Source organism: Ranitomeya variabilis, chromosome 3 (assembly GCF_051348905.1).
Source record: "Ranitomeya variabilis isolate aRanVar5 chromosome 3, aRanVar5.hap1, whole genome shotgun sequence".
Classification (NCBI taxonomy): Eukaryota; Metazoa; Chordata; class Amphibia; order Anura; family Dendrobatidae; genus Ranitomeya; species Ranitomeya variabilis.
Window position 1 is genome coordinate 165,215,368 of NC_135234.1, and position 288,358 is coordinate 165,503,725.

The 288,358-nt window shown below is 43.8% G+C and overlaps 2 protein-coding genes across 4 annotated transcripts; both read right to left on the reverse strand.

Moving 5' to 3' along the window:
- Positions 1–18,154: 18,154 nt before the first annotated feature.
- Positions 18,155–128,137, reverse strand: EFHC2 (EF-hand domain containing 2). 2 transcript variants are annotated; one of them, XM_077294824.1, is made up of 15 exons: positions 128,003–128,137; positions 117,247–117,435; positions 116,313–116,463; positions 114,073–114,296; positions 112,227–112,478; positions 111,886–111,993; positions 86,629–86,767; positions 69,565–69,730; positions 61,224–61,366; positions 59,284–59,480; positions 46,118–46,251; positions 38,438–38,635; positions 35,987–36,079; positions 34,826–34,925; positions 18,155–18,333 (listed from the first exon to the last, which is right to left on the reverse strand). In XM_077294824.1, exons 1-15 carry the CDS (start codon positions 128,042–128,044, stop codon positions 18,238–18,240), a joined length of 2,232 nt encoding a protein of 743 aa, XP_077150939.1. In that variant the 5' UTR covers positions 128,045–128,137; the 3' UTR covers positions 18,155–18,237. The 2 variants fall into 2 exon arrangements, with proteins under 2 accessions (XP_077150939.1, XP_077150938.1); XM_077294823.1 differs by lacking the exon at positions 128,003–128,137 and adding an exon at positions 118,929–119,080.
- A 6,492-nt stretch (positions 128,138–134,629) lies between these two features.
- FUNDC1 (FUN14 domain containing 1) lies at positions 134,630–141,484 on the reverse strand. 2 transcript variants are annotated; one of them, XM_077294816.1, is made up of 5 exons: positions 141,340–141,484; positions 138,472–138,628; positions 137,162–137,237; positions 136,329–136,457; positions 134,630–135,235 (listed from the first exon to the last, which is right to left on the reverse strand). In XM_077294816.1, the coding sequence occupies exons 1-5, from the start codon at positions 141,353–141,355 to the stop codon at positions 135,158–135,160; spliced, it is 456 nt and encodes a 151-aa protein (XP_077150931.1). In that variant the 5' UTR covers positions 141,356–141,484; the 3' UTR covers positions 134,630–135,157. The 2 variants fall into 2 exon arrangements, with proteins under 2 accessions (XP_077150931.1, XP_077150930.1); XM_077294815.1 differs by having other exon boundaries at positions 141,269–141,443.
- Positions 141,485–288,358: the final 146,874 nt, after the last annotated feature.

The window sequence follows — 288,358 nt, forward strand, 5'->3', positions numbered from 1 at the left end:
TGGATCCGATACTTTGCCGGTATCGGCCGATACTTTCCGATACCGATACTTTCAAGTATCGGACGGTATCGCTCAACACTAATGCAGATACATTATTTCTTTGCCAATACTTTATGTTATTGATGGCCTGTTCTTATGTTACACTCGCACCCCTGCCAATCAGCTGTTACCGGCAACGGCTGGAAGCCAGAGAACACAGCAGCTCCATCATTTCTCTAGTGGCCGAGGCCAGGTATTGCAAATCCAACCACTATTCAAATTACCATCTATAAAAAAGTAGTGGTCATTCTCTGTCAGCACTTGTGTGGTTACATATTACAGCTGATCACTTAAGATCCAAGGGCAGGATACTCTGTGATCAGATAATTGTAACGTTCTAAGAAGAGTCAAATGCGTCCAAGTGTTTCTAGGAACAAGCATTTTTCACTCTGGATAAGAACAAAATTATACACAGTTTTTTAAATTGACATCTTCATTACACAATGTGTCTCTGTAAGGCCGGTTTCACACGTCAGTGGCTCCGGTACATGAGGTGACAGTTTCCTCCCGTACCGGAGACACTGACACACGCAGACCCATTAAAATCAATGCATCTGTGCAGATGTCATTGATTTTTTGCGGACCGTGTCTCCGTGTGCCAAACACGGAGACATGTCAGTGTTCGTGGGAGCGCACGTATTACACGGACCCATTAAAGTCAATGGGTCCGTGTAAAACATGTACCGCACACGGACAGTCTCCGTGTGGCGTGCAGGAGACAGCGCTACAGTAAGCGCTGTCCCCCCCACATGGTGCTGAAGCCGCCATTCATATCTTCTGTGCAGCAGCGTTTGCTGCATAGAAGATATGAATAGTGTTTAAAAGAAAGATCTATCTGTCCGCCGCCCTCCCACCCTCTGTGCGCCCCCCCCGCTGTTCTGAAAATACTCACCCGCTTCCCTCGTTGGCTGTCGCGGCTTCCTGTCCTGCCTTCCTGCCTTCTACTGTAAGCGGTCACGTGGGGCCGCCGATTAGAGTCATGAATATGTGGCTCCACCTCCCATAGGGGTGGAGCCGCCTATTCATGACTGTAAATGAGCGGCCCCACGTGTCCGCATACAGTAGAAGGCAGGAAGGCAGGACAGGAAGCCGCGACAGCCAACGAGGGAAGCGGGTGAGTATTTTCAGAACAGCGGGGGGGCGCACAGGGGGTGGGGGGGCGCACAGGGGGTGGGGGGGCGGCAGACAGATAGATCTTTCTTTTAAACACTATTATTCATATCTTCTATGCAGCAAAAGCTGCTGCACAGAAGACTATGAATCGCGGCTTCAGCACGATGCAGGGGACAGCGCTAAACTTTAGCGCTGTCTCCTGCACGCTCTGTGTGGTACCCACTCGGCACACGGGCGGCACACGTGTGCCACACGTATGGCCTACGTGAGCTCACGGGCACACGGACACGGATAACTCCAGTACCGATTTTTTCCGGTACCGGAATTATCTGGACGTGTGGGACAGCCCTAAGATACATTAATTTCCTACCTATTCAGTGAAGACATTATATAGGGCCACACTAGACACTGAACTTTGTTAATTTGTCAAAAAATAAATAAATACATCAGTAATTTTTTAAGTGAATGTAAAATATGAAATAAAATCAGATTCACGTTTTTTTACATGGATATACCGTAATAAGTGCTTAGAAGCCCCTGATGTTATAGATTTTGAGCCACATATTAATGTTTTATAGAAGGAACCTGAATGGTCGTGGCCTCAGCATCTAAGTACAAATAATATTGGCAGACGCCATTGACTTAAGCATCCATTATCTAGTGAGAAGTCTTGTCCCTATAAATTCTGCCCACCATGTTTATTTATTTGAGCTTTTACTAATTAATGGGAGAGCCTCAGCAGATTGCTGTCATTGCCTCTAGACTATACTGTCTGTCTGCAAGTGCCAAATCCATTAGCAAATCAGGTGCTCTGACATGTAATATGTTTATTTGCAAGCAACTTGTCTTGGAACATCTTTATTTTTACTGGTGTGGTCAAGCTCGGCTGTCAGATGGGACATATTTGTGTGAGTGCAGCTTAACCTTTGACTGATCTCATGGTTAGAACTCTACTAGAAACTTTTCAGATCTGTCACCTCACATAGCAGGCTAATATTTCTGGGAATACATCTCTCCTCATCAGAACAGGCATCTCTGTAAGTAAAACAGCTGTTCATTTGCCAATCAGTGTTGGCATGGGCATTTTGGCTAATGACGGGTTGTCAGTGCTAAATATCTTGGAAAGCAGCATGGCTTAAAATGGCAATAATCTTTCATTATAATATGTGACCCTCCCCTGACCCCAGAATACAAATGGCACAGCAAAGTGATGGTACAAATCACCAGTCTGAAATTTGCACAAGCTCCAATATTTCATATAAAGATAGAGACATTGTTTCATGGGTTCCTCAAAAAAGAATCTTTAATCTATTTCTTGGAGTTAATACCAATTCTAGATATTCAGATTTGAATTTTTAAAGGTGTTGTCCAATAATATGACAACCCCTTCAGAATGCCCTTGTTTGTCCCCAGGAAAATAATAACAGTAAGGCTGGGGTCACACTTGCGTGTGCAATGCGAGAAACTCGCGCAAGTCTCACATCAATACCCGGCACTGCCGCTGGCACTCGGGACAGGAGTGTGTGGCTGTATGTATTTCTATGCAGCAGAACGCTCCAGTCCCAAGTGCCGGTGGCAGTGTCCGGTATTGAGGCGAGAGACTCACGCGAGTTTCTCTCATTACACTCGCAAGTGTGACCCTGGCCTTATACTCACCACCGGTGCAAGCACTATTCAGTGTCGGCACTGGCTCTCCCAGGGCTTGCGTCATATTGTTATGTCACTTGATCCCTGCAGCCAGTCAAAGGTGACATCACTCTCCCTTCCTATGGACATAGGTGAGAGGACAGCTTCAGCTGTTACTTCCTCCGGATGTCTTGATTTGTCCATAGGAGAGGAGAGTGAAGACAGCATTGATTGGCCGCAGGGATTGTGTGACAGAACAATGTGATGCAAGCCCTGGGAGAGCCAGTGCCAAAACTGCTGGAACAGCACTGACACCGGGGGGTGAGCATAAGTGTTATCAAATTGCAGGAGGCAGACATAGGGATTCAAAAGTGGTTGTTCAAGTAGTAGTCACCACCTTAAATTGTATCCAAACGTCAGGTAGTCATTACCTGCAAAAGATTCTCTACAAAATATTAACCCCTTCATGAACGGAGGTATTTTCGTTTTTGCATTTTCATTTTTTGCTCCCCTTCTTCCCAGAGCCATCACTTTTTTATTTTTCTGTCAATATGGCCATCTGAGGACTTGATTTTTGCGGGACGAGTTGTGTTTTTTAATCACACCGTTGGTTTTAACATACCGTGTACTGGAAAATGAAAAAAAAATTCCAAGTGAGGTGAAATTGCAAAAAAAAGTGCAATTTGCTTTTTTACTATGTTCACTAAATGCTAAAACAGACCTGTCATTATGATTCTCCAGGTCATTATGAGTTCATAGACACCAAACATATCTAGGTTCTTTTTTATCGAAGCAGTGAAAAAAATAGATAATTGCGCCATTTTCCGATACCTGTAGCATCTCCATTTTTCATGATCTCCGGTTGGGTGAGGGCTTATTTTATGTGTGCCGAGTTGCTGTTTTTAAAAATACCATTTTGGTGCAGATACAATCTTTTGATCGTTCGTTATTGCATTTTAATGCAATGTTGTGGCGCCCAAAAAACTGGGGTTTTGACTTTTTTCTCGCTACGCCATTTTTTCATATTGATAGATCGGGTGATTTTGAATGTGGCGATACCAAATATGTGTATGTTTGATTTTTTTTTATTGTTTTATTTTGAATGTGGCGAAAGGGGGATGATGTAGTTTTTTATTTTTTTTATATTTTTAAAAGCTTTTTTTTACTTTTGGCATGCTTCTAGAAGCTAGTAAATATAAGAAAACTGACTGAACAACAATATAGTCTGAACTGGTGCATAACCAGAAAAGTCATATAGCAAATAGATCAATGGCTGCACTCAAAATTAACTGTGCTAAGGCAAGGAAATGTGCAATACATGAAATGTGAATAGCATACTGGCTTGGGAAATTTATGAAAAAACACATGAGATGCTTAGCACAAGATTTGGCAAAAAGTTGTGAGCCCATCCACCAAACGTCAAGGTAATCTCAAAACGGATGGGTACCTGAGCTGACTGCCTAGTGTGAACACTTACCTATGGCTAATAACATGGTAAAGCCTGCTTTTATAGGAAGCTCAGAACCAACTGTGTCTGGAAGTAATTAAAATCACAGCATGGTGAAGGGCGGGGCGTTCAAGTCAGAAAAAATAGTACATAGTAAATATAGGAAAACTGACTGAACAACAATCTAGTCTGAACTGGTGCATAACCAGAAAAGTCATATAGCAAATAGATCAATGGCTGCACTCAAAATTTACTGTGCTAAGGCAAGGAAATGTGCAATACATGAAATGTGAATAGCATAATGCTTCTTGAAGCTGCCATAACCCGATCAGCTTGGCTACATACAGGTGATGATCAGATTGCCTGTATGTAGTAGAATTGCTGACTTGCTATGAGCGCCGACCACCAGGCGGCACTCATAGCAATCCAGCAGTGACAACCATAGCGGTCTGCAGGAGACCTCTGGTTGTCATGCCTACCCATCAGACCCGCGATCAGCCGCGGGTGGATCACAATTCCTCCTGCGGCTGTTAGCGGCACATGTAAGCTGTTCAATACTAAATTTCTACATTTCTGTTTTTTTCAGTCAAGATGGGGTGCAGAGTGCACATTAATAAAGAAAAAAATGAACTTTTTAGAATTTACCAAATGGCTGCAATAAAACAAAGAGTGAAAAATGTAAGGGGGTCTGAATACTTTCCATACCCACTGTATATTGGAAGTTTGTTGCCCCCGTAATGCAGATTTATAATCATTGACATATGGGATTAAAGGGAACCTGACACCAATAAAGGCTATTAGCCTGCAGTTATGGGGATAATCTGCAGGTTAATAGTGTTACTAACCTGCCCGGCGACGGTACTTAACTTACCTGAACATTGCGGGGAGAAAAGTAGCTTTATTCACCCCTGCAGCATTCCAGTTTCAGTTATGGGGGTGGCACTGATTCAGTCACCATTCTGAGTATACTGTGCCCCCGACACTGACTGACACTGGCTCTGCATTGGGGTCGGCTGACAATTAGGGCCAGATGCGAGGTTACAGACATCACTCGGTGACTGAACCCGGGCCTACGCCGACCCCCATGACTGAGCCCAGAATGCTCCTGGGGGAAATAAAGTTTATTTTCTCCCCACAGCATTTGGCTGCAAACAGGCGCCAGGCTGGTTAGTAAAACTATTAACGCTATTTACCTGCAAATTAACCCCATATCTGCAGGTTAATAGTGTTTTTTCTGGTGACAGGTTATCTTTAAATAGGAGGATTCTACTTTACTGTATATGTCATAACTGTTTATTTTAATCAATTCATATTCTCCTATCACACGATCCTCACATTCTCCTGATAGGAATATAACTCAGTACCTGGATGAGACACAAAATGATTGCTTATACATGTTCTGAGGACAGAACATGCCCTAGAAAAGAACTGCTGTCAGTTACATTTTACCTACAGGCAAGATGGCTGAGCAGAACCTGCATTTATAACAGCAATCTTCAATGTAAGCGGTATTCCCATCTCTAAGATGCTATTCCAATATATAGTAGGTATAATAATACCACCAATTAGCAAAGTAATATAGTTCTTCTGATTTGCTATGTCGCTTTCCCCATGTGCAGGGCATTGTGGTAGCTTGGGTATCCATGGTTACAACCACCAACAACTAACTAACTGTCAATATATGGGTGGTCGTAACCATAGATACCTACAGAAGAACTATACTACTACTATTTGCTAATATTATTATTACACCTACTACATATTGAGATAGGATCTTGGAGATGGGAATACCCCTCTAATAGTAGAATGATTCTTACAAAATGGCCAGTAATCAATTACTGAAGGATATAAGGAACATGGTATACATTGTTTTCCTGTAACTCAACCAACAAATCAGGAATATACAATTAGAAAAGGGGGGCCCAAACTGCAGTCCGGAGGCTACATACAGCCATCAATGCCATTCTGTGTGTTCCGTAACTGTCAAACTATGGGGTAGCTACACTCATGGTCTTCATGACTTTTTTTCTGAAAAGCTAAATAGGGAGCAGAGGACCTTCTTTGCCTACAGTGGAAGTTTAAAATAGAACTCACATTCCTTAGATGATGGCATATACAGTACTGTTGATTCGTACCTTGGAGAAGAGTACCCCTTCAAATTGTATGTGGCCACTGGGAGTGGTACAATCACAAAATTTGGCACTCGGGCCAAAACTAAGAACTAGTGCCAATTTCTGAAGCCTTAGTAATAATTCCATATCCTGTGCAGTACTAAGGAAATGCTGAAAACATGACCTGTTGGGGGCTGTGAGTACTGGAGTTTGGGAAACACTGATTTATAGGGAATATAGGGAAGACCTTTCTGATGATCTTTTTACTTGTAGACCTGAGACGGGGACAAGGGGGCATCCTCTACGTCTGGAGGAAAGAAGGTTTAAGCATAATAACAGACGGAGATTCTTTACTGTAAGAGCAGTGAGACTATGGAACTCTCTGCCGTATGATGTTGTAATGAGTGATTCATTACTTAAATTTAAGAGGGGACTGGATGCCTTTCTTGAAAAGTTTAATGTTACAGGTTATATATACTAGACTCCTTGATAGGGCGTTGATCCAGGGAACTAGTCTGATTGCCGTATGTGGAGTCGGGAAGGAATTTTTTTCCCCAGTGTGGAGCTTACTGTTTGCCACATGGGTTTTTTTTGCCTTCCTCTGGATCAACATGTTAGGGCATGTTAGGTTAGGATGTGGGTTGAACTAGATGAACTTAAAGTCTTCCTTCAACCTTAAAAACTATGTTACTATGTTACTATAAAGTTACTTAATTTCCTGCTAATGCACTGAACAGAAGGTGCAGGGTGTCTTAGTCGCCCTGTATGCTGTAGCTGAGTATCTTAAGAGAAACAACTGACTTGTTGGACGAATGCTATCTCCAGACTTATGGGAAATAAAGTTCTGTTTATTACATGCAAGGTGTTATAGATAATCTTCGTAGTTGTTTTGATTATTCTGATCTATTTTAGACAAATGTCAGTATTTTCCATAAAATATGCTTACATTCTAGTTTCTAATCAGACCAGCCAAAGATTTCAAATTCATCAGCGGAATGGGAGAGGTCACCTTTGGTTACTCCATAAATAGTAGCAAGGCCCAACTATGTATGGAAAATTAGGAGGTGTTGGGGAAATGTAATGCAAGCTTAGATAAGATCAGGGCTGTATACATACTAGACAAATAAGCAATAACGGCAGGGGAAACATGAAGTAACCTTTCTAATTTTCCCAATGTTGCTGATTTGGCATGACTTCAAAGCTACCACACTGTTATAAAGCAGAACCTTTACTTTACAGATGGGTTTCATCAACTGGAGACAAATTTTAGACAATCTTCCTGTGTTTCTCTGTTTTGAAGAAAGTACAAAATAAATCCTTAAATCAAGAACATGCAAATTGACTGTGACCACACGGACTCATTTCTAAGAATCTCACAAAGGAAAATATTGGGTTTTTTCTACTATGTTCTCTTGTATGAGCTACACAGCCATAATATAGTATATAGGGACTCCAGAGGGGCTGTATGTGCATGGACTCTTATGCGGACTACTGAAAAACACTTCTGACTATATAAATTTAGTGTGTCAGCATCAAATTATTGTAAATTCAAACAATAATTTTGGCTCATTTGTATATTTGAATATCAAAAATAAAATCCAGAAAATCACATTGTATAAATTATATAAATTTGCATTTTGCAGTGAGAAATAAGTATTTATTCCCTCTGGCAAGCAAAACTTATAACTTGGTGGCAAAACCCTTGTTGGCAAGCACAGCAGTCTGTTGTTTTTGTAGTTGATGATGAGTTTGCGCACACGTCAGGAGGAATTTTAGTCCACTTCTCTTTGCAGGTTATCTCTTAACCATTAAAATCTTGAGGCTGTCGCTAGGCAACTCGGAACTTCAAAGGTTCTCAGAAAAAGAAAAAAAAAAAAGAATTGAATGGCACTAGGAGCTGTAGTGCATTTCAAGGCATACAACATATGATCCTTCAGGACTTGAAACTTCAACTTCCTCTATCAGTTTTCTATGGGATTAAGGCCCAGAGACTGGCTAAGCCACTCCATGATCTTAATGTGCTTCTTTTTGAGCCACTCCTTTGTTGCCTTGCATTTTTTGGGTCACTGTCTGGTTGGAAAATCCAGCCACGACCAATTTTTAATGTCCTGGCAAAGGGAAGGAGGTTGCCACTCTGGATTTTTCGGTACATGGCTTCATCCAATCTCCCATTGATGCGGTTAAGTAGTCCTGTGTCCTTAGCAGAGAAACAACCCCAAAACATGTTTCCACCTCCATGCTTGACAGTGGGGACAGTGTTCTTTGGGTCATAGGCAGCATTTCTCTTCCTCCAAACATGGCGAGTTGAGTAAATGCCAAAGAGCTCAATTTTTGTCTTATCAGACCACAGCACCTTCTCCCAATCACTCACAGAATCATGGAGGTGTTCATTGGCAATCTTCAGATGGGCCTGCACATGTGCCTTCTTGAGCAGGGGGATCTTGAGGGCACTGCAGGATTTGAAACCTTTACGGTGTAATGTGTTACCAATGGCTTTCTTGGTGACCGTGGTCCCAGCTGCCTTGAGATAATTAACAAGTTCCCTCCGTGTAGTTTTAGGCTGATCTCTCACCTTCCTCAGTATCAAGGATACCCCACAAGGTGAGATCTTGCATGGTGCCCCAGAACGATGTTGATTGACAGTCATTTTGTATTTCTTCCATTTTCTTACTATTGCACCAACAGTTGTCTCCTGACCCAGCGTCTTACTTATGGTTTTGTAGCCTATTCCAGCTTTGTGCAGGTCTATTATCTTCAACCTGACCTCCTTATAAAGCTCTTTGTTCTTGCCCATGTTGTAGAGGTTAAAGTCTGACTGATTGAGTCTGTGGACAGGAGTATTTTATAAAGGTGGCTATGTAAGACAGCTGTCTTTAATGCAGGTAACAAGCTGATTAGGATTGTCTAACTGGTCTGTAGGAGACAGAACTCTTAATGGTTGGTAGGGGATCAAATACTTATTTCTCACTGCTAAATGCAAATAAATTTATATAATTTAAACAATGTGATTTTCTGGATTTTATTTTTGATATTATGTTTCTCAATGTTAAAATTAACCTACCCTTAAAATTATAGACTGTACATATCTTTGTCAATGGGCAAACTTACAAAATCAGCATGGGATCAAATACTTATTTCCCCCACTGTAAATGAGATTTCATATACAGTTTTCTTAATTCTTTGTATTCAGTCTTACCAGTCTTCACATATCCTATCTGTAATAAGCCAGATATAGAGAATTTAGAGAAACATTGCTCTGATATGAGAACTTAATAAAAGGGTGATTGAAATCATGTTGTTAGAAGGGTCACCACACAATAAGCTGCAAATCCAATAAATTGGACTCTGTGGGGAAACACATCACCAAGTGTGTCATTTCCTTGCAGCACTACCGTAGAGAATAAAAAGTGTTACATACTGGCTATTGAATTCATTAGGTTGTCCGTGTAATGTAAGTCTAAAAATTTATATTTGTAGCCACTTTCCTCTCTAACTAACAAAGTCCTGAAAATTTAACCCCTTTATTATAGGAGTTTTCTTGGAAAAAAAATGCTAAGGCTACTTTCACACTAGCGTTAACTGCATTACGTCGCAAATCCGTTTTTTTGCCGAAAAAACGGATGCGTCAAAAAAGTGAAAAACGGTGACAAACGTATGCCACGCATCCAGCATTTCGACGGATCCGTCGCAAATCCGCTAAACGTTTCAGTCGAAAATACTGGATGCGTTGCATACGTTGCATACGTTTTACCATCCGTTGTATCCGTTTTTCCGACGGATCCGTTTTTAAAATGGGAGGCTCCCAAATTTGATTGGCTACTGGAAAATTTGAAAAACTATATAGTTACTGTTTTTACAGCCCATCTTTGAGGGTTTTAGTTTTGTGGCAGCGATGGAAGGTGTTCTTGGGAGGATTGCTAGTTTGGTTACCGACGTTATCTTTGAGACGAATCGCCTGGATATCATAGTGCGGGAGAAGGAAGCGGCAGCGGAAAGGCGTAGGATGCTTCTGCAGCAACGGAGACGGAGGCGACTGTGGATTCATCCGATTAATGAACTACGGATGACCCGGGGTGTCCAGTCCACTCTGTACCTGGAGTTGCGGCACAATCCACACAAATTCCACAACTACGTGCGGATGAGGATGGAACATTTTGATTTTTTGCTTGCAAAAATGGAGGATGTCATCCGAAGACAGGATACAAGGATGAGGCTTGCCATCACACCGGCGGAGCGGCTGATGGTGACCCTGCGGTAAGCCTCTTTTTTTTTCTTTCATTGGTCATTTTTAATGTTAGATTACATGCTGCAGACAATACTGCGCTGGCATACTGCGCACTATTTTCTGCAGCATGTAATTTGGGTTTTCTTGGCGGCCATTCCACTGCTTTATTTAAATGTCATTGCTGATATTGAATGTTAGATAACAGACTGCAGAAAATACTGCGCTGAAATATTGCGTTGCATTTTCTGCAGTTTTTTTTTTAAAGTTTTTTGGGTTTGATGACATGCAACTGCTTTTTTTTCTTTCATTGGTCATTTTTAATGTTATATTACATGCTGCAGACAATACTGCGCTGGCATACTGCGCACTATTTTCTGCAGCATGTAATTTGGGTTTTCTTGGCGGACATTCCACTGCTTTTTTTTCTGTCATTGGCTGCTTTTTTACACCGGTTTCATGCTGGTTTTATTGTGTGTCCCGTCCTTAAAAAAAAATTAACAGTGCCATATTGAAACTTGTTGGTCTGTGCAATTTTTGCTAACATTTTTTTTTTTTTTTTTCTTTAAAGTTTCCTAGCTACGGGTGAATCTATGACTTCGCTCCATTATCAATTCAGGCTGGGCATTTCCACTATCTCTGGAATAGTGAAGGACACATGTCTGGCTATTTGGACCACTTTGCAACCAGAGTATATCCCCCAACCATCCATGGAAATCTGGTTGCGAAGTGCTGAAGAGTTTCAGCAAATTTGCAATTTCCCTAATTGTGTGGGTGCAGTTGACGGGAAACATATAAGGATTGCGAAACCGGCAGGAACAGGATCGGAGTATTATAATTATAAGAAGTATTTCTCCATCGTCCTTATGGCTATTGCAGATGCCAACTGCAGGTTCCTTGCCGTGGACATCGGAGCTTATGGACGGTCCAACGATTCCCAAGTTCTTAAAAACTCTCCGATGGGTCGTTGCCTTTATGGAGAGAGCTACGATTTTCCGCCAGCCAGACCACTGCCAGGAACAAATGACCCAGCCCTGGAATATGTCTTTGTAGGTGATGAAGCCTTTCAACTGTCGCCGCTCCTACTGAAACCGTACAGTAGCCGGAACTTAAACCATACCAAGCGGGTCTTTAATTACCGGCTTACTAGAGCACGAAGAGTAGTGGAGTGTTCCTTTGGCATATTGACGGCGAAGTGGCGAGTTCTGCTGACGGCTATCAAACTGAAAACAACAACTATAGATGAGGTAGTTAAAGCCTGTGTGGTGCTCCACAACTTTGTCCTTTCAAAGGAGCCCGTTTCCTTGGATGATGAAGAGTTGGAGACCACCTTGTGGGACTACCTCAGCAGCTCGGTTCGCTCTACAGGTTCAGTTACAAGGATGAGGGACCAGTTTGCCGATTATTTTGTCTCACCTGTCGGGCGGATCCCGTGGCAAGACATGATTGTGTAACCTGTTTCCCATGTGTTTTGTTTATGTAAAAAATGTGTTTCTACCAAAACAAAAAAAAAAAAAAAAAGGCCCAAAAGCGTGGTTTTCTTGCTAGTAAAACCATTATGTTATACCTTTCACATGTCTGGTGTTTGTTTTTATTAAACCTTTTTTATTATATTACCTTAATAAATCCACACACACACAAAGAATAGAATTTAAATCAGAGAAAATTTTATTTTAACTCTTTTTTTTTTAATATTTTTTTTTTTTTGACAAAACAAGATATTTTTTATTTCCCAATTTTTTTGAAAACAATTTGCTAAATTTATTTTTTTCAAATATTAACAAACAATAACAATACATTATTAAAGGTCTTCAAAGTGTAAGGTGGAGATACTAGGGGAGGAGGGGCAGGAAGGTTGGACCACGTCGGTAGGTGGGGAAACCCTACTTGTTTGGGGTGCAGTGGAAGGGGGGGGGGAACCAAGAGGCTGACCAGAGGGGGGTGGTGTTGGGGTAGGGGGAAGAGAAAAGCTGGGTAAAGAAAACATTGGGGAAGGAATTTGGTCTGGGGGCCGGGATGGTTGTGGGGACTGGGTTGGGTATTGTGACTGGGTAGGGTAGTGGGACTGGGTTGGGTAATGGGGCTGGCGTGGGGTTTGTGGCTGGGTTTGGTAATGGTGCTGGTGTGGGGATTGGGGCTGGGTTTGGTAATGGTGCTGGTGTGGGTATTGGGGCTGGGTTTGGTAATGGGGGGTATGGTGTGGAAATGGGGCCTGGGGTGGGGCCTGGGGTGGAATTGGAGTGGAGGTGTGGGGAGGTGTGTGGGTAGATTGGGGGTCATTAACGGCCTGCAGTAGAGCATTATGGCAGGTATATATTACCCGCATCTGTTGCTCAAAAGAAAGCTTCTCCATGCTCCTGAGCATGGATTGAAAAAAAATATTGGCCGGATCGGGACTTACAGCTGAATGCAGCCTATCCAAGCGACTGCTGGTTTCCAGGCTTGTTTCACTGATGCGGGATTGCACCATGTTGAAACCAGCAGTCACTTGCTCTCCCAAAATTTTGAAAGAGCCTTGGAAGGATGCATTCAGGTGTAAGAATTCAGGAGCATAGCTCCTTTCCTGACCCCTCTGTCGCTGACGCCACGAACCTAATGGTGGTCTCGAGGTGGCAGGATCAGAGGGGTGGGGTAAAGGGAACGCTAACTGTTCAGCATCACATGCGAGCAATGAAGCCTGCAATAATGCTCCACTGCTTGGGGCGGATGAAGTGGAGGGGATAGAGGGGTCAGAGGAGGGGACAGAGGGGTCAGAGGAGGGGACAGTGGTGTGGGGCCTACCGACGTGGCCCTCAGTGGCGGACTCAGGAGGGATCGCTCCAGAGGGCGCAGAGGAAGATGCAGGCGCCTGGTGGCTGGAGAAGGTGCTGTGAAAGAAAAAACAAAAGAAATTAATACATTGATATGAAAAAGCCCTGACTGAAAGCAAACTAAGTAGACAGGTTAACATGGTTATTAGTGGACTGTAGAATACTTACACTCTGCTCAGCATTGTTCGCCTCAGGAAGGAGAGGGCCTGGCCGTGTTTGTATTTGCTCCTCTTCCTTCCTGCAGAGCCACTCGGGGCCTGCATCTCCGCGTTGAATTCCCTCTTAAAGCGATCCCTCAGTGACCGCCACCGCTTCCTAACCTTTCCAACTGTGAAGACAAGAATGAAAAGAAAAAAAAATAAATTGGTAAATGCAATACATTACAGTCAGCTCAAAACATCACTGGAAAGTGAATACTTACCTAGTTTGCTCAGCTGCTGAGGATGAAGGCTCTTCCACCTTGGAAAGAGGTTGTGACACACTTCGTCCCAGAGCTGACGGGTGACACCGGTATCGGCATGCCTGCGGTCAGCCATGTTCCACAGCGGCTCCCGCTCGCGAACCTCCTCGATGAGATCATCTATGTCGATGTCATCATCGTCATCGTCATCTACTGCGGGAGCACGCTGTGAAGCCTGTGCCAAAAAAAAAGAAGAAAAACAAACAAATTAGTACACTGAAACACTAAAGTACCAATAGAATCCCCCTCCCCCCCCAAAAAAAAACTCACTGATGGCCGACCGCGGCGACGAGTCCGCCGACTCTGGGAGTGTCTGGGAGAACCTTCAACGGCAGCAGCAGGAGCAGCAGCAGCAGCCTGAAATAAAGGAAACAAATTCTCAGTAATGTAGGCATTTATTTTCTGTGTTTAGTTATGTATGAAAATCTGTTTTGTGTATGGTGCAGTGTGATGTGCGAAGCAACTGTTTCCCCACTACTTACACTTGGTTCCTCCTCCACTTGCATCTCTCCACCCATCTCGCCCCCTTCTGACAGCTCCTCATCTGATTCAGCTTCCTGTTGAAACATAATGTATGCATGTAGTGATCAAAAAAAAAGTTAATAAAAAAAAAAATTTGTGTTAACTTACCGATACACGCTGTTGCTGTGGAGGAGGGCTGTCAGAAGAGGACATTGTTGTGGAAGCAAGGCCGGTGGCTGTGGTCCTGGTGTCTCTGTAAGTTAAAAGACACTTGCAATCTGCTCTACACATTGAAGCAGCAGATTTGGGGTCTTCAAAACTTACTTTGAAAGATTTGTGGCTGTGGTCCTGGTGGGCTGGTCCTGGGCTGACAGGCGGCGGCTGTGGTCCTGGGCTGACAGGCGGCGGCTGTGGTCCTGGTGTCTCTGTAAGTTAAAAGACACTTGCAATCTGCTCTACACATTGAAGCAGCAGATTTGGGGTCTTCAAAACTTACTTTTAAAGATGTGTGGCTGTGGTCCTGGTGGGCTGCTCACTGGATGTGGTCCCTGGTGTATCTGTAATAAGTATAATGTATTTATAGTTAGACTACCCCCCGAAGTAGGCAATGTTTAAAGATTAACACCCTGCTAAAATGATGTGAGAAATGTTCATTAAAGGTGAACACCAAAACCCAAAAAAAGAGGCACGTTATACCATTAATTTCCATGTCCCTAAAAAAAAAAAATTTTGAAATGTGAACCCACCATGCAAAAATATATTTGCCACATTTTATTTGAAAAAATCACCTCCCCCCCCAAAAAAAAAAATTTACAGTATAACCTTTATTAAAAAATAAGCCCTCAACCAACTCTGTATTGCATGTGTAACCATTGGTACAAACACCAGTTTTAAATTTACCTTTATGAAATGATACTACGGACATTTGTTTTAACAAACATTTTATTATTTTCTTTTTTTTTCACTCTTTTTTTTTTAAATCACAATTAGGAGCTGACATGCTCTTTATTTTAAATACAAGTACATCAACTGCAAATGGTTTTAACAGTAAAATAAAATCAACACTTTTAAATAGAAAAAAAACACCACACTCACACATTCAAACCACAAGCTGCAGACCGCTAGACTTTTTAAAAAAACCCATCAGATTTAAAAAAAAAAACAAAAAAATACACATTTAAACCACATGCTGCACAGACCACTATACAGTCAATACATCAGAAAAAGGCAATTAACCAATTAAAGCATGGACAAATGCACATGCAATCAACAAGACGCACACAAACATGCATGGTATGTGTCCACATTCCGGATCCCATCAGGATTTGGTCAGGATTTTCCATCAGTATTTGTACGCCAAAACCAGGAGTGTAACAATTAGGGAAAGTATAATAGGAAAACAGGCACACTTTTGCTTTTATCACCCACTCCTGATTTTGGCGTACAAATACTGATGGAAAATCCTGATGCAATCCTGAACATTGACACATACCCTCCCACATGAACAGGCATAAGATTGGCAAAGGCATAATAAGGTGCAGGCACATGATACAAAAGCACACAGCCGTTCAAAAATACACACATACACATGCACGCACATAGCTTTATGCAAATACACATATGTACAACAAAGGCAGAAAGGTGAACCCAATCAGAAGACGCATACACACACACACACACACACACACACACACATACAAAAGGCTGACAATCCTTTGGCTGAAGCAGCAGGTCTTCACAGTGGCTGGCATCATGGTGGATCTGGACTCTAGCATTGCACTGGCTGGTGCAGGACGATGGCAGGCCTCAGGTTCTCTTCAGGTTTTAAGCTCTTGCTGTAGTCAGTAGTACCTCATACACACAGAAATGCACAGGCACACAGATGCACACAAACATTGCAATACTCACACTGGCTCTATGGTGGCTGGGGTCTTGTGGCTGGCTGGGGTCTTGTGGCTGGCTGGGGTCTTGTGGCTGGCTGGGGTCTTGTGGCTGGCTGGTGTCCTGTTGCTGGCTGGGGTCTTGCTGGCAGTCTTCTCCTCTCTGGGTCTTGCAGGCATATGTGGGGTTGAAGGCCCAGGCCAGGTTTATATAGATTTGGGGGTGTCTGGCCAATTGGCAACAAAATTCTGCTTCTGAGCATGCTCAGTGTAAAAAAAACGTATTGCAGCGCTGTATTGCGTCGTACGACGTGTCCCGACGCATCCGTCGCTCATAGGCTTCCATTGCAGCCAATGACGTATGCCGCAGGATGCGTCGCGACACGTTTTTTAGGCGGAGACAAAAAACGTTACAATCAACTTTTTTTGAGACGACGTGTCGCCAAATTTCGACGCATACATCGTAAAACGTACACGACGTATGTCAATCCGTCGCAATCCGTCGCCAATACAAGTCTATGGGGAAAAAACGCATCCAGCAAAAACTTTTGCTGGATGCGTTTTTTCGAAAAAAAGACGTTTTGAGACGTAATGCAGTTAACGCTAGTGTGAAAGTAGCCTAAAACATCTATAAAATAATAAGCAATATACTAGTGCATCCACTGGTTGTCACTCCATCTTGGGTTCCTGTTTTCTGGTCTTCAACACAGGGCAGCATTTCCAGTGTGAGCATATAACAAAAATAGTGCATGAAGAGTCAGCTGACTGCTTATATTAATAGCTAAGCCAGCCCCCTTCTCTGTTACAGCCAGCTTAGCAATTGAAATAGCCACAATAAATTACAAGTAATATATACTGTAAGAAAGCTGGAGGTAAGGTCCTGGGTGGCAAGTATGTGTCACCGAGGTGATGTAAGGCCCAGGAGAAACAATAGGTTACTGAGATGGTTTTATTTTGACCGGATCTTGGGTCTGGGATTTAGGAGCGACCAAAAGAGCCTGGAAGGGAAAGGTTGTGCCCATACTCCAGTTTGGGTCTTACTAGCCTAATAGCAGACAGCTGAGTTACCTCCATAGATGGTGTTGTGCTGAGGCTGGAGAAATCCACGTCATGATAGATAGTATTTGTTAGAGTCTGAGAAGTGCCTGTGACAGCAAGTTGGTGACACCGTTTAATTTGTTTTGCTTTATCAAAAATAAAGGTCTGGTGTGTTATTCATTTGTGCTGAAGAAAGCTATTTTCCTTTTTTTTAAGCTGAAACGTTTATGAAGGACAATAAACTTTACTTTGTTTTGCATAAAACCTGGTGCCTGTACATGTCCAAGTGACAACCAGAGAGCTAAAACCCCACATAATACCAACAGAACAGAGCTTTACCGGTGTTCTCACTGCAATGAGCCAAAAATTGGCCGATCACCAATAATTGAGACAGGAAAGATTTCTCCCAAAAACATTGTAATGTTTTGCATTCATTTAATTCATATTGCTAATTACAATATGTGCAGGCTGTAAAAATAGAAAAACTGATAATGATAAACCTTTCTACCCAGTCCTTTACTGCCATGTGTCCAACATTTGCACAAAAAGCATGATGAATGGTGTACAAGTTAGGATGGAAAATGAATCCAGATTTTGCAGCAGATTTAGAACAATGATAAAGCGTTTGGATGGTTTTCTTACAATATTAAAAAACAAATAAAAGCCTAGTACATAATCTACGCAGTGAGTTTTGTTATGTCTTGGATTCATGCATAGACTACAAATGGGAAATTTGCCCTGAGGTTTTCAAGAGTATCCAATTAGATCTAAAACATTTGGATAATAATAAGTAAAACATTAGTTCATTTTCTTTTTAATGGACACTGACAAGGGCAAACGAAAGGTATCAGGCAGCAAACAACAGAAATGCAGGGAGAACTCTGGTTATCACCTAGGACATTCTATTTTCTCCTATGGAAACCACACACAGACATAACTACAAATATATACATTTCAGTTTTTAATCATATACAGCACATTGGGACTACAGACATGTGTACACTATGAATTAAAGAATAGGAAAGTGTCTCATTCTCGTACACCAAACAAATCCTCAAGAAGGAGAAGATAGTTCACAATCTTCACTGCATTTGATGTTGTCTGTCCGCTCCAATCAGCATCAAACTGTAAAAAAACATATACAATATATATGTAAATGATGTGGCAATAATTATAGAAAAAAAATAAACTTTTCTTCATGAGCAGAAATTAAATTTGTAAACGAGTGGGAGATCTCTTTAGCTGGAACGTTCCCTTTCTCTTCATCATCTTCATTCCCTCCTATTTTTAATCAACCCCAAAAATGCATTTTTTGTAATTATATAGTTTAATTTTATATTTGATATCATGCGGAATAATAGCTAAGAACTTTGAGAGTGTATTCATTTGTTGGTTTTTGTCTTACAGAGACGGCAACTGCCCAAGCCATTTATATATCTCTGTGTACATCTTTCATTTTCCAATACATCTAGTGCATTCAATTACACTTTAAGGACAAGAACATTCTGTACACCTAGGGAAGGCTTGTGGTAACATTTTTTATGGGTCCCAAAATTTAAAAGGCAAAGGCCTTTTTTAAAGGTGTTATACAAGGCTTTGCATTTCCTAGGTGTGTTATTTTTTCTAAAGCATAGGTTTCTCACCCCTAAGGCCTCCATGGCAATTCCTGATGGCTGTATAGCAATTCCATCATGCCAAGCAAAGATTGGCGATGCATAAGTGAATTATTTGAGTGGTTGATCATATGCTTTACCATCTTTTACATGTAACCGTTATTGGAGGTTTTGTGGGGGTCTTGGTTCAACAACCTTCACTTACTCCTAAGAGCATAAAGTCTATGGAAAATTACTTCCATTAGGCTGGGGCTACATGGAAACTATGGCCGCAACACAGGTTGTGCAACCAAAGTTCACTATGTATAGCTACTACATTGCAGCACGTGATTTAATCGCAACAGGTCCATTACCCCTTCACAGAGAGAGAGAATGTTAGTCTAAGAAGAGGTTTTCACAGGTACCCATTCAGATGGAGACGTTTATTCTCAGTGAGGAAAGGAAAGCGTAGGACCTGGTATACGAGAGATGCCCTAAAGTGGCTACCAGGGACACATAAAATTGGCCATTTTTATGCGCTAAACGCTCTCATTTTTCATATTTCTAGTGCAGTAATGCAGTTCAGTTTTCATGTTTCATGTTTGCATGTTTCAGCGCTGCAGTGTGCTACCTTATTTACTTGACTGTATATGAGTTGGTGACTCTAGGTTCAGCACCTGTTCACACTTAGTCTATGTTTGGATGTGACGGTCAGTTTTTTTAAATGTAAAGCATAAATTATAACGTAAGCTTTACAAGTTAGTACCTCCATAACGGAGAGGAGAAATTCAAAATATAAACTTCATTTTACCCTGCTCTGCAGCAAATATTGCATGATGTGACCAGTTAAACATGCTCAATCAGGGGAAAGGTCTAAGGATATTTCCATCTTAGCAAGTTACTTTAGCTACTTGCAGGTGATAATTTGATGATAGCTGAAGGTCTGGCTACTGGGAACCCACAGATTCTGAGAACAGGGCTCTGAAATGGCTCATTAGAATTATCAGTGGCTCCATTCATTGCTTATGGGTCTGTGTGAGATAAGTGAGCTCTGTACTCTGCCATCTCCCAAAGTTTCCTAGCCATTGAATGCATTGAAGCATCTACAAAAATGTATTATATTGAAAAAAAAGCATTTCAATGCCCCGTTAGAGTCAGAACTCCAGCAATCATCAAGTTATCACTTACCCTGTGAATGATCTTGTCATAACTTGGTAAAATAAGAATATAATTGTAAGCAACTTATAAAGAAAAAAAATGCAACAACAAAAAAAAAACAAAAGAGATTTTTATGTATTGGACTTTAAAGGTGACAGAGTTGGGAAAATGAAGACGTTGGCAGACAAGGCAAAGTTTTGGAAATTTGAAATAGGAAAGGTTCTCTTAAAATAATTAACATTTTGAAAACAAATTATGTAATTAATAAAGACATGATCTATCAGCTAGCTATGAGCATAACAACAGAATGCAGCCATGTATTTTAAGTCACAGCAAAATATATTTACACTATGATTTTATACCACTGAAATTCAGTTTCATACTTGATATTATGTTTGGACCAAATTTAGCTCAGGGAATCCCAAAACTTCTGATATCAATTGTCACAATTGTATCCGAGAATAGAAGAGAACAAGTTACATTCATTCCTTGCTACTCTTGGACCATATATTTACATCACTGCAGGAATGGCTGATGCATGATCAAATTCAGTAAATGGTTAATGTAGAACTGAATGTCCCTCAATTGATAATCTGTTGTTCTGTTTGCACTTCTATTAGTACTTTTCCATCAGGTTTCTAGTGATTTTTGACAATTAAAATAACCTAAAATGCTGTGTTCTATGGCTAGTTTCACACTAGTGTTTTGCTGAGCTGCGGAGGGCTGCTGACTTCCTCCAAGAAGCCCCGCCCACGGGGCTTCTCTGCTGCTCAGCTCCACCTACGTCCACATGAGTCCTGCGTACCTATCTTTAACACTAGGTACGCAGGTCGTGCGGATGTATGCGGATGCCTCCACATGCGTCGTTTTGACGGTGCAGAGAAAAAAAGAAATTCCAACAAGGTTCGTTCGACGTGGGTCGCTGCATCCTCAAAACGACGCATGCGGAGGCATCCGCATACATCCACACGACCTGCGTACCTTATGTTAAAGATAGGTACGCAGGCCACATGCAGACATAGGCAGAGCTGAGCGGCTGAGGTGCGGCCGTGGGCAGGGCTTCATGGAGGAAGTCAAAATCTTTTTCAAAACGACAGTTACTAGTCTTAATAAAAAAGAAACGCACAGTATGTCCATCAAGTTCAACTGGAGATGGCAGAAGACATGGATGTAGGGGCTATGGGTAAATTCCCACGCTCGAGTTCATATGAGGACATCCAGCAGGGGGCGCATCACTGCAACTCAAGGTAACTACAGGACATTCCCCTGCATTACATTCATTCACAACATTTTACAGACAGGAGCGACTGCATTAGCACAGCTCCTGGCTGTAAAATGATTTAACCCCTTCAGATGGATTTACATCGTGGGACTGACAGAACGACGGAAGGTATGAGATATTGTTGATTTTTTATTTTACCTTTTTTACAGGACGAGGGTCTTCAGGTGGATTACCAGTATAATAAAATATTACAACACCCTGTGTCTTTATTTCATTAAAATACTTTTAAATAATGTGTGTGTGTTTTATTAACCATTTCGTAATATTGGATTAATAATGGATAGGTGTTATAATTGACGCCTCTCCATTATTAATCTGGCTTAATGTCACCTTACAATAGCAAGGTGACATTAACCCTTCATTACCCCATATCCCACTGCTACACGGGAATGGGAAGAGAGTGGCCAAGTGCCAGAATAGGTGCATCTTCCAGATGTGCCTTTTTTGGGGTAGCTGGGGGCAGATGTTTTTAGCCAGGGGGGGCCAATAACCATGGACCCTCTCTAGGCTATTAATATCTGCCCTCAGTCACTGGCTTTACCACTCTGGCGGAGAAAATTGCGCGGGAGTCCATGCCAATTTTTTCTGCGATTTAACCCTTTATTTTACAAGCTACAGCACCCAAATTTTGCACATACACACTACTAACATTAGTAGTGTGGAATATGCAAAAAAAAAGGGATATGAGATGGTCTACTGTATGTAAACCATGTCTCGTATCCTGTCGGGTTTGTGAAGGAGAAAGAAAAAGCCGGCAATTGAATTACCGGCTTTTCACATATCTCGCGCTGAATTAAATATAAATACAGTGTGTGTATATATATATATATATATATATATATATATATATATATATATATATGTGTGTCTCAATGACATATATATATATGTATATATATACTGTATATATGTTTTAACGAACATTTGAGCACATAAATCCATTAGATGTCGGTTTTGCAAGCCTGCAAGAAAATATCGCAGAACGGATGCCATACGGATTTCATACAGAGGATGCCATGCGCAAAATACGCTGCCACACCCTGCCTACGGATGACACACGGATCACTATTTTGGGAACATTTCTGCGTATTACGGCCGTAAAATACGGACCGTATTTTCATACGCTGAGTGTGACGCCGGCCTTAGTCTGTGAAAACAGTTTGTTGTGCAATCCATAAATACATGTGAAAGTTCTGCCATGCAAAGAAAAAGCCATATAATCGCACAATTCAGAAATGTTGCCGTCTTCTCTGGGCCAATACTAATCTAAAATAGGGTGAGACAAAATGGAAAACTATTCTGTGGTCAGATGAATCGAAATTTTAAATTCTTTATGGAAACCATGAATGCAGTGTCCTGAAACTCAAGAGGAGAGGGACCATCCAGCTTGTTATCAGCACACATTTCAAAAGCCTTCATCTCTGATGATATTGGTATGCATTAGTACCTATGGCATGAGTAGCTGACACATATTGAAAGGCATTATCCATGGTGAGCATTATATAGAGGTTTTAGAAGATATGTTCTCACCCAAACAACCTTTATTTATTATTTTATTTAAGTCCTTGCATAATTTAGCAAGGTAACGCTAAACCACATAATGTATCCATGACAACAGCATGGCTGTCCAGATCTTTCACCAATTGAAAACATTTGGAGCATTATGAAACAAAAAATTCAGCAAAAACAACCTGGACTTCAGCAGCTAGAATCCTACATGAGTCAAAAATTCAGCAAAGACAACCTGGACTTCAGCAGCTAGAATCCTACATGAGTCAAAAATTCAGCAAAGACAACCTGGACTTTTGAGCAGCTAGAATCCTACACGAGTCAAGAATGGGACAACATTATTCTGCCAAAATGCCAACAATTGGTCTCTTCATCTCCCAGCCATTTATAAACTTGTAAAAAGAAGATTGGATGATACACAATGGTAGACATAGCAAGGGCCCAACTTTTTTTATATGAGTTGCTGCCATCAATTTCTAAATGAGTTAATTTTTTTCAAATGAAATGGAAAAATATCTAATATGTGTTCTACTTGTAATATATGTTATACTTCCTCATGGACTGCAAGCTTCCTGCAGGACCCTCCCTCCTCTTGGTGATTGCTGAATAACGTCTTCCTCTGTAATGTACTATATATTACAAAAAAATGGCCCACACACCTTTAGCATTAAACTAATGTACAGGTGCACAAATATGCTATGTGGTCAATATACAAACATACATACACGATGCATCAGCACACTGCGATTAATAAATACATGAACCCCAATATTGCTAGTAAGTTAAAAATGGAAAGTACTTTGTTAGCATTTCTGAAGATATACCTATATATGGATGGTCCCCATCACAATTGTCCTACCTCTCCATGTGCCAAACCAGGCCTCATCAGAATGGGTAAGTGAAAGAAAACTAAGCGTAGCTCTCAATTAAAACCTTGTCTGGGAACGATGTGCAAATAAGGGTGCTGATACCTGGAGGGCCCCCAATGTATACTGAAAAAAATATATAGGGCCGCACCTTTAGTATTAAAGTAATGTACAGGTGAACAACTACAAACAGCATTTTTCCCAAAAATAGGTTTGTTGATGTATTTGTGCACTTTAACCCCTTCACCACCATGCGTTTTCCCATTTTTGACTTTTCATTTTTTGCTCTTCTTCTTCTTCCCATAGATCTTTTTATTTTTCTGTCAGTTTTTGGCCATGTGAGGACTTTTTTTTTTGTGGGACGAGTTGTACTTTTGAATGACACCATTGATTTGCCATATAGTGTACTGGAAAATGGGGGAAAAAATTCAAAGTGCAGTGAAATTGAAAAAAGTGCAATTCCACAATTGTTTTTTGCTTTGCTTTTTTATCATGTTTACTAAATGCTAAAACTGACCTGCGATTATGATTCTCCAGGTCATTACAAGTTCATAGATACCAAACATGTATAGGTTATTTTTTATTTCAGTGGTGACAATAAAATCCATATTTTCTAAAAAAAAGTTGCCATATTCCAAGACCCATAGCATCTCCATTTTTCCTGGTCTGGGGCAGGGTAAGGGCTTATTTTTTTGTGTGCCGAGCTGATGTTTTTATTGATATTATTTTGGTGTAGATATGATTTTTGATCAACCATTATTGCATTTTAATCTAATGTTGCGGTGACCAAAAAAACGTAATTCTGGAGGTTTGATTTTTTTTCTCGTTACGCCATTTACCAATTCTTTTTATATATTGATAGATTGGGCAATTCTGAACTCAGCACTATCAAATATGTGTATTTTTTTATTGTTTCATTTTGAATGGGTTAAATGGGGGGTGATTTGAACTTTTATATTTTTTTATTTTTTCAATATTTTTGAAAACATTTTTTTATTTTTTTTACTTGCTTCAATAGTTTTCATGGGAGACTAGCAGCTGCGACCATCCAGTTGCTTGTGCTACACAGAGCAGGGCTTCAACTCTTTGCTCTGGCAATGACAACTACAGGGGTCTGCTGCAGAACTTGGGTTGCCATGCCAACCCATCAGCGACCTGCGGTCATGTGACACGGGCGCCGATGGGCGGGATTAGTGATGCGCTTCTGGCGCGATCATGTTAAATGCCACTGTAAGAGATTAGCAGCATAATTTAATATGTTAACAGCCGCGATTGGATCGCGATTCCACCCAAGACTGTTAGGGGCACATGTCAGCTGATAAAATCAGCTGACATGTGCCGGAAAAGTTGCGGGCTTATCACCAGAGCCTGCGGCAAATAGGAGGCCACCTTAGACATAACTATATGTTGGAAAGGGATTAAGGCCACGTGCACACGTTGAGTATTTGGTCAGTATGTTACATCAGTATTTGTAAGCTAAAATCAGGAGTGGAACAGTCAGAGGAAAGTGTAATAGAAACACGTCACCACTGCTGAATTACTCTCCCACTCCTCAAATACTGAGGTAAAAAACTCACCAATTACTGAACGTGTGAACATGGCCTGACATTAATGTGTGAAATATTGGTGCGACTTTAGCAATTAAAAAAAATCAAAGTGCTGAACAACTATGTATTCTGCGACTCTCTATTTTCCTATTTCAGGTGGCTCTGACAGCCTAAGATTAGGAAACATTAACTGATACTGTATACTCTCAGGCCAAAGTTTTCTAACTTTGGACAGATTGACAAATGAAAAGCTCTGAATTAGCTCCATTGAATTACTCTGGGGCTCATTCACAATTTTAACATTGGATTTCTGTTACTGATTCTAATCATTTGGACTACTTTCATGAAAACCTTGGTGCTGTAAGCGAAGAGCAAGGAGAAAAATGTAATCAGGATATCAATGAGAAGAAATGATGATACCAAGGTAGATGGAACGTGAATATGATGGGGGACTACAGCTGGATGCTTCACAGAGAAGATTTGCAGGCCTTCTATAAGACAAATGGTATCAAGAGCAGCTTTGAAGATTTGAAGAGAAAAGGAAAAGGCGCAAGAATGAATTTTCAATCAAGTTGCAGAATTTTTTTTATATAATATTGTATAAACAATGACTACAATAAAGATTTTTGTTTTTCAGCTCGCTTATATGTAATTTCCCCCGCTTTTTGTGCAAAATCCGTATGTGATGGTTAAAAATAGAAGTGTTTTTTTTTTTTAAATCAGGGCATAAAACATAAGAATCAGTGATTAGATTTGAAAAAATGTTCATAAACCCAATTTTTGCATACCGGTGTTATCTACCCCTGACCATATGAACGTAAATGTACAACAGCTATAGAAACACAAGTAGCAGGCTACTTTTCCTTGGTCATTATACAAATGGCCTCGCACTAATTGACTGAAAGTAAATCTTAACTTCATGTGAATTCAAGTTTTACCACAAGCATAAAAGTTCCGGTAAGAAATGTGTAAATGATGCTGGATTCGACATCATTGCAAATGCTGAGACAATGCTTCCAGACTTTTTGGCTGGGTTCACATTGGGTTTTGCTGTATCACTTGACCACTTTCATTGATGATGATCCTTTGTCATTTATACCTAACAGGGCCTCTGACACCGATGTGATTAGTGCCTTATAAAAGGTCATTGCTAAGGGTTCAAGGACTCCCATCCTCAGAGGACAGGTACTATAGAAATGGTTGCAGCTCTTTCTGCACGGTTAGCCTTTTACTTCAAGTTTGTGAGATTCCAGATTATTTTACAATTTTTGCCAGTAACATTTACTGGACCATCATAATGTTGTAGTGACGGAAATTTACTGTATTTATTATTGTATACTAATTGTGAACGTGTAAGCGTGTTCTGTCAATGGTATAAACAGAGAATTGCAGAGCTCCTTGTGAACTCTCAACAATATCAGTTGTTAATCTCTTCATGCTGCTCATGTTCATGATTTCATGTTAAATATCATACATTTGTTTTGCAGTTATGTTGCTAAGTATCCCAAACAGCCATAATATTAAAACCTATATTCTGCCAAAACAGCCATGATGTGGACTTAAAGGGAACCTGTCACCATTTTTGTGTCATACTAGCTAAACATATAGTCTTACTAAGCGTTTGCTATGCATTCCCTAAATACTTACAACCCCTGGCAAAAATTATGGAATCACCGGCTTTGGAGGATGTTCATTCAGTTGTTAAATTTTATAGAAAAAAAGCAGATCACAGACATGGCACAAAACTAAAGTCATTTCAAATGGCAACTTTCTGGCTTTAAGAAACACTAAAAGAAATCAAGAACAAAAAATGTGGTAGTCAGTAATGGTTACTTTTTATAACCAAGCATAGGGAAAAATTATGGAATCACTCAATTCTGAGGAAAAAATTATGGAATCACCCTGTAAATTTTCATACCCAAAAATAACATCTGCATCAAATTAGAACTGCTTGTTAGTCTGCATCTAAAAAGGAGTGATCACACCTTGGAGAGCTATTGCACCAAGTGGACTGACATGAATCATGGCCACCAACAGGAGAGATGTCAATTGAAACAAAGGAGAGGATTATTAAACTCTGAAAAGAGGGTAAATATCACGCAATGTTGCAAAAGATGTTGGTTGTTCACAGTCGGCTGTGTCTAAAACCTGGACCAAATACAAACAACATTGGAAGGTTGTTAAAGGCAAACATACTGGTAGACCAAGGAAGACATCAAATCATCAAGACTTAATAAAAACTAAAACTTAAAGCAATATGTCTCCAAAACAGGAAATGCATAATAATGTCTGTGACCAGACTGTAAGGAAATGGGATTTACATACAGAAAAGCTAAATGAAAGCCATCATTAACACCAAACAGAAAAAAACAAGGTTACAATGGGCTAAGGAAAAGCAATCGTGGACTGTGGATGACAGGAAGAAAGTCATATTCAGTGATGAATCACGAATCTGCATTGGGTAAGGTGACGATGCTGGAACTTTTGTTTGGTGCCATTCCAATGAGATTTATAAAGATGTCTGTCTGAAGAGAACATGTAAATTTCCACAGTCATTGATGATATGGGGCTGCATGTCAGGTAAAGGCACTAGGGAGATGGCTGTCATTACATCTTCAATAAATGCAAAAGTTTATGTTGATATTTTGGACACTTTTCTTATCCTATTAATTGAAAGGATGTTTGGTGATGATGAAATGACATCAAGATGATGATGTATACTGCCATAGAGCAAAAATTGTGAAAACATTTCTTGAAAAAAGACACATAAGGTCAATGTCATGGCCTGCAAATAGTCCGGATCTCAATCCAATTGAAAATCTTTGGTGGAAGTTGAAGAAAATAGTCCATGACAAGGCTCCAACCTGCAAAGCTGATCTGGCAACAGCAATCAGAGAACGTTGGAGCCAGATTGATGAAGAGTACTGTTTGACACTCATTAAGTCCATGCCTCAGAGACTACAAGCTGTTATAAAAGCCAGAGGTGGTGCAACAAAATACTAGTGATGTTTTGGAGTGTTTTTTTGTTTGTTTGTTTTCATTATTCCATAATTTTTTCCTCAGAATTGAGTGATTCCATAATTTTTCCCCTATGCTTGGTTAAAAAAAGTAACCATTACTGACTACCACATTAATTGTTCTTGATTTATTTTAGTGTTTCTTAAAGCCAGAAAGTTGCCATTTGAAATGACTTTAGTTTTGTGCCAAAACCTTTTTGATTTCTCCTGTGCTGTATTCTAATCGGCAAAGCCGAAAAGCAGAAGTGCAGATGTGCCAATAAATGTATTTCCGGTTCATGTACTGGAACTACTTCCATGTACCGGAAATACGTTTGTCAACGCATACGCATTTCTGCTTTTTGGCTTTGCCCATAGTTGGGCAAAGCATACTGCACAAGCGCCAGACACTATTTGTCTGCGCAGGCGCAAAATCTCCCTGGGTGATAAGGATGACGCAGGAGTCGTAATCCATGTCCAGGATGGTGAGCAGCAGCCGTGAGGAGGGGTGGAATGGACCGAAGTCACATCCATTGGACTGGACGAACTCGATTAGAATACAGTGTGGGATAAATCAAAAAAGGTTTTTCAGGGCTATACAGGGGGAGTCAGGGGGTTACATAAGTATTTAGGGAATGCATAGCAAACGCTTAGCAAGATCATATTTTTAGCTGGTATAACACAAAAATGGTGACAGGTTCCCTTTAACAACACTTCCGAAGGTATCCTCCATCTGGCACCAAGGAGCTAACAGCCTTTGTTTAAAATGTACTTGATGTTTCAGGAGAACTTGAAGCAGAGTGTCTGTTCTAGCTCCTCCCCTCTCCATAGACATTTATAAGCAGCAACTGACATCTCCTATCTCAGTAATGGGAAAATCAGTCTTCAATGAATTGAGAGTGAATGATTAGTCCAGGAGGAGAAAGAAGCTGATTTCTCTGCTAATATATATGACGTTTTTTATATTCATTTGTACTATTGATTAATGAAACAAAATATTAAAATAAGAGTTACTTTTTAACTCTTGCAAATTGTGAGGTGGGGTTTTCCTGGATTAGACTTGTTGTTCAAGTACATCCCACAGATGCTCAATCCGATTAAAATATAGAATTTTTAAAGCCAAGGCATAAGATTGCTCCCTTGACTTGGTCTTCTCCCGGCTTTGCTCAGTGGATGATTTCACAAACTCTCCTCTCCCGCTCTCTGACCACAACCTTCTTTCATTCTCTATCAAGAACTGCCATCCCGCTCAGGTCACCCCCACTTTCCACACTTATAGAAACATACAGGCCATTAACACCCAGAAACTTATGAAGAACTTGCAGTCCTCATTGGCCCCAATCTCCTCCATCTCATGTCCTGATTCTGCTCTGAAGCATTACAATGAAACCCTGCAAAGTGCCCTGGATGAAGCTGCTCCTCCTATACATAGAGCAACTCGACACAGACGGTGACAACCGTGGAACACGCTGCAAACACGTTTCCTGCAGCGGTGCTCCAGGTGCGCCGAACGTCTGTGGAGAAAATCTAATCTACCCGAAGATTTCATCCATTATAAGTTCATGCTAAAAACATACAACTCTGCCCTTCACCTCTCCAAACAAACCTATTTCAACACCCTCATCACCTCACTGTCCAATAACCCTAAACGTCTCTTCGACACTTTCCAGTCCCTACTCAACCCAAGAGAGCAGGCCCCAACCCCAGATCTCCGCGCTGACGATCTGGCCAACTACTTCAAAGAAAAAATTGACCACATTCGACAGGAAATCATCTCCCAATCTCTTCATATCAGGCACTGTCCTCCCTCCCCCACTGCATCTAGTTCACTCTCTGACTTTGAACCAGTTACTGAAGAAGTAAGCAGGCTTCTTGCATCTTCTCGCCCGAACACTTGCACCAGTGACCCCATTCCATCACATCTCCTCCAGTCCCTTTCCCCGGCTGTCACCTCTCACATAACAAAAATATTCAACCTTTCCCTCACTTCAGGTATTTTTCCCTCCTCATTTAAGCATGCCATTATACATCCATTACTTAAAAAACCCTCCCTCGACCAAAACTGTGCCGCTAATTATAGACCTGTCTCTAATCTTCCCTTCATCTCTAGGCTCCTGGAACGCCTGGTCCACTCCGGTCTTACCCGCTATCTCTCAGATAACTCTCTTCTCGACCCTCTTCAATCTGGCTTCCGCTCTTTACACTCTACTGAAACTGCCCTCACTAAAGTCTCTAATGACCTACTAACAGCTAAATCTAATGGTCACTACTCCATGCCAATTCGCTTGGATCTTTCCGTAGCATTTGACACTGTGGATCATCAGCTCCTCCTCACTATGCTCCACTCCATCGGCATCAAGGACACCGTTCTCTCTTGGTTCTCCTCCTATCTCTCTGACCGATCCTTCACTGTATGTTTTGCTGGTTCCTCCTCCTCTCCCCTTCCCCTTACTGTTGGGGTTCCTCAAGGATCAGTCCTAGGCCCCCTCCTCTTCTCTTTGTATACTGCCCCTATTGGACAAACAATCAGTAGATTTGGTTTCCAGTACCATCTCTATGCTGACGACACCCAATTATACACCTCTTCTCCTGCTTTCACTCCGACCTTCTTAGAAAACACCAGTGATTGTCTTACCGCTGTCTCTAACATCATGTCCTCCCTCTATCTGAAACTGAATCTGTCAAAAACTGAACTCCTCGTGTTCTCTCCCTCTACTAACCTACCTTTGCCTGACATTGCCATCTCCGTGTGCGGTTCCACCATTACTCCCAAGCAACATGCCCGCTGCCTTGGGGTCATCCTTGATTCCGAGATTTCATTCACCCCCCACATCCAATCACTGGCTCGCTCTTCTTATCTGCATCTCAAAAATATTTCTAGAATTCGCCCTTTTCTTACTTTCGACTCTGCAAAAACTCTTACTGTCTCACTTATTAATTCTCGTCTGGACTATTGTAACTCTCTACTAATCGGCCTCCCTCTTACCAAACTCTCCCCGCTCCAATCTGTCCTGAATGCTGCGGCCAGGATCATATTCCTCACCAACCGTTACACCGATGCCTCTACCTTGTGCCAGTCATTACACTGGCTACCCATCCACTCCAGAATCCAGAACAAAACTACTACCCTCATCCACAAAGCACTCCATGGCTCAGCACCACCCTACATTTCCTCTCTGGTCTCAGTTTACCACCCTACCTGTGCCCTCCGCTCCGCTAATGACCTCAGGTTAGCATCCTCAATAATCAGAACCTCCCATTCCCGTCTCCAAGACTTTACACGTGCTGCGCCGATTCTTTGGAATGCACTACCTAGGTTAATACGATTAATCCCCAATCCCCACAGTTTTAAGCGTGCCCTAAAAACGCATTTGTTCAGACTGGCCTACCGCCTCAACGCATTAACCTAACTATCCCTGTGTGGCCTATAAAAAAAAAAAAAAAAAAAAACATAATCAGGTTCCTCGCATCATGTTCTCATACACTTTATGCAGGCAATAGCCTCTGTGTCTGTACTGCTACATACTTAGGCTGTGTTAACTGGTTCATGCAGCTTTACATGAACACCCGAGCCTTACACTATGGCTGGTCCAAATAACTAAAGCAATTGTTACCATCCACCTCTCGTGTCTCCCCTTTTCCTCATAGTTTGTAAGCTTGCGAGCAGGGCCCTCATTCCTCCTGGTATCTGTTTTGAACTGTGATTTCTGTTATGCTGTAATGTCTATTGTCTGTACAAGTCCCCTCTATAAGTTGTAAAGCGCTGCGGAATATGTTGGCGCTATATAAATAAAATTATTATTATTATTATTAACCTATGTTCCTCAAATCAGTCATGAACAATTTTTGCGGTGTGGCAGGGTGCCTTATCTTGCTGGAAAAGGCCTCTGCTGTTAGGAAATTTTTCTGCCATGAAGTGGTAGATTAGGTCTGTAGTACTGTTCAGGCTGGTCATTTATGTCAAAGTAACACCCATATGAATGCCACAACTCAAAGCTTCCTAGCAGAACACTGTCCAGAGCATCACATAACCTTCACTAGCTTGCCTTCATCCTGCTGCTCATCCTGCAGCCATATCTTCTCAGGTAAGGCTACTTTCACACTAGTGTTTTTTTGCATACGTCGCAATGCTTCATTTTGGCGAAAAAACGCATCCTGCAAAGTCATCTGCAGGATGCGTTTTTTCCCCATAGACTAACATTAGCGACGCATTGCGACGTATTGACACACGTCGCAACCGTCGTGCGACGGTTGCGCTGTGTTGTGGCGGACCGCCGGCAGCAAAAAACGTTACATGTAACGTTTTTTTGTACAGACGGTCTGCCATTTCCGACCGCGCATGCGTGGCCGGAACTCCGCCCCCACCTCCCCGCACCTCACAATGGGGTAGCGGATGCGTGGAAAAACAGCATCCGCTGCCCCCGTTGTGTGGCGCTTGCACAGTATGCGTCGGTACGTCGGGCCGACGCAGCGCGACGGCCCCGTACCGACGCTAGTGTGAAAGTAGCCTTAGTGACACATGGCCATCCACATGATGTAAACAAGACAGTGAATTATCAGACTTAGGCCAGAGTCACACTACCGTAGAATATGGGCAAGTGCTATGCAAGAAAACATCGCATAGCACTCGGGCCAGTATTAGGCTACTTTCACACATCAGGTTTTCAGTGTCAGGCTAAATCCGGCTAATTTTCAAAAAACCGGATCATGCGAATGTTGCCGCCGGATCAGGTTTTTTTTCCCATAGACTTGTATTAGTGCCGGATTGCACCGGATGACATTGCGTTTCGTCCGGTTTTCACCGGATCTGGCAAATCTGCCGCTTCCGGTTTCTTGAAAAAACGTCCATAGCAACGTTTTTTGTCTCCGGCGAAAAAGCCTGAAGTGCCGGATCTGGCACTTCCGGCTGTTTGCTAGAATGGAAGCCTATGGGAGCCGGAAGGTGCCAGATCCAGAAAAAGGCGGATTTGGCGGCCTGATCCGGTTTTTTAAACTGAGCATGCTCCAAATTTTTTTTTTATCCAATAATCTAGATATGCTAGCCGGATCCGTCAAAAAAACGGATCCGTTGCATCAGTTTTTCACAATCTGCACCGGATCCAGTTTTTCCAACATTCGCCGGATTTAGCCTGACACTGATGTGTGAAAGTAGCCTAAATCTATGGAGCAGCTCACAGCACCATATTTTTTCTCAGGCGTATTTGACGTGCGTGTAAAATCACAGCATACTGTGTTTGTTCGCGTATATCATCTGAGACTCGCCAAAGCAAGCCCATGTGTGCGAGAAAAACTCGGACACCACACGGACCATTCGTCTAGCTTGCGACAAATACGCACACATTTTCCTTATTTCAGACCATTGAGCAATTTAATTCAATGAGGAAAATCAGTGAGAAATGTAAAGCCATACAGATGTCATACCGATAAATGGGTGGGAGAAAATCGCGTCATCACATTGCAAACGCATTACACACGGATGACAAAATGAAGAACATTTGTGAGACTCTCGGCAGGGAGACTCGGACCGATTATCCATATTTTTAGTGTGACGCCAGTTTAATACACCTTCCATTGTTCCATGGTCCAAGTCGTGAACAGGAATTAGTATTGGGCACTCGATGTGTGGTTAAGCAGTCATAGACACAGCAAACTGAAACGCATCTGATTCTATTTCTGGCTTTCTACCATATTCAGCTGTCAGTTTATCAACCATTATAGATGGGCGATTGTAAACAGTAACGTTCGGTGTCTGTACTGAACACCTAGTGTTCGGGCACGGACCTCGAACACAGACTTCTCCAGGAAGTCTGTGTTACTGGTCAGGTTCAGCACCCAGAACATTGGGGGTTTCCCACGCTGTCATATGCATGACAGCATGAGAAATACCGGTGGCTCTGATCGGTGGTAGGATTATTACCGCCGGTCAGAGCGCTGCAGATGACAGTGTGAGACAGCAGCTGTGACCGGCGGTAAAATGTTTACCTCCAGTAACATGCATTGGCTGATGAGAAAGTACTACTCCCAACAGCCTACGCCTGTTGTCGCTGATAACATTGAGAGCAGGCACCATTGATGGGAGTATTCATCAGAGCCCTTGTTTTCCAGACTGTTATGCAGATGACAGAGTGGAAAACAATGGATGTTCGAGCTCCCATTCATCTGAATGGGGTCCAGGTTCGAGCTCGGGTACCGTTCCAGACATCTGTTGGTTTGCCCATCACTATCAACAATTCTTGATACAGTAGTTCTTTTATGTGATAGAACCAGATGGGTCAGTTTTTACTTATCATGCAAAACAATTAGCCTTGCATGTCCCTGACACTGCCGCTGGGTCACCATCTATCCTTCATTGCACTTTTGGTTGATTCTAATCACAGCATATTGTTAACAGTAGGATCTACTAAATTGGAGGTGATCTAAACTAATCTTGTAGCCATCAAACCGTACCTACTTTTACCACTTCCGATTCAACAACTTCAGGAAGTGGCTGTTCACTTGCTGTTTAATATGTCACTGAAAAGATCTCAACTCTTAATAAATATTAATTTTAATGAGATAATCAATGTCATTGAATTTCACTGATTGGTGAACATTGCATAAGACAAAGAAAACATACATAGGACTACTATCAGCAGCATTAACCAAACATGTTGCTCATTCAGTTTACCTTAATTGGCATGCTCTGATGTACCAGATTTGGATTTTCTCTCCAGTTAAGGCCCGACGCCAGCTTCATATAATTAATTTGACCATCATTTTCTTGATGTCTGGAAGGAGTAAACAAGAGATATTACATGGTCGTGTAAGACTCAATGAAACAACTACAGCCGCGTGTAAGTAATTAAATGTTTGACTGTGGACATTGGCTCCTATCCAGCATTGAGACCAATGAATATTCACAGAGGCCGAGGTTACAGTTTCATAACTTTTTTTGCTATCTGATTTAGTACCAATCCCAAAAAATTTCCCAAACTAGAAACACATGTGAGCACAGAGCAGTTGTTGCTTACTACACATATTTAGTTACATTTGTTGACATGGTGAGTTTGTTACACTGTTGGAGTCTAGCGTGCCTTTGTACTGTTTTCTTTCTATCATCACTTCTTGTCTGTGTCCCATCGAGCCATGAATTGTAATATTTCATGCTTTTCTATAAAAAGAAGGCCATTTGGCTACCAAGATCTTTTCAACTAAAGCCTACAAAAGACGCTGGGTTGTTAATAAGAATTTTACGTTCACATGTTTAATAAGCAGATATTTCTATTATTATGCTTGTGGCCAATCTTTCAAATCATGGATATTAAATATCAATTTAAAAAATTAGCCTTTTATATATCGTAGTTCATAACAAGGTAAAATACCATGGAAAATGCAATTTTTTCATATAATTGCTTCTCACAGCAATAAAAATAAAACTATGGAGTTTCCAAAATGTTTGGCTGGTAATAACCTCAATCAAAAATAAAAAATATTGGGCCCGATTTGTGGATTTTTTGTCTAGTATTTGGTATTCACCTTTTAATTTGCACCTTTATGTTCGATATTATGGGCTGGATTTTCGTTTTCCAGAAGTTTTCGGCTGATTCAACAATGGTGACTTTTTAAAAAGTTGCAATATTTAACTCAGTCTCCCCAGAGTGATGTTATATATGTCGGTTATTTTTATTTTACATCACACATTTTTGTATTATTTCACGTATTTCATTATGTTATTTATACCCTGATGTATAGATTGAGAAATCATAATCTTACTATCTTCACTTCATCTTCAACATATGAAATATGTCTTGACATTAGCTATGCCCTGGGCCTAAATTTAATTACTTACTGTTCTAGAATAACTCGAAGAAGGTCGTCTGCCAGAGGTACTTTAAAGGCTTTCAAAATCGTTCTGGTTTCTTGGAGTGGGAGCAATGCTTTCCTGCAAAGCACAAACAGCTTTAGATAGATAGATAGATAGATAGATAGATAGATAGATAGATAGATAGATAGATAGATAGATAGATAGATAGATAGATAAAGTGCAGTCCTCCAAATCCACTGGTAAATGGATAATTATAATAATAATAACTAATAATATTATATAGGAGAAAAAAAAGAGGTTCAACTCCAAACAGATAAACATTTCAGCTCAATGAGTTCTTCTTGAGAAAGGCTCACACCTTGAGCTGAAACGTTGTGTGCCTTTAGCATGGAATACATTTTTTTAAGCTTTTCGCTATGTTTGGAATGTGACCTCTTTTTCTCCGATAGATAGATAGATAGATAGATAGATAGATAGATAGATAGATAAAACACAAACCACAAAAGCAGGCCGCACTCCATATTCTTAAGGTTGATATGCAGGTGTTTATTGAGCCCACATCTCCATGCAACGTTTCGGCTCTGACTGAGCCTTTCTCAAGCTTGAGAAAGGCTCAGTCAGAGCCGAAACGTTGCATGGAGATGTGGGCTCAATAAACACCTGCATATCAACCTTAAGAATATGGAGTGCTGCCTGCTTTTGTGGTTTGTGTGAAGTGGAAACAACCAAGGACGGGTTGTCTGGGCTCTGCACCCAAAGATAAGTAAAGAAGTAGTGCTGTTCCTTTTTTTCTAATATAGATAGATAGATAGATAGATAGATAGATAGATAGATAGATAAGATTAGATTTAGTGATGAGCTAACATGCTCGGCTAAGTTGTTATCCGAGCATGATCGTGTGCTAACCGAGTGTCTTCAGCGTGCTCGAAAATATGTTCGAGTCCACATGGCTGCATGTCTCCCGGCTGTTTGACAGTCGCAACAGATTCAGGGATTGCCTACTTGTTAGGCAGTCCCTGCATGTGTTCTGTCTGTTGAAGCTGCAAAACATGCAGGTGCGGGGATTCGAACAATGTTATTCGAGCGCGCCGAAGACACTCGGTTAGCACACGATTATGCTCGGATAACAACTTATCCAAGCACATTCACTTATCACTAACTAGATTAGGTTAGAGAAAAAGGAGGCAGCGCTCAAAAATAAAAAGTTTTAAAAAGTGTGCAAAATGAGTAGACTTTTTATTGGCCTATGTGGCGACATTTCGGTTCTATAACAGAACCTTTTTAAGCTTGAAAAACAACCCGGTAGCATTATCCCTCTTCCGCCAAACTTAACAGTAGGCATAGACTGCCAGATAGAGAAGCGTGATTCTGCTCTCCACAGATGTCTCCTCTGCTCCAGTCTCCAGTAGTGGTGGGCGAGTATAATCGTTGCTCGGGTGGTCTCCGAGTATTTGTGCATGCTCGGAGATTTAGCTTTTGTTCATGCGGCTGCTACATAGCCTGAATACATGTGGAAATTCCCTAACAATCAGGCAACCCACACGTACTCAGGCTGGCTAGCAGCCATAAATCATGCAGCTGCATCGACAAAAGCTAAATCTCTGAGCACTCACAAATACTCAGAGACCACCCGAGCATGCTCGGGAAAACCCAAGCAATGAGTACACTCGCTCATCACTAGACTCCAGTGATAGCTGCTTTATGCCACTCTATCAGGAACTTGGCATTGCACTTGGTGATGTCAGGCTTGCAAGTAGCTGCTTGTTAAAAGCTGATGTTAATACCAGAAGAGGTCACGAGCCCTGCAGTTGCGTCAGCTTTGGGTACTTTTATGCATTACGTGCCTCAGTACTTGGCGGTCCCGCTCAGTAACTGTACAGGATCTACACTTCATTGCTGATTTTTTGTAGTTTTGTAAACGCTTCTACTTTTCAATGATACAACTCACAATTGATCATGAAATGTTTAGGAGGGAAGGAATTTACTGCACCATGCTTGAATTCGGTGAACTGTTTAGAATGACCCATTCTTTCACTAATGTTTGTAAAGGCAGACATGACGGCTAGGGGCAGGATTTTATACACTTGTGTACATGAGACTGAAAGAAAAACCTGAATTAAATGATCAAGTGGTGTGTCCCAATAGTTTTGTCCATACAGTTTTAAAGGGGTTGTGCGGCCTAAAACAACAAGTCTCCAGTCACTCTGTGACTAATCTCCTCGAGAAATACACTTCTAGTCAGATTCTGGCTGAGAGTATGCATTTTGCATACTTGGGGTCATGTGACCAGTGTTCCTAGTGGTGACATAGGAGAATCCTCACAGCGTACGCACTGCACTCTGTGAGGATTCACAAGTCTACAGTCACACAGAGTGACATTAGACTTGTCATTTTAGACTGAACAACCTCTTTAACAGATAGGCAAATAAATTAGATTGGATGTCTAACATTCTTGAAGACTGGTTTTTATTTTACCTTTCACGATCATTGTACACAAAGGCATCATTTAGTTTACTGAAGTTTTCAAATGACTTTTTCTTTAGATGTTCCTGGGCTACAGCCATCAGAAGACCTATGTCAACTTCTAGGTTTTCTTGTGCACTGTAATGGCGTCCAATGGTCATTATTTCATGTTCTGTGAGTCTTCTATCACCGATTTCCACTAGGACATTCCTAGAAATAAAATCATGGTTAAATATTTATTAATATACAAAAAAATAATATGTAGGAAAATGTATCCTGTAATATCAGGTGCGGACATATCATTGATGCAACCTGTGCAGCCGCACATGGGCCCAAGAGGTAATGGGGCCCCCTTCTACCAGGTGGTATTGCACATTATGATGAATTATTGGACTGTAAAGGGCCCATATACTGTTCATGCACATGGGGCCTCTTCTGTCTGTGTCTGCCAGTGACCTCTATCATATATTAGAAAGTCACCTCTATTATAGTTAAAGGTAGGGTATATTGATGCCGCCTCTATGAGTAAGAAGAGACATCAGAGCTACAAAAAGGATTCCATGTCTGGCAGACTCAAATCATTCTTGTATAACAAATTATTTGGAAACACTGCCATCTAATACCACATTTTCCCTGAAGGAGCGATTGCAGGGGTAATGCCGGGCTAGCCACAGTTTCTCCCCTGTGAAATCAGTTGTTAGCGATCTGATTGCCAGGGGTTCCATATTCTGAACATGGCTATCGCTGATGACATGAGCCCGTTAATAACCTACAGATATCATTTATAACATGGACTACAACAATGCAACCAAAGGCATAAACTCTAACAGTAGAAACATCTGTCATTTTTGTCTTGCTCACACAATATATATTGTTCTTGAACACTTTACAAACATGTTTTGCCAATTGGCATGGAAGTGAAAAAACGTGTGAATGCACGGTGCCTCGAGTAATCACTAAACAGAACCTGTAGGCCATGTTTACCCATCACAAGCTGGAAATACTCATGTATGGTATAATGAATGACCCACTTGGGATGAAAGCAAACTTAGCTGATTAACAAGACATATTTTCTCCCAACAAAATAATTTATCTTTTAAGAAGAAGGTAAGTGAGGGAGGTCCGTGTGGTCGAAGATTAAGTAAACGTAACAATAAATCATTGGTTTCAGCAGAGGAAATCACACACAGGAACACACACATACACACTTCTCAACACTGGCTACAAGAAACTATTCTGAATAAAATCAGAATAAAGTTACCATGCTAAAATGGTAAAATATAAAAATTAAATTAAAAGGCCACCTAACATACTAAGAGTAAAGATTTGGTTCAATTTATCAGTCAGTGCTCATTTGTCCCCAACTCCTTGTGTAAGAGTTGGATGGTACGAGTCTTGCAGGAGATGGTTTCCCTCACCTTAAATTGCTAACGATCCAGTGCATTTATAATTAGGGTTGGCTTTACTAATACTAATACTAAAGCTCGGTCTAGACTTATGTGCAAATTGAGAACATGACTGGCTCCATGTGCAGCTCTATGTACTTGCCCTTATATCACACAGGTTCAAGAACTCTTTGCTATTGACATGCACTTGCTTGGTCCATAAAACGGACCAGATTGGTGTATGTTGTGATTTTTTTCATACGGACCAGCAGTCTTTATGAATATTTGCCAGCTCACAGGTTATTATTGTCCCAGTGTTCTGATGAGCATACAGACAGCACATTGACCGAACTCACAGGAATAGCTACACAGCTTTAGGCCTCCTTCACACATCCATATAAAACCGGTACTGGAAGAAACAGTACTGGTGTCAGGGGCGTTTTGGATCAGCGTGTCATCAGTGTGCCATCGGTGTTTTTCCGGGTATGGCAAAAGAAAACGAAATTACAAAGCTTCTCCTATAGTTTGCAATGTTACACACGTATAGCACATGGATGGCACATGGACAGCACATGGATCATGGATGCCATTCGTTTGCTGTACATTATTTACATGGACCCATAGACTTGTATTGGCCCGGTTCACCCACGCTGCCGTTAAAAAATGGACATGTTTTCGTTCGGTTTACACAGACGCAATATCTTGCTTACCAGTCCCAGCAGTTATGATAAAGGAGAACTCAAGGCTCATTCACCTACAATCCATTTTTATCAGAATTAGGTGGTAGAGACCTAAGACCACTTTATCTTACTCTTGGTTGCTAATGATTCAGTGCATGTAGAATTAGGAATAACTGCACAGATTATATGATCTGTATGTTATCAAACCAAATTAGGAATCTCATTCTGTAGGAAACAAAAACTAGTCCAGCTAGCCATGGTCCAGAAGAAACCAGTTCTTTTACACCCCTTCACTTATATCAGAGACAAACCACCAAAACTGTTTATAATTCTCCTTTTCTATTTTTAAAATGTATTATGGAAACATGGAGCTTTTGCGGGTTCACACTGACTAGAGAAGAATAAGGTGACCTGAATTAGGGCAATGGTTGCCTTTTTAACTACCGTATATGTCCATCTCTATTTTAAAGGGAACCTTCCGTGTCTGCCAGATGTGAGGTTAATCTGAAGTTTAATAGTGTTCTAAAGCTTACAGCCTGGCTGCCATGAGGAAATTAACTTTCCTCCTCAAGGCAGCCTCCAGCTTTCAGTCATAGAGGTGACACCGGCAAATGATTCACTCACTGCCATGAATACAGCTGGTAGAATGCCCTGTCACACTGGCTCTGATTGAATATGCTGCAGAGATGGCATTCAGTTAATGTGCCAGGGCATGCCCCGCCGACATGCCTCAATGACTGAAAGCTGGAGGCTGCCTGGAAAAATAAAGATCATTTCCTCCTGGTAGCCAGTCTTTCAGTGCAGCTGTAGGGCAGCTTTAAAAAGATATTAACCTGCAGATTAACCTCATATATGAAGACTTATTGTGTTTTGGGACATGACAGATTCCCTTTAAAGAAGCCCTATCTCACTTGTTTGTTTGTTTTTTATCGGGTATAAAAGCTGATGTCCTCCTAAATCTGGCATGTTTTGCTTTTGTTCTGTAGGGCAGCTTTAAAAAGATATTAACCTGCAGATTAACCTCATATATGCAGATTTATTGTGTTTTGGGACACGACAAATTCCCTTTAAAGAAGCCCTATCTCACTTGTTTGTTTTTTATCGGGTATAAAAGCTGATGTCCTCCTGAATCTGGCATGTTTTGCTTTTGTTCCCAAGTGTCTCGATTGCAGAGAAATAGCCACCTCTTCCTTGTATATAAATCTAGTCCTATCAGCTAAGGGGGCATGATCCACAACTTTTGTCTATGGGTGTTTTCTTGAAGACCAGTGATGAAGGGGTCATATCTAAAGAATGGAAAGGTTTCAGGAACAAAAAATGCCATATTCAGGAGAGCAACATTTACACCAGGTAAAAAATATTACAGGACCTCTTTAAAAGTTCATACTGTAAGTATTTCTACTTGTCATCAAAAGTGTTCTTCAACTGCTCAATTACCTAATTTAATCGGACCTGTAAGTGTACTTCTATAGCATGAGAGCAAGTAGCATACAAAAACACACATCCTACCCTATCGAATATTCTTTCTTTACAAAAGATGAAAGGACTGCATGCGCAAAATCGGACAGTACATGGAACACAATGTTCTAGTCCACCTTTTCACACTGACACTTGAGCAGTGCCAATGTGTGTCTCACAACGCCCTCAGGATGCCAGGGAAGGTCAGAAAAAGAAATCTGGTTACTTAAAAGAGGAAGCTGTCTTTGTATCTAAGCCAAGATGAATATAGAACCACTGTACAAGTACAATGCTCTGTTGAAGAAGAATGTGAGAGCTATTCCAAAGCGCTGCACTACCACCCAGAAGACGAGACGTGACCCAGCCAAATATTTGCTGCCCATACCATATTTAACACAGAAACTATTGTTGCATGACATCATATCCACAGCTGACAACGCATGTGGTATTTTTCCTCTATTTCTATTTCCCTTATTTGTTTTGTCAGCAAAGTCAAAAACATAGGAATAGTATATTACAAATATGACCAAATTTAACCGACATTCCAACTATTCTTCATTGACTTCCATATCTATGCATGCTGTATACACAAATATCTATCTATAGATATAGATATTACATTTGCAAATATATTACCGTGTATATATACACACACACATATATGTAAATACATGTAAAAATTTATTTATACAATGATATATAATATATATAATCATTAACACAATTAGAGGTGGATTACCAAGCTGCTGCTTCTACATGAATGCATTAATGATAATCTTTAAAACCATCTAGCTTGGCAGATGTTGCCATCTGTATCATGGCTCACAGTATAGCAGCAGCCATAACTAATCATGAAATCAGTTTTCAACCATTCAAATGAGGGCAGACATAACGTCAGAGATTGGCTGGACCACCAGCATCAATACAGACTTTTATGTAATCGTGCCAATTACATATTTATCTTTTGCAATGTTCCAATGCCTTTGATTAAAGCTTAAACATTAATAAATAGATCTTACACCTGAATATACTGATGCATTTGCTATGAAAATTCAAGTCAAAATAACAACCTGCTTCATACTAAGTACAAGCATGCTGTGTTACATAGCCGGCATATGCTTTATGCTTATGACTGCAGCAACAAAAGTGATTTCCAATGGTTACAATTATTTAACCATTAAATGCAGTTTTCAGTTACTGAACAGCAGCATTTAAATGACACCATTGCCGATGTGCTATCACATAGAGCCGATGGTTTACCATTGCAGCCGGAGTGCCCAAAATAATCAGACATTATGAAGTTGGTGCATTGATTCCTGACAAATTATAGAATCATTTTTCACATAACTTGATTTAAATATCCAGGAAACAATCTATCTTGATAAAGGAAGCAGAATAACATGCAATAGGAACTGGATAAAGAGTCCTAATGTGCCCCAGAAAAATTTAACAGAACATAGCCATACCAGTAAAAGACATGTTGTATGTTCCCAGTCTAGAAGGTGTAAAGTGAATGAAAGCTAAAGAACTCATTGTTAAATTTCATGTTGATGAGTGCAATCTGGGATGGAAAGCAGGTGATAATCTTTGCCAAAGTACATAAGCATTTATATTTTCTTAACACAGTTAAAGGAACAGGTGAGACCCTGCACAAATGGATGCCATGACTATAGCCACACATAGCATTGAGGACTGGGCAACAGACATCAAAAAACCATTAAGAAACAGCAAAATGGAACCTGACAGAAGGACAGTGTCATGACACTACTGAAAATAAGAACAGAAGAAAAATTTAACTTGTGAAAAATATGGCTAAAGTCATTGTGACCCCCAAATACTACAAGAAAACAGACACAATCTAATCCAGATACATAACTAAATGCTTTTGATAAGAAAAAATCAAAAGACACTTCTCAGCTTTCAGAAGGGGTGCAATTAAAAGGATTAAACCTGATGAGGAAGACAATACTGCAATGAAAAATAAAGCATTCCAACTATTGAAAGATCTCTCAAAGATGAAAGGAAAATCAAAAGGCATGGAAAGTCAGATGAAACTTCTGAAGGAACATATAAAACAGCTGACACAAAAATTGGCATATAAACAGCAAGAGACCAAGATATAGCGCCTTTAAAAAATATTCATACCCCATGAACTTTTCTACATATTTTCATGTTACACTCACAAACTTAAATGTTTTATATTGGAACTTTATGCAATATGCCCATCCTAAGTAGGAAGTATTTGTGAAGTGTAAGGGAAATGATTTACAGATTTCTAAAATAATATTTAAAAAATAGAAATCTGAAAATTGTGATATGCATTTGTATTCAATCCCCGAGTCAATTTAGGACCTGCTTTTGCTGCAATTACTGCTGCAAGTCTAGTCAGATAAAACCAAAGTAAGACGTTTTGAGCTAAATGCAAAACGCTATTTGTGGCGGAAACTAACACTGCACATCACCATGAGAACACCATCCCCACCTTCAAACATGGTGGTGGCAGCATGCTGTTTGGATGCTTTTCATCAGCAGGGACACGGAAGCTGGTCAGAGTTGATGGGAAGACGGATGGAGCTAAATACAAGGCAATCCTGGAGGAAAACCTGTTAGAGGATGCAAAAGACTTGAGACTGGGGTGTAGGTTCACCTTCCAACAGACAACAAACCCTAAACATACTGCCAGAGCTACAATGGAATGATTTAGATCAAAGCATATTCATGTGTTTAAATGGCATACTCAATGTCCAGATTTAAATCCCATTGAGAATCTGTAACAAGACTTTCTGTTCACAGACACCTCCATCCAATCTCACTGAGCTAGAGCTAGTTTGCAAACAAGAATGGGCAAAAATTTCTGTCTCTAGATGTGTAAAACTCATAGAGACATACCCCAAAAGACTTTCAGCAGTAATTGCAGCCAAAGGTGGCCATACAAAATATTGACTTGGGTGGGTTTGCAGAATACAAATGCATGTCACAATTGTCAGATTTATATTTTTAAAATAATTAGAAAACCATATATAATTTCCTTTACCCTTTACAAACACTTGCTACTTTGTGTTGGCATATCACATAAAATCCCAATAAAATACATTTAAGCTTGTGAGTGTAATGTTAAAAACATGTGGAAAAGTTCAGGTGGTATGAATACTTTTCAAGGCAGTATACCTGAAAAATAGATAACTTAGACAAGCCATGATGGATATTTCTGCAAAGTTATTGACTGCAGAGAGAGATATTTTGGGCTGATCAAGGGGCTGGATCTAATGAACTAACCCTTTACTACTGAGAAGGGTTGTTGGGCATACAAAGGAACTGCAGGCTTATGCTGAGGAGGGATTACCCTAAACAGAGAGCAGATTGTGCTACTATATTGTATGACTTGTCTGGTTTGTTTTTCCCTAGTTTTATCTGTAATTCTCCATATTGCGATGATGAACACAATGGCTGGCGTGTGTCCCAAGTTAAATGTTTAAAGGGAACCTGACAGTGGCTCCATGATTTCAGCCATATATGTTTACCTCTGAAAAACTGCAGTTTTGCAGAGAAAAACATAGTTTAATAGCCGAAGACATATTTCTCCCTTAGTGCATGTATGGGGAGAGACTTGTCACTCTGTCCTTACACTTATTATTGCATGTTTTGTGCATAGTAAATAGGATTTAATATGTATTCAATGAAAAATAAACACTAATAATTAAAAACATTATTAAAAAACAAATATTATATTATATGTTTTGCACAAACAGTAAGATGCAGTTTGTTGGTGGTGCAATAGTGTCAGTAGTTGGTCAAACATTTCCACGTGTTGACATCTTAGCTACATAGATGGAATGCCAAGGGCTACGTGTCCCGCAAAATACAAGAGTTATAGTTATGTACTTAGTGCAGCTGTGAATACACTCAAGAACACGCCGGTGGTGTATGGCGGTGGATTAATTCATCCCATGACTTCCTAAATCATGCTGATAGATCAGACCACTCAGCACTGTATTCTAAATAGAGAGATTGGGGAAACCAGAGAGGCAAGTGTAACCTCTGACACCTCTCTGGTCACCATGAAGTCATCACACACAGTAAAAGCATTTCTGTGATAGACTCCCTTAAACCATGATAAATATAGCCCACCCTAGGATCACACAGCCATATTTTACATTCACATTCTATACCTGAAGGTTTCATACATCATCTCATTCCTGTTTCTTGGATCATTAGCCAGAAAATGTTGTTTTATCTCTCTGGAGTTGGATTCGCTGATACTTCTTAGTTTACCCATGATTGAAGCAATATCCGCCATAGGGAACTAAAAAAAAAGAGGAATAGCTGAACAATGACAGAAAGAATGATTATAGATAGATGGACTGAGACACTGCGCTGCGCACCTACGACGTTCTCTGCCATTAGCCGCTGCTCCAGTCTTCTAGGTGACAATGATGGAGATGCTGAATAGGGAGTGCATATTGTTCTCATCTGTCTTATCAGAATGATCGTCACTCACCGGTCCCATTGCCCCATTTATCTTTTCTGTGTTCTATACCTAGTGGCAGTTATTGTATTGTTGGGATACCCCAGGTGCACATTTCTGGGTTGCTATTTTGTGCTCTGACCCAAGGGAATTGGAACTCCCACTCTAATTCTGACCTCGGACTGCCTGACCTTGTGTTGGCTTGATTGTGCTGCCTTTCTCTTAAATTTTGACCAGGCCTTGCCTGGCTGTTATAGTCTAGCTATTCTCTCATTCTGATCTCGGTTTGTATGGAGTCATTTTTAAGTTAGCTCCACCATTAGGCGACCACTCTGCAGATAAAACGTTGGAGTCTCTGCACCAAAGTCCAGATAACAGGATTATAGTTTAGGGGCACGCTCATTAAGTTCTGCAAACAGAGTGGAGATTGAAATGACTGCCTGTGGAAGCCTGTTTTAAAGGGGTTGTCCAATCGATAAGTCTGCAATCACTCTGTGTGACTGCAGTGAGCTGTGAGGATTTACCGATTTCTGACCAGGGCCCGGAGGGTATTTATGTGTTATATATACTCCCGCCAGTGGGCGAGATCTCGCTTCAAACACTTGTATTGACCAATGCGGCACCCATGGCATGGCCACTAGCTGGGGAGAAGCCAGGCTGGGACTGTGAAGTAACACCCAAGGAAATATTTCATCAAATTGGTATTGTGCCAGAAATGTCACTCCATCCCTGACGGGAGTAGGTTTATGTGCACACATCAAGTATTTAGTGCAAAAATTTCTCCATCTCTTGGCAGGAAAAACGCAGCGTAAAATAATTGCGTTTTTGAGTGAAATCTGTATCAAAAACACTGAAAGACATGAATTGACATGCTGCAGATTTAAATCTACAACAAATCTGCAAGCCAAAAATAAGCTACGTGTGCATGAGACTTCAGGATTCTCATTCACTTCACTGACATCAGGAAACCCTTCAGATTTTGTGACAAATCTGCACAGAAAAAAGGGACAAATCTGTGACAAATCTGCAACGTATGCAAAGGCAATTACATTTCTGACAAAGCACACAGTAGTACAGTAGTTAGAAGATGCATCAAATTCATTAAAGGGGTACTCCGGGGAGATAAAAAAAAATGCTGTACTGTCCCTGCCCTCATACTCTATAAAGATTAGATGCTCAGTGCACTTGTATGATTTTTATAACACTTGCAATTCTGTGTGACAGGAGCTGCTCCTCACTGCTCCCCCCCAACTAAGTGCAGCTCCCCCTTATAAGGAACAGCCATCCTGAGAATAGGGGGTGTGGCCACACTCCTGCTGTCTGCAGGGAAATAGCTATTATCAGGACACTGGCTTCCTGACTGATGTGGGGGTCGTGGCTGGGGCAGCTTCTAGTAACCCAGTGAATAAGACATTATCATGGGGCTGGTGTGACAGAAGAAGCATTTCATTGCTCACCCCTCCATCTGTGATGTGATAGATGTTACTGTGGAGGCGCCATTTTGGTAGAGAAAAAAATTTAGGCTCCATTAAGATGGCACTAACGGCACCTGCGCAGTAGCAACTATCAGAACACGATAGATGCTACTGCGCAGGTGCCGCCGGCACCATCTTGATGGAGCCTAATTTTTTTTTCTCTACCAAAATGCAGTAGCATCTATCGGAATGTGGAACCAGCAGTCTGTCCAGTTCAGCCCTTACAAGTTCTAAATCAAAGCGCGTGAAAAACACGCTTCTTGCCCAGGAAACTGGCTACTTCTGACAGACTGCTGCAGCAGGCAGTAATTTACACATTACACAAACTATAGAATTAAAAAGTGACCTGTACTTGAGAACTGAGAAGATTTTTATAAGCAGGTAAATTGCATAGTTGCTTGTTTTTACCATTTAACAAGGTAGGACAACTCTTTAAACAAGACATAACATATCTGTTGCGTGGTGCACACAGACCTCCCCTGGTGCTCACAATGTTCTAATAAGCCTTAGGTCTCCTATAACCGAGGGCTTTCGTTTTGCTGAGATTGTAGCATGTGGTGAGCAATCACGTCTAATTGAAGAAGGGACAAGCGCAGAACACATTGCCATAAACAGATTTACATTCATTCATTAACTGAACTCCCTGCAATGAATTTACAGTTTGCCAGTAAGTTTTTATGAGCTCATTTGTCTATGGATGAAGCCAGCATGACTGCACAATGACATTGGGCTAAGCCACGAAGAGACGACAGAGATGGCGCTACGTGTCCTATCATAACTTGTGCTAATGCTCCACCTGGTGGTTTATAGTCATCATTGTAAATTACACTGCAAGAAACGGATCCTCTTTTATTAAGGTTTATATCAATATTAAAAACTAAATTATTCATATAGCTTCCTTGTTATACGTATATTCATTCACATGCTCTCGTTGCTCAAGAAGGCATACGCTTAAATGTCAGGGGTTTTCCTGCCACAGTGCTGCTGAGTATGAGTGATTGCCACTCTGCATTATATACACACACACATTAAAAATGTCTAGCCAGAGACATCAGCCAATCACCCGGACAGATGCCCTTAGAGAAGGAGATGTCTTGAAGAGCCTATCGCTTTAACATATGCCATAAAAGTTTTGGAACCTTCTTTATAATGCACAGGTAAGGCTCTGTGCTCATTATGTCTGCCCAGTCATACGGTAAGAGCCTTTCTCTTTTTATACCTCTGGAGGAAGACTCCAATATTTTCACTGTATCATAATTAAACCAAATTTATATATATATTGCTTTTTTCCTGGATGCTTCTGTCTTCTATGCAGTTCCATATATAAAAAAGTGTCATGCTGAGTCACTTCAGAAACGTGAGGACACTCATTTGGCATACATCAAGTTTAACAGGGCCTTATAGATATGTTAAGAGTAAGTATTAGGTTAATCTGCAGGTCAGTAGCGTTCTGAAGCCGTGCGGCCATCGCTCGGCAAGTGCAGCGATGCTAAGCTGGCCGTCAGTCAGGGCAGTGACGTGGTTACAGCCACCGCTCACTATGATGTACTGATGATGCTGTTCACCAACTTAGATGCCACTGTCCATGTCTGTCGTTTAAGTGATTTGCTCCTGGAAGGATCCATTAACCCGTTCACAATATCCGCCATACATGTACAGCACAAGTCGGAAGCGGGTCTATGGAGTGGGCTCACATGGTGAGTTTGCCCCACACCCAGCAGGTGATGGCTGTGTGGTACCGCTGGGTTCTGCCTCTAACAATCGCAGGTGGTGATTTGATCTATTAAATGCCGCTGTCAAACTCCGACAGCAGCATTTAATAAGTGCTGGCATGGGGGTGCTTCATTCCATGTGCCCATAGGCAAGCCCTCGACGCGATTGCGGGTCACCGATAGGATGCAATGATATCAGGGGGTACGTTGAAGACCTCCGTGCTTGTCACTACAGAGCTCACTCAAAACCCAACCTGTGGACGGGATTCAAAGCAGACCTTACTATATATAGCAATACAGTGGCATTGCTGTATGTAGCACAAAACAATAGTAGACAATCGCATCTGTAAGTCCCCTAAGGAAACTAATAGTGAAAAGTAAAAAAAAAAAGATTAAAAAAATAAGAAAAAAATGTAAACATAAAAGTTCAAATCACAACCTCTTTCCTCCCGGTAAAAATAAAGATAAAAATACACATATGTGGAATTGCCGCACTCAGAAAAGTCTGCTTTCAGAAAACATAAAAATAATTAACCCAATCGAAAAACACCATAAACAAGAAAAATTCAAGGATGCCAAAATTATGTTCTTTTGGTCGCTGCAAGACAACAAAAATGCTGTAATATCCATCCCAAAATGATATCAATAAAAAAGTCATCTTGACATGCAATAAATAAGCCATCACACAGCTCCATTGATCGAAAAACGAAAATGTTACGGGTCACAGAAAATGACGACACAGCACAAAAAAAAATTTTCTTCAAACTTCTGATTTTTTTTCTCACCACTAAATAAAAAAAAAACTGGACATGTTTGGTATCACCATAATTGCTGATGAGGAGAATCATATTTCATGGTAATTTTTACCACAAAATGTACACAGTAAAAACAATTCCCAAAAAACAATGTCAGAATTGTGGGGGAGTTTTCACAGCTTCACCCCACTTGGAATTTTTTCCCCGATTTCCATTATACCATGTGGTAAAATGAATAGTGTCATTCAAAAGTACAACTCCAAAAAAATACGGTAATCCCTCATACGTTTATGTAAGCAGAAAAACAAAGTTATGGCTCAGGGAAGAAGGGGAGGAAAAAACAAAAAAGCAAAAACAGATTAAGGTCCAGTTTGCAATCACAGAGTGCCAATGGCTTTCAACCATCTTTGTACTCCTACGAGTAGATTATCATTTTTTATTACCCACCACAATGTAATCAAAATTTTAAACTTACAATAAATTAAAAATTAAACACAAAATAAAAGTTTAAATCCCCCTCCCCCCTATTTCCCATTCCAAAAAAAGAAGCATATTTTATATTGCTGCATCGATAACAGTCCACTTTATCACCACACCTATCCAAGTTTGGCATCTCCACAAACATATTGACCGGGTCATTTTACCACATATTAAACCCAAAACATGGAATGTGAAAATGAACCAAAAAAAAAACAATAGCGGAATTGCAGTTTCTTCACAGTTTCACTCCAATTAGAATTTTTTTCCCATTTTTACATTATCAAGTTAATGGTGTCACTGTAAATTTCAACTTATCCTGCATAAAAATATGCCGTCTCCTATGGCTATGTCTAAAAAGTTATGACTCTTAGAAGAAGAGGAGAAAAAACAATTACATGAAATGGTAATTAACTCCAGATCTAAAGGGTTACAGTAAATTTTTAGAAATGCAAAAAACCTTCACATTTTTTAATATTTCCTGTTAGCAAAATGAGCATATGGAATTGATAAGAAAAATCCTCCAAATAAACAGCTCTTAAGCTTCCCCAATTTAATTCCTTCTCAGGTGACTAGTACGATAAAGACCGAATGGGCACGTATGTAAAACATCTGAAGACTTAACCTTCCAAAAATATAAGATATGCAAAAATATAACAACAACTGTAAAATAAGAAATTGCCTACATGTCAAAATACCAAACAGAAACACCAATGCCAAATGTGTATATCTCAGGGACGAAATGAGCTGTTTCTGGCCATAAAAATGCATTAATAAACCATGGAATGTCACTGCCCGGTGTTGTTTTTATAGATTGCGAATATTTTAAGATAAAGCATCTAAACTTCTCTGATCTTGTTCACATCCCAGCCAAGCTCAACTTCTAAATGATGGTTCAGATTTTTGAGGGGTTATTTTTAACTGTCACATTTGAGCCAATGTCAATGCCTTGGGTAAGAGTTGATGTGGAATGCCTGGGTTATGAGGTGTATTGGGCTCTCATGTTACCCTGTGTCCGCTATGTGATATCCTAAAATTGTTTCTCAAATATAGGTTTACAGTTCCTAAAATTGTTTCCATTCAGAATTCATTTTCTTCTTTATGAAAATATTTTTTTCATCCTTAAACCCAATTAAATAACATGACCGCTTGATATACAGGCATATTTTACTTGTACATAAAACCCTATTGTTATACATTATGCTGATTGTGACATTAATCTATTGCTTTAGGAGGGCAAGACTTGTCTGTGTGCTTTGTGACTTGTGGATTGTGATTGTGGCCATCCCATAGAGAGGTGAGTCACTAGTGAGGGACAATCCATGAGGCACATCCCTGAGAACTTAGTTTTTGGTCAAAAAATGTCAACTAAGAACCTCACATTTTTTGACGTGTAGTAATAATATTGGGCCACATACCCTTATCCAAACATCTTTCTCAGACTTGTTTTAATTCGAGCTAAGCTGGAGCCTCTCTCTTTCCAGTTCATATGAGGCCTGGCTAGGCAGATAAGAGAGATAAGTCACTAGAGATAGGGACCATCAATGATGTGCACCTTGTCAATGGTAGATGAGCTTAATCACTTTTTGATAAAAAAAAAATGTTAGAACTAAGTAAAATATTTTTTGTTGTGTAGTAATAGCCTAATTTATTTATTCAATATTCATAGTGTGCTAATGCATGCTGTTTAAATATATGCAGGTATATTTTACATCATATTCTAAATTTTTCTGTGACGCTAGTCACAACCTACAAACAGGTCATGAGTCAGCGAAGTCAGAAGTTCCGGGGTTCATACCAAAAGGGCACGTATTTAAAAAAAGGGAAAATACGAAGTCATAAGTCAGGTTACAATCCAGGTCAGAATACCAGAGAAACAGTGGATAAGCCAACTGGCAATAACAAATGGATAGTCAGAACAAGGTCCAAAGGTCAGCAGCAGAAGATCAGAAGCAAAGGGGCAATAACAAAGGGTTAGTCAGAACAGGGTCCAAAGGTCAGCAGCAGAAGATCAGAACTTACAGCACAGTGATCAGGCAAACACAAACCAGAGAGCACAAGCTTTTGACTGGCAGTGATCTGGGTTAGACAGCTCACCTAAATAGCAGGGCAATTACTAAGAACAGGGAACACCTGTGGAAATCTCTACATGTCCCAGTCTCAGATAGGTCAACTGAGCTGTTAATCAAAACACTGACAGCTCAGCACACCCCAGCACAGGATAGGATGACAGAACAGTCCACTGACAGCTCAGCACACCCCAGCACAGGATAGGATGACAGCGCAGTCCATCAGTGAGTCCCAGACACTCTGAGCAGAGGAATTGTGACATTTTCCTTACTATGTGTGTTTAAGTAGGAGTGTCTAAAGTACTCACTGATAAACATTCTGGAAGTCAACAAACAGAGCAATAATTTGTTAAAGGATGTTACCCACCCGTCCCAGGTATCCTGGGCTCTGCTCACTTCTACTGGGTCTGCTGCCCTCTGTTGTGCTCCACGTCGGGTTTTTCTAGTTGCCCCAAGTAGATCAGTTACATCATATCCCTAGACCTTTTTAAGGCCCACTGACACACTTCTGTGACTTGAGATTAAGACTCCTAGTCCTATGTTTGGTGTGCCCATGTGGTCACTTGGACCCAAAATTAAGAGGATCCACCTCACCTGGTGAGCCTAAACACAGGAATATTGATTACATTAGGAGGCTTAAAGAGAATATGTCAGAATGATTCACCCCTTTCCTCCTCACTAAATTGAAATTGCTGCTCTCTGAAAGATAATGTAATCAACATCTTTACTGATACAATCTGTTGCTTTCTGATAGAACAAAATCACTGTTTTAATTCATATACAAATGAGGCATACAGTGGGGAAAAAAATAAGATTTCTGGCTCTCACAGACCTGTAACTTCTTCTTTAAGAGTCTCCTCTGTCCACCACTCATTATCTGTAGTAATGGCACCTGTTTGAACTTGTTATCAGTATAAAAGACATCTGTCCACAACCTCAAACAGTCACACTCCAAACTCCACTATGGTGAAGACCAAATAGCTGTCCAAGGACACCAAAAACAAAATTGTAGCCCTGCATTAGGCTGGCAAGACTGAATCTTCAATAGGCAAGCAGCTTGGTGTGATGAAATCAACTGTGGGGGCAATAATACGAAAATGGAAGACATACAAGACCACTGATAATCTCCCTCAATCTGGGGCTCCATGCAAGATCTCACCCTGTGGGGTCAAAATGATCGCAAGAATGGTGAGCAAAAATCCCAGAACCACACAGGGGGACCTAGGGAATGACTTGCATAGAGCTGGGACCACCGTAAGAAAGGCTACCATCAGTAATACACTACACCACAAGGGACTCAGATCCTGCAGCACCAGACATGTCCCCCTGCTTAAGCCAGTACATGTCTGGGCCTATCTGACATTTGCTAAAGAACATTTGGATTATCCTGAAGAGTATTGGGAGAATGTCATATGGTCTGATGAAACCAAAGTAGAACTGTTTGGTAGAAACAAAACGCATCATGTTTGGAGGAGACAGAATGCTTAGTTACATCCAAAGAACACCATACCTACTGTGAAGTATGGGGGTGGCAACATCATGCTTTGGGGCTGTTTCTCTGCAAAAGGACCAGGACAACTGATCCGTGTACATGAAAGAATGAATGGGGCCATGTATTGTGAGATTTTGAGTGCAAACCTCCTTCCATTAGCAAGGGCATTGAAGATGAAACATGGATGGGTCTTTCAGCATGATAATGATCCCAAACACACCACCAGGGCAATGAAGGAGTGGCTTCGTCGGAAGCATATGAAGGTCCTGGATTGGCCTAGCCAGTCTCCAGATCTCAACCCAATAGAAAACCTTTGGAGGGAGCTGAAAGTCCATGTTGCCCAGCAACAGGTCCAAAACATCACTGCTCTAGATGAGATCTGCATGGAGGAATGGGCCAACATACTACCAACAGTGTGTGCCAACCTTGTGAAGACTTACAGAAAAAGTTTGACCTCTGTCATTTCCAACAAAGGATATATAACAAAATATCCTGTAAAAATCCTATAGCATCCTTGACTTTTCATTTACTTTTGACATATCCCCAAAATCCTTTTTTATTGCTTTTGACGTCTCTTGCAAGCCTTAATTAATTGTCAGCTTTAGATAATCTGATTCGTGCCCTGCAGGTTCTGCAGACAGCATTATATTCTTCTTTAGATATGTCTCCCTCTTTCCATTTGATAAACATTTCTTTCTTCCTTTTTAGCATGTGTTTAAGTTCTGTGTTGTGTTCATCCATCCTGGTTTCCTTAAATGCTTCGTATTCTTCCCACTTTTTGGAATTGTTAATGATTGTGCTTTGAGAATCTCATTTTTCAAGATTTCCCATCCTTCCTGGACATTTTTGTTATTTATGCCCATTTATTATAGATTCTTCAAAAAGAACTCTCAAAGCAGTTTTACTCCATAATGGCATTTTTTATGCTTCCATCCCTGTAGGTCATTCCGTACACTTGAAGGAAACCTATGAGAACTTGGAAATGGTTCTTCGTAAACCTAAATACAAAGACCATGGTTGGCAAGTGTGTTTGGTTTTGAAGAACTTGTGCATGCTGCTCAGGCAAAAAGCTGGGTATACCAAATACCCTTGTTTCCTGTGTCCGAGGGACAGCCGAGACCAACAAAATCACTGGACCAAGAAGAGTTGGCAGCCGAGGGTACTCAAAGTAGGTAAAAAAATGTCCTCCGAGAAACTTTGGTACTGCCCTATAAAGTTCTTCTACCACCTCTCCACATAAAATTGGGCTTGATGAAGCAATTCAGAAAATCACTTTCAAGAGATGGGGAATGTTTCAAATACTTGGTCACCAAGTTTCCAAGCCTCGGAGACAAAATTGAAGGAAGATGTGTTCATTGGACCAGACATTGGAAGGTTTATAGCTGATAAAGAGTTTGTCAATACCATGCTGGATCCTCAAAAAGAAGGGTGGATTGCATTTAAAGAGATCGTAGATAAATTTTTAGGCAATAAAAAAGATACTGACTACAAAATGATCGTCGGAAGAATGCTGAAAGCATTTCAAGCTTTAGGTTGCCTGATGAGTTTGAAAGTGCATTTCCTCCATTCCAACCTTGACTACTTTCCTGAAAATTTGGGAGCTGTGAATGAAGAGCAAGGTGAATGATTCCACCAGGACATTAAAGTGATAGAAAGTAGATACCAGGGAAAATGGAGCATTACAATCAAGGCAGATTACTGTTGGATGCTTCAGAGAGACATTCCAGATGCTACTCACAAGCGTAAATGTACCAAGAGGAGCCTCACAGAGAAGTGTTAGTGAGCTCATTTCAGTTCAAAAATTATTTTCCTGAAAAATTTGTAATAAAAAATTACGGTAATTTTATAAGTCTATTTTCACTTATTTTGTGGTATTGCCTTATTTAACATAGTTACCTAAATTGTGAGGAAACGTGATGTCCTATGACAAAACTGAGGTCATTTTCAGATTCAGCTCACCAAAAAACCTTAAGATTATGTGGAATAACGAAAACAGCTCTTGAAATTTTCTTTTTGGAGACCTGTGTTATCTTTCAGACCATATAAAGAGTTTGAGGGGTGGGATTGTTCCAACACATTCCCTTCAAGCCATCTGTGCTCTTTGACTCCTTTAAAGGAATACCAGCACTATAAAAGGGGGCACTAAACACTCCTCTCTATTAGCCATAATGAAGTTCAACTGTACTGCAAACAATGCCACCCACTCTGGTGGAGCTGTTTATTTTAATGGGCACCGTGGAATACAACTGTTATGCTGTAAGAATCAGGCTGCACTCAGATGTCATCCGAGTGCAGTCCAAATGTGAGTGTGACGATTCAAAGAGGGAAAATGGAAAGTGGACCCTCTAGACCGCGACGACGAACCCCTCACGGACGAGCTGACCAGATAGACCGCCCCCTATACAGGGAGAGTTAGGGGCAGGCCCATGAGGGACTATCGCCATGGAAGCTGGAGGATCAGGACGGGAGAAGACCAAGAAGAGGCGGAGGTAGTAGGACCACAGGATAGGTGAGTACTGCAGAGACACAGGACTGGTGGGTAAACTGCAGCAGTGCAGGGACTGGCGGAGGAACTGAGGGAACACAGAGGCTAGCAGGATACAGGAAAGACAGGATAAACCCAAAGTCAGAGGGAAAACGAACTTCACAGAGACTAAGAGCGGCCAGGAACACCTGAAGGAAAAATGATAACCAGGCACAGATGGACGGCAGGAAGCAGTTTAAATTCCAAAAGGCAGGGTAGCACTTCCGGGTAACAGACCTCCAGAACCATAGAGAGGACAATAAGGAGGACCGACTTCCGGGTACTAGTCCTCCAGGACCATAGAGGAGACGCCGACAGAAGATCAGAAGTGCACACGCGCAGCACTGAACCTGGTATGCGCGCGCGCACGAGAAGCAGAGGCCGGGAGCAAGCGCGGAGGTGGCAGCAGCGGTATGATAACAATATTTCCCTTGTATTATCTGGCCATGGATGGCAACCCATAAATGTATGGAGAGATAACAGCTTATCATTTGGGTTATTAGGTGCTAGTCCTGCATGGATCATAGCTTACCTGCACGGATAATAGCTTACCTGCACGGATCAGAGCTTACTTGAAGAGGACCAGCCCACTGCCTTGATATGCCTGTTTTAGCCATACCTCATGAAATAACAATCCTAAAGCATATTTCCACTGATCTCAGAAATTGTGCTGTTTTTCTGTGTTTCTTCCAGGAACTTTAAGAATAAATTGACAATTGGGAGTACTCTGCACTCTCTGACAATGTCATCACTGATTGGGCAGTATCTGAGTATGCTGGGACACACTCCTAAATAGAAAAACTCAATTTATAAACTTCAGGGAGGAATAACAGGAACAGGACAATGGAATACAGAGATTTAAGAATATGTGCTTTGGGATTGTTATATCATAAAGGATACAAGTGTTTACTGAAAGAGACATGTCGTTCGTTCTTTCCTCCCCTTCTTCCAAAAGCCATTATTTTTTTGTATTTCTGTCCACATAGCCATATTAGAACTTGTTTTATGTGGCACAAGTCGTACTTTTGATTGACCCCATTCATTTTGTGATGCACTGGAAAGCGGGAAAATATTCCAAGCACGTTGAAATTGCAAAAAAAAAGTGCAATTTCACAATTGGTTTTTTTTTATTTACCATATTCTCTATACAGTAAAACTGACCCCATATGATTCTCCAGGTCAATATGGGTAATTTTTTAATTATTTTACTTTTAATGGGGAACGAGGGGAGTGACTTAAACTTCTACTTTTTTTCATATTTTTAACATTTTTTTTTCACTTTTTATTGTTTTTAATAGTCCCTATAAGGGACTTGAAGCTGTAATCATTCTGCATCAGCACTGCTACATATAGCTAATATCATGATCTTCTATGAAGGCCAGCTACAGGCTGGCTTTCACCGACAAATCACCATGACAGGCATGGGGGTCTTCAGCAGGTTAAATCAGCCATCATCTGCCAGGAAAAAAGCGGGCTCAGCGTGGAAGTCTGCATCAGAGGCAGGGACAAAACATATGACGAATATGACCGTCATATGTCTTGAAAGGTTTCATGGCAATCTATCCGTAACAATCGGCTGCTATATGGTTGATCCAGGGCCGGACTGGCCATCTGGCAATTCTGGCAAATGCCAGAGGGGCCTGTCTGGTCGTGGGCTGCCTTGTCTGCTACGTTGTTAAAGGGAACCTGTCACCTGAATTTGGCGGGACCAGTTTTGGGTCATATGGGCGGGGTTTTCGGGTGTTTGATTCACCCTTTCCTTACCCGCTGGCTGCATGCTGGCCGCAATATTGGATTGAAGTTCATTCTCTGTCCTCCGGAGTACACGCCAGCGCAAGGCAATATTGCATCAGTGTTCTCAAGATCCCCATACTGTTAACAGTTGTGACTGATTACAAAGTCGCTGACTGTCACTTACTCCAGCAGGCCACAGGTATCATTAGAAATATTGGTCTTGTAGTAAATCTTGCTTTCCTCCATCCAGGGTAATATAAGTAATATATCCCCATCTGGTGCTTGGAGATGGGGACAACATGTGCCTGTGTGATTTCAAATGCCAGGGCTGAATTTCAGCCCCAGTCCATACTTGGGTTGATCCCTATGGGATCCGATTTTTCTTTGCTCGCAAATAGACTTGAATAGCAGAAGACTTGTTCATGCATACAGACGTCCAGTCAGTGTAAAAAAAAAAATAAAAAAGGAATTTGAACAGCACAATCTAATAACATTGACAATAGTGCTGACTATATCAGGTAATTTTTTTCTGTGGAGAGCACTCAGACCGTAAATACAGAAATGTGAACATAGTCTAACACTCCCATTTACACAGCAAATGAAATTTTAGAAAATCTAAATGTTATAATCACCTCCTGAGCATTCTTTTCCATGTAGCAGAAGACATACTCATCTGCATCCACCAAGATAAACATGTGTCCATTGAAGTTAACTCGGGCACCAACAAAGAGGTCTTCTGCTTTGAAATATTCAGACATCTCAGACTTAAATAACTCCTGTCCAGGTTTCTTAACTCGACATCTTTCCAAAAACTTGCCACCCGTGATTCCTAAAAACACAATCACACACAAATAAGAAATAGGGGTACAAATCCCACTCTGCTATGACCTGTCCAGCAACAAACAGAGGAATACATTTTTCTTTAACCGCTTAACACCAAAGCCTGTTTTCACCTTACTGACAAGGCCAAATTTTTTTATGCTGAACAGTATCACTTTATTTTGTAATAACTGTGTAATGGTTCCACGGATATCAGTGATTTCAAGACATATTGTGCTTCATGTTAGTGGTAAATTTAGATCTAAGTAATTTCTATATCCCACATTTGCAATTGACCGTAGCATTGAGAGGGTTAAACAGACAGGGACGGTGCTTGTGTAAGATGCCCAAACGCGCTAGTCGTGGGCAAGTTGCAGCTCCTGCACACTCTGGCACCCTACAAGAAAATCATGTCCCAGTCCCGGTGCATGGCTATGTGTGGGGTACATCATACTTAGGCCTTCACTGGCCCCAGGCTTCTATCTTCCAGAACCGCAGCACACAATCCAGGGGACAGCAAATGTTTACTGTATGTAACAGTCAAATGTTTGCTGTGCAGTTTATGGTCATTACAATGAACCATGTGGGATAGGTCACAACAGGTTAAAGTCTTTCCCTCGGGTACCGGACATAACTTCAGCCCTAGCACTCGGTCTGGGTAGAGCATCCCTTTTCCTACTAAGTCCACTAGCATTGGGGATTCTACCAAAGGCAGTGCACCCGGATTACGTTACATCCTTTTTCATGGAGCCTGAGTCTGTCTTTCCATGCAGCGTCGCAGGCTTGACGATTCCAAAGGCCCTGACATCCATCATGAGGTTTCAGGACAGAGAAGGGTCCACATGGAATGGTTATATGGCAATTCATTGCCCCGAGTAATAGGATCATGTTGTCCCTAGCAGCCCACTGCATCTGACTTCTGCAGTCACTTCATCACACCCTCCAACTGAACTCAACTTCCTGTTCTTGACATTAACCCTCAATTCTGCTCCCCAATCTTGTTATAGTTAACCCTGTCTAGTCTATACTGCAACCCCTGGAGTTTTGCATTTAGATAACATACTTTACTGTAAAACACATTTAACTGATTGGGGTGCCAGAGAGTGAATACTATCTATTCTTCACCACTCCCATACAGTACTTGCACCGACCCTGGCTGTTACAGCAGAAGCTTGGCTAACAGTAAAGCTGCGCTCCAGCCGTGATTGTGTGGACTCCTGTGCCATCATGATCATTACGACATACCAGTACATCAATTTACGCAAAGCTCCTGCATAATTTTACATACCAGTAAGTTATATGTTGGGAGGGGGTTAAGAAACAAAAATGTCTATTGGTTCAAAAATACAGTAATTCCAAGTTTTACATAAAGAAGGGTTAAGTGAATTCACACATATATCATTTTGGGGGTAAACACCTCTTACACAGGCAACAGGCACAAGATAGTTGTTAGATTGGCCAAGCAGACATGTTATCATAATAGGAGGCCTATTGGCCAGTGTGAAAAGGGCAAGATATGAAAAATAAATGTTTAAAAATAAATTTACAGAGGTCTTTCACATTGATTGCCCATCCTTAGGATAGGTCATTGATATCCGATCGTTGGCGTTGCAACAACCCCGGGACAAACCCCTTTAACATTAAAATCTGATGTAAACAGTAGTCCATTTTCTGATGACATGTTCCCTTTAAATCTTTCATGTAGAAATAGATCTTATATACACAAACTAATATGACAGTCTGACTTTAGTACCTGAATTTCTTTGCACTGGCTCAAACACAGATATGGTGTCATCACTTAAGAAGAAGGAGACGATGAACATTCTTTCTTTTTCAATCGGATTGTCAGTGATAAGTTTTGCAACAAACCTCAGAACATTGCTGTCCAAACCATTCCTAAAACAGAGGGAAGTGTTTGATTTGAAGATGTCATCATGTACAATGTGTACACTGGCGTCTATTGTTCCACTGTGTTTATGCCTTTAGGCAGTCAGATAATAAAAGTCTGTAGCTCTCAGTGAGGTCTTAATTATGAAAAATACAGCTGAGCCCCTTTTTACGCCCAATAGGTACGGCGCAGGTGTCTGTCTCAGACGGATGAAAAGAGCTCTATGGCACCAAAATGACAGATAAAGATTGCCCTCAGCACGGTTCTATACATGACACCAAAATTGTCATACATAGCAAAGGTATCTTGGCATTGGACCCCCTGGCATATACATGACACATCTGATATAAACCAGGGATCCACATGCACCACACTCTGGGTCTTGTAGGAAGCATAAATGATGGAATAATTGCCATAGGATTTCTACATCTGACAAGCCAGTTTCCCAGTTGTTATATAGTACACAGTGCCTTGCGAAAGTATTTGGCCCCATGGAACTTTTCAACCTTTTCCCACATATCATGCTTCAAACATAAAGATGCCAAATGTAAATGTTTGGTGAAGAATCAACAACAAGTGGAACACAATTGTGAAGTTGAATGAAATTTATTGGTTATTTTACATTTTTGTGGAAATTCAAAAACTGAAAAGTGGGGCGTGCAATATTATTCGGCCCCTTTAACTTAATACTTTGTTGCGCCACCTTTTGCTGCGATTACAGCTGCAAGTTGCTTGGGGTATGTCTCTATCAGTTTTGTACATCGAGAGGCTGAAATTCTTGCCCATTCTTCCTTGGCAAACAGCTCAAGCTCAGTGAGGTTTGATGGAGATCGTTTGTGAACAGCAGTTTTCAGCTCTTTCCACAGATTCTCAATTGGATTGAGGTCTGGACTTTGCAATAATATACACCTAGGTGTATATAGGCACGCGCTGAAAAAATAGCAAAGAGAGGTGAAAACTAAGAGTGTCCTTTAAAATGAATGACTACTTATAAAATGTCCCACTGTGTTGTGGTCTAATATCTGGATCGACACGGGTATACCCCCAGTGTGCTCACTTCATATAACCGAGGAGTTAGTGCATAAAAGGTCTTCCTACCTCCATTGATGATTAGAAGACTGTAGCGTTACTCCTGTAGTTCTGGATGTGTTCAGGCAAAAAAGAGATGTGGTGAACAGGCGGCTGCCCCGGCCGGCAGCAAGCCACCACTAACTAACCTCCGAGCAGAGACGGGATCCTGCAGAGCCGACGCCGCATGTGTTTTCAGCGGTGAGTACGGATGGTGCGCAGGACCTGCGTGACGTAGTAGGTCACGTGACCGTTATCCCCGGAGAGTGAGTACGATGTGCAGCTAGGACCAAACAACCTCTGGACTTTGACTTGACCATTCTAACTCCGGGATACGTTTATTTGTGAACCATTCCATTGTAGATTTTGCTTTATGTTTGGGATCATTGTCTTGTTTGAAGACAAATCTCCGTCACAGTCTCAGGTCTTTTGCAGACTCCAACAGGTTTTCTTCAAGAATGGTCCTGTATTTGGCTCCATCCATCTTCCCATCAATTTTAACCATCTTCCCTGTCCCTGCTGAAGAAAAGCAGGCCTAAACCATGATGCTGCCACCACCATGTTTGACAGTGGGGATGGTGTGTTCAGGGTGATGAGCTGTGTTGCCTTTACGCCAAACATATAGTTTGGCATTGTTGCTAAAAAAGTTCGATTTTGGTTTCATCTCACCAGAGCACCTTTTTCCACATGTTTGGTGTGTCTCCCAGGTGGCTTTCTGCAAACATTAAAGGACATTTTTTATGGATATCTTTGAGAAATGGCTTTCTTCTTGCCACTCTTCCATAAAGGCCAGATTTGTGCACTGTACGACTGATTGTTGTCCTATGGACAGACTGTCCCACCTCAGCTGTAGATCTACACAGTGATCATGGGCCTCTGGGCTGCATCTCTGATCTTGTTTGAGATGAAAGTTTAGAGGGACGGCCGGCTGTTGGTAGATTTGCAGTGGTATGATACTCCTTCCATTTCAATATGATCGCTTGCACAGTGCTCCTTGGGATGTTTAAAGTTTTGGAAATCATTTTGTATCCAAATCCGGCTTTAAACTGCTCCACAACAGTATCATGGACCTGCCTGTTGTGTTCCTTGGTCTTCATGATGCTCTCTGTACTTCAAACAGAACCCTGAGACTATCACAGAGCAGGTGCATTTATACGGAGACTTCATTACACACAGGTGGATTATATTTATCATCATTAGGCATTTAGGACAACATTGGATAATTCAAGATCCACAATGAACTTCTGGAGTGAGTTTGCTGCACTGAAAGTAAGGGTACCGTCACACAGTGGCATTTTCATCGCTACGACTGCACGATTCGTGACGTTGCAGCGTCGTATAATTATCGCTCCAGCGTCGTAGACTGCGGTCACACGTTGCAATACACGGCGCTGGAGCGATAATTTCATGACGTATTTGCGATGTAGAAGCCGTTGGTTACTGTGCGCACATCGTATACAACCTGTGTCACACGATGCAATCATGCCGCCACAGCGGGACACTAGACGACGAAAGAAAGTTTCAAACGATCTGCTACGACGTACGATTCTCAGCGGGGTTCCGGATCGCAGTAGCGTGTCAGACACAGCGAGATCGTAAATGCATCGCTGGAACGTCACGAATCGTGCCGTCGTAGCGATGAAAATGCCACTGTGTGACGGTACCCTAAAGGGGCAGAATAATATTGCACGCCCCACTTTTCAGTTTTTGAATTTCCAAAAAAATTAAAAATATCCAATAAATTTCTTTCAACTTCACAATTGTGTTCCACTTGTTGTTGATTCTTCACCAAAAATTTACATTTGGTATCTTTATGTTTGTAGCATGATATGTGGGAAAAGGTTGAAAAGTTCCAGGAGGCCGAATACTTTTGCAAGGCACTGTATCAAAAAAACATACAGAATCGATATGTACTGTATTATTTTTTCGGACTATAAGGACCATAAGACGCACCCCAAATTTTGAGAAGAAAAATAGGGGAAAAAATGTGTCAAATGGGAGTCCGTCTTACAGTCCGAATTCAGTTTACCAGGGAAGAGATCGGCACAAGTAGAGGGGTGGTCACAGGGGTCGTTCGGTGGTCCAGGCTGGTGCGGTGGCCTCCAGGAATTCCCATTCCAGATTGGTGCGGTGGTGGTAGTCTGTGTTGTGACGCTGCTCTGTGCGGTGGCTGTGCTCTGAGGGGTGGTTTGGCAATGTGGGGTGGCTGGGCTCTGTGGGGTGGCTGGGCTCTGTGGGGCGGCTGGGCTCTGTGGGGCGGCAGCACACTGTGGTGTGGTGATGGTGGTGGGGCTCTGTGTTGGTGGCGGTTCTCCGCTGGCATTTTGTCAAAGCCCGAAAGCCCCCGCAGCTCCGTTGCTGCAAGGCGGTGGCTCAGGGAAAATGGCTGCCGGGGGTGACACTTGCAATGAGATCTCATCCCAAGATCTCAGGAGATGAGATCTCGTCCCCTCATTGCCAGGATCTGAATCTGAGCATGAGCTGCCCCGGCGGCCATTTTGCCAGAGGCCACGGCACCGCATCGCAGCAATGGATGTGCGGGGGCCTCGGGGCTTTGACAAAATGCCGGAGGAGCCCCACCACCACAACGGAGCCCTGCCACATCACAGAGCTCTGCAACCGCCACAGAGCACCTCCGCACCAGCTTGGGAAGGGAGGCTGCATCGGAACCGCCGCCACCGGGACCGCTGCCACAGGATTTGCAAGTATATTCCTACCATAAGACGAACTCTCAGTTTCCCCAAAAAGTTTTGGAGAAAAAAGTGCGTCTTATGGTCCAGAAAATATGGTATTTACATAGTTTTAAATCAATAAGAAAATACAGGTCCATCAAATTAAACCTTTCTCCACCAAATTTTGTATAATGCACAACCCAATTTGTTGTGAGAAAATCATTCGGTCCTTTATTTTTAGGTGCAGAATTGGTATTTACCATTAGTACCTCTTGTGGTAGAACATTCCACACTCAAACTGCTCTAACTGTACAGAACACTTTCCTATTTACAGTGGCTTGCAAAAGTATTCACCCCCTTGGCTTTTTATCTATTTAGTTACATTACTGTAAGGGAGTGTCACATTCCTACCCTACTGGTTATGCTGCTATGTACATATTTACCATTTAGTGTATTGTAGTATAGGGCAAGTGTAGGACCCATTATCAGACACTGGATGGGGCACTACATTGTATATAGTCATGTAGGAGGGGCTGTCTGTGTTAAGTAAAATTGTCTTCCTGTTTTTAGTTAGTTAGAGCCTGGGAGCTGAACAGCTCAGGAGGGCTTTAGTGCCCAGATAGTCCCGTGGGGCTTAATGCCCGGGACCACACAATGACACCTCCGTAACATTAAGCAAGGACCCAGCCATTCACAGTCTGGATGGACAGAAGTACAGCTGAGGCAGCAGCATTACCACAGTTCAGGACAGAAGCTAGAGAAGTGGTCCGTGAACAGTACAGGGACACAGGTCGCTCACCATGTGGCAGATCATTGCTTGGGCTGATGCCTTTTGTACCGGGGCAAAACGAACGGAGGAATACTCAGGTGTATTGAGATCACACAGGGAGTAAGCTGCATTATCGTAAGAGGCGGTATGTCCCCGTAATATCCTGCAGCACGTAGAAGAAAGCGTAAGGAGAGCGGAGAACGTGAACTGCTTGGAGCCTAATGCTAATGATGTAACTGACTGGAATATGCTGAGACAAACAAATAGTAAAGTTCATCATTTTAACTTGGAAAAGGACTCTGTCTCTTATTGTTCAACGGGAAGCAGAGAAACTTCAGTCAACTTGATGGGACCCAGATGGTACAGAGGGTGAAAGGAAAGGTATGCTGCAGAAGGGACATTGTTTGCATGTAATTGGGGGCCAGGGTGTGTGTGATCAGTTAACCTCAGCCACGACTACGGCTCTGGCATGGCCTTTTACATTACAACACATGTTTAAATATTTTTGTAATCTGATTAGTTTATGATGCATGAGCACTAAATAGTCTAAGATAGTGAAGGGAAGTGAGAACAAAATAGGCATACGTTAAATTTATGGTATCAAATAACAAAGAATTGGCATGTGCATATTGTGGTGCGGTGACCCACGTTACAGCCAGGGGGCGCTGTGTGTGTGCTTCAAGATGCGCTTGGAGGCATAAATGTGATGAGACTAAGTCCGGCAGGAGTGTTAATGGCCGGTGTGTGTGTTGCAGAGGAAGACACTCTGTGCTGTCAATCTGAAGTTTGGTTGGTGTGCTGGGACCTGTAGTCCCACAAGTAGTTGTGTAATGCTAATGGGAGATTGGCAGGGCTAGTTATGAGAGATGGGAGGGTCAGACTAGCCACACACACCCACACTCCCACCCAGGGGAGTGGTTACAGGTATGTAATGTGACCACAGTGTGGTTCCTGTGTATGGATCCGTTTGGTCCATGTGCAAGGTCCTGGATGGTGAGTGTTGGAGACTCCTGGTATTGGAGAAGTCCTGCAAGCACCTGAGACTGTGGACCTGATGTACGGTCAGTGTTGGATTGTCCTGGTATGGGCTGGAGTCCTGGAGGCACTGAGACCGTGAGTCCTGCAATAGCCTGGGTGTTGGATTGTCCTGAAGTGGGCTGGAGTCCTGGAAGCACTGCTGAGGCTATGGACTGAATGCTCAAGGGTGTTGGATTGTCCTGGTATGGGCTGGAGTCCTGCAAGCACCTGGGAAGAGTGAGTCCTGCAATAGCCCGTGTGTTGGATTGTCCTGGGATGGACTGGAGTCCTGGAAGCACTGCTGAGGCTATGGACTGAATGCTTGAGGTGTTGGATTGTCCTGGTATGGACTGGAGTCCTGCAAGCACCTGGTAAGAGTGTGAGTCCTGTAAGCACTTGGGTAGATCATGGACTGATGGCCTGTGTGTTGGAAGTGCCTGTGACTGGTCTTCCTGGAAGCACATGGAAAGGCTGCATCTACAGAGCCTGAGACAGTTTCTGTGTTGTGGAAGCTACAGTTCCTACTGTGGGTCTGGACTATCCGAGGTGCCCTGGTCACAAGGACGGTGATCCCAGTGAGGCAGTTTCCCTGTGAACCAGCACTGGCAGGAGTCAGTGTGTGGAGCCGAAGTTCCTGTGAGGTAATCCCTGGTATGGGAAAAACCTGTGATATACAGCAGAGACGTATCTGCCATTGGAACAGACTGTCGGGGTTAAATATGTTCCGTTGATGCATGTAATGAACTGTAATGGAGAGAGATACCAGTGTGACCACTGAAGGCAATGTAAAACCGTATGTGATATGCTGATATGGCGGTATAATGAACTGTTTGTGTTATGGTTTATGACGTTTAATAAACCGGAATAGACTGTTTAAGTGGAGAAATCGTGCCTGAGTGCTTAAATCCCATGCCAAGCGAGTGTCCCCCAACACACTCAGGTAGCGTTTCGCCACATTATGTATTCACTTGCTATCTGGTGCAAGCAATTACTTTCATATGTCACATGCTTAGTGAAAAGAAGTCCACTTTTGTGCAATCTAAATGTCATGGGGTCTGTCAGAATATACACACACACACATACACACCTTTTATGAAAGGTCACAGAGGCTGCAACACCATTTAGTAAGAGGCATCACTAACCAAACACCACCATGAAGACAAGGAAATCTACAAAGAAGTCAGTGACAAAGTTGTTTGGTGAGAAGTAAAAGTCAGGGTTGGGTTATACAAAAAATATCCCAATCTCTGATGATCCCTTGGAGCACCATCAAATCCATTATCATTGAATGGAAAAAACATGGTACCACAACAAACCTGCCAAGAAATGGAGCCCACCAAAACTCTCAGCCTGGAAAAGGAGGGTTTTAATCAGACAGGCAGCATCAAGATCAAAGAAAACCCTGAAATATCTGCAGAGTTCCCAAGCCGAGAGTGTAGTATCTGTCTATACAACTACAATAAGTCACACACTCCATTGAGGTGGCCTTTATGGAAGAGTGGGCAGAAAAAGCCTCTACTTACACACAAAAATTGTAAGGCTCATTTTGAATTTGCCATAAGACATGTGGGAGACTCCCCAAATGTATGGAGGAAGGTGCTGTGGTCAGATTATACCAAAATTGAACTTTATGGCCACAAAGGTACGCACTATGTTTGGCACTAAACCAACACTGTTCATCACCCCAAGAAAACTATCCCCACAGTGAAACATGGTGGTGGTAGCATCATGCTGTAGGAATGCTTTTCAGAGCAGGGACAGGGGAAATGGTCCAAGATGAGGGGAAGATGGATGGTGGGAAATAAAGGGGCATTCTTGAGTAAAACCTGTTTCAGTCTGTCAGTGATTTGAGAGTGGGACGGAGGTTCACCTGCCAACAAGACAATGATCCAAAACATACCAGCTCTACCCTCACCTACTGTATCCTCACCCATCCCTTATAAATTGCGAGCCCTCGTGGGCAGGGTCCTCTCTCCTCCTGTACCAGTCGTGACTTTTATTGTTTAAGATTACTGTATTTGTTTTTTATTATGTATACCTCTTTTCACATGTAAAGCGACATGGAGTAAATGGCGCTATAACAATAAATAATAACAATAATAATACTGCTAAAGCAACATTCAAGTGGTTTAAGGGGAAACGTGTAAATGTTCTGGAGTGACCTAGTCAAAGCCCAGACCTTAACCCAATTGAGAATTTGTGGTCAGACTTGAAGATGAAAACCATCTAACTTGAAGGAGCTGAAACAGTTTTGCCTTGTGGAATGAGCAAAAATCCCAGTGGCAAGATATAGAAACTCATATACTTATCCAAAGTGAGTTGCAGTTGAAATGAAAACAAAAGGAGACTCTACAAAAGTACTCACTTTAGGGGGTGAATACTTATGCACAGTGACATTTTCAGTTTTATGTCCTATTTGTTGTTTGCTTCATAATAAAAAGAAAACCAAATTTCCACAGTTATGGCATGTTCTTTACATTAATTGATGCAAACCCTCAAAAATACAGTGAAATTGCAGGTTGTGAAGTAGAAAAACACGAATAATGTCAAGGGGGTGAATACTTTCACAAGCCACTGTAGCTGATGGATTCGTGTGTTCTTCACACTTAAGACTGTTCCCTGATGTTTAAGCAGGGACTACACTATAACAATTAAAACTTAAAGATATAACAAAAAATACCTGTCTTTTTCCATAAATTTCTTGAAATCTCGCTGTGGTGGTTTTGGTAGGAGTCCCAGACAAGAACAAAGAGAGTCTTCCTCAGAACCAAAGCCATTGTAAGGTGGAGTCTTCTTCTCGATCTTTGCATGTTGAGAAACTTTGTACTGAACAGGTGTAAAATCCTCTAAAAGCCAAAAAATAAATAAATTAACTATATCGGATATTAGGACGGTATCTTGTGGGATGTATGTAGCATCATCATGACCTATTAGAACACAACTACCAGATTTCGAAGAAACAGGCCTTTTTTTCTAACGTGTGAAAGTAAAATTTGTAATAAGGCGCCAAGCCAATTTTGAAGATTTCGAGAAAAAAAGTATGAAGTGTTAATGTCTCTGAAAAACAAATCTCTTCCAATTGCCAGATAATGTTTGTAGTCTATGATTTACAGCCACTGTGCCATTCTCTAATCCAAGCTGCAGGGTATGAAAAATGAATGTATAAGACTATATTTATGGAAATTAGTTTCCGTAATGTAAAACGCCACAACAGGGGATGGAAAACATCTGTAAGTGTAAAAAATGGTAGAAGGGAATAAATGGTGATATGATGCCCCCTAGTGGAGTGTTATGTTCAACAATCTGTATCCCAGTGCTTTCTTGTAATATAAGGTTATATTCGGACGCACGTATTTACGGTCCGCGACCTGCAAAAGTGCGCAAAGGACCAAACATGGACCAATTATAGCCTTTGCGATATTGCACATGAACGATTTTTCATTCATCTCAGGTGAATAAAAATTTTGACTGCTTTGATGTTGCCTGTTTTACACACCAGAACAGTGTATGTAATGGCAGGTAGCGCCTGCACCGTTCTTCAAGCAGAGGAGTGCATGGAGCTGCATACAGAGTGAGCCATATCTCCAATTTGCAGATATGAATGGCTAGAGTATTACAACAGTCATCTTGACAAGGTCAAAATCTTTTTCAGTGAAACCATTTAAAGTGACTTTGTTTCCAGGTTTTTGAGAGCAGCATAATGCAGAGACAGAGACCTTGATTCTAGCAATGTGTTACTTACTAGGCTGCTGCTGTAGTTTTGATAAAATCACTATTTTAACCTGCTACCATGTAGTCATCCATATTCATGAGCTCTATATAATCCCTCCCCATCACTGATTGGCAGCTTTCTGGGTATACTGTGCCTAGGCAGAAAACTGAGAAATCAGTAGAGTGAGCGGGCAGGGTTAAACAGAGCTCAGAAGCATATAAAGTAGTGTTTTTATCAAAACTGTAGCAAGCAGCCCAGTAAGGGACACATTGCTAGAATCAGCGTTTCTGCTCCTAAATCATACTACTGTTAAATGTGTCAAATTAAGGCCAGCTTGAGTTTTTGTAAACTAAAATCAGGAATGAAACAATCAGAAAAAAAGTATAATAGAAACAGGTCACCACTTCTGTATTTATCACCCACTCCTGGTTTTGGCTTACAAATACTGAGGTAAAATACTGAACAAATACTGAACATGTTAACGTGGCCTAACAAATAAAGTTGCACTCTGTAGCGCTATAGCATGAAAAGATGAAATATATGAAATTGGAATTGCATTACTGCTCTAGAAAATAGAAAAAAACAAAGATACTTAGTGCATAAATGTACCAATTAGTGTACGCCCAACAGCCAACGACAAGGCAATCACCTTTGCTGGGAACCGAACCTAATGCGATTCCTCTCATGGGCTGATAGCCTACGTTTATATGGGTAGGTAGGGCTGATGGATGGAGTGCCTATGCATACAAATATCAAAGACTGTCACCAAACAGAGAGTAGGTGTGAACAGGTGAATACTAAGAGAAGCTATGTCCATACTTAACTAACAAATACATTTGCACTCTGCAACGCTATAGCGTGCAAACATGAAATTTAGAAATTGGAATCGCTTTACTGCTTTTCCTATTTTCTATAGCCGTAATACAATTTCAATTTCATATATTTCATATTTGCATGCTATAGCGTTACAGACTGCAACTTTCTTTGTCAGTTATATATGGAGGTGGCTACTCTTGGTAAAAAATGATACGCACTTGGAAGTGATCTGAGGTATCACAGGAACCGTTTCTATTTAAAGTTTGTCTGGTTTATTTCCGTACATAAATCACATCACAGGAAAACTTAAATACAGCCTTTGTCCAGCTCAAAGTGAAACATAAAGTAACAGGTCCATACATTAGTGCTTGTTAGCCCTCCTGGCTTAGAGTCCTGCTTCTTAGTTGTTTAGCAAAGGCAAGCAATCCAGGAGATCTGCACACCTCCATACACAGAACTACGTGTGAGACAAGCAGGTCTCATTTTACAAAGTGAACCACACCCAGAAGTGGAGAACAGCCATCTCTCCCAACTCTTCAGCTGCGCACAATCAACCTGTCATGGCCGATTAACTCCTTCTAGTCCTATATGTACTAAAGCATTAATCCAGGTTTATCTCCCATCCACTAGGTGTCCTACAGCTTCCTTATAACCTGTTCACATCTGGTCTCTGTTTGAAAGTGATGGTCAGTTTTTAATATTTAGATGGAGTATCAAAAACCTGGTGACAGATTCCCATTAACAATCAAACATAAAGTAATATTCACAACAAGCTTAAATGGTACTAGTGAACCATGCATTTTAATAAAGTAAAAAAAAAGATATACAAACCAAAAGTATGCCAAACAAATACTCTTTAGGCCTGATTCACAAGTTCCATGTTTGAACACTAACATGAAAAAAATAGTACTGGTATCATCAGTGTTTTGGATCAGAGTTTACCATCAATGTGTCATTAGTGTATGGTCCGTGTGTCCGTTTTTACCATCAGTGTGTCATTCGTGTGTAAATTTTATGATTAATGTGTCATCAGTGTTTTTCAAAGATGGGTACAGAGATATATACAGTGCCCCCACTCCCCACCCCCTCCTTGGCTTTTTACCTACCGTATATACTCGAGTATAAGCCGACCCGAGTATAAGATGACCCCCCTAATTTTGCCACAAAAAACTGGGAAAACTTATTGACTCGCGTATAAGCCTAGGGTGGAAAATGCAGCAGCTACCGGTAAATGTCAAAAATAAAAATAGATACCAATAAAAGTAAAATTAATTGAGACATCAGTAGATTAAGTGTTTTTGAATATCCATATTGAATCAGGAGCCCCATATAATGCTCCATACAGTTCATGATGGGCCCCATAAGATGCACCATATTAAAATATGCCCCATATAATGCTGCACAAAGGTTAATAATGGCCCCATAAGATGCTCCATAGAAACATTTGCCCCATACAATGCTGCATAAAGGTTGATGGCCCCTAAAGATGCTCCACACATTATGGCCCCATAAGATGCTCCACACATTATGGCCCCATAGGATGCTCCATACATTGTGGCCCCATGAGATGCTCCATACATTATGGCCCCATAAGATGTTCAAAACATTATTCCCCATTAAGATGCTCCACACATTATGGCCCCATGAGATGCTCCATACATTATGGCACCATAAGATGCTCCATACATTGTGGCCCCATGAGATGCTCTACACATTATGGCCCCATGAGATGCTCAATACATTATGGTCCCATAAGATGCTCAAAACATTATTCCCCATTAAGATGCTCCACACATTATGGCACCATAAGGTGCTCCATACATTGTGGCCCCATGAGATGCTCCATACATTGTGGCCCCATGAGATGCTCAATACATTGTGGCCCCATAAGATGCTCCACACATTATGGCCCCATAAGATGTTCAAAACATTATTCCCCATTAAGATGCTCCACACATTATGGCCCCATGAGATGCTCCATACATTATGGCACCATAAGATGCTCCATACATTGTGGCCCCATGAGATGCTCCACACATTATGGCCCCATGAGATGCTCAATACATTATGGTCCCATAAGATGCTCAAAACATTATTCCCCATTAAGATGCTCCATACATTGTGGCCCCATGAGATGCTCCACACATTATGGCCCCATGAGATGCTCAATACATTATGGTCCCATAAGATGCTCAAAACATTATTCCCCATTAAGATGCTCCACACATTATGGCACCATAAGATGCTCCATACATTGTGGCCCCATGAGATGCTCCATACATTGTGGCCCCATGAGATGCTCCATATATTGTGGCCCCATGAGATGCTCCATACATTGTGGCCCCATGAGATGCTCCATACATTGTGGCTCCATGAGATGCTCCACACATTAGGGGCCCCATGAGATGCTCCACACATTATGGCCCCATGAGATGCTCCACACATTATGGCCCCATGCGATGCTCCACACATTTGCCCCATTTGCTGTTGCTGCGATTAAAATAAAAAAAATCACATACTCACCTCTCTTCGCTCAGGCCCCCGGCACTTGCGATAGTCACCTTCCTCGTTCCATCGCTGCGCGCTGCTCTGTCTTCCATCCTCTGCACTGACTGTTCAGGCAGAGGGCGGTGCGCACACTAATCGCGTCATCTGACCTGAACAGTCACAGCCAGAGGACGGAAGGCAGAGCAGCACGCAGAGATGGAACGAGGAAGGTGAATATCGCGCAATGCTCACCTCCCCCGATATACTCACCTGCTCCCAGCGCGGTCCCTGGCAGCGTCTCACTGTCAGATGGAGCCGGCGGCATCTTCCTGTGTTAAGTGGTCACGTACCGCTCATTACAGTAATGAATATGCGTGCATATTCATTACTGTAATGAGCGGTACCACGTGACTGCTGAACACAGGAAGAGCTGCCCGGAGACCATGGGACATGCAGGGACCGTGCCAGGAGCAGGTGAGTATGTGACAGCCGCCGCTCCCCCTCACCTGCCGACCCCTCGCCGACACTGACTCGAGTATAAGCCAAAAGGGTCACTTTCAGCCCATTTTTTGGGGCTGAAAATCTCAGCTTATACTCGAGTATATACGGTATTTTTTTACATTACAAACTGTGTTTAAATATTATTTTAACAGATTTGTGTCTGATGCATCAGCGCTAAATAGTCTAAGGCTACGTTCACATTTGCGTTGTGCGCCGCAGCGTCGGCGCCGCAGCGCACAACGCAAACAAAAACGCAGCAAAACGCATGCACAACGCTGCGTTTTGCGCCACATGCGTCGTTTTTTTCATTGAATTTGGACGCAGCAAAAATGCAACTTGCTGCGTCCTCTGCGCCCCGACGCGGGCGCCGCAGCGACGCATGCGGCGCAAAACGCAAGTGCGCCGCATGTCCATGCGCCCCCATGTTAAATATAGGGGCGCATGACGCATGCGGCGCCGCTGCGGCGCCCGACGCTGCGGCGCTGGCCGCAAATGTGAACGTAGCCTAAGTTGGTGAAGTGAGAAAAATATAGGCAAAAATTAAATTTAAGAGGTAAAACAAATAAAATTTGGCATGTGCATATGTATTTAGCCCTTTTGCTATGAAGTCCCTACCTTCATAAGTCCCATGAGTAGTGCAAGGAAGTCCACTTATGTGCAATCTAAGGCCGGCGTCACACTCGGCGTAAGACAATACGCCACGTATTATACGTCCGTACTACGGCCGTAATACGGAGAAATGTTCCCAAAATAGTGATCCGTAGTCAGGGTGTGTCAGCGTATTTTGCGCATGGCATCCTCCGTATGTAATCCGTATGGCATCCGTACTGCGAGATTTTCGCGCAGGCTTGCAAAACCGACATCTAATGGATTTATGTGCTCAAATGTTAGGGAAAACATATATACAGTATATATATATATATATGTCATTGAGACACATATATATATATTCTGTATTTAGATTTCATTCAGCGCGATATCTGTGATAAGCCGGTAATTCAATTGCCGGCTTTTCATTTCTCCTGCACAAACCCGACAGGATATGAGACATGGTTTACATATAGTAAACCATCTCATATCCCCATTTTTTTGCATATTCCACACTACTAATGTTAGTAGTGTGTATGTGCAAAATTTCAGCGCTGTAGCTGCTAAAATAAAGGGTTAAATGGCGGAAAAAATTGGCGTGGGCTCCCGCGCAATTTTCTCCGCCAGAGCGGTAAAGCCAGTGACTGAGGGCAGATATTAATAGCCAGGAGAGGGTCCATGGTTATTGGCCCCCCCGTGGCTAAAAACATCTGCCCCCAGCCACCCCAGAAAAGGCACATCTGGAAGATGCGCCTATTCTGGCACTTGGCCACTCTCTTCCCACTCCCTGTAGCGGTGGGATATGGGGTAATGAAGGGTTAATGCCACCTTGCTATTGGAAGGTGACATTAAGCCAGATTAATGATGGAGAGGCGTCAATTATGACACCTATCCATTATTAATCCAATTGTAGGAAAGGGTTAAAAAACACACACACACATGATTGAAAAGTATTTTAATGAAATAAACACAGCGGTTGTTGTAATAATTTATTGTTCTCTCAATCCATCAGGAACACCCTCGCTTGGCAACATAATAAACGCACAAGATACATACCTTCTGATGTACTGTCAGGTCCAACGATGTAATCCATCTGAAGGGGTTAACTAATATTACAGGCAGGAGCCCTGCTAATGCAGCTGTGCTCCGTGCTTGTAATTCCCCTGCGAATGAATGAAATGTAGGTCATTGACCTACATTTCATTCATTCGCGGTGAGGCGCCCTCTGGTGGATGTTCTCATGAACTGCAGCCTGGGAACTTTTTCCCACGCTCCAGGTCATATGAGGACATCCAGCAGGGGGCGCATCACCGCGACTGAAGGAAATGTAGGTCAATGACCTACATTTCATTCATTCGCAGGGGAATTACAAGCACGGAGCACAGCTGCATTTAGCAGGGCTCCTGCCTGTAATATTAGTTAACCCCTTCAGATGGATTACATCGTTGGACCTGACAGTACATCAGAGAGGGTATGTATCTTGTGTGTTTATTGTTTTGCCAAGCGAGGGACTGCAAATGGATTTGAGAGAACAATAAATTATTACAACAACCGCTGTGTTTATTTCATTAAAATACTTTTCAATCATGTGTGTGTGTGTTTTTTAACCCTTTCCTACAATTGGATTAATAATGGATAGGTGTCATAATTGACGCCTCTCCATCATTAATCTGGCTTAATGTCACCTTCCAATAGCAAGGTGGCATTAACCCTTCATTACCCCATATCCCACCGCTACAGGGAGTGGGAAGAGAGTGGCCAAGTGCCAGAATAGGCGCATCTTCCAGATGTGCCTTTTCTGGGGTGGCTGGGGGCAGATGTTTTTAGCCACGGGGGGGGGCCAATAACCATGGACCCTCTCCTGGCTATTAATATCTGCCCTCAGTCACTGGCTTTACCGCTCTGGCGGAGAAAATTGCGCGGGAGCCCACGCCAATTTTTTCCGCCATTTAACCCTTTATTTTAGCAGCTACAGCGCTGAAATTTTGCACATACACACTACTAACATTAGTAGTGTGGAATATGCAAAAAAAAGGGGGATATGAGATGGTTTACCGTATGTAAACCATGTCTCATATCCTGTCGGGTTTGTGCAGGAGAAATGAAAAGCCGGCAATTGAATTACCGACTTGTCACTAACACCGCTGCGTATTTCTCGCAAGTCACACTGCTGGTCCGTGTGGAATCCGTATTTTTCTCGCCCCCATAGACTTTCATTGGCGATTTTTTTGCGCAGTACGCTGACAAACGCAGCATGCTGCGATTTTGTACGGCCGTAGAAAGCCGTATAATACTGAACCGTAATATACGGCTAATAGGAGCAGCCCCATTGAGAATAATTGTGCCGTATGTTATGCGAGTTTTACGGACGTAGTTTCTGCGCTCTTACGTCCGTAAAACTCGCCAGTGTGACGCCGGCCTAAGTGTCATGGGTCAAGTGTCACATGATCGGGGGTCAGCGGTGCATTGCCATAACAACCAGAGGTCTCCTTGAGACCTCTATGGTTGTTGATGGCCGATTGCTTTGAGCGCCACCCTGTGGTCGGTGTTCAAAGTACACCTGGATTTCTGCTACATAGAGGTGATCTGTACTTCACCTCTATGTAGCAGAGGCGATCGAGTTGTGCATGCTTCTAGCCTCCTATGGAGGCTATTGAATCATGCCAAAATTTTAAAAAAAAGTGTTTAAAAATATAAAAAAATAAAAAATATATAAAAGTTCAAATCACCCCCCTTTCTTCCCAATCAAAATAAAACAATAAAAAAAAAATTAAACATACACATATTTGGTATCGCCGCGTTCAGAATCGCCCGATCTATCAATAAAAACAAAGGATTAACCTGATCGCTAAATGGCGTAGCGAGAAAAAAAATCAAAACGCCAAAATTACGTTTTTTTGGTCGCCGCGACATTGCATTAAAATGTAATAACGGGCGATCAAAAGAATGTATCTACACCAAAATGGTATAATTAAAAACGCCAGCTTGGCACGCAAAAAATAAGCCCTCACCCGACCCCAGATCATGAAAATTGGAGTCGCTACGGGTATCGGAATATCGCGCAATTTTTTTTTTTTTTTAGCAAACTTTGGAATTTTTTTTCACCACTTTGATAAAAAATAACCTAGACATGTTAGGTGTCTATGAACTCGTAATGACCTGGAGAATCATAATGGCAGGTTAGTTTTAGCATTTGGTGAACCTAGCAAAAAAGCCAAACGAAAAACAAGTGTGAGATTGCACTTTTTTTGCAATTTCATCACACTTGGAATTTTTTTCCCGTTTTCTGTTACACGGCATGGTAAAACCAATGGTATCGTTCAAAAGTACATCTCATCCCGCAAAAAATAAGCCCTCACATGGCCATATTGACGGAAAAATAAAAAAGTTATGGCTCTGGGAAGGAGGGGAGCGAAAAACGAAAACGAAAAAACGGAAAAAGCTCCGGGGGTGAAGGGGTTAAGGAAGAGTGGGCAGAAAAAAGCCTTTCCTTTCACACAAAAATTAAAGGCTCATTTTCAGTTTGTCAAAAGATAGGAAGATGCTATGGTCAGATGAAACCTGTCTGGTGCTAAACCAACATAGCTCATCACCCCAAGAATACCATGCCCACAGTGAAACATGGTGTTGGCAGCATCATGCTGTGGAAATGCTTTTCAGCAGCAGAAAAAGGAAAAATGGTTTGGGTCAAGGGGAAGATGGATGGTGCAAAATACATGGATATTCATGAACAAAGCCTGTTTCAGTCTTTCAGTGATTTGAGTCTGGGACGGAGGTTCTAATTCCAAAAAAACAATGACCCAAAGCATACTGCTAAAGCAACACTTGAGAAGTTTAAGGGGAAAGTTGTACATTTTTGTAGTGACTTAAGGTACCTTCACACTAAACGACATCGCTAGCGATCCGTGATGTTGCAGCGTCCTGGATAGCGATATCGTTTAGTTTGACATGCAGCAGCGATCAGGATCCTGCTGTGATATCGCTGGTCGTTGAACAAAGTTCAGAACTTTATTTGGTCGTCCGACCGGCGTGTAACGTCGTGTTTGACACCAAAAGCAACGATACCAGCGATGTTTTACACTGGTAACCAGGGTAAACATCGGGTTACTAAGCGCAGGGCCGCGCTTAGTAACCCGATGTTTACCCTGGTTACCAGTGTAAAATGTAAAAAAAACAAACAGTACATACTCACCTTCGCGTCCCCCGGCGTCCGCTTCCCACACTGACTGAGCGCCGTAAAGTGAAAGTGAAAGTACAGCACAGCGGTGACGTCACCGCTCTGCTGTTAGGGCCGGCGCTCAGTCAGTGCAGGAAGCGGACGCCGGGGGACGCGAATGTAAGTATGTACTGTTTTTTTTTTCTACATTTTACGCTGGTAACCAGGGTAAACATCGGGTTACTAAGCGCGGCCCTGCGCTTAGTAACCCGATGTTTACCCTGGTTACCCGGGGACCTCGGCATCGTTGGTCGCTGGAGAGCGGTCTGTGTGACAGCTCTCCAGCGATCAAACAGCGACGCTGCAGCGATCGGCATCGTTGTCGCTATCGCTGCAGCGTCGCTTAATGTGAAGGTACCTCTAGTCAAAGCCCAGACCTTAATCCAATGGAGAATCTGTGGTCAGACTTGAAGATTACTGTTCACCAGAGTAAACATTCTTAATTGAAGGATCTGGAGCAGTTTTGCTTTGAGGAATGGGCAAAAATCCCACTGGTCAGATGTGGAAAGCTCAGAGACTTATTCAAAGCGACTTGCAGCTGTAATTGATGCAAAACTAGGCTCCACAAAGTACTGACTTTTGGGGGGTGAATAGTTATGCACACTGAAGTTTTCAGTTACTTTGCCCTATTTGTGGTTTGCTTCAAACAAAAAAATCAAAACAAATGTTCTTAGCTATAGGCATGTTCTTTATATGAACTGATGCAAACCCTCAAAAAAAACGGTCAGATTCCAGGTTGTGAGGTAGCAAAATATGAAAACATGCCAAGGGGAGTGAATACTTTCACAAGCCACTGTAAATTACAAACCTTCAACTATACTTTGCAATGTTAAACACGGACATTACACGGATGATATTTGTGTGCACAACGTGTTTTTCACAGACCCAAAGACTTGCACTGGTGTTTCTCATTCGTGATATGAGAAAATAATGGACACGTCTCTGTAAGTATTGCACGGACTCACGGTCCGTGGAAAAACACGGACACGTGAACAGCCCCACAGACTATATAATGGGTACATGTTGCATCCGTAAAAAAGTGAATGCAAGTTATCAAAGGAAAAAGTTGTATGAGGGGACAATTAAATGAGTGACTGTTCTATAGTCGAACTGCTGACACCAAAAATCTATATAATCCATATACACCAAAGTTGATGTGAATGAAGCCCAAAACAAATTATAATTTTATAATTCTGTAATTGTTATTATAATGAGAAATGATCTTTAAAACAGAATGATCCACAATAACTAAGCACACTACCTAAAATAAAACTCCTTTCTGTATTCTAGCAAAGAGTTTTACAAGGACAAGGAAAACAAAACCATAGAATTGACCCGAGCAGAGCGGTAATTTGGTTGTACTAGATTAACCTTACACTTCACAAATATAATTGATTTAGGTTGTTTTGATGTGTATATAATCAATATTAATGCAATGAAAGCTCAGCCTCTGTTACAGAAAGCTTGCTATCAATAGGAGATCAGTTTACTAAATGTTCCAATACATAAAATGCTTCTTTTGGAGCAGAGCGAAATTCTGTCCATTGTCTTACATAAAAACCACATTTTTAGGGAATGTGCAGAAAACATATTTTTTCGGGTGGATTCTGCTCTGAAAATGGTTTGAAAAAGCGCTAAAAGGTCAAAAGAATGAACATATTCATCTCAGGTAAAAACGACTTGCTGTTCACATGTTCAGGCTTTTGAGCTTCTTTTACACACTTCATGTCTCTGAAGACATAATGTGGTTGTTGAGACTTTTACCAGCGTCATTGCTTCAAAAACCAATAGTGATTTTGTCATTGTTGAATGGAGTTAAAACAAAAAATGGCAATACAAAAAACAACGAAAAACACTTAAAAAAAACCCATCAGCCCTCAGGAAATAACTACTAAAAAGACGCTAAAATGATAACTAAGGCCGGTTTCACACGTCAGTGGCTCCGGTACGTGAGGTGACAGTTTCCTCACGTACCGGAGACACTGACACACGTAGACCCATAAAAATCAATGCATCTGTTCAGATGTCATTGATTTTTTCCGGACCGTGTCTCCGTGTGCCAAACACGGAGACATGTCAGTGTTCGTGGGAGCGCACGTATTACACGGACCCATTAAAGTCAATGGGTCCGTGTAAAACACGGACCTCACACGGACGTTCTCCATCTGGGGTCCGTGTGCGTGCAGGAGACAGCGCTACAGTAAGCGCTGCCCCCCCCACATTGTGCTGAATCCGCAATTCATATGTTCCCTGCAGCAGCGTTTGCTGCAGAGAAAATATGAATAATAGTGTTTAAAATAAAGATCTATGTGTCCTCCGCCCCCCCACCCCCTGTGCGCCCCCCCGCTGTTCAGAAAATACTCACCCGCTCCCACGTTGGCTGTCACTCCTTCCTCTCTGCCCCGCGCCTCCTACTGTATGCGGTCACGTGGGGCCGCTCATTTACAATCATGAATAGTCGGCTCCGCCCCTATGGGAGGTGGAGCCACATATTCATGGCTGTAAATGATCGGCCCCACGTGACCGCATACACTAGAAGCCGCGGCCAGACCAGGAAGCAGCGAGGGAGGCGGGTAAGTATTTTCTGAACAGCGGGGGGGGCGCACAGGGGGTGGGGGGGCGGCGGACACATAGATCTTTATTTTAAACACTATTATTCATATTTTCTCTGCAGCAAACGCTGCTGCAGGGAACATATGAATCGCGGCTTCAGCACGATGCAGGGTACCACACGCGTGGGTACCACACGCTCCGTGTGGTACCCACTCGCCATACAGGTGGCACACGTGTGCCGCACGTATGGCCTACGTGAGTTCCCAGGCACACGGACACGGATAACTCCGGTACCGATTTATTCCGGTACCGGAATTATCTGGACGTGTGGGACAGCCCTAAAGTGAACCTGACAGCTGATACATGCTGCCCGATCCACTGGCTCTATGACCTCAGCAGGGTATGTTTTTCCTAAACAAGCCCTTTAACCCCTTTACCCCACCAGCCTGTTTTCACCTCCCTAACTAGGCCATATTTTACAATCCTGACCAGTGTCACTTTATGAGGTGATTCTCTTGAACGCTTCAACATATCCCAATGATTTTGAGTTGTTTTTTGTGACACATTTTACTTCATGATAGTAGTAAATTTATGTCGACATGATTTGCGTATTTTATGAAAGTATAGAAAATTTTACAAAACTTATGAAAAATTCACAATTTTTGAACTTTGAATTTTTATGTCCTAAAAAAAAAATCATACTACACAAAAGAATTAATAAATAACATTTATCACGTCTACCTTATGTTAGCTTCATTAATTGAAAGATATTTTCTTTTCAATAGGAAGTTTGAAGGGTAAAAAAAATTCAGTAGTTTTTCACTTTCCATCGAAATTTAGAAATCCTATTTTTTTTAGGGACCACTTCATTTTTAAAGTGACTTTGAGGATTCTATAAGTCAGAAAACCCCAAACTAGACCCCATTGTAAAAAAATGGCCCACCTCACAGTATGCAAAAGCGCATTGAAGAAGTTTAACACTTCAGGTGCTTCATAAGAATAATAGCTAAGTGGAGAAAAATAATGAAAAAAATTTGTGTTTTTCACTAAAATGTTCTTTTAGCTCCAAATTTTTCGCTTTCACATGGGTAACAGGAGAAAATGGACCACTTAATTTGTTGTGCAATTTCCCCTGAATATAATCAAATGTCGTGGACAACTACTGTATGGGTACATAGCAGGGCTCAGAAGGGAAGGATGACCATTTAACTTTTGGAGCACTGATTTGGCAGGAATTGACTGCTCGCACCATGCCACATTTGAAGAGTCGCTGAGGTGACAAAACAGCAGAAACCCCCCACAAGTGACCTGTAAAGGAAAGTGCCCCAGGTTGTACATTGTATATTTGCATTTGCATATCAGTGCAGGTGCCCGATGCTTCAAAGAGCCCTGCTGCCAGCACACCCACAGGTGCGTGCAGGGATGCGTGTGCCTGAAGCGGTGACGTCACATTCACCGCACCAGTGCTGGCACCCAGCCTGCACATGTGCAGGAGGAGGGCGAGGGCATGTCTTCACAGGAGCACGAACTGCTGGATTTAAATATCTGACAGCGGCAGCAATCAGTCTCTCGTCTATGCCTGCCCCCTCCTGTTCACCTGACCTGCCGCTGTCCCCCTCTCCATCCCCATGTGTCCTCTTCTTTCCTGCTTCCACCCCTCAGCCCACCATGACCGCAGCCCTCAGTGTCCTCCCCACCTGATCCCTCTCTCATTACCTCCCTACCTTCCATCTCTCTATGTGCTGCAGCCCACTGCCTCCTCTGTCCCATGTTCTTCGCCTGCCCCCTGCTGCTTACCTGATGCATCCTGTCCTCTTAGCCCCATTTTTCAATTTTCAAAAGAGCTATGGACCAAATAATTTATAAACACAATTTCTCCTGAGTTTGCCAATATCCTACATGTGATTGGAATTTAGTTTTCAGGCACAGTACAAAGTTCAGAAGGGAAACAGCGCCATATTGAAATGCAGATATTGCTGGGATGGTTTGGGAGTGCCATGTTACATTGGCAGAGCCCCTGAGGTGCCAGAACAATGAAATCCCCCATAACTGACACCATTTTACAAACTGCTCCCCTCAGTAAATACATCTAGTGATGCAGTGAGGATATTGATACCGCTTGTGTGTCACAGAATTTTATAACATTGGGTAGTGAACAAATAATAATTGCATTTTGATCAATAAAATACTGTTTTAGCCTCATATTTAACATTTTTGGCCCTGTAGTTTGTTACACAATTTATTCTGAAATTAGCAGTACCCTAGATGTGACTGTACAGTACTGTCTGGCCACACGGCAGGGCATGGGAGGGTAGGAGTGCTATCTGACTTTTGCAGTGCAGATTTTCCTACAATAGTTTGCACACTCTATTTGCAGAAAGCCTAACTGCAAGAACATAAAAAAAAAAAAACCTCAAGTGACCCCTTATTAGAATTTACACCCCTCTGGGAAGTCATCTGCTGGTGTAGTGACGATAAAGATTATAAGGGTATGTGTCCACGTTCAGGATTGCATCAGGATTTGGTCAGTATTTTTCATCAGTATTTGTAAGCCAAAACCAGGAGTGTAAACAATTAGAGGAAAAGTATAATAGAAACATATGCTCCACTTCTGCATTTATCACCCACTCCTGGTTTTGGCTTACAAATACTGATGAAAAATCCTGACCAAATCCTGATGCAATCCTGAACGTGGACACATACCCTTATTATTATTATTATTATTATTTGACTCTTTGAGTGATATCCTGTAACACAGTGGAAGTTGCAGAGTAAAAATGCAAATAAAATAATAATAATCTTTTATTTATATAGCGCCAACATATTCCGCAGCGCTTTACAGTTTGCACACATTGTTTATGCCCAATACATTGTGCCCAGCTCGTGCTTCTGGTGCAACGAACCCATAAATTAAGAGGACTCTCCTCACTACAGTAATGCCAAACATGTGGACTCTGTAATTTAGGTGGTGCTGAGAACGGACAGGGGAATTTGGATTTGGAAGCAAAGAGATCACTGGATTTCTTTTGGCGGGAGGCATATCTCTTTTCCAGGGCCTTTATGCTACTTGCAATGGGGACGCCCCTACATTTCCATTAACAGATGACAGACATGAGTGGGGACTTGCTTTTTGTGGATTGAGATGAAGATTTTATTGGAGGCATTTTTGGGTACAGAATATTTTGGATCAGTTCACATTTATCCTGCGCTCTATGCTAAACACTTACATTGGGGTTTCCATCTAAATCTTTGAAATATGTGATTCAGATGAGACTCCCGATGGATCCATTCACTAATAAGGCAATCAGAGCTACTCCTGACTTCATTTGGCCTCTATTCAGCAGTGTGCACTCCTAAAATGAGGAACATCGTTACATCATAGTCCAGATGGAGTCCAAAATAACTCTATCTGCCTCATTATAGGGAATGTTTCCTTGGGGTTCCGTCTGAATAACGTATTTCAGAGATTTACACGGAAACCCCTGTGTAAGCGCTCAGCGCAGAGCACAGGATAAATGTGAGCAGAGCCTTACTGCAATCTTTGGGAGGCAGAATGAAAAAATCAAAAGCAGGTGAAGAATTTTCTACACTTTTTAGCAAAAAAACCCCACTTTATTCTGTATCACCATATTTTGAGAGCTATCATTTTTCTATTTTCTTGCCGACAGAGTTATTTGGAGTTTTTAATTGGTATTAATTTTTGGCACATGACATTTTTTGATCACTTTCTATTGCGATTTTTGGAGGGCAGAATTAGCAAAAACATCAATTTAGGAATTGTTTTTTTTTTGTTTTTGTATGCTGTTCACCATGTGTTAAAAGTAATAAAAAGGCTTTATTCTTAAAAACAATATTGTAAAAAAAAAATGTTTTTTTCATCGATATATTCTGAAAGCTATAGCAGTTTAATTTTTCCGCTGACAGAGCTGCATGGGTGCTTGTTTTTTGCAGGACAAGATGACATTTTCAGGGATAACAATCATACTTACGTACGACTTTTTGATCACATTTCATTCCATATTTTGAACGGCTGTATGATGAAAAAACTTTGTTTTTGCTACGTTTTTTGTTGTTTACGTTATTCAAGAAAGGGGTTAAATAATGTGACATTTCAATTTTGTTTTTAGATAAGTATTGTTTTAAAAAAAATTTTGTTTATTTTGCATTTTTTTTATAAAAAAAAATATTATTTTGAACTTTTTTACTTAGTCCTATAGCACTTCAACTTTTAATTCTCTTATCATTGCTGTAACCTATTGCAATACTCATGTACTGTAATGCATCATAGCTCTCAGTGTTACACTGACCAAATGCCTTTTAGACTATACTGCTTGCATGGTCTAACAGGCCACCATAGCTGGCAAACTCGTAGGTAATTATTTGACCTCCAATTGCCATGACTACCATCGGCAGTGCGCAATTACATTGTGGAGGTGCTGATCGGGTGGGAGAGGGAACCCTCTGCCAGCCTTCTTAATGCTGCGGTCACTATTGATTGTGCCATTTAGAGGGTTAAAAGCCAGGAGCAGTGAGGTCAATCTGCGGGAAACCCTTCCCGATCATGACATACAGTTACGTCAAATGTTGGAAAGGGGTTAAATCCTTTACATTTGATCCCCTATTAAAATCTTTTATTGCAGTTTAGTGCTTGAAACAATTTGCAGATTATCTTGAATATTATATTCTGGATTAAAATAGTGTAAAGTATTATGAATTATATACATAATCCTCAATTACATAGAGGCTTCATATGCACAACTGACTTTATCTGCTGGATTTCTAGAAAATACTTTTTTTCTCTAGAAAATACTACAGTAATTTATATACACAATAAAGTATCCCATCTAGATTATATTCTATATTATTCTTACCAATCCCATATTTTGTTTTGTAATAGTTCTTGGTAAATTCATCACAGTCACATAAGATTATCTTTCTTCCCCAAGCATTGATTGCAGCACCAATCGTCAGATCACTATCGTTGTAAAATTCTTGATGCACAGATCCTGTCTGTTATACGACAAGTGATAAAATACATAGTAATACAATTATATAAGTGGAAAAAAGACACAGATCCATCAAGTTCAATCTTTCTCCACCAGTTATACACTCTCTATAGCTAGATTATTTATACCCTACAATCCTACAATACCATTTGCTCTGAGAAAAGCATCCAGCTCTTTTACAAACATTGTTATAATGTCTGCCATTACTACCTCTTTTTCTAGGCTAAACAAGCCCAATTTTTTCAATCTCTCCTCATATGAGAGGCCTTCCATCCCTTGAAATGATCTAGTTCCCCACCTTTGAACTGACTCTATCAAGCCAATATCCTTTTTAAAATCTGGAAAACAAAACTGCATTTCCAGATGTAGCCTCACAAGAGATTTATAAAGGGGCAACAATACATTTGAATCATGGAATTTTCTCTCTCTTTTTATACACCTTAATATCATGTTTGCCTCTATAATTCCAAGTATATTTTCCTTGTATGATCCCTGTAATCCCTAGTATATTTCCATTTAATGTGTATGCAGCAATATTAGTGAGGATATGAAACTTTTATTTTTTGTCAAAGTAGCAATGCTAAATGTTTAATAAATCCCAATTGCAAATATGATTTTTTGCCAAAAATACAGTCAATAAATTAAAAAAATGCCACTGAAGGTGGTTTTAACCCCTTAATGACCGCCGATATGCCTTTTAACGGCGGCAGTTAAGGGTACTTATGCCTGAGTGCCGCTTTTTAACAGCGCTGAGAAATAAGTGTATAGTGCTCCCAGGCGTCGGAATCTCTCTGAAGTCTCGGCTTCCAGGGGTAGCCGAGACCCCACAGAACATGATTCAGGTCAGTTTTTACCGACCCCAGTGTTGCAATTGCCATTATTAACTAAATAACGGCGACTGCAAAAAAAAGTCAGATTTCCCATTTAAATTTCTCTGAGAAATGGGGTCCCCCGATCCCTCCCCAGTACCTCCGGTATCCCTGGATCCTCCTGCATCCCCCCGTGATGTCACCAGGCCAGCAGTGTCTTCTTCCAGGTAGAAAATGGCGGGTGCATGCTCAGTGTGCCCTCCGAGATCTGCCAGCCAGCACTCGGCAACAATAGGAAATTTTTCCTATTGGTTCATTTCAATCACTGTGATAGAGCCTATCACAATGATCAAAATAAAAAAAATAGTAAATAAAAACCCCTTTATCATCCCCTTAGATAGGTAAAATAGTAAAATAAAAAAATGTATTTATTTCCATTTTTCTATTAGGGTTAGGGTTGGGCTAAAGTTAGTGTTGGACTAAAGTTAGGGTTGGGTTAAAGGTAGGGTTGAGCTAGGGTTAGGGTAAAGTTAGGTTTGTGGTTAGGGTTGTGGTTAGGGTTATGGTTAGAGTTGGGATTAGGGTAGGGAGTGTGTTGGGGTTAGGGTTGGAGTTAGAATTGGCGGGTTCCACTGTTTAGGTACATCAGGGGGTCTCCAAATGCGACATGGCGCCACCATTGAATCCAGCCAATTTTGCATTCAAAAAATCAAACGGTGCTCCCTCCTAAAGACATTTTACCACTAACATGAAGTATAATATGTCACGAAAAAAAAAATCTCAAAACCAGTGGGATCCGTTGAAGCGTTCTAGAGCTATAACTTCATAAAGTGACAGTGGTCAGAATTGTAAAAATTAGCTTGGTCCTTAAGAACCAAATTGGCTCTGTCACTAAGGGGTTAAATATGTTCAAATGTGGAAACTTACAGTATATTTGAATATATGTAAGATTACCTTTTTTAAATGATTAAAGGACAAAAATCATATTTGAAATTGGGATTTATTAAACATTTTGCACCATTTGCCTGCTATAGTGTCTGTGTTGCATTATATTATACTTTGTCAACTGCTGGCTGCACAATTAACTGAGAATACATCAGTGAGCTCATTCTCACAGGAGTTTATAACTGTTACCTTCTTTCTTCTTAGTTCCACTCAGCTGATTTATGACCACATGAAAGTTGAGCTGAACTTTGCGGTCAGAAAGCAGCGGAGAGGAGCTCTGAAAAATGAGGATATGAGTTATAAACTGTCAGAATATGCAAATTGTCACTTCAGAGAGGAAGAGGACTAGAACTTTAGTTCCACCTATTGGAAGTAGCAATCCTAAAAGTCAATATTGACTCTTGAACAAGACTTAAGGCTGAGTCACACATAACGATATCGTTAACGATATCGTTGCAACGTCACGCTTTTGGTGACGTAGCAACGATCCCTCTAACGATCTCGTTACGTGTGACAGCGACCAACGATCAGGCCCCTGCTGAGAGATCGTTGGTCATTGGGGAATGATCAGGACCATTTTTTGGTTGCTGATCACCCGCTGTCATCGCTGGATCGGCGTGTGTGACGCCGATCCAGCGATGTGTTCACTTGTAACCAGGGTAAATATCGGGTTACTAAGCGCAGGGCCGCACTTAGTAACCCGATATTTACCCTGGTTACCATTGTAAAAGTTTAAAAAAAACAGTACATACTCACATTCTGATGTCTGTCACGTCCCCTGGCATCCACAGGGTTAAAACTGCTTTCGGCAGGAGCGCTGCTAATGCACGCGCTGCTGCCGAGAGCTTCCCTGCACTGACTGTGTCAGCGCCGGCCGTAAAGCAGAGCACAGCGGTGACATCACTGCTGTTACTGCCGGCGCTGACACATTCAGTGCAGGGAAGCTCTCGGCAGCAGCGCGTGCATTAGCAGCGCTCTTGCCGAAAGCAGTTTTAACCCTGTGGACGCCGGCGGGGGACGTGACAGACATCAGAATGTGAGTATGTAGTGTTTTTTTTTTTTTACTTTTACAATGGTAACCAGGGTAAATATCGGGTTACTAAGCGCGGCCCTGCACTTAGTAACCCGATGTTTACCCTGATTACCCGGGTGCTGCAGGGGGACTTCGGCATCATTGAAGACAGTTTCAACGATGCCGAAGTCGTTCCCCTGATCGTTGGTCGCTGAAGAGAGCTGTCTGTGTGACAGCTCCCCAGCGACCACACAACGACTTACCAACGATCACGGCCAGGTCGCATCGCTGGTCGTGATCGTTGGTAAGTCATTTAGTGTGACTCCAGCTTTAGGATAAAAGCCATAACCAGTATCTCAATTTGCAGACATTGTGGTTCGGTGTACTGCCCCTCATCAGTGCAAAGTGTGAGACCTGGTTTGGCTGTGTGAGACGCGTCATTGCCACCTCTGTTGCACAGCGATTACAGTAGCAGAGTGATGAGCTCAGCAGCTTGCTGACATCATCACTCCACTGCACTCCATCTGAATACAGGGAAAGGGAGTCAACTGTGGCCCGCTAGAGATCCTCTTGAGGGCCACAAGTTGTGCAGGCCTAGCTTAAATATATCTGTGAAGCTCTGGGTGGGCGCCTCTGAGTGCGGAGCCCAGGGCAACTGCGCCTCTGCTCCCCCGGGAGAGACACTGCTAGTGCAGTCATTCTGCTCCTGATTCTATTGCGGACCACATGTTGTGCATGCCAGGCTTAACTATATTGGCATAGCTCCGGGTGGGCCTCTCTGAGTGCGGGGCCCAAGGCAACCACCCCTTCTGCTACCACTCGTTAGCTACGATGCTGAAGCACATCATTCTGCTCCTGATCGGGACAAAGCTGCCTTTAAATGATTGACAGCATGTCTGAGCACACAAGCTCAGATCAGTCTTCAAAGATCCTACCAGAACTTTTGAGAACCAGTGTGACACAAAGAAAGCAATGGACTTGGCACTATCATATAATTAAAATGGGGAACTTCTGTGTGAACTTGGTGTGACATCAGTTCTGCTGCACTTGTCGCCCTCCCCCTCCCCCTCTCCCTCTACCAAAGAGATGGTTTTAAGGAAGATTTGAAATAAAGAAAAAACTTTTTATGGACATTGGTGAGTGCCGCTAACTTTCTTCTTCACTGTACATACGCTTTTGAGAACCAGTCCATTCGGCACTTGTCAGTTGAAGAGTCCAACACCTGGGTTCTGGAGCATCGGCAATGTCAGATACCACAACACTTTGGCAAGCTCAAATGACAAACTTTATAATCCTCTGTACCCTGATAATGCTTGGAAGCGAAAATGATGTCTCCTTCAATAGACTAGCGCTGTAATGTGTTTTCCAATGACAAGAAGATCATAGTGATTGTCTACTAAAAAGGGCCAGCCCCTCTAAAACGTCGACAGGATCCATACAGGGATGTTTGTCATCCGAACTACTGTAATCAGACATCCTATCAACCACTTAAATGCAGCTCCTTTCATATAAAGGCCCCGATCAGAAGCAGAGTGACATGCTCTTCATATTGTCCAAATCCTGTGCCCGTAAGAGAGCAGATCAGACGTAACAGTCACAGACAAAAATTAGTGCCTACATGTCAGCAAAGGATTACAGATCCTTGCGAAAGTATTCGGCCTCCTGGAACTTTTCAACCTTTTCCCACATATCGTGCTTCAAACATAAAGATACCAAATGTAAATTTTTGGTGAAGAATCAACAACAAGTGGAACACAATTGTGAAGTTGAACAAAATTTATTGGTTATTTTAAATTTTTGTGGAAAATCAAAAACTGAAAAGTGGGGCGTGCAATATTATTCGGCCCCTTTAACTTATTACTTTGTAGCGCCACCTTTTGCTGCGATTACAGCTGCAAGTCGCTTGGGGTATGTCTCTATCAGTTTTGTACATCGAGAGACTGAAATTCTTGCCCATTCTTTCTTGGCAAACAGCTCGAGCTCAGTGAGGTTTGATGGAGATCGTTTGTGAACAGCAGTTTTCAGCTCTTTCCACAGATTCTCGATTGGATTGAGGTCTGGACTTTGTCTTGGCCATTCTAACACCTGGATATGATTATTTGTGAACCATTCCATTGTAGATTTTGCTTTATGTTTGGGATCATTGTCTTGGTGGAAGACAAATCTCCGTCCCAGTCTCAGGTCTTTTGCAGACTCCAACAGGTTTTCTTCAAGAATGGTCCTGTATTTGGCTCCATCCATCTTCCCATCAATTTTAACCATCTTCCCTGTCCCTGCTGAAGAAAAGCAGGCCCAAACCATGATGCTGCCATCACCATGTTTGACAGTGGGGATGGTGTGTTCAGGGTGATGATCTGTGTTGCCTTTATGCCAAACATATCGTTTGGCATTGATGCCAAAAAGTTCGATTTTGGTTTCATGTGACCAGAGCACCTTCTTCCACATGTTTGGTGTGTCTCCCAGGTGGCTTGTTGCAAACTTTAAACAACACTTTTTATGGATACCTTTGAGAAATGGCTTTCTTCTTGCCACTCTTCCATAATGGCCAGATTTGTGCAGTGTACGACTGATTGTTGTCCTATGGACAGACTGTCCCACCTCAGCTGTAGATCTCTGCAGTTCATCCAGAGTGATCATGGGCCTTTTGGCTGCATCTCTGATCAGTCTTCTCTGTTGTGAACTATATTTCTTGGCTCCCTCTTGTGGTCACTAGCGGTATTACACTTGGATCATCTTTCTCCAGGTTGGTACCCACCTGGTTCGTTGGGCCTTGGGTGTTCCTATTTAGACTTCCTGGAAACTCAGTCTAGTGCCTGGAATCTATGTAGTCAGTCTATGTCTGTTTGCTCCTGACTCCTGGTCTCCTTTTCTTTGCAAGGTAAGCTAAGTCCTGCTTTCTTATTTTTGTTTATTCGCTTTGCTTCTATTTTGTTCCAGCTTGTTCATAATGTGATTCCTGATTTTTGCTGGAAGCTCTAGGGGGCTGATATTCTCCCCCCACACCGTTAGTCGGTGCGGGGGTTCTTGGATATTCAGCGTGGATATTTTTGTAGGGTTTTTGCTGACCGTATAAGTCCGCTTCCTATTTTCTGCTATTAAATAGTGGGCCTCTCTTTGCTAAATCTAGTTCATTCTTACGTTTGTCTTTTCTTCTTACTTCACCGTTATTATTTGTTGGGGGCTTGTATTATAACTTTGGGGTCCTTTCTCTTGAGGCAAGTGAGGTCTTATTTTCTCTGAAAGGGTTAGTTAGTTCTCCGGCTGGTGCGAGACGTCTAGAATCAACGTAGGTACGTTCCCCGGCTACTTCTAGTTGTTGTGCTAGGATTAGATATACGGTCAGCCAAGTTACCACCTCCCTATGAGCTGGTTTTTGTGTTTGCGGACTTAGCTGGAACTTCTGAGATCCTCTACCACTAGGATCATAACAGTATTCCAGGCCTAAAAGTGAATATTTATTGCATTGCAGAAGCGGGATTAAAAGAAAAGAAGTTCTGAGTTTTTTTTTTTTTCTTCCCCTTTTTCCTCTGAGTGGCTTGAAGCTCTGCTGCAGACATGAATGTTCAGACTCTGATTACTAGTGTGGATCAGCTTGCTGCACGAGTGCAGGGCATTCAGGATTTTGTTATTAGTAGTCCAATGTCAGAGCCTAAGATACCTATTCCTGAGCTTTTCTCTGGTGATCGATTTAAATTTGGGAATTTTAGGAATAATTGTAAATTGTTTCTATCTTTGAGACCGCGTTCGTCTGGAGACTCAGCTCAGCAAGTTAAAATTGTTATCTCTTTCTTGCGTGGCGACCCTCAGGATTGGGCTTTTTCATTGGTGCCAGGAGATCCGGCATTGGCAAATATTGATGCGTTTTTTCTGGCGCTCGGATTGCTTTATGAGGAGCCCAATCTTGAAATTCAGGCAGAAAAAGCATTGCTGGCTATCTCTCAGGGCCAGGATGAGGCTGAAGTGTATTGCCAAAAATTTCGGAAATGGTCCGTGCTTACTCAATGGAATGAGTGTGCTCTGGCCGCAAATTTCAGAAATGGCCTTTCTGAAGCCATTAAGAATGTGATGGTGGGTTTTCCCATTCCTACAAGTCTGAGTGATTCTATGGCTCTGGCCATTCAGATCGGCGTTTGCGGGAGCGCAAATCTGCTAATCCTCTGGCAGTGTTGTCTGAACGGACACCTGACTCAATGCTATGTGATAGAATTCAGACTAGAACTGAACGACAAAATCATAGACGTCAGAATGGGTTGTGTTTTTGCTGTGGTGATTCTACACATGTTGTCTCGGCATGCTCTAAACGCCTAACAAGGATGGTTAGTCCTGTCGCCATTGGTAGTTTGCATCCTAAGTTTATTTTGTCTGTAACTCTAATTTGCTCATTGTCTTCCTACCCTGTTATGGCATTTGTGGATTCAGGTGCTGCCCTGAGTCTTATGGACTTGTCGTTTGCCAAGCGCTGTGGTTTTGTCCTGGAGCCTTTAAAAAATCCTATTCCTCTTAGAGGAATTGATGCTACGCCATTGGCGGAGAATAAACCGCAGTATTGGACACAAGTGACCATGTGCATGACTCCTGAACATCGGGAGGTGATTCGTTTTCTTGTTCTGCATAAAATGCATGATTTGGTCGTTTTAGGTCTGCCATGGTTACAGACCCATAATCCAGTTTTGGATTGGAAGGCAATGTCTGTGTCAAGTTGGGGTTGTCAGGGAATTCATTGCGATTCCCCGTCAGTGTCTATTGCTTCTTCTACTCCTTCTGAAGTTCCGGAGTATTTGTTGGACTATCAGGATGTATTCAGTGAGTCCAAGTCCAGTGCCCTTCCTCCTCATAGGGACTGTGACTGCGCTATAGATTTGATTCCTGGTAGTAAATTTCCTAAGGGACGATTATTTAATCTATCTGTACCTGAGCATGCCGCAATGCGTTCTTATATAAAGGAGTCATTGGAGAAGGGACATATTCGTCCATCCTCTTCCCCTCTTGGTGCGGGATTCTTTTTTGTAGCCAAGAAAGATGGGTCTTTGAGACCTTGTATAGATTATCGGCTTCTGAATAAAATCACGGTCAAATTTCAGTATCCTTTGCCACTATTGTCGGACTTGTTTGCTCGGATTAAGGGTGCCAAGTGGTTCACCAAGATAGATCTTCGTGGTGCGTACAACCTTGTGCGCATTAAGCAGGGAGATGAATGGAAAACTGCGTTTAATACGCCCGAAGGTCATTTTGAGTACTTGGTGATGCCTTTTGGGCTCTCTAATGCTCCTTCAGTGTTTCAGTCCTTTATGCATGACATCTTCCGGAAGTATCTAGATAAGTTTATGATTGTTTATCTGGATGATATTCTGTTTTTTTCTGATGATTGGGATTCTCATGTAAAGCAGGTCAGGATGGTGTTTCAGGTTTTGCGTGATAATGCTTTGTTTGTGAAGGGCTCAAAGTGTCTCTTTGGAGTGCAGAAGGTTTCCTTTCTGGGTTTCATTTTCTCCCCTTCTACAGTGGAGATGGACCCAGTCAAGGTCCGAGCTATTCATGATTGGACTCAACCCACGTCTGTTAAGAGTCTTCAGAAGTTCTTGGGTTTTGCTAATTTCTACCGTCGTTTTATTGCTAATTTCTCTAGCGTTGTTAAACCTTTGACGGATATGACCAAGAAAGGTTCTGATGTGGCTAATTGGGCTCCGGCAGCCGTGGAGGCTTTCCGGGAGCTGAAGCGCCGGTTTACTTCAGCGCCTGTTTTGTGCCAGCCAGATGTCTCACTTCCCTTTCAGGTTGAAGTGGACGCTTCTGAGATCGGTGCAGGGGCTGTTTTGTCGCAGAAAGGCTCTGGTTGCTCTGTGATGAGACCTTGTGCTTTTTTTTCTAGGAAATTTTCGCCTGCGGAGCGGAACTATGATGTTGGTGATCGGGAGTTGTTGGCCATGAAGTGGGCATTTGAGGAGTGGCGTCATTGGCTCGAGGGAGCTAAGCATCGTGTGGTGGTCTTGACTGATCACAAAAATTTGATGTATCTCGAGTCTGCTAAGTGCCTGAATCCTAGACAGGCTCATTGGTCGTTGTTTTTCTCCCGTTTTGACTTTGTGGTCTCATACCGGCCTCGTTCGAAGAATGTGAAGGCTGATGCTCTTTCTAGGAGCTTTGTGCCTGACTCTCCGGGAGTCTCAGAGCCAGCTGGTATTCTTAAAGAGGGAGTAATCTTGTCGGCCATTTCTCCTGATTTGCGACGTGTGTTGCAGAGATTTCAGGCTGGTAGACCTGACCCTTGCCCACCTGATAGACTGTTTGTTCCTGATAAATGGACCAGCAGAGTTATCTCCGAGGTTCATTCCTCAGTGTTGGCAGGGCATCCTGGGATTTTTGGTACCAGAGATTTGGTAGCTAGGTCCTTTTGGTGGCCTTCCTTTCGCGGGATGTGCGTTCTTTTGTGCAGTCCTGTGGGATTTGTGCTCGGGCTAAGCCTTGCTGTTCTCGTGCCAGCGGGTTGCTTTTGCCCTTGCCCGTCCCGAAGAGGCCCTGGACACACATTTCCATGGATTTCATTTCAGATCTTCCGGTGTCTCAAGGAATGTCTGTCATGTGGTGTGTGATCGCTTTTCCAAGATGGTCCATTTGGTGCCCTTGCCTAAGTTGTCTTCCTCTTCCGATCTGGTTCCTTTGTTCTTTCAGAATGTGGTTCGTTTGCATGGCATTCCTGAGAATATCGTGTCTGACAGAGGATCCCAGTTTGTGTCCAGGTTCTGGCGATCTTTTTGTGCTAAGATGGGCATTGATTTGTCGTTTTCATCTGCCTTTCATCCTCAGACTAATGGCCAAACGGTGCGAACTAATCAGACGCTGGAAGCTTATTTGAGATGTTTTGTTTCTGCGGATCAGGATGATTGGGTGACCTTCTTGCCATTGGCTGAGTTTGCCCTCAATAATCGGGCTAGTTCCGCTACTTTGGTTTCGCCATTTTTCTGCAACTCTGGTTTTCATCCTCGCTTTTCCTCGGGTCATGTTGAATCTTCTGACTGTCCTGGGGTGGATTCCGTGGTGGATAGGTTGCAGCGGATTTGGAATCATGTGGTGGACAACTTGAAGTTGTCACAGGAGAAGGCTCAGTGTTTTGCCAACCGCCGCCGCGGTGTGGGTCCCCGACTTCGTGTTGGGGATTTGGTTTGGTTGTCTTCTCGGTATGTCCCTCTGAAGGTTTCCTCTCCTAAGTTTAAGCCTCGCTTTATTGGTCCTTATAAAATTTTGGAAGTCCTTAATCCGGTGTCTTTTCGTTTGGATCTTCCGGTGTCGTTTGCCATTCACAATATGTTTCAAAAGTCTTTGTTGCGGCGGTACGTTGTGCCTATGGTTCCTGCTGTTGACCCTCCTGCTCCGGTCTTGGTTGAGGGCGAGTTGGAGTACGTGGTGGAGAAGATCTTGGATTCTCATCTCTCTAGACGGAGGCTTCAGTATCTGGTCAAATGGAAGAGCTATGGTCAGGAGGATAATTCCTGGGTGGTCGCCTCTGATGTTCATGCGGCCGATTTGGTTCGTGCCTTTCACGCTGCTCATCCTGATCGCCCTGGTGGTCTTGGTGAGGGTTTGGTGACCCCTCCTTAAAGGGGGGGTACTGTTGTGAACTATATTTCTTGGCTCCCTCTTGTGGTCACTAGCGGTATTACACTTGGATCATCTTTCTCCAGGTTGGTACCCACCTGGTTCGTTAGGCCTTGGGTGTTCCTATTTAGACTTCCTGGAAACTCAGTCTAGTGCCTGGAATCTATGTAGTCAGTCTATGTCTGTTTGCTCCTGACTCCTGGTCTCCTGTTCTTTGCAAGATAAGCTAAGTCCTGCTTTCTTATTTTTGTTTATTCGCTTTGCTTCTATTTTGTTCCAGCTTGTTCATAATGTGATTCCTGATTTTTGCTGGAAGCTCTAGGGGGCTGATATTCTCCCCCCACACCGTTAGTCAGTGCGGGGGTTCTTGGATATTCAGCGTGGATATTTTTGTAGGGTTTTTGCTGACCGTATAAGTCCGCTTCCTATTTTCTGCTATTAATTAGTGGGCCTCTCTTTGCTAAATCTAGTTCATTCTTACGTTTGTCTTTTCTTCTTACTTCACCGTTATTATTTGTTGGGGGCTTGTATTATAACTTTGGGGTCCTTTCTCTTGAGGCAAGTGAGGTCTTATTTTCTCTGAAAGGGTTAGTTAGTTCTCCGGCTGGTGCGAGACGTCTAGAATCAACGTAGGTACGTTCCCCAGCTACTTCTAGTTGTTGTGCTAGGATTAGATATACGGTCAGCCAAGTTACCACCTCCCTATGAGCTGGTTTTTGTGTTTGCAGACTTAGCTGGAACTTCTGAGATCCTCTACCACTAGGATCATAACACTTCTCCTTGTTTGAATTGAATTGAATGAAAATTTAGAGGGACGGCCGGGTCTTGGTAGATTTGCAGTGGTATGATACTCCTTCCATTTCAATATGATCGCTTGCACAGTGCTGCTTGGGATGTTTAAAGTTTTGGAAATCATTTTGTATCCAAATCCAGCTTTAAACTTCTGCACAACAGTATCACGGACCTGCCTGTGGTGTTCCTTGGTCTTCATGATGCTCTCTGTGCTTCAAACAGAACCCTGAGACTATCACAGAGCAGGTGCATTTATTCGGAGACTTGATTACACACAGGTGGATTATATTTATCATCATTAAGCATTTAGGACAACATTGGATCATTCAGAGATCCACAATGAACGTCTGAAGTGAGTTTGCTGCACTGAAAGTAAAGGGGCCGAATAATATTGTACGCCCCACTTTTCAATTTTTGAAATTCCATAAAAATTTAAAATAACCAATACACTTCATTCAACTTCACAATTGTGTTCCACTTGTTGTTGATTCTTCACCAAAAATTTACATTTGGTATCTTTATGTTTGAAGCATGATATGTGGGAAAAGGCTGAAAAGTTCCAGGGGGCCGAATACTTTCGCAAGGCACTGTATGTGACCCACACCAAGATGTGCTCATACCATATATATTAGAAAAGCAAATATTATGCAGAGTTAGAACTTGTGAAAGGGGCAAATAGTAGTGGAAAACCCATTTAAGGGGTGGGGAATTTCATGCAGATTTCTTGTGCACATTACCTAGTAAAAATAAACGACAACTCACCATCTACTATATAATCGTCTAGTTCTGTCTGTTTGTCTGTAATGGAAATCCCGCCCACGACCAATCAGCGACAGGCGCAGTCCATCCGCGAATTGGTGCGGGATTTGAACCACGCTTCGCTGATTGGTCGCGCCCGGCCAGCCGCGACCAATCAGCGATATTGGCGCGGGATTTAAACACCGCTTCTAGAATACCCGATGTGTTAGAATCGGGTCACCATCTAGTACAATATATATGACTGAGGTTCTCTAATGAAGCAAAAAAATAACTATGGCTCTCAGGGTATTCTGAGGATTTTTTAATCTACAGCATGTCTATAAGAGTAAGTTCACACTCTGCACTTTTTTCAGCATTTTTTTCTGCATCAAAACCTGATCTCTTGGCAGAAAAGAAGCTACAGAAAAAAAGCATGTTTTCCTTGGTTTTTCGCGTGGTTTTTGTGGTGGTTTTGGCATGCTAGATTTGTCTGTTGTGCATGCTGATGAAGTTTAGTGGTGAAAAATGTCCTATTCCAAAGAATTAGGTTTTGGCACAAAAAAAAACACTGCAAAACAGGATACCAGCATTTTTGGTACTTTTTTCAGTGTTTTTTCACCACCCATTCCAGTCAATGGGTGAAAAACGCTGAAAAAACGCTAAAAGAAATGACATGCTCTATGTCCAAAAAACCATGCAAAGCATAAAATACTGACGCCAAAAAATACTATGTGTGTGCATGAGATTTCTGAAATCTTATAGGCTTTGCTGGTAGTGTAAAAAGCAGGTGAAAAGTAGCATAAAAAAACACATAAAAAAAACGCAGCAAAAACGCCCTGTGTGAACTTAGCCTTATCCTGTCCAAGGCAATGGAACAGGTGAAAACCACAGTAATTCTGCAAACAAATCTGCATGTATTACATTCATCTTAGTCTTTGCTTATACCAGTGATGAGGCTGTGTTCAGAACCCAATCACACACATCATAACAGAACCCAAACGGCTCACATTAAAGTCAACAGACCCCGTTTAGTCAATGGGGTTCATCGAGGACAGTTGAGTCCGTAATTAGATGGATCTGGCACTGTGGTCATTTTTGTTGTTCTGCCCCTATAACAAAGCAGAACAAAGGAAACTAGATGGGTATTTCCTGAAGGAACTACAGATAGTGCTTTGGAATGGTGCCCGGGCTGCCCCTGTAGTTGTAGCCCCTCAGGGTTGAGGCCACTCTGGGTCCGATTTGGTGGGCCGGGTCACTCTGGGTCCGATTTGGTGGGCCGGGTCACTCTGGGTCCGATTTGGTGGGCCGGGTCACTCTGGGTCCGATTTGGTGGGCCGGGTCACTCTGGGTCCGATTTGGTGGGCCGGGTCACTCTGGGTCCGATTTGGTGGGCCGGGTCACTCTGGGTCCGATTTGGTGGGCCGGGTCACTCTGGGTCCGATTTGGTGGGCCGGGTCACTCTGGGTCCGATTTGGTGGGCCGGGTCACTCTGGGTCCGATTTGGTGGGCCGGGTCACTCTGGGTCCGATTTGGTGGCCCGGGTCACTCTGGGTCCGATTTGGTGGCCCGGGTCACTCTGGGTCCGATTTGGTGGCCCGGGTCACTCTGGGTCCGATTTGGTGGCCCGGGTCACTCTGGGTCCGATTTGGTGGCCCGGGTCATTCTGGGTCCGATTTGGTGGCCCGGGTCACTCTGGGTCCGATTTGGTGGGCCGGGCCACTCGGGGTCCGATTTGGCAGGCGGCGCCACTCTGGGTCCGATTTGGCGGGCGGCGCCACTCGGGGTCCGATTTGGTGAGCGGGGCAATAATTATAATAAGACTACAGATAGTGCTTTGAAATTGTGCTGTGCTATCACTTTAAGAGCTGATATTATCTGGCAAAACTGTGCTGGTGTGGTCATGTACAGTTCGCAGGCATTGGCATAGTAACTGGGCCTGACTGCACATATCAATGAGCTAATCAGCCAGGTGGCAAGTGGCAGGTACATTTCAAATTGCCTCAGAAACCCGGCCATTATAACCTATGGGAAAATTTCCCTATTGAAATGCATTACAATGAGGGGAAAAAACATTTTCAAACGCAAATTGCGCCAAAACTACAAATCCGATCGATACGAAAAATACTTAGCACACCTCTTGGGGACGCTGGCTTCGAAATGACACCTCACTGGAGTCTGTGAGTGAAGCGGTTCGGGCCGCATTACGTGCGGACTGAATAATAATAAGAACTAGATGGGTATTTCCTGAAGGAACTACAGATAGTGCTTTGGAATGGTGCCCGGGCTGCCCCTGCAAGACTTTCACACTTGGGTGCCCCTCAGGCGCTGGTTTGGTAGTTGTAGCCCCTCAGGGTTGAGGCCACTCTGGGTCCGATTTGGTGGGCCGGGTCACTCTGGGTCCGATTTGGTGGGCCGGGTCACTCTGGGTCCGATTTGGTGGGCCGGGTCACTCTGGGTCCGATTTGGTGGGCCGGGTCACTCTGGGTCCGATTTGGTGGGCCGGGTCACTCTGGGTCCGATTTGGTGGCCCGGGTCACTCTGGGTCCGATTTGGTGGCCTGGGTCACTCTGGGTCCAATTTGGTGGCCCGGGTCACTCTGGGTCCGATTTGGTGGCCCGGGTCACTCTGGGTCCGATTTGGCGGGCGGCGCCACTCTGGGTCCGATTTGGCGGGCGGCGCCACTCTGGGTCCGATTTGGCGGGCGGCGCCACTCTGGGTCCGATTTGGCTGGCGGCGCCACTCTGGGTCCGATTTGGCGGGCGGCGCCACTCTGGGTCCGATTTGGCGGGCGGCGCCACTCTGGGTCCGATTTGGCGGGCGGCGCCACTCTGGGTCCGATTTGGCGGGCGGCGCCACTCTGGGTCCGATTTGGCGGGCGGCGCCACTCTGGGTCCGATTTAGCGGGCGGGGCCACTCTGGGTCCGATTTGGCGGGCGGCGCCACTCTGGGTCCGATTTGGCGGGCGGCGCCACTCTGGGTCCGATTTGGCGGGCGGCGCCACTCTGGGTCCGACTTGACGGGCGGCGCCACTCTGGGTCCGATTTGGCGGGCGGGGGCACTCTGGGTCCGATTTGGCAAGCGGGGGCACTCTGGTCCGATTTGGTGGGCTGGGTCCGATTTGGTGAGCGGGGCAATAATGATAAGACTACAGATAGTGCTTTGTAATTGTGCTGTACTGTCACTTTAAGAGCTGATATTATCTGACAAAACTTGTGACCTGGTGGGCTGGTAGAGTTTATAGGCGTTGGCATAGTAACTGGGTCTCACTGCGCATATCAATGAGGTAACTGGGTCTCACTGCGCATATCAATGAGGTAATCAGCCAGGTGGCAGTTATTTTTAGAAATTGCCTCAGAAATCAGGCCCATTATAAACGTATTGGAAAATTTCCCTATTGAAATGCATTGAGACACTTTATTCAAACGCAAATTGCGCCAAAACTACAAATCCGATCGACACGAAAAATACTTAGCACACCTCTCAGGAACGCTGGCTTCGAAATGACACCTCACTGGAGTCTGTGAGTTTAGCGGTTCGGGCCGCATTACGTGCGGACTGAATAATAATAATAAGAACTAGATGGGTATTTCCTGAAGGAACTACAGATAGTGCTTTGGAATGGTGCCCGGGCTGCCCCTGCAAGACTTTCACACTTGGGTGCCCCTCAGACGCTGGTTTGGTAGTTGAGGATTTGGTGGGCGGGGCCATTCTGGGTCTGACTTGGCGGGCGGCGCCACTCTGGGTCCGACTTGGCGGGCGGCGCCACTCTGGGTCCGACTTGGCGGGCGGCGCCACTCTGGGTCCGACTTGGCGGGCGGCGCCACTCTGGGTCCGACTTGGCGGGCGGCGCCACTCTGGGTCCGACTTGGCGGGCGGCGCCACTCTGGGTCCGACTTGGCGGGCGGCGCCACTCTGGGTCCGACTTGGCGGGCGGCGCCACTCTGGGTCCGACTTGGCGGGCGGCGCCACTCTGGGTCCGACTTGGCGGGCGGCGCCACTCTGGGTCCGACTTGGCGGGCGGCGCCACTCTGGGTCCGACTTGGCGGGCGGCGCCACTCTGGGTCCGACTTGGCGGGCGGCGCCACTCTGGGTCCGACTTGGCGGGCGGCGCCACTCTGGGTCCGATTTGGCGGGCGGCGCCACTCTGGGTCCGACTTGGCGGGCGGCGCCACTCTGGGTCCGATTTGGCGGGCGGCGCCACTCTGGGTCCGATTTGGCGGGCGGCGCCACTCTGGGTCCGATTTGGCGGGCGGCGCCACTCTGGGTCCGATTTGGCGGGCGGCGCCACTCTGGGTCCGATTTGGCGGGCGGCGCCACTCTGGGTCCGATTTGGCGGGCGGCGCCACTCTGGGTCCGATTTGGCGGGCGGCGCCACTCTGGGTCCGATTTGGCGGGCGGCGCCACTCTGGGTCCGATTTGGCGGGCGGCGCCACTCTGGGTCCGATTTGGCGGGCGGCGCCACTCTGGGTCCGATTTGGCGGGCGGCGCCACTCTGGGTCCGATTTGGCCAAACGGCGCCACTCTGGGTCCGATTTGGCGGGCGGCGCCACTCTGGGTCCGATTTGGCGGGCGGCGCCACTCTGGGTCCGATTTGGCGGGCGGCGCCACTCTGGGTCCGATTTGGCGGGCGGAGCCACTCTGGGTCCGATTTGGCGGGCGGCGCCACTCTGGGTCCGATTTGGCGGGCGGCGCCACTCTGGGTCCGATTTGGCGGGCTGGGTCCGATTTGGTGAGCGGGGCAATAATTATAATAAGACTATAGATAGTGCTTTGAAATTGTGCTGTGCTATCACTTTAAGAGCTGATATTATCTGCCAAAACTGTCCTGCTAGGGTCATGTACAGTTCGCAGGCTTTGGCATAGTAACTGGGCCTGACTGAGCATATCAATGAGCTAATCAGCCAGGTGGCAAGTGGCAGGTACATTTCAAATTGCCTCAGAAACCCGGCCATTATAACCTATGGGAAAATTTTCATTTACATTACAATGAGGGGAAAAAACATTTTCAAACGCAAATTGCGCCAAAACTACAAATCCGATCGACACGAAAAATACTTAGCACACCTCTTGGGGACGCTGGCTTCGAAATGACACCTCACTGGAGTCTGTGAGTGAAGCGGTTCGGGCCGCATTACGTGCGGACTGAATAATAATAATAAGAACTAGATGGGTATTTCCTGAAGGAACTACAGATAGTGCTTTGGAATGGTGCCCGGGCTGCCCCTGCAAGACTTTCACACTTGGGTGCCCCTCAGGCGGTCCGATTTGGTGGGTTGGGTCAATCTGGGTCTGATTTTGTGGGCGGGGTAAATCTAGGTCCGATTTGGTGGGCGGGGTCACTTTTGGTCCGATTCTGTGGGCGCGGCCACTCTGGGTCCGATTCGGTGGGCGGAGCCACTCTGGGTCCGATTTGGTGGGCGGGGCACCTTAGGGACCAATTTGGTGGGTGGGGTCACTCGGTCCGATTTGGTGGGCTGGGCACCTCAGGGTCTGATTTGGTGGGCTGGGCACCTCAGGGTCCGATTTGGTGGGTGGGGTCACTCTGGGTCCGATTTGGTGGGCGGGGTCACTCTGGGCCCGATTTGGTGGAAGGGGTCACTCTGGGTCCGATTTGGTGGAAGGGGTCTCTCTGGGTCTGATTTGGTGGAAGGGGTCACTCTGGGTCCGATTTGGTGGGCGGAGCCACTCTGGGTCCGATTTGGTGGGCGGGGTCACTCTGGGTCTGATTTAGGGGGCGGGGTCACTCTGGGTCCGATTTGGTGGGCCGGGCCCCTCGGGGTCCGATTTGGTGGGCCGGGCCTCTCGGGTTCCGAATTGGTGAGCGGGGTAATCTACTATCTAATTATCTAAGGGCACTTCCGTCTTTCTGTCTCACAACACCGCTACGTCATCATCTCGTGAGACCGCAATGCACTCTTGGGACCGGAGCGCGCAACAAGCATCGGGTACCGGCCACTCCAGGTGCAACAAGCATCGTGTACCGGCCGCTCTAGGAGGTGCAACAACCATCAGATACCGGCCGCTCCAGGAGGTGAGTATGTAACTTTTTTATTTTAATTCTTTTTTTTTTTAACAGGGATATGCAGTATACTATGTGACTGGACAATATACTACGTGACTGGGCAGTATAACTACGTGGCTCTGCGCTGTATACTGCGTGGCTCTGTGCTGTATACTGCGTGGCTCTGCGCTGTATACTACACGGCTCTGCGCTGTATACTACGCGGCTCTGCGCTGTATACTGCGTGGCTCTGCGCTGTGTACTGCGCGGCTCTGCGCTGTGTACTGCACGGCTCTGCGCTGTGTACTGCGCGGCTCTGCACTGTGTACTGCGCGTTCTGCGCTGTATACTGCGCGGCTCTGCGCTGTATACTGCGCAGCTCTGCGCAGCTCTGCGCTTTGTACTGCGCGGCTCTGCGCTATATACTGCGTGGCTCTTCGCTGTATACTACGCGGCTCTGCGCTGTGTACTGCGCGGCTCTGCGCTGTGTACTGCGCGGCTCTGCGCTGTGTACTGCGCGTGTCCGTGCTGTGTACTGCGCGTGTCTGCGCTGTATACTGCGGGGCTCTGCACTGTATACTGCGGGGCTCTGCGCTGTATACTACGCGGCTCAGCGCTGTATACTGCGCGGCTCTGCGCTGCATACTGCGTGGCTCTACGCTGCGTACTGCGCGGCTCTGCGCTGTATACTGGGTGGCTCTGCGCTGTGTACTGCGCGGCTCTGTGCTGTGTACTGTGCGGCTCTGCACTGTGTACTGCGCGGCTCTGCGCTGTGTACTGCGCGGCTCTGCGCTGTGTACTGCGCGGCTCTGCGCTTTATACTGTGCGGCTCTGCGCTCTGTACTGCGCGGCTCTGCGCTGTGTACTGCTCGGCTCTGTGCTGTGTACTGCGCGGCTCTGCGCTGTGTACTGCGCGGCTCTGCGCTGTGTACTGCGCGGCTCTGCGCTGTGTACTGCGCGGCTCTGCGCTGTGTACTGCACGGCTCTGCGCGGTATACTGCGCGGCTCTGCGCTTTATACTGTGCGGCTCTGCGCTCTGTACTGCACGGCTCTGCGCTGTCTACTGCGCGGCTCTGCGCTGTGTACTGCTCGGCTCTGCGCTGTGTACTGCGCGGCTCTCCGCTTTATACTGCGCGGCTCTGCGCTTTATACTGCGCGGCTTTGCGCTGTGTACTGCATGGCTCTGCGCTGTGTACTGCGCGGCTCTGCGCTGTGTACTGCACGGCTCTGTGCTGTGTACTGCACGGCTCTGCGCTTTATACTGCGCGGCTCTGCGCTGTGTACTGCACGGCTCTGCGCTGTGTACTGCGCGGCTCTGCGCTGTGTACTGCACGGCTCTGCGCTTTATACTGCGCGGCTCTGCGCTGTGTACTGCACGGCTCTGCGCTGTGTACTGCGCGGCTCTGCGCTGTGTACTGCGCGGCTCTGCGCTGTGTACTGCGCGGCTCTGCGCTTTATACTGCGCGGCTCTGCGCTGTGTACTGCGCGGCTCTGCGCTGTGTACTGCGCGGCTCTGCGCTGTGTACTGCACGGCTCTGCGCTTTATACTGCGCGGCTCTGCGCTGTGTACTGCACGGCTCTGCGCTGTGTACTGCGCGGCTCTGCGCTGTGTACTGCACGGCTCTGCGCTTTAAACTGCGCGGCTCTGCGCTGTGTACTGCACGGCTCTGCGCTGTGTACTGCGCGGCTCTGCGCTGTGTACTGCGCGGCTCTGCGCTTTATACTGCGCGGCTCTGCGCTGTGTACTGCGCGGCTCTGCGCTGTGTACTGCGCGGCTCTGCGCTGTGTACTGCGCGGCTCTGCGCTTTATACTGCGCGGCTCTGCGCTGTGTACTGCACGGCTCTGCGCTGTGTACTGCACGGCTCTGCGCTTTATACTGCGCGGCTCTGCGCTGTGTACTGCACGGCTCTGCGCTGTGTACTGCGCGGCTCTGCGCTGTGTACTGCGCGGCTCTGCGCTTTATACTGCGCGGCTCTGCGCTGTGTACTGCGCGGCTCTGCGCTGTGTACTGCGCGGCTCTGCGCTGTGTACTGCGCGGCTCTGCGCTGTGTACTGCGCGGCTCTGCGCTGTGTACTGCACGGCTCTGCACTGTATACTGCGTGGCTGTGCAATATACTACGTGGACATGCATATTCTAGAATACCCGATGAGTTAGAATCGGGCCACAGTCTAATAATCATAAGACTACGGATAGTGGTTTGGAATTGTGCTGTACTGTCACTTTAAGAGCTGATATTATCTGACAAAACTTGTGACCTGGTGAGCTGATGTAGATTTCATAGGAGTTGGCATAGTAACTGTGTCTGACTGCGCATATCAATGAGCTAATCAGCCAGGTGGCAGTTATTTTTAGAAATTGCCTCAGAAACCAGCCCATTATAAACGTATAGGAAAATTTCTCCATTGAAACGCATTGAAAGACTTTTTTTAAACACAAATTGCGCAAAAACTACAAATCCGATCGACACGAAAAATACTTAGCACACCTCTCAGGAACGCTGGCTTCGAAATGACACCTCACTGGAGTCTGTGAGTTTAGCGGTTCGGGCCGCATTACGTGCGGACTGAATAATAAGAATAAGAAGTTTACCACGGTGGAATAACAGTATAGTGCTTTGTTCCAAAGCACTATAACTAGATGGGTATTTCCTGAAGGAACTACAGATAGTGCTTTGGAATGGTGCCCGGGCTGCCCCTGCAAGACTTTCACACTTGGGTGCCCCTCAGGCGGTCCGATTTGGTGGGTTGGGTCAATCTGGGTCTGATTTTGTGGGCGGGGTAAATCTAGGTCCGATTCGGTGGGCGGGGTCACTTTTGGTCTGATTCTGTGGGCGCGGCCACTCTGGGTCCGATTCGGTGGGCGGAGCCACTCTGGGTCTGATTTGGTGGGCGGGGCACCTTAGGGACCAATTTGGTGGGTGGGGTCACTCGGTCCGATTTGGTGGAAGGGGTCACTCTGGGTTTGATTTGGTGGAAGGGGTCACTCTGGGTTCGATTTGGTGGAAGGGGTCACTCTGGGTTTGATTTGGTGGAAGGGGTCACTCTGGGTTCGATTTGGTGGGCGGAGCCACTCTGGGTCCGATTTGGTGGGCGGGGTCACTCTGGGTCCGATTTGGTGGGCGGGGTCACTCTGGGTCCGTTTTGGTGGAAGGGGTCACTCTGGGTTTGATTTGGTGGAAGGGGTCACTCTGGGTTCGATTTGGTGGGCGGAGCCACTCTGGGTCCGATTTGGTGGGCGGGGTCACTCTGGGTCCGATTTGGTGGGCGGGGTCACTCTGGGTCCGATTTGGTGAGCCGGGCCCCTCGGGGTCCGATTTGGTGAGCGGGGTAATCTACTATATAATTGTCTAAGGGCACTTCCGTCTTTCTGTCTCACAACACCGCTACGTCATCATCTCATGAGACCGCAATGCACTCTTGGGACCGGAGCGCGCAACAAGCATCGGGTACCGGCCACTCCAGGTGCAACAAGCATCGTGTACCGGCCGCTCTAGGAGGTGCAACAACCATCAGATACCGGCCGCTCCAGGAGGTGAGTATGTAACTTTTTTATTTTAATTCTTTTTTTTTTTTTTTAACAGGGATATGCAGTATACTATGTGACTGGGCAATATACTACGTGACTGGGCAGTATAACTACGTGGCTCTGCGCTGTATACTGCGTGGCTCTGCGCTGTATACTGCGTGGCTCTGCGCTGTATACTACGCGGCTCTGCGCTGTATACTACGCGGCTCTGCGCTGTATACTGCGCGGCTCTGCGCTTTGTACTGCGCGGCTCTGCGCTATATACTGCGTGGCTCTTCGCTGTATACTGCGCGGCTCTGCGCTGTGTACTGCGCGGCTCTGCGCTGTGTACTGCGCGGCTCTGCGCTGTGTACTGCGCGGCTCTGCGCTTTATACTGCGCGGCTCTGCGCTGTGTACTGCGCGGCTCTGCGCTGTGCACTGCGCGGCTCTGCGCGGTATACTGCGCGGCTCTGCGCTTTATACTGCGCGGCTCTGCGCTGTGTACTGCGCGGCTCTGCGCTGTATACTGCGCGGCTCTGCGCTGTGTACTGCGCGGCTCTGCGCTGTGTACTGCGCGGCTCTGCGCTGTGTACTGCGCGGCTCTGCGCTGTGTACTGCGCGGCTCTCCGCTTTATACTGCGCGGCTCTGCGCTGTGTACTGCGCGGCTCTGCGCTGTGTACTGCGCGGCTCTGCACTTTATACTGCGCGGCTCTGCGCTTTGTACTGCGCGGCTCTGCGCTGTGTACTGCGCGGCTCTGCGCTGTGTACTGCGCGGCTCTGCGCTGTGTACTGCGCGGCTCTGCGCTGTGTACTGCGCGGCTCTGCGCTGTGTACTGCGCGGCTCTGCGCTGTGTACTGCGCGGCTCTGCGCTGTGTACTGCGCGGCTCTGCGCTGTGTACTGCGCGGCTCTGCGCTTTATACTGCGCGACTCTGCGCTTTGTACTGCGCGGCTCTGCGCTGTGTACTGCGCGGCTCTGCGCTGTGTACTGCGCGGCTCTGCGCTGTGTACTGCGCGGCTCTGCGCTGTGTACTGCGCGGCTCTGCGCTGTGTACTGCGCGGCTCTGCGCTGTATACTGCGTGGCTCTGCGCTGTGTACTGCGCGGCTCTGCGCTGTGTACTGCGTGGCTCTGCGCTTTATACTGCGCGACTCTGCGCTGTGTACTGCGCGGCTCTGCGCTGTGTACTGCGCGGCTCTGCGCTGTGTACTGCGCGGCTCTGCGCTGTGTACTGCGCGGCTCTGCGCTTTATACTGCGCGACTCTGCGCTTTGTACTGCGCGGCTCTGCGCTGTGTACTGCGCGGCTCTGCGCTGTGTACTGCGCGGCTCTGCGCTGTGTACTGCGCGGCTCTGCACTGTATACTGCGTGGCTCTGCGCTGTGTACTGCGCGGCTCTGCGCTGTGTACTGCGCGGCTCTGCGCTGTGTACTGCGCGGCTCTGCGCTGTGTACTGCGCGGCTCTGCGCTGTGTACTGCGCGGCTCTGCTCTGTATACTGCGTGGCTCTGCGCTGTGTACTGCGCGGCTCTGCGCTGTGTACTGCGTGGCTCTGCGCTTTATACTGCGCGACTCTGCGCTTTGTACTGCGCGGCTCTGCGCTGTGTACTGCGCGGCTCTGCGCTGTGTACTGCGCGGCTCTGCGCTGTGTACTGCGCGGCTCTGCGCTGTGTACTGCGCGGCTCTGCGCTTTATACTGCGCGACTCTGCGCTTTGTACTGCGCGGCTCTGCGCTGTGTACTGCGCGGCTCTGCGCTGTGTACTGCGCGGCTCTGCGCTGTGTACTGCGCGGCTCTGCACTGTATACTGCGTGGCTCTGCGCTGTGTACTGCGGGGCTCTGCGCTTTATACTGCGCGACTCTGCGCTTTGTACTGCGCGGCTCTGCGCTGTGTACTGCGCGGCTCTGCGCTGTGTACTGCGCGGCTCTGCGCTGTGTAATGCGCGGCTCTGCGCTTTATACTGCGCGACTCTGCGCTTTGTACTGCGCGGCTCTGCACTGTATACTGCGTGGCTCTGCGCTGTGTACTGCGCGGCTCTGCGCTGTGTACTGCGCGACTCTGCGCTTTGTACTGCGCGGCTCTGCGCTGTGTACTGCGCGGCTCTGCACTGTATACTGCGTGGCTCTGCGCTGTGTACTGCGCGGCTCTGCGCTGTGTACTGCGTGGCTCTGCGCTTTATACTGCGCGACTCTGCGCTTTGTACTGCGCGGCTCTGCGCTGTGTACTGCGCGGCTCTGCACTGTATACTGCGTGGCTCTGCGCTGTGTACTGCGCGGCTCTGCGCTGTGTACTGCGCGGCTCTGCGCTTTATACTGCGCGACTCTGCGCTTTGTACTGCGCGGCTCTGCGCTGTGTACTGCGCGGCTCTGCACTGTATACTGCGTGGCTCTGCGCTGTGTACTGCGCGGCTCTGCGCTGTGTACTGCGTGGCTCTGCGCTTTATACTGCGCGACTCTGCGCTTTGTACTGCGCGGCTCTGCGCTGTGTACTGCGCGGCTCTGCGCTGTGTACTGCGCGGCTCTGCGCTGTGTACTGCGCGGCTCTGCACTTTATACTGCGCGACTCTGCGCTTTGTACTGCGCGGCTCTGCGCTTTATACTGCGCGGCTCTGCGCTGTGTACTGCGTGGCTCTGCGCTGTGTACTGCGCGGCTCTGCGCTGTGTACTGCGCGGCTCTGCGCTTTATACTGCGCAACTCTGCGCTTTGTACTGCGCGGCTCTGCGCTGTGTACTGCGCGGCTCTGCGCTGTGTACTGCGCGGCTCTGCGCTGTGTACTGCGCGGCTCTGCGCTGTGTACTGCGCGGCTCTGCGCTGTGTACTGCGCGGCTCTGCACTGTATACTGCGTGGCTGTGCAATATACTACGTGGACATGCATATTCTAGAATACCCGATGAGTTAGAATCGGGCCACAGTCTAATAATCATAAGACTAAGGACAGTGGTTTGGAATTGTGCTGTACTGTCACTTTAAGAGCTGATATTATCTGACAAAACTTGTGACCTGGTGAGCTGATGTAGACTTCATAGGAGTTGGCATAGTAACTGTGTCTGACTGCGCATATCAATGAGCTAATCAGCCAGGTGGCAGTTATTTTTAGAAATTGCCTCAGAAACCAGCCCATTATAAACGTATGGGACAATTTCCCTATTGAAACGCATTGAAAGACTTTTTTCAAACACAAATTGCGCAAAAACTACAAATCCGATCGGCACGAAAAATACTTAGCACACCTCTTGGGGACGCTGGCTTCGAAATGACACCTCACTGGAGTCTGTGAGTTTAGCGGTTCGGGCCGCATTACGTGCGGACTGAATAATAATAATAAGAAGAAGTTTACCACGGTGGAATAACAGTATAGTGCTTTGTTCCAAAGCACTATAATGAACCAAAAGATCTAATAACACTGGAGCAGCAAACTTTGTGAAAATCAAAAGTTGTGTCATTCTTACGAGAGTATATAGTGACATATGGCACAGCATACCTTCTGAGGCACTGGACAGCATTGGTGACATTTAAATGTTGCTGTCATAAATTGAGAGTGGCATTGAAGTGGTTAAACTACAGCAATCGGAAAGCACTTCTGTCGCTCCTGAGCCGGCTTCATACTTTGTTTAATGACCAATTACGAAAATGTACATCATCGGCCGCTAACTAGTTAAATTAATATATGGTTATTTTTAAAGACAATGAAGGTAACATTAGGTATAAAAGGATGTGAAAATCTTACTTTAAGATTATCCAAAATATGACGACCTCCATGTCCCATTGGGCCAAAAACATTGAGGACAGTGCGAGACGTGATCTCTCCAGGATTATACATTCTTGCTGAACCTTGCTGGAAAAGATACAGAGATAACTCAGAATCATTTCACATGTAAAACACCATGGAATAAATGGCGCTATTATAATAAATAATAATAATATCACATATAACATATGTCTTACAACCATGTTATACACACGTTCCTCTACCTGCAGAAGACCACGTGTGCATTGTAGAAGCGACCCATAAGTAAACTGCAGGCGACACAAATCAGGAGCATTTTTTCTGCCAGTAATTTTTTTTACCTTAGGTAGTTTTCCTCGATGGAGAAAGACTGGAACAGTATCCCGTCCGGAATTTGGTGGAATGACCTCTATAATTTCCACTGTGTCATCCGCTAGGTAATAATGTAATATAAGTTCTCTTGCATCTCCAAAAGCTGAAGTTGTATCATCCCATAGACAGTAAAACCGCAAAACTTGTCTATCATGATCTAGGAATTGTTTCAGAGTGTCCATACGCTCATATGGGCGTAGCGGCTTCATGTTATCTGCAATCTACAAAGAGGAAGGAGAGACACTAGTCATCAAAATGCTCACCAAAAGAAATCTAAGAACAATGTGCTTGTATATACAGTATACATTAGAGCAGGGGTCTCAAACTGCATTTCTCGAGGGCCTCAAACCCTGCGTGTTTTCAAGATTTCCTTAGCATTGCACAAGGTGCTGGAATCATTCTGTGCAGGTGATTAAATTATCATCTGTGCAATACAAGGAAATTCTGAAAACATGACCTGTTTGCGGCCCTCGAGCAATGCAGTTTGAGACCTCTGTATTAGAGGGAACATATACTGTATATTATAACGTTGGTCTGTCAGTGGTTGCCTGGCAGCTCTAAAAATACAGTAGCTACCACAGACAGGCTTAGTACAAGCTACTTCATTTAACATATCCAAGGGCTTTCCCAGGCTTTCACCCTTTAACTTTTGTTCAGAGATCTGGACTTATACAGGGACCCATGGGCTAAGGCCACGGAATCAGCTGCTGGCCAATGGTGCAGGATTGCATGAGTGGACAGGAAGCCAGGTCAGAAACAGGAGGATAGTCCAAGTACAATAGTCAGAAAACAGAGGTGCATTCATGGAATGGACCTAGGTCTTTAATAGGAAAAAGCTCAAGAACAATAGCAGCTGAAATCTATGGATAAAAACCAGGAAAGAAAAACTATATCTGGCAACTCCCAGCAGTATGATGGGAATATAAAAAGGTTGGTGCTGTCGTATTGACCAAAGCATGGAGATGATTACTCCAGCTGGACAGTACACCCATGGCGGTTCAGTGGTAAGCACTATAGCCTTGTGGTTCTGGGTTCAACTCACACGGAGGACAACATCATCAAGGCGTTTGTATGTTATCCCCTTGCTTGTTTGTGTTTCCTCTGAGTACTCTAGTTTCTTCCCACAATCCAAAGACATACTGATAGAGTGTGAGATCCAATGAGGACTGTGACAATGATGTCTGTAAAGCCCTGTGGAGTGGAATAAATGGTGCTGTATAAGTGAGAATAATAAATAGATAACACACAAGTCCCAGGAAAGATATATATCTTTGTACTGTGTTAGCCAGTAGATAGAATAATATATTGAATTGAGAGTCCTCAGTGGTTGATACCTTTTAATGACTAACTGAAAAGATGGTAACGAATTGCAAGCTTTCGAGACTACTCAGGTCTCTTCATCAGGCATAGACTAAAAGGTATCAACCACTAAGGACTCTCAATTCCAAATATTATACTACAAGTCCCAGAGACCCTAGTCTCCAATGGCTCCCCTAGAACTGGTTATACAATGAATATGGTGGCACCTGGTGACAGGAGTAGACATCACTGGAGCAGATCCCAAAGAAGATGTGACAGTACTATAATAGGTTTTCTGAAATGTAAAATGCGTGTTTGCTCTCATGCATGAATTACCGAATAGCTAGATTATGACAATCTGTAGTTGGAGACAGGCATTTCCACATTAGTTTATTTAAGAAAAAACTGCTAAATGTTGTGACAATGCTTCCTGCTTTACACATACTATACTACAAAAATCTAACAATGGCAAAACCTCACTGTGGAATCAGGATCCGTACTGGCAATTGTTTTTACCTGTTTGCGAATAGTAGAGTATGCATCTGCAGGAACTGATCCTGGTGGATTTATTCTGACTCCGAGTTTCCGCAGAAAGTTTCTAGTAAATTCATCACAGTTTACAATCTTGAAAGTTTTGGAGTAAAATACGATATCTTTGTTGATGTTGAAATGATCCACAGTGTAAAACTGGTCATCGTTAGGGGGTGGAAGTGGAATACGATGACGTCTGATTATCGTACCTTCATTTTAGAAAATAAAACTTTGTTAGGATTTTTCTAACATGGTGCGGTGGAAAGACACCATTAGACTGAACGCAAGCTGTGGGCTTGATAACGGTTGATTCGGATTGGCCGGCCCAGCGCGAGCGGTTGCTTCTTTGACCAGTCAACTTAAAAATGGAGTGTAGCAATATTTCATTCTATTATTTTGCTAATTGCTGCAATGTTAAGGAGATGATGTAGCGCTAGTAACAAATTATAGGGTTAAATAAGGCTGAAAGGTTCACTTTAAGTCCATTGAAATAAAAATGATTGCATGCCATATTATGGAGTGATGGTTCAAGAGCAGACCTTGGCAAACTACAGCCTGCGGGCCAGATCCAGCTCTATGGCTGTTCCTAATCAGCCCACAGACCAGGACAGCAAAAGGGCTGGAAGCAACAGCCCACAGGCCACTCTCCCCATATCCATCCACCATCCCAATTACACTGGCATCTGCATCCTCGAGATGCAGATACCGGTAAAAATCATGGTGGAGGAGGGAGCTGTGAGCTCCGTCTTCCACCATTCAGCCTGTGTGACTGTCTCAGAGAAGCAGGCACAATGGCACCTGCTGTGGAGCCTCAGCGTGTGCAGTAAAGAACAGAGCAGCATGCCGGAGGTATGGGGGTGATGTGAGCAACGTTTCTTTGTTTTTTTTGTCATTAATTTTTGTTGGGGATATGTGGGTCCATCATTATGTCTTTGAGGATTGTGGGGATCATACTGTTGAGTTCATCATTCTGTGTTTGGGACAGTGGGGGATCATACTGTGGGGGACATGATAATGTCATGGTGGGTTGTGGGGGATCATACTGTGGTGGTCATAATTGGATTGGACTGTGGAATCATCATTCTGTGTTGAGGGGGCTGGAGGGGATCATTATTTGGTGTGTAATTATTCAGTATTGAGAGGCAGTGGGTGGTCATACTTTGTGGAGAGACCATGTAGAGGTCATCATTGTTTTAGGGGTCTTTGGGAGATAATATTGTGGGGGTCATTATTCCTTGTGTTGGCTGTGGGAGATCTTACTGTGCTGGGTGTGCTGTGAGGGCAAATACACTGTGTTGGTGGGTTGTGGGGGATCATACTGTGGGGGTCCTAATTCCTGTTTGTGGGTTGTGGAGGATCATAGTGAGGAGGAAACATTAGGGAACATCATGCTGTGTTAAGGGGCTGCGGGGCAATGATACCATTTGGTGGCTGTGGTGGCCATCATAACGTGTTGACGTGTTGGAGGCTATGGGGGATGATACTGTGAGAGTTATCATTCTGTATTTAGGGAGCTATAGGGGATCATTCTGTGTGTGTGATCATAATTTTTGGGGGGCTGTGGGAGCCATCATACTGATTTGGTGGCTGTCGGAGATCAGACTGTGGTGGGGGACTATGTGGGCAATTATACTTTGTGAGGGCCATCATACTGTGTTTGGTGTCAAACATTTGGTGATACTGTGGGAGCTAATACAGTATGTAGGGCTGAGGGACCATCATATTGTGTTGGGGGGGCTGTAGGGTCCAGTATACTGTGTGGGGAGCTATGGGGCCATCATACTGTGTGTGGAGGCTGTGTGGACAGTTTTTGGGATAGCTGTTGATCATAGTACAAAGGTTGAGTGACAGGAGAAATATTGTTTATTGTATTTTCTAAACGTTATAAAAATTAGTAAATTATATGGTTTTAATCTTCTCAATAAAAGCAATACAATTAGTATTAATATAAAACAATAATATGTTCATGTTAATATTGAACAGAATTAATTTCAACATATTGATTTGGCCCTCCCCAACAGTCACAGTCTTTCATGTGGCCCCTCAATAAATTTAAATGCCCACCCTTGATCTAAAGAATAATACAGAGCTCATTAGCAAACAAGGTTTGTAGTGTGCAGCTGTAAGAGGTCCGTGCTCACAATTTTGCTCTGTACATGTGAGCCTAGTAATTCAAATGCCAGTATTTATTAAAAAGAAAAAAAAAACAATCCAAAAGGACAAACCTTGAGGAATTCCACTGTTTTTAATTTCAGGTTCTACTACTTGAATTGTGTCATCTTCTAAGTAGAAATATATTTTACAATGCCGGACACGGTAAACTTCTTCTCTCCTCTGATGAACGTCCTCTTCAAAATATGACTCAAATGATAACACCTGAAATAAAGTAAATAAGAAGTAATGTAATAAAATGAAATAATATGACATTATTTAAAAAATAAATGTAATGATTAACTTTAGTATGATGTAGCATATTAGCAGATCTTGATAATACGTAGTTATTAAGGAGATTTTCCACTTTTCAGTACCTTAATATAAAGATAAAGACTATACACCTCAACATTGAAATTGTAATACCAAGAAGGAAAAGTCATGGCATTATGGAAATCGCAAGATTGATAGACATGTTAATGATATGTAAATGATGAAAAACTGGAAACAAAATTTTTGAAACATGAAAATTTATATAGTATCGAGTAAAAAATCAAAAAGAGTCCATATAGGAGGCTCATGTAGTTACTTAGTATTGGGACAATATAGGGTCTGTATTAATCAAGATTTGTAACTAGAAATACACATAACCATTGTTATATGTGTGTTTTTAATGGGGGTATAGTATGAGAATCTTGATTAGAGAATAATGTCTCCTGATGATTCGCGCATAGTAGGGGTGATGAAACGTGTAGAGACATTAGGATGTAAAGGTTGTCAAGGTGAATTATAATCCGGGTTTTATTTGTGAGACATATTATCCTATGTTATATATGATTTGAGTCAGGATATGTAGTATGTCATTTTTATTGTCTATGAACATGGTGTATACTAAAAGTTAAGTTTCATGGTATTAATGCCATTTTCAGTGAGTAAAGCAATGTAGGAAACCACAAAACAAGCAAAGGTTGCTCTCATCATGCATAGAAGGGAAACACCTATACAAACCTGTTTGTCAAAAGCAACCCAAGATGGAGCATCGCTGCCCACTCCTCTGGGGAAAACACTAAATTTAGGCTTTAACTTCTGTCCAAGAAGCCGTTCTCCTCCAATCCCCGGCTTGTCTTCACCCAGCAACAAGGAGACATCATTGGAGTAACCAAAATGTTGTGACTTATGAAACTTCTCTTTTCCAAGCTGGAAACAAAAATGATATATTACAATCTGGTCTCTATTACAGCAGACCATTACCCAGCTTGTCTTTTCTAACATTCCAATTTTGGATTCTAAATAGTCTCAATAATATACCAACATTTGATATCAATTTAATGTATTATTTTGACCAGATTGGCGTTTTCTTTTCTCTTTAGAATAATGCAACCGCATATAAAATTACATTTTAATGATGGCTTTTCCCAAGTGTTTTGTTTTACATTTCCATTGGGACAACGCACTAAGAACACATGTAATCTACTCATGACCGTATCAATAAAGTTTTGTCAAAGGCAAATATCAAGAAGTATCAAAAATAAAAGCAACTTTATTAAAAACATGAAACAAAAAAAGGTAAAAACCATAGCACAGAAAACTCAATAAAAATGCATGTAAAATAACACTCAAAAACGCAATGAAAAAACACAAGTAACATAATTTACCTAAAAGGTGTAGAAATGCTACAGAAAATCTGCAACATCAAAAATTGAAGCCTATGAGTCCGTGAAAAACTCCGTCCTTGGATACCATCCTAGTAGCATCCTTGTGCTGTCTGATTTTCAGGTTTGGTGGCCGAAGCATGAGAAACTTACAAGACCAAATACAGATAATTGCAATGGATCCGTAGAAAGCTAACACTATACAGATGGTATCTGTACGGCATCAGTTTTTTTTAACACACCCAATGAGTTTAAGAGGGGAGTTTGATTTAAAAAATTGATCAAATTAGTGCATTCTGCAAATTTGTGCATGTGTACAATCAGTCCATGTTTAAAAACGCTCATGTGGCCTACGCCATTGACCAGCAGTCAGGAGAACCAAATGACTGCCCCTGTAATGCCAGAGCTGTCAATCAGGGATGCAGCAGGGGTGATGGTGAACAAGAAGGTGGGCAGAGGCACTAAACTGCTCAGCAACACCTAGGGTGCACTGAGCACCTTATTAGCATATTTAAATAATTTAAAAAAAAAAAATTTCCGGCAAATGCTTCAATAGATTTTGCAAAACTGAAGGAATGGGCCACCATAACTGTTGGTATGAGAGCAGTGTGTTGGTGCACGTTCACACTGGGGCCATTTAACAGACAGGACCTACAATAAAAACAAATGAGCAAATAATCTGGAGGAAGTAAATAAATAGCAGTAGTGCATGTACATAACATAGGGCACTTAGTTGACACTATTTTGATGAACAGAGGGTAAAAGCTCCTCCACCACGACAAGGTGACCCAATCAGGGTGGTCCATAATGCTTATAGTTCACCTCACTTTGTGCCAGCAGGGCTCAAAATAGACGGGGGCAGAGCAGGACCCAGGCCTGTATCTCACCTACCCATGGAAAGCTATATAGCCAAGCTGCACAGCCCAAAAAGGGGAGCAATGTTTGCATGAGCAGTAACAGGACGTTTCATAAAGATATAGAAAAAAACAAATCTGTTAATCTGTATTATATCTTAAATAGAAACCCTTTATAACTTACATTCCGGTTAAAGGAGTTCCCTGGTAAGAGCGGCAGCGCCATGGTGATCTGCAGTCTGGGCTGTCACACTGATCAGCAGCAGTGTCCTGGGTGTCATTTACTGAGCTGCTGTGGAGACGGCATTGTTTCTTTTCTGGTTACCTGGTAACCACAAGTCTACTCTTTCCCTCTTTTTTTTTTCTTTTTGAACTCTACAACTTCATTTAAAATTGTCACAAGTACTAAAAATGACAACAAACAACACCTATACATATTAATGAAGAATCACAAAATTATTATTTTTAATAGCTCGGAGAAAATGGGAATAAATCAGGCACTTGTAAAAATGCATCCGAAAGCTTCAGTAACTCAGGATTACCAGCTGGGTCGGCGTAATCACCCAGCGTATCCAGACAATAGTCGGAACCCTAGACAATGGGGGAACCCACTGACCGTCGGGGACACTGGCACTTGACGTGTTTGTTCGGTGATGCCGTGCTGTGTGAGGGAAGGAGCCGTGTAGGCGGCGGTGTTGTGCTGAAAAGTGAGCGCAGGACGCTGATGAGGAGCAACAGGGGCAACATCACTTCCTGGCACTATATAAACATGAGCTGCGCTTTATAGGGTAGACACTCACACTGACCCAGGCAGGATCTGCTAAGTAAATGCACAGCAATGGGGCAGAGTGCTGCAGTGTAGGGTTCTGACACTTGTAGTGCCCAGAATGTAGCAGAGCTAGTGGTTAGTGCCGGGTTACCTGCACTTTGTTTGCTGTTACTTTGTGTCATACCCCGCAGGCCGGGAGATGCCTTCTGGTCATTGTAGTCCCCGCTGCCCTTGGCGATTTGCATGAGATTTACTATATTAGATCTGGTTCTGGTGCTATAGGATGGGCGGCTAATATGATTTTGGTAAAACATTGGCGCTTTGCTGGGTTTTTGCAGCAGAGTAAAAAATAAAATTTTGTCTAAATTTCCTTAGGCTCAGCACATACACAAAGATCAGGCCAATAGTTTCCTGTTAATTGTATGGAATACGTCATGGAACGATTTCTGCAGATCCCTGGGTCAGAACTCTCAAAATCTGTTGCAGAAATACAGAGCGCCAAAAAATAATATTCCACAAGTGATGGATCAGTGCCCCAGATTGTGCCTTGTATTGCCCAATATAGGGCTGGTGCATGATACCGGCTGTCACACACACAACAGACATCTGGAGACATGACGTCATCTGCCTCTCTCACCCCTCAATGCACACGTGGAGTTTTCTGTCTAAGAGGAAAAGTTTACAGTCACTCAGTGTGACTGCATACAGCTGAATCGTGACTGTGCGCATTGTGTACACTGTCACGATTCGCCATGCAAGTGGGTGGTCACATATTGACTAACCTCATCTGGCTTTTCTCAGTTTTCGTCCATTGAGACAAGCCACCACAACTGTGCATATCGCATGCATACTGTCCTGTGACCACCCACTCATATTGAGATACAGGGGAATAGTGACTGTGTGCACATTGCACACTGTCATGATTCTACTCTCACATAAAATGACTGCAGACTTTTTAGCTTAGATCCAGAAATTCATTTCAAAGGGGCAAAAGCTTTCATTATTGAATTAGAAAACACCTTTTTTCCTAACTATTTATTTGGGAGATTTTATTTTTTTATTTCCTTTTGCATAATAAGGTTTCTCTGGGGGTTATAGGTACCTCTTACAGAGGACTGATCATCTTTTTTCTTCTGGAGCGCACCATTTCTCTGCCTCCCAGCTGATAAACTGTAGAGGTGGCCAGGAACAGCACACAGAACACAATAGAACTAAAAATGCTTTTAATTAAAAAGTAAATTGCAAAGTTGCTTGTTTTAAGAAACACTTTGCAATTTTACCTATTTAGGCAGATGAGACAACTCGTTTAAGTTAAAAGGATTTTTTTCACTGCTCAAGGGTAAAAACAAAGCTGGAAAACACATAACTTTCAGAATATTAAAGAGTTTGACCGGTCTAATAAGAAAAGTCTGCAGACTCTTTGACTGCAGACTTTTAACCCCTTCATGACCTTGGGATTTTCTGTTTTTCCGTGTTCGTTTTTCGCTTCCCCCTTTCCCAGAGCTATAACTTTTTTATTTTTTCGTCAATATGGCCATGTTAGGGCTTATTTTTTGCGAAACAAGTTGTACTTTTGAACGACATCATTGGTTTTAGCATGTCGTGTACTAGAAAACGGGAAAAAATTCCAAGTGCGGTGAAATTGCAACAAAAGTGCAATCCCACACTTGTTTTTTGTTTGTTTTTTTTGCTAGGTTCACTAAATGCTAAAACTGACCCGCCATTTTGATTCTCCAGGTCATTACAAGTTCATAGACACCTAAAATGTCTAGGTTATTTTTTATCTAAGTGGTGAAAAAAAATTGCAAAGTTTGCTAAAAAAAAAAAAATTGCGCCATTTTCCGATACCCGTAGCGTCTCCATTTTTCATGATCTGGGGTCGGTTGAGGGCTTATTTTTTGCGTGCCGAGCTGGCATTTTTAATGATACCACTTTTGTGCAGATACGTTCTTTTGATCGCCCATTATTGCATTTTAATGCAATGTCGCGGCAACCAAAAAAACGTAATTCTGGCGTTTCAAATTTTTTTCTCTCTACGCCATTTAGCGATCAGGTTAATGCTTTTTTTTATTGATAGATCGGGCAATTCTGAATGCGGCGGTACCAAATATGTGTAGGTTTGATTTTTTTTTATTGATTTATTTTGAATGGGGCGAAAGGGGGGTGATTTAAACTTTTATAATTTTTTTATTTTTTTCACTTTTTTTAAAACTTTTTTTTTAACTTTTGCCATGCTTCAGTAGCCTCCATAGGAGGCTAGAAGCTGGCACAACTCGATCGCCTCCGCTACATAGCAGCGATCATCAGATCGCTGCTATGTAGCTGAATTGCAGGTGTGCTATGAGCACCGACCACAGGGGGGCTCTCACAGCAGGCCGGCATCAGTAACCATAGAGGTCTCAAGGACCTCTATGGTTACTATGCAGAAGCATCGCTGACCCCCGATCATGTGACGGGGGCCGGTGATGCGCTGATTTCCGGCCGGATGGCCGGTTAAGGCTAGTTTCACATCTGCGTTTAAAAACGCAGCGTTTAAAACGCCAACGCAGGTGGTGAAAAAAACGCATGTAAACGCGTGCAAACGCTGCGTTTTTTAGACGCATGCGTTTTCTCATGCGGTAAAAAAATGCGGCGTTTTGACGCGTTTACATGCGCTTTTTCCTGCGTTTGCGTTTTTGAAACGCATGCTGAGAAGTGTGTGACAGCTGCCAATCATCAAAATCATCTAGAAAACCCACTATAAATAGAAATAGCTAGGGTTGGGGTTAGGGGTAGGGTTAGGATCCCTAGGGTTAGGGTTAGGGGTAGGGTTAGGATCCCTAGGGTTAGGGTTAGGATCCCTAGGGTTAGGGATAGGGGTAGGGTTAGGGTTTGGATCCCTTTATCACCTTGATGGTGGGGGGTGGCTTATCAGTGTGTATTCTTGTTTTTTTCTATTGAAGCGCATGCGTTTAAAATGCAACCAAACACGTGCTTAAAAACGCATGCGTTTACATAGACAGCAATACGTTTTTTTGCGGCAAAAAAACGCATGCTTTTTTTGCGGCAAAAAAACGCCTCTAGAAATTACTACATGTTGCATTTCTGCAACCAAACGCAAGCATAGAAAAGACGCATGCGTCGTCAAACGCGGCAAAACGCATACAAAAAAAACACATGCGTTTTTAATGTTAAATATAGGAAAAAAAACGCATGCTTTTTTTGCGCTAAAACGCAGCGGCAAAAAACGCTAATGAAACCAGCCTAAGTGCCGCTGTCAGAGTTTGACAGCGGCATTTAACTAGTTAATAGCGGCGGGTGAATCGCAATTTCACCCGCCGCTATTGCGGGCACATGTCAGCTGTTCAAAACAGCTGACATGTCCCGGCTTTGATGTGGGCTCACCGCCGGAGCCCTGCATCAAAGTTGGGTATCTGACCTCGGACGTACTATCCCGTCCGAGGTCAGAAAGGGGTTAAATCCCCCCACCACATGCACTGTGCACTGCGAGGTTTTACCGGTTTCTGAGCTATTATAGAATTTACAATAGATATCACTCATGTAATGTAAGAAATAAGGGACATTTTTGTCATTGTACTATACCTCTGCTGTATCTGAGCATTATGAATTGTGGTATGTGTTAAACGAAAACATAGAGCCGGCACTGATAACCAAACAATGGTTATTAGAGTTTTAAGTAATACAGGGGCATCAAAAATAAAGTTTTGCCATAATGGGAGTAATAAAAAAAATGGTATATGAAACACATATTGAATAACCGCAATTTTCACTTTTATTGAGACACAAATATTTTTTATATTTCATGCACAGTTGGGTTCGTCTTTTAAATGGCATTTCATACCTCTGATGCACCAGCATTTTCTGCCACTCTTCAACAGAATAATGAAATAATGGGATTCACAATGCAGGTATAAACCCAACAATGAGTATTCCTACATGTGTGATGTAGTAGTATAATTACATAAGCTGGAGTCTGCAATAATCCTCTCTTCCAATGCTGTTGGCACCCTTCTACAGTATCAAACTACAAAATAAAACATAAATGGACAAATGCTATCGCCTAATTCACATATGTCAAAAAAATGACACGTGGGTCAAAACTGGCCCACAGGGTGATTATATTTACAATGCCAGTTAGGACCGCCTAGTATATATGTCCAGTGATTCCCCCACTGGGTATCGTACTTGAAAATCATCATAAATGCTGATACAGTTAAAAGCAATGATGGATGATGGAGTGTAAGCTGATGCTCCCTTTCCCATCATTCCCCCTCTGCATATGATGTCTGTTGGCAGCAAGTGCAATGACGTAATTATAATGCACCCGCTGAACCAAGATGTGTAAAGGATCTGAAGACACCATGAAGAGACCATAGCAGCAGGGTAAAGGGCAGAGGTGAGGTTTTTTTTATGTAGGGCCTATCATATTGTATGGAGCACTATGTGGGGTGTGTTATACTGTATGGAGAACTGTGTGAGGCCATTATACTGTATAGAGCACGATCTGAGACCATTGTACTATATGGACCACTAAGTGGGCCCGTTATACCGTATTGAGCATTATTTGAAGCCTTTGTACTGTATGGAGCACTATGTGGAGCCATTATACTGTATGAAGCACTAGGTGAGGCCATTATACTGTATGGAGCACTTTATGGGGCCATTATACTGTATGGAGCATTATGTGGGGCCATTATACTGTAGGTAGCACTATGTGGTGACATCATACTGTATGGAGCACTATGTGAGGTCATTATACTGTGTGGAGCACTATTTGAGGCCATCATACTGCACTGAGCATTATATGGGGCACATTATGCTGTAGTGAGTACGATGTGAGGCCATTATTCTGTATTGAACTATGTGGGGCCATGATACTGTATGGAGCACTATGTGTGGAACATTATACTGTATTGAGTACTATGTGGGGTCATTATTCTGTAATGATCTGTAATACCAAATATGTGTTCCTTTTTTTCTATATAAGATTATGTATTTATGGGTATAATATTTTTTATTATTATTATTTAGTGAATTAAAAAATATATATTTTTACAATTTTTTTTTACTTTTTTTACTTAGACCCTCCATGGGATTTTAACTTTTCACACTCTGATCGCTATTATGATGCATTGCAATGCTTTATACCTGTCAGTACTGAACTGACAGAAGCCTCTTAGACCATGCTCAGAGCATGGTCTAACAGGCTTTCCATAGCCTGGTGAACTGAATGTTGTCATGATGACATCGAGTCACTATGGCAACAATTGAGCCCTTGCAAAGACATTGTGGGGGTGCCAAATGGACAGGAGAGGGAGCCTCTTCCCTCTCCCAACCCACTAAATGCTGTGATCGATAATGATCACGGCATTTAGGGGGTTAAACACCCGGCTGTGAGGGCCAGGTGTCAGCTGTCATGTTAAGTATAGAAAATTGATTCGAGTCTCCCTGCCGAGAGTCGCACGAGTGTTCTCCGTATGGTCATCCGTGTGTAATTCGTTTGCAATGCCATGATGTGATTTCCTCGCACCTATTTATCCGTATGACATCCGTATGGATGTGAGCTGCCCCATAGATTAACTCTGGTCTGAGTGCTATGCGATGTCTCGCATAGCACTGGCCTGTATTCTACAGTAGTGTGACGCCGGCCTAAGTCTATGTTCCCACGATCAGTATTTGGTGAGTTTTTGACGTTGCAGAATTTCCACACTGTTTCTGCACCTATAAGGCTATGTGCCCACGGTCAGGGATAGTAGCTCAGGTTGCATCCATATGTTAAGGTCAGGATCCCCGTTCCAACCATGATATATGGATACGTTCAAGGTTGTGAAGTGGTTAAACAATAGCAATTTACAGTTTTTACTAATTTTTCTACTTAAGCCATGTTTTTGTGAATTTTTATTTCTTATTTAGCCATATTCTGATACCCGTAACGCTTTATTCTTTAGTTGACAGAGTTCTAAATCGTAAACATGTTGTCATGTGACTACTAACCCAGATGGGGAATCCAGGGGATAATCAAAGCAAAATACTGTGATGCGCATAGGGCGGGAGAGCACAAAGAGCACTGATGAGCCGGAAGAAAAGCCGGCGCATGTGCATTAAAGGGCAGAGCAAAAAATGCCTGTGCAGGAAGGCGATTGGGGGCCACTATGTGGATGACATAGGACGCATCATTGACCTGAAGCAACCGGAAGAAGGCGACATTGATAAGAGAAGAGGAAGCAAGACCAGTGATGCCCATCGCACCGGGAAAAATAAAAGGTATTTTTTGCATTATGCACAGGGGGTTGCGGACTGGTATACAGGTTACTAGAATACTGTAAAAGTGGTGGCATTAAACGTGGTGGCCATAGATTATATTGGCTAAACGGCTGTCAATTTCACATAAATGTAACTCTTGCCAGTCTTCAGGCGTATCGGCTTCCATCTCCAGGTTGAGCTTCATCGGAGACCAAGATTTGTATTCTACACTGCAATAATGAGACATTCCAGTATATAGTATAAGTGATCGGATGATCGCATGTTAATTCCCTAAAGGAACTAAAAAAGCAAAAAAGTTTTAACCCCCTTCCCGACATGTACAATTTCCATTTTTTTTCTCCCCTTCTTCTAAGAGCCATAAGATTTTTATTTTTCTGTCCACATAGACTTATGATGACTTGCTTTTACGGGTTGAGAAATTGGTAAAAAACACAATTCTAACATTGTTTTGGGGAATTGTTTTTACAGCATACATTGTATAGTAAAAATGATTTGTCAATATGATTCTCCTCATCAATGCAATTATGACGATTTCAAACTTGTCCTTTTTTTTAGCGGTAAAATAATAAGAAATTTGTAGAAATCTACGTAATATTAATGTATGTTATATATACATTAATTGTGTTGACGTCGTCATTTGTCTATCGATGGGTCTGTGTGATGGCTTTTTTTCTGGGGGTAAAGACAACGTTTTTATTGATACCTTTTTTGGATAGACATGAGATTTTGATCACTTCCTAAAGCATTTTTGCAGTATTGTGGGAAAATAATAAAAAAAAAAAATTGGCAATATTGATGTTTTTTTTGTTTACCAATTGGGTTTCTTACGTTTATATTTTGATAGATTGAACTTTTCTTGATGCACAGATAGCACATATGTGTATTTTATGTTATTTTTATTTTTAATGTGCCAAAAGGGGTGATTTGAATTAGTTTGCTTTTTTATTATTCATATTTTTAGAAACTTTTTTTTACTCTATTTATTAGTCCCCTCAGGGGTCTGGAAGCTGTGATCATCTGACTGCTTGTACTATAGACCACAGTATTGTTGCATATAGTAAAAATCATGGTCTACTTTGAAGCCCAGCTACAGGGTGAATTTCAAAGAAGCTCCATGATGACAGACACTGGGGTCTTCAACAGAACCATGGCTGTCATACCAACCCATCGGCGATTTGCCCACATGCCTGAATTGACAGCGGCATTTAACAGTTTAACAATCATGGGCTGAGATCTACTTCGTGCTCACCCCGTCGGGGACTCCACACACCTGCCGCCAACTTGCGCCATACATGTTTGCCAGATATCGGTACCGGATTTAAAAAATTAAAATTCACCTCATTGCCTTTTATCCCCAGAAAAATAAAGCAATAAAAAAAATAAATCATCCGTTCTAAGAAAAAAAGTCTGTTCTTAGAAAATATAAAATAAAGAAACTGCAGAATTGCTTTATTTTTTTATCACCATTCCTCCTTAAAAGAAATGCAATATAAGTAATCAAAACGTATGTACCACAAATTATTATCAATAAATATGTCATGTCGCTATGTAAAAAAGTTGCCCTCGCTCTGTTCAATCGTTGAAAAATAAAAAATGTTGCAGGTCTTGTTACTATGGCGACACAATCAGAAAATATTCTTCTTACAACCTTGCCACTTTTTTGGGGACAAACACTATGATAGTTTAGTATCACTATAATGGCATCACTGTAATCGCAGTAACCGGGAGAATAATGTTTCAGGGTCATTTTTACCATAGAATAAAAACAAGAAAAATTGACGTTATTGTATGGTAAAATGAATGGGGTTATGCAAAACAATAACTTGTTCCACAAAAAATAAGCCCCATATGGCTACTTTTAGAAGTAGGGGAGGAAAAAGAAAAAGGAAAGAGCAAAGGTACTAAAAATCGCCCAGTCTTTGGCCATGCTTCCACGTGCAGTATTCTCCATCAGTATTTGTAACCCTTGTAAATGCTGGTCCCCGCAGCCCTGCTCTACAGTAGTTGCATGCTAATTGCCTTTAGTTAAATTAACCCTTTTGTAAATAGTGCAAATGTTAAAGAAGCCTCTTTTTAATGGCCTTTTTTCCTGTAGAAATGACAGAAAAATAAACTGATCCTGAGGTCCCAGATAAATAGAGCCCCAACCTAAGAACTAATCACTGGTCATGCACTTTATGACCAGTGATCTCCTCCCTGCTTCATATCGAACACTTTTTACTTACATTCTTATTAAAGGAGTTCCCTGGCAAGAGTGGCAGCGCCATGGTGATCAGCAGTCTGGGCTGTCACACTGATCAGCCTCCAGTGTAAGTCACTGATCTGCTGCCCCCATGGAGACAGCATTGTTTCTCAGGTGGTTACCTAGTGACCGTCTAATCAGCTTTTTTTTTTTTTTGCTATGCAACTTTATTTACCAGATAATTGTGTTCACCAGGCTGACAAAGATCAATGTACAATGTCCTGATCACCTGCACAGAGATGCCAATGTTTTTATTAGTTCAATCTATAACATTTAATTTGTCCTATTTGTCAATGAAAATACATAGGAGATAATTTATCAAGAATTTTGTGATAGTTTTCTGGAATCTTTATATGTAAACGGTGCAAAATTTATCAAGTATTATGTAACACATTGATAAGTTTGGAACAAAAAAGGCAACACGTGGACAAGCCCAACTGACTTCAAAAATTCCCCTCCTGATAAGTTCCCTCCATATTGCCACACCACCTATTAGGCCGGCATCACACTAGAGAGGTTTACGGACATATGAGAGGCGCAAAAACTACGCATTGCACACGGACCAATGATTCTCTATGGGGCAGCTCCTATCTGCCGTATAATTCTCAGCTGTATTTTACGGGAGTAGAAAATCACAACATGCTGCGTTTGTCAGCGTATTGCTCAAAAAATCCACCAATGAAAGTCTATGAGGGCGAGAAAAATATGGATTACACACGGACCAACAGTGTGACTTGCGAGAAATACGCAGCGGTGTCCTATAGAAAAGCCGGCAATTCAGTGCCGTGGACAGTAAAATCACACTGACAGAATAGAATAGAATAGATAAAATAAATGTCTACACATATTATAGGGATATATATATATATGTGTGTGTGTGTCATTGACACACACACATATATATATATATATATATGCTGTATTTATATTTCATACAGCGCTAGATAGCATGAAAGTCGGTAATTCAATTGCCGGCTTTTGCTATCTCCTTCCCAAACCCGACATGATATGAGACATGGATTACATACAGTAAACCATTGAATATCCCTTTTTTTTTTTGCATATTCCTCACTACTGTTAGTAGAGTGTGTGTGCAAAATTTGGGGGCTCTAGCTGTTAAAATAAAGGGTTAATTCGCGGAAAAAAAATGGCGTGGGCTCCCGTACAATTTTCTCCGCCAGAGCGGTAAAGCCAGTGACTGAGGGCAGATATTAATAGCCTAGAGAGGGACCATGGTTATTGGCCCCCCCTGGCTACAAACATCTGCCCCCAGCCACCCCAGAAAAGGCACATCTGTAAGATGCGCCTATTCTGGCACTTGGCCTCTCTCTTCCCACTCCCGTGTAGCGGTGGGATATGGGGTAGTAAAGGGTTAATGTCACCTTGCTATTGTAAGGTGACATTAAGCCTGGTTAAAAATGGAGAGGTGTCAATAAGACACCCATCCATTAATCCAATACTAGTAAATGGTTAATAAAACACACACACACATTAGGAATAAAGTATTTTATTGAAATAAAGACACAGGGTGTTGTAATAGTTTATTATACTCTCAATCCAAATGATGACCCTCGTTCTGTAAAAAAGGAAAAATAAAAAAACAACAATATCCCATACCTTTCTGCTGTTACAGTCATGTCCCACGATGTAAATCCATCTGAAGGGGTTAAATAATTTTACAAGCAGGAGCCTGCTAATGCAGCCGCCCCTGCCTGTAAAACTAGGGAATGAATGGGAAGCAGGGGAACGTAGCTACCTAGACTTGCGGTGCTGCGCCCCCTGCTGGCATAAACTCATATGAACTCTAGCATGGGAATTTTTCTGAATATTTTCTCACGCTGTGTGTTTTATTAACCATTTACTACTATTGGATTAATAATGGAGAGGTGTCTTATTGACACCTCTCCATTATTAACCAGGCTTAATGTCACCTTACAATAGCAAGGTGGCATTAACCCTTCATTACCCCATATCCCACCGCTACAGGGGAGTGGGAAGGGGGTAAGTGCCAGAATAGGCGCATCTTACAGATGTGCCTTTTCTGGGGTGGCTGGGGGCAGATGCTGGGGGGGGGGGGGGCAATAACCATGGTACCTCCCTAGGCTATTAATATCTGCCCTCAGTCACTGGCTTTCCCACTCTGGCGGAGAAAATTGCGCAGGAGCCCACGCCAGTTTTTTCCGCGATTTAACCCTTTATTTTAACAGTCAGAGCCCACAAATTTTGTACACACACACTACTAACATTAGTAGTGAGGAATATGCAAAAAAAAAGGGATATGAAATGGTTTACTGTATGTAAACCATGTCTCATATCCTGTCGGGTTTGGGAAGGAGATAGCAAAAGCAGGCAATTGAATTACCGGCTTTTATTCTATCTAGCGCTGAATTAAATATAAATACAGTATGTATATATATATATATATATATATATATATATATATATATATATATATATATATGTTTTCACAAATATTTGAGCCCATGGATCCATTCTATGTCCATTTTGCAAGCCGGCAAGAAAATCTCCCTGTACCGATGCCATACGAATTACATATGGAGGTTTACATGCGCAAAATACGCTGCTACACCCTGCTTACGGATGACATATGGATCACTGTTGTGGGATAATTTCTGCGTATTACACATGTAAAATACGGACCGTATTTCCCAACACTGAGTGTGACGCCGGCCTTAAAAGAGCACGTTCCCATACTACTCTGTATATGGCGATAACAGACACACCGACCAACTAAAGCTCTCTAACCTGAAAAGATGTTTGCATGCCTTGGGTAATAACCTCACCATCAACTAGCACTACCCATGTTTCTAAAAAAAAACTAAGGATTTGCTTCATTTAGGCATTCTTATCTACATACCAAGCGATGGTATGATTAAGACTCGGGAGAGTCGAAACGTCATGTTTTGTTACTAGATTTGATCACTTTTCCTTATGGTTGTAGAATTGCTCCCATGTGTTACTTATTTTGAGTTATGTTGAATAAACTCACACTATCTTGCATAATTAACCATTAGAGTGTGCAGTGTCTCTCAAATAATATTTGTATGCATGCCTTGAACAGCCGTTTGAGTGTGAATATATCTTCGCTCGGTGTCATCTAGTTACATGTTTGGAAGCCCAGGTAATGGATCTACTTGCCGGGGTCACACTTGCGAGTGCAATGTGAGAAACTCGCGTATCAATACTCGGCACTGCTGCCGGCACTTGGGACCGGAGTGTGCGGTTGCATGTATTTCTATGCAGTTGCACGCTTTGGTCCCAAGTGCCGGCGGCAGTGCCGGGTATTGATGCAAGAGACTAGTGCGAGTTTCTCACATTGCACACGCAAGTGTGACCCCGGACTAAATGTGCAGCTGGAAACACTCAGGAGCATTGCAAACCTCAAAAGGAGATTAAAGCTCACTGAGCCGCTCTGGCTGGGACCTGTGATACGAAGGAGAGTGGCGAAGGGGAAAATCAAGACCCAGAAGTAGGTAGCTGGGTAACATTTAGAAGAATAGGTAGGGGATAAAGTGCCAGGGAGCCCAGCCCTGATCTGGCACAACCTAGTAAATATGCCTGTTTGTCTGATATTAGGAATGCAAGCCCAGGGTGTACTGTTCCCCCAGAGAGGCTTCACACGGCAGGTGGTGGGTCACGTTCTCTAGCCATTTTATAGCCAGAATTGCTGTGAGATAGGGACCACTTGTGCTGGGCTTGTGAAGACAGCAGCAACCAACATCAGTGGCTTCAGAGAAAGTTACGACCTTGTACAGAAAAGTATTTCTGTATCTGGGTTTAATAAACCACTTTGTGGTTCTACATTCAAGTCTACGTACGCTGAGTCTGGGCTGGTCCTGTCTGCTTCTCATCTTGGATACTGTGGTAGGGAAAAAAATCTCACAGCATCTTATCAATCAGGTACAATCGCTTAATGTGGAGACAGAACACAGGGCTACGGATCAATACAGCAGGATGTTGCTCCTAGCAACCAGGAAAACAACCGTGCAGCAAAGGCTGGTTTCCTGACCAGGCCAATTTTTACAATTCTGACCACTGTCACTTTATGTGGTTATAACTTTGGAACACTTCAAAGGATCCCATTGATTTTGAGAATGTTTTGTTGTGACATATTATACATTATGATAGTGGTAAAAGTTCTTTGATATGACTTGCGTTTATTTGTGAAAAAAAACAGGAATTTCGCAAAAAAGTTGAAAATTTAGTAATTTTTTTACAGACTACTTCACATTTGAAGCGACTTTGAGGGGTCTATATCACAGAAAATATCCAAAAGTGACATAATTCTAAACACTGCACCCCATAACGTGCACAAAACCACATTCAAGAAGTTTATTAACCCTTGGCTGGTTGTTTTGGGGGGACAGAGAGGAAGAATCGATCCGGTGGGTTGGAGGTGGTGTCTATTTTGTATCCGGAAGACACTAGTTCCCTGACGCACCTGTCTTCTGTAATAGGCAGCCAGACTTGATGAAAGAGCAAAAGTCGGCCGCCTACTGGTGTGGTGTCTTCCGGAGTCCGTGAGTCATGATGAGGAAAAGGTCTGAGATTTTCCTCCTCTGGGCTTAGGCTGGCCTGCTTTTGACTGCCAGGTCTTGTCCGACCTTTGCGTCGATCGTGAGTTGTCCCTGCGTGGGGAACGGTTACGATTTTGTGCTGGACGCGAGACGGACCAGCCCGAGGAATTCCGAAAGGATCGGAATCGAGTTTGGTTACGCTTCTTGTAAGTGCGTTTAGGTCTGAGTTGGGGAAGAGAAGTACTCTTACCCCCGGTAGCGTTGGATATCATCGTGTCCAACTGTTCACCGAAAAGTCTTCCACTGAGGTAGGGGAGGGGCGTGAGGGACTTCTCTGAGGCTGCGTCCGCTTTCCATTCCCGCAGTCAGAGGATACGCCGAATTGTGATGGTGTTTGATGCTATCCCCGCTACACCCCTTGCTGAATCCTGAGCTGCATGAAGCATGTAATCTGCTACAACTGCTATTTGAACCGCTTGGTCCGACAGCTCAGGAGCGGATGCTTGGAGAGCTTGTAAATTTTTTGCCCAGGCCAGAATGGCCTTGGCAGCCCAAACTGAGGCGAACGCGGGAGCCAGAGATGCCCCTGCTGCCTCGAAAATTGAACGAGCCATGCGTTCTATCTTTTTCAGATTATGCATAGTGTCGCCTCCTAGTGGACAGCAGCATAACACCCATGGTCCTGTGTCCCCCAATGAGGCGACAGAGTAATAACCGGGTACCTCTAGTAGTCACCTACACTCCAAATCTGAAGGTGCTAAGAGGAGCTGCACAGAAATTACAGCCTTTACTACAAAAAGATGCCCGATTACAATCCATTTTTCCAGACCCCCCACTACTGTGTTTCAGGCAGCTCCCAAATCTAAGAAGCATCATTGTCAGAAGCTCGCTGACCTCTCCAACAGCTGCAGGTACTTTTCCTTGCAACCAGAAAAAAAAATGTAAAACCTGTCCATTTATAATGACCACGGACAAGATAAAGATCCCCAATTCACATCAGGACTACAAGATCCCAGGTACTTTCAGCTGAATCACATCTATTGTGGTGTACTTAATTATATGTACAAAATGTCCAACTGGGGGTCTGTATGTGGGGGAGACAGGGCAAAACCTGAGAACAAGGATAAATTCTCACCGCCACACAATAAGAGAAAAAAGAATGGATCTACCTGTGACCAACCATTTTTGTATGCCTGATCACAGCACCATGGACCTGAAATTACTTGTATTGAAAGGTAACTTCAAAACTGAGAGAGACAGAAGAATCTGTGAGAGCCTGATTGTTCTTCCATCTGCACTTGTTTATGGACATTTGAGGGAACAATACAGTTTGAATGGACACATTTTAGCAATAAGAATGTTCTGTCCGCATTGTGGGCAGAACGGAGAAGAGAGGTGGTGGGGAGATGGGAATCTTACTACTGCAGTAGCGCCTATCCTCAGCACTCTATATTGTGCCCCTTGACTGTGTCCTGACAGTCAGAAGAAATGAGAACATCCAGTCCGGGTGAAGAAATTCAAAGAAGCTTTATTCCACCATAAAGACACATTAAAAGACCTGCTACAGGTCAAAACGTATCTTTATGGCGGAATAAAGCCTCTGAATTTCTTCACCTGGACTGGACGCTGTTTTCATTTTATCCTGACTGCTGCTACTTTACTTGGATCGAGAGAAGGCGTCCAAACTTAGTGAGTGCTGTCAACCTTTTCCTTATGTGCCTTGTCTCCTGACAACATCTGGAGGAGGCATTAAATGAATGCTGCATTCATCCAATCAGCAGCTAATGATCGGCTGCACCCTTCACATTCTGTCCAAAAGGAAGAAACTTTCAAGTAAATTAATTATTGGCATGTGTCCTTTCTGGAGCTTTGAGAAAGAACGTTGGAGAGAGTTGGAAACACGTTCTGTGATCACACCATGGATTCATGCAATCAGCATTTAATTTTGAATAAATAAATCTTGGACTTTTTAAAGAAGCTGGAATCTATTATTTTTTCTATTACTTGTATAAACCGTATACAGTTTTACAAATCAAATCATTCAATTTTGAAGAAAAAAAAAAAAACAATGGCACAGGCTAAATGATAGCTTTATTTCGGTGACTTCTAGTCTAATTCTTGGTAATCTATTGCACAGTATAGTTTTTTTTTCTCTTCCTTCAAGACTAACATTCACCAATAGGGCTCCAAATGCCATTACAGTACATAGTTTTGGCACTATCAAGAAAAGAAAAAAAAAATACAGTTAAATAAATATATATAAAAAATATTTATAGTCGCTAACATGAACTTTTCAAACCTATCATGATATCTATTATAAAGTCACAAAAAAAAAAACTGCTCATGAAACAAACTAATGTCAGTAAGATGAGTAGTAATGTCAGAAATAATGTTCGTGTGTAACGTATACAAAGTTCAGTCTGGAGATGTTTGTGCAGACTAGGCCACAGCCTTTTTTTGAAAGCAGTCCGTAGGTGCGCATGTACAAGAAGACCACCCTAAAGAAAACAAATAGAACTAGGCATCTCTGTTAGCAGACAGGCATCCTCCATAGTTTTCAGTTTTATAACACTTCTCACTGCACTCTTCTTTATCGCTTCCTAAGAGGCAAGGCCTAGCAAGAATCCTCCAACGAATCCCCCGGACACTACAATGTTCTGCTTGATAAAATCTTGTGACTGCAAGAGAAAAAAAAATGCATTCAATGATTCAATTCAATGACTGATTGTCACATGTGGCAATCTGTGGTTTGGTAACGATTGGCAATAAGCACTATAGAAAATAACCATAATTGGCAATCACTGCTGTGACATTCTGCAATGTAAGATGTCAATATGAGCCGACTGTCATTGAGAAATTTGTAAACAGAATTATTGTATGAAAAAGCATTTTGCTATTCATCTAGCATTATACTTCTGTATTGAAAAAAAAAAAAAAAAAGCTAAAAGGCAGTTAAAACTGTATATTTGACAAATCCAGCAGCGGTAAATGCAAGAATGCACAACTAGTTAAAGGGAACCTGTCACCCCCAAAATCAAAGGTGAGCTAAGCCCACCAGCATCAGGGGCTTATCTACAGCATTCTGTAATGCTGTAGATAAGCCCCCGATGTAACCTGAAAGATGAGAAAAAGAGGTTAGATTATACTCACACGGGGGCGGTCCCGGTCCGGTTCTGGTCCGATGGGCGTCGCGGTCCGGGGCCTCCCATCTTCTTACGATGACGTCCTCTTCTTGTCTTCACGCTGCTGCTCTGGCGCAGGCGTACTTTGCCCTGTTGAGGGCACAGCAAAGTAATACAGTGCGCAGGAAAAGGTCATAGAGGCCCGGCACCTGCGCACTGCAGTACTTTGCTCTGCCCTCAACAGGGCAGACAAAGTACACCTGCCCTGGAGCCGCAGCGTGAATACAAGAGGACATCATCGTAAGATGGGAGGCGCTGGACCGGACCGCAACGTCCATCAGACTGGACCGCAGCGGGACCGCCCCTGGGTGAGTATAATCTAACCTCTTTTTCTCATCTTTCAGGATACATCGGGGGCTTATCTACAGCATTACAGAATGCTGTAGATAAGCCCCTGATGATGTTGGGCTTAGCTCACCTTCGATTTTGGGGGTGACAGGTTCCCTTTAAGTTAATACTTAAAACCAGGGCTGTGGAGTCGGTAAGCCAAACCTCCGACTCCTCAATTTCCATGACAACGACTCCACCAAAATGGGCTCCGACTCCACAGCCCTGCTTAAATCGAGTGATTAAAAAGACATTTTCTTACCTCCTCAATTAAGTTGTTAATTTCTGGAACAGACTTATTAGCCTGCTTTTTTATCTTTCTCTTTGCCTTGTTTACATCCTTTTCAACTCTTTTCCAATCTATTTGTATGTACCCACCATGACTTGCAATCTAGAAGCAGAAAACACAAAATATGGCCATTGAATATCAATGTAGGTAATTCAGCTATTCTTTTTTAAGTGAATCTGCTAGAAAAAAAAAAAAACTGTTCTGTTCAAACCAATTACTATGATCATTTACACCGTACTCCATCTACTCTAACAGCAGAGCTGGCACCCACCCTGGCGGTACACCAAACATCTGTGCGTGGCCTTAACAGTCAATTTATGCTAAAGGTTCCACTAAGAAGATTCTACAGCAAGCACCAATTGGTACAATAAGGGCCCCCAAGAGGCTGAATGGCTGGGAATTGACCATGGCCAAACTACCATTCCATCCAACACCGGCCCATGGGTCTTACCACCTTGTCTCCTCTTTAATGCTATTGTACTCAATTACAAATTTCTCTAAGTTTTTAATAAATGATCTCAGCTAATGAAGACTGTCTTGGGAAAATTGAAGTTCAATTAACCCCTTCTTGTCGATCTTATATACAATAATAGGCTCGCTGACCTATAAACGATTTGATATAATTATGAGATTTGTTGTGCCAAAGGAAGAAAGGTTTCCCAAGTAATTGCTGTCTGTAAACTCTATGCCCAAAATATAAAATTTTCTTCTGATACAAGTTAATATATAGTAAATAAGGACATGAGTAGACAGAAGAGACTAGATGGATTTTCTAGACCGCCAAGCCCGAAGCATTACTGTATTACCTGAAGCAAAAGAAAGCCACCACCAACTGCAGTCGCTGCGAGCTTTCCAACCTTCTGAAACAAAAACCCTGCACACCTAAATGGAAGAAATAAAAAATAATGTATGATCAATAAAACTGCAAAGTTAAATTAAAATCAATGTACATTTTTGTAAAGTGTTAAAAACCATGGATCAATAAAAAGTTAACGGTATAAAGTAATACTTAGGGTGTGTGCCCACGCTGCGGATCCGCATCGAATTGGCCGCTGCAGATTCGCAGCTGTTTTCCATGTGTTTACAGTACCATGTGAACCTATGGAAAACAAAATCCGCAGTGCACATGCTACGGAAAAAAAATGCGCGGAAACGTAGTGTTGTTTATTCCGCAGCATGTCAATTCTTTGTGCGGATTCCGCAGCGGTTTACACCTGTTCCATAATAGGAATCCGCAGGTGTAAAACCGCAGGTGAAATCCGCACAAAAACCGCGATAATTCCGCAGCGCGGATTAGCTGCGGATTTACCAAAATCAGTCTGGAAAAATCTGTAGAGTAATCCGCAGTGTGTGCACGTGGCCTAATGGTGAATCTGGAAGTATGAACAAAGAGACATTGTGAATTACATGAAACAGGGGACAGAAGCAGCAGCAGTAATAAAATGGAAATATAAAAAAAAAAAAAAAAATTAAAAAATTTGAGAATCTGAAAGGGTAGATGCGCATGGAAAAGACTGGCTAAAGTTCTGTTATCGTCCTATTCATCCGATAGGTGTTTGCAGACGTCCTGTACTTGCTGAAGAAACAATCTCATCGGTAAATGAAGATTATGTTAAGAAGCCAAATCTCTAACAATTCTGCTGTGTGTAAATATACTCCAATAGTAAATGTATTTGTGGTAAGAAAAAAAAACAAAAAACCCTTAACTCCACCTTTCACCTTCTGACAATCCCCCACAGATGCTCCAGTCATTGGAGACAAGCTGCCCGTTATGATACGCTGTACGATGCTCAGGTGCCCCGCTGTGATGTGGCACAGCTACGGACTTCATTAAGTGGGGACTGAAGGCGTCTATAGTGTTTTCAGTCGTTTGCTACCAGACCACCATCCAAGAACAGCACAACCTCTAAGCTTTTCCTTTCTATGTATGAACCCCATTGGTGAGCACATTCACAGAGGACCCTGTAAACAACTACTAAAATATTTGTGAAATACGCATCCCCAAATACTGCAAGAATAAATGCATATGTACACCTAGTGTTGTGTGCGCACTCTTATATTCAGCCTTTGTAGCTGTAAACTGACTCATTACCGATTTACACACAGAACATCTTACCAGCCTGTCACTCCACCCATGACAATCTGTGTTGCTACAGAATACTTTTCTGTCAAGGGTCCAGAATTCCGGCCAAAAACTCGACTCCACCAATGGTGACGTCTGGCATAATCTGTAATGTCCAATACTTCATAGGAATCATCATCACTGCTGGGATCTTTGGAACAAACATACAGTGTGTTCATTCTACAGGGATCATTGGAAGGTGAGAGGAGTAACAGGAGAAAATGTGAAAACAGAGAGGAACCCCCCCCCCCCACAACACGCAATAAATGCCCTTGCGCTCCAGTGCCATTGCTTCCTGACAACGTCAGAATTTTTCCAGTAGTAGCGACATGCAATACATGCTAACATAACCACCGAGTCCAGCGATTGGCTGCAGCGGTTGAATTGATGTACGCTATGTTATTTATGTAGAAAAATATAGACCTGAGGGAGACGCAATAGATGAGTTGTCAATGCCCTACATGAATAACTGATGACTAGAACACGGTGGTAGTTGCACCTTGTACAGCAACGTCCCTGTTAACTCTTATTTTCAGCAGTGTGTGGTCACTAGTGATGAGTGAACGTGCTCGGGTGCTAACCAAGTGACTTCAGCGTGCTCAAACAATATGTTCGAGTCCCCGTGGCTGTTCGACAGCAGCAACATATGCGGGGAAAGCCTGTTTTTTAGGCAATACCCCCATGTGTTGCGGCTGTCAAACAGCTACAGGACATGCATCTGCGAGGACTCGAACATATTATTCGAGCACGCCAAAGTCACTTGGTTAGCACCCAAGCATGCTTGGATAACACCTTATCCTAGTGCGTTCGCTCATTAGTGGTCAGCCAACAACAGGCCAAACACACACATTAAACAGCAGAGTTGGAATGGACTCATTCTCTCTCCAGCTCTAAGATATTTTACCCATTAGCAATAGGTTAGGAAAAATAATCTTCAATGAACATGAAATGTGGCGTTTCATCTAAAGTGTAAGGGAAGAGAGACGGCCGTATAACTGGGACAAGGATGGTCAGTAGTTTACAAGAATGTAAAGCGAACCTGTCAGTAGGATTTTGCCAATTAAACTACAGGCATTGTCAGGCACAAACAGTCTGTCTCTACGATGAGGAACATGTTTGTGCTTCGGGGCGGCCTGTGGGCAGGTCTCTCCTTGGATTCTCTGGCAGGAAGATAAGACTCTGCCTACAGTCCAGCCCCGGAGCACGGGCATATCATTAACTGAAAACTTCCAACACTGATTACACAAGATGGATTTCTTCACCCCAGGAATCATTCTAATCAGTGTGACATCACCAACATTACAATGCCTATAGTTCACTTAGCAAAATCATGCTGACAGGTTCGCTTTAATGGGAATTGTACTTTCAAGAAATGTTGCATAAAACCATAGAACAAATATAGAGAAGTGTATCTTGTCCGAGAAATCAACTTCTTTATACACGTTTGAGCCACGTATTCCACTCTCCTCTTCCTCCTGAACTCGGTATGCACAACAAAGACAAGACAGACTGCTGGCATACTGAATTAAAAGGAGCAAGTCCAGAACATGAGCCTAAGAAAATTGTGTGCTTGAGGAAGGGACGCGTGGTGCTGACTTGTTGAGCAAGGAGCCTCCGCACCACAAAAGAAAGTGAGGCTGAAGGTCATGCTGCAGTGATAGTTGATTTTGATGCAAGAAGTGAAAAACAGATATGGTCCAACGTTTCGTCCAGAAGCAGTCTTTGTCAGGGATATCTGTTGCAGGTAAGCAGAAAGTCTTGCAGAGCAGTAACGTAAATCATAAGATCTTTCTTGTCAAGGACCTGTGAGGAGCAGGACCCAGGAATCAAGAAACAAATCAAAACAAAACTGCAGCAAGACCTACAGTCTCACATTTTCTTTTGTGGTGCTGAGGTTCCTTCGTCTGCTAGCATAGTGAGGCATCAGTTAACTACTGAAGTCTAAGAAGAGGAGAGAGAAAAGGAGAGATGAAGAGAGAGGAAGCGAAACATTATGAGCAGAATCTTCTAAGATTAACCCAGGGCTGGATTCACAGCTACTCTGCTCTGGTGAGAAGGCAACAACTGTTGCCTAGTGCAGAGCAAAGTACCGCAGTGCGAGTGCGCCAGAGCTGTGGACCTTTCAAGCACATGCGCAGAACAGTACTTTGCTCTGCACTTGGTAGGGAGGAAAGGGCAGAAGCGCAAAGGTGAACACGGTGTGGATGACATAGGATGCATCATCAGAACGAAGCACAGGAGGACGGCAACGCAAAAAGAGAGGAGGCACCGGCCCAGACATGCCAACCGGACTGGACCGCCCCATAGGGGAATATAATAAAAGAGGTTTTCTTTGCTTTGCAGGGCGAATTGGAGCCATGGAGCATAATAGAATGCGGTTACATGGGGTGAAGTGTGTTAGCCATTGGTTATACTGGGAAAAAACTCTTGGAAGGGGGGGTGGAATGCCAAAGTTCCTGGGATGTTAAGGGGTTAACAGGGTAGATCACCTGGGTAATGCTATTTTCTGCCGGCTCTCGTGATGGCCCCCAACTGCTCCCCCCTATGTATGTGTGCAGCACAGGTGTCAGCAGCGCCGCCCATTGCCCCAGCACATATAATATATATATATATATATATATATATATATATATATATATATATATATATATATACACACACACACATAATATGCACTACACCCTGTGCCCGCACATCGCACCCGCTCCTCAGCCGCACAAGAGGTGTAGTCTCCGCTCACACAGCTGCCCTATAATCTGACACCTAGAAAACATGACGTGAATGCGGTCACCGATAAAGGAGCAACACGCGACCCGCCCGCCGCTCACACAGCCACAACCCGAATGACCGCTCGTCTCCCACCTCTCCTGGCAGCCATGATTGCTCTCTGGATATTTTGGTATACGCTTCCGGGTTCCGGACGTCACACTTCCGCAATAAACTCCGCCCATCGCCTTTCAACAATGACATGCGCAATGGAGACCTGTGTGACGCAGTAGCTAGTGGTGGGGACGTGGAGGCGGCAGGGGCCTTTGTTTCGGTTCCTGGTGTCCGGGGCGGAGTACCCGTCACGTGCACATGCTTCCTGGGTTTCCCCATAAAGGGGCCGGTGCCAAGTTACAGACAAGGGTTTTGGCAAAGTATTTAGTGCAGGTGTTCACTCCAGTACAGCAGCGCGCTACTGTGGGACCCCGGTGAATTATACAGGAGGCTATGGAGGTTTCCTTTACGTTATGCTGCATATAGCCGTTATCAAACGCGCAGGCATCTCCGTGAGCCCACTGTGCGCCATATGGCACTGACCAGGGCACAACTACCTGGCAGCCAGCGTTGTGCGCTATGTGACCACAAGTGGGCGCTGTGCACACTGGGCCATATCCCGCCTAGACTGCTCCGCCTGCTGGACTCATTCGGTTCACTTGTATTGAGCGAGACTGCGCCCCTCTAGTCGGGCTGTGGCCGCGAGTAAGTATGTCACACACTTGTGGTCACATGACTGCCATTGCTAGCAACGGAGAATCCTCACAGCAAGATTGCTGCATGGGTTGTGAGGACTCAAGAACATCCGCAGCGGCCCGATGTTACAACATAGTGGATGGGATTTTAAGAAATCCCATGCCGACTATGCGTGAGGAGACACCTGCGGTTCACCCACAGAGACGGACATGTGGCGCGTCTTTCCAGACCGCAGCGTGTCTATATTACTGAGACACTTAGTATTATTGTGTGTGTTGGGCACAGTGATTCCGCACAGTTCAATGAACACGTGAAATCCCCTGCGTTCAAAAGCCAGCAGCGTTTTAGACATGTGCTGCGTTCAAAGCGCTGCCGATTACTGACCGTGGGAACGTAGCCTTAAAGGTTAAAGGCCTGGGGCCTGCTAGATGGAACAGTCATAAAATGGTATAGAATAAAATAACTCGGCATGTGTCGGTATCACCCCGACGCGTTTCCCCGTTATCACGGTTCATCAGGAGGAGATAATAGAGATGTTCATGATGCCAGATGCCATGATGATGAATAGCATAACATTATTTTATTCTGTACCATTTTATGGCTGTTCTATGACCCGAAATAGAGTCTGGTTTGATATATATCTAGAAAATAATTACATGCTGTGGCGATAGGAATAGACAGCTTATTGTGAATCGAATTATTATTTGTCAGCGTGTCTGAACTATGTGTATTGTGTTAGTATAGTTTTTTGCTATTCAGAGGTGCCTCACAAGGCCTAAATAGAAATCGTTTTGCTTACTAATAATTATTATCTATGTTTCATCACTGCTCTCGGCTATATTGTTTTCCCACCTATATTGATAGGGTGATTGTAGGAAAGAGAGGGAGAGTCTGCGTTGAGTGGGGGCGCCAAAAAAATCACTTCTTAGGGTGCCAACCTCCACAGCAAGGCAGGTGTGAATAGTAGGCCTAATTTAGGGCCTTGTTAGGCAACTGCTTTTGGTTATTATAGTTTTTCTATCTATATGGTATCTAACCAAATTTGAATACTGGGTATGGGTTTTATATTTATATGAATATTAGATCTTCAAAAATGGCAACCTCCACTTGATTTATGGTGTGTTCATCAATATCAGAGTAGGTCACCCTGGAATTGGAGCTGTTTGCACAGAAGTCCGACCACATTTGAATTGACGATGCCAGTTCTACATCATATCATGGGGAATCATCACCGTAACCCTCTTTCATCTCATCGAACGTCTCCTTGGGTGTGCGGCCTTTCATGTAAAGGACCTTGATGACTGCTCTGTATTCCACTGGATCCATTATCAAACCTCACACCACTTCAGCACCTGTAAAATCAAGACCGTTATCAGTTCTGAGTTGTGATAAATAGAAGTGGGTCTGGGGAAATCTTTAATGAACGTCCTTCATACCTGGGTGTATGTATAGTATGTGTGTCTGTGTATATATAGTATACAACCCCTGGCAAAAATGAAGGAATCACCGGCCTTGGAGGATGTTCATTCAGTTGTTTAATTTTGTAGAAAAAAAGCAGATCACAGACATGGCACAAAACTAAAGTCATTTCAAATGGCAACTATCTGGCTTTAAGAAACACTAAAAGAAATAAAGAACAAAAAATGTGGTAGTTAGTAATAGTTTACTTTTTATAACCAAGCATAGGGAAAAATTATGGAATCACTCAATTCTGATGAAAAAATTATGGAATCACCCTGGAAATTTTCATACCCAAAAATAACACCTGCATGAAATTAGATCTGCTTGTTAGTCTGCATCTAAAAAGGAGTGATCACACCTTGGAGAGCTGTTGCACAAAGTGGACTGACATGGATCATGGCTCCAACACGAGATATGTCAATTGAAACAAAGGAGAGGATTATCAAACTCTAAAAAGAGGGTAAATCATCACGCAATGTTGCAAGATGTTGGTCACAGTCAGCTGTGTCTAAAATCTGGACTAAATACAAACAAAATGTTAAGGTTGTTAAAGGCAAACATACTGGTAGACCAAGGAAGACATCAAAGCATCAAGACCGGAAACTTAAAGGAATAGCTCTCCAAAACAGGAAATACACAACAAAACAAATGAGGAACGAATGGGTGGAAACTGGAGTCAACGTCTATGACCGAACTGTAAGGAACCACCTAAAGGAAATGGGATTTACATACAGAAAAGCTAAACGAAAGCCATCATTAACACTTAAACAGAAAAAAACAAGGTTACAATGGGCTAAGTAAAAGCAATCGTTGACTGTGGATGACTGGACGAAAGTCATATCCAGTGATGAATCGCGAATCTGCATTGGGCAAGGTGATGATGCTGGAACTTTTGTTTGGTGCTGTTCCAATGAGATTTATAAAGATGACTGCCTGAAGAGAACATGCAAATTTCCACAGCCATTGATGATATGGGGCTGCATGTCAGGTAAAGGCACTGGGGAGATGGCTGTCATTACATCTTCAATAAATGCACAAGTTTATGTTGATATTTTGGACACTTTTCTTATCCCATCAATTGAACAGATGTTTGGGGATGATGAAATCAATTTTCAAGATGATAATGCATCCTGCCATAGAGCAAAAACTGTGCAAACATTCCTTGAAAAAAGACACATAAGGTCAATGTCATGGCCTGCAAATAGTCCGGATCTCAATCCAATTGAAAATCTTTGGTAGAAGTTGAAGAAAATGGTCCATAACAAGGCTCCAACCTGCAAAGCTGATCTGGCAACAGCAATCAGAGAAAGTTGGAGCCAGATTGATGAAGAGTACTGTTTGACACTCATTAAAGGGAACCTGTCACCTGAATTTGGCGGGACTGGTTTTGGGTCATATGGGCGGGGTTTTGAGGTGTTTGATTCACCCTTTCCTTACCCGCTGGCTGCAATATTGGATTGAAGTTCATTCTCTGTCTTCCAGAGTACACGCCTGCGCAAGGCAATATTGCCTTGCGCTGGCATGTACTCCGGAGGACAGAGAATGAACTTCAATCCAATATTGCGGCCAGCATGCAGCCAGCGGGTAAGGAAAGGGTGAATCAAACACCTCAAAACCCCGCCCATATGACCCAAAATCGGTCCCGCCAAATTCAGGTGACAGGTTCCCTTTAAGTCCATTCCTCAGAGACTGCAAGCTGTTATAAAAGCCAAAGGTGGTGCAACAAAATACTAGTGATGTGTAGGAGTGTTTTTTTGTTTGTTTTTCATGATTCCATAATTTTTTTCTCAGATTTGATTTATTCCATAACTCTTTCCCTATGCTTGGTTGAAAAAAATTAACCATTACTGACTACCACATTTTTTGTTCTTGATTTCTTTTAGTGTTTCTTAAAGCCAGAAAGTTGCCATATGAAATGACTTTAGTTTTGTGCCATGTCTGTGATTTGCTTTTTTTCTACAAAATTAAACAACTGAATGAACATCCTCCAAGGCCGGTGTTTCCAAAATTTTTGCCAGGGGTTGTACAGTATATGCCTGTGTATGTATATATAGTATATGTGTGTGTGCATATATAATGCTTGTAGAGTATGTGTGCCTGTGTACATGTGTATGTGCCTGTGTGTGTATAAATAGTATATGTGCCTGTGTATATGCATGTAATGTGTGCCTGTGTGTGTATATAATGTATATGTGCCTATGTGTAATGCGCCTGTGTGTATATATAATGTGTGTCTGTGTGTATATATAATGTATGTGTCATGGGTTTGCTGCGACAGAGCTCCTGGAAGCATTCCTGAATTAAGTCTCAGCTGTTCACTGTTAGCCACTACCATTTCCTATACAATCTGGGCCCTGACTAGCACTCCTTGTCAGAGTAGCTTTTGTTGCATGGCTGTAGGTTGTTCATGGTTGTTATTTGAGAATGCGTTTGGTGGATTTATCTGTGACTGTTGCTACGTTTTGGGTGTGTGATAATTCCCCTTCTCCTACTTTGATTTAACCCCATCCTCAACTCCCCAGTGCATTCCTCTGTTTGTGAGTATATTTATATGAGTGGTATTTTTTGTTATCCCTGTTCATATTACCTTGTTAGTCTGGTTGGTGTTTTACCGTACACTACTACTCCCCTCTTCCCTGAGTGGGGGAAGGATACAGACTGAGGGCAGATTCCGGAGCTAAGGCAAGGTACGTTGCCCTGATGTTTTCACTATCAGAAGTAATCTGGGGAACAAGGCGAGCTAGGGCGCTCCTAACATTACGGACAGGGAAGGAGCACCTGGGTCCGGGACACCTGACAAGAGAGTCGTGACAGTATGTGCCTGGGTATGTATATAGTATGTGTGCCTGTTTGTGTGTATATAGTGTATGTGTCTGTGTGTATATGTAGTATATGTGTATGTGCATGTATATGAACCTAGAATATAAGACATAATTTCAGTTGTTTCACACTTTTTTGTTAAGTATGTAATTCCACATGTGTTAATTCATAGTTTTGATGCCTTCGGTGTGAATGTACAATTTTCATAGTCATGAAAATACAGAAAAATCTTTAAATGAGAAGGTGTGTCCAAACTTTTAGTCTGTACTGTATATATAAAAGTGTGAAACAACTGAAATGATGTCTTATATTCTAGGTTCTTCAAAGTAGCCACCTTTTGCTTTGATGACTGTTTTGCACACTCTTGGCATTCTCTTGATGAGCTTCAAGAGGTAGTCACTGGGAATGGTTTTCACTTCACAGGTGTGCCCTGTCAGGTTTAATAAGTGGGATTTCTCGCCTTATAAATGGGGTTGGGACCATAAGTTGTGTTGTGCAGAAGTCTGGTGGATACACAGCTGATAGTCCTACTGAATAGACTGTTAGAATTTGTATTATGGCAGGAAAAAAAGCAGCTAAGTAAAGAAAAATGAGTGGCCATCAATACTTTAAGAAATGAAGGTCAGTCAGTCTGAAAAATTGGGAAAACTAAGTTTATCCGAGTCACCAGCCTCAGAAATCGCAGGTTAACAGCAGCTCAGATTAGAGAGCAGGTCAATGCCACACAGAGTTCTAGCAGCAGACATATCTCTACAACAACTGTTAAGAGGAGACTTTGTGCAGCAGGCCTTCATGGTAAAATAGCTGCTAGGAAACCACTGCTAAGGACAGGCAACAAGCAGAAGAGACTTGTTTGTGCTAAAGAACACAAGGAATGGACATTAGACCAGTGGAAATCTGTGCTTTGGTCTGATGAGTCCAAATTTGAGATATTTGGTTCCAACCACCGTGTCTTTGTGCGTCGCAGAAAAGGTGAACGGATGGACTCTACATGCCTGGTTCCCACCTTGAAGCATGGAGGAGGAGGTGTGATGGTGTGGGGGTGCTTTGCTGGTGACACTGTTGGGGATTTATTCAAAATTGAAGGCATACTGAACCAGCATGGCTACCATAGCATCTTGCAGCGGCATGTATTCCATCCGCTTTTGTGTTTAATTGGACCATCATTTATTTTTCAACAGGACAATGACCCCAAACACACCTCCAGGCTGTGTAAAAAAAAAGTGTGAAACAACTGAAATTATGTCTTATATTCTAGGTTCTTCAAAGTAGCCACCTTTTGCTTTGATGACTGCTTTGCACACTCTTGCCATTCTCTTGATGAGCTTCAAGAGGTAGTCACCGGGGATGGTTTTCACTTCACAGGTGTGCCCTGTCAGGTTTAATAAGTGGGATTTCTTGCCTTATTAATGGGGTTGGGACCATCAGTTGTGTTGTACAGAAGTCTGGGGGATAAACAGCTGAAAGTCCTACTGAATAGACTGTTAGAATTTGTATTATGGCAAGAAAAAAGCAGCTAAGTAAAGAAAAACGAGTGGCCATCATTACTTTAAGAAATTAAGGTCAGTCAGTCCAAAAAATTGGGAAAACTTTGAAAGTGTCCCCAAGTGCAGTGGCAAAAACCATCAAGCGCTACAAATAAACTGGCACACATGAGGACCGCCCCAGGAAAGGAAGAGCAAGAGTCACCTCTGCTTCTGAGGATAAGTTTATCCGAGTCACAAGCCTCAGAAATCGCAGGTTAACAGCACCTCAGATTAGAGAGCAGGTCAATGCCACACAGAGTTCTAGTAGCAGACACATCTCTACAACAGTTGTTAAGAGGAGACTTTGTGCAGCAGGCCTTCATGGTAAAATAGCTGCTAGGAAACCACTGCTAAGGACAGGCAACAAGCAGAAGAGACTTGTTTGGGCTAAAAGAAACAAGGAATGGACATTAGACCAGTGGAAATCTGTGCTTTGGTCTGATGAGTCCAAATTTGAGATCTTTGGTTCCAACCACCGTGTCTTTGTGCGACGCAGAAAAGGTGAACGGATGGACTCTGCATGCCAGGTTCCTACCGTGAAGCATGGAGGAGGAGGTGTCATGGTGTGGGTGTGCTTTGCTGGTGACACTGTTGGGGATTTGTTAAAAATTGAAGGCATACTGAACCAGCATGGCTACCACAGCATCTTAATAAGAGAGAGAAAAAGGTATATAACAGCATCCCTAGAGTATTAATAATAATATAATAGGTTAAATACTAGAATTATGTAGGCTGTTAGGTGTGGAATTTATTTAGATCAATCGCCATACGTACATGATAGGCAGGAAAGTTTGTGGAAACCGCAAGAATGCGACAATACGATCAAAGATATAAATACAAAAAGTCTTTATTGGAACAAATACTGGAACCAATGGGGAACATGTGCAAATAGCATGCAGAAAAGTGCAACTGTGCAAAAATAACGACGGTTGGATAGAAAACAACCATATATAATATTCATTTGACATAAGTCATGTACATAATGCTTGGCAAAGATTCAACAAAAGCATATACAAAATAACACCCCCAGCCTCTATATAGGGAAATATATATGCTAGAATAATGTATTATCAAGGATCTAGATTGAATAAATGTCTAGGATGTATCTGACCTATATCTTAACCCAATGGCCATGATCAGGTGGTGAAATAAATAAATAAACAGCTGGCTCATAGAGAATCGGTCATTGGAGGTAAGTCCCAGATGGAATATAATAATGACACATGCAGCCAAAGGAGGGAGGGGTGGGGAAGAAAAGAAATCCATTTAGGGGATGAAGGAGCCAGTCTCTGAAACGCGCGTCGGGACTGGAGGGTGGTTTAGGATCCTCACCTTGCCGGCATTTAGGTAACTTTGCACTAATATTTCTTCCCCCCCTCCTTTGGCTGCATGTGTCATTACTATATACCATCTGGAACTTACCTCCAATGACCGGATCTCTATGAGCCAGCTGTTTATTTCACCACCGGATCATGGCCATTGGGTTAAAATATAGGTTAGATACATCCTAGACATTTATTCAATCTAGATCCTTGATAATATACTATTCTAGCATATATACAGTACAGGCCAAAAGTTTGGACACACCTTATCATTTAAAGATTTTTCTGTATTTTCATGACTATGAAAATTGTACATTCACACTGAAGGCATCAAAACTATGAATTAACACATGTGGAATTATATACTTAACAAAAGAGTGTGAAGCAACTGAAATTATGTCTTATATTCTAGGTTCTTCAAAGTAGCCACCTTTTGCTTTGATGACTGCTCTTGGCATTCTCTTGATGAGCTTCAAGAGGTAGTCACCGGAAATGGTTTTCACTTCACAGGTGTGCCCTATCAGGTTTAATAATTTGGATTTCTTGCCTTTATAAATGGTGTTGGGACCATCAGTTGTGTTGTGCAGTTGTCTGGTGGATACACAGCTGATATTCCTACTGAATAGACTGTTAGAATTTGTATTATGGCAAGAAAAAAACAGTTAAGTAAAGAACAACGAGTGGCCATCATTACGTTAAGAAATTAAAGGGAACCTATCACCCCGTTTTTTAAAGATTAGATAAAAATAGTGTGAAATAGGGGCAGAGCTGGGCTTTACATTAGTGCCTTTTTGGTGCCTTTACACCCCCGTTAGGCTGCCGAAATACCTTTGTGAAGTGGCCGTTTTGTCCTGTCACTCAAGTTGGTCAGGTCGGATGGGCGTGGTCACAGCGCTGTTTCTCCCCCAGATCAGGCTCATCATTACGTTGGTGGCGTAGTGGTGTGCGCATGTCCAAGGTCCCGAATACTGCACAGGGGAGTGAAAATAGCAGCGATGTCCGTTATTCCATAGGTGGTCGGTGGGCGCGGCCATCTTGCTTTGGCCGCGCATGCGCAGAAGCGGCGCTCTGCTGGCCGCGGCTTCAGGAAAATGGCCACGGGCATCCGCGCGTGCGCAGATGGCTATCGCAGCGGCCATTTTCGTGAAGCCGAGATGCGAACTCTGCTTCACGAAAATGGCCGCCGCGATAGCCATCTGCGCACGCGCGGATGCCCGCGGCCATTTTCCTGAAGCCGCGGCCAGCAGAGCGCCGCTTCTGCGCACGCGCGGCCAAAGCAAGATGGCCGCGCCCACCGACCACCAATGGAATAACGGACATCGCTGCTATTTTCACACCCCTGTGCAGGATTCGGGACCTTGGACATGCGCACACCACTACGCCACCAACGTAATGATGAGCCTGATCTGGGGGAGAAACAGCGCTGTGACCACGCCCATCCGACCTGACCAACTTGAGTGACAGCAGAAAACGGCCACTTCACAAAGGTATTTCGGCAGCCTAACGGGGGTGTAAAGGCACCAAAAAGGCACTAATGTAAAGCCCAGCTCTGCCCCTATTTCACACTATTTTTATCTAATCTTTAAAAAACGGGGTGATAGGTTCCCTTTAAGGTCAGTCAGTCCGAAAAATTGGGAAAACTTTGAAAATGTCTCCAAGTGCACTGGAAAAAAACATCAAACGCTACAAAGAAACTGGCTCACATGAGGACTGCCCCAGGAAAAGAAGACCCAGAGTCACCTCTGCTTCTGAGGATAAGTTTATCCGAGTCACCAGCCTCAGAAATCGCAGGTTAACAGCAGCTCAGATTAGAGACCAGGTCAATGCCACACAGAGTTCTAGCAGCAGGCACATCTCTACAACAACTGTTAAGAGGAGACTTTGTGCGGCAGGCCTTCATGGTAAAATAGCTGCTAGGAAACCACTGCTAAGGACAGGCAACAAGCAGAAGAGACTTGTTTGGGCTAAAGAACACAAGGAATGGACATTAGACCAGTGGAAATCTGTGCTTTGGTTTGATGAGTCCAAATTTGAGATCTTTGGTTCCAACCACCATGTCTTTGTGCGACGCAGAAAAGGTGAACGGATGGACTCTACATGCCTGGTTCCCACCATGAAGCATGGAGGAGGAGGTATGATGGTATGGGGGTGCTTTGCTGGTGACACTGTTGGGGATTTATTCAAAATTGAAGGCATACTGAACCAGCATGGCTACCACAGCATCTTGCAGCGGCATGCTATTCCATCCGGTTTGTGTTTAGTTGGACCATCATTTATTTTTCAACAGGACAATGACCCCAAACACACCTCCAGGCTGTGTAAGGGTTATTTGACCAAGAAGGAGAGTGATGGAGTGCTACGCCAGATGACCTGGCCTCCACAGTCACCAGACCTGAACCCAATCGAGATGGTTTGGGGTGAGCTGGACCGCAGAGTGGAGGCAAAAGGGCCAACAAGTGGTAAGCATCTCTGGTAACTCCTTCAAGATTGTTGGACGACCATTCCCGGTGACTACCTCTTGAAGCTCATCAAGAGAATGGTGTGTCCAAACTTTTGGTCTGTACTGTATATGGTATGTGTATGTGCCTGTGACAAATATTCTTAGAAGTTTGACTGACTTGTCTATGATGTATGGTAGTTTTGCAGTAATTATTGTGTGTGTTTGTGCTTGTCTGATGTCTTGTCGGCAAAATGCGATCATGTTGCATCGATGGTCTCCAGGGTGACCCCGGGCCCAAAGATGGCTGCTGGTCACCCATTGACGGTGGCCTGTCAGCTCATGCTGAGAGCACAAGCTGACACACCTCCTCCCTGCAAAAACATTGCAGAGTATTAGATTAGCGATCTGTCAGTTTGAAATTGATGTTCTATCCTGGGACAATGTAAAAAAGTTTTTAAAAAGTTAATAAAAATTACAGAAATATTTTTAAAAAAATCACACAAAAAAGAAAAAATATTAATCCAATAAATACATTTATTTATTTTTTTTAAAAAGTACACGTATTTGGTATTGCCGCATCCGGACAAAAACCTCTATCAAAAAGAAAAATGTTAATAAAAAACAAGCCTCCATAAAGCTCCATGAGGGGAAAAATTTACAAAAAGTTATAGTTCTCAGAATAAAGAGATGCAAAAATAATTATTTTTTCTATAAAATAGTTTTTATTGTGTAAAAGCACGTGGAACGACATAAAAAGAGCAATAAACAATTCCTGAATTGTTGGTTATTATTAATTCTGCCTCCCATTAGTTGGAATAGAAAGAGATTAAAAACTGACATGTGCCCCCCCCAAAAAAAAATTGTACCAATAAAAATGTCAACTTGTGCCGCAAAAAATAAGCTGTCCCATGACTGTGGGATGAAATATGGAAAAATTATAGTTGTCTAAACATGCGGATGCAAAAACTAGTTTTTGCAATAAAAAAAGCATTAAAACCCAATATAAATCTGGTATCGCAGTAATCGCACCGACCCAAAGAATAAAGTCATCTAATCACGTATGCCCCACGAGGAACTGCGTAAAAAAATAAAAATAAAACCAATCTTTCACCTGCTGTTGATTTGTTCATTCTGCCTCCCAAAGATCGCAGTAAGGCTCGGCTCCCATTTATCCTGCTCTCTGCTCTGTACGCTTACAAAGGGATTTCCATGTAATTCTCTGAAATACATGATTCAGATAGAAACCCTGGGGGAAGATTCCCTATAATGAGGCTGATGGAGGCACTATGGATGCCACAGGACCTGTGATCTGGCGATTTCCATCTTTTTAGGCGAGCATAAAACCGTGATCGATCACAGTTTTTGACACTTCTGAAAAGAAGGACACCACTGAAAAGAGGCCAGATGGAGTACAGAGTAACTCTGCTGCCTTATTATAGTGCATGGATCCCTCTATGGTATCATTTGAATCATGTTATTTGGAGATTTAGATGGAAACCCTGCTGAAATTCCTCAGCGTAGAGCACAGGATAAAATTGATCGAAAATGTTAGGTAAAATGTTCCCAATAAAAGCTTCAACTTAATCCATAAAAAGCAAGCTACCATCTAGATCTAAGAAAGATGACCTTTGGCACTCGGATAATTCACAATAGGCTCACTTTGAAGAGGTACTTTTTAATCTTAACACTCAGCCGGTATTAATGAACACCATACATCAAAAAATGCCGACGTTTCGGCAAGTTCTGCCTTTTTCAAGGAAGTCTGTACGAAGTAAACTAATGCATAAGGTATAAAAATAGCCTTCAGGCTAACAGGTGCAATAATGCTGTAGTAGTGTAACCGACCGGCATGCGTCCAGTGGTCGCAAACGCCTGCGAAAGGCAATCTTGCCTTGCGCACGCGCAGTATGCTTTGCCCAACTGCGGGCAAAGCTGAAAAGCATTAGTGCGCATGCGCCGGCGTACTATGTCCCGGAAGTATTTCGCTGTGCTCCGGGACATAGTGCGTCGGCGCATGCGCAGTAATGCTTTTCGGCTTTGCCCACAGTTGGGCAAAGCATACTGCGCGTGCGCAAGGCAAGATTGCCTTGCACAGGCGTGTTATACGGAGGAAAGTGAATCAACTTCAAGACAATATTGCGGCCAGCGTGAAGCCAGCGGGAAAGGAAGGGGTGAATAAAAGACCCGAAAACATCGCCCATCGGACCGAAAAAAGGGCCCGCCAAATTCAGGTGACAGGTTCCCTTTAAACTATTCAAGCATGTAATGAATGACTTATAATGTACATTTAATTAGTGCATTTGCATTTATAGGGAATAAAACATAAGGAGGTTCCCAAGAAATATACACCTAGTGTATGTTTTTCTCTATTTATGCACTGAACACATTATTAAGGGTTCACATGTACACCCACATATCTAGGAAAGTATTCATACCTTAATAAGGAATTAATGAATAAATCTATACATTTTTTAGCCCATTCCCTTGTTAACACACCTACAGTAAGTAAGGGTGCACATGGACACATATATACATGCGTGGGTTAAGTCTGGGTTTACCGAGAGGTGGAGTATACACCTGCATAAGCTATATAAAGATGGGTTGGGGAGCTATCACCCTGATGAAGAAGAATGCAATTCTTTGAAACGCTTTGGTTGGCCCCCTAACTTGTTTCTCGTGCAGCTCCGTACCTAGTGTCATGTCACATGTAGGCGGCGCCCTTCGGTCATCTTGTTTCCACACTTAGTATCCAGGGACACCAGGGAAGTGGAGATATGGTGAGTAGGGGTCCCGCCCATCTCTTACCTACTCACCTACAAACCCGTCCCATTACATGGCTATTAACTCCATCAGCACATAGCATGTTCAAAAGAAACTTATGGGTTTCTGGATCACGGAAGAAAGCAATCTTCGTGTCACATCTCTCCCCTCATATACCATGCCAGTGACAATGTCACAATTTACACAAAAGCTATAAATGTATAGTCAATCCCTAATGTCACTGCTGCAGCATTGTCGAAAACTGACTGACGGGGTGTGTGATGATCTGAGGTTGTGGGTTGTAATAATCACATGGGCAGGTTAATGATGCAACTATTTTTTATTCCTTACGTCCATGGTTTTACAGCAACTCCAGGTGGATGGCCAAAATACTTTGCCCCCAGTCTACAAGCTCCCTTCCCGGGCCGATACTTCTACTGCCTTTAACAGGTGATATTCACGGTCTCTCATCTTTTGGTTGACCCACAGATTTTTCTTATCTACCGCCAGTATAGTTTGTAGTCAGTCCATGCGCTTCCAGACAACAGGTAACACAATCATAGCACATGTATCCAGCAGCAATAGTTCTTAAGATAGTTCCTCAAATCCAGACGACAGATCCCATGACCTTAGCACGTGTATCCAGCCCAGCCATCAACTGATCTCCAAATTCCATAGGCCATTCATTCATGGACATGGAGTTATATTATTATAGACACCAGTACATCAGCAACAGATCCTATTAGTTTCTCAGGGGCCTCAAACTATTGTTCTCCCAGCCACTAGTCCAACTGTAGGTGGGGATAGTAGACGAAGCAGAGCCATCACCATAAGGGGTCTCACATGCAGTCACAGGTGATGGGTTCGGCTTTGGGAAAATACATTCACCTCCTAATGAGAGTACTGGAATGATTGCTTTCCTTGATTACCAACCTTTGGTCTAGCCTTATGTACTGTATGCATAAGATCCATCCTGCATGTCTTCCTCTGCTTAGTCACTGAATGAAAACACTAATTCTTGAGGCTGACCTGACCAGCAAGCAAATCTCTAATAAAACACAGCAAACAGATCTCTAATAGAACACAATAAAATTGATTTAACTGGTGCTCCGTGCTGGAAAAGGTCTGTATTCCTTAGAGCCGCGGATTCTGCTCTACATCCATTGGTCCAATAATCTTTAGACCAAGGCCAGCTCCTCACAGGGAGTAGCAGAGATGGGGAGCTAGAATGACAGGGATTTCAGGAGATTTAGTGTTGTTTATTTTGTTATTTTAAAGCATAAGCAGAGTTGAGGTAAAGGATTCAGAGGACCTTGGTCCAGTGACAACATTGGTTGTCCATGGCCGCTCGACCTTTGCCTTTTGAATCTCTTCCAACCTGCCAGCATCTTTGGCGCCTTATCTTTTTTATTTTCTTTTTTTTTAAGACAATGAAAATATTAACAATAGCAACTATTAGAATCAATAAGAGTCATTAATGTCCACTGAATCCAGTTTAATATCTGACGTTAGCTCAATAGAAATATAATGTAGTTTTATAGAAAGAATCAGCAACAGCCAAGGAATCATGTCCATACACTCAATACATACAACCTCATACACAACACACAATCATACCGGTCCCCATGCCCATCATCCCCTCCCCCGAAATGACGAAATGTCATTACCATATTATGCAGACGATGGAATTAAATATACAAAAGGTTCTGCTGGGACTCCTATTAAACAGTGTTTGCTATTGCCATTTGACCTCCCATACCTTTTAAAATTTATAGCCACATTTCCTATTCGTATAGAGAACTTTATATAGTAGAATATATTTATTAACTAATTACAGCCAGTGAACATACAGGCGACTTCTGTGGATTTACATGCAATTAAAATTCGTTTTCTAGCACAGAAAAACAGAAATCTAAAAAAAAAGAGTCTGTTGTAGGACCCATCAATAATCTCATCTCTAATACCCAGCCAGCACACTTTAGGGGACAACCCCCTAGAGAATTGAAAGTGTTCATGCAGAAACAGAAGTAGCTCAGACTAGAATGGAAGAATTTTTGAACAGGACCAAATTGAGTGCAGAAAGGAGCCCACCTCCGCTTGACAATGAAAACACCAGTCAATCAAGACTAACCCAATCCTCCTTTACCTTTCCATAGTATAATAAACTCAATTTAGATCAAACAGTCCCCTGTACTCACCACTGAAGGATAAAAAGTGTCTTCCACCTCTCCCTATTCCTCCAGCGTCAAGTCTGGTATATCCGCCATCTATTTCAGATAAACATTATCTAAAGACTTGACAACAGATGACTGGAGAAAAGAATATGCTTGTGTGAGACGTTTAGGTAAATCAGAGGTCCCCAAAAGCTTCTCCAATTTTTAAAAGCCCTGGGACACTGGTGTTAGGCCAAACTGTGCAGCGCGTGAGGAAGTTGTATGTACAGGAATTTAATATCAGGAGCCCCATATCTAGCCTGGACATCCTCAAGGATAAGCAATTCAGAGCTATCTGAGTAAATATGAAAAGCGGATTTGACACCATGCCTCTCCCAGAGAACAACATCATGTAAAGAATATAAACGTGAAAGGTGAGGATTAAACCATAGTGGCACCCTGGGCATCACCGGTAATATATATGAGACCCTCTGACAAGCTTGCAAACTAGATAAGCTGATTCTAGGGGAACCGCCTTGCTAGTAGAAGGTCCAAATCAAACTTTCCAAGAGGCTAAATGTTCCTATAGTAATCATAACCGGAGAGGAATTAAATAAATATAAGAATTTGGGCAAATATATCATTTTAACCAATTACTTGCCAAATTAGAAATTTTCATTTTACGGATTTTTCAGAAAAGGGCATCCCAATATTCAATTAAAAATGACAATGACATGATTTCATATTTTTAAAACATTCATTTTACAAACACAACACAAATAATTGGACCTAATTATAAAAAATATAAAATCTTAGTTGCTAGAAGCAATAGATTAGGCATCCCAAAAAAAGGACATTGGTAGAAAATGGGTTAAAGAGATTTATGCACCCAATAAGGGTTAGAGGGAGATGTTGTTTGGACTTAAAGGGGTTGTTGACTTCTAGGACAACCCTGTCTTGATCAAAATGTTTTGCCCTCATAAAAAAAAAAAGCCTATACTCACTTCCCGTGGCGGCGCTGTTCCCGGCTGCAGTCCGGACTTCCTCTTCAAGCTCGATTTGTCCAAAGGTGGTTATAGTGACACCAGCACTGATTCTGCGCCGGCGTCACGTGTCACAACAACCGCATTAGAGCTTCGGGGAGAGCGAGTGCTGACATCGCGGGAATGGCGCCAGCACGGGAGGTGAGTATAGTCTTTATTATTTTATCGGGGCCAAGTGTGGGGTATCACAAGAAGTTGTCCAAGTAGTGGTAACTTTCTTTAAGTTGCCTACCTATCTCTACTATTAGAGGATCAATGTTTAATGCAATAAACTATTCTACCTTTTGAGAAACAATAACCACCAAATACTTGAAATTATCAGACACAAGTACACAAACATCTTAAGTCTGGGTCAGACTACACAAAGGCGACAGAAAAGAACAGATTTCTGCCAATTAACTTTTAAACCAGAAGATGACCCAGTCAAGCACAAACCTCAGGAAGGATCTCAGAAAAGGACCATTGTCCACCAGATATACCAAGGTAGATAGCCAAAAAGAGCTGGAAAGACAAGGAGCGCACTAGACCGATTTTAGTTTCCAACATGCCTTAACAGTTATTGATAGCTGACAGAATCTGAGCAAATTTCTGGTCTCTGTTTGCAGAAGAGCAAGAGGATCTTTGAGGAGAATGCGGCTGGCAAGAAGTTACAAATTCATCTTCTGCAGGCTGAGAGGTCTGGTGTGGGGTCATACAATACATCCGGGATCCTGGACTATTGCTCCAATTTTTTAGGTGCAGCAGCTGTAATATGCAACAGTGCACTAGTTGAAGTGGAGGAGTTATCCACCGCAATAGTCACTTGTTCAGGGGGGTCTCCAGCACTAGAATCAATATCTGATGAACACGGCTGGTCAGATTGGGAGGACATCCCTTTAGTTTTCTTCTTTGTACTAGCCAAAATAATGTGAGCTGTCTTCCAGAGTCAACTGATAAAATCAGAGACCAGCTTCAGCAATATACTAACAGCTGGAAAATGTGAACCAGGAAACACATCTTTGTTCACAGTGAGTAGCTGAAGTCTTTTAAGCTGTGTTGTTGTAAAAAAACAGCAGGTGTCAGTGTTGCACAGATTTAAACAAAGAACCAGGACAGAAAATAGGGCGTATATAAAATAATCTCAAGACAGAGTCAGATAGGACTTATTAAAAAATGTTCAAAACTGTATTGTCTGGTGATCAGGAGAGCAGAAAGATGCATCCTCTCAGGCAATCATCAGACAATGCTTCCCACCGGTGCCTTATCTGATTAGTAGGCCTGGTGCAACATCATCATTGCTGTGTGATACCAGCATGATTGACGACACATCAGGCCTACTAATGAGTAGCAGTGACAACGATGCTGGCAGGTAGGAGGAAGTTTTCAGAGCTCTAGTCCGACTAGACTATGAATGTGGCCGCTGGACAATGTTCTTGCAAATCTTTTTGGTCACCTCTAGTGAGTAGCAGTAGCGTAGCTACCGGGGGGGCAGAGGGGGCCATCGCCCTGGGCCTGGAGCTCAGAGGGGGCCCACCTGGAGCTACACTACTGTATCTGTATCGGCTGCGGCAGAGCAGGGAGAATCGATCTCCCTGCTCTGCCGCCTGCATGCTCTGGGGCCCCTGAGCAGGCGGGGGGGGCCTGCTGCCAACAGTGGGCACCCCACCCGTCACCGCAAGGTCAGCTGTTTCAGCATTTAGCCAATACAGCTGACCGCATTGTTGAGGGAAGGAGCGCTATGCTCCTTCTTCCATCATCCCCTTGTCAGTATCTGACATCACCAACACTGACAGTGAGCACGATGACATCACCACCCGGTGCCCGCTGATAGGAGATGAGCGGGAGCTCGGAGCACCGCTGGAACAAGGAGGAAGAGAGGTGAGTATTGTTTTTTATGGGGCTGCCTTATACTACAGGGTCTGCCTGTGGGGGTGCTGCCTTATGCTACAGGATCTGCCTATAGGGGTGCTGCCTTATACTGCAGGATCTGCCTATGGGGCTGCTGTCTTATACTACAGGGTCTGTCTATGGGGTGCTGTCTTGTGCTATAGAGTCTGCCTATGGGGGTGCATTATACAATATAGAGTAGGCCTATGGGGAGTGCATTATACTATATTTAGGACGATCTGGTGCATTATACTATATGGAGGCTATCTAGGGGGCCATCATGCAGTGGAGATTACAGTGAGGGGGCCATTGTACAGTGTGGGGATTACAGCAAAGGGGCCATCATACAGTGTTGGAGCCATCAAACAGTTTGGGTTCTACTAAGGGGTCAGTATACTGTGTGGGTGGTACTATACAGTGAGGGGGCATTATACTGTGGATAAGAGAGCATCATGCTGTGTATAGGGGAGCTGTACAGGGGGGAGACTCAGGACATTATTAAATGTAAAGTGGGCACTTATTGTTATAGGGGAACTCAGGTTACTGTGACTGTCAAAGGGGCACACAGAGGGCAATATTACTTTCTAGGGGGCAAAATGTTGGCTCTGCTTTCTAGGGCACTTGCACCCAGCATTACTATATTATAGAGGGGTGCTTTAGAATTTAGAGGGCACAGAGAACCACATAGCAGGTGCAGTAATAGGGACACATACGGCAGCAGGGGCTCAGTATTGGGGTATCAGCAGGATGAGGAGTTTGTGCAGGTTGGGAATAGATGGTGATGGCTGGAATATGAGAAGTGAAATGTGTCTTTGCTGTATTCTCTGCAGCCGAGTCGTGGCTGGAAGAAGTTGTCATGTCGGTCTGGGCCAGATGGAAAAGACGGGAAAAGTGAACGATTCCATCAGAAAGAACGTCAGCTGTAAGACATTATCTGTAACTGTGCTGTGATCTCTTATATGTTCTGTAGGACTGGTATCTACCAATGACCATATGGCGGTCATACCTATATTGGTCTTGAAATAGAGATTATCTTCAGTAACAGCTCGGTCTTCTGCTGAGGTTCTCCTCCAGTATTAGGGTGCGTCACCCAGTTGTAATCAAGGTTACCTGGTTAGGGGCCCACTCAGAAGTTTTGCCCCCCCCCAAACCAAAACCCTAGCTACGCCTCTGGTGAGTAGTCTTGGCTCATTTTTTTATAATACAGGTCAACCCCTTACAGGGAACCTACAGCTGATACACGCTCCCCGATCCACGGGCAGGATGTATAAAACACTGTGTGATTTCAACCATATATGTGTAAACAGTTTATTAAATGAACGCCAATTGGTAAAGGTTTTCTGATCGGCGGATGTTTGTTGCCTTCGATCGGTCATTAACTGGTCACTCCAGCATTCTCAAGTCTCTGAGAGTTATCTATGCATCTACTGTTGCCTATTGTTTGAATATGTGAAATACTTTGTGGTGGCCGGCACTGACTGTGCACAAAATATAACTTTCCAGGAGTGACGTGACAATCTTTTTTTATTTTATTGCCTGATTTTCCTTGAGACAATGGATTTTTTGATGAACTTTTCACATTCTAGACCACTCCCGACAACATTTTATGTACATAAAATTCCTAACTGTCTGATCTGTTCAAGTCTGCCAGAGGTGTACATTTTCCTGAATGTTTTAACATTTTTGCAAATTGTCTCTTCAGAGTGGAAGAACTCTAATGCCACCTATAGGGAGTAGCAGTCCTAATAGTCAATGTCAAAGCTTTAACCCCTTCCCGACATATGCTATACATATACTGCTTTGCAGGAGCTGAGTTCCCGCAAATCGTAGTTCAGGTACGGCGCACCGATCACGCGGCCTCACATTGAGCATCGCAGTGAGGCGGGCGCGGGAATAATAGCGATCCCATTTTTTCAGTTGATCAAGAAAGAAATTCCAGTAAGCTTAGCAGGTTGTCATGCTAGTTGTCAGTTAGAACCACTATTTGTAGAACAGATTCTCTAAATCAGAGTTCTCCCGACCTGTGGCTCAAGGGTGCAATATGAGTGGTTCACAACTGTCTCTATGCTTGGTGCATTAGCACCAGGTCTAGCAACCAGCTATAAAGAGAAGGTTTTCAGATGGTGACTTTTGTGAGTAGCCCTGTGCAAAAAAGCAGAAATGTATGGGTAAATAGTGGCATTTAAAAGTTTGTGCAAACCTGGTCAAAATTACTGTTATTATGAACAGTTAATCAAGCTGTAGATGAAATTATCTCTAAAAGGCCTAAAGTTAAAGATGACACATTTCCTTTGTATTTTCCACAAAAAAGTATATATTGTAATTTGTTACATTTTAAAAATTACAAAAAGGAAAATGGGCCGATGCAAAAGTTTGGCCAACCTTGGAGATTTCTGTGCCCAGATAACTTTGACCACGGTTTCAGACCATAATTAGCCCGCATCAAAGCCGCATCAAAGCCGGGACATGTCAGCTGTTTTGAACAGCTGACATGTGCCCGCAATAGCGGCGGGTGAAATAGCGATTCACCCGCCGCTATTAACTAGTTAAATGCCGCTGTCAAACGCAGACAGCGGCATTTAACCAGCGCTTCCGGCCGGGCGGCCAGAAATGAGCGCATCGCTGACCCCCGTCACATGATCGGGGGTCAGCGATGCTTCTGAATAGTAACCATAGAGGTCCTTGAGACCTCTATGGTTACTGTTCACCGGTAGCTGTGAGTGCCACCCTGTGGTCGGCGCTCATAGCACACCTGCATTTCTGCTGCATAGCAGCGATCTGATGATCGCTGCTATGTAGCAGAGGCGATCGAGTTGTGCCAGCTGCTAGCCTCCTATGGAGGCTACTGAAGCATGGTAAAAGTAAAAAAAAAAGTAAAAAAAAAAAATGTGAAAAAAATAAAAAAAAAAAAAAGTTTAAATCACCCCCCTTCGCCCCATTCAAAATAAATAAATAAAAAAATCAAACCTACACATATTTGGTATCGCCATGTTCAGAATCGCCCGATCTATCAATAAAAAAAAGCATTAACCTGATTGCTAAACAGCGTAGAATTACGTTTTTTTGGTCGCCGCGACATTGCATTAAAATGCAATAACGGGCGATCAAAAGAACTTATCTGCACCCAAATGGTATCATTAAAAACGCCAGCTCGGTATGCAAAAAATAAGCCCTCAACCGACCCCAGATCATGAAAAATGGAGACGCTACGAGTATCGGAAAATGGCGCTTTTTTTTTTTTTAGCAGCAGTTTGGATTTTTTTTTCACCACTTAGATAAAAAAAGAACCTAGTCATGTTAGGTGTCTATGAAGTGAACCTAGCAAAAAAGCCAAACAAAAAACAAGTGTGGGACTGTACTTTTTTTGCAATTTCACCGCACTTGGAATTTTTTTCCCGTTTTCTAGTACACGACATGCTAAAACCAATGATGTCATTCAAAAGTACAACTTGTTTCGCAAAAATAAGCCCTCTCATGGCCATATTGACGGAAAAATAAAAAAGTTATGTCTCTGAGAAGGAGGGGAGCGAAAAACGAACACGGAAAAACGGAAAATCCCAAGGTCATGAAGGGGTTAACCTAGGATCATCGGTGGGTTTATTCGCAAGGAATAGGTCGCCCACTCCATCGTAGGGTTTCAGCCTAGTCATAGTGCAGGGTCAGTTTTCCCCCTTCTACCTTAGTCCTGTGTTGCAGATCCGTAACAGTTTGTCCAGCCAGAAAGAAGTATAAAATAAAAAACCTTCCGGATTTCTGCAATATGAACAGCGTTCAAGATCTTGCTCGGCGTCTGGAAGTTGCCAGCTTACAACACCATGTGAGTAATTGCCCTGGAATCCGCTCTGAAGAACCTAAGGTGGGTTTGCCTGAATGTTTTCTGGTAAACGGCAGGAATTTTCTTAGTTTAAAAATGCATGTTTACTTTATTTTCGGCTTAGACCCAGGTCTTCAGGGGTTGAATTAAGTCATTATTGCGAGGTGAGCCCCAAGTTTGGGCATTTTCATTGCGTCCGGATGACCCTTGTTTAATGTCAGTAGAAGCGGGGTTTTTTTGCTATTGGGGTATTTTATGATGATCCTGATCGGGTCACTACAGCCGAGGCAGAACTCAGGCGGCTGAAACAGTTTTTAGCAGGTTTGAATGACAGAGTTAAAGATTTGCTCATTGCATATCCTGCACCTGCTACGTGTTAGCGGCACCGCCGTTAGCGGCGCCGCTTCTACTCACCTCCGTCGCCCAGCTCAAGGGTCCCGGCGCGCGCCTCCTGCTTCCTCTGCGGCTGTTCTCCTCGCTCGCTCCTGCCGCTCTGCTCCAGGGTCCCGGCACGCTGTTCTCCGTACCTCAGCAGCGGCGCCTGCTCTTCCTGCTTCCGGTTCCCAACATGCTCCTCTCCTCGGTGCTCCTTCTCAGCTTCCTGTCGCTGGCTCTGCTTCAGGGATCCATCTCCTGCGCAGGTGTTCTAGTTTCCCTAGAGGGCGCACGCGCTACAATCCTCCTGCTGTTGGATACCTGGATCCGGTGATCTTTTCCAGCCAATCCAGGTGGGGTATCTGGTATTTCAGGCCGTCTCTCCTGCATGGTGGTGCCTGATCGTCATTTGCTTTTTGCTAATGTCTCTGGCCCCTCTGTTCTCTAGTGTCTGGCATCCCCGTGCTATTCACCTCGTCCAGCGTATTCCTGTGCCCGTGCCTTGCTCTGCTTTTGTTCGCATTTTCTTTGTCCGTCTCCCTTAAACCTCTCTCTCTCTTCTCCCTGCAGATCCATCTACGTTCCAGCTTCCCTGGTTTTCCCGTACCCTTTGTGCACGTGTTTTCTGTTGCCGTTGCTCCAGTCTTCCAGGATCCAGTGTTTTCCTCCCAAGTCTTCCTTTGTTCTTGTCTGGTTCTCTTCCCTCCTTCTGAGCCGTCCCTCTCGGTATCTGCTACTGTGGTCAGGTGACCTCTGGGCCTGCTCCTGACGGTCCCTGTATAGGGGTCGGTCTCAATAGGCCTGCTCGCCCAGGGGTAGGTCCTTTCCACGGTCCAGAGGGTCCACTCTTGCTCCGCCTCCTTGGTAGCGTTACAGTATGATCAGGCCATGGACCCCGCAGGTACCGCGTTTTCTGCCCAGAAGGAATTGGCGCACTTGCGCGATAATCAGCAGCGCATGATGTCCTTTATGAAGACTCTGGAGTCTCGCTTGACTTCGTTACAGGCAGCTGATCCTGCTAACGCCACTCAACTTAGTTACATAGTTATTAAGGTTGAAGGAAGACTGTAAGTCCATCTAGTTCAACCCATAGCCTAACCTAACATGCCCTAACATGTTGATCCAGGGGAAGGCAAAAAAAACCCATGTGGCAAAGAGTAACTCCACCATGGGGAAAAAAATTCCTTCCCGACTCCACATACGGCAATCAGACTAGTTCCCTGGATCAACGCCTTATCAAGGAATCTAGTGTATATACCCTGTAACATTATACTTTTCCAGAAAGGTATCCAGTCCCCTCTTAAATTTAATTAATGAATCACTCATTACAACATCATACGGCAGAGAGTTCCATAGTCTCACTGCTCTTACAGTAAAGAATCCGCGTCTGTTATTATGCTTAAACCTTCTTTCCTCCAGACGTAGAGGATGCCCCCTTGTCCCTGTCTCAGGTCTATGATTAAAAAGATCACCAGAAAGGTCTTTGTACTGTCCCCTCATATATTTATACATTAAAATAAGATCACCCCTTAGTCTTCGTTTTTCCAAACTAAATAGCCCCAAGTGTAATAACCTATCTTGGTATTGCAGACCCCCCAGTCCTCTAATAACCTTGGTCGCTCTTCTCTGCACCCGCTCCAGTTCGGCTATGTCTTTCTTATACACCGGAGACCAGAACTGTGCACAGTATTCTAAGTGTGGTCGAACTAGTGACTTGTATAGAGGTAAAATTATGTTCTCCTCATGAGCATCTATGCCTCTTTTAATACATCCCATTATTTTATTTGCCTTTGTAGCAGCTGCCTGACACTGGCCACTGAATATGAGTTTGTCATCCACCCATACACCCAGGTCTTTTTCATTGACGGTTTTGCCCAGAGTTTTAGAATTAAGCACATAGTTATACATCTTATTACTTCTACCCAAGTGCATGACCTTACATTTATCCCCATTAAAGCTCATTTGCCACTTGCTCACTTGCCACTTGCGGGTCTTCAGCAAGAACTCTCCCAGCAGCGTGACACACAGGCTCGCATGCTGACCTACATGGCTTCTATCGACAACCGTTTATTTAACCTGCAGTCTGTCTCTGCGGCGTCCGCTCAAGTAGGCTCTCAAGATGCTACTTCTTTACCTCATCTGCCGCCTCGCCTTGGTAAACCTCCTAGGTTTAGTGGGGATCCCAAACTCTGTAGGGGGTTTCTGAATAAGTGCCGTCTCCACTTTGAGCTTCCCCAACAGTACCCCACCGACCGGGCTAAAGTGGCTTTTATTGTGTCCCACTTGGAGGGAGAAGCTTTGGCTTGGATCAATCCCTTGTGGGAGCGGGATGATCCTATGGTCTCTCAATTGGCTTTTTTTCTAGAGACCTTTCGTAAGGTTTTTGACGAGCCTGGTCGCCTGGCCTCCACGACGGAATCCCTCTTTAACCTTCAACAAGGTTCTCAAACTGTTGGCCAATATGCCATTCGCTTTCGTACTCTAGCCTCGGAGCTTGGGTTGAACAATGAGGCTTTGGTGGGTGCCTTCTGGCGAGGCCTGTCTAGTAGGATTAAGGATGAACTAGCCGGGCGGGATACCCCAACTGCGTTAGAAGTAGGGTTGAGCGACTTTTCATTTTTTGAGATCGAGTCGGGTTTCACGAAACCCGACTTTCTCAAAAGTCGGGTCGAGTGAAATCGGCCGATCTTATTGAAAAGTCGGGGTCGGGGATCGGCCAAAACATGAAACCCAATGCAATTCAATGTGGAAGCATACTTTTTTAATATTTGCTTCAGCGCGATAATGTTGAAAAGCCGGTAATTCAATTGCCAGCTTTTCATTTCTCCTGCCTAAACCCGACATGATAGGAGACATGGTTTACATACAGTAAACCATGTCATATCCTCCTTTTTTTTGCATATTCCACACTACTAATGTTAGTAGTGTGTATGTGCAAAATTTCGGCGCTGTAGCTATTAAATTTAAGTGTTAAATCGCGGAAAAAATTGGCGTGGGCTTCCGCGCAATTTTCTCCGCCAGAGTGGTAAAGCCAGTGACTGAGGGCAGATATTAATAGCCAGGAGAGGGTCCATGGTTATTGGCCCCCCCGTGGCTAAAAACATCTGCCCCCAGCCACCCCAGAAAAGGCACATCTGGAAGATGCGCCAATTCTTGCACTTGGCCACTCTCCTCCCACTCCCATGTATTGGTGGGATATGGGGTAATGAAGGGTTAATGCCACCTTGCTATTGTCAATTCTGACACCTAATTAATCCAATTGTATGAAAGGGTTAAAAAACACACACACATGATTAAAAAGTATTTTAATGAAATAAACATACAGGTTGTTTTAATATTTTATTGCTCTCTCAATCCACCTGAAGACCCTCGCTTGGAAAAATAATAAACCAACAATATACATACCCTCTGATGAACTGTCAAGTCTCACGAGGTAAATCCATCTGAAGGGGTTAAAATAGTTTACAGGCAGGAGCTCTGCTATAATGCAGCTGTGCTCGTGCCTGTAAACCCAGGCGAATGAAGGAAATGTAGGTCAATGACCTATAGTTACCTTCAGTCGCGGTGATGCGCCCCCTGGTGGATGTCCTCATATGACCTGGAGCGTGGGAAAAAGCCACGTTTTTAGCCACGGGGGGGGGGCCAATAACCATAGACCCTCTCCTGGCTATTAATATCTGCCCTCAGTCACTGGCTTTACCACTCTGGCGGAGAAAATTGCGCGGGAGCCCACGCCAATTTTTTCCGCGATTTAACCCTTAAATTTAATAGCTACAGCGCCGAAATTTTGCACATACATACTACTAACAGTAGTGTGGAATATGCAAAAAAAAGGGGGATATGACATGGTTTACTGTATGTAAACCATGTCTCATATCATGTCGGGTTTAGGCAGGAGAAATGAAAAGCCGGCAATTGAATTACCGGCTTTTCAACATTATCGCGCTGAAGTAAATATATATATATATATGTGTCTCTATGACATATATATATATATATATATATATATATATATATATATATATATATAAACGAAACCCGACTTTGGATTACAGATCGTGTACCGCCGACCCGATCTCAGAGTGGGATCGGGTCGGGTTTCACGAAACCCGACTTTGCTAAAAGTCGGCGACTTTTGAAAAGTGCCGATCTGTTTCGCTCAACCCTAGTTAGAAGAGCCTATTTCCCTGTCTACGCGCATAGATTTACGTTTTCAAGAGCGATCTCGTGAGTCCGCTAGAGAGAGAAGGCCCATTCGTTCTACATCGTCTGTCCGCAGGCCTGGGAGTCCGCGGTCTTCGGAGTCTCCTTCTGTCTCCGTTCCTGAGCCTATGCAAGTAGGTCGTAGGGAGAGACGTTCCCAAGGACTCTGTTTCTACTGTGGCAGTGCTGCTCATCTGTTGCGGTCATGCCCTGAGAGACCGGAAAACTCCTCCGCCTAGGACAGGTAAGAGAGGCCTCCCTAGGTGTTCCTGATTCCTCTCTACCTTTGTTCTTGTCTGTCTTGCTGATTCTTAATCTGAAACGTTTTTCTGAGGTCGCGTATGTGGATTCGGGCGCGACAGGCAATTTTATCAGTCTTGAAGCGGTTCGGAGGCTTCGCATTCCAGTTCTCACTTTGGACACTCCACGCTTAATTGCCTCCGTAGATGGGAGACCTTTGCAAGACGCCATCACCATGGTGACTGAAGAGGTTGAGCTGCAGATCGGGGCCCTACATCATGAGAAGATCACTTTTTACGTTCTGCCTAATCTCGCCCATGCTCTGTTACTCGGGTTACTGTGGCTCCGAATTCATGAACCTACTCTGGATTGGCGTTCAGGAGACGTACTTCGTTGGGGACCCACTTGTCAGAAACAATGTCTACAGCCTGTTTGTCCTGTTGTCCCTCCATTGGCGGTTTCCGTTCCCTCTGGATTACCCTCTCCTTACTGGTCCTTCATTGATGTCTTTGATAAGAAAGAGGCTGAAAGTCTTCCTCCGCATCAGTCCTACGATTGCCCAATTGAGCTTCTTCCCGGCTCCACACCTCCTAGAGGAAGAATTTACCCGCTTTCTCCTGCGGAGACTCAGGCTATGTCCGAATACATACAAGAAAATCTAACTAAAGGATTCATTCGGAGGTCTTCTTCTCCCGCAGGTGCGGGATTTTTCTTCGTCAAGAAGAAGGACGGTTCGCTTCGTCCTTGCATCGATTACAGAGGTTTGAATAACATTACGGTCAAAAACAAGTACCCTTTACCTCTCATTCCGGAGCTCTTTGATCGGCTTAGAGGGGCGCGAATTTTCAGTAAATTGGATCTACGGGGAGCTTACAATCTTGTTCGTATTTGTGCCGGAGATGAATGGAAGACCGCCTTTAACGCCCGAGAGGCTCATTATGAATACCTAGTCATGCCGTTTGGCCTATGCAATACCCCCGCAGTCTTCCAAGAGTTCGTCAATGACATCTTCCGAGACCTCCTCTACTTCTGTGTTGAGGTGTATCTAGACAATATCTTAGTTTTTTCTGCTGCCTTATCGACCCACAGAAGAAGTGTTCGTTTGGTTTTGCAACGTCTGAGAGAGAATCGTCTTTATGCTAAGTTCGAGAAGTGTCTCTTCGAGCAAACTTCTCTGCCCTTCCTGGGATACATCATCTCGGATTCCGGACTTAAGATGGACCCTGAGAAAGTGAATGCAATTCTCAACTGGCCATGACCCTATGGAGTAAAAGCCATCCAGCGATTTCTTGGATTCGCCAATTACTACAGGCAATTCATAACCAATTATTCCTCTGTGATTCAGCCTCTTTCCTCCCTTACCCGTAAAGGTTCCAACCCGAAGACTTGGACCCTGGAGGCCGAGAATACCTTTGCGCTCTTGAAACGGTCTTTCTCCTCCGCTCCTGTATTGCATCGTCCAGAGATAAACAAGCCATTTATTCTCGAAGTCGATGCCTCCTCCTCGGGTGCCGGAGCAGTACTTTCCCAAAGGTCCTCTGTGGGACGAATGGTTCCTTGTGGATTCTTTTCAAAGACGTTTTCTGCATCGGAGCGCAATTATACCATCGGAGACCGTGAACTCTTGGCCATAAAACTTGCACTTGAAGAATGGAGGTATCTTCTGGAGGGAGCCATACATCCATTCGTAATTTTCTCTGACCACAAGAACTTGGCCTATCTTCAGACCGCGCAAAGACTTAATCCACGACAAGCCCGGTGGTCCTTGTTTTTTGCCCGTTTTGATTTCGAGCTTCGTTTCCGGCCTGGTGACAGGAATATCAAAGCCGACGCGCTTTCTAGGCTTTCCCAGCCTGAGGATATCGACGAAGAACCAGCACATATCTTGGATCCTTCCAAGATCGTCACTGTAGCTCCTTTAAGAATTCTCAGTCCGCCTCCGGGTAAAACCCTTGTTGCTGAAGATGACAAAGAGACGGTGCTTCGCTGGGGACATTCTTCGAAATTCGCAGGCCATGCAGGGATTAAGAAGACTTTCCTTCACATTGCCCGCTATTATTGGTGGCCTGCGTTACGTCAAGATGTCAAAGAGTTTGTTGCTTCTTGTCCCTCCTGTGCCAAGAACAAGGTGCCGAAACAGTTACCCCGTGGCGCTCTGCTTCCTCTTCCAGTTCCTTCTGCCCCGTGGCAGCATATCGCCATGGACTTCATTACCGATTTACTGAGGTCCTCAGGCTGTACCGTCATCCTTACAGTAGTAGATCGGTTCTCTAAGATGGCTCATTTTGTTTCCCTGCCCGGTCTACCCTCAGCTCCAGAATTGGCTAAGATATTTATTTCGACCATCTTCAAACTCCACGGTTTTCTTCAACACATCGTGTCTGACAGAGGAGTACAATTTACATCTCACTTTTGGAGGGTGTTATGCAAACTCCTGAAGGTATCTCTGGATTTCTCGTCTGCCTACCACCCTCAAACCAACGGTCAAGCTGAGCGGACTAATCAAATTGTAGCTGCCTATCTCCGACACTTCTCTAATGCCCACCAAAATGATTGGGTTAGTCTTCTGCCTTGGGCAGAGTTTGCTTACAATAATCATTCCAGTGAATCCTCAGCTAAGTCTCCCTTCTTCGTTGTGTTTGGACAGCATCCGAATATGCCTCTTCCGATTTCCTTAACTTCTGGAGTACTGGCAGCTGATTTTTTGACTTTGCAGTTTTCTACAATATGGAGGGAGGTTGAAGAAGCACTCGACAAGGCATCTGTAAGAATGAAAAGACATGCCGACAAAAGGTGTTTGGATTCTTCTCCATTTTTACCTGGCGACAAGGTCTGGCTTTCTTCTCGATACATTAGACTCAAGATTCCGTCTTATAAACTTGGTCCTCGCTTCATTGGTCCTTTTGAAATTCTGAGTCGTCAACGATGCCGCTTACAAACTGAAGTTGCCTGCTTTGCTCCGTATTCCCAATACCTTCCATGTGTCTCTACTCAAACCCGTTGTCCTTAACCGCTTTCATCCTTCTTCTGGTACCCCTCCTCAAACCGTCCGAGCCGATAACATTTTTGAGGTGAGGGATATTTTAGCCATGAAAACGGTTCGTGGGAGAGATTTTTTCTTGATTGATTGGAGGGGTTTCGGTCCTGAGGAAAGATCGTGGGAACCACTTGAAAATATCAATGCTCCTTGTCTTTTAAACAAATTTCTTTCCAGTCTGGGGAGGAGGGATTGTAAGGAGGGGGGTACTGTTAGTGGCACCGCCGTTAGCGGCGCCGCTTCTACTCACCTCCGTCGCCCAGCTCCAGGGTCCCGGCGCGCGCCTCCTGCTTCCTCTGCGGCTGTTCTCCCCGCTCGCTCCTGCCACTCTGCTCCAGGGTCTCGGCGCGCTGTTCTCCGTACCTCAGCAGCAGTGCCTGTTCTTCCTGCTTCCGGTTCCCAACATGCTCCTCTCCTCGGTGCTCCTTCTCTGCTTCCTGTCGCTGGCTCTGCTTCAGGGATCCATCCCCTGCGCAGGTGTTCTAGTTTCCCTAGAGGGCGCACGCACGTCCTCCTGCTGTTGGATACCTGGATCCGGTGATCTCTTCCAGCCAATCCGGGTGAGGTATCTGGTATTTCAGGCCGTCTCTCCTGCATGGTGGTGCCTGATCATCATTTGCTTTTTGCTAATGTCTCTGGCCCCTCTGTTCTCTAGTGTCTGGCATCCCCGTGCTATTCACCTCGTCCAGCGTATTCCTGTGCCCGTGCCTTGCTCTGCTTTTGTTCGCATTTTCTTTGTCCGTCTCCCTTAAACCTCTCTCTCTCTCTTCTCCCTGCAGATCCATCTACGTTCCAGCTTCCCTGTTTTTCCGTACCCTTTGTGCACATGTTTTCTGTTGCCGTTGCTCCAGTCTTCCAGGTTCCAGTGTTTTCCTCCCAAGTCTTCCTTTGTTCTTGTCTGGTTCTCTTCCCTCCTTCTGAGCCGTCCCTCTTGGTATCTGCTACTGTGGTCAGGTGACCTCTGGGCCTGCTCCTGACGGTCCCTGTATAGGGGTCGGTCTCACTAGGCCTGCTCACCCAGGGGTAGGTCCTTTCCACGGTCCAGAGGGTCCACTCTTGCTCCGCCTCCTTGGTAGCGTTACACTACGCTTGAGAATGCTATGCAATTAGCTATCTGGGTGGATAGAAGATTGAGAGGTAGACAGAATGAGGAGAAGGTTTCAATTTTGCTGGAGAGCCCTGTTGACTATGGGGAGCCAATGCAACTTGGGGCGATGTCCTCTCGTTCCCAGGAAAAGCAGAAAAGATTCTCTGAGGGGCTATGCCTTTATTGTGGTAAGGCTGCTTCACCACCGCCTCATCAGTAGGAGTGGGGGCTGTTCTGTCCCAGGAGGGAGAGGATGGGGTGCATCCCTGTGCTTTCTTTTCTAAGAAATTTTCAGAGTCGGAGCTCAACTACGATGTTGGAAACTGAGAATTGCTGGCTATCAATCTTGCATTTGAGCACTGGCGACATTTTTTGGAGGGTGCTAGACATCCTATACAAGCCTTTACTGATCATAAGAACCTGATCTATCTGGATGCTGCTAAACGTTTGAATGCCCGTCAAGCTAGGTGGGCACTGTTTTTTGCCCGGTTCCATTTCTCCATGACATATATCCCTGGGACAAAATGTTAAAGCTGATGCTTTGTCTCGAAGTTTCTCCCCAGTGGTTAATACTGAAAAGGAAGAACCAATTCTGCAGAGAGGGGTGGTGGTGGCAGCATTCGATTCTGAGTTGGAAAATAGCATTCTTAAAGCCCAGGATGCAGCACCAACTAACACTCCATATGGGAAATTATTTGTGCCTAAAGCCCTGAGGAGAGCTTTGTTTACGGAATGTCATGATTCTTGTTTGGCGGGTCATTCAGGGATTGCCGAAACACGAAAGTTGATCGTTCGGAGTTTCTGGTGGCCGGGGTGGCTAAGAGAAATTGTCAAGTGGGTGCATCAGTGTACCGTGTCTAAGGCTTCTCATGCTCCGGCGGCAGGATTGCTTTGCCTGTTAGAGGTTCCTAGTTCTCCATGGATGCATCTTGCAATAGATTTTATCACCGAACTGCTGGTCTCTGAGGGTTTTTCTGTTATCTGGGTTGTAGTGGACCGGCTAAGTAAGATGTGTCATCTGGTCCCGTTCAATAAATTACCCTGCGCTAAGACACTTGCCAGGGCATTTGTGAAAGAGATTATCAGACTCCATGGTTTTCCCACGGACATTGTCTCCGATAGGGGACCACAGTTTGTAGCTCGCTTTTGGCGTGCCTTTTGTGACAGACTTAGGGTTCATTTGTCATTTTCGTCGGGCTATCAGCCGCAGTCCAATGAACATACCGAGAGGAAGAACTAGGACATTGAGCAGTTTTTGAGATGTTTTGTAGCGGACAATCAGGAGATGTGGTCGGAATATCTACCATTAGCTGAGTTTGCTCTCTATAATCATACGTCTTCTTCGGCTGGGTGTTCTCCTTTCTTTTGTTGTACTGGGAAGAATCCATCTTTTGGTCCTTTTTCTAGGAATGGGGCGGCTGTGCCTGAGGAGGAGAGTTTTTGTGAAAATTTGGAAAGGGTTTGGACCAGTGTGTGCCATAATCTTAAACAGGCTAATAGGAGGTCTAAGAAATATTTTGACAAGAGAAGAAAGGAGGCGAGGTTTGTTGTTGGGGACTTGGTTTGGTTGTCCTCTAGGAATCTGCGTTTGAAGATCCCTTCTAAAAAAGTTGGGGCTGATGTTTGTAGGACCTTTCAAAGTGGTTCAAACTCGGCAGTGGTGAGATTAGACATTCCTTCGTCCTGGAAAATTAATTCAGTTTTTCATGTATCTTTGCTGAAAAAGGTTGACAGGCCAGATAAGGTGGCTATGCCGTCTGCTCCTCCAATTGATGAGGACTGCAAGTTTGAGATTTCACGCTTTCTTGATTCCAGGTGGCATAGGGGAGGGTTACAGTATCTTGTGTCCTGGAAGGGTTTCGATCCCGAGGACAATTCCTGGGCGAAAGCTGTGGACGTCTCAGCCTCAAGGTTAATTAAGGCTTTTCACAATAAGGCCCGGCCTAGAGGATCCGGGGATCCTTGTTAAAAGGGAGGTACTGTTAGAATCTGTTTAGTTTGTGACTATCCGCCATTTTCTTGTAGAGTTCTGACTGCTGGTCTTTTTCCTCTGGTGCTGGATTTGTCTTGGGTCAGGTGTTTGTATAACACTTTATTAACCAGCACCTGCCTCCCAGTCCTTGCTGGACAAGTGTTAATCTGCTTGAGCTCTAGCTTGGTGCTTTGCTTTGTGTTCTGTGTGTGTTATTTGTGCAGTGCTGGTACATCTGGTTCTGCTAGCCTTAGTTTGTGTTTTCTATTAGGAGGTGACCCGTTTTTGTACCCAGTCCTTAGTTCTTTTAGGGAACCCCTTCCCCTTCACTATACTGTAGGTCTTCGCTTGAGATTAACCTAGGATCGTCGGTGGGTCTATTCGCAAGGAATGGGTCGCCCACTCCATCGTAGGATTTCAGCCTAGTCATAGTGCAGGGTCAGTTTTCCCCTTCTATCTTAGTCCTATGTTGCAGATCCGTAACACTTTTGCGCCCTCACTACAAAAATCAGAATCAGAAAGATGCAAAAGATCATCTAATCAAGTTTGATGCATTTTGTAAACAAGTCCTGTGGACTGATGAAGTTAAAATACAACTCTGGCCACCATGATCACAGGTATGTGTGTAGAAAAAAAGCCACAGAACGTCAGGGAAAGAACAACTCAAAAACCATTACATTAAACATGGGGGTGGATCAGTTATGCTTTGGGGTTGTGTTGTAGCCAATGGCAAGGGGAACATGTCATGGTTAGAGGGAAGAATGTATTCAATGAAAGTTCAACAAATTCTTGATGCAAACATAACACCATCTGCTAAAAAGCTGAAGTTGAAAAGTGCATGGCTTCTACAAATGGATAATGATTCTAAACACATGTCAAAATCCACAATAGACTACCTCAAAAGGCGCAAGCTGAAGATTTTACAATGGCCCTCACAGTCCCCTGACCTTAACATTATTGAACATCTGTGACTAGACCTCAAAATAGCAGTGCATGCAAGATGATCCAGGAATCTCACAGAACTGGAAGGATTTTCCAAAGAGGAATAGATGGAAATCCCGCAAACAAAAATTGAAAGACTCTTGTCTGGCTACAAAAAGCATTTACAAGCTGTGATACTTTCAAAATGAGGTGCTACTATGCACTAACCATGCAGTGTGCCCAAACTTTTGCATCATCATGGCGCTGATCTCTGCTGGCTCAGAGTAGTCACAGATCACTCCTGGTGATGATTCTCCTTCCTGTGACATCATGTTTGCAGAGCAGCTTCTCTTTTGCCCTCCTCTGTCGACAGGATGTCACTGTCAGGAGCTTGCTGTCAATCAGCATGACGTTAGCAGTGATGTCCTATCAACACAGCATGCCAAAAGAGGAATAGCTGCTCTGTTGACATGATGTCAAATGAAGCAGAAAAATCATTGGTAGGAGCGGTCCGTGACTTCTGATACCACAGAGATTGGCACCAGGCGCGACAGGTGGGTAGTTAGCAACTAACTGTCTGTAAGTTCTTAGCACCATGTGAAAAAGTAAGCAAAGTCCTGGGTAACCCCTATATTCTTTTTTTAACCTGCTCTGAACCATTAATAAAAAAGTTTTTGTAATCCAATTAAATGGCCACAAACAGATCTAGCAAGTTTTTACCCCCTTCACAACCTTTGACCTGTGTATAGGCCATAGGTCATGCCTCTGTACTGCATGTGGGCTCCGGCAAGGAGCCCGCATGTTTTTAATCACATGACATAACATATGCCCCTAACAGCCGCAGGTGGAATCGCGATCCACTCGCGACTGTTAACATGTTAAACACCACTGTCAATCTACGACAGTGGCATTTAACATGGCACCTCCAGAAGTGCGTCACTAATGTCGCCAATTAGCACCCGAGTCACATGATCGCGGGGCACTGATGGGTTGGCATGACAACCCAGGGCCTGCAGGAGACTCCTGTAGTTGTCATTGCCCCTCTGCTATGAGCACCACACAGTAACCGGCATTCATAGTAGATGAATATTTCAACTACACAGCAGGGCTGAAACTCTGCAGTGTGTAGCACAAGCAATCAAACAATCACAGTTTCAAGTCTCCTAAGGAGACTATTGAAGCATGTAAAAAGTAGAAGGAAAAAAGGTTTTAAAAATATTTTCACTAAGACAAACAGGAGAGTTGTGGACTCTAGGGAAATTGCAGAGACCTTTCACCAATATTATGAATCTCTTTATAACCTGCCTCCCTCTGACGACATGAAAGACTGCTCAACGGCTATAACCAAAATTCAAAACTTCTTGGCCCCTCTCTCCCTTCCGACAATTTCCCCTAAGGATTGTAATACACTTCTTGCCGAAGTCACACTAAAAGAGGTGGAAGACATTTTAAAAGTTACCCCCAATGGTAAATCTCCTGGCCCTGATGGGTTCCCGGTGGGATACTATAAAAAATTCTCTGACGTCCTTCTCCCCCATCTAGTAAATCTCTTCAACTCCTTCTTTGAAGGGAAGACCCCACCCCGTCAGGCGCTGGAAGCCTACATTGCCATTATACCAAAGGAGGGGAAAGATGACAGCCTTTGCAGTAATTACCATCCCATTTCGTTACTTAACACCGATCTTAAACTGTGGGCTAAGATACTGGCCTCAAGAATCAATAAAGTACTAGATCAGATTATTCGCCCCGACCAGGTGGGGTTTGTGAGAGGCCGTGAGGGCAAAGATAACTATGTAAAAGTCTTACACGCTATTTCCTATGCGAGGACTAACAGAACGCCACTAGCCATCCTGTCAACGGACGCTGAAAAAGCGTTTGACAGAATTAGTTGGCAATACATGGTCTGTACATTACAAAAATTTGCCTTCCCACCCCCTTTCATAGAAGCCATTATGTCCCTCTACATGGACCCATCTGCTAGAGTCGGGGTGAACGGGATCTTCTCGGAGCCCTTTAAAATATGAAATGGCACCAGACAAGGCTGTCCTCTTTCCCCCGCTCTCTTTGTCATGGTAATGGAGACTTTGATGGAGAGGATAAGACAAGACACGAACATTAAAGGCCTTAAAGTGGGCGGGTCAGAGGTCAAGGTGGCTGCCTTCGCTGATGATCTCCTACTTTTAACCACTAACCCAAGATCATCTTTCCCCAGACTTATGTCATTATTTGCAGAATTTGGAGAGCTTTCTAATTTCAAAATAAATATGAATAAGTCAGAAGCATTAAATATCTCGGCCAAAACGTCAGATATCTCAATATTAAAAAAGGACACCCCCTTTAACTGGCCTGCAGAAAAATTAAAATACCTCGGAATTTACTTAACGGCTGACCCTTCCTCCCTATATAAACATAATTACATTCCCCTTCTAGATAACTTACAACTAGACTTAAAAAAGTACGACCTACCATATCTATCCTGGATAGGTAGGATAAACGTCATAAAATCTTATATCTTCCCAAAAATTTTCTACACCATGAATATGGTACCTATAAGTCTCCCTAATTCTTTCTTCCTTTCGATTAACCAATTGGTATCTCAATTTGTGTGGAAGTATAAAAAAGCTAGACTCCCTCTAAAAATCCTTTCTTTACCTAGAGGCGAAGGTGGCCTCGGCTTGCCAGATTTTCGCTCCTATCATAAAGCAATCCATCTTGCTAGATGGATAAACCTAGTAAAACCTAACCCAGATAACTTAAACACGCAACTCAAACTGTCCCTGTTGGGGATGGAGGCAGATCTTTATCTCTGGACATCTACTATTCCCCCGAAACAAAAACTGGATGACATAATTCTCAACACCTTATCCATTAGACGTACCCTTATCCCAAACCGTCCTCCGTTTTGCCTTTTTCTTGACAATATCCCGCTCAAAGTTGCTCCCTGGCTAACGGACCCCAACTATAAAGATGCCTTCGGACTTTGGGACTCCCTGCCTAATGTTACAATTTCCCAATTTCTGTCTAACAAGGTTCCATGCACTGACAATTGGCCGTCAAATGCGTCAAAACAACCTTCCAACCTCCTTCAAAAATACCATATTCGCCATATCATGTCGAAACTCAAGTCAATCGAGAGTCAACCCCCTGACTGGTTATAGCTTGAATTCCTGGTTAGGTTGAAATCGCCAATTACCAGATTAGTTTCTAAACTATATGCAAACCTCTTTAAGACCCCAAACCTATTTAAACCTCTTTATCTCTCTTCCTGGGAGACAGAACTAAAAATCACACTTTCCCCCCGGGAAACTCAACAAGTACTTGCTAACTCCCACGGTTTCTCTAGATGTATTCTACTTCAAGAGAATGCGTTTAAAATTCTTTCTAGGTGGTACAGAACCCCAGAGCGACTTTTTCACCTAGGGCTAATGGATTCTCCGCTGTGCTGGAGATGTTCCCAATCTATAGGGACTCTTTTACATATCTCTTGGCTATGCCCGGGACTATCACATTTCTGGTCCGGCATAAATAAATCTTTACAAAGTATGGGCCTAATGTCGCGCGATCTGACTCCCCAGGATGTAATACTCTCTCTCCCTACCTCAACTTTTAAACCAGGGAAGCATGGGCTGCTTCCCATCCTAGTTGCAGCTGCCAAACATTTGATCTCTTCACATTGGAGGCAAGTAACTCCCCCAACGCTGAAAGAATGGACTTCAAAGGTTCAGGACCTATTTCGCTTGGAGGAACTTTCTAGTTGGGAAACTCGCTCCCACGAGAAATTCCAAAACTCTTGGCTTCCCTGGATTAAATTTTCATCCCATTCTGATGGTCTTAGCCGCCCCTCCACCTGAATTCCATCTCTACCTATGATACGCTATGCTATGTACGACTTATGTTTTCCCCCCTCTCCTCCTTCCAAGGTTCTAAGATGCGATGCCTTGACCGTGCCCACCATTTCGGCTGCCTTGCCTTGCCTTGCCACTTTGTCTCACCTATCTTCTAAATGAGCCTTTTTGTCCTTCCTCACTTCCAGTAACGAATAAATTGCTTAAAGTTAAATCCTGCCGTCACACCCCGTGGCCTTTATTCATTTTACAAGCTTATTATTTCATTTTTAGGCTACTTTCTTTAGGCCTGAACCAGTTTGTTCATGTTTTATGCTCACTTGTCCTTTTTTAGTTATATTTGCATTGATTTCCTGTATCCTCTAGTGCAGTGATGGCGAACCTATGACACGCGTGTCAGTGCTGACACGCGTAGTCATTTTCAGTGACACGCCGGCCGCCGGCCGCGGCCCCATAGAAATTGCTTCTTTCCCAGGGTCTGAAGGAGAGGAAACTCTCCTTCAGGCCCTGGGAACCATATTAATATGTAAAATAAAGAATTAAAATAAAAAATATTGCTATACTCACCTCTCCGACGCAGCCTGGACGTTCGCGAGGGAACCGGCAGCGTTGTTTGCTTAAAAATCGCGGTTTTCCTTCCTTACTTGAAGTCCCGGCTTGTGATTGGTTGCGTGCCGCCCATGTGACCGAGACGCGACCAATCACAGCAAGCCGTGACGTAATTTTAGGTCCTTCAGGATTTTAAAATTACGTTCCGGCGTTGTGATTGGTTGCGTCGCCCATGTGACCGCACGCAACCAATCACAACGCCGGAACGTAATTTTAAAATCCTGAAGGACCTAAAATTACGTCACGGCTTGCTGTGATTGGTCGCGTCTTGGTCACATGGGCGGCACGCAACCAATCACAAGCCGGGACTTCAAGTAAGGAAGGAAAACCGCGATTTTTAAGCAAACAACGCTGCCGGTTCCCTCGCAGACGTCCAGGCTGCGTCGGAGAGGTGAGTATAGCAATATTTTTTATTTTAATTCTTTATTTTACACACATTAATGTTGTTTCGATACCGATACCCGATACCACAAAAGTATTGGATCTCGGTATCGGAATTCCGATACAGCAAATATCGGCCGATACCCGATACTTGCGGTATCGGAATGCTAAACAATGGCATCCGATCCGATTTTTTATCGGATCGGATGCCATGCAGGAGGTCTGTGGGTCCAAACAACAGAGCTCCGGTGCAGAGCGTCTAGGCCTGGGACTTCCGGTAGGCCAGGCGCAGCTCCCGGAAGTCCCAGGCCTCTGCGTCGGATCTGTGTTGTTTGGGCGACATTGCGCTGCTCCCTGCTGCGCCGACCAGAAGTCCCAGGCTGCACCGACCAGAAGTCCCAGGCTGCACTTCTGAGGCCTGAGGAGATAGCTGTCTGGAAGCCCTGTGATAGCTGTCTGGAGGCCCTGTGATAGCTGTCTGGACTCAGGCCCTGTGATAGCTGTCTGGACTCAGGCCCTGTGATAGCTGTCTGGACTCAGGCCCTGTGATAGCTGTCTGGACTCAGGCCCTGTGATTGCTGTCTGGACTCAGGCCCTGTGATTGCTGTCTGGACTCAGGCCCTGTGATTGCTGTCTGGACTCAGGCCCTGTGATTGCTGTCTGGACTCAGGCCCTGTGATTGCTGTCTGGACTCAGGCCCTGTGATAGCTGTCTGGACTCAGGCCCTGTGATAGCTGTCTGGACTCAGGCCCTGTGATAGCTGTCTGGACTCAGGCCCTGTGATTGCTGTCTGGACTCAGGCCCTGTGATAGCTGTCTGGACTCAGGCCCTGTGATTGCTGTCTGGACTCAGGCCCTGTGATTGCTGTCTGGACTCAGGCCCTGTGATTGCTGTCTGGACTCAGTCCCTGTGATAGCTGTCTGGACTCAGGCCCTGTGATAGCTGTCTGGACTCAGGCCCTGTGATAGCTGTCTGGACTCAGGCCCTGTGATTGCTGTCTGGACTCAGTCCCTGTGATAGCTGTCTGGACTCAGGCCCTGTGATAGCTGTCTGGACTCAGGCCCTGTGATAGCTGTCTGGACTCAGGCCCTGTGATTGCTGTCTGGACTCAGGCCCTGTGATAGCTGTCTGGACTCAGGCCCTGTGATAGCTGTCTGGACTCAGGCCCTGTGATTGCTGTCTGGACTCAGGCCCTGTGATAGCTGTCTGGACTCAGGCCCTGTGATAGCTGTCTGGACTCAGGCCCTGTGATTGCTGTCTGGACTCAGGCCCTGTGATTGCTGTCTGGACTCAGGCCCTGTGATAGCTGTCTGGACTCAGGCCCTGTGATAGCTGTCTGGACTCAGGCCCTGTGATAGCTGTCTGGACTCAGGCCCTGTGATTGCTGTCTGGACTCAGGCCCTGTGATAGCTGTCTGGACTCAGGCCCTGTGATTGCTGTCTGGACTCAGGCCCTGTGATTGCTGTCTGGACTCAGGCCCTGTGATAGCTGTCTGGACTCAGGCCCTGTGATTGCTGTCTGGACTCAGGCCCTGTGATAGCTGTCTGGACTCAGGCCCTGTGATAGCTGTCTGGACTCAGGCCCTGTGATAGCTGTCTGGACTCAGGCCCTGTGATTGCTGTCTGGACTCAGGCCCTGTGATAGCTGTCTGGACTCAGGCCCTGTGATTGCTGTCTGGACTCAGGCCCTGTGATTGCTGTCTGGACTCAGGCCCTGTGATTGCTGTCTGGACTCAGGCCCTGTGATTGCTGTCTGGACTCAGGCCCTGTGATTGCTGTCTGGACTCAGGCCCTGTGATTGCTGTCTGGACTCAGGCCCTGTGATTGCTGTCTGGACTCAGGCCCTGTGATTGCTGTCTGGACTCAGGCCCTGTGATTGCTGTCTGGACTCAGGCCCTGTGATTGCTGTCTGGACTCAGGCCCTGTGATTGCTGTCTGGACTCAGGCCCTGTGATTGCTGTCTGGACTCAGGCCCTGTGATTGCTGTCTGGACTCAGGCCCTGTGATTGCTGTCTGGAGGCCCTGTGACTACTACAGCAACCATCATCCAGTGAACTGTGGGGTGTCATTGGCCATTACTGAGATAAGTGAGAGGGAGGCATCAGTGATGGCGAACCTGTGGCAGTCCAGCTGTTGCAAAACTACAATTCCCATCATGGCTGGCCATTCAAAGCAAAGGCTTTGGCTGTGAAGACATGATGGGAATTGTAGTTTTGCAACAGCTGGAGTGCCACAGGTTCGCCATCACTGGAAGAATTCCCCCTCCCCCTCACTTATCTTAGTTCACGGCACCCCACACAAGTTAAATAATAGCAAGACCAACAAAAGAAACCAACTGACAGATGAACAAAGAAGTCACTAAGCAGGTAAGTTAATTCTAATTATACATATTTGTTATTTAAACTATACATGTCGCAAAATTATGTTTTTTTATCAAGGTGACACACCACCCAAGTTATGCTCGGTTTTTTGGCGAATTTTGACACACCGAGCTCAAAAGGTTGCCCATCACTGCTCTAGTGCATCTCAGGTTCTCCTAAATCAATATACACTTGAGATCTACCTGTGAGCATTTATGTTCTGATATTTGTCTTTGTAATGTGAAAACTTAAATAAAGAATTAAAAAAAAAAAAAAAAAATTTTAAAAATTAAATAAATATAAACGATCAAATCACACCCCTTTTGCCCCATTGAAAATAAAACAATAAAAAATACACATATTTGTTATCGCCGCTTTCAGAAACACCCGATCAATGAAAATATAAAAATAATTAATCTGATTGGTAAACGTCGCAATGAGTGAAAAATTAAAAATGCCAGAATTATGTTTTTTTGGTCGCCGCAACATTGCAATAAAATACAATAACAGGCGATCAAAACATCGTATCTATCTAGATGGGGCGTGGCGATGTAGTGGAGCAAGAAGGACGTGCTAGGCTGGAGCTCCGATCATCCTGATTAATAACCTGCCATTATCTCACCCAAGAGGCTCTTTCCGGGTATCGCTGCATTATCCTGGGCACACTTAGAAAGAGGGTTAAAGTATTTTCTCAGATACGTTGCTATCACCCCCATGTTATAGCTCTCGTTGAGACACATCTGACCAGGGACTCAGCTTGTTATGTGCAAAAGCCCTGGGTGCAGTGGTCTGTACATGCATTCCATACCAGTTACTCTAGAGGGGTTTCTTTGTTAATCCGCAAAGATGTTAGATGGGAGGTTAGAGAGGTTCGGAGGGATCCAGAGGAACGCTTCACATTTGTACATGCAACGGTGAACTTGAAAGACTATGTTATAATGCGTATATATAATCCCCCCCGGCTAATATGTCAGTCATTAAAATGGCGGTGAGCTTTGCTTTAAATTATCCAGACACGCATGTTATGTGTATGGGAGATTTCAATTTGGTTATGGACGATTGCTTGGATAGGCTCAGATTGGACAATGTGGCGGAAGTGACCTCTTCTCCGTCTCGGTTATCATTACTTATGGAAGGAACTGGTTGGTCAGATTTGTGGAGAACGCACCATCCAGATGTTAGAGAATTTACCTGTCATTCATCCGATAGACGCACTCTGTCCCGGTTAGATTACATATTTGGATCCAGTAATTTGGCGATATGGGTGGGGGAGGTGAAACATGGGAGTAGAGGTATTTTGGGTCATAGCCCGGTAATTCTTAAACTTAGATTTAGTCATATGAATAGCAACATAGTATGGAAATTAAACCCATTTTGGCTAAAATTGATAGGGCTGAATGACAGAACTACAGACCATCTAGACACACACAATATTAATATTTTTTGGGATGCTCTTAAAGCATACCTGAGGGGTTGTTTATCCTCTACAATCTCATATATTAAACGTAAGACCTCACAGGAAGATGACGATATGGAGAGGCATTTGAGAGACTCAGAAGCAGCCTACGTAGCTAATCAAACAAGTGCAAACAGAGCTGAATGGTTACTTTCTTATAGACTACATGGCCAGTATACTGACACTAAATCTAAGCGCAAGCTATTTTTTACTCGACAGGTGTACTTTGAACTAGGAAAACCAGTCTAGTAAACTTCTGGCATTTATGGTGCGTCAACACAACGCATCTAACACTATACTTAAAATTCGGGAACCAGATGGTTCAATAGTTACTTCGACAGACGGCATACTTCAATGTTTTCCTAACTATTATAAAGAACTATACAGCTCCAGGGGGGACTTTGATACTATGGACTGTCTAAATTATTTATCTGACATAGAATTCCCTACTCTGAGACCTACACAACAGGCTTTCTTAGATGCAGATTTTACTCTTGAAGAGATAAATGTGGCCATAACAGATCTGGCTTCTGGAAAAGCACCTGGTCCAGATGGATTTCCCATAGAATTGCATAAGAAATACCGAGACAATTTAGCGCCAATCCTTTTGAAAGTATTTCAGGGGATTTGGAGGGGGGTTCCTTATCACACTCCTATTATGAAGCAACTATTATAGTTTTAAAAAAGATGGGAAGGACCCTCTGGAGTATGGATCATATTGCCCCATCTCCTTAGTAAATGTGGACTACAACATTTTTACTACAATTCTGGCCACTAGGTTAAATACCGTAATATTGGACATAATACCCCCAGACCAGACTGGATTTATGCCGGGTAAGAGTACGTCTATTAATATCAGGAGAGTTCAGTCAATAGCCCAATATAGTTCGTTGATACTAGAGAATAAGTGGGCCATGGCCTCGCTGGACGCGGCCAAGGCTTTTGACTCTCTTGAATGGCCTTTCCTATTTGCATGTCTACAGAAGTATCGATTTGGCCCTAAATTTCAAAATGGATTCACGCAATATACTTGAAACCAAAAGCCTGGATAATTATTAATAATTCTGTATCTGAAACACTCTCCTTGGAAAGGGGAACACGTCAGGGCTGCCCTCTCTCTCCGGCCCTCTTTGCCCTTGCGATTGAAGCAATAGCAATACGTATGAGATCCACCCCATCTATTCAGGGTATAAGAATAGCAGACCGCACATTATTGGTCTATATGCGGATGATATGGTAGTGTTTATGGATGAAGTAGAGGAGACACTGCCACATGTCATCACTACTATAGATGGATTTAGTACGCACTCCAGGTTATACATCAATTGGGATAAATCTGCTTTAATGCCTCTCTCCCATGTCCCAACAGATCATCTTGAAATGTTATCCCCATTACCAGTTGTATCTAATTTTAAATACCTGGGAATAATTATTTCAAAATGCGGTGGACTTGATCTGCAGCTCAATATTTTCCCATTGCTAGTCAAACACAAGTTCACCATTTGGAGTAAACTGCCATTGTCTGTTTCTGGACGCATAAATCTAGTTAAAATGATATTACTTCCGAAGCTCAATTATTCCCTCCAACATAGTGCTGCACCGGTCCCTAAATCCTTTTTCTCAAGCTTAAACTCTCTAACGTCATCCTTTATATGGGGGAAGGCTAGACCTAAACTTAAGTTATCTACCCTACACAGATCCAAACAAATGGGAGGAGCGGCGTTACCAGACTTTTTCTGTACTATTTGGCTGGCCAATTTCGAGCTTTGGTTAAATGGATGCCTGGGGGTTATTTACCAAACTCAGAGAGCCATTTGGCTCATGCTGCAAGGATTGATTGCCCGCTGTTTTTTTTAGAAATAAATAAACCTAATTCCCCTAAATTACTACTTCTACTCCGATTGGCGCGATTGATTTGGAAACTGGTTAAAAAAGTAATCCACTTTGATGGAATTGTAGCCAAAATGCCATTATGGAACAATGAATATTTCCCAGGGTTATTTAATCATCCATCCGCTCAGTTCTTTATATCATATGGTGTTTCTTCAATTAATAATCTATATGAACAGGGCATTCTGATGTCTTTTGAACAAATGCAAATTAAATATAATGTCCCTAAATCCCAATTCTTTCGCTATTTGCAGCTTAGGACAGCGATCCAATCACATATGCACAGTATAAATTTGACGCAACAAATATCATCCTTCCCATTGATAGGGATCCTTAAATCGCAGGGACCCCACGGTCTTATCTCTGCACTATATACATATATGTTGTCTACGGGCGCTGACTCTGCTTTACTTCCAATTAAAGAAAAGTGGAAACTTCTGGTTCCTGATCTTCAAGATGAGGACTGGGAAACAATTCTTGAGTCCCCAAAGTATCCCCTTCGGCCAACAATAAAATGATCCAAATGTATATGATACACCAATCATACTTGACCCCATTGGATGCAGATTTTATGCACATGATATGGGGTTGTCCAATTATCCTATCTTTCTGGAAAGAGGTGACTTCGATGTTGTCCTCCCTTGTACTGTCACGGGAATCCTAGGTAGGCAAGAGCTAATAACCCAGGCCCCTGCGATTTCCCTCAACTCTGGGAAACCCTGACTGACCCTTCTCCCAGAGTTTACACTGATGGTGTGCATGTCTGGGCCTCCATCCTCACCCTGTCTCCTGTTTCAACCCTAGGCTGAAACCACAACCCACCACCCAGTGAAGAGACCACACACCAATACCCACAGTTAGCACAGACAAGGATAATGGAAAATATGCACCACGCCGTAGTCACACAGGAATACACTATAAGTGCGCAGGGCAAAACAAGTACAAATAAAGGAAGGAGAAAATATGACGAAGGGAAATACAACACCAGATACGAGACTCCTCCTAGACCACCACTCCAGACCGAGATAACCAAGCACAAGACAGAAGCTATAATCGGCGACGCCCAATGTTCAGAAGAACTATTTAAAGGCAGTGGACGAGACCCAGCTTCCAATCCGAGCACCAGCTAAATTAACCCCGGACCAGCTAGATAAAATCTAGCCGACGCCACTGAGCGCATAGTGGACAAAAGCGGAATTACCGCTGTCTGTCGAACGCCCTAGTATGAAGAGCGTCCGACATGACAGTACCCCAGGGCCCTCATGACTTATAGGACCCGGCTTGTCCGGATGGCGGCGGTGAAACATACAGGTCCTTCTCAAAAAATTAGCATATAGTGTTAAATTTCATTATTTACCATAATGTAATGATTACAATTAAACTTTCATATATTATAGATTCATTATCCACCAACTGAAATTTGTCAGGTCTTTTATTGTTTTAATACTGATGATTTTGGCCTACAACTCCTGATAACCCAAAAAACCTGTCTCAATAAATTAGCATATCAAGAAAAGGTTCTCTAAACGACCTATTACCCTAATCTTCTGAATCAACTAATTAACTCTAAACACATGCAAAAGATACCTGAGGCTTTTAAAAACTCCCTGCCTGGTTCATTACTCAAAACCCCCATCATGGGTAAGACTAGCGACCTGACAGATGTCAAGAAGGCCATCATTGACACCCTCAAGCAAGAGGGTAAGACCCAGAAAGAAATTTCTCAACAAATAGGCTGTTCCCAGAGTGCTGTATCAAGGCACCTCAATGGTAAGTCTGTTGGAAGGAAACAATGTGGCAGAAAACGCTGTACAACGAGAAGAGGTGACCGGACCCTGAGGAAGATTGTGGAGAAGGACCGATTCCAGACCTTGGGGAACCTGAGGAAGCAGTGGACTGAGTCTGGTGTGGAAACATCCAGAGCCACCGTGCACAGGCGTGTGCAGGAAATGGGCTACAGGTGCCGCATTCCCCAGGTAAAGCCACTTTTGAACCATAAACAGCGGCAGAAGCGCCTGACCTGGGCTACAGAGAAGCAGCACTGGACTGTTGCTAAGTGGTCCCAAGTACTTTTTTCTGATGAAAGCAAATTTTGCATGTCATTCGGAAATCAAGGTGCCAGAGTCTGGAGGAAGACTGGGGAGAAGGAAATGCCAAAATGCCTGAAGTCCAGTGTCAAGTACCCAGTCAGTGATGGTGTGGGGTGCCATGTCAGCTGCTGGTGTTGGTCCACTGTGTTTCATCAAGGGCAGGGTCAATGCAGCTAGCTATCAGGAGATTTTGGAGCACTTCATGCTTCCTGGCACCTGCTCACAGTGCAAAAACCACTGGTAAATGGTTTACTGACCATGGTATTACTGTGCTCAATTGGCCTGCCAACTCTCCTGACCTGAACCCCATAGAGAATCTGTGGGATATTGTGAAGAGAAAGTTGAGAGACGCAAGACCCAACACTCTGGATGAGCTTAAGGCCGCTATTGAAGCATCCTGGGCCTCCATAACATCTCAGCAGTGTCACAGGCTGATTGCCTCCATGCCACGCCGCATTGAAGCAGTCATTTCTGCCAAAGGATTCCCGACCAAGTATTGAGTGCATAACTGAACATTATTATTTGATGGTTTTTTTGTTTGTTATTAAAAAACACTTTTATTTGATTGGACGGTTGAAATATGCTAATTTATTGAGACAGGTTTTTTGGGTTATCAGGAGTTGTAGGCCAAAATCATCAGTATTAAAACAATAAAAGACCTGACAAATTTCAGTTGGTGGATAATGAATCTATAATATATGAAAGTTTAATTGTAATCATTACATTATGGTAAATAATGAAATTTAACACTATATGCTAATTTTTTGAGAAGGACCTGTACTGACCAGCCGATCCGCATGAATGTCCGAGGCTGATACCCAAGACCTCTCCTCAGGCCCATAACCACGCCAGTGTACCAAGTATTGTAAAGTGCGGCCCACTACACGAGAGTCAACCACCTTGGAGACTTCAAATTCCAAATTACCATCCACCAAGACTGGAGAAGGCATCGGTGTCGCGTCCCCAAGACCCACCATCTTTTTTAGCAATGATCTGTGGAACACGTTGTGTATCTTATACACCGAAGGAAGCTCCAAACGGTACGCTACTGGGTTTATGACGGCGGCGACCCTAAATGGACCAATAAACTTAGGACCCAATTTAAGGGATGGTATTTTGAGTCTTATGTTTTTTGTGGATAACCACACCCAGTCATCCACACTCAGGTCCCGACCTGGCACACGCCTATTGTCAGCCATACGTTTTTACCTAGCACCCACGCTCAACAGGCGCTGTTTAACTCTCCTCCAGACTGATGACAGTTGTGCTCCTAACTGGTCTTCCTCCGGGACGCCGGAAGAGCCCCCCTGACTCAAAGTACAAAATTGAGGATGAAGCCCGTAAACACAAAAAAACGGAGACTCCCCAGAAGACTCCTGTCGGTGATTATTGATGGCAAACTCAGCCAAATGAAGGAACGTCGACCACTCCTCCTGGTTATCAGAAGCAAAGCAGCGTAAGTACTGCTCCAAATTTTGGTTCATACGCTGGGTCTGACCATTTGACTGAGGATGAAACACAGAAGAATGAGACAACTTGATCCCCAGCCGTGAGCAAAACGCTTTCCAAAATTTTGCCACAAACTGAGTACCCCTATCAGACACGATGTCAGACGGGACCCCGTGAAGTCTGACCACCTCCTGCACAAATACCTGAGCCAGAGTCTTAGCGTTAGGCAACGAAGGCAAAGACACAAAGTGCGACATTTTTGAGAACCGATCAACAATCACCAAAATGACCGTGTTCCCCGCTGAGGAGGGCAAGTCAGTGATAAAATCCATGGAGATCTCCGTCCATGGCTTACTAGGTACCTCGAGAGGAAGTAGTGTGCCAACAGGACGGGAACTGTCATGGTTCTCAATGGCAAGAGAACATAGAAAGCATACAAAAAGGACTAGCTCTTGGAAGATGGGAACTCGAGCTGACTGTGAGCTAAACCTACCGCACAAATAACAGTGGCCGGGTAGCGTGCCTACGTTTTATCCCTAGACGCCCAGCGCCAGCCGGAGAACTGACTGACCCTAGCAGAGGAAAATACAGACCTGGCTTACCTCTAGAGAAATTTTCCCCAAAAGGCAGACAGTAGCCCCCACATATATTGTCGGTGATTTCAGAGGAAATTGACATACGAAGTATGAAGACAGGTTCAGCAAATTGAGGTCCGCTTACTAGATAGTAGGAAGACAGAAAAGGGAACTTCACAGTCAGCTGAAAACCCTTTCAAAACACCATCCTGGAATTACTTTAAGACTCTAATATCAACTCATGACACCAGAGTGGCAATTCCAGCTCACAAGAGCTTCCAGCCTCAGAAATAAACAATCACAGAGAACTGGAACAAAAATGCAAAACAAACTTAGGACTACAAGTCCAACTTAGCTGATAGTAGTCTAGGAGCAGGAACATGCAACAGAAAGGCTTCTGGTAACATTGTTGGCCGGCATAGAAATGACTGAGGAGCAAGGCTAAATAGACAACTCCCACATCCTGATGGAAACAGGTGAACAGAGGCGATGAAGCACACAAGTTCAGTACCACCAGTGACCACCGGGGGAGCCCAGAAACCAAATTCACAACAGTACCCCCCCCTCAAGGAGGGGGCACCGAACCCTCACCAGAACCACCAGGGCGATCAGGATGAGCCCTATGAAAGGCACGGACCAAATCGGAGGCATGAACATCAGAGGCTGTCACCCAAGAATTATCCTCCTGACCGTAGCCCTTCCACTTGACCAGATACTGAAGTCTCCGTCTGGAAACACGGGAGTCCAAGATCTTCTCGACAACGTACTCCAACTCACCCTCAACCAACATCGGAGCAGGAGGCTCAACGGAAGGCACAACAGGTACCTCATACCTGCGCAACAATGACCGATGGAAGACATTATGAATAGAAAAAGATGCAGGGAGGTCCAAACGAAAGGACACAGGGTTAAGAATCTCCAATATCTTGTACGGGCCGATGAACCGAGGCTTAAACTTAGGAGAAGAAACCTTCATAGGGACAAAACGAGAAGACAACCACACCAAGTCCCCAACACAAAGACGAGGACCAACACAACGACGGCGGTTGGCAAAATGCTGAGTCTTCTCCTGGGACAACTTCAAATTGTCCATCACCTGCCCCCAAATCTGATGCAACCTCTCCACCACAGCATCCACTCCAGGACAATCCGAAGACTCCACCTGTCCGGAAGAGAAACGAGGATGAAACCCCGAATTACAGAAGAAAGGAGAAACCAAGGTGGCAGAACTAGCCCGATTATTGAGGGCAAACTCCGCCAAGGGCAAAAAGGCAACCCAATCATCCTGATCCGCAGACACAAAACACCTCAAATAAGTCTCCAAGGTCTGATTAGTTCGCTCGGTCTGGCCATTAGTCTGAGGATGGAAAGCAGACGAAAAAGACAAATCAATGCCCATCCTAGCACAGAACGCTCGCCAAAATCTAGACACGAATTGGGTTCCCCTGTCAGACACGATATTCTCCGGAATACCATGCAAGCGAACCACATTTTGAAAAAACAGAGGAACCAGCTCGGATGAGGAAGGCAATTTAGGCAAGGGGACCAAATGGACCATCTTAGAGAAACGGTCACACACCACCCAGATGACAGACATCTTCTGAGAAACAGGGAGATCAGAAATAAAATCCATGGAGATGTGAGTCCAAGGCCTCTTCGGAATAGGCAAAGATAACAACAATCCACTAGCCCGAGAACAACAAGGCTTGGCCCGAGCACAAACATCACAAGACTGCACAAAACCTCGCACATCTCGCGACAGGGAAGGCCACCAGAAGGACCTAGCCACCAAATCCCTGGTACCAAAGATTCCAGGATGGCCAGCTAACGCAGAAGAATGGACCTCCGATATGACTCTACTGGTCCAATCATCAGGAACAAACATTCTACCAGGCGGGCAACGATCAGGTCTATCCGCCTGAAACTCCTGCAAGACCCGTCGCAAGTCTGGGGAAACAGCAGATAATATCACTCCATCCTTAAGGATCCTAGTAGGTTCAGAATTACCAGGGGAATCAGGCTCAAAACTCCTAGAAAGGGCATCCGCCTTCACATTTTTAGAACCCGGTAGGTAAGAAACCACAAAATTAAACCGAGAGAAAAATAACGACCAGCGCGCCTGTCTAGGATTCAGGCGCCTGGCAGACTCAAGATAAATCAAATTCTTGTGGTCAGTCAATACCACCACCTGATGTCTAGCCCCCTCAAGCCAATGACGCCACTCCTCAAAAGCCCACTTCATAGCCAAGAGCTCCCGATTACCAATATCATAATTTCGCTCAGCGGGCGAAAATTTACGAGAAAAGAACGCGCAAGGTCTCATCACGGAGCAGTCGGAACTTTTCTGCGACAAAACCGCCCCAGCTCCGATTTCTGAAGCGTCGACCTCAACCTGAAAAGGAAGAGTAACATCAGGCTGACGCAATACAGGGGCGGAAGAAAAGCGGCGCTTAAGCTCCCGAAAGGCCTCCACAGCAGCAGGGGACCAATCAGCAACATCAGCACCCTTCTTAGTCAAATCAGTCAACGGTTTAGCAACATCAGAAAAACCAGTTATAAATCGACGATAAAAATTAGCAAAGCCCAAAAACTTCTGAAGGCTCTTAAGAGAAGAGGGCTGCGTCCAATCACAAATAGCCTGAACCTTGACAGGGTCCATCTCAATGGAAGAGGGGGAAAAAATGTACCCCAAAAACGAAATCTTTTGAACCCCAAAAACGCACTTAGAACCCTTTACACACAAGGAATTAGAGCGCAAAACCTGAGAAACCCTCCTGACCTGTTGGACATGAGAGTCCCAGTCGTCCGAAAAAATCAAAATATCATCCAGATACACAATCATAAATTTATCCAAATATTCACGGAAAATGTCATGCATAAAAGACTGAAAGACTGAAGGGGCATTTGAAAGACCAAAAGGCATTACTAAATACTCAAAATGGCCCTCAGGCGTATTAAATGCGGTTTTCCACTCATCCCCCTGCTTAATTCGCACTAAATTATACGCCCCACGAAGATCAATCTTAGAGAACCACTTGGCCCCCTTTATTCGAGCAAACAAATCAGTAAGCAGTGGCAAAGGATACTGATATTTAACCGTGATTTTATTCAAAAGCCGATAATCAATACACGGCCTCAAAGAGCCATCTTTTTTAGATACAAAGAAAAAACCGGCTCCTAAGGGAGATGACGAAGGACGAATATGTCCCTTTTCCAAGGACTCCTTAATATATTCCCGCATAGCAGCGTGTTCAGGCACTGATAGATTAAATAAACGACCCTTTGGAAACTTACTGCCCGGAATCAGATCTATTGTACAATCGCAATCTCTGTGCGGAGGTAGTGAACCAAGTTTAGGCTCCTCAAAAACGTCACGATAATCAGATAAAAATTCCGGAATCTCAGAGGGAATAGATGACGAAATGGAAACCAAAGGTACGTCCCCATGAGTCCCCTGACATCCCCAGCTTAACACAGACATCGCTTTCCAGTCGAGGACTGGGTTATGAGATTGCAGCCATGGCAATCCAAGCACCAACACATCATGTAGATTATACAACACAAGGAAGCGAATAATCTCCTGGTGATCCGGATTAATACGCATAGTTACTTGTGTCCAGTATTGTGGTTTATTACTAGCCAATGGCGTGGAGTCAATACCCTTCAGAGGTATAGGAACTTCCAGAGGCTCTAAATTAAACCCACAGCGTTTGGCAAAGGACCAATCCATAAGACTCAAAGCGGCGCCAGAGTCGACATAGGCGTCCGCGGCAATAGACGATAAAGAGCAAATCAGGGTCACAGATAGAATAAACTTGGACTGTAAAGTACCAATTGAAACAGACTTATCAACCTTCTTAGTACGTTTAGAGCATGCTGATATAACATGAGTTGAATCGCCACAATAGAAGCATAACCCATTTTTTCGCCTAAAATTCTGTCGTTCGCTTCTGGACAGAATTCTATCACATTGCATAATCTCTGGCGCCTTCTCAGTAGACACCGCCAACTGGTGCACAGGTTTGCGCTCCCGCAAACGCCGATCAATCTGAATAGCCATTGTCATGGACTCATTCAGACCTGCAGGCACAGGGAACCCCACCATAACATCTTTAATGGCATCAGAGAGACCCTCTCTGAAATTCGCCGCCAGGGCGCACTCATTCCACTGAGTAAGCACAGACCACTTACGAAATTTTTGGCAGTATATTTCAGCCTCATCTTGCCCTTGAGACAGGGCCATCAAGGCTTTTTCAGCCTGAATCTCTAAATGAGGTTCCTCATAAAGCAACCCCAAAGCCAGGAAAAACGCATCCACATTGAGCAACGCAGGATCCCCTGGTGCCAAAGCAAATGCCCAATCCTGAGGGTCGCCCCGGAGCAAGGATATTACAATCCTGACCTGCTGTGCAGGATCTCCAGCGGAGCGAGATCTCAGAGACAAAAACAATTTACAATTATGTTTGAAATTCTGGAAGCGAGATCTATCCCCGGAGAAAAATTCAGGCAAAGGTACTCTAGGTTCAGATATAGGAGCCTGAATTACAAAATCCTGTAAACTTTGAACCTTCATAGCGAGACTGTTCAGACCTGTAGCTAAACTCTGAGGATCCATTTTCATCAGGTGAAGTCAGAACCATTCAAGGATTAGAAGGAGAGAGAGACGAAGGCTGCAGTAAGCAGAGATGCAAGGAATCAACTAATGAGCAAACTCAGAAAAAAAAAAAAAAAAAAAATTCTCTGCAGACTTCTTTTCTCTCCTTTCTTCTGCCAATAATTTTAACCCTTGGCCGGCCAAACTGTCATGGTTCTCAATGGCAAGAGAACATAGAAAGCATACAAAAAGGACTAGCTCTTGGAAGATGGGAACTCGAGCTGACTGTGAGCTAAACCTACCGCACAAATAACAGTGGCCGGGTAGCATGCCTACGTTTTATCCCTAGACGCCCAGCGCCAGCCGGAGAACTGACTGACCCTAGCAGAGGAAAATACAGACCTGGCTTACCTCTAGAGAAATTTTCCCCAAAAGGCAGACAGTAGCCCCCACATATATTGTCGGTGATTTCAGAGGAAATTGACATACGAAGTATGAAGACAGGTTCAGCAAATTGAGGTCCGCTTACTAGATAGTAGGAAGACAGAAAAGGGAACTTCACAGTCAGCTGAAAACCCTTTCAAAACACCATCCTGGAATTACTTTAAGACTCTAATATCAACTCATGACACCAGAGTGGCAATTCCAGCTCACAAGAGCTTCCAGCCTCAGAAATAAACAATCACAGAGAACTGGAACAAAAATGCAAAACAAACTTAGGACTACAAGTCCAACTTAGCTGATAGTAGTCTAGGAGCAGGAACATGCAACAGAAAGGCTTCTGGTAACATTGTTGGCCGGCATAGAAATGACTGAGGAGCAAGGCTAAATAGACAACTCCCACATCCTGATGGAAACAGGTGAACAGAGGCGATGAAGCACACAAGTTCAGTACCACCAGTGACCACCGGGGGAGCCCAGAAACCAAATTCACAACAGGGAACGGGGCGTCTTAGCCCTAGCGCACGTTGTGCAAGCTGACACGTAAGAGACCACGTCCTGTCGGATTTTGGGCCACCAAAACCGACGTGACACCAACTCCAAAGTACCCCTGACCCCTGGGTGGCCAGCCAGGACAGCATCACGGAGATGAAGCGGTACAAACGATTTGTTGATGAGAAGCTCAGATGGTACCTCTTCCTGGGCCTCGGCAATCTCAGCCTCAACCTCTGTTGTGAGAGCCGAAACCACAACACCCTTTTGGAGGATGAGTACCGGATCTTCCCGAGGTTCTCCCCCCAGAAAACACCTGGACAGAGCATCCGCCTTAGTGTTTTTAGACCCAGGTCTGTAAGTAACAACAAAGTTGAACCGCGTGAAAAACAATGCCCAGCGAGCCTGCCTGGGAGATAGACGCTTGGCAGACTCCAAATAAAGCAAATTCTTATGGTCGGTAATAACAGTAACCTGATGAACCGACCCCTCCAAGAAGTGTCACCATTCCTCAAAGGCCAACTTGATTGCCAACAACTCCCTGTTGCCGATATCGTAGTTACGTTCGGCGGATGACAGTTTCTTGGAGAAATAGGCGCATGGACGCAAATCGCTCAAGGATGAGCCTTGTGACAGCACCGCCCCCACACCAACCTCAGACGCATCAACTTCCACGACAAAAGGTTTTGATACGTCTGGCTGCACAAGAATGGGGGCCGAAACAAAACTGTTCTTAAGAAACTCAAATGCGCGCACAGCAGCCTCAGGCCAAACGGAGAAATTGGTACTCTTTTTAGTCATGTCAGTTAGCGGTTTTGCAATGATAGAAAAATATTTGATAAACTTCCTATAGTAGTTAGAAAACCCAAGGAACCGCTGAAGTGCTTTTAGGTTATCAGGCCGTTCCCAACACAACACCGCTTGCACCTTAGCGGCGTCCATTTTAAACCCAAAAGCAGACACAATATAACCCAAGAAAGGCAACTCCTGAACCGAAAACACACATTTCTCAAGTTTTGCATAGAGCTTATTCTCTCTGAGAAGCTGTAACACCTGCCTGACATGATCTAAATGAGTATCACGGTCGCAAGAATATATGAGAATGTCATCTAGGTACACAATATCGAATTTCCCCAAAACATGCGAGAACACATCATTTATGAAATGTTGGAACACTGCAGGTGCGTTTGTCAACCCAAATGGCATCACCAAATTTTCAAAATGACCCTCAGGGGTATTAAAAGCCGTCTTCCACTCATCACCTTGACGGACTCTTATGAGGTTATACGCCCCCCTGAGGTCAAGCTTGGTAAACTACTTAGCACCTGCCACCTGGTTGAACAAATCTGGTATCAGTGGCATAGGGTATGGATCACGAACCGTAATCTGGTTTAACTCCCTAAAATCCAGACACGGGCGTAGTCCGCCATCTTTCTTCTTTAGGAAGAAGAACCCTGCTGCCACAGGCGAGGACAAAGGCCTGATGTGCCCTTTGCTCAAACTTTCAGCAATGTATTCCTTTAACGCTTGTCTCTCCGGACCGGAGATGTTAAACATCCTTGCTTTAGGCAATTTGGCCCCTGGTTTAAACCTGATAGTACAGTCATAGGGGCGATGTGGTGGCAACTCTGAACAACCCTTCTCAGAGAACACATCCGCAAAATCCAGAAGTGACTCAGGAACGCTTGAAGTCACAGCAGACACACATGTGGCCAGGCAATTCTCCTGGCAGAATTCGCTCCACTGAATTATGTCCTGAGTTTTCCAGTCAATAACCGGGTTGTGCATAGACAACCATGGGAAACCCAAAACCACCTGTGCAGGAAGATTTCTGAGCACCTTACATGTAACCTGCTCGAAATGTAGAACCCCAATGTGGAGTTTCACCTCAGCCACAAACTCGGTAATCTCCCCCTGTGAGAGAGGAGCAGCATTGATGGTGACCACGCGGATAGGATGAGGCAGTTTTTCGATCCTAAAACCTGCTGTGCGCGCAAACTCCTCATCAATGAGATTTGTGGCAGAACCACTATCCACAAAAACAGTGATTGGCAGCTCTCTGCCAGCGATAATAACTTTGGCAGGGAGCATGCATTGAGAAACCACCATGGAGGAAATGCATAAGCTCAGATTGGTCTCCTCCACACCCTCTGAGCTTAGAAGTTTTCCGGCGTTGCGTTTTTCTTAGACAGCAGAGGACAAATGTTAACAAAATGACCAGTTTTACCACAGTAAAAACAGGCTCCCTGCTTCTTGAGCACAGGGGCTCGATGCTTAACATGTGACACCCCTGCAATTTGCATAGGCTCCGTGGGCTCACCTGCAGCAACCTCACGTGAACCTAAACTCTCTCCCATAGGCGGCGTCTCATGCTCCCCCTGACGCAAACGGCGATCAATGCGGACAACAAGACTCATAGCGGAATCTAGAGAAGCAGGAGTCTTGTACATCAGAAGGGCTTTTTTAACCCTTCCAGAAAACCCATGAATAAACTGAATCCACAGTGCGGGATCATTCCACTGTGTGTCGACCGCCCAGCGGCGAAATTCAGAACAGTAATCCTCTGCAACACGCTCCCCCTGGCGAATAGCGCGTATCTTAGATTCTGCTAGAGCCATTCTGTCAGGATCATCGTAATTGTGTCCAAGAGCAGAAAAAAAACTCTCCACTGAGTTAAATGCAGCAGAATCAGAAGGCAAAGAAAACGCCCATGCTTGAGGATTCCCGTTTAGTAATGACAACACCAAGCCCACATGCTGAGTCTCATTACCTGAGGAGATCGGGCGCATACGAAAATATAGTTTGCAAGCTTCACAAAAAGTAACAAATTTACTGCATTCCCCAGCAAACCTTTCAGGCAAAGGAAACTTAGGCTCAGCAACTTTACCTGCCGCTCCAGCTTGCACATTAGATACTGCTAGTCCCTGTTGCTGCACTGCCCCCCTCAACTCAGTGACCTGTAGGGATAGCGCCTCCAACTGGCGGGTTATGGAAGTCATAGGATCCATGGAATTCAAATAATGTTGGCCGATTATAATGTCACGGGAAGCCTAGGTAGGCAAGAGCTAATAACCCAGGCCCCTGCGATTTCCCTCAACTCTGGGAAACCCTGACTGACCCTTCTCCCAGAGTTTAAACTGATGGTGTGCATGTCTGGGCCTCCATCCTCACCCTGTCTCCTGTTTCAACCCTAGGCTGAAAACACCACCCACCACCCAGTGAAGAGACCACACACCAATACCCACAGTTAGCACAGACAAGGATAACGGAAAATATGCACCACGCCGCAGTCACACAGGAATACACTATAAGTGCACAGGGCAAAACAAGTACAAATAAAGGAAGGAGAAAATATGATGAAGGGAAATACAACACCAGATACAAGACTCCTTCTCCTAGACCACCACTCCAGACCGAGATAACCAAGCACAAGACAGAAGCTATAATCGGCGACGCCCAATGTTCAGAAGAACTATTTAAAGGCAGTGGGCGTGACCCAGCTTCCAATCCGAGCACCAGCTAAATTAACCCCGGACCAGCTAGATAAAATCTAGCCGATGCCACTAAGCGCATAGTGGACAAAAGCGGAATTACCGCTGTCTGTCGAACACCCTAGTATGAACAGCGTCCGACATGACATGTACACATTCCCGTTCCTTTGAATCCATTGGTGTGTTTATTTGGAGTTTTGGAAGAAGAGATACTCATCATACTCAAATTTTTTTGAGAGAGACACTTTTCTTAGCAAGGAAAATGATAGCCCTACGCTGGATGGACAAAACACATCCATCTCTCAGAGCTTGGGTGAAGTTGGTAAACTCAGTCATACCTTATGAACGAACTTTATACCAGAATCGGGGCTGTTTAGGGAAATTTAATAAAATTTGGGATGTGTGGAACTCATCGTACCTCACTATGTCATCACATGGGTAATGGCCTAGCTCCAATTTGATAGAGTTTAAGATGGATTTTGCATCGGCTCGCACTACGTTCTAATACTGAATTATTAATGAGATAGAGATTGTTATGGCAATAGGATTGTTTTACGGTTTAAGTCTTAGGTAGCTACTTTAGATATACTGTAATATCTTGTGCTACTTTTATTGTTTTCTTCATAGATAGTAGGTTGACTGTATGTTCTGATCTGGATATATGCCAACCATGTATGTCTTAATTTTGCTGTTGTTTAATAAACAAATTAAAAAAAAAAAAACATCGTATCTACACCAAAATGGGATCAATAAAAAACAAAAGCTCAGCATGCAAAAAATAAGCCCTCACCCAGCCCCAGATGCCGAAAAATGGAGACACCAATTTTTTGGGTGCAAACTTTACATTTTTTTTCACTACTTAAATAAAAAAACCCTATACATGTTTGGTCTCTCCAAATTAGTAATGACCTGGAGAATCATAATGGAAGGTCAGTTTTAGCATTTAATGAACATGGTTAACAAAACAATCGTGGATTGCACTTTTTTGCAATTTCACTGCATTTTGAATTTTTTCCTTTTTCTCAGTATATGATATGGTAAAACCAATGGTGTCGTTCAAAAGTACAACTTAGGCTAGTTTCACATTTGCGTTACAATCCGCAGCGTTTAATCCGCAACCTCAAATGCACGAAAACCAACATGCAAACGTGTACAACGCAGCTTTTTTTAGACGCATAAGGTAACGCATGCAGTAAAAAAAACACTGCGTTTACACGCTTTTTCATGCGTTTTGCATGCGCATGGTGGAAAATTTAACAGGAGAAAAATCTAGATAGACACCATCAATGGGACTACAGTGGGCGTGTATTATGGGATATCTATACATAGACCCTTAGACTGCTGAAATCTTAACAGTTTGCTACTATATCCTGTGTCATGATAGATCTTTGCATGGAGAGCTTTTATTTCAACCTGGATTTAAGCATCAAGCTGTTTCTTGCCTGTGCATTTGCTTGGAAGCAACAAAGAAATAGAGAACGACAGAGAAGGACACGGCATAGGCGTTTTTGGAGACACCCCATTATAGAACTCCGGGAGAGTCGTGGAGCCTATCACACGCTATATGGCGAGCTTAATGCCAACCCGGACAAATTCCCGGAATATACCAGGATGTCTCAAGACTCTTTCTGGGAATTGCTTGGCCGTGTCCAAGGAGCCGCCCGGAGACAGGACACCCAGCTCCATAGAGCGATTCCAGCAGAGGAATGTCTCCTGGTTACATTAAGGTACGTAATAATTCTAAACAAATGCCAGTCATAATTATTGTTGGTCTGCCATGTATTATTTGTATTTTCCTTTATGTCTTTAGCTAAACACCACCAAAAATGGAATTGATTGTAATTTTATTTTGTTATGTTATTTCAGATTTCTGGCAACTGGAGAGAGCTTATCATCCCTCCACTTTCAGTACCGGCTTGGAATTTCCACCCTGTCTGGAATAGTTGCGGACACCTGCCGATCTTTGTGGAACGTTCTCCAGGATGAATTTAAACCCCTACCCACGGAGGACATGTGGATTGCAATTTCAGAAAAATTCTGGGGTGTGTGATTTCCCCAACTATTTGGGAGAGGTGGATGGAAAGCACATACGCATTATCAAACCCGCCAGAGCTGGATCGGAGTACTTCAACTACAAAAAATATTTTTCTGTTGTGCTCATGGCAATAGCAGATGCGGACTGTCGTTTCATCGCCGTGGACATTGGAGCTTTTGGCCGTGGCAATGACTCACAGACTTTCAAGAACTCGGATATGGGCCGACATGTGTATGGCAAAAATTTTAATTTTCCACTGCCACGACCTCTCCCCAACACTCAAGGCCCACCGATGCCATTTGTTATGGTTGGGGATGAGGCCTTTCAGATGTGTGAAAACATACTGAAGCCATATTCCAGTCGGGACTTGAACCACACTAAAAGGATTTATAACTACAGAATGACCAGGGCCCGAAGAACAGTAGAGTGTACCTTTGGGATTCTAGTCTCAAAATGGCGCATTCTTGCCACAGCCATTAATCTAAAAATGGAGACAGTCGATGAGGTGGTCAAAGCCTGTGTGGTTCTCCACAATTACATAATGGCTAAGGAGTGACCCAACATTGAACTGGATGAACCAGTTGCAAACCCATTGCCAAATTAGCAGCATCACCCGCTGCGGTCAACTGTTGAAGTTGGCAACATGCGGGACAATTTGCTGCCTATTTTGATTCTGATATTGGACGTGTGGCATGGCAAGACAATATTGTGTAAAATGTCCTGTTGGGTTTGGGTCTGTACCAGTTATGTTTTAAATGTTAATATTTTTTGTTAATAAAATTTGTGTTTTGATATATTGACCGAGTCTCCTATGTATTTCCTCTAAAAACACTTAGGTAGTTGACGTCATTATGTCCTGATTCTGTTCTGCAGTATCTATTGAATGCAGACTGAAGAGACGATGGAGGTATAATACACAGCAGATCTACACTCATCAAGTCAGGTGTCATAAATAATGAATTCATGATGCACAAATAACAGCCTCATTAATTCACTATTTCTGATATGTTCAGGTGAGTATAGATATGCCTTGTATGACCTCCACCGTATCTTCGGTTTGTGTGAAATAGATTACGTACACTGAAGAAAAAATGGAGGTTATACAAGGCAGTTCTCTACTCACCAGGTCAGGTTTCATAAGTAATGAGTTCAAGACGCATAGTTTTGTGCACCATGAACTCACTATTTATGACACATCACCTGTTGAGTATAGTTCTGCTTTGTATTACGGCCATTTTCTCTTCAGTCTGTGACACAGATTCATCCAACTGAAGAGATTATGGAGAAAATACAAGTTATATTTATTTTTTGCCACCTCATAGCTCTATACCAAACACACAAAGCTGCACTCTTGTACTTAAAGGGCCACTGTCACCCCCTCCAGCCGTTATAAACTAAAAGAGCCACCTTGTGCAGCAGTAATGCTGCAGTCTAACAAGGTGGCTCTTTTAGTTTTTGATTCCGTTATTCCCTCAATAAAGCGTTTTAAAATTTGCCCTAACTACCTGTCTGTAGACCTGGAGGCGGTCCGAAGCCTCCTCTGTGAATCTCCCAACGGCCGTCACTCTTCTCTTCTGGGGATGAGGTCGCCTCCCCCTTCGCGCTGTTTCTTCTTAAATCCAGCGCCTGCGCTGTGCGTGCCTGCCTTAGACAGGCGCAGTCTTCATTGTCCGTCATAGGTCAGATGCAGGGTGCCTGACTGCGCCTGTGCGGGCAGTGCGGCCACCCTGTTGCTGAATCCCCGCCCCGCACTGTGTTATTCATTATGCACAGTGCGGGGCTGGGGTTCCTGGGCATGCGCACTGCGCTGTTCAGACGCTCCCACAGCTCAGACGCTCCCCCAGCTCCCCCGCCTTCCAGCGTTGTTATTTGCGGCTGCTTCATTCCAAACGCTGGCATGGAAACCTGTATATTACGGTAACGCTGGAAGGAGGGGGACCGGGGGAGCGTCTGAACAGCGCAGTGCGCATGCCCAGGAACCTCAGCCCCGCACTGTGCATAATGAATAACACAGTGCGGGGCGGGGATTCAGCAACAGGGTGGCCGCACTGCCCGCACAGGCGCAGTCAGGCACCCTGCATCTGACCTATGACGGACAATGAAGACTGCGCCTGTCACAGGCAGGCACGCACAGCGCAGGCGCCGGATTTAAGAAGAAACAGCGCGAAGGGGGCGGCGACCACATCCCCAGAAAAGAAGAGTGACGGCCGTTGGGAGATTCACAGAGGAGGCTTCGGACCGCCTCCAGGTCTACAGACAGGTAGTTAGGGCAAATTTTAAAACGCTTTATTGAGGGAATAACGGAATCAAAAACTAAAAGAGCCACCTTGTTAGACTGCAGCATTACTGCTGCACAAGGTGGCTCTTTTAGTTTATAATGGCTGGGGGGTGACAGTGGCCCTTTAATAACTACTAGAGCTTTGAGTTGGCCAAACAATATAGTGTGCGGCGCAGTGTTTTATTAGGCGCACGGTGTGTTGCCGGTGGCGAAATACACAAATAACCAAACATTATTGGGGGCAAAAAACATTATTATTTATTGTGTTAACAATAAAAAAATGTAACTGTGCCTGCTTGGGGTAGAGTGACGGAACTGTGGGGTGTGTAGCTGTGAGGCCTGGCTAAGTGTGGACGACGCAGGGGTGTCAGGAGAAGGGGCAATTAAAGTAGGGGGGTCTGGGAGTTCGGGGATGGGGCTTGATGCATGAGAAGAAGACAGAGACACACTGGAAGGGTGAGACAAACCTGACATTACAGACACATTGGGAGGTGAGGCGGGAGGAATTGAGATAGTCCGCTGTTTCTTTTTCCCTTTTTGGGATCGGCGCTGAGGTCTGTGGAACCTCGGTGGGGTCATTTCTTGTGGCCTGGTCATAGTGGGCGACCTGTCATAATCCGTGTGCCGCTGCTGCTGCATGGTGGCGGTGGGAGAGCAGAAGGCCATGCCAGGGTCCTGCTGCTGCATGGTGGTGGGGAAGGCCATGCCTGGATCCTGCTGCTGCATGGTTGTGGTTGGAGGTTGGAAGGCCATGCCAGGGTCGTGCTGCTGCATGGTGGTGGGGAGGGCCATGCCAGGGTCCTGCTGCTGTTGCATGGTTGTGGTGCGGAAGGCCATGCCAGGGTCCTGCTGCTGTTGCATGGTTGTGGTGCGGAAGGTCATGCCAGGGTCCTGCTGCTGCATGGTGGAGGCAGTGGAGGAGGTCCAAGCAGGAGCAGCAGTTGTCATGGTGGTGGCGCTGGACTGTCCAACAGCACTCGGCATGGTGGTGGTGCTGTAGTGGTGTCCGGCAGTGCTTGGAATGGAAGTGGCCATGCAGTGGCATGCAGCAGAGCTCGGCATTGAGGTCAATATTAAGAAAATAGGAGCGCACTCAGCTATCTTAAGTTGGTGCTGGCTGTACTCGGGAAAAACCCCACAATAAGTCCAATATAGAAAAATCAGCCGCACTCTTATGGTATATCTTTGCAAAAATGTGATGTATTTATTCACATGTGTTGAGACAAAAATGTATATATATATATATATATATATATATATATATATATATATATATATATATATATATATATATATATATATATATATACACACACACAGCAGGGAGTATAAACGGAGTAGTAACGTTTCGACCCTGCCTCGGGTCTTTCTCAAACTGTGTTTTCTAGATAGTGTGCAAAATAAGAAGTGTGGTCCCTTTAAGGGCTCCTATTGTTGTGGTGTCAGGACGTCCTGCTTCTGTGGGACATATCTAGGAGCAGATATTAATAGCCTAGAGAGGGTCCATGGTTATTGGCCCCCCCCTGGCTACAAACATCTGCCCCCAGCCACCCCAGAAAAGGCACATCTGGAAGATGCGCCTTTTCTGGCACTTGGCCACTCTCTTCCCACTCCCGTGTAGTGGTGGGATATGGGGTAATGAAGGGTTAATGCCACCTTGCTATTGTAAGGTGACATTAAGCCAGATTAATAATGGAGAGGCGTCAATTATGACACCTATCCATTATTAATCCAATTGTATGAAAGGGTTAAAAAAACACACACAGGTTATTCAAAAGTATTTTAATGAAATAAACACACAGGTTGTTTTAATATTTTATTGCTCTCTCAATCCACCTGAAGACCCTCGCTGTGAAAAATAATAAACAAACAATATACATACCTTCAGATGAGCAGTCATGTCCCACAAAGTAAATCCATCTGAAGGGGTTAAATCATTTTACAGCCAGGAGCTGTGCTAATGCACTCGCTCGTGCCTGTAAACCCCGGGTACTGAAAGGAAAGCTGAGTGATCTGTACTTACATTGAGTCGCAGTGAGGCGCCCTCTGCTGGATGTCCTCATGAACTGGAGCCTTGGAAAAGTTCCCACGCTCGAGTTCATATAAGTTCATCCAGCAGAGGGCGCCTCACCGCGACTCAATGTAAGTACAGATCACTCAGCTTTCCTTTCATTTTTTATCGCATTGCACTCGGCCGTTTAAAACGCCAGTGTGACGCCGGCTGTTGTGAACTCTGTTTTCAGGCTCCCTCTTGTGGTCACAGGTGGTATTGTGTGACTTTTGTTTTGGGCTCCCCCTGGTGGCTTTGTTTGTTATCCTGCGGGTCTGTGGCTGATCAGCTGCCTCGTTATTCACTTGGGAGTTTCCTATTTAGCTCTGTTTCACTTCCACTTGTTGGCGGCTGTCAATGTATTCAGTGCTATTCTGATTTCTTCTGACTACCTTGCTACCAGTCTCTTCAAGAGAAGCTAAGTTTCCGTTTTGTTCATTTTTTGATCGTCTGTGTTCAATATGTTTCTTGTCCAGCTTGCTAATATGTGATTTCTCAGCTTGCTGGTAGCTCTAGGGGGCTGAGTTTCTCCCCCCCCACACCGTTAGTTGGTGTGGGGGTCTTGAATTCTCAGCGTGGATATTTTGGTAGGGTTTTTTGCTGACCGCACAGTTCTCAATCTGTTTTCTGCTATCTAGTATTAGCGGGCCTCATTTGCTGAATCTGTTTTCATTCCTACGTGTGTCTTTTCTCCTTACCTCACCGTTATTATTTGTTGGGGGCTTCCTATATCCTTGGGGTTATTTCTCTTGAGGCAAGTGAGGTCTTGCTTTCTCTTTAGGGGTAGTCAGTTTCTCAGGCTGCGTCGAGACGTCCAGGATTTTAGGCACGTTCACCGGCTACCTTTAGTGTGTTTGGATAGGATCAGATTTGCGGTCAGTCCAGTTACCACCTCCCTAGAGCTTGTTCTTTGCTTAATAACTTAGCTGGTATTTCCTGTGATCCCCAGCCACTGGGATCATAACAGTACAGCCGGCCAATAAGGTGTTAATTGCATGGCAGAAGCAGGAGAAAAGAAGCCTTGAGAATTTTTTTTTTTTTTTTTGCTGTGTGTCTAGCTGCTGTGTGTCTAGCTTCTCTCCTCCTCTTAATCTTGGTGTGGCTCTGAACTCAGCTGCTGATATGGATATTCAGAGTTTGGCCTCCAGTGTAGATCATCTTGCTGCAAGGGTACAAAGTATTCAGGATTTTGTTGTTCACAGTCCTATGTCAGAGCCTAGAATACCTATTCCGGAGTTGTTTTCTGGAGATAGATCTAGGTTCCTGAATTTTAAGAACAATTGTAAATTGTTTCTTTCTTTGAAACCTCGTTCCTCTGGTGATTCCGTTCAGCAAGTTAAAATTATAATTTCTTTCTTGCGTGGTGACCCTCAAGATTGGGCCTTCGCATTGGCGCCAGGGGATCCGGCATTGCTCAGTGTTGATGCGTTTTTTCTGGCCCTTGGATTGCTCTATGAGGAACCTAATCTTGAGAACCAGGCTGAAAAAGCGTTGTTGGCCCTCTCTCAGGGGCAAGATGAAGCAGAGGTGTACTGCCAGAAATTTCGGAAATGGTCGGTGCTTACTCAGTGGAATGAGTATGCCCTGGCTGCAAATTTCAGAAAAGGTCTTTCTGAAGCCATTAAGAATGTCATGGTGGGGTTCCCTACGCCTGCAGGTCTGAATGAGTCAATGACTCCGGCCATTCAGATTGATCGGCGTTTGCGGGAGCGCAAACCTGCGCACTATTTGGCGGTGTCTTCTGAACAGACACCTGAGTCTATGCAATGTGATAGAATTCTGACCAGAAGTGAACGGCAAAATTATAGACAGCAAAATGGGTTGTGCTTTTACTGTGGTGACTCAGCTCATGTTATCTCAGCATGCTCTAAGCGCAAAAAAAGGTTGATAAATCTGTCACCATTGGTACTTTACAGCCTAAGTTCATTTTGTCTGTTACCCTGATTTGTTCCTTGTCATCTTACCCGGTTATGGCTTTTGTAGATTCAGGTGCTGCCCTGAGTCTGATGGACTTGTCATTTGCCAGGCGCTGTGGTTTTGTTTTGGAGCCTTTAAAATTCCCTATTCCACTAAGGGGAATTGATGCTACGCCATTGGCTACGAATAAACCTCAGTACTGGACACAAGTGACCATGTGCATGACTCCTGTTCATCAGGAGGTGATTCGCTTTCTTGTGCTGCATAATTTGCATGATGTTGTCGTGTTGGGTCTGCCATGGTTGCAGACTCATAATCCAGTCCTGGATTGGAAAGCAATGTCTGTGTCAAGTTGGGGTTGTCAGGGAATTCATGGCGACGCTCCTGTGGTGTCAATTGCTTCATCCACTCCTTCTGAAGTCCCTGCGTTTTTGTCAGACTACCAGGATGTATTTGATGAGCCCAAACTCAGTTCTCTACCTCCTCATAGGGATTGTGATTGTGCTATAAATTTGATTCCTGGTAGTAAGTTTCCTAAGGGACGACTTTTCAATTTGTCAGTGCCGGAGCATGCTGCCATGCGGAGTTATATAAAGGAGTCCTTGGAGAAAGGACTTATTCGCCCCTCCTCCTCCCCTCTTGGTGCGGGGTTCTTTTTTGTGGCTAAGAAGGATGGTTCTCTGAGACCTTGTATTGATTATCGCCTTCTAAATAAAATCACGGACAAATTTCAGTATCCTTTGCCATTGTTATCTGATCTGTTTGCTCGCATTAAGGGGTCTAGTTGGTTCACCAAGATAGATCTTCATGGTGCGTATAACCTTGTGCGTATTAAGCAGGGTGATGAATGGAAAACTGCATTTAATACGCCCGAAGGCCATTTTGAGTACTTGGTGATGCCTTTTGGACTTTCTAATGCTCCTTCTGTCTTTCAGTCTTTTATGCACGACATCTTCCGCGAATATCTGGATAAATTTATGATTGTGTATCTAGATGATATTCTGTTTTTTTCCGATGATTGGGAGTCCCATGTTAAGCAGGTCAGGATGGTGTTTCAGGTCCTGCGTGCCAATGCTTTATTTGTGAAGGGCTCAAAATGTCTTTTTGGAGTCCAGAAGGTTTCTTTTTTGGGTTTAATTTTTTCTCCTTCTACTATTGAGATGGACCCAGTCAAGGTTCAGGCTATTCATGACTGGACACAGCCTACATCTGTTAAGAGTCTTCAGAAGTTCTTGGGTTTTGCTAATTTTTACCGTCGCTTCATCGCTAATTTTTCTGGTGTTGTTAAGCCTTTGACGGATTTGACCAAGAAAGGTTCTGATGTTACTAACTGGTCTCCTGCGGCTGTGGAGGCCTTTCGGGAGCTGAAGCGCCGGTTTTCTTCGGCTCCGGTCTTATGTCAGCCAGATGTCTCTCTTCCTTTCCAGGTCGAGGTTGATGCTTCCGAGATTGGAGCGGGGGCTGTTTTGTCGCAGAGAAGCGCTGATGGCTCTGTGATGAAGCCATGTGCTTTCTTTTCAAGAAAGTTTTCGCCTGCCGAGCGGAATTATGATGTCGGTAATCGGGAGTTGTTGGCTATGAAGTGGGCATTCGAGGAGTGGCGACATTGGCTCGAGGGAGCTAAGCATCGTGTGGTGGTCTTGACTGATCACAAGAATCTGATTTATCTCGAGTCGGCCAAGCGGCTGAATCCTAGACAGGCTCGTTGGTCGTTGTTTTTCTCTCGTTTTGATTTCGTGGTCTCGTACCTGCCTGGTTCAAATTAAATTTTTAAAATTACGTCACGGCTTGTGATTGGTTGCGTGCCGCCCATGTGACCGCGACGCGACCAATCACAGCAAGCCGTGACATAATTTCAGGTCCTGATGCCTATTTCTGCATTGAGGACCTGAAATTATATCACGGCTTGCTGTGATTGGTCGCGTCGCGGTCACATGGGCGGCACGCAACCAATCACAAGCCGTGACGTAATTTTAAAAATGCGCGCGTCTCCTGCCTCCCGTGACGTCACGGCTTGTGATTAGTCGCGCCCATGTGACCGCGACGCGACCAATCACAAGCCGGAACGTAATTTTAAATTCCTGAATGCCTAGAATTAGGCATTGAGGACCTGAAAATTACGTCACGGCTTGCTGTGATTGGTCGCGTCGCGGCCACATGGGCGGCACGCGACCAATCACAAGCCGTGACGTCACGGAAGGAAGTAAAAGCGTGCATTTTAAGCAAAGAACGCTGCCGGTTCCCTCGGTGAGGTGAGTATAGCAATATTTTTTATTTTAATTCTTAATTTTACACATTAATGTTGTTTCGATACTGACACCCGATACCACAAAAGTATCGGATCTCGGTATCGGAATTCTGACACCCGCAAGTATCGGCCGATACCCGATACTTGCGGTATCGGAATGCTCAACACTAGTGGTGTGTGATCGTTTTTCTAAGATGGTCCATTTGGTGCCCTTGCCTAAGTTGCCTTCCTCCTCCGAGTTGGTCCCGCTGTTTTTTCAAAATGTGGTTCGCTTGCATGGGATCCCTGAAAATATTGTTTCCGACAGAGGATCCCAGTTTGTGTCTAGATTTTGGCGGACCTTTTGCGCTAAGATGGGCATTGATTTGTCTTTTTCGTCGGCCTTCCATCCTCAGACGAATGGCCAAACCGAACGAACTAATCAGACCTTGGAAACCTATTTGAGATGTTTTGTTTCTGCTGATCAGGACGACTGGGTGACTTTTTTGCCATTGGCCGAGTTTGCCCTTAATAATCGGGCTAGTTCTGCTACTTTGGTTTCTCCTTTTTTTTGTAATTCGGGGTTTCATCCTCGTTTTTCCTCGGGTCAGGTGGAGCCTTCTGACTGTCCTGGAGTGGATGTTGTGGTGGATAGGTTGCATCAGATATGGAATCATGTTGTGGACAATTTGAAGCTGTCACAAGAGAAGGCTCAGCGCTTTGCCAACCGCCGTCGCTGTGTGGGTCCCCGACTTCGCGTTGGGGACTTGGTGTGGTTGTCTTCTCGCTTTGTTCCTATGAAGGTCTCCTCTCCTAAGTTCAAGCCTCGGTTTATCGGTCCTTATAAGATTTTGGAAGTCCTTAACCCTGTGTCATTTCGTTTGGACCTCCCAGCATCGTTTTCTATTCATAATGTGTTTCATCGGTCGTTGTTGCGGAGGTATGTGGTGCCTGTGGGTCCTCCGGTTGAGCCTCCTTCCCCTGTGCTGGTTGAGGGAGAATTGGAATACGTGGTGGAGAAGATCTTGGATTCTCGTGTTTCTAGACGGAGGCTTCAGTATTTGGTTAAATGGAAGGGCTATGGTCAGGAGGATAATTCCTGGGTTGTCGCCTCTGATGTTCATGCGGCCGATTTGGTTCGTGCCTTCCATGTGGCTCACCCTGATCGCCCTGGGGGTTTTGATGAGGGTTCGGTGACCCCTCCTCAAGGGGGGGGTACTGTTGTGAACTCTGTTTTCAGGCTCCCTCTTGTGGTCACAGGTGGTATTGTGTGACTTTTGTTTTGGGCTCCCCCTGGTGGCTTTGTTTGTTATCCTGCGGGTCTGTGGCTGATCAGCTGCCTCGTTATTCACTTGGGAGTTTCCTATTTAGCTCTGTTTCACTTCCACTTGTTGCCGGCTGTCAATGTATTCAGTGCTATTCTGATTTCTTCTGACTACCTTGCTACCAGTCTCTTCAAGAGAAGCTAAGTTTCCGTTTTGTTCATTTTTTGATCATCTGTGTTCAATATGTTTCTTGTCCAGCTTGCTAATATGTGATTTCTCAGCTTGGTAGCTCTAGGGGGCTGAGTTTCTCCCCCCCACACCGTTAGTTGGTGTGGGGGTCTTGAATTCTCAGCGTGGATATTTTGGTAGGGTTTTTTGCTGACCGCACAGTTCTCTATCTGTTTTCTGCTATCTAGTATTAGCGGGCCTCATTTGCTGAATCTGTTTTCATTCCTACGTGTGTCTTTTCTCCTTACCTCACCGTTATTATTTGTTGGGGGCTTCCTATATCCTTGGGGTTATTTCTCTTGAGGCAAGTGAGGTCTTGCTTTCTCTTTAGGGGTAGTCCGTTTCTCAGGCTGCGTCGAGACGTCCAGGATTTTAGGCACGTTCACCGGCTACCTTTAGTGTGTTTGGATAGGATCAGATTTGCGGTCAGTCCAGTTACCACCTCCCTAGAGCTTGTTCTTTGCTTAGTAACTTAGCTGGTATTTCCTGTGATCCCCAGCCACTGGGATCATAACAGCCGGCCTTATTCCTCTTGGCAGAGTTCGGGGTTCAGTCATTGCTCTGTGTATAAAGCTGGCTCTAATGCTGAGCTAGTTGTCAGTGCCGGGGTGCACTTACAGCCACCACTCTCTATACACAGTGAGGTGACAGAACCTGAACCTGCGCCACCGCCGCCCCAGTGACTGAAACCCAAACTCTTACAAATCGGATTGCATTTGGTCCAATGTTATTCCATCATTATGTGTTCATTTGCAATCTTTTTTCTAGCTTGGATCAGATCACAGTCGGACAGGAAAAAAATTGAAGCATGTTGTGATTGTATTCAGAAATCGGATTGTTTTCGACAATAGAAGTCAATGAGTGCGAGAAAAAAATTGCACATCACTCGGACCATGCGAGTACTGTCTGATTTTTTTGCTTGCTGTACATGTATTTAATTAAGAAATTAATATTTTTCTGAAAAAATGGCATGGGCTCCAGCGTAATTATCTTAATCAGCAGAGAGAAAGCCGATGGCTGGGGTAGATGTTTATAACCTGGGAAGGAGGTAATACCCATGGAGGTTACAAGGTTATTAATATCAGCTCAGAGCTTTATACTTAGCCTTTACTGGCTATGAAAATGTAAACAAATGATGCAGGGTTCCCCTATAATTAATAACCATCAAAGGCTATGCAGACAGCTGCGAGCTGATATTAATAGGCTAGGAAGGGTCCATGGATAGTGATCCCCCAGGTTAAAAACATCAACTCTAAGCCGCCCCAGAAAAGGAGCATCTATAAGATGTGCCAATTCTGGCACTTAGCCTCGCTCTTCACACTTGTCCTGGTGGCGGTGGCAAGTGGGGTGACAGCTGGGAGGGTTGATGTCACGTTTGTATTGTCAGGTGACATCAAGCCCAAAGTCATATTGTATAAAAACACACACAGAATAAAGTCCTTAAATTGAAAGAATGACACAGACTTCTTTAATCAATCTTAATTAAACCATACTAGATGGTAGGCTGCATGGTTGCATGATGCGACTATACAGCCTGCCACCCAGCAGAGACACTAACCAGCATCTGCTACGACTGCTCAGTGTCTCACGGTGAGCTCCTATGACCAGAATGAAGTCACCACGAGCGTGAGAAAGTTTTCACCAGCATGGTGCCGTCAGAAAGGTCCTGGGAATTCACTGCCAATGAACTTGCTTCACCTGACATCAGCGCGACCGCCGTGGGAAAATTTCTAACTGTGCTATGATGTCAGTCAGGTCATAGGAGTTCATCGCGAGACACTGAGCATATGCAACAGATACTGTTCAGTGCCTCTCCTGGATGGCAAGCTATATAGTCACATCAAGCAACCATGCAGACTGCCATCTAGATGTAACAGAGCAAGACCCATTGATGGCCAAAAGGATTATTATCTTCTCAGTGGATAGGTGAGGAATATTGTTGTTTATCATTTTAATTCTCTTACAAGGGACTTGGATGGCTTCACTGGAATGGGCTATGCCGTAAGTATGATTGAATTAACCTCTTCCTGACCGCCAACGGTAAATAAACGGTGCTTGCTGTGCAGTGCCGAGGTTTATAAGCGTGGGTGATCTCGCAGTGCTCAGGACCCCCAGGGTCCTACAAGAGCTGCAGTAGCTCTGACAGGTGACATCATCGGGACCTGATTAGATCAGGTCTCAATGATATTAACCCTTTGCTGTCTTCTAGATGCCGCAATCGCAGCATTTAGAAGATATCAGACGGAAACCCCTGCTTTACTCATCTCTCCGATGCACCCCGTGATGAGATCTAATCACATCATGGGGGACCCGCGTTGTCCCAGCAGCCGGAGGTCACATGAAGACTTCCAGGTCTGCCAGCTACGGTGGCTTGTTAGACTCAGCCTGCAGCTGAATCTAGAGCGATCTAGCTGTGTAACCCTGACAGGTCTCATATAATGCAAACATGTGTATTGCATTGTATGAGGCCAGTGATCAGACAAATTAAAATTGAAGTCCCATACAGGGACTAAGAAAAACAGTAAAACAATGTTTTAAAACTATTTAAAAAAGTCACAAAATAAAAAAAAGAAGAAAAAATATTAAACCAATAAATACATATATACATATGTAAAAACAAAAAAGGTACACATATTTGGTATCGTTGCGTGCGTAACGAGCCAACCTATAAAACGGTCACACTTGTTAACTCCTTCAGTGCACACCGTAACAAAAAACAAACTGAGCAAAAACCTTTGCTTTTTCATCATGCCGCCAAACAAAAAGTAGAATAAAATGGTATCAAAAAGTCAAATCAAAATAAAAATGGTTGCGATGAAAACATCATCTTGTCCCGCAAAAACAAGCTGCCATACAGCTCCAACAACAGAAAAATAAAAAAGTTATAGCTTTCAGAATAAAGCGATGCAAAAACAATTATTTTTTCTATAAAATTGTGTTTAATGTGAAAAAGCGGCAAAATATTAAAAAAAATATAAGTACAGTGGTATCACTGTAATCATACTGACCAATAAATCTGTCTTATTAATTTTACTACACACGGAACATCATTTAAAAAAAAAAAATCCTGGTGTTTGATCATTCTGTCTCCAAAAAATCAGATTAGAAACGATCAAAAAATGTCATGTGCCCGAAAATGGTATCCATATAAACGATACTCTACCTGCAAAAAACAAGCCCTCACATGACTCTCTCAGCCGAAATATGGAAAAATTATAGCTCTCAAAATATAGTGTGTGACAGCAGCCAAACATAGCATTCTACCTGATATAAATCTGGTATCGCTGTAATCGCACCGACCCGAAGAATAAAGTCGCCGAGTCACTTATATCGCACGAGGAATGGCTTAAAAAAATAAATAAAACCAATTCTTCACATGCTGTTGATGTAGAGTAAGGCTCCGCGCACATTTATCCCGCGCACTGTGCTGAGCACTTGCACTGGGGTTTCCATGTAAATCTCTAAATTAGGTGATTCAGACAGAAGCCCAGCAGAAGATTCCCCATAATGGGGCAGATGGAGGCACTGTGGACGCCATAAGACCTGTGATCCGGCAATGTCCGTCTTTTTAGTTATACAGTGGGTATGGAAAGTATTCATACCCCTTTACATTTTTCACTCTTTGTTTCATTGCAGTCATTTGGTAAAATCCAAAAAGTTCATTTTTTCTCATTAATGTACACTCTGCACCCCTTTTGAATGAAAATAAATTGGAAATGTAATTTTTGCAAATTTGTTAAAAAAGAAAAACTGAAATATCACATATTCATAAGTATCCAGACCCTTTGTTCAGTATTGAGCAGAAGCAGCCTTTTGAGCTAGTACAGCCATGAGTCTTCTTGGGAATGATGCAACAAGTTTTTCACACCTGGATTTGGGGATCCTCTGCCATTCTTCCTTGCAGATCCTCTCCACTTCTGTCAGGTTGGATTGTGAACATTGGTGGGCAGCCCTCAGGTCTCTCCAGAGATGCTCAATTGGGTTTAGATCAGGACTCTGGCTGGGCCAGTGAAGAATGGTCACAGAGTTGTTCTGAAGCCATTCCTTTGTTATTTTAGCTGTGTGCTTAGGGTCATTGTCTTGTCGGAAGGTGAACCTTCGGCCAAGTCTGAGGTCCAGAGCACTCTGGAAGAGGTTTTCATCCAGGATATCTCTGTACTTGGCCGCTTTCATGTTTCCTTCAATGACAACCAGTCATCCTGTCCCTGCAGCTGAAAAATACCCCCATAGCATGATGATGCCACCACCATGTTTCACTGTTGGGATTGTATTGGGCAGGTGATAAGCAGTGCCTGGTTTTCTCCGGACATACCACTTAGAATTATCACCAAAATAGTCTATCTTCGTCTTGTCAGACCAGATAATCTTATTTCTCATAGTCTGGAAGTCATTCATGTGTTTTTAGCAAACTCTATGTGGGCTTTCATATGTCTTGCACTGAGGAGAGTCCTCTGTCAGGCCACTCTGCCATAAAAGCCTGACTGGTGGAGGGCTGCAATGATAGTTGACTTTGTGGAACTTTCTCCCATCTCCCTACAGCATCTCTGGAGCTCAGCCACAGTGATCTTGGGGTTCTTCTTTACCTCTCTCACCAAGGCTCTTCTCCCATGATTGCTGAGTTTGGCTGGACAGCCAGGTCTAGGAAGACTTCTGGTGGTCCCAAACTTCTTCCATTTAAGGATTATGAAGGCCACTGTGCTGTGAGGAACCTTGAGTACTGCAGAAATTCATTTGTAACCTTGGCCAGATCTGTGCCTTGCCACAATTCTGTCTCTGAGCCCCTTGGCCAGTTTCTTTGACCTCATGATTCTTATTTGGTCTGACATGCACTGTGAGCTGTGATGTCTTATATAGACAGGTGTGTGCCTTTCCAAATCAAGTCCTATCAGTTTATTTAAACACAGCTGGACTCCCAACGAAGGAGTAGAACCATCTCAAGGAGGATCACAAGGAAATGGACAACATGCGACTTAAATATAAGTGTCTGAGCAAAGGGTCTGAATGTTTCTGGCCATGTGATATTTCAGTTTTTCATTTTTCATTACATTTGCAAAAATTTCTACATTTCCATTTTTTTCATTCAAGATGGGGTGCAGAGTGTACATTAATGTGAAAAAAATGAACTTTTTTGAATTTTCCAAATGGCTGCAATGAAACAAAGAGTGAAAAATTTAAAGGGGTCTGAATACTTTCCGTACTCACTGTACATAAAAGCACAGTCAGCCTAGTTGTGTGCACCTCTGAAAAGAAGGACACAGCTGAACGGAGGCCAGACGGAGTCCAGCTTAACTCTGCTGCCTCATTATAGTGAATGGATCTGGGGTTTCAACTGTCATGTCACTCAGAGATTTAGATGGAAACCCCAAAGTAAGTGCTCAGTGTAGAGTGCCAGATAAATGTGATCCCTAATGTTCTGTAAAATGTTCCCAATAAAAGCTTCAATCAGTCCACAAAAAACAAGTCCTCACTGAGGTCTGTCATCTGTTAACGGAAACATAGGGCGCTTCCACCTTACTGCTAGAGCAAAGGCTCTGGAAAAGCGTTATGGCTACTCACCCCCCTAAAAGAAATTCTGCGCTCCCAAATTCAAATGCCCCCCCTCCCTTCTGAGCCCCATAGTGTACCTAAACCACATATATCATCCACATGTTTGGCATTTCAGTAGTGATGAGAGCCCGCCTAATTTATGGGTGCATGCCTCCAGAAGCACGAGCTGGGCATAACGTACTGGTGACTGCAACGTACTGGTCACTACAGCGTCCTGGTCACTACAATGCCAGTTTGCAATTTTCACTCAGCAACATCCACCACTGCCAGTTTCTGGAAAACACTTACAGTATGGAGTCAAAATCATCACTACACCTGTAGATAAATTCCCAAAGGGGTATAATTTCCAAACTGAGGTCACTTGAGGGGGATTCTGCTTTTCTAGCATTTAGGGGCTCTTCATATAGAGTTGGGAAACTATTCTACTGTATAATAATTTGTTCTCCAAGCGTCAAATAGCGCTCAGTCCCTCCAGAGTCTTGCTTTGTGGCTAAGCAGTACCGTACAGCCACAAATGGGGTATTGCCAAGTTCAGCAGAAATTGTGTAACACATTTTGGTACAATTTTTACCCATTTTCAAGTGTGAAAATGTAAAATCTGGGGCTACAACAATTGTTTTGTGGTAAAAATGTAATTATTTTTTCTTCACTGCCCAATGGTATCAAATTCTGTGACACACTTGTGGTGTCAATATGATCACTGCACCCCTAGATGTACACATTGAGAGGTTTAGTTTGTAAAATGGGGTCACTTACAGGGGTTTCTGCTGTTCTGGCACCTCAGGGACTCTGCCAATATGACATGGCCCCCTCAAACCAATACAGCAAAACCTGCACTGTAATATGGCGCTCCTTCCCTTTTAAGCTTTGCACTGTGCCTCAAAAGTAGTTTTTGACCACTTATGGGGTATTGATGTACTCAGGAGAAATTGCTCAACAAATTTAGGGGACTATTTTTTCTTGCTACCCCTATAAAATAAAAAAATTGAGGCTAAAATAACATTTTTGTGGAAAAAATGTGTTTTTTTAATTTTCATGGCTCAATATTATAAAATTCTGTGAAGCCCCTGAGGTTTCAAGGTGCTCACCACACATCTACATAAAGTCTTTGAGGGGTATAGTTTCCAAAATGGGGTCAATTGTGGGGGGTTTCTACTGTTTAGGCAACTCAGGGGCTCGTCAAACGGGACATGGTGTCGGCTATTGTTTCAAGCCAATTTTGTATTTCAAAAGTCAAATGGCGCTGCTTCCCTTCCAAGTCCTTGCGTGTGCTCAAACAATAGTTTTTCTCCACATATTTGGTAGTGGCATACTCAGGAGAAATTGTTCAACAAATTTAGGGGACCACTTTTTTTTGCTACCCTTGAGAAAGTAAAAAGATTGAGGCTAAAATAACATTTTTGTGGAAAAAATGTTTTTTTTTTTAATTTTCACGGCTCAACATTATAAAATTCTGTGGAGCCCCTGAGGTTTCAAGGTGCTCACCACTCATCTAGATAAAGTGTTTGAGGGGTCTAGTTTCCAAAATAGGGTCATTTGTGGGGGGGGGTTTCTACTGTTTAGGCACTTCAGGGGCTCTCCAAATGCAACATGGCTCTGGCTATTGATTCAAGACAATTTTGTATTCCAAAAGTCAAATGGCGCTCCTTCCCTTCCAAGCCCTGCCGTGCGCTCCAACTATAGTTTTCCTCCACATATGCTGTATTGGCGTACTCAGTAGAAATCTCACAATAAATTTTATGGTGCAGTTTCTTTCATTTCCCTTGTGAAAATAGAACATATGGCGATAAAGGAACATTTTTGTGGGAAAAAGTGAAATGTCAATTTTTTCTTTCCACATTCCATTAATTCATGTGAAGCACCTGAAGGGTTAAGAAACTTCTTGAATGTGGTTTTGCGCATCTTGAGGGTGCAGTTTTTAGAATGGTGTCACTTTGGTGTATTTTCTTTCATATAGACCCCACAAAGTGACATCAAATGTGAGGTGGTCACTAAAAATATGGTTTTGTAAAATTTGTTCAAAAAAAGGAAAAATCGCTGGTCAACTTTTAACCCTTATAACTTCCTAACAAAAAAAAATTGTTCCAAAAATTTTTTCTGATGTAAAGTAGACATGTGGGAAATGTTATTTATTAACTATTTTGTGCGATATGACTCTCTGATTTAAGGGCATGAAAATTAAAAGTTAGAAAATTGCGAGATTTTCGCCAAATTTCGGTTTTTTCACAAATAAATGCAAGTCATATGGAAGAAGTTTTACCACTATCATAAAGTACAATATGTCACGAGAAAACTATCTCATCTTATAGATCTGCCTTTTCTGGGCTGGTTGAGAACTGATGTTTTTAGCCTGGGGTGGCAATATCCATGGCCCTTTCTTAGGCTATTAATATCAGCCTGCAGCTGTCTGCCTAGCCCTTGCTGGTTATTAATTATAGGATGACTCTGCACCATTTTTTTGGGGGGGAGGTTCCATATTTTAATAGCCATTAAAGGGAATCTGTCACCCCATTTTAGGCCTATAAGCTAAGGCCACTGCCATCAGGGGCTTATCTACAGCATTCTATAATGCTGTAGATAAGCCTCCAATGTAACCTGAAAGAGAAGAAAAACAAGTTATATTATACTCACCCAGGGGCGGTCCTGGTGCGGTCCGGTCCGATGGGCGTCACGGTCCGTGTCTGGTACCTCCCATCTTCATAAGATGACGTCCTCTTCTTTGCTTCCTGTCGCGGCTCCTGCGCAGATGTACTTTGTCTGCCCTGTTAAAAAAACAGTTCCATTTTTGTATCATCAGTAGTGTTGAGCGATACCGTCCGATACTTGAAAGTATCGGTATCGGAAAGTATCGGCCGATACCGGCAAAGTATCGGATCTAATCCGATACCGATACCCGATACCAATACAAGTCAATGGACTCAAGTATCGGACGGTATCCCTGATGGTTCCCAGGGTCTGAAGGAGAGGAAACTCTCCTTCAGGCCCTGGGATCCATATTAATGTGTAAAATAAAGAATTAAAATAAAAAATATTGCTATACTCACCTCTCCGACGCAGCCTGCACCTCACCGAGGGAACCGGCAGCGTTCTTTGCTTAAAATGCGCGCGTTTACTTCCTTCCGTGACGTCACTGCTTGTGATTGGTCGCGTGCCGCCCATGTGGCCGCGACGCGACCAATCACAGCAAGCTGTGACGTAATTTTCAGGTCCTCAATGCCTAATTCTAGGCATTCAGGATTTTAAAATTACGTTCCGGCTTGTGATTGGTCGCGTCGCGGTCACATGGGCGACGCGACCAATCACAAGCCGTGACGTCACGGGAGGCAGGAGACGCGCGCATTTTAAAATTACGTCACGGCTTGTGATTGGTTGCGTGCCGCCCATGTGACCGCGACGCGACCAATCACAGCAAGCCGTGACGTAATTTTCAGGTCCTGAATGCAGAATTAGGCATTCAGGACCTGAAATTACGTCACGGCTTGCTGTGATTGGTCGCGTCGCCCATGTGACCGCGACGCGACCAATCACAAGCCGGAACGTAATTTTAAAATCCTGAATGCCTAGAATTAGGCATTGAGGACCTGAAAAGTACGTCACGGCTTGCTGTGATTGGTCGCGTCGCGGCCACATGGGCGGCACGCGACCAATCACAAGCCGTGACGTCACGGAAGGAAGTAAACTCGCGCATTTTAAGCAAAGAACGCTGCCGGTTCCCTCGGTGAGGTCCAGGCTGCGTCGGAGAGGTGAGTATAGCAATATTTTTTATTTTAATTCTTAATTTTACACATTAATGTTGTTTCGATACCGATACCCGATACCACAAAAGTATCGGATCTCGGTATCGGAATTCCGATACCCGCAAGTATCGGCCGATACCTGATACTTGCGGTATCGGAATGCTCAACACTAATCATCAGTGCATAGGACATTCTCCCAGAAGCTTTGTGGCTTGTCAACATGTAGTTTGTCAAATTCCAGTCTGGCTTTTTTATGATTTTTTTCAACAATAGTGTTCTCCTTGGTCATCTCCCATGAAGTCCTCTGTGGCTCATACAACAACGGATGGTGTGATCTGACACTGATGTTCCTTGAGCTTGAAGTTCACCTTTAATCTGTTTTGGAAGTTTTTCTGGGCTCTTTTGTTGCCATTCGTATTATCCGTCTCTTTGATTTGTCATCAATTTGAGGTTGGCTACTGTCCCATGGATCTTAAATTTCTGAATAATTTGTGCAACTGTAGTCACAGGAACATCAAGCTGCTTAGAGATGGTCTTAATATTTACCTTTAACATGTTTGTCTATAATTTTCTTTCTAATCTCCTGAGACATCTCTTTCCTTTGCTTCCTCTGGTCCATGTTGAGTTTGATACACACCATGTCACCAAACAGCACAGTGAGTATCCGTAGCCCTATATACAGGCCACTCACTGATTCCCGGACTGTAGACACCCGTGATACTAGTTAGCGGACACACCTTGATTTAATATGTCCCTTTTGTCACATTGTTTTCAGGGGTACCATCATTTCTGTCCAGACCTATTTCATGAGTTTTATTTTCTTAAAATTCTGTGGAAGCATGGTTGAAAAGCAAAAGCCAAAAAAATAACAACTTTCACTTGTTCATTTTCATAGATCTTTTATTTATTATCACTTTTGTCAGATTCAAGTTATTTCTGTGACCATTGTGGGTTTTTCCGTCATCAAATGAGGGGTACCAACAATTTTGCCCATGTATATATGTATATATATATATATATATATATATATACATATATATGTATATATATATATATATATATATATATATATATATATATATATATATACATATGTAGGTGTGTGTGTTCAGGGCCGGACTGGCCATCTGGCAATTCTGGCAAATGCCACAAGGGCCTGTCTGGTCATGGACTGCCTTGTCTGCTACGTTGTTATCAGAATCGGTGTTCTCAGTATACCCATACTGATAAGAGTTGTGACGGAGCACAAAGTTGCTGACACCGTCACTTACCCCAGCAGGCCACGGGTATCATTAGAAATATTGGTCTTGTAGAAAATCTTCCTTTCCTCCATTGAGGGTAATATTAGTAATATATCCCATCTGGTTCATGGAGACAGGGACAAAATGGGCCTGTGTGATTTCAAATGCCAGGGCTGAATTTCAGCCCCAGGCTGTACCTCTGTGTGTGTTTTGAAGGATATTTTGTTTGAAAATATGTGTAACTGACCGAGAATTGTTCAATGTAAAAGCTCATGTTAAAATCGCTTTGTAATCGGATAGCAATCACTTGCATGATATTCATCCGACTTTGCAGGAACAAAACCGGACTGATTTTAAAATCGCTAGTGTGTATCTGTCCTAAGTGCGGGTGCCGGACAGGTTCATAACACTATTAACCTGAGGATTATACCTATATCTGCAGTTTAATAGAGTTTTCTTCATGTGACACCTCGCGTACACTGTAGTGTGCAATGGTTTTTCTATTATAAGACTGCTGGGTTTTAGAAGGTTAAGCTCAGATGGTGTAGTCACCGTGTGGTGAGAGCATGGCCAAAATTCATCTCATCCTGGTCCCGCGATTGTGAAACAAAATCATTCATTCACAGATTGGCCATTGCGGTGGGTACAGTTTCAGCTGCAAGTGGTCAGCTGTACCATCTTGGAAAATTGGTAAAAGAATGTAATTCCCTCATTCTTTTCTGGGTTTCGTTTTTACAGCATTCAAGATATATTAAAAAAAAAATCCTGGCAAGATTCTTAAACCAGTGTGATTACTGCAATAGCAAATTTGTATGTTTTGTTCATATTTAGTGGTTAAAAAAATCAGAACTCTGGTTTAAGTCGCCATTTTTGGACACGTGTAATTTTTATTTTTCTATCTATGAACCTGTGTAATGACTTTTTGTGTGTCCGGCTTGCAATCACTTTCATTCATACCATTTATAGCTTTTTATTGCAATTTAGCATAGCAATTCTGGCTGTTTGATTTTTTTTTCTTTTACTCGGTTAATTAATTGTACATTTTCATATATTGGATTTTTACACATACTGAGATACCTAATATGTTAAATTTTTTTATTTCTTTTGAATTGGGGAGGGGAGTAAATAAATCTTTTCACTTTTCTATTGCTTTAATATTCTTAAAAACGTTTTTTTTTATAAAATTTCTGTTATTATTTGATAACTTACAATGCAATATATACCCACACCCAATGTTAGACATATTGGTATGTACTACATTAGGAAGGGGTTACATTTTTTCAGGTCCAGCTTTGCCAATGGGCATTTGCCTTAAAAAGTTTAGCTGCTCTAGGCAACAGTTCAATAAGACATTCATAGCTTTGAAGGTGAAAGGAGTTTAGCCGCATTCTTCTTGTCACATACGTAAGCAAATTATTCATATACAGGTAGTAATTAAGAAGATGGTTTACGATCCTTTACAACTTTTTTATCATGTACTTTTTTGTAAAGTCAGTGGGGAGTGGAACTCCACTGGGATGATGTTTGTTTGGTTTCCTAGTTAGTTTTGAGATTCTTAGCCTCAGCCATCTCAAAATAAATGTACAATGTGGATATAAAGAAAAGGTTTGTCTTCTTTTTCCATAGGGATAGTTGATAGTCTGTCTTGCCAAAAATAATCATGTTCTTCCCACTCTTCCACTGGTCTTTGGATGGAAAATTCTGATTGCCACTGCTGTATTCCTACTAGAACCTCTGGTGTAGCCACTAGTGTGTACATACTCATTCCTGATCTCCTAAAGGCCCAGAAAGCAACAAAATTACTCTTAGCCATGAGGAACTGACCTAGGATTCTTAAGGGACCTTTCCTCCTTGCTCACTGCCTGAGCAATAAGCTTCCTGTTTTGTGATAAGATGTTCTTTTCTTTTGTCTACTCTGTTACTTACTTGGCTTATTTTCTGAGCTTGTGGGCATCCCTGATGAAAATTACTGTAAGGGCTTTTCACACGTCAGTGTGTTTGGTACATGTGGTGACAGTTTTCAGATGTACTGGAGAAACTTACAAATGTAGACCCATTCAAGTGAATGGGTCTGTGCATGTCAGTGTGTTTCCACGAACCGTGTGTCCGTGTGACCCACACATAGACATGTCCGTTTTCTAACGACAAAACACACACATGCATTCACCTAAAGCTTAATTCTGAACTGCGGTGACCTCAGCACCATGGGAAAAAGTTAGTGATGAGGTCACCACAGTTCAAGCTCAGTGAGTTCAGAGCAGATCACCATGAGAAATTCTCACTGTGGTCTGCTGTGAAGTCACTGAACTGAACTGCGGTGATTTTTTCCCATGGTGCTGAGGGCACCACAGTTCAACCCAGCTGGGAATGCAGCCTCAGTGTCCAGTAGTAACCTAGTAGACGTCATCACTAGTCAATGACACTGCCCTCGCAGCAGCTCATTCACCCGTGGTTGTCAGCCTGGATGGTTGCATCTTGGCATCATCCAGGTTGAAAACTATTTATCCCCCAGACATGGATTACGGCATGGGACAGGACGATGGATATGGCTCTTCAAATGTTTGGGCATTGCTACATGCGATCTCATCTGGCCCTACTTCAAGTTGACCTGCCGAGAGTCCAGAATCTTTAAAGGGAAAACTGAACAGCTCTCCTGAGTGTCCAAGTGTGGGGTCAGTTGTCTCAGGGCACTTGGCATGGTGGGAGGAAGGAGGATCAGGGTGAGTAATATCCGGTCCACAATCACGGCTACTCAGACTTGACCGTGTGGAAGACATGGTGGTGGTGATAGGGCTAAGTGACTGGAAGCATTATCCGCTATCCAACCAACAACCATTTCACACTGCTCTGGCTTCAATAGTGGTGTGCTGCGGTCCCCTAGAAACTGGGACAGGAAGGTCAAGCGCAAATATGTGAGTCTTTGCCGTGGACCACTTTCAGCTTGGCCACGGCCTCGTTCTCTGCATGCACCATCAGCTTCACGTCCACTTCCCCGTCCCTTGCCCCTTGCCTTGCCCATTTTAAATGGACTACTGAACTATTTCAAAAGCTCAACACAAATGTATTTATTTGGAGCAAAATTATATCTGATCAGTATGCCTTCAAAGCTACGATTTTTCCACCACAGATACAACAGGCCTCAGCCTTACATAACAGACTGTATACATTTTTGGGGGAGTTTTGGAGAATTAAAAAAAAAAAAACGAGTGGAACAAGGCTAGCAGACAGAACTATGAAACCTATGCCTGCAAAGCTACGATTTTTCAAATACAGATACACCAGGCCTCAGTCTGACAGAACAGACTGTATACATTTTTATTGTTTTTTAGAGAATTTTTTTTATATAAAAAAGAATGGAACAAGGCTAGCAGACAGAACTATGCAACTTATGCCTGCAAAGCTACGATTTTTCCACCACAGATACAACAGGCCTCAGCCTGACATAACAGACTGTATAATTTTTGGGGGAGTTTTGGAGAATTAAAAAAAAAAATGAGTGGAACAAGGCTAGCAGACAGAACTATGAAACCTATGCCTGCAAAGCTACGATTTTTCAAACATAGATACACCAGGCCTCAGTCTGACAGAACAGACTGTATAAGTGTTTTTTGGGGGGTGAATTATTTTTTTTTTTTAAAAAGGAGAACATGGCTAGCAGACAGAACTATGATACGTATGCCTGTGAAACTACGATTTTTCCACCACCGATATACCAGGCCGCAGCCACAGATAGCAGACTGTCCAATTTTTTTTTCTCTTCTATGTGAAATTTGGCAAAAAATAAAAAATGAGTACAACAACGCTAGCAGACAGAAATATGAAACTTATGCCTGCGAAGCTACGATTTTTCCAGCACAGATACAACAGGCCTCGGCCTGACATAACAGACTGTATAAATTTTGGGGGGGTTTTGGAAAATTAAAAAAAATAAAATGTGGAAGAAGGCTAGCAGACAGAACTATGAAACTTATGCCTGTGAAGCTACGATTTTTCCACCACTGATACACCAGCCTTCAGCCTCAGATAACAGATTGATGTAAATGTGGCCTTGATTTTTTGGCGCACAACTAAATTGTGTCAACAAGTTGGCTATAACACAAAAAAAATAGATTTTTTGGCACTCACGTCTGGTGTCTGGGACATAAAAAAAAAAGAAGGTAGATTTGCACGTTCTTAGACTTCAATAACCTGGCTGTTGTAGGCAGCGTGAACAAGCAAATAAATGTTAAAATAAGGGGGCTATGGATTGCTGTAGATAAAAAGGAGTAGGTATCAGGTGAAGAAAAAAAAAGCCACAGAAAACTGCACCTAGATATATATATTAAATAAGCAGCAGCAGCAGACAGTAAGGGTATGTGCACACGTCCGGATTTCTTGCAGAAATTTCCTGAAGAAAACCGGAAATTTTCTGCAAGAAATCCGCATTTTTTTTTGCGTTTTTTTTCCGTTTTTTTTCCGTTTTTTTTAGCATTCTGCAAGCGTAATTAGCTTGCAGAATGCTAAAGTTTTCCAAGCGATCTGTAGCATCGCTTGGAAAACTGACTGACAGGTTGGTCACACTTGTCAAACATACTGTTTGACAAGTGTGACCAACTTTTTACTATAGATGCAGCTTATGCAGCATCTATAGTAAAAGATAGAATGTTTAAAAATAATAAAAAAAATAAAAAAAATGCTTATACTCACCCAGACGATCTCCTCAGCGGCGTCCGTTCCTCTTCCTATAGCTGGTGTGTGCGCGCAGGACCTTCCATGACGTCGCGGTCACGTGACCGCTCACGACCAATCACAAGACAGTGACGTCATCACAGGTCCTTCACCGCACACCAGCTATAGGAACCGAAGCGGCAGCATGCAGCGGTGAGGCGGGAACACTGCGGGGGACATCGAAGGTGAGTATAGGACTATTTTTTATTTTAATTATTTTATTTTTGACCAATTATATGGTGCCCACTGCGTGGAGGAGAATCTCCTCTCCTCCACCCTGGGTACCAACCGCACATAATCTGCTTACTTCCCGCATGGTGTGCACAGCCCCGTGCGGGAAGTAAGCAGATCAATGGACTCCTAGGTGTGCGGAATCCCCGCAATTCCGCATTTTTAATGAACATGTTGCTTTTTTTTACGCGATGCGATTTTTTCGCGGAAAAAATCACAACTTTTGCACAAAAAATGCGGAATACACTGTAAATAATAGGAGGCATATGTTAGCGTTTTTTTCGCATTTTTATCACGTTTTTATAGCGAAAAAAAAGCGAAAAAACGCTAAAAATCCTGAACGTGTGCACATGGCCTAATGGAGCTTTTGGAGGTATGCAGTGAGAGCTATGTATGCACATACAGTGCCTGCAGGCCTTGCACTGATGTGGATATGCGCACATAGACTCCCCTGCCTACCTAGCGCTACAATTTTAGGATCCCCAAATTAGCCCTAAAAAGGACTGATGGTTTCTCAGGAGTTGTGGACTGAACAGTTGCAGACCTACACTAACTCTTAAAAGCACGATTCTGACCCTATCTCAGCATCAGCTCTCCCTACACTCGCTAAGTCCGGAGCAGAATACGGCGAGCAGGGCAGCGCCAGGTCTCTTATAGACCTGATGACACTGTACGGCCAGCCAATCACTGTAATACCACAACAAAGATGGCTGTGGCATTACAATTCATGGCAGACAATCCCTGCATTGTCATTGGTGCTCTAAAGAGGGCCAGAATTCCAGGGTGGAGACCCGAGCCGAATAATCCCGGAAAAATACTCGGTGCTCGCCGAGTACACCGAGCATAGTAATACTCGGGCGAGTAACGAGTAGTGGCGAGCACATTCACTCATCACTACAAGGCACCCCTTAGAACAATTGGGACACCAATTAACAATGTTCCAAGCTTCCCAGTCAATGACCGGATTATGTACTTGTAACCAGGAAACCCCAACACCAACCCCGCAGGAAGATTGTCCAGCACAAAACATGTAATACGTTCTTGATGACAAGACCCCACCTTAAGGATAAACTTCTTGGAGGCCTGAAACAAACCCCGGCCTGGATCATGACACTAGCCCTATAAAAGCAATACATCATAATAATTAAATACCCAGCATTTTAATTGGCTATGTTGTTTTTTTTTATTATCGTATTTTTCGGACTATAAGACACACTTTTTTCTTTTAAAATTTTGGAGCAAAGTGAGGTGTGCATCTCATAGTCTGGATGTACCTTTATGTGGCTGTCGCTGTGGATGGGGGAGCAGCAGCAGAGAAGGAGCAGGCTACAGGAGGCAGGAAACAATGGTTCCTCCCACCTCTATGCACTGAAGCCAGTGTCAAGAGGTGGAAGGGACTATGGGAGCGGAGAGCAGTGAATATTCAGTCTCTTTAATAGTGAGCAAACGTGATTACCCAGCCGTTGCTGGAGCCACTAGCTGCAGCTAACAGTGTGACCACTATTAAAGAAAATGAATATTCACTGCTCTCCACTCCCATAGTCCTGGGGAGCAGTGAATATTATGACAGCTGACCTCTGTGAGTGGGCGCGAATGGCAATGTAGTTATGCGCTGCTTACAGGCTGAAATCAGCTGCTGGCATCAGAATAGGATGCCGCGCTGCGAGGGAGTGCAGAGAAGGTAAGTAGAACCCTTATTTTTTTAATGTCTGCAGTGTGAAGGGGGCCATATACCATGATAGGGAGCCATATATACCAGGATGGGGATGTGGGGGCCATATATTCCAGCATGGGGATGGGTTCATGTACGCCAGGATGTGGGGCCATGTATACCTGGATTGGGGGTCATATATATACCAGGATGGATGAATATATATACCAGGATGAGGGATATTGGTACAGAACAGTGTCAGCAGCAGATTCCCCCCCCCCCACCCCATAACAATGCATCATGATCACATTTTTTTGCTTAACAACCACATCAGCAAGTAGAGTTATAATACCAAGAAGGGGTTAAAGTGGCTGTCTGCTTTAGAAAACACTCTTTTGAATACAGAATTAGAAAATTCTAAAATTCATCAATAAACATCACTGAAGGACCTGTGAATTCAAGTGGCTGCATACACATAGGTCATTAACCCCTTCATGACCTTGGGATTTTCCATTTTTCCGTGTTCGTTTTTCTCTCCCCTCCTTCCCAGAGCCATAACTTTTTTATTTTTCCGTCAATTTGGCCATGTGAGGGCATATTTTTTGCGGGACGAGTTGTACTTTTGAACGACATCATTGGATTTACCATGTTTTGTACTAGAAAACTGGAAAAAAATTCCAAGTGCAGTCCCACACTTGTTTTTTTTTTGGCTTTTTTGCTAGGTTCACTAAATGCTAAAACTGACCTGCCATTATGATTCTCCAGGTCAGTACGAGTTCATAGACACCTAACATGACTAGGTTATTTTTTATCTAAGTGGTGAAAAAAAAATCCAAACTTTGCTAAAAAAATAAAAAAAAAAAATTGTGCCATTTTCCGATACCCGTAGCGTCTCCATTTTTCATGATCTTGGGTCAGATGAGGGCTTATTTTTTGCATGCCAAGCTGGCATTTTTAATGATACCATTTCGGTGCAGATACGTTCTTTTAATCGCCCGTTATTGCATTTTAATGCAATGTCGCGACGACCAAAAAAACGTAATTCTGGCGTTTCAAATTTTTTTCTCGCTACCCCGTTTAGCAATCAGGTTAATGCTTTTTTTTATTGATAGATCGGGCGATTCTGAACGCGGCGATACCAAATATGTGTAGGTTTGATTTTTTTTTTATTGATTTATTTTGATTGGGGAGAAAGGGGGGTGATTTAAACTTTTATTTTTTTTTCACATTTTTTTTTACTTTTTTTTTAACTTTTGCCTTGCTTTTCATGCTGGCACAATGCGATCGGCTCTGCTACATAGCAGCGATCATCAGATCGCTGCTATGCAGCAGAAATGCAGGTGTGCTGTGAGCGCCGACTACAGGCTGGCGCTCACAGCTGCCGGCGATCAGTAACCATAGAGGTCTCAAGGACCTCTATGGTTACTATTCTGAAGCATCGCCGACCTCCGATCATGTGACGGGGGTCAGCGATGCGCTCATTTCCGTCCGGAAGCGCCGGTTAAATGCCGCTGTCTGCGTTTGACAGCGGCATTTAACTAGTTAATAGCGGCGGGTGAATCGCGATTTCACCCGTCGCTATTGCAGGTACATGTCAGCTGTTCAAAACAGCTGACAAGTCCCGGCTTTGATGCTGGCTCACCGCCGGAGCCCGCATCAAAGCGGGGGTTCTGACCTTGGACGTACTAGCCGTCCGAGGTCAGAAAGAGGTTAATTGATTGCAGTCAGGGCTGTGGAGTCAGAGTCTTGGAGTCGGAGTCCATTTTGATGGAGTCGAAGTCGGTATGAAATGGACTGACTCCGACTTCTAAAATATATAATACATTGTGTACAGTAGTTAAATGCAGGATGTGCTGTAAATGTTTTCATAATAATTTTGGAAAGTTATGAAATGTCTTATAAATGTCTGTTCTGTTCCTGATCTAAGGATCTCGGCTTTTAGTTGAGATAAATCTGTGCTGCACTTTATGTACATGCTCAGTAGTGACCAGTGCTGTGGGTTCGGAGTCGGGAGTCAGGGAAATTGAGGAGTTGGATGATTGGCTTACCGACTCCACAGCCCTCATTGTAATAGGAGCAATGTAATACTTGGCCAATATTTATATGCAAGTGCTTCATCTTTGTGGAGACATTAGCAAGCAAAATATTTGGCACTTAATGGGTTAACTTTTTTTACGTCAAAGTGGGTTTTGCGGACCTGTCCCCTTACTATACCTTGCTTCTCTAGTATGTGGAGAGGTCCGCTTGTCAGGCAAAGCAGTACACAAAAATAATTATGCTATTTGGTTGATAGATCAGTTCAGTCCAATGAGTTTATGAGGAGAGTATCCTCCTTGCCCTTTTGGATGGGGTTTAACCCCTTAAAGACCACCGATACGCCTTTTAATGGCAGCATTTAAGGGTACTTATTCCTCAGCATTGGTTTTTTATTGCGCCGAGTCATAAGTTTATAGTGACCCCCAGGGTTGGAAAATCTCTAGGGTCTCAGCTACCGAGGGTAGCTGAGTCACCGGAGAACATGATTCGGGTCAGTTTTTACCGTAGCCACTCATGTGAATGCGGTTATTCACTGTATAGTGGTGATCACATAACAAAAAAAAGTCTGATCAGTGAAGAAAGAAATGGGGTCCCCTGATCCCCCCACAGTACTTCAGGTACTGGATCAGTGATCCCACGGTCCCCCGGCCTTCCTCGTTCCTTCCGCAGAAAGAAAATGGTGGGCTCATGTGCAGTGCTCCTGCACCTGGCAACCACTGGGAATTTTCTCATTGGCTGCTGGCTTTTGATTACTGTCATAGACCATATAACATTGATCAAAATCCCCCAATATTTGTAAATATGGCAGCACTTGAGCTGTGCCTCTTTCTTCTCTCCTTGTAGTTGTTCTGGGAGAGAAGAGAGATACACTACATCTGATTGCTGGCCTGTCAGAAAAAAAAGTGTCAAAAAATAATTTCTATGTTCGCATCCAATTACCCACCCCCGTTCTGTGTCATCCCGATTGTCAGGGGATTATAAAAAAATGTTTCTTATTTTTATAATTTTTATTTTTTCTCATTTTTTCAGTTAGGCTTAGTCTTATTAGGCCGGCATCACACTTAGCGTAGGGAAATACGGTCCGTTTTTTACGGCCGTAATACGCAGAAAATCGCCTGAACATTGATCCGTATTCAATGCGAGGATACTATTTTTTTCTCCAAAAATGATCCGTGTGTCATCCGTATGGCATCCATGGGCTCAAATATTCGAGAAAACATATATGCAGTGTATATATATATATATATATATATATATATATATATATATATATATATATATATATATATATATATATATATATATATATATATATGTACTGTATATATATATATATATATATATATATATATATATGTCAGTGAGACACATATATATATTTATATATTTATATTTAATACAGCGCTAGGTAGCAGAAAAGCCGGTAATTCAATTGCCGGCTTTTGCTATCTCCTTCCCAAACCCGACAGGATATGAGACGTGGTTTACATACAGTAAACCATTTCATATCCCTTATTTTTTTACATATTCCTCACTACTAATGTTAAAAGTGTATGTGTGTAAAATTTGTGGCTCTAGCTGTTAAAATAAAGGGTTAAATCACGTAAAAAATTGGCGTGGGTTCCCGCGCAATTTTCTCCACCAGAGTGGGAAAGCCAGTGACTGAGGGCAGATATTACTAGCCTAGAGAGGGATCATGGATATTGGCCCCCCTGGCTAAAAACATCTGCCCCCAGCCACCCCAGAAAAGGCACATCTGTAAGTTGCGCCTATTCTGGCACTTAGCCTCTCTCTTCCCACTCCCCTGTAGCGGTGGGATATGGGGTAATAAAGGGTTAATGTCACCTTGCTATTGTAAGGTGACATTAAGCCTTGTTAATAATGGAGAGGAGTCAATAAGACACCTATCCATTATTAATCCAATATTAATAAAGGGTTAAAAAAACACACACATTTGGAAAAAAGTATTTTAATGAAATAAATACACATGGTGTTGTAATATCTTTATTATACGCTTAATCCAATTGAAGACCCTTGACACCTGAAACAGAGTTAAAATAAAAAAACAACAATATCCCATACCTTTCTGGCGACCAGTCATGTCCCACGCTGTAAATCCATCTGAAGGGGTAAAATAATTTTACAAGCAGGAGCCTGCTAATGCAGCTGTTGCCGCTGCCTGTAAAAACAGGGGAATGAATGGAATGCAGGGGAACGTAGCTACCTAGACTTGCGGTGCTGCGACCCCTGCTGGCATAACCTCATATGAACTCTAGCGTGAGAAAATATTCAGATGAATTCCCACGCTAGAGTTCATATGAGTTTATGCCAGCAGGGGGCGCAGCACCGCAAGTCTATGATGCTACGTTCCCCTGCATTCCATTCATTCCCCAGTTTTTACAAAGCCTCCTCCTCCTCCTTCTCCTCTTCAGGCTATTCGTGCTTGACAGGCCTGAAGCTGGGAATGGGATCCTTGTATCCTTGTATCTTGTTCTTACACGCTTTATGCATTTAATAGCCCTCTGTGTCTGTACTTTTACACATACTGGTTGGTAACCGATACATGCAGCATTACATAAACTCCCGATTTCTTACATTAGGGCTGGTCAGAACAATGAAATCAATTGTTACCATCCACCTTTCTTGTCTCCCTTACAGTATTTCCTCATAGATTGAAAGATTGCCAGCAGGGCCCTCATTCCTCTTGGTATCTGTTGTTTATGTGATTATTGTTATTCTGTAATGTCTTTTATTGCCTGTACAAGTCCCCTCTAAAATGTAAAGTGCTGAAGAATACGTTGGCTTTAAAGAAATGAAATTATTATTAATAATAATAATAATATTATTAAAGGTTAAATTATAGCGTGTGGGCAGGTCACAAATGAGTCAGTGATGATGCAAATTAAAGTGCTGCTGCAGCAAAGCTAGTCCGCCGAAAGTCTGAGATGACTTTTGGAAATGTGCGCTGACACGCCGTACCTTGGCAAGTAGGTCTAGCAAGTCAATGTATGCTTTTATAAAATGCTGTACAACCAACTTCAGAACGTGGGCCATGCATGGATTGTGTTTGCCAGCATGTCGAGCTTTAAAGCCGCCACCAAGTTACACCCATTATCACACACAACCAGACCTGGTTGGAGGTTCCGTTGGGAGAGCCACTGATCGGTCTGTTCTTCTATCACCATCAACAGCTCAGATGTGTTGTGAGCTTTATCACCTAAACAGATGAACTTCAGCAGAGCATGCTGCCGCTTTGCCAAGGCAGTGCTGCAGACCTTCCAGCTGGGGAGTGATGGGGAGGCTACTTTCGGTGAGGAGAGACAGGAACTGTAATACGAGGAGACTGAAACCCTGATGGAAGTTGGGACCGCTATTCTTGGTGTGGGTAAGATGTGTGATGTCCCAGCCTCTGACTCTGTTCCAGACTCCACCAGGTTCAGCCATTGTGCCATAAGTGAAATGTAGCATCCCTGTCCACAAGAACTTGTCCACTTGTCTGTGGTAAAGAAGACATTCCCTGTGACTGCATTGGCCAGAGCATGGCTGATATTGCGGAACACATGCTTATGTAATGCATTAATGGCACTCCGGGAAAAATAGTGTCAGATGGTAATCGAGTACCATGGGGTTGCCACCGCCAAGAAGTCATGGAAATGCTCAGTTCCCACAAGTTGAAAAGGCAACATTTCCAGAGCTACCAATCTGGCAATGTCTGTGTTTAGCGTTTTGGCCTGTGGGTGGGTGGGTGGATCGATATTTCTGCTTTCTGTTAAATGTCTGGGGCAGGAACTAATGAACGCTGTGCTGGGAAAAGAAACTGGATGTGGTTGCTGACTGTTATGTCTGCAACTGCAGGTTGTAGGCAGGAAGCACCAACGCCTGCCTCATGGACAGTAGATTGAGAAGGCCAAAACACAGGGCAAGGGGCAGTGGTTTCACCATCAGACAAAGATTTTGTACCCAGGTGTTCAGCCCACCTACTGGAGTGCTTGGCTGCCATGTACTTTTGCATGTTGGTGGTGCTCAGGTTGGCAGTGTTCTTGCCTGTTTTTAGCTTGGTTTGACAGATGATGCAAGTTACAGTTGTTTAGTCTGAAGAAATTTCAGAAATAACTGCCATATAAGGAAAAAAAAAACCCATGGCCTGTTATCTAGCCGAGTGTGGGGGGCTCTGTTGAACAGTTGACTGAGTTCTCCCTATGGTCAAACAGTATCTCTTCTTGCCTGTTTTTGTGCTACACATCAATCCCTGTCTGCACTGCTGTGCTCGCTAGGCATGCAACCGTGCCAGGCTGGATCAGTGGCCTGATCATCGACTACCTCATCTTCCAATTCCTCAATCTGATCTTCCTTCTGAGCTGTGATTTTAGGCTGACTTGATGGCAACTGTGCCTCATGATTATCCTCCACCTCTCCAGACATGAATTTACCTTCCCCAACGTGGCTTTCTCCAGCCCGTGGGTGCTCAAATATTTGGGCATCACTGCACTCCACCTCCTTATGACCCTCTTTAATGTTGCACATTGAGAAGCCTCACAATTACAAAGGAATGTAAACAGTTCCTCAGAGTGGACAGAGTTGGGGTCATTTGTCTCCTGGGACTCTTGATGGTGGGAAGAAGGAGGACCAGGTTGAGGATTCAGAGGCCTCACAATTACAAGGGAAAGTAAACAGTTCCTCAGAGTGGACAGAGTTGGGGTCATATGTCTCCTGGGACTCTTGATGGTGGGAGAAAGGAGGAACAGGTTGAGGATTCAGAGGCCCAGCCTCTTAGCTACTGAGACTAGACCGTGTGGAAGACTTCGTGGTGCTGCTTGTCAACACATTGGAGCCTTTGTCTGCCATCCAACCCACAACATCCTGGCAATTGTCTGGGTTTGTCAGTGGTGTACCACGCTGAACACGTTTTGACAAGAAGCTAAAACAAGATCCAGTCACCTTCTGATCCTTAACATTGCCTTTGCAGGCACCACCACATCCACGTCCCTTAACGTCATCCTTTTTCATATTGAATGCTTTATGCTTATGAGAAAAAAATTCCTGGCTATATTTTTAACAAATACCCTCACAGAGGTGTTATGTACAAATGCAATATATCTAGCAATGTTTGGCAATTTTTTTTAAGATATCAGCTTTATTACACATGGCAACATTAGACTCATGAAAATTAGAGATAGTTAGTCACATTTGCATATCTCTGCAGGCTTTGCGCCAGTCGCACAACTGCTAGATACGCTATTTATTAAACCAATAGAAAATGCATAGTCTTGTGCAGATTGGTCAATGGCACTCCTGTCGCTTTCCCTTGAGGAGGCTGCTTCCAAGTAAAATGAGTCTTGGACATGTTCCTGACATGAGTTTCACGCCTGACCACAATTCATGCCCTCGCTTGCATACACTGTATTCAGAATTTAATTCTAGTGTTCTAATGCTTTTGTTGTCTGGTAGAATCCAATTTACTGACATTGATCATACAGCTTCCCCAACTCCTGTATTATTTTCACCTAACAGCGGCTTCACCCACGATTACAGTTGTTCCAGTGGGATCTGGTTGCAAAAATGAAATGTGGAGCTAACAAAATGCAGGTTTCACAGCACCTGCTTGCCCTATGCTAATTGTCAGCAAGGGCCGCATAATGACTTGACGGTGAACATGGTGGTGACTGGCAAAGGCCAAAATTAAAATGGGCATGTTTGAAATGGTATTGTAAAGGGATGGGGAATATGTATTCCACTATCTTGCTAACTATTTGGCATGAGGGAGGGACTTCCCGAAAGTAGGAGTGAGAGCTCTCCCAAATGTATCATATAGGGCCACCTGAATCTTGTTAAAGTTGAGGGACGCATGGATTCCTCTCAGTATCAGCAGATTCTTGACAATAATGTTCATGAATCAGTGACAAAGTTGAAGTTACACAGGGGATGGATCTTTCAGCAAGACAATGATCCAACACCGCTCCAAATCTACTCAGGCATTCATGCAGAGGAACAATTACACTGTTCTGGAATGGCCATCCCAGTCCCCAGACCTGAATATCATTGAACACCTGTGGGATCATTTGAAGAGGGCTGTCCATGCTCGGCGACCATCAAACTTAACAGAACTGGAATTGTTTTGTAAAGAGGAATGGTCAAACATACCTTCATCCAGGATCCAGGAACTCATTAAAAGCTACAGGAAGCGACTAGAGGCTGTTATTTTTGCAAAAGGAGGATCTACTAAATATTAATGTCACTTTTCTGGTGAGGTGCCCATACTTATGCACCTGTCAAATTTTGTTTGAATGCAGATTGGACATTTTCTGTTAGTACAATAAACCTGATTTTAAGGCAGAAACATTACTGTGTCCAACAGTTATTAGATATATGAAACTGAAATAGCTGTTGCAAAAAAAACAATTTTTATAAAACATTAAGCTTAAGATTAATAGGGGTGCCCAAACTTTTTCATATAACTGTATATATATATATATATATATATATATATATATATATATATATATATATATAAATTAATCCAGAACACAGAATAGTGTATGGGTAAGAGATTTAACTCAGGAATGTTTGTTAACGATTTTTTTAGAGTGTTATATAACACAAAAAAACACAAATCATGTAATATATATTGGATAAGACCCTATTGCGCTGATTTAATCGATGTTCAACTGCAGTCACTGTGATGTGTAGTTATGTCATGGTGCATTAATGGATTAAATAACTTTGTAATCAAAGCCTAAAAGACTGTCCAAATCACATTATTTTGAATCTAATCAGACTGATGTTTATTCATTTGTGAAATATTATTTGCTTTGAGGAATGTGTTATGTGAATGTGCAAAACAATGATAAAGCTTTCCATTTGTTAATCTGGAGTCAACTGTATTTAACCTTAACCAGTGCACACAGTGTTGACCTTTCTTGGACAATAATTTACTTCCTTTCAGCACACACAGCCCCAAGTTGGCTCTTTTTTTTTTTGCTTTTTCACTTTATTGTCAATTTGTTTATGCACTTTAGTTTGCTGATGTTTGCAAAACCACATGTAAATATAAATATAAAGCTGCTTCTTTTAATCTTCTGATGCTCTATTATTTGTAGTGTTTTTCTTCCACCCCGCTTAAGGCCGGTGCTTTGTGGACTTGTATAAAGAAAGATGTCCTATTGAAAATCAAAGTTAAAGGACCACTGGAAGTTTGCCCAAGGGAAGTTAGTTCTTGGCACGAGAATCAATAGCTAATCAAACCCGTCTGTGTGTTTCGCACATTTAGAGATTATATTCATGTGAAAGGAGTAAAAAGAAAATGTTTGGCTTGAATAAAACTGTTGCAGCATAATTGTGTTTTCTTTGATTTTTAATTTGCAAGCATTCAAAGCATGGTTAGATTTAATTTGTCCATCCCAGTGTTCAAAATATGAAGAACTAAATTTCTAGTCAATCTAATTTGCCTGTATAAGTTTTGCAATAACACTAGATTAGCATATTGAGATTAGAGGTTGAACCAATGCCTGAAAAGCTTCTAGTATCATATGAAGGATATATTCACTTTTCACTATTGGTGCATTACCCCTAAATAATTAGTAACTGTGGCATGCTTGCCAATTCCATTGTCACCGATCAGCTTGGTGATTTAGTAACCAAGGAAAAAGTTGAATAAATTATTACTTTTTGTTGATCAAACAATTTTACATTATCACAAAAGTAAATAAAGGAATGAAGAACCTTCACAATTTTGGATCTGCCTTGCTAAGGAAGGCTCTACAAAATCGAATGATGTGAAAGGTTACCTGAGTTCAAGCCACTGGGTCTTACAGTAGCTCCAGTGCCGGACCGCTGAATGACGGAGTGTTGAGTGCCGACCTCGCGGGCTTTCATCAGTCCGGCCCTGGAAAGCAAGAGAAACAGCTGTTATGAATGCAGGTGACCTTACTGCTCTTGTTGACAATTTAAAAATAATTGAAAAGAAAAGTGTGGGGGTCCCCCATAGTTTTCATAATCGGCAGAGGGAAAGCCGACAGCTGGGGGCTGATGTTAATAATCTGGGTAAGAGACAATATTTATAAAGGTTCCTAGGCTATTAATATCAGCTAACAGCTGTATACTAAGCCTTTCCTGGTTATTAAAATAGTGGACCTCCAAAAAATGATGTAGGGTCCCCCTAAATTTAATAACAAGCAAGCTGCGGGCTGATATTAAAAGTCTAGGAAGGGTCCATGGAGATTTGCCCCATCCTAGACTAAAAACATCAGCTCTCAGCCGCACAAGAAATGGTACATCTATAAGATGCGCCAAATCTGGCACTTAGCCTTGCTCTTCCCACTTGCCCTGGTGCGGTGGCAAGTGGGGTGATAGTTGGAGGTTGATGTCACCTTTGTATTATCAGTTGACATCAAGCCCAGAGGTTAGTAATGGAGAGGCATCTATAAGATGCCCCCATTACTAACCCCATAGTCCAGAATAAAGTCCTTTAATTAAAAGAATAAGACAGACTCCTTTAACCCCATTCTGCACTTGGAAGGAATAGTACGTCCGAGGGCAGAACCCCCGCTTTGATGTGGGCTTCGGCGGTGAGCCCACCTCAAAGCCAGGACATGTCAGCTGTTTTGAACAGCTGACATGTGCCTGCAATTGGCACGGGTGGAATTGCGATTCACCCACGCCTATTAACTAGTTAAATGCCGCTGTCAAACTCTGTATAAAGTATATACTTTTGTGGGATCCTAATGAAGGAGTCATAGTATTCCGAAACGCGTTGAATAAAGCCACTTTTTCATCTGAATATCCATTTGGACTTCTATCTTTCAAGCAGCGTGGAGTTAATCCACCTTTTTATCCCTTTTTTTGTACTCTATAGAACATATGTAAAATAGCATTCGGTTGCGACCTGCTAACAAAAGATAATAGTGTATGTCTTGTCTGATTAGAAGTGGACAGAAACTTTATAGTCTAGAGAGAGTAATTGTAGAGCAATCAAAGTGGTAACTAGACCTGCCACAATAGCAATGATCATAGTTAAAAAGGTATAAATGATGCTAGAAACACAGCATAACCATAAAATTTCAATATACCAATAATGGAAGAATGTGCAAAATACCCATGATAACAAAAAGTTGCACACTAGGTACAGAAAGCCCTTTTAAGCAAAAACGAAACAGTACACTTATCTTATACCTTATGGGGTATTTCACCCTTAGGTCGGAGTCACACTACTAGAATACGGACGAGTGCTATGTGAGAAGACATCGCACAGCACTCGGCCCAGTGCTAATCTATGGGGTAGCTCACATCACCGTATTTTTTCTCAGGCGTATTCCACATGCGTGTAAAATCGCAGCATGCTGCGATTGTACACATACTGTATATCGTCCGAGACTCGCCAATGCAAGCCTATGGGTGCAAGGAAAACTCAGACATCACACGGACCATCCATCTAGGTTGCAACAAATACGCACACATTTTAATCGTTTCAGCCCATTGAGCCATCAAATTCAATGGGGAAAAGTAGTGAGAAATGTCAAGCCATACGCATGCCATACGGGTGCCATCGGATACATACTGTAGGTGCGAGAAAATTGCATAATTGCATTGCAAATACATTACACATGGATGGCCGTATGGAGAACACTTGAGCGACTCTCGGCAGGGAGACTCAGAACGATTTTTCATATGTTAAGTGTGACTCCAGCCTTAAGATAAGCACACAGTGTAGGAAAGACTAAGTGCAACATGAAGGGATAAGGGGAAGGCAACCAAACACTAGGGAATGGGGGAGTGGAGTTCCCTAGGCAGAGCCAACGTCACCCTGTCTGCCCTAAGTGTCCCTATATAGGTTACGCACCTATCACCAAGCAGGATACCTAACCCCTGCCTGAACCTGCCGATAAGCCCTGCATAGGGATGGACAGGATAGGCATTAGTCAATCCCCACTACCACTAAAGACAGATGGGATACACAAACATGGGGAACACTTAGCTTGAGTAGACTCAGAAATAAACACAGACATCCTCGAAACACCAAAGTGTTATGATCCTGGTGGCAAGGATAGCAAACTGACCTGCTAAGTAACAGAAATCCTTAGGACAAGCTCTGGGGATGTGGGAGCTATACTGACCACAACCCTGATTCTATCAATACACACTATAGGCAGCCGTGGAGCGTTACCTAAAATCCTAGACGCCTCGTCACAGCCTGAGAAACTAGCTACCCCTAGAGAGAAAGCAAAGCCTCACTTGCCTCAGAGAAATCACCCCAAAGTTTTAGACAGCCCCCCACAAATAATAACGGTGAGTTAAGGGGAAAACACAAACATAGAAATGAAAACAGGTTTTTAGCAAATGAGGCCCGCTAACACTAAATAGTCAGAAGACAGCAAGGGATCTGTGCGGTCAGTATAAAATGCTATCAAAAATAATCCACGCAGAGATTACAAGAACCCCCACACCGACTCACGATGTGAGAGGCGCAACTCTGCACCCCAGAACTTCCAGCAAGCGAGAATATTACATATAAGCAAGCTGGACAGAACTCATCATATACAGAGAAACATTTTCAAGGAAATAATGAGCAAACATGAACTAGCAAGACTTAGCTTCTCAGGAGGAGACAGGTCACAAGGAAAGTCCAGAGAGATCAGAACCAGTACTGAATACAATGACAGCAGGCAAAAAGTGAAGGTCCAGGTGGAGTTAAATAGAGGCCAGACTAGCAGAAAACGAGGCAGCTGGATTCCAGCTACAGACCCGCAGTAAGCACTAAAGGCCACCAGAGGGAGCCCAAGAACAGAACTCACACAATAGCACTCATGACCACAGGAGGGAGCCCGAGAACGGAATTCACAACAGTACCCCCCCTTGAGGAGGGGTCACCGAACCCTCACCAGAGCCCCCAGGCCGATCCAGACGAGCCAGATGAAAGGCACGAACCAAATCAGCCGCATGGACATCAGAGGCGACAACCCAGGAATTATCCTCCTGACCATAGCCCTTCCACTTAACCAAGTACTGAAGCTTCCGTCTCGAAATACGAGAATCCAAGATCTTCTCCACCACATACTCCAATTCTCCCTCAACCAACACCGGAGCAGGAGGATCAACAGAAGGAACCACAGGCACCACATACCTCTGCAATAATGACCTATGGAACACATTATGAATGGCAAACGATGCTGGGAGGTCCAAACGAAATGACACAGGGTTAAGGATTTCTAAAATCTTATAAGGACAGATGAAACGAGGCTTGAACTTAGGAGAGGAAACCTTCATAGGAACGAAACGAGAAGACAGCCATACCAAATCCCCCACACGAAGTCGGGGACCCACACAGTGACGGCGGTTAGCAAAGCGCTGAGCCTTCTCTTGTGACAACTTCAAATTGTCCACTACGTGGTTCCAAATCTGTTGCAACCTATCCACCACAGAATCCACCCCAGGACAGTCCGAAGGCTCAACCTGACCTGAGGAAAAACGAGGATGAAAACCAGAATTGCAAAAAAAAGGTGAAACCAAAGTAGCAGAACTAGCCCGATTATTGAGGGCGAACTCAGCCAATGGCAAAAAGGACACCCAATCATCCTGATCAGCCGAAACAAAACATCTCAGATAAGTTTCCAAGGTCTGATTAGTTCGTTCAGTTTGGCCATTCGTCTGAGGATGGAAGGCCGACGAAAACGACAAATCAATGCCCATCTTAGCACAAAAGGACCGCCAAAATCTGGACACAAACTGGGATCCTCTGTCAGACACAATCTCCTCCGGAATCCCATGCAAACGAACCACATTCTGAAAAAACAGTGGCACCAAATCGGAGGAGGAAGGCAGCTTAGGCAAGGGCACCAAATGGACCATTTTAGAAAAACGATCACAAACCACCCAGATGACAGACATCCTCTGAGAGACTGGAAGATCCGAAATAAAATCCATGGAAATATGCGTCCAAGGCCTCTTTGGGACAGGCAAAGGCAAAAGCAAACCACTGGCACGAGAACAGCAAGGCTTGGCCCGAGCACAAATCCCACAGGACTGCACAAAGGAACGCACATCCCGCGATAAGGACGGCCACCAAAAGGACCTAGCCACCAAATCTCTGGTACCAAAAATTCCAGGGTGACCCGCCAACACCGAAGAATGAACCTCGGAAATAACTCTACTGGTCCATCTATCCGGGACAAACAGTCTCTCCGGTGGACAACGGTCAGGTTTATTGGCCTGAAATTCCTGCAGCACCCGCCGCAAATCAGGGGAGATGGCAGACAGAATCACCCCCTCTCTGAGGATACCAGCCGGTTCAGAAACTCCCGGAGAGTCAGGCACAAAACTCCTAGAAAGGGCATCAGCCTTCACGTTCTTTGAACCCGGAAGGTATGAAACCACGAAATTGAAACGGGAGAAAAACAGCGACCATCGAGCCTGTCTAGGATTTAACCGTTTGGCAGACTCGAGATAAGTCAAATTCTTGTGATCCGTCAAGACCACCACACGATGTTTGGCTCCCTCAAGCCAATGTCGCCACTCCTCAAATGCCCACTTCATTGCCAACAACTCCCGATTACCAACATCATAATTCCGCTCGGCAGGCGAAAACTTTCTTGAAAAGAAAGCACATGGCCTCATCATAGAGCCATCAGAGTTTTTCTGCGACAAGACAGCCCCTGCTCCTATCTCAGAGGCATCAACCTCGACCTGGAAAGGGAGAGAGACATCCGGCTGACGCAAGACAGGAGCCGAAGAAAACCGACGTTTCAGCTCCTGAAAGGCCTCCACGGCCGCAGGAGACCAATTGGTCACATCAGAACCCTTCTTGGTCAAATCCGTCAAAGGCTTAACCACACTAGAGAAATTAGTGATGAAGCGACGGTAAAAATTAGCAAAGCCCAAGAACTTCTGAAGACTCTTCACTGATGTAGGTTGAGTCCAGTCATAAATAGCCTGGACCTTAACTGGATCCATCTCAATAGTGGAAGGAGAAAAAATAAAGCCCAAAAAGGAAACCTTCTGGACTCCGAAGAGACATTTAGAGCCCTTCACAAATAAGGCATTGGCACGCAGGACCTGAAATACCATCCTGACCTGCTTCACATGGGATTCCCAATCGTCAGAAAATACCAAAATATCATCCAGGTACACAATCATAAATCTATCCAGATACTCTCGGAAGATGTCGTGTATGAAGGACTGAAACACGGACGGTGCATTAGAGAGCCCAAAAGGCATCACCAAGTACTCAAAATGGCCTTCGGGCGTATTAAATGCCATTTTCCATTCATCGCCCTGTTTTATACGCACAAGATTATACGCTCCTTGAAGATCTATCTTGGTGAACCAACTAGCCCCCTTAATCCGAGCAAACAGATTAGACAGCAATGGCAAAGGATACTGAAATTTGACCGTGATGTTATTTAGAAGGCGATAATCTATACAAGGTCTCAGAGAACCATCCTTCTTGGCCACAAAAAAGAACCCCGCACCCAAAGGGGACGAGAACGGGCGAATATGCCCCTTCTCCAGAGGCTCCTTTATATAACTCCGCATAGCGGTATGTTCTGGTACAGATAAATTGAAAAGTCGTCCCTTAGGGAAATTACTACCAGGAATCAAATTTATAGCACAATCACAATCCCTATGAGGAGGTAGGGCACTGGATTTGGGCTCATCAAATACATCCTGGTAGTCCGACAGAAATTCAGGGACTTCAGAAGGAGTAGAAGCAGCAATTGACACCAAAGGAGCATCGCCATGAATCCCCTGGCAACCCCAACTTGACACAGACATTGCTTTCCAATCCAGGACTGGATTATGAGCCTGCAGCCATGGCAGACCCAACACGACAACATCATGCAAATTATGTAACACAAGAAAACGAATCACCTCCTGATGTGCAGGAGTCATGCACATAGTCACTTGAGTCCAGTACTGAGGCTTATTCTTGGCCAATGGCGTAGCATCAATTCCCTTTAGTGGAATAGGAAATTGCAAAGGCTCCAAGATAAAACCACAGCGCCTGGCAAATGACAAATCCATCAAGTTCAGGGCAGCACCTGAACCCACAAAAGCCATAACTGAGTAGGATGACAGGGAGCAAATCAAAGTAACAGACAAAATGAATTTGGGCTGTACAGTACCAATGGTGACAGATTTAGTGAACCTATTTGTGCGCTTAGAACAATCAGAGATAACATGAGTAGAATCACCACAGTAAAAGCACAACCCATTCTGATGTCTGTGATTCTGCCGTTCAATTCTTTTCAGAATCCTGTCACATTGCATAGACTCAGGCTTCTGCTCAGAAAATACCGCCAGATGGTGCACAGGTTTGCGCTCCCGCAAACGCCGATCAATCTGAATGGCCAACGACATAGACTCATTCAGACCCGCAGGCGTGGGGAACCCCACCATAACATCCTTAACGGCTTCAGAAAGACCTTTTCTGAAAATTGCTGCCAGGGCACACTCATTCCACTGAGTGAGCACAGACCATTTCCTAAACTTCTGACAGTAAACCTCTGCTTCATCCAGACCCTGAGAGAGAGCCAGCAAAACCTTTTCTGCCTGGTCTATTAAATTAGGTTCCTCATAAAGCAATCCAAGCGCCAGAAAAAAACGCATCCACATTTAGTAATGCAGGATCTCCTGGCGGCAGAGAGAATGCCCAATCTTGAGGGTCACCACGTAACAAAGAAATAATAATTTTAACTTGCTGTACAGGGTCACCAGAGGAACGAGGTCTCAGAGAAAGGAATAATTTACAATTATTTTTGAAATTCAAAAACCTAGATCTATCTCCAGAGAATAACTGAGGAATTGGTATTTTAGGCTCTGACATAGGACTGTGAACTACATAATCCTGGATACCTTGTACCCTTGCAGTGAGATGATCCAGACTAGAGGACAGACTCTGAATTTCCATGTCTGCAGCTGAATTCTGAACCACCCAGAGATTAAGGGGAGGAGAGAGGCTAGACACACTGCAGAGGAAAAAAAAATGAACTCAGGATCTCTCTTATCCCTCTTTTGCGATGCATTAACTCTTTTATGGCCTGCTGTACTGTTATGATCCTGGTGGCAAGGATAGCAAACTGACCTGCTAAGTAACAGAAATCCTTAGGACAAGCTCTGGGGATGTGGGAGCTATACTGACCGCAACCCTGATTCTATCAATACACACTATAGGCAGCCGTGGAGCGTTACCTAAAATCCTAGACACCTCGTCACAGCCTGAGAAACTAGCTACCCCTAGAGAGAAAGCAAAGCCTCACTTGCCTCAGAGGAAATCACCCCAAAGTTTTAGACAGCCCCCCACAAATAATAACGGTGAGTTAAGGGGAAAACACAAACGTAGAAATGAAAACAGGTTTTTAGCAAATGAGGCCCGCTAACACTAAATAGTCAGAAGACAGCAAGGGATCTGTGCGGTCAGTATAAAATGCTATCAAAAATAATCCACGCAGAGATTACAAGAGCCCCCACACCGACTCACGATGTGAGGGGCGCAACTCTGCACCCCAGAACTTCCAGCAAGCGAGAATATTACATATAAGCAAGCTGGACAGAACTCATCATATACAGAGAAACATTTTCAAGGAAATAATGAGCAAACATGAACTAGCAAGACTTAGCTTCTCAGGAGGAGACAGGTCACAAGGAAAGTCCAGAGAGATCAGAACCAGTACTGAATACAACGACAGCAGGCAAAAAGTGAAGGTCCAGGTGGAGTTAAATAGAGGCCAGACTAGCAGAAAACGAGGCAGCTGGATTCCAGCTACAGACCCGCAGTAAGCACTAAAGGCCACCAGAGGGAGCCCAAGAACAGAACTCACACAATACCACTCATGACCACAGGAGGGAGCCCGAGAACGGAATTCACAACACCAAAGAGGAAGATAGCCGACTGCTATTGCTAGAAGCCTCAACAGGGAACTGGAAATATCACTGGCAACTCCTAGCAGCAAGCTGGGAGTTATAAACACCCCGGTCCAGGTATGTCAGCTAGAACCGGGGAAGGCTGCCACTGGGTCCTAGAGTCAGAAGGACCAGGACAAGGTCTGCAAAGCAAACTGCTGAGATCTTCTGCAGTGAGATACAGCTTGATAGTCTGCAGCCTCTGACACATCCGTGACAATAAGTGATTATTTTTTTGTTTGTCCAACAAAAAAGAAATCAGATTGCCGCACCAGCTGCTAGTGAATACTGCCATACACCTGTGTGTCAGATAGCCAGCGTATATGCCATGTGCAAGAATCGGGTGCCACCACAAGAAAACAAAGTCTATAGAGTTACCAAAAATGTAGAAAAAGAAAAAGAGTGGGCACTCACCATCGCTTCCCATGGAAGCGCGGCAGCGCGAAACGGCCGTCGTCTTGTAACATCACGTTTCTCCCTGCTGTTCCTGCAATTTACATGTGGTCATAATAAAGACTGAATATTAGCAGATGGTGAGTGCCCACTCTTTTTCTTTTTCTACATTTTTTTGTTTGTGACTTGGTGTTTACATGGCTTACTGACTACCTTCTACCAGCTCGCTCCATTTGCCAGCAGCCTTCCAGTAACCTCAATCCAGGGGCCTCTGTGTAGGTACAAATGTCTGTAAAGGGTTTGAAGAGTGAAGGCCAGAGCAACCCCTGGAACCTGGCAGATGGAGTGTCTAGCACTAAGCCTGTAATAGGGATTTAGTTTGCAACATTCACATAGGCACAGTTTCTTGTCCTAACAGAAAGCTTTATTAATGCCTTAAACTTCCAGCAGAAAGTAAAAAGAAAACAAATAGTCCGTACAACAGTATGAAAAGCAGAGCGTTTCAACTGCTCAATATTCAAAATCCAATACTCGGCCTATTGCAGAGTCTAAGCAACTTAGACAGGTTTTCCATCTTGAGTACACAGACCTAAATTCCTAAATACCACCTCTACTCCCAGATAATGAATGAACAGCTCAGCTGTCCTTTTAAACCAGCATCACCTCCTGGATTTGAAGGTGGGAATGGCTAGTCCCACCCAGCTAATCTAATCATTCCTAGCAACCCCATCACTCTCCTTCTTGGTCAAATAGCACTTACACAGCCTGAAGGTGTGTTTGGGGTCATTGTCCTGTTGAAAAATAAATGATGGTCCAACTAAACACAAACCGGATGGAATAGCATGCAGCTGCAAGATGCTGTGGTAGCCATGCTGGTTCAGTATGCCTTAAATTTTCAATAAATCCCCAACAGTGTTACCAGCAAAGCACCCCCACACCATCACACCTCCTCCTCCATGCTTCACGGTGGGAACCAGGCATGTAGAGTCCATCCGTTCACCTTTTCTGCGTCGCACAAAGACACGGTGGTTGGAACCAAAGATCTCAAATTTGGACTCATCAGACCAAAGCACAGATTTCCACTGGTCTAATGTCCATTCCTTGTGTTCTTTAGCCCAAACACGTCTCTTCTGCTTGTTACCTGTCCTTAGCAGTGGTTTCCTAGCAGCTGTTTTACCATGAAGGCCTGCTGCACAAAGTCTCCTCTTAACAGTTGTTGTAGAGATATGTCTGCTGCTAGAATTCTGTGTGGCATTGACCTGCTCTCTAATCTGAGCTGCTGTTAACCTGTGATTTCTGAGGCTGGTGACTCGGATAAGCTTATCCTCAGAAGCAGAGGTGACTCTTGGTCTTCCATTCCTGGGGCGGTCCTCACGTGAACCAGTTTCTTTCTAACGCTTGATGGTTTTTGCCACTGCACTTGGGGACACTTTCAAAGTTTTCCCAATTTTTCAGACTGACTGACCTTCATTTCTTAAAGTAATGATGGCCACTCGTTTTTCTTTACTTAGCTGCTTTTTTCTTGCCATAAATCAAATTCTAACGGTCTATTCAGTTGGACTTTAAGCTGTGTATCCACCAGACTTCTGCACAACACAACTGATGGTCCCAACCCCATTTATAAGGCAAGAAATCCCACTTATTAAACCTGGCAGGGCACACCTGTGAATATGACACAAAATGCCAAAAAGTTACACGATTCTAAAAACTGCTCCCCTCAAAGTGCTGAAAACCTCATTCAAGAAGTTTATTAACCCTTCGGGTGCTTCACAGGAATTTATGGAATGTGGAAGGATAAAGTGAACATTTAATATTTTTTCACCAAAAAATTACTTTAATTTCACAAGGGTAACATAAGAAAATGGATCAGAAAATTTGTTGTGCAATTTAACCTGAGAGAATAGAAAAAAAGGAAAACAACAGCTCACCCCTCAATGTAGTTCAACCTGCACAGAAGTTCGGGTTCCACGCCACTGCACAGCGTAATTAGACACAGGGAAGGAAAAAGTTGATCCAGCTTCTGATCCACAGTTCATGGAGGCGTGGTTAACATCATGAAGTCTTTATTCCAAAAGACTTAAAAATCTGAAGAAAAATTCAAAAATACAAAATACAGGAAACAAACATCCTCTATGATGGAGGAGTAGTAAGGGGCACACAAAAATGAGGATACCAGACGTGTTTCGAACACAAGTGCAATCCTAAACTGATCCTCATTTGTTTATGTACCCCCTACTACTCCTCCATCATAGAGGATGTTTGCTCCTTGAATATTGTAATTTTTTAGTTTTTCTACTGATTTTTAGTTCTTCTGGAATAAAGACTTCATGATTTTGACCACATCTCCATGAACTGTAGATCAAAAGCTGGATCAACTTTTTCCTTCCCAATTTCTCCTGAGCATGCCAATACCCCATGTCTGGGGGAAAACTATTTTTTGGATGCACGGCCGGTATCAGAATGGAAGGAGCACCGTTTGACTTTCTTAAAACAAAATTGGCTGGAATTGAGAGTGGATACCTTGTTGCATTTGGAGAGCTCCTGATGTGCCTAAACAGTAGAAACCCTACACAAGTGACCCCTTTTTGGAAACTAGACCCCTCAAGGAATGAATCTACATATGCTTTTAGCCCCAATTTTTCTATTTTCACAAGGATAACAGGAGAAATTGCACCAACATATAGGGGGAAAACTACTGTTTGGGTGCATGGCAGGGCTCAGGAAGGAGTGATGTTTTGGAATGCAGACTTTGATGGAATGGTCTGTGGGTATCATGTTGCATTTGAGAGTCCATGATATGCCTTTACAGTTGAAATCCCCCACAAGTGACCCTATTTTGGAAACTAGACCCCTCAAGGAACTTATCTATCTAGATGTGTGGTGACTCCTTTAACCCACAGAATTTGATCTGTGAAAATGAAATATATATTTTTCTCACAAAAATGTTTTAGTTCCAAATTTTCTCATTTTCACAAGCAAGGTTAACAGGAGAAAATAGACTTCCAAATTTGTTGTGCCATTTCTCCTGAGTAAACCGATACACCAAATGTGGTCAAAATCTACTTTTGAGGCACAGTGCAAAGCTCAAAAAGGAAGAAGCACTATATTGGAGTTCAGGCTTTGCTGGACTGGTTTGAGGGTGACATGTCACAATGACAGAGCCCCTGAGGTACCAGAACAGCAAAAAAAAAACCTAAAGTTACATAATTTTACCGACACCCCCAATGAATTCATCTAGGGGTGTAGTGATCATATTAACAACACATGTGCCTCACAGAATTTTATACCATTGGGCAGTGAGAAAAAAATATTTAAATTTTTACCACCAAAATTTTGTGTTATCCCAGATTTTATATTTTCACACGGGGAAATGGGTAAAAATGGCACCAAAAGTTTATCACCTCAAGTGACCCCATTTTGGAAATTATACCTCTTTGGCAATTTATCCACAAGCGTACTGATGATTTTGACTCCATGGGTGTTTTCCATAAACAAGCAGCAGTGGATGTTGCTGAGTGAAATTTGAAAGCTGTCATTGTAATGTCCAGTACGATGAGGTCACAAGTACGTTGTAGTGCCAAGTACGTTGTAGTGCCCAGCTCGTGCTTTTAGCAACTCGCACCCGTAAATTAGGCGGGCTTTCACTGCTACAGAAAAGCCAAACATGTGGATGCTAAATGTATCTTAGCCACATTGTAGGGCTCAGAAGGGAGGGGGCATTTGGATTTGGGAGCTCAAATTTTGCTGAATTTCTTTTGGAGGGCAAGGAGCCATTTTCCAGAGCATTTGAACTACCATTAACGTGGAAGCCCCCTATATTTCCAATAACAGATGAAGGACCTGTGGGGACTTGCTTTCTTTGTGGTTTGATTTGAAGCTTTTGTTGGGAACCTTTTACATAACATTTGGTATCACATTTATCCATCGCTCTACGCTGAGCACTTGCTTTTGAGTCTCCATCTAAATATCCAAGTGACGTGATTCAGATGAAATCGCCAAGGGATCCATTCACTATAATGAGCCAGCAGAATTACTCTAGACTCGTATGGCCTCTGTTCAGCGGTGCCCTTCTTTTCAGAAGTGCACAAAACTGTGGCGGATCGTGCTTTTATGCACGCCTAAGAGATGGACACTGCCGGATTACAGGCCAGACAGCATCCACAGTCACTCTATCTGCCTCATTACAGGGAATCTTCCATCTGAGGTTCTGTCTGAATCACGTATTTAAGAGAATGAAAAAAATCAACAGAGGGTGAATAATTGGTTATATTTATTTTTTAATGCCGTTCCTGATGCAGAATAAGTGATTAGCCGACTTTATTCTTTCGGTCGGTGAGACTACAGCAATACCAGATATATATTTGTTTTTTATACTTGGCTGCTGTCAAACACTAAAAGACTCTTTTTTATTGTGCATTGCTATATTTTGATAGCTATAATTTTTCCATATTTCTGCCGATAGAGTCATCTGAGGGCTTAGTTTTTGCAGGACGAGTTGGCGTTTTTATTAGAATCATTTTTGGGCACATGACATTTTTTGATCGCTTTCTATTCTGATTTTTGGAAGGCAGATTGATCAAACACAATCTATGCTATTCTGAGCGTGTCAAAATTGATAAGTCAACTTTAGTCTCAAGGTCAGCACAATTACAATGATACCACATTTATATATTATTTTATGTTTTGGTTGGTATGTTTACACAAAAACTATTTTACAGTAAAAATAATTATTTTTGCAACGCTTTACTCTGAGAGCTATAACCTTTTTTATTTTTCCGCTGAGACCACTTTTGTTCGGCGGTATGATGATAAAGCATTGTTTTTGCCTAGTTTTTTCTTTTACGGTGTTCACACCAGGAGTTAACTAGTGGGACAATTTCATAGGTCGGGTTGTTCCGGACGCAGAGATACCAAACGTGTATTTTTTTAAATAAAAATATTAATTTATGGGTACAATAAATATATATATATATATATATATATATATATATATATATATATATATATATATACGTATATATATATATATATATATATATATATATATATATATATATATATATATATATATATACACTTTTTATTATTATTGTGTGATTTTTTTCATTATAGGGAATCTTCCATAGGGGGTTCTGTCTAAATCATGTATTTACGAGATATACATCGAAAGCCCAATGTAAGCAGCACTCAGCGCGCAGGATAAATGTGAGCAGAGCCTTACTGTGGTCGTTGGGAGGCAGAATGAAAAAAATCAGCAGCAGATGAAGAATTGGTTTATATTTTTTTATGCCGTCCCTGATGCGGAATAAATGATTAGCTGACTTTATTCTTTTGGTTGGTATGATTACAGAGATGCCAGATTTATATCTTTTTTCTATATTTGGCTGCTGTATGATGATAAAGCATCGTTTTTTTGACTAGTTTTTTCTTTCACGGTGTTCACTCCAGGGTTTAACTTGTGGGACAATTTCATTGGTCGGGTCATTCCGGAAGCAGAGATACTAAATGTGTACTTTTTTTGTATATTTTTTTTCATAAATATATTCATTTATGGGTAAAATATATACAGTGGGGAAAAAAGTATTTAGTCAGCTGCCAATTGTACAAGTTATCCCACTTAAAAAGATGAGAGAGGCCTGTAATTGACATCATAGGTAGACCACAACTATGAGAGTCAAAATGAGAAAACAAATCCAGAAAAATCACGTTGTCTGATTTGGCAAGATTTATTTTGCAAATTATGGTGGAACATAAGTATTTGGTCATTAACAAAAGTTCATCTCAATTATTTATTAATAAGTTATTTATCCTTTGTTGGCAATGACAGAGGTCAAACGTTTTCCATAAGTCTTCACAAGGTTGGCACAGACTATTAGTAGTATGTTGGCCCATTCCCCCATGCAGATCTCCTCTAGAGCAGTGATGTTTTGGACCTGTCACTTGGCAAAAACACGGAATTTCAACTCCCTCCAAAGGTTTTGTATGGGGTTGAGATCTGAAGACTGGCTAGGCCACTCAAGGACCTTCATATGTGTGCCACCTAGGAGAGGCGAGATTCCAAGAGTGGACCCTCTGGGTCGCGGCACCGAAACTCCTCCAGGTGAGTGAACCAGGTGAGACCGACCCCTATACAGGGATCGTTAGGTGCAGGCCCAGGGGAGTTAGATACTGCGACAGCTGGTACCAAGAGGGGCCGTTCGTAGAGAAGCAGTGGGACAAACACAAAACAGGTAGGAGCTGGCGGGCTAGCTGTAGGCTGGGTAGCAAAGAAACCAGAAATAGTGGGCAGTTTCCCACAGAAACTGCCTAATCTAGAGTACGCCGAAGCACACACAATAATCAGGTGCCTCTACTAGGGGAGGGTGGCCTGATATACCCAGTGCCAGCATCTAATAGGAACAGCAATTGTTCCGGGTCAGATGCTGCAAGTTAAAAAGCCGGCAGAGTGCGTGGCCGCGGCCTAAGGCACATGCGCAGAATCGCCGCTGGCCGTGAGACCGACAGCACGGGAGAGACACGCCGAGACCCACGAGCAGCTGGACGCCAAGGCACTGGAATGGATCGGTAAGTATTGAGAGGCAGGGCGGGTGCAGTGCAGGAGCAGCGGCGGGTGCTGTGGCGGGTGCCGTGGCTGCAGGCATGACAATATGCTTCTTACAAAGCCACTCCTTTGTTGCCCTGGTGGGGTGCTTGGGATCATTATCATGCTGAAAGACTCATCCACGTTTCACCTTCAATGCCCTTGCTGATGGAAGGAGGTTTGCACTCAAAATCTCATGATACATGACCCCATTCATTATTTCATGTACACGGATCAGTCGTCCTGGTCCCTTTGCAAAGAATCAGCCCCAAAGCATGATGTTGCCACCCCCATGCTTCACAGTAGGTATAGTGTTCTTTGGCTGTGACGCATTCTGTCTCCTCCAAACACGATGAGTTTTGTTTCTACCAAACAGTTCTACTTTGGTTTTATCAGACCATATGATATTCTCGAAAATATGGACATGTACTGGCTTAAGCAGTGGGACACATCTGGCACTGCAGGATCTGAGTCCCTGGCAGCGTAGTGTGTTACTGATGGTAGCCTTTGTTACGGTGGTCCTAGTTCTATGCAGGTCATTCACTGGGTCTCCCTGTGAGGTTCTGGGATTTTTGGTCACCGTTCTTGTGATCATTTTGACCTCACAGGGTGAGATTTTGAGTGCAGCCCCAGATCGAGGGAGATTATCAGTGGTCTTGTATGTCTTTCATTTTCTTATTATTGCTCACACAGTTGATTTCATCACACCAAGCTGCTTGCCTATTGCAGATTCAGTCTTCCCAGCCTGGTGCAGGGCTACAATTTTGTTTCTGGTGTCCTTAGACAGCTCTTTGGTCTTCACTAGAGATGAGCGAATATACTCGTTACTCGAGATTTCCCGAGCACTCTTGGGTGCCCTCCGAGTATTTGTTAGTGCTCGGAGTTTTAGTTTTTAGTGCCGCAGCTGAATGATTTACATCTGTTAGCCAGCATAAGTACATGTGGGGGTTGCCTGGTTGCTAGGGAACCCCCACATGTACTTATGCTGGCTAACAGATGTAAATCATTCAGTTGCGGCGCTAAAAACTAAAACTCCGAGCACTAAAAAATACTCGGAGGACACCCGACCATGTTCGGGAAATCTCGAGTAATGAGTATATTTCGCCCATCACTAGTCTTCACCCTAGTGGAGTTTGGAGTGTGACTGTTTGAGGTTGGGTACAGGTGTCTTTTATACTGATAAAACGTTCAAACAGGTGAAATTACTACAGGTAATGAGTGGAGGACAGAGGAGCCTCTTAAAGAAGAAGTTACAGGTCTGTGAGAGCCAGAAATCTTGCATGTTTTTAGGTGACCAAATACTTTTTCTCCACCATAATTTGCAAAATAATTCTTGCAAAATCAGACAAGGTGATTTTCTGGATTTGTTTTCTCATTTTGACTCATAGTTGTGATTTTCCTATGATGTCAATTAGAGGCCTCTCTCATTTTCTTAAGTGGGAGAACTTGCACAATTTGGTCGCTGACTAAATACTTTTTTTCCCCACTGTATATTTTGTATTATTATTTTGTGATTTTTTTAAACATATTGTTTTTTATTTTTTCACTTACGCCCTCTGTGGGACTTCTACTTTTTTCACTCTGATAGCTTATAAAGCATAGCAATGCACGAGCATTATAAACTTTGTTATAAAAGGCACAAGCTTTATAAACTGTTATTGCTGCACTGACATAAAGCTTGATACACCAAGCTCTGTGCATGGTGTAGCAAGCTTGCTAACTCTGGTGACCCGGATGTTGTCATGTCATGTCACGATGGCAACAATCAGGCTCCCACGATGATGTCGTAGGGGCACTGATTGGAGAGCAGAGAGGGCTCCTTCTCTCTGCCTGCCTTCAAAATGCTGCTGGTTAAACTGCTGGGAGCGGTTCGGTCACCCCTCCTGACAGTGAGTACAGGGTGTCAGTTGTCATATTAACTGAACACCTGGCTGTGATCTCGTGTGCGCACAGCTCCTGTGCGTGCAAAATCGCCATGACGTATCCATACGTCCAAGGTTGGTAAGTACCTACCGACATGGACGTATGGATTAGTCCACGGTCGTGAAGGGGTTAAATAAATACAACCCCAATTTCCCAAAAAATAAATAAAAACTAGATAATGTCCCAAAAGCCAGCACCTGCGACGTATTGGTGTGGCGTGCACAAGTGTAAAATTGACTATTAAAACAAATGGGCAAAAAAATTTACATTCTTGTTACACGGTGTGAAGAAACCAGAGTATATCTCTTAATTATCCAGACAACTATGTTTCTGCAAACCAATAAGAACTGACTTTTTATCTGTATATTGGCTTGTGGATTTAAGTGTTTATGTCTGGTGGGTCAAGACGACAGACTTGCAAACTGATATACAGTACAGACCAAAAGTTTGGATAATCCTTCTCATTTAAAGATTTTTCTGTATATTCATGACTATGAAAATTGTACATTCACACTGAAGGCATCAAAACTGTAATAATTATAGGGGATAACTCAGGAGACTCTTTGCGTGGAACAAGACAACTACAGGACACAGTTTTATAAGTGGTAAAGTCTATATTATCACACGGTGATTCAAACAGGTGCAGAGAGAAACTCAAGTCCACAACACTTGGTGCAAATATCAGATGCAGCTCAGCAGTCTATAGGAAGCTTCAGAGGAAAATAAAATCACGCAGAAAGTCTATGAAGCACAATTATTCTAGAGGATACTTGACATGAATAAGTCCTTGCTTAGTCCAAAACACAGATAGATATGCTTATACAGCAGTTCAAATAATATCTTAGCTCAACCAGGGAGGTCTGGGTAATAGTCTCAGGTTCATGCAGAGCAGCAACAGCTTACATGTCCAGCAAATGCAGATGGAAGTAAACATGAGCAGCAGATGTAGGAGGATTACTGGAACTGGTGTATGCAGCAGGAACTCAGAGCAGAGTAGAAGGATAACCCCACAGGTTCACAGGAGCAGGTATATAGCCAGGGAGTCACTAGAGGTCAGGAGCTGGATGCAAGGCACAATACTCTAGCACAGACTGAAAGCTGGGGTGGAGTTTTATAGCAGGAAGACACAGTGCACATTAGACCAAAGACGCCATCTTGGAAAAGGGCAGTAATGCACAAAAAGGTAATAAAAAATGTTCAGAGACCTGACATTACGCCCTCCTTAGAAGCGGCCTCCGGACGATCCTGGACCTGGTTTCTCAGGGAATCTCTGATGAAAACGAGAAATCTTCTGTTGGGCATTGATGTTTTCCACAGGTTCCCAAGAGTCTTCCTCAGGGGGATATCCCTGCCATCTTATCAGATATTGGAGCCGATTCCTGCGAATCCTGGAATCAACAATTTCCTCCACCACAAATTGTTCTTGCCCATCAATCACCACAGGCTGCGGAGGTGGCACAACACGTCCCTGGAAGGTATTAGGAGATACGGGCTTTAGCAAAGATACATGAAAAACTGGGTGTACCTTCATAGTCCTAGGCAGCTTCAGCCGGCAGGCCACAGAGCTCACATTACCGTTGATCTTGAAAGGGCCAATGAATTTCTGTCCAAGTTTTTGTGAAGGAACGTTTAACTTCAGATTCTTAGTTGATAACCACACAGAATCTCCTACCTTGAACATGGGTGCAGGTTTACGGAATCTATCAGCCGATCTCTTATAACGTTCTTGAGCTGTGGACAGGGATTCCTTCAGAACCTCCAGATTTTGCCTCATCGCAGTCAGCCTTTCCTCCACTGCCAGAACCGGAGAATTAATTGGAGACCTAGGTAAGATACACGGATGATAACCCAGATTGGCAAAGAAAGGTGTAAATTTAGTGAAGGCGCTCTGAGAATTGTTATATGAAAATTCGGCTAACGGCAGCAACTCCAACCAATCATCCTGGAGATGGCTGACATAGCATCTTAGATATTGTTCCAACGTCTGGTTGGTATGCTCAGTCTGACCATTTGTCTGGGGATGGTAAGCGGAAGAGAGACAGACATTAATATTGAGTGCAGAGCAAAAGCCCTTCCAGAATCTTGAAGTGAACTGCACTCCACGGTCAGAGATGATCTCATCCGGAACCCCATGCAACCGAAAGACATTCTGTATAACCAAGTTCACTGTATCTTTAGCTGAGGGGAGGCTGGTGCACGGAACAAAATGAGCAGCTTTAGTCAGGCGATCAACTACCACCATGATTGTATTCATGCCCCCCGATGTAGGCAGCTCCACAATAAAGTCCATTGATATAGACCCCCAAGGGCGGGACGGAACAGGTAATGGTTGTAGAAGACCCGTAGGTGCCACATGAGGAGTCTTGTAATGAGCACATACCTCGCAAGAGAGAACATAGTCCTTGGTATCCTTCAGGCAAGTTGGCCACCAGAAGAATCGGCTCAGGAACTCTTGTGTCTTCTGTACCCCCCTGTGACCAGCCAACTTGGAGTCATGTACTAACTTGAGGATCTGCAGACGGACGACCTCAGGGACGTAGATACGTCGATCTCTGAACCACATGCCACCCTTAAAGACAAGATTAATATCCACTGGTGGGATGGCCAGAAATACATCACCATCATAGGCCTCCCTGCACTCCTTCCACAAGTCCTGATCGTGGATAACTCCAATGAAATTGGCATCAGATAGAATGGACTTGGACGGGGCTCCAGGTATGGAATCCGCAGCATGGATTCGGGATAAAGCATCAGCCTTCCCATTACGAGAACCTGGACAGTACAAGATAACAAAGTTAAATTGATTTAAAAATAAGTTCCAACAAGCCTGACGAAGAGAAAGACATCTAGGGGATCTAAGGAACTCTAAATTGCGATGGTCAGTTAGCACTATGATCTGTTGTGCAGCTCCTCCAGATGATGCCTCCATTCTTTGAAAGCCGCAATAATAGCCAGCAATTCCTTGTCTCCCACGTCGTAATTCTTCTCTGCTGAGGTTAGTCTATGGGAAAAGAAAGCACAAGAATGTAGCAGACCCTTCTCTCCAGTTCTTTGGGAGAGAATAGCCAGCAAAGCACTATCAGAAGCATCCACCTCCACAATGAAAGAAAGTGTTGGATCTGGGTGTATCAACAGCGGTGCTGATGTGAAACAGGTCTTAAGCCAATCAAAAGCTTCTTGAGCCTGTGATGACCACTTAAAGGGCTTTTCCTTCTTTGTCAAGGAAGTAATGGGACGGACAATATCAGAAAAATTTAGAATGAAGCGTCTGTAGAAATTTGCAAAACCAATAAAATGTTGGACCTCCTTAACGCTCTTGGGTACCGGCCAGTCAAGGATAGCCTGAATCTTACCAGATTCCATGTTCAGCCCCTGGGGAGAGATTATATAACCTAGGAGCTGTATCTCAGAACGATGGAACTCGCATTTCTCCGGCTTAATATACAGATGTTCTCTTTCAGACGTCTTAAAACAGTTTTGACATGTTCTTCATGTTCCTGTAGAGAGTGAGAAAAGATTAGTATATCGTCCAAATAGATCACTACAAACTGGTCCAACAAATCTCTGAAAATGTCATTAGCAAGGTGTTGAAACGTTGCAGGGGCGTTACAAAGCCCGAAGGGCATCACAAGAGATTCAAAGTGTCCATACCGGCATCTGAATGCTGTCTTCCACTCATCCCCTGGACGAATACGCACCAAATTATAAGCCCCACGAAGATCCAGTTTAGAGAACACCTTAGCATGGCGGACTCTTTCCAGTAATTCGGGAATCAGAGGCAAAGGGTAACGGTTTCGTACGGTTACCTTATTGAGTTCCCGATAGTCAACACAGGGTCTCAGGGTCCCATCCTTCTTCTTTAAAAAAAAAAATAGGTGCCCCTGCTGGTGAGGAAGAAGGACGTTTGAAGCCTTTGGCCAGATTTTCATCAATATACTCCTTTAAGGCTTGAAGCTCAGGTGCCGCCAAAGGGTATACGTTACCAAAAGGAATAGCTGCCCCAGGAAGCAACTCAATGGGACAGTCATAATGCCTGTGTGGAGGAAGCTGATCTGCATTCTTCTTGTCACAGATGTCAGAGAACTCTTTATATGCTGGAGGTAAGAAAATACCTGTACATGTGGTTCCATAGCCGTGGACTCAGGGACAGCTTCTGTTAACGCTGAGTTGCTCCTTGTTGGAAAGATAATCTTCTTGGTCTCCCAGTTGATAATTGGGTTCTGAGAACGCAACCAAAAAATGCCTAAAATCACAGGAAAACGATTAGAAGAAATTAGCAAAAAAGAAAGTTGCTCCTGATGATTAGGCTCCAACAAAATTTCAAGGGGTACGGTCTCCTGATCCACAGGCCCAGAGATTAAAGGTGACTCATCCACTGTTTCCATGGTAATTGGAGAGGCTCTTTGCTGAATTTTAATACCATGTTCCTTTGCAAATGCGATATCCATGATATTGCCACCTGCACCAGAGTCAATCATAGCTGCACTGGAAATCCACTGTCCTGAACACAGGATCTTAATAGGGAGAGAACAGTGAGAGTTCTTTTACTTTAGCTCCTTGGGGGGTGAAGTCATAGAAAGTGAATGGAATACAGCGTTTAAAGGCAGGCTACATTCAGAGATGTCAGATTCATCATCACAGTTGTCATACTCCCCTACTGCTGCTAGCACCATGTTAGGCCGTCTAGGACACTTAGGAAAATTGATCAAGAAGTGGTCAGACTGGCCGCAGTAGAAACATAGACTTTCACGAAGGCGAAGCTCCCGGCGCTCATTGATCTGGCGCCTCTGAACGGAATCAATTTGCATGGGCACCTCCTCCACCTCCCGAGATGTTTTACCTGCAGGCTCTTTGGAAGGAAGGGAAAAGTTAGAAATACGGTTATATGCAGCAAACTTCTCCTGCCTACGCTCAGTAAGGCGAATGTCAATGCGCACACAATGCTGTATAAATGTCTCTAGCTCTTGTGGTGACTCAGAGCGAGCTAGTTAATCTTTTACAATACTAGACAGACCCCTTTTAAAAATAGGCAATTGAGCATAACTGTCCCAATTGGTATCTACCGCTAATCTCCTGAATTCAGTAGCATACTCAATAACAGAACGTTTAGCCTGGCGTAAAGACAATAAAGCAGATTCAGCGGTTGCACGGCGATTAGGATCATCAAACACTAATGCCATAGCGGCCAAGAAGTCATGCAAGTTATTTAACCGTGGGTCACGAGACTCAATCATCGGATTCACCCAGGCGAGCGCTCGTGCGGTCAACAGCATTATTACACACAATACTTTGGATCTATCATTAGGAAAACGGTCAGCATGCACATCAAAATATAGCATACATTGATTCACAGAGCCACGAAATTTGTCGCTATCACCATTAAATCTGAATGGGGGCAACTTACGTGGGCTAGCTGGTGGCGGTTGCCCGGAGGGAAAAGTCGCTTGTGCAGCTATTTGCGTGCTTATGTCCTGAAAAGCCTGTCCATACTGGGACTCTATGCCAGAAAGTTTGTTTTCCTGGGCTGCCATGCGGGTGCTTAAGTCCTGCAAAGTCTGTCCAAACACTTGTTGAGTGTGTTCAAAGCTTCCAAACTTCTTTTGCAAACCTTCCACATCTTTCTGCAGTGATCTAATTATGGAAAACACCTGCTCTAGTCTGCTTTCTGCAGTCATTGTTCCAGCAGTCTCCTTTTTTTTTTTTAGGCTAGAGTATCCTGTACTAATTATAGGGGATAACTCAGGAGACTCTTTGCGTGGAACAAGACAACTACAGGACACAGTTTTTTAAGTGGTAAAGTCTATATTATCACATGGTGATTCAAACAGGTGCAGAGAGAAACTCAAGTCCACAACACTTGGTGCAAATATCAAATGCAGCTCAGCAGTCTATAGGAAACTTCAGAGGAAAATGCAATCACGCAGAAAGTCTATGAAGCACAATTATTCTTGAGGATACTTGACACGAATAAGTCCTTGCTTAGTCCAAAACACAGATAGATATGCTTATAAGGCAGTTCAAATAATATCTTAGCTCAACCAGGGAGGTCTGGGTAATAGTCTCAGGTTCTTGCAGAGCAGCAACAGCTTACATGTCCAGCAAATGCAGATGGAAGTAAACACGAGCAGCAGATGAAGGAGGATTACTGGAAATGGTGTATGCAGCAGGAACTCAGAGCAGAGTACCAGGATAACCCCACAGGTTCACAGGAGCAGGTATATAGCCAGGGAGTCACCAGAGGTCAGGAGCTGGATGCAAGGCAGAATACTCTAGCACAGACTGAAGGCTGGGGTGGAGTTTTATAGCAGGAAGACACAGTGCACATGAGACCAAAGACGCCATCTTGGAAAAGGGCAGTAATGCACAAAAAGGTAATGAAAAATGTTCAGAGTCCTGACAAAAACTATGAATTAACTCATGTGAAATTATATACTTAACAAAAAAGTGTGAAACAACTGAAATTATATCTTATATTATAGGTTCTTCAAAGTAGCCACCTTTTGCTTTGATGACTGCTTTGCACACTCTTGGCAATCTCTTGATGAGCTTCAAGAGGTAGTCACCGGGAATGGTTTTCACTTCACAGGTGTGTGCTGTCAGGTTTAATAAGAGGGATTTCAGGCCTTAAAAATGGTGTTGTGCTGGGCAGAAGTCTGGTGGATACACAGCTGATAGTCCTACTGAATATAAACATAAGGGTGAATGACCTCGGGGAGATCAAAACATCCAACACCGCGAAGACACCATCACGTGTTTCTCAACGCAGTGATCCAGAACACTGCCCCCATCCTTAATGGGAAATATGCAAATGCATGTAGAAAAGCCGCGGAGACACCATCACATGTTTCTCAACGCAAGCAATGAATAGCCAGGTCTTTCACCGGGAAGGAACAACCACGGGAAGGGCAGGATCCAATAAAGGAAAACCACCTATGCCAAAACATGGTATCCATCCACAGACAGCTGTTTCGGGGTGTTTGCCCCTCATCAGTGTGGAGTAGGAAACTGGCTATTAGGAGCAGTGCCTGGTGAAAAGACTATAAACATGAGGGTGAATGACCTCCCTAATCCCTAATGGGAAATATGCAAATGCATGTAGAAAAGCCGCGGAGACATCTGTGGATGGATACCATGTTTTGGCATAGGTGGTTTTCCTTTATTGGATGCTGCCCTTCCCATGGTTGTTCCTTCCCGGTGAAAGACCTGGCTATTCATTGCTTGCGTTGAGAAACACGTGATGGTGTCTCCGTGGCTTTTCTACATGCAGTCCTACTGAATAGACTGTTGGAATTTGTATTATGGCAAGAAAAAAGCAGCTAAGTAAAGAAAAATGAGAGGCCATCATTACTTTAAGAAATGAAGGTCAGTCAGTCCGAAAAATTGGGAAATCTTTGAAAGTGTCCTCAAGTGCAGTGGCAAAAACCATCAAGTGCTAGAAAGAAACTGGCTCACATGAGGACCGCCCCAGGAAAGGAAGACCAAGAGTCACCTCTGCTTCTGAGGATAAGTGCATCTGAGTCACCAGCCTCAGAAATCACAGGTTAACAGCAGCTCAGATTAGAGACCAAGTCAGTGCCACACAGAGTTCTAGCAGCAGGCACATCTCTACAACAACTGTTAAGAGGAGACTTTGTGCAGCAGGCCTTCAAGGAAAATAGCTGCTAGGAAACCACTACTAAGGACAGGCAACAAGCAGAAGAGACTTGTTTGGGCTAAAGAACACAAGGAATGGACATTAGACCAGTGGAAATCTGTGCTTTGTTCTGATGAGTCCAAATTTGAGATCTTTGGTTCCAACCACCGTGTCTTTGTGCGACACAGAAAAGGTGAACGGATGGACTCTACATGCCTGGTTCCCACCGTGAAGCATGGAGGAGGTGTGATGGTGTGGGGGTGCTTTTCTGGTGACACTGTTGGGGAGTTATTCAAAATTGAAGGCAGACTGAATCAGCATGGCTACCACAGCATCTTGCAGCAGAATGCTGTTCCATCCGGTTTGCGTTTAGTTGGACCATCATTTATTTTTTAACAGGACAATGACCCCAAACACACCTCCAGGCTGTGTAAGGGCTATTTGACCAAGAAGTAGAGTGATGGGTGCTACACCAGATGACCTGGCCTCCACAGTCACCAGACCTGAACCCAATCGAGATGGTTTGGGGTGAGCTGGACCGCAGAGTGAAGGCAAAAGGGCCATCTCTGGTAACTCCTTCAAGATTGTTGGAAGACCATTTCTAGTGACTACCTCTTGAAGCTCATGAAGAGAATGCCAAGAGTGGGCAAAGCAGTCATACAAAGCAAAAGGTGGCTACTTTGAAGAACCTAGAATATGAGTCATATTTTCAGTTGTTTCACACTTTTTTGTTAAGTATATAATTCCACATGTGTTAATTCATAATTTCGATGCCTTCAGTGTGAATGTACAATTTTCATAGTTATGAAAATACAGAAAAATCTTTAAATGAGAAGGCGTGCCAAACTTTTGGTCTGTACTGTACTATTTAACATACTGTGCAAGTCTGCAATAGTGACTTGTACATCGTGTGTGTTTATCTTTGCTTATTGATGTGTGCTCATATTCTAATTGTGCATTGACTTCTGGAACCAGCTTGTTGACTTCTAAAGCAGAGAGGGAAAGACTGTACAAATAGATTGAATGGTCAAGTAGTGCTACTTGATCTCATCACCATTGTTTACCTTATCTTGATGTTGAACTGAAGGACAGAAGGACACTGGGTAATTCTAAATGTAGCTTACATGCCTTGGGTATAAAATGACTCAAAGATCACATCATTATCTCTGAACACAGAGCTATCAGCTGGACATTCTGCAAACCACCCAACAGACAAGAGACAGGACTGCAGCCAATTCATCATGGCACCATCACGAGGGACACAGATTTAGGATTCTATAGGAAACAACCATGGGGTTTTCAGCTCCAGTTGAAAGGACACAGATCTGATCCAGTGACCATCTCTGAATCATGGATATGTTTGGAGAAAGCCAGATTTGGGACCTGCTGGTTGCCTGGTTCCATGGAGATGGTCGGATAAGCCAGGTGGTGACTCTCGTGTCAACTGGCTTTGGACCTTGTACGGACTCTGGACTGTTCTTGGTCATCTCCCTACGCTTGTCGATATCTCTTCTCTGTGTGTATATCACAGGTGGAATAGCAACCCTGAGAGCTCTGATATAACATCTAACATTATCCCTGTGAGACAACAGAAGAGTGAGACCCTGTAATGTGCACTATGTTGGGGTAATTGCTGGGACTGTTCTGTTTGCTATTTTGGGTTGAGGTTCAATAAAGTATTGCCACACTGTTTTACCTTAACCCTTGGTTGTCTGTGTAGTGTATGGCCCACTGGGAGATAGAGCAGGCGTTCAGTGGTATGAGCCCTGGTCCATGCAGTCTTGCTAAAGACAGCCGGGCCAGCGAACGAGAGCACCCACTGACCCCGTTTCTCCACACACGGATATTTTTGTGATAGTTGCATTTAAATTTCAGGAATTTGGGGAATTTTATTTTGTATGTAGGAAAAAAAAGAGAAATGTAAAAGGATGCTGCTTGTGGTTAGTTGTTAGCCTCACAAGCCAGGAAGCACACTTTCTCAGAACTGGTTTTGGTTTTAGTATTGTTCTTCAATGAGAAAAATAATACTGACGGGACTTACATTTCCATAGGGTTTGTAGATCAAGAATGAAAATAATATGGTGTAATTAAGGTGCTGTACTGCAGTATTTCACAGAACAATCAATTCCACACTGACGCTGCAGCTCCTGCATCTCTCCTATCTCTATCTTCTCCTATAACTTCCATCTACGCATTATTATTCACAGACTGTGACTACTTCTCCCACTTTATGTTGTTCACTGCTGTATTTCTACAACACACTCAGTTTTAGGCCTTTCTATCCCTGTGCCTAATCATAAACTGTGCCTTCTCACTCCCTAGCTCTTATCTGCAAAACCTTACAATGGTAGCTGTTTTCCCTCCTTCATCTTTTATAATGGCTGTGATAGTCCCATCTGTAGTGATGTGCGAGTATGCTCGTTACTCTAGTTTCTCCAAGCATGCTCAGGTGGTCTCCGAGCATGCTCGGACATTTAGTTTGTGTCCACGCAGCTGCATGATTTGCAGCTGCAAGACAGCTTGAATACATGTGGGGATTGCCTATCAAACAGGCAAGAAAAAACAAGGGAAACATGCTTTTTTTTGCAACTTCTTTCCTGCCAAAAGATCAGGTTTTGCTGCTGAAAAAAAACACTGAAAAAACGCAGAGTGTGAACTTACCCTAAGGCTGGAGACACACTAGCGAATTAAAAATCGGTCCGATCTTGATGCAGGAGAGTCGGACGAGTGCAATGTAATTGTCATGTGAGTGTCATGCGTTTTTTCTTCGAGAATAATCCGATTTTTCACACCTAGCATCTGATTTACATCAGAACGCAGTGCAATGCGATTTTAACACGAGCATTTACATTCATCAATTCTCTGCTGTTTGATGTTTTCGCAAGCGGCATGAACTGCTGTGGCCTCATCCCTGGCATTTTCCCACGGTCTTGAAGTCACAGCAGTTTAGGTCAGCTGCGAGAACAGTTTCAGTGAATAGAGGTGATGTCACTGATGCTGCGCTCCCTCACAGCCTGACCCGCACTGAACTCTTGAGCGTGAGATAATCAGCTGGCATTTTCCCACGCTCAAGAGTTCATCTGAGGTCAGGCTGTGAGGTAGCGCAGCATCAGTGATGGCACCGCTAGTCACTGATGCTGCGCCGGCTTCATCTCATTCACTCCCCAGTAGTTTACAGCCGGGGCAGTCGCATCTTAGCACCATCCCGGTTGTAAACTGTATATCCCCCAGATATGGATTACGGCGTGGGACTGAACGCCGGACAGGTATGGGGATATTGATGGTTTGTTATTTTTTATTTATTACAGGAGATCGAGGGCGCCGCATGCATTAGCAGAACAATAAACTGTGTGGTGTTTGATTTCTTTAAAAGACTTTATTCTGGCTGTGTGTTTATTTAGCCCTTTACCAACTATAGGATTAGTAATGGAGAGGTGTCTTATTGAGAATAGAGCTGGAGTGACTGAGGCTTCAGACCTACAAATAGCTCTTCAGCCTTATTGGCATCTGAATTGAACCACTGATTTCTCATTAATGGAGGAACGGACTGGCTACATAAAGATATTACTGGACTTGCCTTTGATAGAGCTGCATGCACATATACATTGTTTGGGATTGACAAGATTCCCTTTTAGTTTGCCAGCTGTAGATGCTTCGCTGAAAATCACTGGGTAATTTGGATAAGAATGAAATAAAACTTGGAAGGTTGCAAATATCATATTATTAAAGTTAGTAACAGCTTCACAAAGTCCCAAAGCTGTAAAATGTAAACTAAAACCTCTATAAAACTATTTGTAAAAAGCTTTGCATGTTTCAGATTGTTTCTTTTGCTTGCATGAAGGTCAGCCGTTGTTTTCCGCTATATTTATTGCTTGTTTCATTGAACTACAGTCCACCACAGTGCTGCTTTATTTTCCTGATTTACTTGCAGAAGTGACCTTGACAAATAAATACATGCTGGCGCACTCTCATTGTTAAATGGAAAGATGATAGTGGATTGTTTGGCTATGAATTGAATATGCTTTTCATATTTTGTTTCAGTTTATAGTATTTTGTCATCCACATAAAATACCCTTGAATTCAGCATCTGCCTTTGGTTTCTTTTGCTATGAGTTTATCTGTTCTTTAGCCTGAACATTACAAAGACACTGCCAGAAGTATTTTCTTCCATCAACCGACTCTGGAAATGAAGTGGAGACAGTAAAAAGTGAGAATAGCACGGAGGGGAAGGTATACACAGCACAGTAAAGAATGGAATATATGTTAGTATATCTTACACAATGATGTGAATATCATGCCGGATATATAACTGTACTACATACAGGATTGGATAGGTACACAGACGCAGCTCTTTTCACGCGATATAGGAGCATAAAATATGAAGTAAAATCTGTCAGCAGGATTTCGCTATGTAATCTGCCAGCACAATGAGGTATGGACAGAGACTCTGATTCCAGCACTGTATCACTTAGTTTACTGGGTCCAACAGTTATAATAGAATCACTGTTAAGTCACATTCACATGTCAGTATTTCTGCATCAATGTTTATATGCCAAAGCCAGTAGTGGAACTTACAGAGAAAAACTGTAATTGAATAAATACTTCCGTTCTCTGGGCAAGGACCGGTCTTAAAAATGCCAGAATGCGGTGGTATTTATATTTTCGGATCCTTGCTCCAGAACCACTAGGAACACGGCTCTATTGACGCAGGTCCTTGTTGAAGCGGTCCTTCATCGAACGCCAACGTGTTTTGACTTTGAGCACTGTTGAAAAAACAAAAAATAATGGTTGGACAATGGACTTTTGGCCGTGCTCACACAACTGTGTGTGATGAGAGAAACTCCTGAGAGTTTCTGTCATCACACACGGTTTTGTGAGCACGGCCAAGGTCTCTGCTTCATCACACTGCATTGCAATACTTACAAAATGCATTTCGGACCTGAATTGGGGGAGTTGTCCCAGCCATCCCACATCGCTTTGGCCACCTCATTCTACAGCCGCCGGATCGTCACGTTGTCCGAGTGCTGCGGTACCCGGGTGTCCCACAACGGGACTCGCTCATGGACCAGGGAGATGAGGATATCGTTGTCAATGAGGTCCTCATCCCATTCTGGAACCTAAAAAATAAATAAAGACATTAAGGTTGGAGACATTAACATAAGGAAAAGAAAGAAAACAGAGGCAGAGAAATGGCATGAATAATGAAAGTCAAGATAAAAAAGGAGTCCAGAAGAAAAATGTAAAGAAAGAGGAAAGTAAAGAAAGGAAGATTCAAGTATACCCGCAGTCCATGGGTTCTGTTGTTAGGGGGCAATTGGCAACCACATGTCCAGGTTCTTGGTATCGCCAACACGTAATGACTGTGGCATGAGGTAACCTTGGGGCCAGTTTAGGGGACACAGGTCTGTGGTCACTCTCTTTCCAAGACCTCCCCTCAGCACGGGCTCAGTCCGGTTTTGCCCCAGTGGAGGGTCATGGACTTTTCTCAGACTCCTGAGCTGGCGGAGCCTTACGTGACAGCCGAAGCGGAGCAGTGTCCCGTATAAAGTCCTGGGTGGCCTTATATCGCTCTATTAGACCTACAACCTGGTCTAGGGTACCTGGGTCCCCTTGACCCACCCAACGCTGTATGGCTGCTGGCAGAGCCCTCACCAGTCAGTCGACCACCACCTTCTCCACTATCTGACTTGTGGTTAAAGTCTCAGATTGGAGCCACCGTTTCACAAGCTGCAGTAAGTCAAAAACCTGAGACCGGGCAGGCTGGGTTTCCACAAAAGTCCAAGAAAACACCCGTTGGGCTCTCACATAAGTATTAACCCCCAGTCGGGCAAGGATCTCACCTTTTAGCTTGGAATAGTCCTGGGCATCCTCCCGACTGAGGTCAAAGTAGGCCTTTAGCGCATCACCCCTCAGGAACGGAGCCACAACTTCAGCCCACTGTGCTGCTGGCAGATTCTCCCGCTCTGCGGTGCACTCATAGACGGTGAGAAAAGCTTCCACGTCATCTTCCGGACTCAATTCCTCAAAGTGGAGCGGATCTTGTCTCGGGCATCGCGACGTTCCAGGGTCGGTACTGGAGGTGCCTCACGCAGGGCTGCAGCAGCAGGTTATTAGTTTGTTGATATGTGAGGACCAGCTGCCTCAGGATCTCCTCCATTTTGTCTGCAGGCCTGAGTTGCAATGTAGCAGGCTTAATAATAGACATGTAAATGGTGTTGGGGTATGCCTTAATTCACACTGCTCCGCATTCGCCAACCATATGTGATGCAGCGATGTCCTTGCTGTGCAGTGAGAAGGCAGTGACCCATATAAAGTTCAAAACAAAGTCTTGTTTATTTTATAGCATACTCACAAACCGAAAAATAAGCAAACAAGTCCTTCGGTACGCAGCCGGGAGAAACAAAGACAGTCCACAATCCGTTGCCGTGAACGTATTACACCACTGTGCACGCTGGGGTGTCAGGCTTTTTAGGCTCTGCCTGGCCCGTGTTGCTCCACACGGAAAGAGCATAAGCCTCCTGCTACGTCTGATTCTCAGACCAATACTGACACACCCAAACTCTCTTGCAGGGTTTTTTTTTCCTTTCCTCCAGATTCTATGGCCATGGGCCACTATAAGATCTGGGCTGGAGGAAACGGACTGGCCCCACTACATTCCTGCAGTCCGTTTAAAAAATAAAAGCCCATACCGGGTTTTCCTGAATAATTTCTGGGTCAAATAACTTGACCCAGTTCACACTCACTTTTATTCTTCCCTGTGTCTCACAGGCAACCTGCTGTGAGCACAGGGCACTCCAGTGGATCTAATATGCTTCTAAGCACATCCTGGGGGATACATAGCGACCCTCGCATATGACACCGGTCACTGCCTTACACCTTGTACAGATGAAATCCTCACATTTTGCTCCTGTATCCTGTGTCAAGATGGATCTTCACATGGAGAGTTTCTATCGGAATCTGGATTTGGATGTCAACTTGTTTCTTTCCTTTGCATTTGCTTGTGAGCAAGAACGGAAAAGGGAAAATCAGAGAAGACGGCGTCAGTGCTTTTGGCAGCATCCGATTCTTGAACTCCAACAGAGCCGTGGAGCCTACCACTCCTTATTCAGTGAGTTCCGTGAAACCCAGAGAAATATTTTGAGTACACGAGGGGATGCGTAAAGACAGCTTTATGGAATTGCTGGACCGTGTACAAAGAGGCATCATCAGGCAGGACACCCAGCTCCGTAGAGCGATTCCTGCTGAGGAACGTCTGCTGGTGACACTAAGGCACGTAATATTTAAACATTAATGCCTGTCATAATTATTATTGTTCTGCAATGTACTTAATATTTTTTCCTTTTTTTGCTAAAATACTATCCTAAATATTATTGCTATAAAAGCCGCGTTCTTTCTCTTTTTTTTTTCTTTCTTTCTCTGTTTTGCAAAACCCAGTCATAAAAATTATTGTTCTGGTTTATTTTTTTCTTTCTCTTTTCGGCAGATTCCTGGCTACCAGAGAGAGCCTATCATCGCTCCATTTCCAGTTCCGGATAGGAATTTCCACACTCCCTGAGATTATTGCAGACACCTGCGGGGTTTTGTGGGATTTTCTCCATGCGGAATTTATCCCCCTACCCACCACGGAAATCTGGCAGCAAACTGCAGACCAATTTTTTTAAGTTTGTAATTTCTCCAACTGTTTGGGAGCAGTGGATGGAAAACATGTCAGGATTACCAAACCGGCTGGAACTGGATCCGAGTACTTTAATTATAAAAAAATATTTTTTTTCGTAGTGCTCATGGCGATTGGCAGCTGAGGACTGTAGGTTTGTCGCCATGGACATTGGATCTTTTGGCCATGGTAATGACTCCCAGACATTTAAAAACTGGGACATGGGCCAATGTTGTATGGGAATCATTTTAATTTCTCCTGCCACAACCTCTTCCCCACACTCAAGGCCCGCCAATGCCATTTGTTGTGGTTGGCGATGAGGCCTTTCAGATGTGTGAAAACCTCCTGAAACCATACTACAGTCGGGCCTTGAACCACACAAAAAAGATTTTTAATTACAGTCTGACAAGGGCACAAAGAACTGTTGAGTGTGCCTTTGGCATCCTTGTCTCAAAATGGCACAATTTAGGGACAGCCATTAATCTGAAAATTGAGACAGTCGAGGTGGTGAAGGCGTGTGTGGTTCTGCACAACTATACAATGGCTAAAGAGCGACCCAATATTGAAGTTGATGAACCTGTTTGTAACTCATTGCCAGATTACCGTCATAACCCTCTCAGGACAACAGTTGAAGTTGCCCAAATGAGGGATACATTTGCGTACTACTTTGTTTCTGAGAGTGGACATCTGTCCTCGCAAGATGACATGGTTTAGCGTTCTTGTAATCTTGTGTATCGTTATGTACCTGTAATTATTAAAATGTACTTTAATGTTTGCTGACAATAAAACAGCTCAACACCTGTTCCAAGTGCCCTCTATATTAGAATTATTTTTTAAAAAGTTTAATAAGGTGATCACCGTTTCACAATAAGTTTTTATAAAATCCACTCTCTGTATCATGCAGATTGCATGAGACAGGGATTGGATTATAACCAAATTGGGTTATGTAACCCGTGCTTTATACTACACCTCTTCTCTCTGAGGTCAGTGCTATGGTAGGTGACATTGGATTCGCTCCATCGCCTCTTCAGTCTGCATTTCTATATATTAATGCAGACTGAAGAGATGATGGAGCTAATCCACCTCATATCTTTATTCACCTGCCCGTGTGTCAGAACTAGTGCATTCAGGATGCAGAAAACACTGCATCCTGAGTGCACTAGTGCTGACACTTGGGCAGGTGAGCATTGTTGACTCCTGACGTTTTTTGCTGTATTAATATATATTTTTTGAGGATTTTCAGTCTTGTTTGTGTTTTTGCCACCTCATAGCTCCATTACACACACAAGAAGCAAAGCTGCTGTGTAAGCAAATAAAAAAGAAGAGCAGTAGATTGTGTGTCATGGATCTATGAGGTGGCAAAACCACAGTGTGTGTGCACGGCGACATGTGTGTTGACGGCGCACGATGTGTGTTGCCGGTGACGAAAGAGACAAAGATCAAGCATTGATAGAGGGAAAATAACACTAATTTATTTACAAAAAAAAATTAACTTTTACGAACCGATGAGGGGGAAATGTTATGGACCAGGGGGTGTGGAGCTGGGAGGATTGGCTAAGGGTGGACGATGAAGGAGTTCCACGGGAAGGGGTAACTAAACTTGTGGGGTCTGGGAAGTCAAGGATGGAAGTACAATTAAGATATACTTAGGCACACTCTGGGGAGTCTGATGCAACAATGTGTTTAATACATACAGTATTCACAATGTTTACAAACGTTTCGGTCTGCAAACGACCTTCATCAGTGTGCTCTATAGCTAATCGGAGAAGGGTATGTGAAATAAACCCTTGAGAAGGATATGGCATCAAAAAGATTTTTCTATTTGGGTAAACAGGTAATCCTGTAGAAAGAGGGCTAGGCCAGCCGATCAAGTTAGAAACAGCTGGAGAGCAGGAGGGAGACGAGGTATACACCGCAAGTCTGGTAACGGTTGGATGGAAGGATGGAAGTAGACACATTAGGAGTGGAAGCATGGGACGGGAGAGACACATTGGAAGGGAGAGAAAAACTGGACAACACAGACACATTGGTGAGGGTGGAGGTAGTACAACACTTCTGCTGCCTTTAGTCCTTTTTGCTTTCTGTCCTTTTATGCGACATCCTCATTTTTGTGTGTCTCCTTGGGGTCAGCAGGGCGTACATGAACTGGACCCGGCCTGGTGGTGGCGGTGAACAGCCGTGCAGGTTCTTCTGGCGGCCTAGTGGTGGTGGCGGTGGACAGCTGTGCAGGTTCTTCAGGCGGCCTACTGGTGGTGGCGGTGGGCAGCCATGTAGGATCTTCTGGCGGCCTACTGATGGTGGCGGTGGTCAGCTGTGCAGGAGCAGGACTCGGCATGGTGGTGGTGGAGTGGATTGCAGCAGCACCCAGCATGGTGGTGGCGGTGTAGTGGTGTGCGATAGGACTGGGCATGGTGGTGGCTGTAAAGTGGTATGCAGCAGAACTCGGTATTAATGTTAAGTGTGTAATTGGTGGCACAGGTGGAAATACCACCTGTGCCTGGTGGATGAACTGAGTCTGATGCATAGCCTGAACATAAGCAGCATTGCAGGCCTGCATCACGTTGAGCTGGAGTAAGGTGTTCCGACATGCCCTGCTCTATCTTGTTAAAAAAATGGTGTGCTGGTCTCTGGAGGTCGGCTTCCAGATGGTTAAGGCGTTGGTTGACATCCTGGAAAAGTGTGTTAATATGGGTCAGACAACTTTCCGGTCTTTCTCCCAGCGCCTTTAAGGCATTCTGGAAGACCGAGCTCAAGTGGATAAACTCGGGCATGAGTGACCTGTCCGAGGTCTTCTGCCGCTGGCGAGAAGAGCCCCCAAAAAAGAGGCAGAGGACTGGGACAGGGGAACACCTGAAGGACCAGCTGCCTGTTCTCCAGCCTGTGACACTGGTCCACTTGCTGCTTCGCTGATGGATGGCTGGGACTGGTCCGTGGCAGTTCGATGAGGCACCGCTCCAGAGGACGATCCAGGTTCGAGGGTGCTGCTACAGGTTCTGTGAAAAGAAAAGAAAAGTAAAACATTACTACCAAAAAATAACAATTGTAAAAGCGCCAACTCCTGTGGAATTGAAAATTTCAGATTAGTGAATACAACACAATGGAATACAACACAAAAATACTTAGATTCTCTGAGCAAGGACAGACCTCAGGAAAGCCAGCAGCCTGTGGTACTTGTATTTCCCTATCCTTGCTGCAGCACCACTGGGAACTTGGATCTCCTGTCTCAGGTCCTTGTTGAAGTGATCCTTCATCGAACGCCAACGGGTTTTGACTTTGATCACTGTGAATAGGGAAAAAAAAATAGCTAAACAATGCACTTTAGGCCGGGATCAAACAACCGTTTGTGATGCGAGAAACTCGCAGGAGTTTCTCGCATCACACACGGTTGTGTGATCCCAGCCTTCAGGTTTACTGTCGCATCAGACCACACTGCAATACTTACAAAAAGCCTTTCTGACTCATGACGTGGCGTTGTCCCAGTCATCCATCAGCGCTTGGGCCACCTCATTCCACAGCCGCCGAATCACCACAGCGTCAGAGTGCTTCTGCTGCCAAGTGTCCCACAACAGAACTTGCTCCTGCACCAGGGTGATGAGGTCATTGTCTATAAAATCCTCCTCCCGTTGTGGGACCTAGAAATGAAACAAAGACATTAATGTTGGAAAGATAAAACACTTAAAACAAAAACAGCTAAAAAGAAAAAAAAGGCAAGAGTCCCAAAAGCAAGAATAAATAAAAACAGTCAAGAGTACCAACAACAGCCAAGAATAAATAAAAAACAGTCAAGAATACTTACACGCTGTCTTGCCACCGGACCTTGCGTCTAACTCTGCTGCTCCTGCTCATCTGCACTGGAAGGGTTCTGTAAAAATAAAAATAAATATTTTGCCACATGTGTAATAGTGACAGTGAATACTTACCAATCAGCAGCAAATGAACTCACTTCAGTCTCCTGTCCACTGTGGGAGCTCTGATCTTCAGTGGAGGACATGATGAAGAATGATACAAGAGAGACAGAAATGATTACAGACTACAGGGAGAAAAACAGACAGGCAAACATATAGCTTGTATACTTACATTTTGATAGAGTCTTCCAAACTTGATGCTGCAATGCTTGTCTCGCTTCCAGTGTCTTGGGAGTAATGGACTTCCACTGCCCACACCTTCTTTTATAAGGTTTGTTTGGGGGGTGGCTTAAAACAAGTTCCTAGACATGTTTACTCATAAGAATGCATGCGTACGCAAACGCAAGCGAACGTAAGTCCTTGCATACGCATGCGTTCCCATAGACTGTTATTTGATGCACTCCTTCCACAAGCATGAGTATGGCGGCGGAAATTTGCTGCCACAAAAATTCTAACATGGTGCGTCAGCCGCGCCCAGCCGCACACCACGAAATACGCATGCGTAAGCAAATGCAGGCTAACACATGCAAACGCATGCACCTACAACACATTCAGAAATCTACATGCCATTAACCCTCATACACTTTCAGACTCCCTACACTCATTATTGTCCCCAATCTCTTCTTTTTCATGTCCTGATCTGCCTGCACATCACTACGACACTCTTAGAAGCACCCTTGACCAAGTTGCTCTCCTCACCCTCAGAACCTCCAAACACAGAGTGAAACAGCCCTGGCTCACATCGCAGACCTGATTTCTCCAGCGATGCTTTAGGAGTGCTGAACGCTTATGGAGGAAAACACGCACAGCAGAAGACTTCACACACTTCAAATTTATGTTAAGAACCTATAACTCTGCCCTTCACCTCGCCAAAAAGACCTACTACACCACCCTGATCTCCTCACTATCCAACAACCCCAAGAAACTTTTTAACACCTTTCACTCCCTCCTCAGGCCAAAAGCACAAGACCCTATCACAGACATTTGGGCTGATGACCTGGCCTCCCACTTTATAGAGAAAATAGACAATATCCGTCAGGAAATCCGCTCCCAGACACCAAGTGCAATGACTCCCATCCCTCCCTGCATCTCCCCTGGCTCACTCTCCACATTCGATCCCATCACAGAAGAAGTCTCCAAGCTCCTCTCCTCTTCTCATCCGACTACATGCACCACTGACCCCATTCCCTCACACCTCCTCCAGTCTCTCTCTCCAGTCGTCACAACTTACCTAATTACAATCTTTAATTTCTCTCTCTCCTCTGGCATTTTCCCCTCCTCCTTCAAACACTCTATCATTACTCCATTACTAAAAAAAAACACCCTCGACCCATCCTGCACAAACAACTACAGACCGGTCTCCAATCTCCCCTTCATCTTGAAACTCTTGGACCGCCTGATCTACTCCCGCCTTACCCATTACCTCCCCACTCATTCCCTCCTAGACCCTTCACAGTCCAGTTTCCGCCCATTACATTCAACAGAAACTGCACTCATCAAGGTGACCAATGACCTTCTGACACCAAAATGTAACAGTGACCACTCTCTGCTCATTCTTCTCGACCTTTCTGCAGCTTTCGACACTGTTGATCACCCTCTCCTACTCTCTAGGCTCCAGTCACTAGGCATTAAGGCCACTGCTCTCTCCTGGTTCTCCTCCTACCTTTCTGAACGCTCCTTCAGTGTTCTGTTGTCTGGTTCCACTTCATCTTCTCTTCCTCTCACTGTTGGGGTACCTCAGGGCTCAGTCCTTGGCCTCCTTCTCTTCTCCCTCTACACAGCCCCAATTGGACAGACCATCAGCAGATTTGGCTTTCAGTACCATCTTCATGCTGATGACACACAACTATACACGTCATCCCCTGACCTTACCCCCACTGTACTACAGAACGCCACTGCCTGTCTGTCTGCAGTCTCCAACATCATGTCCGCTCTCTATCTGAAACTCAACCTCTCCAAAACTGAACTTCTTCTGCTCCCACCTTCTACTAACCTCCCTAAATCTGACATTTCCCTCTCCATGGGTGGCACCATAATAACACCCCGGCAGCAGGCACGCTGTCTGGGTGTTTTGTTTGACTCCGATCTCTCCTTCACATCCCATATACAATCTCTTGCCCGCTCGTGCCGCTTACACCTAAAGAACATCTCTAGAATCTGCCCTATTCTCACCATGGAGACAAAAAAAACCCTCACTGTCGCCCTGATCCACTCCCGCCTTGACTACTGCAATGTTCTATTAATTGGCCTCCCCCTTACTCGACTTTCCCCTCTCCAGTCTATCCTTAATGCAGCAGCCAGGGTTGTCCATCTGGCTAATCGTTACTCAGATGCATCCGCTCTTCGCCAGTCATTACACTGGCTGCCCATTCATCACAGGATACAATTCAAAGTACTTGTTCTCACCCACAAAGCTCTCCACAGTGCAGCACCCCCATACATCTCCTCCCTCATTTTGGTCTATCGGCCTAGCCAACCGCTGCGCTCTGCAAATGACTTTCGACTAACCCCTGCACTAATCCATACCTCCCACTCCCGGCTCCAAGATTTCTCCCGTGCTGCGCCAATCCTCTGGAATGTTCTACCTCAAGATATTAGGACCATCCACAATTTGCATAGTTTTAGGCGCTCAGTCAAAACAAATTTGTTCAGAGCGGCCTACCATATTAACTAATCAAACTAATCAAAGTCATTTTATGTTTGTGTGTGTGTGTAACCCATTCACTATCTCCATCTATCCCCCACCCCCTGAAGATGGCTGGACCATCATTGTAAATACATCATTGTAAATACACACCTGTTCTTTGTATCTCCCCCACCTCATTGTAGATTGTAAGCTCTCACGAGCAGGGTCGTCTAATTTTGCTTTATTATTGTATTGTTAACATTGTTACCTATGACTGTTGTGTTTGAAACTGTTAAACTGTAAAGCGCTGCGGAATATGTTGGCGCTATATAAATAAAGATTATTATTATTATGCACCTACGTCTACAATGTAAAAGATAGGAAATCAAGACGCATGCGGATGTATGCATCCAAATCGCTGCGGACACAACCGCAAATGTGAAACCAGCCTTAGTTGATGAAATCCGTCTTGTGGTTGTTGTTTAATCTTAATTTTCAGTTTTGAGTTAATGATATGCTTGTGCTCCAGGGAGGCCTGTGGGAGGTCTTCATGTGATGCTCTGCTTAGGTATTCATAATGCAGACTGCTGACAGGTCACTGATCCCTCACTGACCTGCCCCCTAGTTTACATAAAGAATATTATATATACATACTTTAAAAAAACACCTTTCTACAGGCAGGCGTCAGCCGTGGCACCTGTGCTGCAGCATAATCCCATGTGTACTGTGTTTATAATTAATGTGGTTGAGATCATCCTGATGTTGAAAAAAAAATCCATCTGAAAATGGCGCCCACCACACTTGCGCTGTAGCAGCTATTGGTGTATATTGTATGTATAGGTGATCCAACAGCTGCTATTGAGGTGCCATCTTGCTAGAGAAAAAAATAATTCCTCCTCCAAGATGGCGCTGCCTGCACAGTAGCAGCTATCGGCGATCGCAAATTGCGCAGTGCCGGCTGCACCATCTTGGAAGAGGAAATTTTTTTTCTCTAGCAAGATGGCGCTGCCGGTGCCTGTGCAGTAGCAGCTATCGGATCACCTCTATATACACCAATAGCTGCTACAGGGCTTGCGCGGCGGGCACCATTTTCAGATGGATTTTTTTTAATATCAGGATAACCTCAACCACATTAATTATAAACACAGTACACATGTAACTATTCTGCAGCACAGGTGCCATGGCTGACGCCTGCCTGCAGGTTTTTTTTTTTCAGTATGTTCATATAATATTCAATATGTAAACTGAGGGCAGGTCACTGAGGGATCAGTGACCTGTCAGAAGCCATACAGATGAATACCTAATCCGAGCACCACATGAAGACCCCCTATCCCCACAGGCTGCTCCGGAGCACGAGCATATCATTAACTCAAAACTGAAAATAAAGATTACACAACAACCACAAGACAGATTGCATCAACCAAGGTATTATTTTAATCCTCTGAAGTTTCCTAAAGACTGCTAAGCTGCATATAATATTTACTCCAAGTGTTGTGGACTTGAGTTTCTCTCTGCACCTGTTTGAATCACCGTTTGATAATATAGACTTTACCACTTATAAAACTGTGTCCTGTAGTTGTCTTGTTCCACGCAAAGAGTCTCCTGAGTTATCCCCTATAATTATTACACTGTGTCAGCAGTGGGGTCCTCCTGGGTCTCCTGCCATAGCGTTTAATTTCATTCAAATGTCGATGGATAGTATGGATGCACCATGAGCCTGCAGGACAGCTTTAATTTCTTTGGAACTTGATTGTAGCTGCTTGCTTATCTATTATCTGGACTATCCAGCGTTGCAACTTTTCATCAATTTTTCTTTACTGTCCACGTGCAAGGAGATTAATTACAGTGCCATGGGTTGTAAACTTCTTGATTTTATTGCGCACCGTGGACAAAGGGACATCAAGATCTGTGGAGATGGATTTATAACCTGAGATTATTGATATTGTTCAACAATTTCGGTTCTCAAGCCCTCACAGTTCTCTTCTCCTCTTTCTGTTCTCCATGCTTAGTGTGTCATACACAGACACAAACTGCAAAGATTGAGTCAACTTCTCCCCTATTTATCTGGTTTCAGGTGTGATTTTCATATTGTCCATAGTTTGAATTAGCAGGACATGCTTGAAACCAAGTTGTTTACCCACAGTTTTGGAAAGGTGCCAATAATTTTGTCTTGCTCATTTTGGGGTTTTGTGTGAAATTATGTCCAATTTGCCTTTCTTTCTCTGTTTTTTTTGTGTTGTTCCAATACACGCAAAGGAAATAAACATGTATTACAACACGATAATAAAACTTCAATTAATTTAGCAAAAACCACAAGCCCTCTCTCAGGAGAAAAGTAAAAAGGTTACAACTCTCAAAATATGGAGAGGCAAACTAATGTTTGTAAAAAAAAAATGTTTAGTGTGTAAAAGTAACAAAACAAGTCTGGAATCACTATAATTGTATTGACCTGGGGAATTAACTTAGTGCAAAAAAGTATATGAACAGCGCTCCAACCAGGTGTATTGGTATCAAAAAATAGTTTATTCCGCCATAAAACAGCAATGTTTCGACCAAAATCTGGTCTTTATCAAGCTTGATAGTACTTTTTTGCACTATTTGGAGGATCCAGGATGGTTCCCTGGACATGGAACGTGCGCCCCTTTGAGTGAGTGCTGTCAGCCCCTTTCTTTTTTCTACTACTGTGGAATTAACTTGTCGTATCAGTTGTACTGTATAATGAATGGTGTAGAAAAATAAAATCAGTTCTTAGATTGCTGTTTGTTGATTCTGCTTCCCAAAATTCAGAATATGGTTAGGGTCACGTTTGTCCTGTGCTCTATGCTGACCACTTACATTGGAGTTTCAGTCTTAATCTGCAAATAACAGAATTCAGATGAAACTCTGACAGATCCATTCACTATAATGAGTAATTTTGGCTCCATATGGACTTCAGTCCGGTGGTGTTCCATTGTTTTTTCCACGCACAAAAGGACATCATGCTTTTGTGCAATTTTAACATGACTACAAGAGCAGAGACCGGACACAGCCAAAAGTGTAAAGCCACGAATAGCCAATAACCAGCTAAATCAAGAGAACCAAATATCAAATTAAAATTTAAAGTTTATTAATAATAAAAATCAAAAGGTCACAAGACATAAATACAGATATACCCAGGTGGGGAACCAATGAAAAAACCTACCAGAGATAAAGTGCAAATGCATATGAACAGCCCCTAATCAAGCAAAAAATTACTACCGCTATAAAAAAGAGCAAATGCTCTACTTATTTAGTAACATAGATGTTGTAATCAAATAAATAGCTTGAACATAGGTACAGATAATTAATACTGTGATTGAGTGCCTAAGGCATCTTCATATAAATATACCCAAATGGAAGCTCCAGACTACATAAAGGTAAACAGGACTCAAATGCCATGTTAGGAATGGTATAGAAGCATATTACCTGAATTGTGGAGCTGTAGCAGTAAGCACAGCTAAGTAACAATAATACTGGTGGTCAAAAGGTTCCCCTGCGCCCCTACGCGCGTTTCGCCAGTAGCTTCTTCCTGGAACGCATCAAAATAGGGTGGTAAAATATTTTTAAATAAAGTGGGGGCCAATGAGGTTGCTGAGATCCGCTGCAGTTCTACAAGTGACGATAATCCTCCTTAAGACAAAGCGTCGCATGCAGTTATCATTCCTCTCCATATGGAATAAGACTTCCGGAAAGGTGCTCGCTGGACTGCATGCTGGAATGCATGTGCAGCGCCCCAGGGTCCTGGTCATTGCAGTAATGTCATTTCTCTCTAGGGGGAGTGATGTTAAGTTTGGAGGCAATAAAGGAGATCTCTTTATCAGGTACCACAAACATACAACACTGTAATAATTATAGGGGATAACTCAGGAGACTCTTTGTGTGGAACAAGACAACTACAGGACACAGTTTTATAAGTGGTAAAGTCTATATTATCACACAGGTGCAGAGAGAAACTCAAGTCCACAACACTTGGTGCAAATATCAAATGCAGCTCAGCAGTCTATAGGAAACTTCAGAGGAAAATGCAATCACGCAGAAAGTTTATGAAGCACAATTATTCTTGAGGATACTTGACACGAATAAGTCCTTGCTTAGTCCACAACACAGATAGATATGCTTATAAGGCAGTTCAAATAATATCTTAGCTCAACCAGGGAGGCCTGGTTAATAGTCTCAGGTTCTTGCAGAGCAGAAACAGCTTACATGTCCAGCAAATACAGATGGAAGCAAACACGAGCAGCAGATGAAGGAGGATTACTGGAACTGGTGTATGCACCAGTTATGCACCCCTGACCTTACCCCCGCTGTACTACAGAACGCCACTGACTGTCTGTCCGCAGTCTCTGACATCATGTCCGGTCTCTATCTGAAACTCAACCTCTCCAAAACTGAACTTCTTCTGCTCCCGCCTTCTACTAACCTCCCTAAATCTGACATTTCTCTCTCCGTGGGTGGCACCATAATAACACCCCGGCAGCAGGCACGCTGTCTGGGTGTTATGTTTGACTCTGATCTCTCCTTCACCTCCCACATACAATCTCTTGCTTGCTCGTGCCGCTTACACCTAAAGAACATCTCTAGAATCCGCCCTTTTCTCACCATGGAGACAACAAAAACTCTCACTGTCGCCCTAATCCACTCCCGTCTGGACTACTGTAACGCTCTATTAATTGGCCTCCCCCTCACGCGACTTTCCCCTCTCCAGTCTATCCTTAATGCGGCAGCCAGGGTTGTCCATCTGGCTAATCGTTACTTGGACGTGTCCGCTCTTCGCCAGTCATTACACTGGCTGCCCATTCATTACAGGATACAATTCATAGTACTTGTTCTCACCCACAAAGCTATCCACAGTGCGGCACCCCCTTACATCTCCTCCCTCATTTCTGTCTATCGGCCTAGCCGAGCACTGCGCTCTGCAAACGACTTTTGACTAACCTCTGCACTAATCCGTACCTCCCACTCCCGACTCCAAGACATCTCCCGTGCTGCGCCAATCCTCTGGAATGCTCTACCCCAAGATATTAGAACCATCCACAACTTGCATAGTTTTAGGCGCTCGCTCAAAACTCATTTGTTCAGAGCGGCCTATCATGTTCCCTAATCAAACTCATTTTATGTTTGTGTGTGTGTAGCCCATTCACTATCTCCATCTACCCCCCACTCCCTGAAGATGGCTGGACCATTATTGTAAATACATCATTGTAAATACACACCTGTACTTTGTATCTCCCCACCTCATTGTAGATTGTAAGCTCTCACGAGCAGGGTCGTCTTATTTTGTCTTATTTTGCTTTATTACTGTATTGTTAACATTGTTACCCATGACTGTTGTGTTTGAAACTGTTAAACTGTAAAGCGCTGCGGAATATGTTGGTGCTATATAAATAAAGATTATTATTATTATTATTATTATTATGCAGCAGCAGGAACTCAGAGCAGAGTAGCAGGATAACCCCACAGGTTCACAGGAGCAGGTATATAGCCAGGGAGTCACCAGAGGTCAGGAGCTGGATGCAAGGCAGAATACTCTAGCACAGACTGAAGGCTTGGGTGGAGTTTTATAGCAGAAAGACACAGTGCACATGAGACCAAAGACGCCATCTTGGAAAAGGGGAGTAATGCACAAAAAGCTAATAAAAAATGTTCAGAGTCCTGACATTACTCCCTCCTTAGAAGCGGCCTCAGGACGATCCTGGACCTGGTTTCTCAGGGAATCTCTGATGAAAACGAGAAATCTTCTGTTGGGCATTGATGTTTTCCACAGGTTCCCAAGAGTCTTCCTCAGGGGGATATCCCTGCCATCTTATCAGATATTGGAGCCGATTCCTGCGAATCCTGGAATCAACAATTTCCTCCACCACAAATTGTTCTTGCCCATCAATCACCACAGGCTGTGGAGGTGGCACAACACGTCCCTGGAGGAAGGTATTAGGAGATACAGGCTTTAGCAAAGATACATGAAAAACTGGGTGTACCTTCATAGTCCTAGGCAGCTTCAGCCGGCAGGCCACAGAACTCACAATACTGTTGATCTTGAAAGGGCCAATGAATTTCTGTCCAAGTTTTTGTGAAGGAACGTTTAACTTCAGATTTTTAGTTAATAACCACACAGGATCTCCTACCTTGAACATGGGTGCAGGTTTACGGAATCTATCAGCCGATCTCTTATAAGGTTCTTGAGCTGTGGTCAGGGTTTCCTTCAGAACCTCCAGATTTTGCCTCATCACAGTCAGCCTTTCCTCCACTGCCGGAATCGGAGAATTAATTGGAGACCTAGGTAAGATACACGGATGATAACCCAGATTGGCAAAGAAAGGTGTTAATTTAGTGGAGGCGCTCTGAGAATTGTTATATGAAAATTCGGCTAACGGCAGCAACTCCAACCAATCATCCTGGAGATGGCTGACATAGCATCTTAGATATTGTTCCAACGTCTGGTTGGTACGCTCAGTCTGACCATTTGTCTGGGGATGGTAAGTGGAAGAGAGACAGACATTAATATTGAGTGCAGAGCAAAACCCCTTCCAGAATCTTGAAGTGAACTGCACTCCAAGGTCAGAGATGATCTCATCCGGCACCCCATGCAACCGAAAGACATTCTGTATAACCAAGTTCACTGTATCTTTAGCTGAGGGGAGGCCGGTGCACGGAACAAAAAGAGCAGCTTTAGTCAGGCGATCAACTACCACCATGATTGTATTCATGCCCCCCGATGTAGGCTGCTCCACAATAAAGTCCATTGATATAGACCCCCAAGGGCGGGACGGAACAGGTAATGGTTGTAGAAGACCCGTAGGTGCCACATGAGGAGTCTTGTAACGAGCACATACCTCGCAAGAGAGAACATAGTCCTTGGTATCCTTCAGGCAAGTTGGCCACCAGAAGAATTGTCTCAGGAACTCTTGTGTCTTCTGTACCCCCCTGTGACCAGCCAACTTGGAGTCATGTACCAACTTGAGGATCTGCAGACGGACGACCTCAGGGACATAGATACGTCGATCTCTGAACCACATGCCACCCTTAAAGACAAGATTAATATCCACACGTGGGTTGGCCAGAAATACATCACCGTCATAGGCCTCCCTGCACTCCTTCCACAAGTCATGATCGTGGATGACTCCGATGAAATTGTCATCTGATAGAATAATCTTGGACAGGGCTCCAGGTACGGAATCCGCAGCATGGATGGCTGGGACTGGTCCGTGGCAGTTCGATGAGGCACCGCTCCAGAGGACGATCCAGGTTCGAGGGTGCTGCTACAGGTTCTGTGAAAAGAAAAGAAAAGTAAAACATTACTACCAAAAAATAACAATTGTAAAAGCGCCAACTCGTGTGGAATTGAAAATTTCAGATTAGTGAATACAACACAATGGAATACAACACAAAAATACTTACATTCTCTGAGCAAGGACAGACCTCAGGAAAGCTAGCAGCCGGTGGTACTTGTATTTCCCTATCCTTGCTGCAGCACCACTGGGAACTTGGATCTCCTGTCTCAGGTCCTTGTTGAAGTGATCCTTCATCGAACGCCAACGGGTTTTGACTTTGATCACTGTGAATAGGGAAAAAAAAATAGCTAAACAATGCACTTTAGGCCGGGATCAAACAACCGTTTGTGATGCGAGAAACTCGCAGGAGTTTCTCGCATCACACACGGTTGTGTGATCCCAGCCTTCAGGTTTACTGTCGCATCAGACCACACTGCAATACTTACAAAAAGCCTTTCTGACTCATGACGTGGCGTTGTCCCAGTCATCCATCAGCGCTTGGGCCACCTCATTCCACAGCCGCCGAATCACCACAGCGTCAGAGTGCTTCTGCTGCCAAGTGTCCCACAACAGAACTTGCTCCTGCACCAGGGTGATGAGGTCATTGTCTACAAAATCCTCCTCCCGTTGTGGGACCTAGAAATGAAACAAAGACATTAATGTTGGAAAGATAAAACACTTAAAACAAAAACAGCTAAAAAGAAAAAAAAGGCAAGAGTCCCAAAAACAAGAATAAATAAAAACAGTCAAGAGTACCAACAACAGCCAAGAATAAATAAAAAACAGTCAAGAATACTTACACGCTGTCTTGCCACCGGACCTTGCGTCTGACTCTGCTGCTCCTGCTCATCTGCACTGGAAGGGTTCTGTAAAAATAAAAATAAATATTTTACCACATGTGTAATAGTGACAGTGAATACTTACCAATCAGCAGCAAATGAACTCACTTCAGTCTCCTGTCCACTGTGTGAGCTCTGATCTTCAGTGGAGGACATGATGAGGAATGATACAAGAGAGACAGAAATGATTACAGACTACAGGGAGAAAAACAGACAGGCAAACATATAGCTTGTATACTTACATTTTGATAGAGTCTTCCAAACTTGATGCTGCAATGCTTGTCTCGCTTCCAGTGTCTTGGGAGTAATGGACTTCCACTGCCCACACCTTCTTTTATAAGGTTTGTTTGGGGGGTGGCTTAAAACAAGTTCCTAGACATGTTTACTCATAAGAATGCATGCGTACGCAAACGCAAGCGAACGTAAGTCCTTGCATACGCATGCGTTCCCATAGACTGTTATTTGATGCACTCCTTCCACAAGCATGAGTATGGCGGCGGAAATTTGCTGCCACAAAAATTCTAACATGGTGTGTCAGCCGCGCCCAGCCGCACACCACGAAATACGCATGCGTAAGCAAATGCAGGCTAACACATGCAAACGCATGCACCTACAACACATTCAGAAATCTACATGCCATTAACCCTCATACACTTTCAGACTCCCTGCACTCATTATTGTCCCCAATCTCTACTTTTTCATGTCCTGATCTGGCTGCACATCACTACGACACTCTTAGAAGCACCCTTGACCAAGTTGCTCTCCTCACCCTCAGAACCTCCAAACACAGAGTGAAACAGCCCTGGCTCACATCCCAGACCTGATTTCTCCAGCGATGCTCTAGGAGTGCTGAACGCTTATGGAGGAAAACACGCACACCAGAAGACTTCACACACTTCAAATTTATGTTAAGAACCTATAACTCTGCCCTTCACCTCGCCAAACAGACCTACTACACCACCCTGATCTCCTCACTATCCAACAACCCCAAGAAACTTTTTAACACCTTTCACTCCCTCCTCAGGCCAAAAGCACAAGACCCTATCACAGACATTTGGGCTGATGACCTGGCCTCCCACTTTATAGAGAAAATAGACAATATCCGTCAGGAAATCCGCTCCCAGACACCAAGTGCAATGACTCCCATCCCTCCCTGCATCTCCCCTGGCTCACTCTCCACATTCGATCCCATCACAGAAGAAGATGTCTCCAAGCTCCTCTCCTCTTCTCATCCGACTACATGCACCACTGACCCCATTCCCTCACACCTCCTCCAGTCTCTCTCTCCAGTCGTCACAACTTACCTAATTACAATCTTTAATCTCTCTCTCTCCTCTGGCATTTTCCCCTCCTCCTTCAAACACTCTATCATTACTCCATTACTAAAAAAAACACCCTCGACCCATCCTGCACAAACAACTACAGACCGGTCTCCAATCTCCCCTTCATCTTGAAACTCTTGGACCGCCTGATCTACTCCCGCCTTACCCATTACCTCTCCACTCATTCCCTCCTAGACCCTTCACAGTCCAGTTTCCGCCCATTACATTCAACAGAAACTGCACTCATCAAGGTGACCAATGACCTTCTGACACCAAAATGTAACAGTGACCACTCTCTGCTCATTCTTCTCGACCTTTCTGCAGCTTTCGACACTGTTGATCACCCTCTCCAACTCTCTAGGCTCCAGTCACTAGGCATTAAGGCCATTGCTCTCTCCCGGTTCTCCTCCTACCTTTCTGAACGCTCCTTCAGTGTTCTGTTCTCTGGTTCCACTTCATCTTCTCTTCCTCTCACTGTTGGGGTACCTCAGGGCTCAGTCCTTGGCCCCCTTCTCTTCTCCCTCTACACAGCCCCAATTGGACAGACCATCAGCAGATTTGGCTTTCAGTACCATCTTCATGCTGATGACACACAACTATACACGTCATCCCCTGACCTTACCCCCATTGTACTACAGAACGCCACTGACTGTCTGTCTGCAGTCTCCAACATCATGTCCGCTCTCTATCTGAAACTCAACCTCTCCAAAACTGAACTTCTTCTGCTCCCGCCTTCTACTAACCTCCCTAAATCTGACATTTCCCTCTCCGTGGGTGGCACCATAATAACACCCCGGCAGCAGGCACGCTGTCTGGGTGTTTTGTTTGACTCCGATCTCTCCTTCACATCCCATATACAATCTCTTGCCCGCTCGTGCCGCTTACACCTAAAGAACATCTCTAGAATCTGCCCTTTTCTCACCATGGAGACAACAAAAACCCTCACTGTCGCCCTGATCCACTCCCGCCTTGACTACTGCAATGCTCTATTAATTGGCCTCCCCCTTACTCGACTTTCCCCTCTCCAGTCTATCCTTAATGCAGCAGCCAGGGTTGTCCATCTGGCTAATCGTTACTCAGATGCATCCGCTCTTCGCCAGTCATTACACTGGCTGCCCATTCATCACAGGATACAATTCAAAGTACTTGTTCTCACCCACAAAGCTCTCCACAGTGCAGCACCCCCATACATCTCCTCCCTCATTTTGGTCTATCGGCCTAGCCGACCGCTGCGCTCTGCAAATGACTTTCGACTTTCCCCTGCACTAATCCATACCTCTCACTCCCGGCTCCAAGACTTCTCCCGTGCTGCGCCAATCCTCTGGAATGTTCTACCTCAAGATATTAGGACCATCCGCAATTTGCATAGTTTTAGGCGCTCAGTCAAAACACATTTGTTCAGAGCGGCCTACCATATTAACTAATCAAACTAATCAAAGTCATTTTATGTTTGTGTGTGTGTAACCTATTCACTATCTCCATCTATCCCCCACCCCCTGAAGATGGCTGGACCATCATTGTAAATACATCATTGTAAATACACACCTGTTCTTTGTATCTCCCCCACCTCATTGTAGATTGTAAGCTCTCACGAGCAGGGTCGTCTAACTTTGCTTTATTATTGTATTGTTAACATTGTTACCTATGACTGTTGTGTTTGAAACTGTTAAACTGTAAAGTGCTGCGGAATATGTTGGCGCTATATAAATAAAGATTATTATTATTATGCACCTACGTCTACAATGTAAAAGATAGGAAATCAAGACGCATGCGGATGTATGCGTCCAAATTGCTGCGGACACAACCGCAAATGTGAAACCAGCCTTAGTTGATAAAATCCGTCTTGTGGTTGTTGTTTAATCTTAATTTTCAGTTTTGAGTTAATGATATGCTTGTGCTCCAGGGAGGCCTGTGGGAGGTCTTCATGTGATGCTCTGCTTAGGTATTCATAATGCAGACTGCTGACAGGTCACTGATCCCTCACTGACCTGCCCCCTAGTTTACATAAAGAATATTATATATACATACTTTAAAAAAACACCTTTCTACAGGCAGGCGTCAGCCGTGGCACCTGCGCTGCAGCATAATCCCATGTGTACTGTGTTTATAATTAATGTGGTTGAGATCATCCTGATGTTGAAAAAAAAATCCATCTGAAAATGGCGCCCACCACACTTGCGCTGTAGCAGCTATTGGTGTATATTGTATGTATAGGTGATCCAACAGCTGCTATTGAGGCGCCATCTTGCTAGAGAAAAAAATAATTCCTCCTCCAAGATGGCGCTGCCTGCACAGTAGCAGCCATCGGCGATCGCAAATTGCGCAGGTGCCGGCTGCACCATCTTGGAAGAGGAAATTTTTTTTCTCTAGCAAGATGGCGCTGCCGGTGCCTGTGCAGTAGCAGCTATCGGATCACCTCTATATACACCAATAGCTGCTACAGGGCTTGCGCGGCGGGCACCATTTTCAGATGGATTTTTTTTAATATCAGGATAACCTCAACCACATTA

Coding starts and splice junctions, on each gene's coding strand:
- EFHC2 (XM_077294824.1), bottom strand. CDS start 128,044: ATGGCGCTGCCACTCTTGCCAGGGAACTCCTTTAATAAGAAT. Junction 114,297..116,312: donor AAACAGTGGAATTCCTCAAG/GTTTGTCCTTTT, acceptor TCTAAAATGAAG/GTACGATAATCAGACGTCAT. Junction 36,080..38,437: donor GTGTACAATGATCGTGAAAG/GTAAAATAAAAA, acceptor TGTGCTTTGCAG/GAAAGCATTGCTCCCACTCC.
- FUNDC1 (XM_077294815.1), bottom strand. CDS start 141,428: ATGGGCGGAGTTTATTGCGGAAGTGTGACGTCCGGAACCCGGAAGCGT. Junction 138,629..141,268: donor CGCGTGTTGCTCCTTTATCG/GTGACCGCATTC, acceptor TTTGTTCCAAAG/ATCCCAGCAGTGATGATGAT. Junction 137,238..138,471: donor ATGGGTGGAGTGACAGGCTG/GTAAGATGTTCT, acceptor TCTTCCATTTAG/GTGTGCAGGGTTTTTGTTTC.